Source organism: Diadema antillarum, unplaced genomic scaffold (genome assembly GCF_040938485.1).
Source record: "Diadema antillarum isolate AM-2024a unplaced genomic scaffold, OU_Dant_1.0 scf00000057, whole genome shotgun sequence".
In the NCBI taxonomy this organism is placed as follows: domain Eukaryota; kingdom Metazoa; phylum Echinodermata; class Echinoidea; order Diadematoida; family Diadematidae; genus Diadema; species Diadema antillarum.
Window position 1 is genome coordinate 3079127 of NW_027270946.1, and position 265232 is coordinate 3344358.

General features: G+C 38.0%; 4 protein-coding genes and 1 non-coding gene across 5 annotated transcripts; 4 read left to right on the forward strand and 1 right to left on the reverse strand.

Moving 5' to 3' along the window:
* The first annotated feature begins 2929 nt into the window (after nt 1-2929).
* On the forward strand, nt 2930-37740 carry LOC139715862 (guanine nucleotide exchange factor for Rab-3A-like). The gene is made up of 11 exons (XM_071627396.1): nt 2930-3075; nt 4548-5229; nt 6133-6301; nt 26549-26644; nt 27457-27534; nt 31025-31182; nt 33363-33486; nt 34350-34558; nt 35891-35990; nt 36650-36716; nt 37558-37740. Exons 2-11 carry the CDS (start codon nt 5042-5044, stop codon nt 37626-37628), a joined length of 1260 nt encoding a protein of 419 aa, XP_071483497.1. The 5' UTR covers nt 2930-3075; nt 4548-5041; the 3' UTR covers nt 37629-37740.
* A 10734-nt stretch (nt 37741-48474) lies between these two features.
* Nucleotides 48475-65880, forward strand: LOC139715888 (scavenger receptor cysteine-rich domain-containing protein DMBT1-like). Its single transcript, XM_071627437.1, has 6 exons — nt 48475-48626; nt 54639-54950; nt 55380-55688; nt 56717-57025; nt 63721-64030; nt 65177-65880. The coding sequence occupies exons 1-5, from the start codon at nt 48563-48565 to the stop codon at nt 64023-64025; spliced, it is 1299 nt and encodes a 432-aa protein (XP_071483538.1). The 5' UTR covers nt 48475-48562; the 3' UTR covers nt 64026-64030; nt 65177-65880.
* Nucleotides 65881-71827: 5947 nt separating this feature from the next.
* On the reverse strand, nt 71828-71900 carry Trnas-gga (transfer RNA serine (anticodon GGA)). The gene has a single exon. It is a non-coding gene; the product is annotated as a tRNA-Ser (tRNA).
* An 8004-nt stretch (nt 71901-79904) lies between these two features.
* LOC139715887 (scavenger receptor cysteine-rich domain-containing protein DMBT1-like) lies at nt 79905-104444 on the forward strand. Its single transcript, XM_071627436.1, has 8 exons — nt 79905-80044; nt 92093-92401; nt 93978-94286; nt 98689-99000; nt 99738-100046; nt 101400-101708; nt 102591-102896; nt 104385-104444. Exons 1-7 carry the CDS (start codon nt 79981-79983, stop codon nt 102893-102895), a joined length of 1917 nt encoding a protein of 638 aa, XP_071483537.1. The 5' UTR covers nt 79905-79980; the 3' UTR covers nt 102896; nt 104385-104444.
* A 7608-nt stretch (nt 104445-112052) lies between these two features.
* On the forward strand, nt 112053-241528 carry LOC139715884 (uncharacterized). The gene is given in 38 exon segments (XM_071627434.1): nt 112053-112090; nt 118582-118890; nt 119501-119809; nt 120961-121269; nt 122098-122406; nt 123017-123322; nt 125338-125646; nt 126118-126423; nt 127110-127418; nt 128529-128834; nt 160080-160391; nt 163936-164250; nt 165025-165351; nt 166143-166457; nt 167236-167555; nt 168336-168654; nt 169431-169757; nt 170547-170861; nt 171655-171969; nt 176753-177076; nt 211020-211328; nt 212315-212623; nt 213610-213918; nt 215603-215911; nt 216924-217232; nt 218243-218551; nt 219563-219871; nt 220882-221190; nt 222196-222504; nt 223520-223828; nt 227363-227677; nt 229472-229780; nt 234010-234324; nt 236322-236636; nt 237189-237503; nt 238055-238369; nt 240335-240652; nt 241071-241528. Coding segments are annotated over 36 exon segments (11196 nt in total). The 5' UTR covers nt 112053-112090; nt 118582-118631; the 3' UTR covers nt 240646-240652; nt 241071-241528.
* The last annotated feature ends 23704 nt before the right edge of the window (nt 241529-265232 follow it).

Here is a 265232-nt window from a genome sequence, read left to right on the forward strand (position 1 = left end):
GAACTGTAATCCAACAAACAAGCAAACACACAAACACGCACACACAGTTGATGGCACACACAAGTGGGCACATGCTTACAACTGAATCACAATGTAGGGCCTACGCACCCTCGCAGATCTATCATGCTTCCACAGAGCCCTCTGCATCAAATTACATTGCGCAAGGAAAGAAAGGGGGTGAACCAACACTTTATACACGGCATAATAATGATGATGATGATGCCATGATGATGATGATGATGATGATGATGATGATGATGATGATGATGATGATGATAATAATAATAATAATAATAATAATAACAATAATAATAATAATAATAATAATAATAATAATAATAATAATAATAATAATAATAATAACAATAATGATAATAATAATGATACCCATCGCCGTGTATATTTACGAGTGACCCTGCATCACAAAACCAACAAAACGTCGCCAGACATAGATTTTTAGTTAAAGACAGAGTCTGAAAGAGCAGTCTCTAAGCTTGAAAATGTTGTATTTGTAACTCAATTCAAATGTGTACTCTCCTAACATATTGGATAGAAGGCACACATTCTGGAAAACCGAGAAGAGACTGAGGCTCTGAAGTACAGAGTCTATTCAAGCGCTTAATCTGTACCAAACGGTGCTAGCCGTGCGAAGAATGGGAAAAAACAGGATGTAAACTACCGGAGCAACAACAATGAAGGGATTATCTAAATTAAGCTGAAATTGAGCATGCTCTACTAACACACTCTGTCCATGATTAATGTCAATTTTCAAAGCAGTAGCATCATCTTTTCAAAAGTTATTAGAGTTGAGAGTGAAGAGTGTGCAGATGATTTTTAAGAAATGAAAAGGGGGAATCTCTATAATACATACCTGATCTCACAACTCTACAAAAAAAAAAGATTGCAGAAAAACTGCTTAAAACACACTTTCCCATTCATTTTATGAGCCCCAGTGAGGAATAATGTAGAAGAATAGCTCTTTCAGAAAATATGAAGAACTCTAGATAGATTGACTTGGTTGACCCGTTTCACCTTTCTTGAGTCCTCACGTAAAATGAAGGAGTAAGATTTTTAGTTGGTTTTGTGGTGCACGGTCACACACACACACACACACACACACACACACACACATATATATATATATATATATATATATATATATATATATATATATAATGATTGATTGATTTTTGATTGATTTAAATTAATTTCAACTTTGAGTTCAAAAAAGTATGAAACAAACATAACTGAGTTACAATGATTATAAGAATTATTATTACTATGCAAACATTTTTCCAATTTCATGTACAAATGTACATGTATTTAATAACACCACTACCAACACTTGGAATTATGAGAACAAAAATGGGGGAGACTAAATCAAAGTGAGGGAGACTAAAGGATGGCTTGTACATGCATCACTTATATCCCCGCAAAAAATAAAATATCATGATTAATTAAGAGGCAAACATAAGAATGAACAAAATAATTATATACCGAAAAGTCAGGGGAGAAGATGTCAAGCAGGATGACTGATAATTTTGATCAAAATATCCTTCTAACAGTTTATTTCTAAATACATGTAGCTACTTGAAATTACTCAATGTAGGAATGGGGCCATTTTATTTTCTTTTAAACTTGTGTCCAATAAAAGTTCCAGAAGATACACGCTGGTAATTGTAAGATTGATCAAGACCTTTTGAAGTGATTAATTCGAAGCTAATGAGTTTTGTTTTTAGAAATATTGTTAATCGTTTCTAGCACCATCGTGTTCCCTATGTCAGGGATTACCAGTACCATCGTGCTTCCTGTCAAGATTAACTGATTAAGTTGTGCAACGTCGCGTTGGAGTTTTGTCAAGGACGTTTTGGCTGTCGACGTTTCCCGTACAGTTGGTGATAATATGAGTTTCGATAATTATGAAGAAATTAGGCCTAATTCGAAAACGAGCTAAATCCCTTCTTGTTCAATTGAGATATTTGTGATCAAAGCCGCTAAAAACAAAATACAGGATATTTTTAACCATTAGAATATTTCTTATTATGTTACAAGTGAGGTATTACTGGAAAGGTTACATTTTGCTCTATCTGATGGAATTACTTTGAAATGTTTAAAAATAGCGCTTAGACCATTTTGCGATTAAACTCTTTATAGTCTGTGGTGCAATATCCTGCTTATCACTTTTTGACCAAGAAAAGTTTGAATGGGAAATAGTCATGATGATAATGACAATGGCGAGGGGGAAGATGACGTGTTGTCCGTAAGCATAGTGAGTTATCAGAACTCTTCAACGTCATAAAATGACATGGACTTCGAGACGATGACGCCATGTTCACAATAGTGTCAGATTTGACAGATTCCTCTCTCGAATCCGTCGATGACCTTTCTCCTTTGGAAAACAATACTGCATCGTTTATGCTTGTATGGAGGGATTTGACTAGAGCTCCCGACCGACAATGACACATTAATGTCCGCATTGATGACTTGTATAAATATGTGTTGATAACAGATCAGACGCAGTCCATGGCTTCGGGCAGTCACTGTGCTAAATAGTGGGCATTAAAAGATAGTCCTGTTTGAGTTTTTAAGAATCGCTTCAGTTTTTAAGCAATAAATAATATCATTTAATATCATTTTTTTTTCAATACGCGCAAAACAACATCACAGATTTATCAACCACTTCTGACCCTTTACTTGTCATCATTTTTTTTTGTCTATAACTGAATCCATAAAAGAATCTATTTGAAATTGTCATTTTATGAAATTAATCATGCAAGAAAAAAGAAACAGCCAACTATTATAATGTACATGTATTTTTTACTTCTTCTTCTTTCTTTTTTTTTTCGAAGAGCACGTTAACAGTTTGCAGTTGATTGATTGCATAGCGCCCTCAATGGTATCGGCATTTTAGGAGGCGGATCACAACAAACTGGTGAACACCACTACTTTTCTGCGAACGACGCATTTCTGTCCATGGATTCTTCATAAAAGCATGAAACAGGGCTTGTTGCATACATTTTTTGGGCCACAACGTTACAGTTTTATTGGAGGAAAAAAGCAGACGGTGAATGAAAGGTAATTGTGTGTCTCAGAAAGAGTTCTTTATCATTACTTCATCTGTACTTCCGAATTATTGGCTCAGTCCCATGTACGTTCATCTGTGTTATTAATTATTTCCTCGAACTGAAACCTACAGCACAGGCTATTTTAAAACGGTGACGGGGCGGAGTGAGTATTACATAAACTTTAAATCTGATCTGGCAGCGTCTCTGCGTCCTAACAAGTCTCGACATCGACACTCGGGAAATGGCGGTTCGTCAAGTGTATTTTTACTTTCTGCGAACCTTGTGGCTAGTAAATGTTTCTCGCCAGTGACGACACCAGATTATAGATGCGTACTAACGTACTGTACTGTAGGTTGACTGACTAACTGCGACTGCCCCTGCCAAGTCTGTACAATCGTGCATGACAATGGAGCCTCCCAGGCGGGCCTGGGCACGATGTTTGTAAGGCTCGACAGGGTCGTTGTACAGTACTAAGTAGGTCTATGTCGCTATGATTTGATCTGCCTCGTGCAGCACTCCCACATCAGTTCGGGAAATCCACTCACAAGGGGGGCCCCTCCTTATAAGTAACCCGTCCCCCTTATAAGTAACCCCGTCCCCCTTATAAGTAACCCCCGGGGCACCCCTTATAAGGAGTCTCCACGCTTTTTTGCAATGCAACGCGAAAATGAAAGGACTGCGGCAATTCGCTTGATTATGTCCATAAAGCTTCACAAGTTTCCTAGCTACTCACGAAATTTGAGCAAAATCGGTTTGAGTCATCATATCTAAAATCATGGATTTAAATGCGATGTCAAACGACCCATGCGAATGCTGAAATGCGAGCGATTACTGGCGTGAGTGTCGCCAGGCGCGGCTGCGCGGCAATGCTTGAGTGCAGACGTGGCGACTGACTACGTACTTAGGCGGCGCGGCAATGCTTGAGTGCAGACGTGGCGACTGAGTACGTACTGAGTACGTACTCAGTCGCCACGTCTGCACTCAAGCATTGCCGCGCCGCCGCGCCTGGCGACACTCACGCCAGTAATCGCTCGCATTTCAGCATTCGCATGGGTCGTTTGACATCGCATTTAAATCCATGATTTTAGATATGATGCCTCAAACCGATTTTGCTCAAATTTCGTGAGTAGCTAGGAAACTTGTGAAGCTTTATGGACATAATCAAGCGAATTGCCGCAGTCCTTTCATTTTCGCGTTGCATTGCAAAAAAGCGTGGAGACTCCTTATAAGGGGTGCCCCGGGGGTTACTTATAAGGGGGACGGGGTTACTTATAAGGGGGACGGGTTACTTATAAGGAGGGGCCCCCCTTGTGAGTGGGTTTCCCGAACTGACATACTTCCTAATGCACAATGCTTGAAAGTGGGAGGCTGCATGCTGCATGTGAGTAAAAAAAAAAAAAAAGGAGTAAAATTCTAGGCCCCTTCCAACGGTTTTTTGCAATATCTTTTGTTTCTTGTCTTCATGTGTTCAATTTCTCACAGATGACTGACAGCATTCCTTTGATTCCAATCAGCTTCGGATGTAGTTGCCACCTGAATATATACATTTTTTACAAAGTAGAAAAACAAAACAACTAAAAGCAAATTTAAGGACATTTCAAATCTCACCAGCCACCAGAAGTTATAGCTTGCTGTGTGATACTTTGTGGCTGTTATCATTTCTTGATTGATTATAATACTGAGAGCAATTACTTGGCTTAAATTGATTTTTCTCATTGATTCTCAAGTAATATAATTCTTGAAAGAGCAGATCAGTTGACTGAGGGCTCTATAGCCAGCTTATCACACTGATTTTCGTTGGAAAGGTGCAGGAAATGTTTCACCTAGAAGAGCAAAGAACAGCATAAAAGGAGAAAACTATGAATTAGCAATTCAGAGCGTTCAAAAGGTGTTTGCCATTTGAGACACTGATACATTAGGGGCAAGAGAGAAAAAAAAGAATAACAAGAGCAGTGCCAAGACCTGGAAAAGAAACCATGGATGGGAGTCCGAAAAATCTACAACTGTCTCCCTCGCTGTGCTACCAGAACCTCAAGGCAAGCAGTGACCCAGGGCCTTTGCAGAAGAGCATTGACCAGGAGGGAGAGGGCAGGAGAGGGCAAAGTCAGAGACGCCTCGATGACATAGACGGAGTAAACCAAAACATGAATGGTCAGAATGAGAGGTACGGCTTCTTCACTTGCCGCAGAACCTACAGCTGCACATTTGTGTGCCAATCTGCTGTTATATTGAGTAATAATGAGAGAACATTCTGAAAGGGTGATAGGATAAATTACTGATGTGTCATTGTGATGCATTCTTTTGGGATTATATGCAATCCCTGTAGATGTGATGCAGGTCCCCTGTAGACAGTGGATTTACAGCTATCTTCAGTATCGATAGAAAAGAAAAATGTACATCCTCCTGCTGCCAAGAAGTTGAAGTTGTCCTTATGTTGTGACTACTGTAGATAGAGGCTTAGTCCCCTGCAATCTGAAATACTTTCTGATGTGTGTGTTATGTCACAAATCTGAGTTGGTTCCCACCAACAAACAAAAGGGGTCAGAACAAAAGAAGACAATTTCTGTCATTTCTATTTACATCAATGTTGTTGATATAGTGCTAGGTGTCATAGAATATTAGAATGTGCAATGTAATTTTATTTGGCCTAGTCCTATGTTAGGTGTGGAAGTTGAAGACAGGATCATGACTCTTTCATCATGAATACTGACTTTAGGAACATTTGTAAAAGACAAGCAAACAAACAAAAATGGAGTGAGATTTCTTTGAAGGCAACATTACAGTCACATTACAAAGATGGATCATCTGTAGGCACCTACATGACATTAAGGACTAAATTCATGTGTCTTTTCCAAATTATTTTTTAATATTAATAACTCATTGAAGACTAGCCCGAGTATACTTGGGACAGATGTCTATGGGGAATGTGTGTTATAGCAAAATCAGCTAGTCCTCGACAGGTTAATCAATTTTCATGTATTAACCTATTGTATCATGTATTTGCTGAGATAACTCTGTCCTAGATTTCACATTCATATTGACAGATTAATTCTATGCATCCTCACAGTGACCTGGACAGTGAACTCGATGAACTTACCATCACAGTCGACCCACCTGACCTCTTGCCAGAGCAAAGGTCACGCATGGATAGTCTTGCCACCAGGAACAACTCTGTTGCTGAGGCTCAGGCACATGCCTTTGATAAGCTTCAAGAGGAACTTATGAAAGCAAAAGAGGTGAGTTGGTGCTTTCTCTACAGCTCAGCTTTATATTGATTTTATCCATCTCTTTACTGATGGTTTTCATCATGGTACAATTACTGTAGAACAGGAAACTTTTTCGAATTGGAGCCGATGGCCTTTTTCATGGCATGAAGCTTTTGGGAATTGCTGACCATGAAAAGATTACGAGTACTTGTGCCTTGTGCAGCATTTTACTTGGCATTCAATGCATATTGCAGACAAAAACTTTTGAGTGAATTTTACTTTCAAAAATCTTGGCCCCTCGCAAAGTTTGTAAAAGTTTAAAGCATGTGAAAGTTTCTGGTGTTATAGTAGTTGCTATCATAAATGATTGCCATTATTCCATCCACTCTAGATAAATATTAGAGAAATTGGTGTCCATTAATATTATGATTGAATTTAAAGTGATTCCTTATGAGTTCAACCTGTGTGTATGGAGAGAGTTCATCATGATTTTATATAACTTTATGTAAATTGTAACGGCCAGAATTTCAGACGCAATTTGAAAAATTCTCTGAGCTCTAAACTTGTGAATGTAGAAGAAAGAATGAAGGGAATGAAAAACACTATGATTCATATCAAAACCAGCCAGCTCTGATTATAAGTAATTTTCAGTTATGATTAAATACAATCTTGTATGCGATTGCCAACTGTAGCATTACACAGTAGAAGTTGTGTTTCCTTTCTTTCTTTCTTTCTTTTTTCCTTTTTTTTTTGTGGGGTGAAGGGATTGCAAGTGTTGTGCATTCATATCAAATGATGTATTCAGTCCTACATTTGATGTTGTGACTCAGATCACGAAATAATGAGATAATAAAGGTATAAACAGAAAACAAATTAAAGTGTTTTGAACTGATAGCTCATGTTCAGATTCTGTCAATTGACAGAATCTGATCATTGATGAGTATATTCTGTTTTTGGTTATAAGGGCCAGACCATCCCCGTCAGCACCAGTGCATTGAGTAGCAACTGCAGTCTTGCAGCAGTTTGTTAAAAGGGATTTGGTTTCAGTGCCAACACAAGCTTTTAAGTGCACTAGAACCCATGCGTGGGTACAGCAAGCAGGAACCCTGTTTGTTCTCTGTGTATCATAGGTGCAAAACTTAATACTGTAAGTACGTACTTAAAGTTATTCCTAAACCTGTAAGTACTCAACCACCTAAATGCTTGTAATCCATTGAGGACAAACTGATTTTGCTACAACAGGCATTTCACATAGACACTTGCCCGAGTATACTTGGACTTGTCCTCAACGGGTTAAAGTAGATTTTCAATTCATTTTGTCTTTTTCACTCAGAAATGTACTATTGTGTGTAGATTATCTCAAATGAGACAACCCCAGAAAAAGAGGAAACAGAATGGATTAAATCAAGTTCACAAGTGTCCGTAAATCAAATCCATGGGATTGCGCTGCAAGGTTCAGTGCCTCTTCAGAATCTTTGGACAAATGAGGATTTTGTGTGAGAAATTCTTGAATACCTAAAGGTTTAAATCCCTTAGCTTTCAGGATAATCCTTCCTAATAGTGGCAGGGCTATTGTAGGTATAAGAGCCTAAATCCTATTCGAAGCTTCTCCATTAATACAGCTTTAGAATAATGCCAGTAGATTTTGTTCAGCCAGACCTCAGATTCCACTGTCAATGCTCAGTGTCCCTCCTGTAAAGGGCAGGGACTTCTCTTGGTGACAAAAGTCCTATTCACACATTCCCAAAATCATGGAATATATACATATCTTTTTTTTTTCATCAACTTTTGCAACATGATAGGAAAGACAAGTCCTGAGTATTCTTTGGCAGGTGTGTACATGGGAAATGTGTGTTGTACACAAAATCAGCCCATCCTCAATGGGTTTAGTATTGTATATGGACATCCCCTCCCCTCCCCCTCCCCCCCCCCCCCCCCCCGGAAAAAAGCAAAACAAAACAAAACAAAACAAAACAAAACCTCTAGATAGCAATATAATGCATTGTGATACAAAAATCAGTCCATCTTGCATTTTTTGAAGCTTGGAATAATTTGCCCTCTCCAGCATGTCTCAACAACATGACTATTGAATATTTTCAATCCAATAATGCCACATTTGGTCCACACACTCTGGTGATTGCTTAGGCATGCTCAGTTTGGAGATTCAAAGTGCTTCATGTGTAGTCAAATGGATTTTTATTTATAATATATGTGAATGACAGAAACCAAATTTAAACTTCTGCATCACCTGGCAATATATCTAGCTGTTTACAAGTGAAAGCAGCCAAAGTATAGGCTCTGCCTATTCTACATGTAGAAAGAATGCTGGATGCCACATTCCACTTCTCTGCCCTTTGTGCACAGTTGAAACTGAATACATTTATACAATGTATGTGTAGCTCTCCTGCCTCTTCTGAAATTTTAACATGTTATTCTTTAAGAGGCTGGAAATCCACTTGTTTTCCTCTCTGAGTATGACATTCATTCATACGTACAATCTCAGGCATGTGTTTTCCTTAACTCTTTATGTGCCACATTCACACGTCCGACTCAGTCGACGGCGTGCCAACTTCGCATATTCTGCTCAACACACAAAGGCGCTTAAACCGATCGATAAATCGCTAATCCCGCGGTACAGTGGAAGCGTTTCTAGCGCTTTTGTTCCTCTCACATACGGTTTGCATTCTATGTGGTGATTGACCATCAAGCGGTGTTCCCAACTAGATTTGTGTGTACATTCTAAGTTTCTGTTACGGTTTTATGTACAAAAGTCATGCCTTTACGGTAATGTAGCTACTGGTCATTAAAAAAAAAAAATGAAAATAGATTTGACATACAATTTATATCGAAGCAAAGTTTGGCATTCCTCTTTAACTTTGCTCACTTTTGTGTCCCCCTTAACATAAATTTGTAGAAGTTAAAAATACAAATTGGAAAAACCGAATTTTTTCTCAGAGCATGACTACCTTCGTGTCTCAGAATAACGTGGCACACAGGGGGTTTTCACCATGGCACATAAAGAGTTAAAGGCATATATTTGCAGACGAAACAAAAACCCGGCATTATTGCTTTAAAATGAGTTCTTAAATGTGAGTTAGGGATAGAAACAACCACTGTTAAAATTTGAATCGGTAAAATCAATGTTAAGTATTGATAAATATACAAAATGTGAACAATAGATATAATGAAAATGTTTCCAGACTAAACCGTCTACAGTTACGGTTTATTGAGAAAAATACAGATGTCTCCTGATATTTTAGGCTTTATCGTGAAAATTGTATATGAATGATAGGATGTTTTGTGGTACAACAGACCTACACAGATGCATTAAATGTCATATCCCCTCGGTAGAACACGGTAGAACTCGGTAGACCCCTCGGTAGAACAGCTCCACCATGAGGGCGGAGCTGAGTTGGGCTATCCAGCCGCAGTTTCATGTACTTTTGTGATAATTTCTTTGTATTATTCAATAAGAAGTGATGTACATATTTTTATTTTGCGGAAATAAAATCAATCAATCAATCAATCAATATCTTGAAATTTTTTTAAATCACTGCTCCCAAAGGTAAACAGGACCTTTAAATTGCATTTAATCTGAATGTACAATATTGTACCAAATGTATTAGTCCTAAACCTGAATTGGCTGAAAACTGATGTGTTTGAAAATCATATAATTTAACAATCCATGCTGTGTATTATTTTCCGTGAACATTGTATTACATTATTCTAGCATTGTACTTCGAACATTTACTTTTCTTTTTGAAATATTTGGTATACATGTTTTTATGCCTCCGCCATGAAGTGGTGCCGGAGGCATTATGTTTTCGGGTTGTCCGTCCGTCCGTCCGTCCTTCTGTCCGTCCGTAATAAATCTTGTGGACAGGGTAACTATCAAAACCTTTTAAGGTATCTTAATGAAACTTGGCATGTATGTGTATTAGGGGTTGAAATTGTGCCTATCAACTTTTGGGTGCACATGGTCAAGGTCAAAGGTCAAAAGGTCAAGGTCAAATACGTAAAATATCACTATTTCCGGGTATTCAATGCCTGAAGATATTTTTCTTGAAACTTAGTGTATACATGTATTACCCAATTAAGATTCTCTGGTGAAAGTTTTGGGTCATGAGGTCAAAGGTCAAAGGTCAAAAGGTCAAGGTCAAATACGTAAAATTTCACTATTTCCTGCAAATCTATGCAATGCCTGAAGATATTTTCTTGAAACTTGGTGTATACATGTATTACCCAATTAAGATTCTCTGGTGAAAGTTTTGGGTCATGAGGTCAAAGGTCAAAGGTCAAAAGGTCAAGTGGTCAACTTAAAATATTAAAACTTCTCTTTTTTCTCCGTACCTTGGAAATTGTTCAAGGTATCTTCATGGAACATACATGTACTGACTGGCAGTTATTATCTAGAGAATCTAGGGTTCATAGGGTCAAAGGTCAGGGGTCAAAGGTCAAGTGCAACACTTCAAATTTTTACTATTTCCCTCATACATGTATTTATGTAATGCCAGCATTTTTTTTTACACTTGGTGTATACATATGTATAACCTAGATTATCTGGCAATTTTCTTTTTCTCTATTTTTTTTTTTTGGGGGGGGGGGGTGCGGGGGTTTGCCTCAAAGGTCAAAAGGTCAAAGATCAAGGGAAAGTGCTGAACTAACTTTTTCCTCCATATCTCAGAAGTGGCTCAAGTTATCTTGAAACTTACTACATATTTATTCATGTTCTGCCTGACAGTGATTATCCTATGAATTTTAGGGTCATAGGCCAAAAGAAAATGGTAGCAGTGTACTTTTCAATACAGAAATTACACTTTTTCTCCATACCTTGAAAATTACAGTATTCATACACTTATGAATGGGTCAAAGTCAAGTTAAAGTCCTTGAATCCCCAAATACATGCTCTCCTATTCATCTAATTAAACCTAGGTAAAGGAAGGTGAACATTCAACACATTTGTGACAAACATGTAATTTCAGTACTTTGCCAATATTGTGAAAATGTAATTATACAGTAAATTGTCCACATGTACTATAGACCTATTAGGAGAATCATGCATTATGGCGGAGGCATAGCAGTCGCCTTAGCGACATTTCTAGTTTCCAACTGTGTTTTCAATTTCCTTGAATCAACATTAGCAAGGACTTGTACGTTGTTATTTTATTCAAGAATTATGTGTTTTATCTTATAAAATTCACTAATAGCAATAACACTTGGCTAGAAAATGCATAAATAGTACTACCTGCCTCCCAAATTTGCAAATTCTGTTAAATTGCTGATGGTAGCATGCGTCTATGTACAGTTGTACTTCCTCACCCCCATTTCGTCCACTACCCCTCTTTTTTAGCCACCATAATTATGATTCTTGCAAGCTGTCAGTGCAAAGTGCATAGCATGGTTGGAAAATGCTCAGAATTAGATGAATTTATCTTTTTTACATCTCTGTGTGAAAAAAAGAAAATCTATCTTGTTGACAGAATACCTCTAGCGATGTTGATGCATTCAATTTATTCTTGGAATTTACCTTATATCATAATAAATGTGTGGTTTGGTTCTTATTTACACTCTGCATACTATGATACATGTAGCTCACTTGTGCTTATACAGCTGTATAATGTATCTTCAATGAATGCTCCCTCAAATAATAAAGAAAAATATGGAAATTTAGGGGAAATAATATCATATTAGAACACCAGTGAGGGTATGTAGGGTGGAACATTGCTACTGCCCAGTAGGACTACAGTGCAATTCTGTGCTTCATACTCATAATTGTAGGTTTATGTTTGAAGACAAAGGTACCATTATGAAGTAACTCCACCCATTATGTTATTCCATTTGACACAAACCCAGCAGTAAAAATGATTAAAAAGATCTTTTGTTTATTTAACATCAAGGTCAAAGCAGGTGAAACAAAGTCCCCTCTGCAACAGGGGTAGTGGTCTTGTGTTGACACTAAATCAGTATGTAATAAAATAGTCTTTATCTGCAGTTATTAGAGTGTTGTCAGTTTGAGATTTAATAATGGCATCAAATAAAAAAGCCATTAGGCTCCTTTTGGTTACAAGGTGATAGTTTCGATCCTTGCACCCACCATAGTGTGTCAGTAAATTGTTAAGAAACTTGTTTGATGAAACTGAGGTGGGTTCAAGAAACTGGACAGTTTGTCGTCAAATTGTTTTTGCATCTATGATATCATTATTGATTTTCAATGACATTTAAGAATGAATTCCATTATATTAACCCATTTAGGAAGGACTGATTTTGCTATAAAACAAATTTCCCACAGACACCTGCCATCTGAGTATTCTCAGGACTCGTCTTCAACAGGTTTATGTGTCACACAACTGATAATGACTGAAATAGTGCACCTGATCTGAACTACCCTCCTGCATAACAAGAGCAGAACAGTAATTGCATTTGATAATGATAGAGTATAGGTTTCATCATTTGTGTTCTTTGAAGAATACAATTCCAAGTCAAAAATCAATGTTTAAATTTTCAAAGCAGTTACTCCTTAAACACCCCACAAGTTTGTGTGTACCCCATGTTGTCAATTGTCTTATAGCGTCAGATTAATTACCAGTAGACTGATTTTATTCTTTCAAGGTTAGTCTGCTATTTTAAGCTGTCTTGACACAAACACTATAAAGGGAATGGGGGCGGGGGTCGATCTCTCTGTCCCATAAAACTGATAATCTTATCTCATAGGCTGACAGTTGAGACTATTTATGCCATGGTGGGCACCAGTGTGCTGCACCATTACCATATAATGTAAACATAGACTTTTGTTTCAGCAAAATATGTGTATAAATAATTATTAAAGTACACAATGGTCTGGAGTCACTCTGTGTGTTTGTGTGGGGGGGGGGGGGTAGGCAGAGGGGGTTGATGCTGGACTATGTGAACAATGTTTCTCTTGTTTATTACCTATAGGTACAATGTAGCTGTACAATTAACTGAAATCCTTGTATACATTTTCTTATTCTTCTTACTCAACCCACTGAGGATGGGCTGTTGATTTTGCCACAACACACATTTCCCATAGACACTTGCCTGAGTATAGCTACTTGGGACTCATTTCAAGGGGTTAAAAAAACAGCCAGATAATTCATAAAAGCCGGGAAATGTGTACAAGATAATCAAACATGTATTCAAGCTAAGATTTGCAAGGTAGCCTTGGAAGAACAGTGTGCACAAGTTGTAGTTCAGTCTGATTTAGTAGTTAAAAGCTTTTTAGAAGACAATACATTCAACAATGTATGACAAATTTGTGGTTTGCTTGTAAACCATAAGTCTTTGTAATTCAAACTGATTGTCTGACTTGGATTTGCACTTTTATAATAACAGCTAGATTAGCCATAGGCCTACATCTGTGGGAAATTGCAATATTGTGCAAGCAAAAGATTTATTAAAGGGACACAGTCCTCACGAAATTTAAAAAAATATGTTGTTGTTGGTACCTCCAATGAACTACTTTCACCAAAAGCAAACTTTTAAATCACCAAATAAGCTCGTACATTTTGGTTGAAAAAGTGTGACTCTGCATGGTGAATATGCTAATGAGCAAGTCTTGGCGGAGAGTCATACGTCGTCGATGCACAACTCTTCCCAGCCGTGTTCTGCTCGTTATCCGTACGCTCCCTAGTTCACCCGGATGCATGAAGACGTCGGTGGCTACTCCGACTCGTATTTGACATTGTTCCTACGTTGTGTGTGTGTGTGTGTGTGTGTGTGTGTGTGTGTGTGTGTGTGTGTTTGTGTGTGTGTGTATGTATTGTGTATTATATTCGCACGTGTGGACGGTACAACTAGATGATAGATCTACGGTAGATACGCGTACGCACCCCGTACGCGGTTTGCCCTTCGCACTTTTCCAGTCTCAAGCGCAGCTGCAGCCCTACCTGTCGCCGCTCATGCATGTTCTATAGTACGTACAGAGTGTACATATTTGTAGATAGAAACGATTCTACACAGGCCTGCTAGTACACTACAGGGGCGACCGCATTCAGCGTCGTCTGGTCAGGCTATCTTACATCAGTAGTTTTGCTCGAATCGTGCAGAAAAATACCCAGGAAAATCCTTTTTTCCGTCCCAGACCAACAAAAGTATCGTGAAAGGTGAGCTGTATGGCTGGGAAATATCGGTACAACGATGCCGAACATAAGAAACTTAGGGCCTACAAAATCTCGAAATCGTGTTGTGACCTACCTGTGCGTGGACAATTTGTGAAGCGATGTTTTTACGTGGACCGGCAGGCTGTGGCCCTCGGTTATAAACCGAGAAAACTCCTGAAACCAGATGCAATCCTGACCATTTGCTCACATGAGTTATAAAACAGAAACACCTCGAGCATCGACTTCGAAGAGAACCGAGGGAAAAAAGCGTAGAGAGGTAAGGAAAGTGGCTAGCTATGTTTAATTTACCGTGGGCCTGCAGCCGGGGTTGGACTGCAGTACAGTGCCACTGAGCTAGCTGCTGCCAGTGCCGACTGGACATGCACGGCAAAGTGGAGCGAAATCATATCCCTACGACCCCCTGTGTTTATCCTTCCCGGCTCACGTCATATTTTTTTTTTCGAGGAAAGGCGATTATGTGACTACTTACAGAAATATTGAGATACAAACAATATTTTCTTAAGAATTCGACTCTCTCATGCACAGGTTATCTTCGGTTTGAATGCCAAAATTGACTGGACGGAGTCGAGTGTACTGTGTATGTATACATTGGTATGGTAAGGATTTGCGCGCGAGAGTGGTTTCTACGCTAAGAAGTATGCAACACGGACGGAAGCTAGAAAACGACCGTGCCTATTTGATGTCAAGTTCATGGTATATTTGGTTTAAAAATACATAGAAATTTATGTTTACAATATTAATTTTTCGTAAATTATATATATCTAAGCTTGAAATATTTTGTTTGAAATTATAAAACCACAAACTTTCACATTATATGATAAAATTGCAACTAATCATTTGAACACTTAAATTGGTTTTTAGAGGCACGGCTGTCAACTTGGTGAGTAGGGCATGCACTACGTAGCATCTTTTTGCCGGCTCTTTCACGATCGCTTGCGGGAATTATTTTTCAAAAATCGCGTACGGAGACAATTTTTGATGTCCAAGCGTATAAATTGGTGAAAGTTTATATTTTTTACTCTTCTTAATTATCAGTACAGTGAAAATCTCAGGACTGCTTCCCTTTAACAAGAAAAGCACTCTGAGAGTGCAGACCTCCACCAAGCATGCAGCCCATTTCCACTCGCACTGATCTTGTTCTTCCACAGAGATCAGTGATTTCCGCCCATACGTACTGCATTGTGTGCTGAAAGCCATCTGATTTCCCAATATAGAAGCCTTTGTTACGTCATAAACCCTCAGCTGCACCGCGCGCCTCGCCCTAGCAGAAACTAGAGCACGCACTTTAGTGCGCCATGCAAACCTCAAATACGCGCAGCCTGAACTCCCTAGTTCATTGACCCTACCTGCAAAAATATCACAAATCCTTCATAAATTCCCCAAAAATTCTCAGATCACTACCAAAAGTTATCGTTTGTTACTTGACATGTCATTCTAAACCTTTCCTGCAAGTTTCATCTCAATCCGTTGACTACTTTTTGAGTTATTTTGCACACGGACAAATGAACGAACGAACGAACGCACCAACTGACTAACAAACAAACCAACGGTAACGAAAACATAACCTCCCCCCTTGGCGGAGGTAATTACTGAATGCATTATCAGTCCTGCCCAGAAGAAGAAGAAAATCTGTGGGGACTTGATCTGAGTGACATTGCAAGTTATTATAACTATTATGGCATTTTCATGATTTGATCTGAGACTTTACAAGAAATTTAAACAAGAATTTTAATTAAAAGGTGGTTGAAACATGATACAATGTAAGTGTGGAGTTTACTATGCATGTGCATTTGACTGTATGCCAATACTAACATTAGATATTATTTGTGTAAACATTTTAATTTTGTAGAAATTGATTTACAACACTGTGTGCAGCCTACTACTGGTATCAAATGAGATAGTGATGATATAAAGTATGATAGTAGCGAAAAAGTGGTGATATTCTCTCTGTTGTGTGTTTGACAACAAATAGTGACTACTGTTTCCATGGCTATCATTTGTTATTAGGTGATCCGAGTATCCTCTCGGATCACCTTCTGTATCTGTACGGATTCTTTCTTCTTCTTTATTTCTTTATTTCTCCGCAAAAGTTGTGCAGAGGTTAACTCTGAAAGTCCTCTGCCTATCAATGTCAAACTCATACCATGTATGCATCATGTCCCAAAGACGACAAATCTAATGTATCATTGTGATCAGTCGACTGTGACGTCACTATGACGTCATTATATGAAAAGACATTCTCAATCATATCTCATTAATGGAATAGAATTTTTCAATGAAATTTACGTCACATATATTTCAAGTTAGGCGCATTCTACTCATGTTCTCAAAATTCATATTTTTTCTTAAAACGTGCGCGTACGTGCGCGTTGAAATATTTGTATGCTCCAATTGAGCTCAAAATTTTTTTGCACACGTTTCAGACCATTTGGAGCATTTTTTGAAAAATTGAAAAAATCGGACGGACGCGTACGTGCGCGCGCATATACGCACGCACAGCTCATATGCAATAGAAATTTCCCGTTTTTTCACTTTGATCGGATGTCTGAAATGTCAAGGAATATTTCTTTTAAGTTTCAAGTCAATCCGACTCAATATGACGTCATACGAGCCCGTCAAAGTTGAAATTCCGCGCGCGCGTCAATGGCGATATACAGTGCAACTATGCCAAAAAAGTGCGAATTTTAAATCCAATTTTACTCGTCAGGATGGACGGTGACCCCCCATTTTCTTTACATTTTTGGAAAGCTGATGAGTTGTACATGTCATTTCATGGGGTGGCAATGCTGACAAAATGATTAAAAGAGAAGTAAAAAAAGTAAATTTTCAAAATGACGTCATCAAATATCAAGTTCATTCAAGCGCATCTTACTAGTCCTTTGTCAATTTTCACCCAGATTTCAGTATGTTGTATCTTATTTAATATTCTTTCAAACATAGATTTACAAAATTTTGATTGGATAACGGTATCACCTCGTAAAAATGGATTGAAAGTAAATCCTGTCAAATTTGACCAGTTTACGTGTTATCTCTATGGGAGTGCAGTTTTTCTGGAAATGAAAATTGACGTGACTATCTTTATCGAGCACTAGCTCACTTACCCTTCGGTAAATTTCTCCCAGATTTTAATATGTTGTAGCTGAGACTTTACGCTACCGTAAGTGTGCCCTTCCTTTTTTCATACGATGTCGGTATCACGTCAAAAATTTTGGTTGAAATTCAGGCTTATCTACGATGTATTGAGATATTTCTTTCTTTCTGCAACTTTCTATGCAATAACTCAAGAAAAACGGCCTCTATCACTTCCATATTTTTCACATGTTTAGTTCATGTCACGTCAATTATTTCATAAAATAACAACTACTTGATCGGACACCATCTTGGGTATGTAAATTAGGGCCAAAGGTCATAAGTGTTTCATCATGTATCTTAGTGAATACATGTCCTATCTTTCCCATATTTTGCTCACGCAAAGACCATGTTACAAGGATCATTTCACAAAATAACTACTTTTTACTCAGATGCCATCTTGTCTGTGTAAATTGAGGTCAAAGGTCATATGTACTTCTTTTTGTATCTTCGTTATGACGTGTTATCTCTATGGGAGGGAATTTTTTTAAATGTGAAAATTGACATGGTTGTCTTTATCGAGCACTAGCTCACTTACCCTTCGGTGAATTTCCCCCAGATTTTAATATGTTGTAGCTGAGACTTTGCGCTATCGTCAATTTGCCCTTCGTTTTTTCATACGATGTCGGGATCACGATAAAAAAACTTGGTTGAAATTAAAGCTTATCTTCTATGTATTGAGATATTTTTTTCCTGCAACTTTCTTTGCAATAACTCAAGAAAAACAGCTCCTATCACCCCCATATTTTGCACATGTTTAGTTCATGTCACGTACATTATTTCATATTAAAATAACAACCACTAGATCGGACAATATCTTGGGTATGTAAATTAGGGTCAAAGGTCATAAATGTTTCATCTTGTATCTTGGTGAATACCTGTCCTATCTTTCCCATATTTTTCACACGTATAGACGATGTCGCGAGAATCATTTCACAAAATAATCACTATTTTATCAGATGCAATCTTGGGAGTGCAAAGGTGGGTCAAAGGTCATATGTACTTGTTGCTGTTTCTTCGTTATAGTGTATACAGAATTTGGTGCCAAACATGGCAGATATGACTCCCTTTGCTAAATGAGAATGCAAACATCACACGGCCAATGTCTCTAACCACAGATGAAACTTGTATGGTCATGCCTATTGCAATCAGGACTCGAATCATTGATGAAAAAAAATCGGATCACCTTAATTTGTCAGTGATGACAAATTACAATCTCTAGTTTCCTACTTAGACTGATCAATATTTACCAGATGTGTCACATTTTGCTGAAAATTGATTTCAATATGAAAATAAAATGCTTTCAGTTCCTACCTGCCCTTGTGACTGTGATGTCCACAGTAAACAAGTTTACATGACACAAATTGAACAAAGGAGGCATTCTATAAAGAACATTTTTGTTTTGTTTATTAACTAGGTGGAAACAACCAATATTCAATCTTCCAAAGTTCATACAATTTAGGAAGTCATAAATAATTGTGAGCTGAAGTTGCCATGGTACCTATGGTGTTCTTTATCACCCAGTTTAAGTAGCATCATGTTCTATGTTGCACACTGTACTCGTGCTGGAAAGCAGAGTCACAGGAAGTTGAATCAATTACCCAATTTCATTGAAACAGACATGATTACTAACAATACTAGCAAATGATAATGAGATTAACCTGTTTACGGGGCCTATCAGTCACTGTCTTGAGTGCTTTAACTTCGATTGAATTAATTGTAGACTTTAAGCAAGTATTTCCAATGTATTTTAAACAGCAATCATGCGTCAGCCTATGCTATTCACTTGATTTTACTATTAAAGGACAAGTTCACCCTCATAAACATAAGGATTGAGAAAATGTAGCAATATTAGGAGAACACGTCATTGAAAGTTTGAGGAAAATCGGACAATCCGTTCAAAAGTTATGAATTTTTGAAGTTTTTGTGCAGTAACCGCTGGATGAGAAAACTACTGCAGTGTATGAATAACTTAGATGCCACATGCGTACAACAATATAAGGAAAATATAAAGAGAATTTCACAAAATTCCATCTTTTGAAAAAAGTACATATTCCCTTGACTCGTTACCGACATATGTTAGGGGTAATATTATTCCCCCTGCCTGTAGAAAGAGACAAGTCAAGTGCTCTTTTATTTTGCGAAAAAAGTGAAAATATGTTGAATTTTCTTTACATTTTCTTTATACTGTTGTACGCATATGACTCACAAGCTGTAGTAGTCTCCTCATCCAGCGGTTCCAACACAAAAATTTTAAAAATTCATAACTTTTGCATCGATTGTCCAATTTTCCTCAAACTTTCACTGATGTGTTCCACTTATATTGCTGCATTCTCTCAATCCTTATGTTTATGAAGGTGAACTTGTCCTTTAAGATCTAACTTGACCTGTCAAATAATGCAATACCCCACCAGTACAGTGCACACATGTTTACATGAGAATGACTGTAGGCTAAAGCCTATGCCTTTATAGTGACGGGTAGGAATAATGGGATATTAATTTCTGGAAATGAAAATCTCATTTCTTCACTTCCTTGTTGGATTCCTAGTAACATGCAGAGTCAGGGATTCCTCCCATACTTGGTATTTCAGAATAGTCACAGGAAATATTGTGCAGATGTGCCTGATAATACAAGTACGACAGAAAAATTGTTGGCACTCAAACCAGATAATATCCTGTACAACTGTACAGACCAATGGCTTTATCACTGACCTTGATCCCATGCAGTTCAAAATACTAAACCAAAACCATAAAAGCAAACACAAACAAACAAACAAACAAACAAACAAACAAACAAACAAACAAACCAAATTTTTGTAATGGAAGGGTAGGCCTATGTAATTCTTTGTTTAGCAGATAAGTTTTGAGGCTTTTTTGTATGGTTCAATGTCATACAATACCTGATTAACTCTTTATGTGTCATATAGTGTAAACCCCCCTGTGTGCCACATTATTCTAGGATAGCAATGTAGTCATGCTTTGGGGAAACATTATGTTTTTCAAATGTATAACTTTTATACAAAATGTAGATCTTTGTTACCCTGGACACACAATGGACAAAGTTGTAGAGAAAATGCCAAGCTTTGCTTTTATGTAAATTGTATGACAAATCTGTGATTTTTTTTTCTTTCAAATGACCAGTAGCTACATTATTGTGGAGGCATGAAATTTGCACACAAAAAGTGCCAGAAATTTAGAATTTACTCACAAAAAAATGCAAGCAACGTGTGACAGGAATGGGATCACGAGAAACATTTTCATTGTACTATATGACATTTGGCGTTTTATCTGTCGGTTTGGGTGAGTTTGTGCGTTTGAGCAGAAAATGCAAACTTGGCACACCGTCGACTGAATCGAACGTGGCACATAAAGAGTTAATGGCTTCTACTAAGTACTCTGTCTAGACAAGAGTATGTAAAGTGGAACATATCATGTGTCAGAAGTTGAGAAGAAAGTTCTGTTAAGTGCAATGTACTGTATCTACATGAGGGTGTAGACTGCATGAGGTCTTTGCATTATTCAGTGAAGGGTTGATTTATGACTATGAAACGCACAAGCCTACCAGCATTTCGTCCACCTAAAGAGGTACTCCTAAATTGGTCCAACTCCATGACTTCAATATTGCTTCAGCAATGTAGCTTGGCATATTAAATTCGTACATGTAGAAGTGTACCCTGCACATGGTGAATATCATGTGTCACAAACTGATTAACCCATTGAGGATGGGCTGATTTTGCTACAACACACATTTCCCATAGACACCTGCCTGGATATACTTGGGACTTGTTATTAACGTCAGGTTAAGAGTCTAACATTGAGACTTGACAAGCGGAAATCTACTCGATCATTGAATATCATACATCATAAAAATGACACTTGAAAGCAGATAGCTCTTCTGACATGAAAAAGTACCTCATAATTCATATCATTTGTGACTACTGGTAGATTTACATGTAGATGATAGCCTCATTTCACTGATCAATCAGATGTTATCCAGCAGAAAATATGATCAAAGAGGTAAATTGTAAATGTATCATCCAATCCATTTTCCACAAGTGTACAATATCATCAAACACAAAATCAGGCTATCAAAAAATTAAAGTGCACTGCCACTGCATAACCCCCCCCCCCCCCACCATGAATTCTCAATTTTCAGATAATTTGTGAGGTGTGTAAGGATGTAACTATGAATGTAACCAGCAATCTGCGTTTACCAGGGTAATCAACTTTTGATATGAAACTTCGCTGTTCCCAGTGTATCAAGAGATATTCACAGAGTAATTCTGCTGTATGATTAATCGTGTTTGGAAGATGCTTGTAGCAGCCATATGGCTATCTAATGCACCTGATACTGTATGTACAGTATGATGCATCTGCTTCAAATGGTAGCGTACATCCCATGTGACATGCATTAGAATACCATCCTTTGCTTCCGGCAGAGCAATTACTGGCGGAATGATGTGACCTTTTTGAAGTCTGGCTTCTCTCTCAAGATGCATTAACGCTCCACTTGCCTAGCTACCAGGAAAGGGGGGGGGGGGGGAGGGGAGGGGAAGATGATGAAGACAATGGCAATCAAGAAGAAGAAGGCGGATGAGGAAGAGGATGAGGAGGAGAACCATGAGGAGATGGATGAAGAGAGAAGAACAGGAAGAAAAAGGAAGAGTTGGAAGAAATAGGAATAAAAGTACATATGAAGAAACTGATTGGTGGAAAACCGTACTGTGGCATCTTTCACACACTAATTCCAGTCTTGGGTGTGTCAGTCAAACAAAAAACAACAACAAACAAACAAACAGCAAACACGCAAAAAATCCCCATTTCTTTCTACTTGCTCTTCAACTGACATTGTTTTGGTACTTGTTTGGTTTCATCATGAATTTCCTACAGTCATAGAGCAAAGCATCCACTGAAACAACTACCTGTACAGTATGTCTTTTGTTTCCATTATTAGAAGAAGAACTGCCTTTCAACATACAGTTAATTTGCTACTATGCAATGAAATGAAATTGTACAATGTTATAAGCTTAAATACCATGTACATGTACACTAGACTTGAAGTAGATTGCTCATAAAACAATACAATGATAGGTTACACAGTAGGTAGTACGTACATGTACAAATATACCTATCGAGATTAGTATTTATGAGTACTGTAGAGCATGTTCACAATGCAAACCTATCAAGTCTCATGTATGAAAGCATGAGATTCATATCTCAGGGACGTTTTTCATGTTCACAAACCTGACAAGGGTTTCCTAACTCCTCACAATAACCGAAAAAAAAAAAAATAAAAAAATTGATTGGGACAATTATCGCTGAGTGTTAAATTTTGGCTACCATGACCACAGTGTGCAGTACAAATATAAGTTTCTTCCGAACGCTGTATAGTGCCATACAATGCAGTACAAGATATCCAGGGGCATGACTGTTCCCCCCAGGTTTAATACCGTGTTGTGCATCATATTTTCGCGAAGGAGCAGAATACTTTCCACCTCTGTCTTCATTCTGGGTGTCTCTACTGACATGATGTTGGTAATTGTTGTTGGTTGTACATTTACTTGTTGTTTCATTTAAGAGGTGCGCGTCCTTCACATTTGAATACTTGCGTCTTTATCTGCATGATATCGATACTTTACGTAAGAACAATTACTCAAGATAAACCAAAGAAATGAAATTACTTTGTAATTATATTTTTGTGTGGGGAGCAGTCTGCTGTCATAAATGGCAAATACATGCGTAAGACCTAATGCGTGATGATGACAAAATCTGGTCAGCCCGGCTCGTACAATGAGTAGGCTTCACAGTTGCGCACCACTGACCTACAATTGTAGACCCCTCATTGTCGCACATAGGGCACTCTATTAATCTGTAGCATTCAACTATTCTTATTCATTCAACAGTTTTTGTAAGATCGAGATGGTGTTCAATGTATGCATAGATCTGTAATATCAGTCATGCAGGAAAATGTCCTTTGTGAAAAGTAGTATGGATTCTTTTTTTTTTTCTTTTTTAATTTACTGTAGATAATTTGGAGTTTTGAGTAACAGAAGAAAAAATAGGTGTTCAATAAGCTGCCTTACCATGAGCTCAAGACCTATTCACTGTGTAGGAATCACAAAAACATGATGGCTTGATGTGAGACTACAAGGTGCCCACAAGTAGTTCACATGTTTAGATGCTTGCTGCACTACATTATCATACCTCTTTTGCATTTCGTGAACCATCTTGAATTTCAATTATGGGTAATATGGTAAAGAAGTCTTTCCCCAGTTATTTATGCATGGTTTTTGCAGTTGCTCTGTAAAACTTATATTTTGTTATACTTGCTGTTTTGATTTGGTTTCATTTTTGCTGTTTTACTTGAAACTGAAAGTAGATCATGCCAAGATACCAACCCTTATTGCTTTAATACTGTTCTCATTGATCTAATTTTTCAGGCGACATGTGTGCTGAGTTTTATTTGATGTAGAAAAAGATACAATTCATTGACCCATTCATTATTCTTTATTGATTGATTGATTTCTTTTTTCTTTTTCAGTACTTATTTATTAATTTATATGGTATCATTTATGTATTTGTTCATTAAATATTATCTTTAGTCATATCATTTTTTATGTAGAAATGTATTGATGATGATATCTATTATAAGGAAGATATGTACCATTGACTGACTGAAAATATACTTCACATTCACCCAGAAATAGAGGGAAATTTGAGAATAAATAATGATTATTTATTAAATTGATCAATATATGGAAATGATTTACTTACCGTAGATTTAATATTCGGTAGCATTTCCAAAAGAATTAATCTGCCTGGCTCAGTCAGGAAATTTTTAGTGTAAAATTCAATGTTATGGTCCTAGACTTTGTTAAATGTGAACATGCTATTAAAGTGAAAACTAAGTTTCGGTAAGTGCCTGAGAACCCGTCTAGCACCATTTCATTTTTTCTTGCAATAAATCGAAAGAGTCCACTAAGAAACTGACCTGCCTGGCGCGGTTTGCCGGAATGATGAGTCGGTTTGGATTATTTTGAGAAAAATAATTATAGTAGGAAAACCGACTTTTATTCCAGAAGGCTCCAGACTAACTCGGTCTCGGGAAAAATTCGACCTTACTTCAGACAATTCACACGCAGTTCGTGATCGCCACATTCTACTGGCCACTGCATAATACCAATTATACAACACCTCAGAATGATGTCGAATTGTGATTGGCCAAGAACATGTCAAATGACATTCAATAGAAAATACCTATCAAACTCATTGAGAGTGACAGCCATACAATAGGCCCCTGGCATGGGCCTATTGCATGGCTCGAAGGTACTATAGCACGGCTTCGCGGGGGGCTACTAATGCATGGCCGCTCACAGAGTTCTGTGGCTCACACCCGTAGCTAGCAAAGCGCCAGCAAACTACATTGTACGTGCTGGCCGGCTGCGCTGCGCTGCCGTTAAGTCTCACATACCAGGCGCGGCGGAGTACTGCATGCAACGTTAACGTGTACGCGCAGCTACTTTACCTAGCTAGTTGCATGTATCGCGGCCTTTACCTACTCATACTGCTGTGTTTTTACTTTTGACTCTGATCTGCTAGGTGGACCACAGTGATCCCAAAATCAAGACTTCATTTCAAGTTGAGAAACCGTAATTTGATTATTTTTCTGTATTTTTATGCAAAATCATTTTCGGAAATAGACAAAGTCTAGACCTACTACTAGATCTACCGACATCTCAGATCGGCCTAACAGTCAGGCCTAACTCGATCTAACGTAAGCGTAGAATGGGTATAGACCCTGCGGAGTTTGTGATTCCTGTGACTGTGTGGTCGAATCATGACGAGTGTTTGAAAGCAGTACACAGGGTGGTTTACAATTCTCTGCCTGATTGTTACATTTATTTTTTAGCCTTCCTGAGTTGGCTGTCACTAATTTAGTACTGTGATTGTGGACAAGGTGTTGTATAAAACGAATAATTTATGATTTTGTTCGTGCATTGGGGCACGTAATACCGCACTCGGCGCGAGATTCGCCACTGGTCTATTCAACGCGGCGCTACGCGCCTTGTTGAATATTTTGCGATTTTGCGATTTTGCGATATTCGTGCCCTATGCACTCACAACTCATAAATTATTCGTATAATGAGGCCTAACTGAATGGACAGGAAAGTGTGTGCTAACGTAATCCTGTACAAACAAAACAAAAATGACAGCGCGCGGTCCTCAGTTGCTGAGCTGAAGAGACGCGCGGTCTTTGGAGTTTTTGTTGTTGTTTATCAAGCGCCTTTGATTGTTTTAGAGGAGCTTGATCGGCGCATACTCATTTTGCATGCGCGCAAAAGAGGTTTTTGATGTGCGCGTTGTAACAACTCGGACCATTACTGCGAGTAGCCAGAACACGAAGCGCTAGTTTATACAGGCCGCTCCCATAAGACAACACTGTACAATCAGAGGGACAACCATTACAGCTCATCCCGCCGTCAAAGCGAAGCTGAGTTATCCCCGAGTCCGAGTTTACCCCCACCCCGTTCGGGTAAGTGCTGAGACTGAACCTTTTTAGTTAATATTTCGCATTTTCGTCGTTACCCATCGAATATCTTGTCATAACATCGTTATCCTGCACATTTCCTAAGCATACGTTCATATTTGGGAGCGAAATTTGACAACTTTTGCAGGCGTACCAGAACTTTGTTTGGGCTTTAACGACAATCTCTTCATTTCAAAAAACATTGTTTCCATTTGGTAAAACTGTATTTCTGGCTTTTCCAAGGATTTGCTTGCTTGTGAATATCCTTCCTTTTCTTTGAAATAAGTTGCTCTCTCAGAATAGCCTTAGTGTGTTAAATTTGAAGTTTTTTCTTCTCTATTAATTTATTTTGTGTCTGTGCACCTAATTCCTGCTTCATTTGATGCTTATGTTACCTTATGACTGGATGGGGAATGGCAGTAAGGTTGTAGGTGTGACATTTAATGTGCAATTGTGCTCATTGTTGTTCTTGCCTTCAAACAGACCCTGCAGTTGAAAGACGAGCAAGTAGAGCAGTTGTCACGCGTACGAGAGGAGGTGGACAGAGAAATCACAGAGCTGACTGCCAGCCTGTTTGAGGTATGCAATCTGTATGTGTTTGTCTTCTTCTTTCAAGAATATTGACTTTTATTAATTCATACTTTCCCTTCTGGTGGGTGGTAGTATTTTGATGAAGGCAAGTGTTTGTCTGCAGATCGACAGCTGGCGGCCGGTGGTTCAAGGAAAATTCTTGCAATAAGAGAGATTACATCAAGGTTTTCAAAGTGTGACATTAATTCTCAAATGGGCATGTTTTTTAATTACGATATTATGCTGAATCCATGTGGATTGATTAAAGATGTTCTGGACTCTTTGATGATTGAGTTGATCCAACTCTCCCGAACTGGACCAAAACCTGTTTTGTGAAATCTGTAGATCATTGAATATGCTTCGACCCTCATTTTGATCTTGAATGATTGATTAAATTTAATAAAGGTTGTATTGTCATCTCATACATTGTACATTACAACCAAATGGTTGAATTGCTCATGAAATCAACATCATTACTAGCGATAAGACTGATTTGTACAGATCAACAATATAGAAATAAAACTCACTCACCTATTTTTATACACTAAATCCAAACATGGATGCTGGAAAGATGTAATGCACGTGTGCAGCTATCATCAGGGGCTTTATAGTCTATCTCACTCAAATAATCTGTATGTATCTGCATACTTTTTTTTTTTAAAGTTTCCTTTTATATGTATCAAAGGGGATTTGTTTAACAAAACTGAGTAAAGATGTGGTGCCATAATTGATGGAATTGATTTTGTTATTGTCACAAATGATTGCTTTATTGCATTTTTCAATCCACGGCTCTGTTTCCTGCATCTCTGTTTATTGAGCAGGAAGCCCACGCCATGGTCAATGAGGCAAATGTGAAGAGAGCAGCTGCAGAGCGCAAATTTAAGGAAGCCAGCGGGAAGGTAAGATTCAGAATCAGTCACCTGCAGTGATGAGTGAAAACTTTACTAAAAATGTACAAATCTTTTATACCTATTAAAGAAGCCCAGGCCTGAATATGGCAGGTGTCTATTGGAAATGTTTGTTCAAGGAAAACCAGCTCATCCTAAAGGGGTTAGAAGAATATGTGTTGACATGCCAACTGTTGTTTTCTTTTCAATTGTATTTTACTGGGGTTTTTTTTCCACCAAAAATACTGCAGGTCTCATAAAAAATATAAAATTCCCCAAATTGTAGTTACTGCACATATCCCTTTGCAGGAAGGCAAGAAATACTGTCTTTCCACCAAAAATACACCTTTTCAGCCCTCAGAATACGGCAATGCTGTTTACAAGGTTGACATTCATGTATACGACATTGTTGTTTAATCCTGTCATTACTGCATGAAAGTTGTATGTGCACGGTGCCAATAAGGTTATGGGCCTGATAGTGATACTCTAAATTTTGGATGTTCATTGTGTGACAGCCACAGTAATACTATTCAGAAGGCACATGCTGTCTTGGGTATATGTGACTGCCACATTCCTCTCTTTTAGAAGTACACTAAAATCTTGTTGAGTTGCCATGGCAACACTCCTACATGTATGTTGAAACCTGCCACTTTATTGCATTGTACTGTGAGTTGAGTGAGTGAAAAGCAGTGACAAAGGGGGCATTCCCATCGATTTGGTGATTCTCCTGGCATGATCAGTATTACCAAACTTTGGATGCAGTTTGTCAGATAATCTTTACTACTTCCATGCTGAATTGATGAAAAGAAAACCATTTTGTTTACCGGTTTCTTTTCTTATGTTCATACTTTGATGTGTTTGCAGCATCTTCCTGTCAAATTCATGGAATCGGGTCCGAATGTGCCACATACCCCAGTAAATTAAATACTAACAGAGACTCCAACTCTCCTGCTTTCGACGGGAGATCTCCCGCCGAAAGCCCACTTTTGCAAAATCTCCCGTTCTCCCGCTTGAGATTTAATTTCTCCCGCCCTGGCTCTGTGTCTCCCGTTTGAAATGATTTCTTACTTTTTGTCTTCGTATGTTGAAAAATAAGCCTTAGATAGCACGAGAGAGCATCAAGAACCCTAATTATTAGAGCTTCCAGGGCCCAAGCGGGCCCTGGACCCTGGCCACAAGGAACTTTGCGCTCGTGATATGCGCTTCGCTCATATCAAGTTGGAGTCTCCCGTTTGCTAGGTGTTTCAGGCGGGAGAATCTCCAGATCAGAGGGTGCTTAGGGTTGGAGTCTCTGTACTAATCAGGGCACCATTTCAGAAAAGTTGTAATCTCTGACAAATACCATAGTAGCAGTCAGTAATCCGAGGTTCTCAGCCAGTCAAAACCACAGACTTTACTAAAATTGTGAGAGACTGACAACTTGTCAGGGCTGACAACTTTCATGACACAGTGCCCTGGACTTTAATATGACTGTAAAAAACTGCAGAGTTGTATGTACATTATGGCTTGGCATTTCAGCTTCTAGAAGCAATAGCAACTTTAGAGGAAATCCAGTCCAAATATAAGTTAGTCTGATAAAAAAGAGTAAAATTGTATGAGTTCAGTGGTAAAAATTTGACTGAAATCGGATGAAAAATAAGAAATTTATGACATTTTGAAGTTTTGCTAATTTCTGCAAAACCGTTCTTGTACAGTGGATATGAATATGCAAATGAGTGAGCTAACCATCTCATACCCTCACAATTTTCCGTTGATCATGGACAGAAAATAACAAAAATTAAATGTTTCTGTCATTGAAGTCTGAAACATGATAGTATTCTTGATTGAATAACTTCAGAATAGTGATCAGTTAGATATACGAGGATTTGAGCCTTGGGCATAATTGTGTTTGAATGAAAAACTGGAAATTTCAAAATCTTATGTACAAACTATATGGTAAGTTGTGAGGAAATGACTTGCTCTTTTTGCCATATTATTTGCACGGATATTCATATTGACTGTTCAAGAACTGTCCCCCCCCCCCCCCCCAATATAGCAAAACTTCAAAATGTCATAACTTCCTTATTTTTCATCCGACTTCAATCAAATTTATACCATTGAACTCGTAATATTTTACTGTTTCTTATCAGACAAACGTATATAATGTATATAAACTGGATTTCCCCTTTTAAGACCATGTTCATAGTCCAATTACCTCCTTATCTTTTATGTCTACTTTTTTTTTATTAACACCAAGTGTCAGCACAGAGAATGGGAGTGAAATATCTCCCCCCCCCTTTTTTTTGTGAAAAGCCAGATGTATGTTTAGTATACTCTAGATCCCCGAGGGTCTTTTCAGAAATCTTAAATCTCTCAAATTCTCAGAAATTTGGACTTGTGGTCCTCTGCATACACGCCCCCTTTGGGGTTAGTACCCTGCTTAGTGTAAGCATTTAGTCTGATATGTCTGTCTTCAATATGGAAACGCTGTGTTGCTCTTTTGGTTGGTAGGTGTACATTGCAGCATGTCTGCGGCCTACCTTGATTTATGGCATGTCCTCTCATGTTGTTGAATTCATTGACTAGTGATCTATGGTGAGTGGTAATATGATGCCAAACACACTTAACTGGCTGGCTGTCAGTGCTGTGATTTTTCTTTGCACATTATGACACTGCAATCATTGGCTTACCATGCAAACTCTTTTCTTCTCTATGAAAAGAAAGCTGAAATACTGATGATAAATCAATGTACATTAGAGACCTAAGGAGCCAGAATTTCATCAGGGCTCTTCAGTAGGCCGTATCGAGAGCAAACGTCTTCACAATTGCAACCCCCTCTCCCCGCCTACAATTCCATGGCACACCAAATCATTGATATTATGGAGTCATGGATCAATTTGTGACAATGTGATGCACTTGCCACGAAGGTACAAATAGAAGATAAAATTTACAAGATTAAGTGGGAATGAGTACTTGATTCATAAGGGGTCAGCCCAGGGTCCAACGGTAGGTCATGTCATCTCCTTTTCTCCGTTCCCTTCCCATATTTGATCCATTCTATCAGAATTATCAGTATATCAGTAGAACTTTGCTGATTTGTCGTACTACATGTTTTTAGTGACATGCAATGACAGGTTTTATAAAGAGAAAGAAAAAGGCATTCAAAATGACCAGAAACATGTGACAATAATTATAATCATTCTACGTCTATGCATTTAGTTATTTTAATTAAACCAGAACTATTTGCGACCTGAAACTTTTGCAATTTGACACTGACGGCCTTTTTTGTGGCATGAAACTTTCACAAATTGCTACTGGCAATCGATGCATCATGTAAGACATGAACTTTTATGTGCGTTTTACTTTTGCGAATCTTGGCTCCTCCAGAAATTCGCCAAAGTGTCACACCTGCGAAAAATTTGTGGTTTTACAGTGCTGCGATGGAGGGTCAGCCCAGATAACAAGGGTGGTGTAACGGCTGCTCTCCCCTCCCATTTCTCCTCCCCCCCCCCCCAACTCCCAGATTGAAGCACTCCAGGCAGAGGTCGCTGCCCTCAAGATGCTGGTACTCACCTCCACACCGAGTATGCCCCATCCTCAAGAACAGGGGACGCAGAAGAAGCACTCGTTACTCCGGCGGTCGAAGAGCAATATAAGGCTAAGCATCCAGGGTCACCACAGGTAGATACAACAAAAGTCTTTTCCTGACACTTCATCCCCTCCTACTTTTGTACTACAGATGCCTACATCGTTCTAAATAATGTGGCAGAAATTTGTGACTTCATATTACCAGATTTTCCAAGTGCCAGCATATCATCTAATCCAATAGCAATACTCTCTACATTCACTTTTATTGTATGCAGTCATTCTTTCTGTAAAGCTTACTCTCAGTCAACTGAAAATAATTGTTTTTGCATTTAGTCACAATTTTTGAAATGCATTTGCTCTGTCAAATTCAGCTTGAGCATTTACATGTCTCTGCTTGAGGCGGTGCCACACAGCATGCAGGAAGCTGATGAACTAGGGTAAACACAAGACTTCTTTATCATTGGGAAATTTGGAGATTTTCAGCATAATCATGTGTATAGGTGGATGAGCTGCTTGGCGGAGGTCTACACTCTCCAAGTGCTTTTCTAGTTTCATATCAGCTCAATATAATAGCAGTCCTCTTTCAAGATATTTTCCTCAGAAATAATATGGTATCTTTCTGCCTCATCTGGCTGTCATTAACCCTAACTAGGCCGGGGGGGGGGGGGGGGGGGGGGGGCCTCCGAGGCCCCCCCCTCAACCTCAACGTTCCGCACGATATATCGCTAACGCGAAAAGCTATCGCCGCGACGTTTCATGACTTTTTTCTTTCGAGTCTCCCGCATCTTTTGACACCAAATTTGCGATGCCCGGGCGCGCGGTTCCGAAGTTGTTCATAAATATGTACGTGCATGTCAGACCAAAAAATTGCTCAAAAATGTGAATTTGTGTACAATTTCAATGCAAACTGTGCTAACAGGCAAATTTCATAAAAGCATGATTATTTGGGGGTTTTATTGATCAAATTCAATTAATAACATATTTTCTTGTTCAGAACAATGTCGCGGACAAGTTTCATCGAAAAAACAATGAAAAACATAAAGTCGAAAAAACAAGGAAATACATAAGAAATTCAAAAAACAATAAAATACTTAAGAAATTTTTTCTGATGGCACAATTTTTTGTCCTTATATTTGCTCAAGACACTAAAAAGAATATTTTCACAAAAAATGTGCCCATTTTGAGCTTTATTTAGTGATTTATACCAAATTGTCTGATTTCATGCATCATGATGCATAAATTAGCATAATTTAGCATAAATGATAATTTTTTGAAAATTTAACTTTGTGGTACTTTAGATTACATCATAGGCAATGTGTGTGCCAATTTTCGTCGCGATCGCGCGGTCGATGGCCGAGATCTGGAGGGGGGGCCTGGGAGGCCCCCCCCCCCCCGGCTCTATGATCTACCTAAATAGCCCGGCCTAGTTAGGGTTAAACCTCCTCTCTACAAGAGCCCAGCATGCATGGATTTGGTGATCTATCCCTTGGTCTACTCCCACTTCCTCTTATAGCCATTTAGTCTCAACCCACATGGTTTACTGTAAAAGTGGAAATTTCGCGGTGTTGAAATTTTCACTCATTTCGTGCAATCGGAAACTAGTGTGAAAATAAAAACACGCGAATATTTTTGCTTGCCATATGTTCCTGTAGTTGATGTCTTGATACCGCGGAATTAAAAACATGTGAAACTCTTCTTATCCAGCCGAGCGCAAAAAATTTGTCACGCGAAAATATCCACTTTTACAGTAGTCCCGTTTCATCTACAACCAGTTTGTCTAATGACCATTAAGTCCAATTGCCACTTAGCCTCTTTACCAGTTGGTCTGCTTCCAGATTGGCTATGCCCATTTCATCTAATACCCATAGTTTACTAGACAAAATGGGGAAAAAAATCTAAGGACACAAAAAATTGCAATTAGACCATTTGATCATTAGATGAAATGATAATTAGCCAAACTGGGCATTAGACCAAGTGAGGATTAGACCAAACGGGCATTAAACGAAATTGATAGTTGACCAATTGAATTAGCCGTAGTGGTGTTGGACGAACTGGGAAGTAGACCATCTGATATTAGACTATTAAGTGGCAATAAACCGTAGATTTGAGGCTCTGGTGTTTGCAGGCAGAAAATTGATCTGCTTAAAGGAGTGTTAGTATACATTGAAGATACATTTCAATATGTTGGAGGTCCCAAGAAGAAATTGTGAAATGGCATGAGTAGTTGTTTCTTATAAACAAGGCTAATCATCCTGTTTGTTTTTACACAATAGAGCTCACAGTCTTCAGGGTCCAATCACACCAACTTCAGACACTGGGCACCCCCCGGTGGCAAATGGAACCTCCCACAATTCACTAGGAGCTACCACACCCTCACCCACCACAGAAGCTAAGGAGGTTTGCGCTTTGTCTTCTTCTAGTGTTTGAGAGAAAAAAGAAGTCTTTCTGCATATGATCTTTCTATGTTGAGCAGCCTTTACTGTGAATGCTGTAAAAGTTGTTTTCTTGAATGTTTAATTATCATGAATTTCATAAATCATGGTTTGACCATGAATTTAACAACACAAAAAGGGACAGGCATTAGTGCACTTGTTATAGCCTCGGTGTCAAAATTGCGATAACAAAATCTCATGTCCGTGACCTCCTCATTTGTGAAAATATCTGTACGCGAAAATAAGACCTTTTACAGAATTTGCTCCCTGTCAGTCCAGGGGTACATGAATTTGTGAATTTTTGCAACTGTAGACAAATACTGTCAATAGGTTGAGTGAAATAGGCATAGTTTGCCACAAAATGTATCGACCTATGCTAGAGAATCATGGTCGGTTGTAGGTGAGTGCATTCGTGCCAAGTTTCATATCCAATTTTCTCTGGCCACTTTTCTACCATAATTTATAGCATAAAATTAATCAACAAAAAGATAAATAGTTAAAATAGTCAGGTTTTTATGAGTTTCATGACAGAGCACTGTTTTTCATTCAAAATGTGCACAAATCACAAAATCACACAATTTTGGGGGTGACATGAGGATACCTTCTCGTATTGCAAAATTATTGTGCGAAACATGTAGGGGTGGAGTCCACCCCCATCCTCCAGCGCTTTTAGGTTTAAAGCTTAGAGCTGACTCTTTAAAACTACGTAAAAAACAAAATTGTAGGAAAGTAGTCGTAGCCTACTTTTTGCAGGTTTTGAGCTGGGCAGTCACATTTTTCTGTTTAATGACTTAAGATGCTTTTTGCCCATATGTTTCAAATGTGCAGGTCGACACGTTGCTACTGCACGACTTCCAGGGTTGGCGTGAGGCGCCCTCTATGGACGTCGACAACCCCTTCACTAAGAGGATATTTGCAGAGGACATCCAGCCGTGCCTGACCTTCTGCAATGTCACGCTGTCATTACAGCTGCAATCCAGCATCGAGAAGAACATGCTGTGCATCGAGACCATCAATGGCAAAACTACCCTTCCCAGGTACCTATTGTACACTGGGGTATTCCGTCGTGGTCGTTGCGGTTGGCGTGGAATATTTGGTACCTAGATATCAAGCAGGTCCTTGTAGCCATCACCTTGACCAAGGAGCTGTCACTACACATGATCTTGTCTGAATTGCTTCCCCTGGCCTTGGTGATTTAGTTGAGTGTATACCTGCAAGGTTGGATAAGTGGAGGACAAGTAGTATCCTCAACTGGCGTGGGAAAGTCGTAACTCTTGTGCGGTACTCCTTAAGGGATTAGAGATGAGGGCACAACGCTTTGTGCACATATTACTTACTTGTGTACATTGGTACGTTAGTCAAGGACGTGAAAGTTGACACCATGAAGCTGAATTTATGAATAGGATTACAAACTGTCAAACTTTACTTTTCCTAATCTTATTACACCCTTTATAATTGCACTTGGATCTCCTGAACTTTGAAGTACTAATTGTCACTCAAAGAGCTGGGGATGTGGGTGTGTTTGCTGTATGGGGCAGCAGTGATATTGATACAGCCTGATGTTACAACTTGTTAAATTTTGTACTTTGCAAGTATTTATGGCTGCAAAAATAATCAGATAAATGTAAAGCTTGTAGAAAAGTGAAAGTATTTGATGTTTTGCTTTTTGCATCATCTTTATGCTAGAGTCACACAAGGCAGGATTTCATACCAGGTCCAAAAGGAATTAAAACCGTATCGACCCAGTTCGAGCCGTAGAGACCTGCATTGACCTGCATCGTAACCTGTGTCAATTCCTGATGGATTCCAGGGGCTACGATACGGTGGTGAAAAATATTTGGTCATGTTCAAAATTTTCTCATGAATTTCAATTCCGTATTGATATCCAAATTGACCCGGTTCGAATTGCATTGACTCGCATTGACCCGCTGCAACCCGCAGCGCAAAACCGTATGGACCCCTGCCGTATACCGCATTGCCTTTATGCAACGAATGATGACAAGGTTTACATCCGAGTCGGTACGGGTCGAAGCGGGTTGACACGGGTCGATAGGGGTCGAAAAGGATGCAGTTAAGGATTTTAAAGCAGATTTTGAGACCGTTCGATACGGGTCAATATGAGTCTCTACGGCTCGAACCGGAATGATACGGTTTAAATTCCTTATGGACCTGGTTCGAAATCGGGCCGTGTTTGACTGTAGCATAAATTGCCTTCCATTCCGGGACTAATCTGGCTCATTTTCACCCGGATCAAATCCGTATTTTGCCCAGCCGTGTGTGACTCTAGCATTATTATCACCATCATCTGCACTTTTGTAATCGTAATCAATTTTTGACTTTTTATCAAAAATTATTATTTCACTTTTTAGGAGATGCTCTCTCAGTGACCAGCAGAGACCTTGCCACTACCGCATTAAGCTTGCCGATTCTGATAACTGGCATTCAATCTGTGCTCCTGCCAGAAACAGGGTAAGCAGCCAGGATGCCGACTGTGGCTTTCTCTGACTCCAATGGCATGAAGAATGACAAGTTACTGTGTATGCCATATATTTCGCGAGTCTAAATTTTCGCGAATCAGGACTTCCCTTACAATTTTGTGAGTGGTTAAATTTGCGATCTAGGAGTCCTGTACTGAACGGAGAAATGTATATGCATACGTCATATTCACATGTGCAAGAGTCAATGTTTTTGCATGTTTTTATTTTCGTGAATAGCAGCTGACTCGCAAAATTCATGACTACAAAAACTTCACAAAATATTCAGCGTACATTGTATACAGTAGTAGATAGGGCTTACACGACTGATGTCAATGTATAGAGTAGATGATACGTTGTACCTGAACCCGCAGTAATGTTTAATCAGCTCAGTGAGGATGCACAATGTATTTCTTGAGGCTGGCCTGACATGGCTTGGTGATCCTAGATGAGTGAGAAGATGTGAAAAGGTCTCTCAATTGATCATGAGCATACTGTCATCTGTCCTCTCTGCAGTTGATGTATTGTCAATGAAATGTGGTATGAAATACATGCCAGATTTGTTCCTATCTGTTAGTGTTGAGTTTCATCGATATATGTACAATTGTAGTTGCCTGATCATAATTGCTACATAACCTGTCTATTGCATTGCAGATAACAGCGGTATGTGATTTTTACACATACCTGAGATACATGCAGCAGGGCATTGTCAAGAATGACCGTAAGTATACATGTACATTAGACTCTATGAAAAATGATTATCAAGAATATGTTTATTAAAGTAGTTACTGACTTGCTAGGATCAATGGGATGCCTGTGTCATATGCTCATGATACGTTATTGGTTCTGTTGTGTAGTAGCAGTTCTAGCCATTGTCATGTAAGACAGGAACGACTAATTGTCAGTCTTGTTACTGGACCCTCCCCACATCAATGTATGAAGATTTCCTTTCCAAAAGGTGTTAAATTCACCTTTGACGGTAAGGAGAAAAAAACAGAATTATTATTTCACATAATTCTTAACCCGCTGAGGATGGGCTGATTTTGCTACAACATGCATTTCCCATAGACACTTGCCCGAGGATACTCGGGCATGCGTCTATGGGAAATGCATGTTGTAGCAAATTCAAAATGTCCTCAATGGGTTGATGTGCCATAGGAGTACCCCATAATGGGGTGAAGAAAATGTGCCTCAGAAAACGTACATATCCAAAATGATACATAACAAATTAATATATATATATATATATTTTTTTTTTTTGGGGGGGGGGGGGAATTTGTGGATCTAATAGTCCCTCCACACTTTTTGCAACATGAGAATAGGAAAAGCAAAAATGGACAATGATAAAGATCCATGACTCTAGTATTGAGTTCTACCATGAGATTCTGTCCTTCAAAGGGGGAGGAGGGGAGAAGGGGATTGGGTGGGAAGAGGGCATTGACTCTCAACTATTAATCAACCGCTATTCCCCCCCCCCCCCCCTTACCCCCTTGGGTGTATTGCTCTCTTGATGTTCACAAGTACACCTCCCTCCATCTTTGCTTTCCTTCCCACATCTCCAGTGCAAAAGAACTACTGGGAGATCATCCGGCTCCGTAAGCAGATGGCTCTTGCCAAGCTCGGCCTGGTGTGAGGGGGTCGGATTCCCTTTCAACCTTGTTGGCTCTGTTCCTGCAAGGACTCTGTGATGCCAGAGGGTCTTTATTCCTTTATGTCTTGGATGCAAGGTGTGCTAAAAGAGATGGCTTAACCGAGCCTAGTCCCCACCCCCCCCCCCCCCCCCAAAGAAAAAAAGAAAAAGAAAAAGAAAAGAAAAACGGAAAAAGGACAAGACATGACCACCATCACATGTACCTCAACGTTGGATATATTAACTCAGGCAGTGCACAAGTCTGCTTTTTTGAATCTCATCATTCATGTCTATCTGTGTAAGTAATTCTTTGTGAGGCTTTTCTTTTTCTACGAGTGTAGCAGAGCCTTTGAATGTTAGAAAAAGGCTTGCATCAAGTGTCATTTGAACCTTGTGTATGTACTCCTTATCAAGAATTTTGTATAGATTAGATGTCTCTGTAGCAAGTGTGATGCAAACAGTTTTGATTATCAAACCGTCTTGAAACAATTATGCTTTTAACCTGTTGAGGACTGGCTGATTTTGCTACAACACGCATTTCCCATAGATGTTTGCCCGAGTATACTCGGGTTCTCAACAGGTTAAAGGTCATGCGTGAGGATTGGAGATGATATGTTTTCAACCTTTTTGTTTTCTTTTTGCAAACCTTTGGACTTTGGTTTGCGTGATTACTTTTTATTATCACGCATCAGTCAGAAGCGCTCAAAATATGTCAAATCTGGTGAAAGATATAAAATTTTGTCCAAGGTTCTGGTACAATTCTGTTTATTCAAATGTTAGGAGACTTTCAATAAACTTGAGTCTCTTATTGTATTTCCAGCAGATTTAGCCCAGACCAAGGAAGGTAGTCATCTTGAAATTGTGGCACTTAATTTTTCACAAAAGTATGAAGAAATTACCTAACATTTGATTTCATCACACATACGTTGTAGCTTTACTGTTATTTGAACTTGGAACTTTGGATTGCATTCTGTAGAAGGATGGTAGAAAAGTCTGGTTTTAGGCTCAAACTATGCAATATTACTGTTCAGACAGTGACTTCGAAACTACTGACACAATTTCAATGATCTTGATACCTACAATGTAGATATTACATTGAAGTGTAGTAGATATCTTCTTTTATATTTATCCCCACAACAAGATATATGTTTTGGAGTAAACATAGTGAAATAAAATTCTGAGATGTTTTTGTCTATGCAAGATACCTTTCTCAAAAAAGCATTTACACACAACTCATCATCATCATCTTGAATAATGCATGGGTATGGTAAAGTCCACTGTTGGTGTCATATGGTGGGGGGAGGGGGGATTGGCAGTTTTGTTTTTTTGTGGTTTTTTTTTTTCGTTTTTTACCTGTATGTCCAGAGCAATGCCATCCGATTTGTTTTAAAACTGTGATTGGATTAACCCATTCCTCATGGTATACAAGGTTAACATTGCGTCAACTTATATATATGGCAGGGGCGGATCCAGGAAGTCTGTAAAGGGGGGGGGGGGGGGAGGCAACTAATATTTCTGGTGCCACTTCCGGGCTTCATTTTATTTTCTTCTTTTTATATATTTTATTATTAACGAAAAATGGGGGGGGGGGGGGCGTGCGGCGGTTGCGCCCCCCTCTGGATCCTCCACTGTATGGGTATCTGGTATGCCAGGTGTAGACAAAATGTGACCCGCTACAACTAAAGGATCCGAAAGTCGGGGAGGACAATTTTCTGAAAATGGCATAACATTATTCCCGTACTCTTCTACTTGAATTTCATATATAGCACAACTCATAAAAGTACTCGGTTGCGGAGTTATCTATGATTTTATTAGCGAATGTCAAGTGGTTGAGGAAATTAGAGTTTAGAGAAAAACGCCTTCAAAGTTTTCCTTCTAACGCTATCATGATCAAGGAGAGGCGAGACAGTTTTCACTGCTTGACAATAGAAGGCATGCTCCTAGCGACCTCGGCGATGTTCATTCAAGCTTAGCGCCAGCGGTCTATGCATGACCAATCCATAATCAGAATGCCACGCACTGACCAATAAGATCACTCCCTCGTTGCTAATCCAAATTTTCGGACACGTTTCTGTTACGTTGAAAGTTGGAAAATCATGGCCCAGAAAAATGCTGATTTCTTGCCTTTCCTTTGATCATTTAGCTTCGAAATTTCAGCAGATGATAGACAAAACATTAGACTACAAAATTATGCCAAAAGCAGAAATCCTGTTGTTTTGACCAGTTTTGATGGTGTGACTTCAAACTTGATTTTCTCGGCTCAGCCGTCAGCGACTTTCGCATCCTTTTGTTGTAGCGGGTCACAAATGTAGACAAGAGTGTCTGCATTCGTGGCCTAAATTCATGCTTATTTGTGTTATTCTGCCCAGAAAAAATGGCAGTTTGCACCTGTCTTTCTACAAAGCTCATATGAAAATGTACAAAGTGATCAGGGCTGAGCTCAGTAGATTCCGGCTTTCGCTGACCCCATTCAGGTACCTCTTTTGTGTACAACAAACAAGTTTGTAAGCCCATCAGCACACACATCTATTTAGTACCTCCACCCAATTGATTATTTCATTGTTCGATGACACATGTAGTTGATGGTGGAGAGGAGATACATGTATCACTTGACTGCTTTTGCACAGGTGGATTACTAACCTGTCTGTTATCTATTGACCTGCAAAAAGAATGGCGTTTGGGGACATTGAAGGCTCTCAGAGAAATACAGGGGGAATGGGTTGACATATGTGCTACTATGTAGATTGTACAGTATATTTCAGGAGAATTCATTAAATGTGTTCTTTTACTTAGGATTGTAATCATTCACAGAGTTTCAAAAGGCTTGCAAAATGGATAACACACTCTTCTATCATTTTGTTACTGATCATGCTGACAACAACAAGTCATAAAAAAAAGGAAAGAATGGAACATAGAACTAAAACGGCATATTGATATTGTAAACATAAAATGCTGGGCATGACACCGTTAATGCTCCACTTCAAATTTTAACAAATTAATATATCATGTGGATTTTTGTTACAAATGTTTGTTTTTGGTGAGAAATGCTGTGTAAGAGCAAAATATGAGCAGAAAAAACAGACAAACAAACAAACAAACAGACAGACAAACAGACAAATGTTGTCCATTTCTATGTTGATATGGTATAATCTTGTTTTCATACAATGATGAAAGATATAATTTTATATGTGCAGTTACTTAAAGCAGCTGGATATGGGGCTGTAAAAGTGATGTGTAAATAAACAAAGGTCTTACCCAGAAATGTGCTTCTGAGTGTAGACATATGGTAGCTATTGCACTGACTTATTAGAGTAGGACATTTGTACATTTTACCTACATTTCATAAGCGACAGACAAGGTCCAATTTAACTGTTTATAAACATAGAAAACAGTGGAATGTTTCATCTTATTGTTATTACTTTTTTCTTAGGCTGAGACACCTGGATGTACGCTTTTATTGAAAAATGGTGAACTGGGTATATGACGTCAAGAAGAAGTGTAGTGATATGGGAAGAGACTGTTCTTCTTTTTCTGATTTAAGTTAGAAATTAGTAATTGGCTAAAAGAAAAAGAAAAATGTCCACTAGTCAAATCTGTGGTGAACGTTCCAAGTGTATTAGGAATCCGCCACCCTCCTCCCCCATTTGGATAAGGTTACTGCATTCTTGATGGAGGTAGATTGACCTTTTTGATGTCCTGCAGTTACCAAAAAACACATAGTAATATAATGCTATATTTTAGAGGAATGTCCTTATGTGTGTCACCGCCACCGGTATGCAGCATTATGCATTTTTTAGTTGCCAAAGTTATATATGTGACACTGCACCTCAAAACAAACAAAAAGTCGCCAGACATGAATTTTTAGTTAAGACCATATTCTGAAAGAGCAGACTTTAAGCTTTAAAATGATGTATAACTCAAATCAAACGGACTCTCCTAACCTATCTAAATATTGGAAAGAAAGCACAAACTCAGGAAATGTGTGAACTGAGAAAAGAGGCTCTAAAAGTACAGTGTCTATTCAAGCGCTTAATCTTTACCAAACCGTGCTGGCTGTGCGATGAATGGGACAAAAAACAGGAAGTAAACCACCAGAGTAACAACAATGAAGGGATTATCAAATTAAAGTGAAATTAAGCATGCCTTATTAACACATTCTGTCCATAATGAATGCCAACTTTCAAAGCAGTAGCACTATCCTTTCAAAAGTTATTTGAGTTGAAAGTGAAGAGTGAGAACAAGGTTTTTCAGAAATGAAAAAGGGATTCTAAAGACACACCTAATCACACTATTCTACCAAAAATGTTCGAGATAAACTGCTGAAAAACGCACTTTCCTGCCCGTTTTATGATACCACATTTTAGCATAATGCAAAAGAAGACCCGCTCTTTCAGAAAATATGAAAAAGTCAAGCTCGGCTAGGTTGACCCATTTCACTTATTTTCAGTCCTCACGCAAAATCAGTGTGTGCGACTTTTTGTTCGTTTTGAGGTGCACGGTCACATATGATGTTTTTATACTCTTTCCGTATGTGGATTGTGATGAAAAAAAGCAAAACAAAACAAAAACAAGTGCAAGTCATGAAGATGTTGCATTGTGTAGAATGCACAAGAAGGTAACCAAACCTTCATTTCAAGTGAAGTAATTCAATTAAGTCTAATATAAACAGGTTATTTATATACAATTAATTTTTCCACAAATATCAGACTAGCAATAAACATGAAAGTATTATCGTGTAGTATTTAATCTGGACTTCTAGAGAATGTGTCAAATCTGTCAGTGAACTGCAGCTCACTGAAAATGTGTAAGCTTTTGCTTTGCTTCTTGGTTATATTTAAGAATGTATCAAGGAGACATGGGGATACTCAGTGCAGAGAGGCTTGCATTTAAACTGTTGAGTACTTCAGGTTCTGATTTATGTCTGTCCTATCTGTCTTCATGCAAGGATATTTACTCACTAAACTATTATTATGTAAATAGTTGCAATGGACTACTGATTTATTCTCCATGCTTATGAAAAGATGTTTGTGATAAACATTAGGGGAAAAAATATACAACAGTATTTTTAGAGCACAAAGAAAAGGTTACATGTATGTCATGAATTTGACTTGTTCCTGTAACTATTGGGAGATGTAATACCTTGAATCAGATGGGAAATGCAGTGAGTTTTTGTGCCTCTTCTGAGACAGTGAAATCCACAAAACTGAACAAAGAATCAGAAAGACACATAAACACACACACACACACACACACACAAAACACACACACAAAACACACACACACACAAACAGATAGAAGGTTTATTTAAGATGAGCTAGAGCCAAGTAAAACTCCTGATATGTTGTTCTTATTGGACCTTTCTGAAGTTTGAAATCATTTTGTAGTTGTATTGCAATGCACAAAATCTTGCCTAAATTTGCGATAGATTGGATGAAGAAAAGTAAGAGACTGTTCCCCATTACACAGAATTCATAAAAGCACAGTGAATGCTGCATCTAGGGGTAAATTCATTCATTTATAGACCTGAGATATATATATGTTGTACTCAGAAGTAGTTTGCGGTATAGAAGTTTGTTACATCCAGTACGCGATGGTCACCTAGACTCCATATCAGTGAGTCACATTCTCTGACTTAATATGAAATGTTGAAGAAGTTCTCATGTGTAGCTATTCTAATAGGGATCTATAGATTTGCGACGCGGACGTTTCAGATGATAATTGCACTGGCCATTCTCCTCTTTACCTTCAACCTGTTGCAAAGTAGCCTTAGATTATTATGTGAAGACCTATACGTATCTTATGCAAAGTAAAATGGCACCCCCATAGAATTATTGCATAAAGCACATGTAGCTCTCTGCGTTGTGGGTTGAGCCAATGCAGACGGCCCAGAACACGTAGTGAAAACTCAAATGAAGCGAGATCGATTTTGGTAAGCAATTTTGTGCGTGTGTAGAACAGTTGTTTTTTTTTTCCCTCTGAACGTCCGCGTCGCGAAAATCAAAATCCCCCTATTGATGCATCCCACCAACCTTTGAGAAACCTCTCCTCTGAATTTAGTCTTCCATGTAATCTCCCAAGACCTGACTCATGGGTTATAGCAAACACTGCCCACTTGAAGTCTTCCTTAAAGCCACTTTTGTTGGGGTTACTAATATAAATGTCCTTGAACTGTTCATGTCAGTTTCATATGGTGATACTCTTATGCAGTATCAATCGTTTTGATGCTCTTCAATCATTGAATCTATTTTACCTTGCAGGATTGAATCAGCAAGCATAGATGTGGGTGTACTCTGTCCTTTAATTCTCTTATTCAGTTTGCTGATCAGGATGTTCTCATGGATCCGTAATCATGCGGTTGATAATTAGATCTCAGATAGCCGTCATTATCCATCATTTACACTGTCATATCTAGTTGTTTTATGGCTTAGAACATTCATTCATTTTATGCTACATATCGTACGATTTACCTTATAGCGGGTTTGAATGGTTTGACAATGAATTTCTGCTTGAATCGGTTGCATTTCATGTTGATATGTGAGAATACATGTAGTAAAGAACCGGTTTCTTGAATTGTGGCTTAAATAGATGGTCAAATGTTTCTGTCTACCAAAGCAATAAGGAATCCACAATGCCATTTTTAAACAGTGCATTGTGTTATCTGTCATGCAGGGTATGTGTAACAACAGAAACAGTATTCTGTACTCAAACTCTGAAAAGGCAGGAACATTTGACATGAGATCTATTTCTCGAGGTGTGAAAACTATTATTAGAGTCAGAAAACACAACTTAATGTACCATTGCACAATGTGGTTCAGATTGTCAAAATAGAAGGTAAGGCTTAAAGGCTCAAACTTTTGAAAGGTCATGTCCTAATGTATAGTATCGGTTCACTTATTCCATTAAATTTGAATATGAAATTTAAGTTTGTAAAGACAGTGCCCTACTCACTTAGATATCTCAGTGAATTACAAGTGTGACCTGACAGATTTTTTTTTTTTTTCAGGCTGCATTTGCATAAAAAGAACATTGCCATTAAGATATAACGGTGCTGATAGTATTTTGCAGTTATATGAATAATTTGTTTGCAACTCGTTTGCTTAATGTTATCTCAATTTTGTTCTACTCTGTGTTTACTGTGAAAATCAAATGTACTTATTTGTGCATTACTAGTCTGACATGATCAACGATATGCATTTTCATATTTTAGCAAATAATTATGCAAAGTTGTTTTTCTTTTGATACATTTTGCCTGGCATTGATTTTGCTGTGGTTGAATGATGTAAGCCTGTATTTCATATATGTTAAATTCAGTATTCCAGAAATAGTGCAGAGATTTGCAAGAATTGTGGACATACTATATTCTAGTAAAAGAAAATTAGGTTGCTAACAACTCAATTATGCAATTATGTATATTGAGAGGCCTCTTTAGATTTCGCTCAGGTCTCTATATGGTCCTGCCTGCCAAATTAAAGGGAAATTTATAGTCACTTGTTTCATCTACGCAGAGATATTCAGAATAGGTGATGCTGTAAATGTAATAGAGTCATGAGATAACTATAGAAATTAGCCATCTAGCTTTTATAACATGCCTGTCGAACCTCGGTCTTAAACGGCTCGATAGGAGACATAAGTCAGGGGCGGATCCAGGGAGGACCGCAACCGGTGCACGCCCCCCCCCCCTTTATTTTTTTGTTGAAACAAAAGAAATAAAAAGAAAAAAATGGGGGAGGGGTGCATGCGCCCCCCCTTTAATTTTGTAAATGCGCCCCCTCTTTACGGAATTCCTGGATCCGCCCCTGTAAGTCGTTCAGCCGCTGTTTTGACTGTGGTGGTTTCATACAGGTAGACTTTTTTTCATGATTGCTGTGGCAGGCAGTGGCATCAATCGCACAAAAATTGCGTTGCCATGTATACAGGAGAGGCAAAGAGGAAAAAAGATCGTCCAAGGGGTGGTTGTGAGAGCAATAACATTGCAGAAACTCAGGTCAGTGAAAATTTGGGCAAATTGAGAGAAAGCGTTCCCTTGATAGTATCTCGTTTAGGTAAAAGTGTACTCTATGATCATTCTCTTGAAAAAGAACACTCTGAAGTTATGACCACCGCTACTATCATGAATGTAAAATACATGTACTTCCACTCATTCGACAAGCACTTCGTCAGTATTAAGCAACCATTTTGTAACATGAAATCATATATATTATTTTGTTTATGGTCATAGATGAAAAAAACCAAAAACAAATTCACGATCAGAATTGCCAACACATTTTCTTTTGTAATGTGTAAAATCTTCTCCAAAAGAAGTACTTAAACTGTGCAGAGCAGTAGAACAAATTCAGACTTAGATTAAGAGTGAGTCAAGTTCTATACGCCAAGTTGGGAAGAAACAGACAGACTAACGAGAACAAAAACCGTACAAGACAGTGTATATGAAGCCAATGTTTTCACGGGTTTTGAATTGAGCTATTTTGAAAGAGTTTTGTAATATTTTTGCAAAGGAAAGTGACAGATGTGTATCATTATAAATATATAGCTTTAACAGTTTGAATGACAGTGTGCTCGATATCTTCATAATGGGCGTCATATAGATTATTTTTACCGCTCTGTAATGTAATGAAACACATATCATGTTGAAATCACTTAGTATATACTGTTTTGAAAGATATCATATTGGACGTTACAGTATAATGTTAATGCAAATGTGCTGTACGATGTATATGACTGATGATGTTATTACAAATATGTGAATAAATAAATGTCGCAAATAACTTGCCATCAATTTGTTAGTTTGCAGTTTCATAGTGTATGCTTGTCGATGTTAATTTTTTTGATTTTTCTTTCTTTTATGATTGATTTTAGATTAAGGTTAAGAAAATATTTCTCCTTGTTTTCTTTGCTGATTCTGCGAAGTTCCCCAGTGCATAATATGATCGAACGAAAAGAAAAGCTACAATATCCTGTCTTAGATGTGTGTGAGGGTCCACACACTCACACACATTTCACAGTGCGATAATCTTCAAAACTTGAAGCTGCACTCTACCTGGAAGAAGAAGAGGAAGAAAAAAAAAAAGGACTGTTTGATGTGTCTGTGTTAACATTTTTCTCCGATGTCTTGTAATATCCAAGGGTTTTTGAGATTCATTACAGAAAGAGTGATAGTAATTATGAAAAATAAATAACATAAACCAAACCAAAACAAAACAAAACAAAAACGGACAAACCCGCTGTCTGTCCCTATAGACAAAATATTCCTTTATTCTCAAATGATGAGAAATTCATAAAATTGTGGAACAAGACAGTTCACTGTTCATAGGAAACGAATATTATATCAGTCACATAATGATCTGCTACATCAACAATACAGGAAATGGCCTCATGCCCTGAGTTTGTCTCTTGATTCACAAGTGAACTGCCCTGACAATACGTTCCTTATTAAATCATGAGAAAAACGAAAGGGTGCTGAACATGATCCCAAGTTCTTTGTGCACTTGTAATTAACACGAAATATGACGAGAAGAGTACAGTATTTTAGGGTTATATTGCACGTAACAAGTATAATCATCGTCAGATGTATCTCGATCTGAGACATTATCTAGTATGGTAAATGTTGTTTCCTGAAAGGGAGAAAATCTTGGTTCCTATATCTCGCCAGTCTCAGAGCGTCGGATTCAGGCAACTATAACAAAACTGCTTGTACCGTGTTAATTTCTTAAAGCACCACACTTGTCATCGTTGATGACTGGTCATAGCTTGTGTTGGAGGGAGGGATTGGACGCTCCAGAAGAAGTTGATCTATCGGAAAGCATCGCAGAGAAATGTGATATCGAGCGGAAAGGACCTCCAAAGATACTTGGGGGAAAAATAGAGCAAGTAAAAACAGGTCTTTGAAAGTGATGATGCCGTCAATCCCTCCCCCAAACAAACAAACACACACACACACACACACACACACACACACACGCACACACACACACTCACTCACACAAAGCACAAGAAAATTTTCTCTAGTATTAATTAGCACATCAATGATATGGTCTATGGAGCGATTAGTGTTGTTGATGTTATGCCTTTTTTCAATTATACACATTTTGGCGCCACTTTCTCTTACTAATTAACCAACAATCCCCAAAATAAGTGCGTAATTATTCAAATTCATTAAGTACTCGCTGCATGCTATAAGGATTAGAACCAACACTACGTCTTGCTGTCGGGCGGAAGCTCGATGGTCTGGTGGAGATGACGCCTGTCCCGTGATCAGGAGGTCGTAGGTTCGAATCCTGCTCGAGTATGTACGTTCATGATTTTTTTTTTTTTTTTTTTTGTCATGGCTACTACTAAAACCCTGATCAATTTAGTGCTTATTTACATCGATGTAGAGCAATTTGTCAATCAGTTGCTGTCTTATTTCTGGTTATCATAATAGCAGAAGCAGTAGCTATAAAGCTGAACGGTTTCTCAAGTTTTGAATTACCTCAGGCTTAATATCATGAAGATGCACTCTTTAGATGAAGTACCTACGAAAGTACGTCAAATCGATATCGTAACTGTGTTCTTGTATCACAGAGGATGTTTTGCGTGCAGGCTTGATCTCTTGATGATATAGCGTTACTCCTTGTATAAAGTCGTCTTATTAAGGTGATGGACGTTGATATCAAGAGCAAGTACCACTCACCGAGTATACCTTTCAGAGTCGTTTTGGTGTTTAACGAAACATAATATTTTCTGCAGACACGCTCCTGGGGTGTCAGGTTGCCTTGTGACGCTGAACGAAGTGCTGGGGGCGTGTCCGTTGCCATTCAAAAAATATGTTATAAATACGGAGATTTTGTACGAATGATGAGAGCGCATTCAAACGCGACTTTGAATTAGCAGTTTCTCACTTTACACGGTAAGTCGAACCTTTTTGCAGGGAGCATCGTCTATCACTTGACGCGTTGAAGATGAGCAAAATGATCATCGCAACGCTTGTGGTGTTGTCGCTGTTGTCTACCGCTTCTGCCAATGGTGAGTTTTTGTTTGTTTGTGTGTGTGTTTGTTTGTTTGTTTGTTTTTTAATGGCCAGTCAAACCTTTGCCCTTTCTGTATTTTCGTTGGCATAATGCTAAGTCTTCAAGAAAGTCTTAATATTCAATTTTTTTTTTTCTTATTAGAAAACTTTGTGGTATGAAATGTGTCATGAAAGCTTTCCTATACGAGAAATAGAATTTGTTTTATCAAGAATTCAAATTGTGATGTCAAGAATTTGGAATGTGTGACAGAACAAGAAACGAATTCTTGTTATCAGAAAGGATGTGTGCGTGTGTGTGTGTGTGTGTGTGTGTGAAAATGAAGAAAGTCGCTTTGCTATCCGAGAAATATAACTTCTTGTATCATAAACTGAAAACATTTTCAAACCCCTTTCTGTACTTTCGTTGGCAAATTCAAAGTCTTAATAGTCTTAATATCCACACTTTTTCTGAAGAAAACTTTGTGGTATGAAAGGTTTTTAGGAAACTTATATAGGAAACTTATATATTCTCGTATATACGAGAAGAGTTTGTTATGTCAAGAATTAAATTTGTGATGTAAAGAATTTGGAATGTATAGCAAGTAACGAATTGATAGACAAATTGCACTACATCGACGTAAATAAGCACTGAAATCTGAAACCTGAAAAAAATCGTGAATTTGAATAAGAAACGAATTGTGCCATCAGAAAGGATTTGTGTGTTTGTTTTTGAAAATGAAGAAATGCCACTAGCTTGCTATCCGAAAAATCTCACCTTTGGTTTCATAAAATCTATATATGTTAACTTTGTAATTATTTTTTGTTATAATGAAATCAACATGGTTTTTTTTTCCTTCTTCATAACTCAAAATCATTTCCTTATATCAAGAATATTAACATGTTAGAGATAACTAATTGTCTTTGATACTATTGGTTAATTCACATTGATTTGAAGAAATATTTTAGTGATATCGAGAATTGGCTTTCTTTTGTCAACAACTGACGTCTTTTGATATAATAGATTGAATCTATACATGAGCAATTTTTGTGATATCAAGGATCACATTTTTCTGAAAGTTATGAATTCCAGAGAAATGCCAGTACGACTTGCCACATGTTATAAGAGGCAAGCTTTTCAAGAACCCCGCATTCAAACACTGAATTCCATTACTTTTCAAAAGATCAGAATCAGCAGTCTCTTTTTTTTTTTCGAACCAGTCATTGAAGAGGAAATTAAAGATATCGTGCAAAATTTGAACACCAAGAAAAGCTCGGGATGTGACGGAATCACAAATTTTCTCCTTAAGAATATCATTAATGAAGTAGTTTCACTATTAACACACATTTTTGATTTATCGTTATCGCCTATATAGCATAGTTCCTCAAAGAAGAAAAATAGCTAGAGTAGTAACAATCTTTAAAAAAGGAAAAAATTGATTAAATTATGACCTATTTCTCTGCTGACTTCATTTTCAACATACATGTAGTTTATTCTTGAAAGACTGGTATATACGCGCACACACACATTTCCTGAAAAGTATGAAAAGTGTGAAGTTTTTTGTAACTCCCAATTTGGTTTTAGGAAAAATTACAGTACGACTCATGCCTTACTCACTTTTATCCATAAAGTTGCTCAAGTGATAGATGATGTCTCCCACACTATTGGAGTTTTTCTTGATTTTTTTCAAAGGCTTTCGACCACGATATTTTGATTTACAAGCTGCGGCATTGTTATAAAAACTTGGGAAAGTTTTGGACTGATTTCGATATTATTTATCTAACAGAAAACAATTTGTGACTATAAATGGCCGCGATTCTCAGTTGAAGTTAATTTCCTTGTAGTGTCCCGCAGGGTTGCTTATTATTAGGCCCACTTCTGTTTATTTTGTAGATCAACGATCTTCCTTGTTCCTCGCAATTTTTCCTTGATATATTTTGCTGATGACTCCAATTTGTTCTGTACACACAGAGATCCTTATACTCTCATTGACGCTATAACAGTCTTGGATAAATGCCAACACCGTATCCGGGCAATTACCCCGAGAGGGCAATTACCCCCCGGCTAAATACTGGTTAGTGGTAAGCTTAGAGTAACGATTAGGGTTAGGGTTAGGGTTAGGGTTAGGAGTTTGAGTTAGGGATAGGATTAGGTTCAGGATTAGGATTAGGATTAGGACCAGGGGAAGGGTGCGGGGTAATTGCCCAGGGGGTAATTGCCCTAGACCCGCCAACACTTATCACTCGATATAGATAAAACTCACTGTATGCTTTTTAGTAACAGTCTTCAAACGCTTCCCCTTCATATCAGGTATTTTAATGAAACTGAATAAAACCAAGTTAATTGTACAAAACTTTTAGGGCTTTTCATTGATAGTGATAGCAATATCGACGTAATATTCTTTCCAGAAACATGGGTGTTCTTGATAAACTTAAGAGTATTTTTTTTTCTTGTCAAATTTTGTATAATCTTTATTCCACTTTGATATCTCTGTATCTTAATTATGGTATTTTTGTAAGGTGGAAATGCAACTAGAACTCTTCTTGATGTGCTGTTACGTATTCAAAAGCGTGCCATAAGAAATATCAACCATACCGGAAATTTTCCAATGCGAACATTTGTTATCTATTCTTCGAAAACAAAATACTGAAAACATCAGATCTATCTATATTCAGTTATAACGTCGGCATATTTATGTATCAATTTTCCGCCAAGAAGTTACCGGAATTTTTTTTTTTTATTTGTATGTTAGGAATATAATAATAATTTGATTCACGGTTTTCCTACCCGCCAAAGCAACGTATTTCACCTTCCACGTACAAGAGCAATTTTCGCTGAAAACAAAAACAAAAACAAAAACAAAAAACGATAATGTATATATAATGTATACAGGCCCCAGAGACTGGAATGACATCTCCCCCGAAATAACTAGCTGCTTGTCTTTATATTTATTCTACGCAAACTAAAAGTCCCGAATTCACGAAGGTGGTACAATCTTTGCCCATGGTTTAAACTATGGACAAAGACCGTAGTTTTGTTTGGGGCGCCAAGTGTCGCATGGCCTATTTCATTACAAAATCAGTCATTTTGTCGGTGAAATGACTGATTTCATCCCGATTCATCCTGATTCATCCTGATGTAGTTCATTAGAATGATAAATAAAACATATTTCAATATCAACAAAGTGCATAGAATTAATTAAATTCTACTTCATTCCAGATGTGAAAAAAGAGGGTAAAGGAGTTATTGTGATATTATCATTATTGTTATTATTATTTGTATTCCGATATCATGGCTACAATTCTTGCCCTCACATTCCCACACAAATGAATGCCTGATATCTTGTTTGTATATTTGCTTCCACTTCTCTGTGTAAATTCGCCTTCCAACACGTCCAACACAGGAAAAATATAGAAAAAAAAAAAACGCTTTGTATTATACAAGTGAGAATGCGTTGATTTATGGTGGAGAGGCATACACATTCGAGGGTACTGCATCTCAACTATCATCATAGACTTAAACCAGTGCATCATCTGCTTTGTAAAACGTTTTTATGAACTCTGATATCAGCTTGTTGAACTTTGCATTTATTTAGATACAATCGGACGGCTGTTCGATTGGCCGTGCAGACAAAGGAATGAATCAAAGCGATCGTTTGGGCTGTTGGAACGCGCGGAGCTACCTGCACGTTGCAATATTGGTAATCTGTCCAGGGCACGCAGTGCAGTTACGTTTTTTGCACACCTTTCGCACCCTCGTGCATTAGCGAAAAAAAAAAACAACAACAGCAGCAACAACATCAACATCAATAACAACAAAAACCCCAAACAAGCAAATAATGAGAGCACGCGGAACACATCAAATGAATTTTATTTATTATGGTTATCATGTCCCGAGCCCACAAAAACTTAACAGTTTCATCAAACCGTTAAAAAGACTTCAACCTAGGTTTTTTTTTTTTTTTAAGAAACAAGGGATGAAAAATTTGATTCGAACGTCACAGGAAGACTCAGGCTCACGAGACCGACACTGGGCAAATAAGGCCCACGAGAGGGACCGTCAGGATGAACAGCGCCATCTATAAACCAATGGAGAATGCATGATCGTTGTATAGGGTGTCCTGATAGTGATATAGGGAAAAAAACAAGTGATTGGAAAGATGTTACTGCGTCAGTTGCCCTCTCTCACCCCAGGAATTTTCAAGATCTTTATGTGTGTGTGTGTGTGTGTGTGTGTGTGTGTGTGTGTAATTGTTTGTGCAAAAACTGATGGAATTCATTACAAGTGTGCACCAGATCTTTGAACATGTACTTTAATTCCTAAAATGCAGAGGCACCGTCGTTTGCATGTTAACTCCGCTACATTTTCGGGTAGTCTTGTCCCCCTCCCTTAATAGTTTTAAAATAAAAAGATTAAAAAAAGATGGTGCACTGCCATGGTAATTACACTCTAGTGTTGGACCTTCAAAGAAAATGTGACTGCTATGTATATCAAAATTCCTTAAAAGCGCCTCATTATAATAATTTTGTTGTTATAGTTTATAACAGTTCTTCATGAAAAATTGTAGCTTCGTCGCCCATTTTTCTTTTTTTTTTAATGATGTAGAAGAATTTATCCATCGAAGCCGTCCTGTCCCCTCCTACATACACTCACTCAGGAAAAGAACCCCAGGCAAAATAATGAGCATAATTATTCAGGTCAGCCTGCTAGAAAAAGTCCACTTGAAAAGTTAGTTAGACAATATTTCCCAAAATGATCAGTATCCAAGCGCATACCAGCGCATACCAGCGCACATCCCAGTGCATATCCTGCTTTACATGATCTGGAGGTGGCGTAGTAATCACCAAAAACGTGGATTTAATGTGAATTTAAACAAAATAACGCAATGGCCTTTCAAGGTATCTGTTATGATTCAGGAAAACAAAAATAATGCATCTATGAAATCAGCTTTATTCTTTCAAAAAATTACCGTTTTTTAGGAGAATGATTATATCACAAACACAAGCCAATAAATCGAGGATCCTCGCTGCGATATAAAAAGTTTGCATCAATATCATACATTATAGTTACGGAGACAAATAATTGGTTCTCTATAACTCCTTACCAGCGCAGGATAGCTACATTGTAACATTGTAATACTTAACTAATGGAGAGATGAAAAAGAAGAAAAATCTTACATTCTGCCTATAAATATCTTCCAGCTAGAAATGGGGAAAACAAATCAAAATTAGGAAATGTCACTATGAAAGACCTAAGCTTGAAGCCATGCATCGTTCATGGTACACTACATCCAAGTAGATGTCCACAGTCGCCATGTTATTTACCCCTCTTCATGCAACACGTGTACCCTGTACGGATACACACTCGTAGTTGACCTATAGATGACGCTGTTCATCTTGTCGGTCTCGTGAGCCTCTTTTAAGTAGTGTCGGTCTCCTGGGCTTTGCGTGGTGTCGGTCTGGTAAGCCCTCTTTTTTTCGCTTGGTGTCGAAATGATGGGCTGTATTTGCCTAGTGTCGAACTCGCGGGCTGTATGACGCATGGACCTATGTTCAATGTCGGTCTCGTGAGCTGTAGCTGTATGACTCGTGGCATGGGTGTCGGTCTCGTGGGATGACGTCAAGACTCCTGAAGAAGACACAGGACGCAGAAAATTTGAGTCAAGTAAATTAATGCTTTATCGGCCAAAAATCATTACCAGCTGGTTTCTTTAGACATTTAAATATAAAACCCAAGGATAAGCTTGTACAATATACAGCACTATTACAAAACTTACCACAATCTTATTTCAGTTTCTGGTAAACGAATCTGCAGGTAAAGGGAATTTGTGTGTTGGATTAACGAATCTTCGGAATTGCGAACATCACCCTTATGGTCAAATCTATCTTGAAGCTCGGCTGTATCATGGGCCTGAAAATTTACAGGTCAGATTCAATACCTTTAGTAGAGTGGTAAAGGTAAACTAAACAAAGAGTTGAGTGAGCATGCTTTCAATTTTCTCCAATGTATTTCTTTTCTATCAATGAACAAGTCCACCTCGTTGGTGGTGGGTCTGTCCGTGAGGGAAGGGTAGAGATCCTCTACAATGGAGAATGGGGAACTGTGTGCGATGACTTCTGGGATATTTACGACGCCAATGTGGTCTGTCGAAGTCTTGGGTATGACGGCGCCGTAGAAGCTCTGTCAGACGCTCACTTCGGAGAGGGTACAGGCACCATCTTTCTCGATAACGTCGAGTGCTACGGAACTGAATCATCCATTATTGACTGCGATCATAACGGCATCAGGGATCACAACTGTGGGCATCACGAAGACGCAGGAGTTGAATGCAGCTCTCCACGCGGTAATGGGACACCTTTTATTTGAACTTCATTCAGGCCTTATACGCTACAATATTTCTGAACACTTTTAAAGATTGGAGAAAAACAAGGTAAACAATCAACCTCACAATTTATCCTAAGAGGCAATTTAGTCATGACTTTCTACTTAAAGTCAGTATTTGTATAGAACCTTTTTTGAAGACGGACATAACTCTGTGTTATGTATGGAAAATCATTGTCTTTAGAATTGGATGTTCTATACTCTCAAGACTACAGAGGCTCTTTCAAAATTCAATGCATATTGTTCATTGCATTTTTTTGTGGTGGTGGTGGTGGGGTGGTTGTTTAAGAAAATTTTCAAGTATTGAGAGATGCATGAGGCCGCAAGTAAGAAGTAAACGAATGAATTCAATTATTATGGCTTTATAACTGTTTTCCGTTAAATGATCCAGTTGAAATCGTCGGAGGTAATTCCGTGCTGGAGGGACGGGTGGAAGTCTATTTCGACGGGGAGTGGGGGACTGTCTGCGACGACTATTGGGATTTGGAAGACGCACATGTAGTTTGCGCTAACCTTGGCCATGGTCCTGCGCTCGAGGCAACGACAAATGCTGCATTCGGAGAAGGATCTGGCGAGATCGTACTAGACGACGTTGAATGTATCGGTAACGAGGCAGGTCTCTTCGATTGTCCAAACGCCGGACCCGGGATCCACAACTGCGCCCACTCTGAAGATGCGGGAGTGAGATGCTCTCAAGGAGGTACATGTACATGCACTGTCGTAATGGTTACTGCTGATATACGGTGGAACACCGACGTGTCTGCATATAGATAGATAGACATAAGACTATGGTCGTGGTTGCGGTTGCGGGGCTTGATAGCCACACGGCGGTTTTCTAAAGAAGAAGGCGTGTTTATGGGTAATTTTTAGATTGAAGTCAGAATGATAGATGTCCATACAACACAAGAGTGATCACGTTTGTAATGATTCCCGCGTTTGAATAAACCGACCCCCTGTAGCTCGTTGTTTTAGGTTTAATCCGCAATTTGCAAACAGCCCTCAGACTTCATGGTACTTGTGTTTGGAAAGCACTTTTATCAAATAAAAGAAAAACTTATTTTTTATAAACTTTATTAAAGCATTCTGTTTCAGCTTTTGATATCTGTGATACGTCAGTGCGGCAGAAACAGGAAAAGAATATTTCACTTAAAGTTTGGGGAATTACACAAACAATCACAAAGGGTTTTTTTTTATTTGGAGGTTTTCATCATAACAGAAAATATGCTGAGTTCATACTGACCAGGTGTTTGTTCATTTTCCTTTAAAACCATGGTCGTTAAAGGTATTTGAAGTACTCAAGACCCTTCGCTAGTAATATCAATGTTTCATTCAAAATCAAGGTTGTCGGCAATGTATCCTTCCTCCCGATATTATATTTTGTAACGCCCTAGCTATAAACTGACCCCGGTATCAGTGTATTGCGGCTTACTAAACGCATCGCGTTATGTCACTCCCGGACAATTAGTTCTTACATTATAAGAGTTAATGCATAAAGATCAAAGAATATCATTCCGCTCTTTCAATGTGTTGGAATGATTATGTCTCTCCACTTTGCCTCGCATTATTTTGGGAAAAGCAAAACACGTTTGATTTTAATACTGGTATCATTTTTCTTTAGACATTCCCGTATTGAATATAAATACATGGGAGCACATAGCAATGGAGTGGACATGCATCCAGTACGTTTCTTAAGTTTGTGTGTCCCTGTCTCTTCGAAATCCTACCAAGTTCGCCTCGTCGGTGGTGATTGTTCATCCGAGGGAAGGGTAGAGATCCTGCATGATGGAGAATGGGGAACCGTGTGCGATGACCTCTGGGATATTGACGACGCCAATGTGGTCTGTCGAAGTCTCGGATTTGAAAGTGCTGTAGAAGCCTTTTCGGAAGCTGTGTTTGGAGAGGGAACTGGACGCATCTTGCTCGATGACGTTGAGTGCTCGGGAACAGAATCATCCATTGTTAGATGCCCACGTTCCGACTTCGGTGATCACAACTGTCACCATTACGAGGATGCAGGAGTTCAATGCTCCCCAGAAGGTAAGTACGCATTAAAACAACAACAACAACAACAACAGCAACAATATGATGATGAAAATAATGATGATAATAATAATAATTACAATGATGATATTAGATAAGTCAACTCTATTCATGCATTTATTCAGTTATAAGAATCGTTTGTATATAAAATGTTCACAAAATGTATCAGGTACAGTTCAGAGAAATCAATTCAATTCAATTCAAAGTTTATTTCATTTTTCGACAAAACATATAAGTTACACTTCTTTTGACAACAGAGAATAAGGTAAACAGAACATTATGTATCGAAAAAAATGTAAAACAATTGAGGAGGACCTTATAGTAATTATACATTGTAGTAAAAAAAAAACACAGAAGTGATCGAAATAAAGTACATGTATAACTTTGCTTAAAGTGCGAAAAATGGAGAGACCCACTAAAAAGACAGAGCTTGTAGAATGTGGGCCCCTCTGGAATAATAACATCAATGGAAAGATTGATTGAAGCATCATAAAAACAAAAGGAGAGAAAAAAAAGAGGAAGAAGTCTGGAAGCCCACTGAGAAATAGATTCACAGATAAATACACTTACTATCATAGACGTGAACAACATAGGACAAGACTAGACAAAACAACTGCTGGAGAAAAGGCTGCACGGGACAAAACGGGATGGACAAGACTAACAGAGGCGAACAAACATGAAACAAGACTAGACAACAAAACAACTACTGAAGAAAAGGCTGTACGGGACAAAACGGAATGGAAACGATTAACAAATAGAAGACAAAATGGCACACGAAAATGCACAACAGAGACAGCGATCTTCGACAGAAGCGTGTCAAGAGAAACAGATGATAGTTGTGGAGGAAAAAAAAAGGTGATATTGTAGCGTCTGAAAGGAGAAAAGCAAAGAAATGAAGGGACGTGAGAACAAGAATAAGACAGACATTCATGTCTTTGACTCTTTTGGCGAAAGCGTAGATGGCAGCAGACATCCAAAAGATTACAATTTATTCTTCAAAGAGGAAAAAGTGAGTAAGTCTGTACGTGAGAAAGAATGCCAAATGGCTAGTTGTGTCCTGCATAGTCATACGACTGCAATAGAAAGGACTTCAGTCTCCTCTTGAAAGAATGTATGGATGGGGCGTTTTTTATATCATGATTCAGAGAATTCCAATAATTTGGGCCGATATAAATAAGTGTATTTTTAGCAAGGATCGTGCGTAAGAGGGGTAAATGAAATTCATTGGAACGCCTAGTGGGATATTCATGAAATGATTGGTTTTTTAGGAACGTGGAATCAAAAATAGATGGAAGCAAATTGTTACAATACTTGTACATAAATTGGCCTAAATTATACAAAAATAAAGCTTTAATTTTTAAGAGCTTATTGGAGGCAAACAACGTGTTTGTATGAGAACGTACAGGGGAATGGCAGATAATGCGGATGGCTTTCTTCTGCAAGAGTGACACTCTTTCAAGTAAATTCTGATGCGTGTTGCCCCAAACTAAAACTCCATAATTCAAATGAGGCAATATTAACGACGAATATAACATAAGTAATGTTTTTTGTGGAATATGAAATTTCAATCTATTAATAACACCTGTACTACGCGATATTATATTACAAGTATTATCAACATGTGATTTCCAGGAAAGTTTATCATCTACAATGACCCCCAAGAATTAAATATTTGATACTCTTTGTAGATGAGAATCATCTAAAACTATATTTGTGTTTAAACTATCAACAGTATTGCTGAAAATCATATATTTCGTTTTTTTTAGCATTAAGTGATAACTTATTAGCTCTGACCCAATTTGTCACTTTATTCAATTCAATGTTAATTTTGTGAACAAGAAAATCAATATCATTATGGGCAAAAAATACGTTTGTATCATCTGCAAAATGAATAAAAGAGAAATCATCAGATACACGACAAAAATCATTGATATAAATAATGAACAATAACGGCCCTAAAAGACTTCCCTGTGGGACGCCACATTTAACTTCTCTGATAACTGAATCATTGTTTTTAATTGTAACAAATTGTTCTCTATCGAACAAATAACTCTTGAACCACTCCAAGGCCTTCCCACGCACTCCATAATGCGATAATTTATAAAGTAAAATGTCATGATTGATGGTGTCGAAGGCCTTGGAGAAGTCCAAGAAACTACTAACTAAATGAGAATGATTATGAATGGCATGAACTACTCTATCAACGAATTATAAAAGAGCATGCGAAGTACTATGTTTCTCACGAAAACCAAACTGAGAGTTCGTAAAAACTTCATGTACCTTCAAAAAATTGCTCATTCTCTTATAAATAAGTTTTTCTAAAACCTTAGACAGTGAGGACAATAATGAAATTGGGCGATAATTACTGACTACAAGTTTATCACCTTTCTTAACCCTAACTAGGCCGGGGGGGGGGGGGGGGGGGGGCCTCTGAGGCCCCCCCCCCCCTCGACGTTTCGCGCGATGTATCGCTATCGTGAGAAGCTATCGCCGCGACGTTTCATGACTTTTTTCTTTCGAGTCTCCCGCATCTTTTGACACCAAACTTGCGACGCTCGGGTGCGAGGTTCTGAAGTTGCGCATAAATATGCATGGGCATGTCAGACCAAAAATTGCTCGAAAACGTGAATTTGTGTACAATTTCAATGCAAACTGTGTTTACAGGCAAATTTCATAAAAGCATGATTATTTTGGGGGTTTATTGATTAAAATCAATTAATAACGCATTTTCTTGTTCGGAACAATGTCACGGACGAATTTCATCGAAAAAACAATGAAAAACATAAAGTCGGAAAAACAAAGTAATACATAAGAAATTCAAAAAGCAATAAAATACTAAGGAAATTTTTTCTGATTGTGCAATTTTTTCCCTTACATTTGCTAAGGACACTAAAAAGAATATTTACACCAAAATTGTGCCTGTTTTGAGCTTTATTTAGTGATTTATACCAAACTGTCTGATTTCATGCATCATTATGCATAAATTAGCATAATTTAGTGTAAATGATAATTTTTGAAAAAATTAACTTCATGGTACTTTAGATTACATCATAGGCAATGCGTGTGCCAATTTTCGTCGCGATCGCGCGGTCGATGGCCGAGATCCGGAGGGGGGGGGGGGCCTGGGAGCCCCCCCCCCCCCCCGGCTCTATCATCTACCTAAATAGCCCGGCCTAGTTAGGGTTAAATATTGGTATTACTTTAGCCAATTTCATTTTATCCGGAAACACACCGTTGAGGATTGACAAATTAAATATGTGAACAAGTGGATCAGCAATGGAGGAAATAACACCCTTAAGTATAACATTATCTATCTCATCATAACCAGAACTTCGTTTGTTCTCAAAACAGGAAACTATATCAATAATTTCAAATCTATTAGTTAGTGTAAAAAATATGGAATCAGAGTTGCGCTGGCCTAAGAATTCAGTAGAATGAGTTTCTGTTGCAGGAATAGTTTGAGCATAATTTTAACCTATTTTTGAAAAATAGGAATTTAAAGATATTTTCAATATGAAGAGAATCATTCATTAATTCATCATTCACTTTAATCTTGTCAATGTCAGAGTGTTTACTCGGAACATTCATGGCCTGTTTCAGAATTTTCCAAGTATTTTTCATATCAAACCTATATCTCGAGAATTGCTTGAAGTAATATCTTTTCTTTTCAGAACGTAAAATCATTGTCAAAGTACTTTTGTATGATGTATATCTATTTTTCGATCGCTCAGTTTTTTCCAACTTATACTTATGATACAAACGATTTTTCCTATTAATTGAACGAAGGATTGATTTTGAGATCCAAGGTAACCTGAGTAATTTTTTTATAGTCTGTTCTACTTTTTTGTTTTGGAATTACATCATCTAAATGGTGATTAAATATTTCCATAAAATTATGAAAAGATATATTGATATCATCGCTGCCAAACACTCCTGACCAGTCAGCATTCTCGAGAGCCACATCAAAACTAGCTAACTTTTCGGGTGAAACTCTACGACTAAACAAAGGAAATGACAGAGGTTTAATATTAGATGATGTTTTATGAATAAAATAAGTCACTATTGGAAAATAATCAGTCATATCTGAAAGAATCGGGGAGGGGTAAAATATTACAAAAAAAGTTGTCAATGAGGGTGGCAGAACGATCTGTAATACGTGTGGGTTTGGAGATAAGCGGGAGAAAGGATGAGGATAGAAGTGTGTGAAGAAAATCACTAGAGATATTATCATGCTCAGACTTCAGCAAATCAATATTAAAATCGCCGAGCAAATCAATATTAAAATCGCCGAGCAAAACGCAATCCTTATTTCGGAAAAACATGTGAATTTGCCAAATCTGAGTAATACGTTAAAAATCATTGGCGTTTGAGTTAGGAGGTCTGTATATAATGCCTACCATAAGATTTCTACATCCTGGGATGAGAATTTTTATGAACAAAGATTCAACAGCATTGTCCATTCTAGAAATACCTTCATGGACAATAGACTCAAAGCAACATGATATGTACAATGCAACACATGCAACACCCCCACCATTCTTATCAGGCCTATTATTAACAAATAAATCGTAACCATCGATTGCAAAAGAATTTCCTGCATTGGAAGTTAACCATGTCTCACTTAATCCGATAACCGATAGCGACTGACTTTCATCAGATTCTAATAAAAACTTTAAATCATCAAAATGTTTATTCAAACTCCTTATATTTAAGTGTAATAAAGAAAACGTATCCTCAGAGAAGTTGTGAATCATATCTTTGTATTGATTCACTGTGATATAATTGCACAACATATTTTGAGTGAGATCATTACTAAAATCATGAGGCAATTCACTAGCTGCTGTATTCAGGTTTTCGGTAACAAAATCATCATAAGGGGTGGATCGTATGCTGGTTAGCCCGCTAACTGGGTCAGAGTCTAAACTGGTGTTCCTAAACAATTCAAAAAAGTCATCATTCGATACGGAATTAAAAGGAGCATTAAGAAAATTAGCCATAATTGAAGATACGAGACGAGATTACAAAAGTCTGCGATATCAGCAAAACTAGGATATCGTAGATAAGTGGATGGTACAAGAAAATGACTAGTCGTCAGAAAGAGGCAATACACTGAAGTAATCTATAAGCATAAACGACGTCAAAATCACGATAAGCAGAAGATCGCTGCGGAGAAGAAGAACGTGAAACGAGAAAAAGCAGAATAAGGTAAGTGAGAATGTACAGAGGCATTAACAGAGAGTGACATAGAACACACACAACACAATAACAAGAACAAATCGAGTGTCTCTGTGGGCTTCCGAAGCAAAAATACACAGAAGCAAATGGCAGAAGAGTAACGTAATACATAATCATGGCGTTTACTCTAATGACGAGTTTGTAGAAGATATCAAATTATATATACACCTTTTTGGTATACTTTTGTTAAACAATATAGGAAAAAGAAAGTCAAAAGGGACGGAACCAGTGTAAAAATAGTTCAGACAGAGTCTGTACCGCTGTTGTATGGACATCAGATAATGTATGGCTATTGAAGGAAACTCATTCAACCATTAATGTACATGATCAGGGATATGTGACTATTAACGAACAATATGACAAGGTAGCGCCACAATGGTGCCAAAATAACATCTGACTACTAATAGGTATGTCGACTCGGCGAGCTGTGCGGCCAATTCAGGCATGTCAGGCGAGTAACCGGACAAAACAAGTGCATTTAAATGTAAGCAGGTGCTCGTAATGCTATAGAGATATCATAACAGCATAGAATGTGGACAAACAACAGTTCAAATGCATGAGCATAGATTAGCAATACAAGTTGAGATTGGATAATATGTCGGGTCGGTGAACCTATTCTGTGGGGTGGTTACTGCATAGTTGAAATGCCTTGTGGCAAGACACAGTCAGTTTTTTTTTTAATGTTATTGTTGAACTTGGAAATAAACTTTACGCTCAAAAAACATAACAGTTCATAGAACGCAAGAGTGTTGTCTACAATGTTTCTTTTCTTCTTAATAAACTTAATAGGATGCGATAAGTTGGCCAATACCATTTTTACTTTGAAAAAAGAGGAAAAAACAACAAAATTCTAATGTCTGAGCTCCATTATGTCGAAACATCTTATTGGCAAAGGCGACTATTCTGGCCAGAGTAGGTATAGGAATAGTAGCAAATTATTTTTTCATTATCCTTGTATACTTTGTGCAGTGTGTGTCACTTGCAGTGAAATAACATGTTCCACTAACGATTACCTGTTTCAGGACAGCTTTAATTTCCTATTGGTGGATCAAAGTAGCTTTAACTAAAATCAAATGTTTTGGCCTGGCTGGCAGTTGTAATAGGCACTCAGTCACCGTGAAAGTTCTATAAAAGTGTAGCTTTCTCAAACATTTTGATTTTTCTGTTGACATATTACAAGAACAGGCACTATGCTATTAACGTTAATTGTACCTATAGTAAGCAAGTTTCGTTTTTTTTCCTCTCGTTCTTTCAGCACATACATTATGGGCTTATTCTGTGAAATTATTCATGTCATGAGCTACTCAAATCCCTAATATCGGTGATTACATTAGTGGGAATGTTAATTGCGCCCTGAAATAAAACCATCAGCTATTCACAAACTTCAAAACGAATTATAGTCGCATTTTATATTTTTAAGGCAGCTCTTCCTTCTCATTCGACCTTATCTGTCTCAGTGCGACTAGTTGGGGGCGAGTCGGAAAGTGAAGGAAGGGTGGAGGTGTTGTACAATGGTGCCTGGGGAACTGTGTGTGATGATCTCTGGGATATCGAGGATGCCAACGTGGTCTGCAGACGTCTCGGTTATTCCCAGGCCTCTGAAGCCTTCTCCAGCGCAGAGTTCGGAGAAGGATCTGGGCCGATCTTCCTTGACGACGTCGAGTGCACAGGAAACGAACAGTGCATTTTCAGCTGCTCCAACCGTGGGATAGGAGTCCACAACTGCTTCCATTTCGAAGATGCTGGAGTGAGATGTACCTAAATAAAGTGAGGGCTTGGAAAGTTCGTTTTTGACACTTATTCGCTTCACTTCTTCTTCTTTCTTTCTTTTGTTTTGTCTAACCTATATGGCCTGGAGAATATGCCATTTTATTCATATGGCCTGAACTTAAGAGTCGTAAGAGCGGTCTCCCCCATTTCATTCTTAACAGTAAAGTGTTGATGACCTCTCTGAAGCGATATTATAATCAGCCATTCTAGCACCCCAAATAATAATTTAAAGGGACATTCCAGACGATTTTCGTAATTTTACATCATGTAGTACATAAATCGACAAGTCCATGTATAGATTTGTGGAATTTATTGTGGTTCTTGAGCAGAGAAACAAGTCAATGCTTTGTAAAAACATTAAACAAATTACACTGAACAAGGATGATGACATAGGAGGTTCACATATTTTAGAAATATATCAGTGTAATTCCATTACAATACCGTTTGCTTGCCAGTTCACCTGTGTATAATCTATGCATGCCTTCTTCTTTTGTTCTGGTTCCTTGAGCCCCAACTCATGCATTCTTTTGGTGACTCTGCCATGTCATCATCCTTGTTCATGGCAATTTGTTCTAAATCTTAAAAATATTCGTATTCTTCATCCCAATTATCACAATATTCTAAAGCTCTGTCCTCAGCATAACTAATTTATAGTTGTTCAAATGTAAAAATCTGACAATCATCCGGAAGTCTCCTTTAAGAAAAAAAAACCGATAAAAAACGTTTACGAGTACGATTACAAACCACCTTTAGTAACTTTGAAATGTAAAGACTGCATACAATATCTAACTTATTAGGTATTAGCGTCGGTAACTTCTCTACATGAGATTTACTTGTACTTCCGGAGCGAAATAGAGAAAGCTAAATATCGATAAGATTTCACTTTTTAAGTTTTATAGCTACAACTTGTGGGAACGTGTGGTAAGTCACGTCAACGTTCATGAAAGCACATTAGTTGTTATTCATTTGAATTTTGAAAAAGAGGTAGGAATTTTGGATATAGGTAGGACATGCTTTTCCGCAAGAACTGCTCTAATGTCACAATGACAATTAATTTCTCTTTTCTGGAATTATTCATTGTATTCTTAATTTGTTTAGCCAGATGTTTGCTATTAAATATAATGTTATGTTTTCGTTTTTTAGGTACTGTATTACTGTTTTGACGAATGACCTCGCAGTTCGACGGAGAGTTTAGGGCCCAGATGAAGATGCCTTCTTAGCAGTGCAAGCTACGACAGCTGGGAATTCTTTACGAAATCATTTAGATAATTCTTCTTCCATATGGCATTAAACTTCTTGATGTATAATTTTTCTTCCTAATGGCATTTAAATTCTTGATATATAACTACACTATATTCTTCACCAGCTAACTAAATGGGAAATGCGCAACTACATAGTTGATTTTTGAAGCTAGTTGGTTATATAGGCTTATAATGAGAATGACAATGGTGTAAGGACAATGATGCCTAATTTATTTTTTTTCTTCAGCCTTCAGTAAAACATGTAAACATTGCACAAGAGGGGACTTAGGAATTCAACAGTTCTATTTGGTTTTATTTTCTTCAAGATAGATGTGTACTTTTTCGTTCTTACTCTAAATCGGTTAGATGTCTAAAGACAAAATTTAGGCAAATTCCAATGAAGAAGTTTTAGGTGAATGTTGTACACCCATTTCATTTGGAAAAAAAGCATTGCGGAGTGAAAACGGATTATATAGCTATGATGTTTAAGTAGATATTTGTCTTTGTCTTTGTTTTTCTCTGTTTCGACTATACGGTTATTCCAGAAATTTCACCAAGGTGGCGGTTACATTGCCATAATAAAGTTTCTTTGCATCGAAAAACTCATTTGTTTGCTTATTTGTTTGTCTTTTTTATTTTTCACTGTAATTTTTTTTTGCCGACTCTCTCTTTCTCTATCACCCGTTTTGGAGGGAAAGGTCATTCCATCAAATTAATACACTATTAAGGTACGTATTTCATGTCGAGGAATAGCAATTCTGCCCTCTCCACACCCTCTCAAGACATCAAAATAAATTAAACTCATTGCAGTAACTCACTGAAAATTGAATGTTAGGTTGGTTCGCATCACGAGTTTGATACTGCATTTTGGATGGGTGCCCGAAAATACAAGATGCATTTATAACCATAGGATCAATACAGTATCGTATGGCTTGCAAAGTCTTCAGGACTACTAAAACTTTGTGATGGCACTTTGTTCGAACTTTCCGTTTTCAAATTCGAGTTCAAGTAGTGTACAGGTTCGGCGTCAAAAATCTGAAGTATTCTGAAAGTTGTGGTTTCCCTATATAAATGCATAGGAATACCTATCCAAGAAGACATCAAAGGATAAAAAAGGATTAAATGTCAAATCAACGAAACTATCGTTAATCCTATAAGTATACTTATTCATCATTTTACATCAGTAGTGATCATATAGATCTTATGATACTATTTTTAATTTCTTATTGCCTCATAACTTATTGTTCATTGGCACTAATTATTGTTTCTGCGTCTCTGTGTGTGGAAGGGCGTTTGTTTGTTCATGTACAAACATCGGAGGAACCAAAAAGACTTAAGTAGAGAAAAACGTGCACCACTATGATTATGTGGCAGTGTGGATGGGAATAATAATAGATTATGAGCCTCGCATCTTAACAGCTCGTGCACAATGCTTGATAGTAATCTCGACCCTACAATCACATTCATTGCATCAAACAATATGTGTGAATACAATGTTTTGCTTTATCGTCAAACACAAATCATCATGCCAAAAATGGAAAACAGAAGGTGAGGATCAATTCTTTGAAAGATTGCTGCTGTTTCCTTTTTCATTGCCGTCATAGCACCGACTAGGGTATTTGCAATTGAAAAAAAAAAAGATAGACAAATCTCGTTGGGACCAAAAACACAAGGAAAACTTTACATATTATCATCACGGAAAATAGTTTTTGTGGAATGGTGAAGAATTACATGCTATATACCTGACTATCTTTCAGCGATCACGAAAGTATAAGTAAGCTTTCTGAAACATGAAGAAATTTCCTTGTGGGAAATTTGAGTGACATTGGTTTCTTTTATGAGAAATAAGCTTTGAAGGATGGAAACAAAATTTCAGTTCGTTCGAAGATCTGAATTTCAGTATTAGTCGGTTTGACACGTCGTCTAACGGGACTTTACAGGAGTACTTGATCCACAGCACATGACAACGGAAAAAATACGTTTTATACACACTAAATATTCTTGCACAGCACACGAAGATTTTCGAAATATAATAGCTCATTTACTTTTCCCCGTATTCCTTATTATTATTATTATCATTGGTGTGATTAGCATATGATTTGTTTTTGTTATATTGATTTCATGTAATCAATTTCTTACCTTATTCAATACGGGTCAGTTACTACTCCGTAAGTAATCCTTTCAGTGAGGATCCCCTTGAACTGTGATTTATCCGCCTTTTGCAGGATCAAGTGTGTTGCAAACTTTGAGTTTTCCTTGCAGATTACGTCAACTTTAAAAGGCGTCCACTCTCTCTTATTTTGTGCATTTGTATGCACACAGAGCATTTCTGGTTTTAAAGAAGATTTTCATTTCTTTTAATTCGCGTAAATTGGTGGTTCTGGAGCATACTGGGGGCCCAGAGGGAACACAGTGATAATTTGTACGAACAATCCGTCTACACCCTATCAGGTGTCTATAGTGATATCCCAAGTTTGGTGACAAACCATGCGTTTTCAAGAAGATATTCAACTTGGCCCCCACTGTCATCTCACCCCCCTCCCTACATAAAACGAAGGGAAGCTAACATGAAACTGCAATCACATATGTATTTATACCATTTACTCAATTATTTCTGGAATTACAAAATGATATACTTTGAGTGGGGTAGATTGGTGTGCCCATTTGTATCTCCTTCAGCGATTTTGAAAGAAAATGAAAGAAAATTGACCATGCGTATTCAAGAAGATGAAACCGTAGAAATCAGACCCGAATTGGTACCTCCCTCCCACACACACACACACACACACACACACACACACACACACACACACACACACACACACACACAAACACACATTTTTTGATGGGGCACCCGTATAATCCAGCATGATAAAGACTTAAAACCGCAGTCATCAATGTACCGACTCATGACACTATAAACTTTAAAGCTCTGTCACTTCCGGTTCTATAGGAAAGATTCTCAAAGAATTCTTAATTTCATGATGGGAGTTGGGTGGTCGTGTGACATGGTCCCCATTTGACAAGAAAAAAAAAAGAGATCTTGTTACCCTCGTCACGATACACGCCAAGCTTGGTGATAATCCATACATGGGGTTTCAAGGAGAAGCTGCAGATGTGAATGTAAGAAGTTTATGCATGACGCGCGACGCTAAAGGCGCACCCCCACTTGAGCCTCTGGCTCAGGTGAGCTAAAAACACCTATCACGAGTTGATGCCTGCAAGCATACCATCGCCAACAATACAGAGTACTTACGACGCCAGAGCATTTCAAACTGCTTCTTCAGGAGTAAAATGGTAGGTGCTGTATGTGCATGCATTATGTCATGGTTCTCACGAAATTTCATATATAACAAATCAATTTCTTTTTACTGATAAACAAAATTGTATCATATATAGAAAAATGTAAGATAATACTAGTAATAATGATAATAAAAATGATAATAATCATAATAATTGCATTTATGGCGCTTTATAAGGGTGTTTCTATGCCTTCTGGTGCTGTTATGAAAACAAAAACAAAAGCTAGAAAATACGATAATATAAAGACAATGCAAAACCAAAATAACAGTAACAAAAAGAAGGGAGAAAATACATGTGATACAGTGATACAATGATAATAGTATGTGCGCCTCCAGTAAAAGCAAACAAATAAACAAACAAACTGATGACAATTTCTTTCCTACCATGTGAGATCACTCCACGGTATGAGACTACCGCACATTATATATTTAGAAGTTAATCATAAAGCGATTACGTCGTCAAAACTTACAGAAGATGGATGGTACTTTTGGTTCCTTTTCAAAATCTTTACTCTGGTGGTTCTCCTAAAATATCCGGGATAACCATATCGATACTACCCGCATCATAAGAGATAGCGATTATATGAAAAACAGAGAGCTAACTTTCCTCGATTAGAAAATTTAAGATGTTGTCAGAACTGGCCCAGCGGGGAAATTTTCATTCTTGGTTTATAATAACTTCCCAACACCCTATTGGGAAAGATGATAGAAACTAACAAGTTCTTCTCATCTGATCATGTTTTGTACAGGATGTAGATCCAGACAACATCCGAGACCTTGTCATCTAATAGTTCTCCTTATGCATGATATGCAGCCTATACGAAAATTCGACATTATGAGGAAGCACCTTTATGCTTCCATGGCATACAGGTATTTCAAAGGGATTGTACAGTTTGAGTCGACATGGGGTTTGAGGTTTCCAACGGTTTTTGGTGATGATTTTGTGAGATAATGATAAACCCCTTATGAAATATGAAAAATCATAATAATTATAAATCTCAGAATACTTCAAAGTTTATTTGGAAAAAATTTGTTTTGAAATGGCTGAGATATCCAGAGCAAAGCGATTATCATAAAAGGTGAGACCCAACTTTTATTAGGATCACTTTGTTTTACTTTGTTTTGGATATCTCAGCCATTTCAAAACAGATTTTCTTAAGATTAACTTTGAATTCCTCTTAGAATTGTAGAATTCTTATCATTTCATAAAGTGGTTTCTAAATATCTCGCAAAAGGTTAAAAGCTGAATTCTCACCTCAACCAAAACTATACCATCCCTTTAAGCCTTCGTACTAAAAAGGCAGTTTACGTGTGTGATAAAGACACAAACTGAAAGCAAAGATGGCATTTTGAAATGTTGATCCAGGATATTTTCTTGTAACTGAACTATTGTTCACTTTGGAAAGTTAACTGTCATAATGCACCATAGCCATGATAAGTTTATGAACTTCTCATCATTATTTTTGCAATAAGGTAAGTTTGACTCTATGGCGGGACAACGGTTCGGAACATTATAGATTCAGTTGGAAAAAATCTCAGAATGTTTGATAATGACAACCCTTGAACCCTCAGAGACATAAAACGACGACAGAAATGTATCACTTCTTCATTCTATCACATTGCATTAGAGGAATTTAGAGGAAGTATGCAAGTATAATTCAGCTGTTAAAATCTGCAAGTATTATTCTGACATAATTGTAAACTCATAAATTGAGGGCAAGTCACTCATGACATTCATTTATGCACACAATTTAGTAACAGCAGTCACCTGCATCATAGATCACAATGACATTAACGGGCATGTCTTCCTGATTGCTTGGTTTGAAAACAGAAAAATCAAGAACGTTTATCAATGGATTTTGCATGTGTGTGTGTGGGGGGGGGGGGGGGGCATGAACATCTCTTCGTGACATAGATCACAATCGAGCAGCAAAACACAATTCCTCAGTTTTCTTCCTAGGTGTTTTTTTGTATGTCTTCCTCAGCAAATATTTATAAGTTCTGTTTGTGGCAAAATATGTGAGGAAATTGAATTATATATATATATATATATATATATATATATATATATATATATATATATACTAGTATATTATATGTTTGACTTTATATACACCCACTAGAAATTTGAGGTCATCTAAGTGATCCGCTTCGTCTCACATACTCTGTTACTCGCACCTTAGCCGGTGATAGGATATTTACTGTGTCTGCTTCAAAGCACTGGAACAATTTACCACTTACCGTTAGACAGTCTCCATCAGTCAGTGTGTTCAAAAAAACCTTGAAAACACATCTTTTCAGTAGCAACTAGTTCGTAACATCTATCCAATTATACATATTGTCATACATGTTTTGAATTGATTGTAAGCGCTTTGGGCCTTGTGGGAAAAGCGCACTATAAATAATAATAATAATAATAATAATAATAATAATAATAATAATAATAATAATAATGATAATAATAATAGTAATAATATATATATATATATATATATATATATATATATATACATATAGGCGTACCTGTGTTTTGGTGCCTTGTCTGCTACCGGCGGTTTCACGCTTTCGCGATCCTCAGGCAGACTCTGCTTTACAGCATTGAGCACTTTTCAATCCTCATCAAACTACATTCCCGACGGATATATACCAAAAGGATATATATATATATATATATATATATATATATATATATATATATATTATATATATATATACATATGTGTGTGTGTGTGTGTTGGTATGTGTGAGTGTGTGCGTGTGTATGTGTGTGTGTATGAAAGACAAGGAACTTCCAAAAGTACTTTAATATTTTTGAGATTTGCAAAAAACAAGTGTCAATTTATACAATTGGGCTCTTCCTGGAATCCTGGAATTCCTTGAATCAAACGACGACCCAAATGGCCAGCTTTTCTTATTTATCTAACAAAATAATGATTATGCAAATAACCCCGGTACAAGATGTCAATTTCTAGATACTTTTTTTTTGCAGTATATGGAACTAAGTAAAATCCCCATACGGTATTAAGAAATTTCGAAACACACAAGAACTATCAGAACTCTTTGACCTTCTTGAGAAATCCAAAATGTTGCCTTAAAAATGGCCGCCATTTCGGGTTTTTCAAATTAATGAAATTCTTCCGTCGAGATGTTTTTATTGCAACTTATTGACAAATTGCCCTGCATCGACGTAAATAAGCACTGAATTGATCAGTATTTTAGTAGTAGCCATAATAAAAAATCATGGGCGTATACGTTCTCGAGCAGGATTCGAACCTACGACCTTCTGTTCTCCAGACAGGCGTCATCTCCACTAGACCATCGAGCTTCCACCCGACAGCAAGTGTTTGTTCTAATCCTTATAGCATGCAGCGGTACTGCGTATAATTATTGAAATTCATGAAATTCTTCCGTCGAGGTGTTTTCATTGCAACTGATTGACAAAATGCTCTACATGGACGTAAATAAGCACTGAATTGATCAGTGTTTTAGTAGTATCAGGAGGTCTTAGGTTCGAATCCTGCTCGAGTACGTACGCCCACGTACGCAGTAGTACGATCTAATGAAGTTTGCAGATCCTTAGAAGGTGAAAGTCTCTTCAAAATGTACTATTCAACTGAATGAAAATATGAACTCTTACACAACAGTACCAACTGCCTTGAAGGATATGAACTAGCAAATGGCTGTTTTATAATAGCGGAATCTTGGTGTTAAGTAAAGAAGACGCATTTCTGTTAATATCTCACTGTCTATCATAATCTGGACATCGTTGGCTCGAGTCCATCGAATCCAACCCGAGTATGTATGGCTTTGATTTTCACCATGGCTTCTTCTAAAACACTGAATAATCAATGCTTATCTAGGTCAATGCAGGGAAATTTATCAAACAGTTGCAGTAAATACAACTCGAAGTAATAATTTAGGGATTGACAAACAATAGGGTTCCGAAAATCTGAAATCCGAAAAAAAGACCAAAAGGTGCGGACTACCGAATCTTCGGAATGACGATCTTAATTTTGTTTTCGGATTAACAAACCTTTTTAAAAGAAAACTTTCTTTTTTTTTTTGCTTCCGGAATGCTGAACTTTCGAAAAAAAAAACCGACACCTTCTTTCATTTTTCGGGTTAACGAACCTTCGCAAAGACAAACCTTATTTTATTTTCGGTAATACGAACCTTCGAAACTTGAATTTTTAAAATGAGATTTCATGATCCAAAGAGAAAGAAAAAAAAATAGGTTAACTCTTTTCTGTATATTAAGTCTATAATGGAGATGCATAGCGCTCAGTGGCAAATGACAAAACATAGCAACGAATGGAGAGCCGGGATGGAGTGGTGACAAATGTATAATGAATCATAATAATGCAGTGTATCATACTACGATATTTAAGGATATGCAAAAAACCGCTATTAAAAAATCCAAGAAATGGAAGAAAAAACAAGAACAAATTCTGCTATTGTTGGGTGATTTGCTCAATTACTGATCATTTTTCTTTACATACTTACACCTTTGGTTTCTGATGCCGCTCGATACGCCTGTTCGCGTACATGGTTTAAAGGAGAATGAATCCCAAACACAAATGCAAATTGAAGGAAAGCAGGGATGTCATATAGAACACAATAAATGAGCGAAGTTCGAGCAACGTAGCCATCGCTGGAGACTACAACAATCTATGACGTCATGTATGTATAATGATATGAAAAACAATGCAAATTAAACATAAAACCACTTATTAAGGGAAGTTTCAAAATCTCATCTGAGCAACACTCAAATATGGTCCCGAATATCGTTACTTTCAATGAAACTTCCGAAAATTCTGATATCGTGGAAGTGCGCTGAAGTGTTTGTCTCATTAGGGCCCACTTACTGCCCATGTTTTTGCAAAGCAGCCCGAGCTGGCCTTTTTCTCGGACGACATTTTGCCGTATTTTATACGCTCTGCATGTAGGCCCTTGTATACGTCACGTTGCTTTGCTAGCTTCCCTTGCCAACAATCTGTGAGGGGGGGGGGGGGGGGAATTTTGATGGCGTCCTTTCCAAAACCCAGCGATAGAGGGTTAAATTCCTAACTGATTTTATCCTTCAATGGATAGTATGTTATGGGTTGAGATGAGGATTGAGCTTTAAATTTTTGTGTCATACTCAGAAACCGCCTTTGATTTAGATTTCTTTGTTATGAATATCTCAATCATTTAAAAAACAATTTTCATCAAAAGACTTTGAATCCCTCTTAGAATGGCATGTACTTTTATATTTCATAAAATGTTTCTAATTATCTCACAAAAAGTGGGACACCTGAAGCCCATCTCAGCCAAAACTATACCAACCTTTTAAAGGGTGTCTTTAAGAACCTGCAAAATCTACGTGATTGGCCGCCTGAGGAGAGGGGGTATAAGCCAGGACAGACGCGCGTTGCAAAATAAGTGATACACATACCTTTAGTGTTAGTAACCCGTATCCAAGACAAAACGAGAGTAGCCCGTTGTGATTTCATGAGATTTACACCAAATTGTAATTAGTGATTACACTAATTGTACTGATATTCTTGCAGATCGGACTGACTTAGATCTATCGAAATTAAACCAGTCGAATATAACACATAATGAAATATGGATCAAATCTTTGGAAAAGGATAATAATCTCATGCCAAATTTCATGATATATACTATCATTTTAACATATTCAGAATATACTGGGCAAATATTGTTTTCAGCTATCATGATACTTTCGTATATACGCTTATAAATGCTATCTTTGAAAATGCAAAATAGACTAATGGAAGATAATGAAATTAAATCGATAATTAAACGAACCGCCCATAGACGATATCTTACCATCTTACAACTGGACGTAGGTAGCCTACACTAAGTGATCGGCCAAACGTTATGAGGTTTTCAAACAAACAATTGCGGAAAAAGATAGACCAGTGTGTTTATTGTTGTTTTTCTTGTTTTTGTTTTTTCGTCCGACCAAGTCTCGGAAACCACACTTATGTGGCTGTGCTTTGTCATTTTAAGCAAATTCTTGTATTTTCTGCTTCGGAAGCTGATTTTAGGAGGCTGTTTTCGGTAGCTTCAATTAACATTTCTCCGATAAAGAATATAAAATGACATCACCAATTACACGTTTGACAAGATAATTTTAGGACAATTTCAGCAGTACTATAGCAGTGTATTGCGACCATGCAGGACTTGATGGATTGTCGAATATACTGATCGCGTTACTGCCAATATTAGTCAATGTTAGTAGAATACTGCCTCAGTGGAAAAGTCATAGCAGTATAGCATCAGCAGCAATGGTTTTGATAGCTTTTAAATGCGTGAGGCCTACACTTTGAAAACTTATTCTTTTCAAGTCCTAAAGAAATGAGGAAAAGCACCCTTAGGCTATACATGGTATAACATTAAGTGTGATTTCTGAGATTGGAAAATATGTGTTTGGTTTTTTTTTTAAAACAAATATAGTGTTACTCCTTGATGTCGTTTGAATTGGGTATGCGGTAGGGATGACCTTACCAAAAACAAGAACCGCTTCAAGAATACAATTATTCCTTCAGAGTCGCTATGGTATTGAATGGAGGTAAAATTTTTAAAACATATCGCGCGTAAGTTTCATTTTCGATAAATTTAGCATTCTCCCTAGATATAATGGTCTCAATTGGGTTCCGGAGAGGTAATATTATCAAAAGAAAGTATCACTGGAAAATGTGTTCTTTCAGAGTCATTTTCTTATCTAGTGAAGACAGTATTAAGGCCCTGTTACATCTTTCCGGGCAAGCCTTGCGTGTGACTTGGGAAGAACAATTTTTGCTAACCGGATGTCCCAGCAGATTGCCCGCACATGACAGTACCATAGTTGCCAAGAATTGCGCACGCAAGCCCTATTTACTCGCAGCCAAGTTTAGGCCCTTTCAAAACTTTCCGGGCAAGCTATGTTGCGTGTTGTGGTTTTCCAGCATGGGGAACAATTTTTGCGGGAGGACGAAAATTTGGGGGAGTTTCATATGCGTCTTACCTGCTGGACCCGTGTTACTTACGTTATACCTACGTGTATTCCGTGTGACCTGCGTGTCAAGGTACTGCTTGAGGGCTGAATACTCGGTAAAGGAATCCTAGTGATACCCCAGAATGTCATTATCATGGCCGCAGCCGATTCTCGACTAATTACTAACAGAAAGGAAGTACCAGTAACTGACAGTATGCCTGCAATTTGCTGGAAACTCGCGATCCACGCCAGCAGAACTGACGAGCTACACGGATGTTTTTAATATCGACTCGGTTCCTTGCCAGTAAGGCGCCTTGGCAGATTACATGTTCCGGCAAAACCGCGGCGCCGCCGATGAGCGTTCTTTTTTTGTTCTGCCGGGGCCATCTAAATCCTTCCTTTCAAGAGCCCGCATCGCGGCGCTTTTACATTTGGGCCGCCAACAGACCGCGGCGCTTTTAAAAAGGGCCGACAACATAACAAAAGCTGTACGTCAAGAGCCCCGTTTCATTTAAACAAGGTAGCGCCCTCTGCGTCAGCGTTTGAATAATGCCGTTACATGATAACACACTGCATGTAGGGCTCACACCTGTAAATAAAATGGACTGTCCCAGACCCCTTCACAAATTCGTACCAAAGATACCAAAATAAATGAAGAAAAAAACTAATTAAAAATCAATGATGTAGTTTGGCAAAAAACTGAATAGCTGTAGATATTGAGTATGAATTCTCTACAAACTGCATTTTGGTTGGAAGATGAAAGCTTTTCTGATGGAATTTGAGGGGACTATATTTCATTGGGTACGTGTCCGGAAAATAGGTGATTTTTTGAGTGACAAGAACTCGTAGTCTGGCTTTGTGGACCCCTGGACAGAATTAGAGCAGACCAACCCACCCTGGAAATCTGATGGATGAAAGGTAATATTTCACTTATTCAGGTTAGTGAAGATGAAACACCTCATTTCTCTCAGCTATTTTACAGAATTTTTTGAAATTTGAATTTTAACACACGTCTCTATGGGGAATTATTTACCCGTGTGAGCCCTGTATTGTACACGTAGCCTACATGTTGTATCAGCTGCCTTTCTCTGATCTCCATGGTTTGTGGTCTTACAGTTGCCATTTCTCAGTGCGCGAGAAAACAAACGTGGACGCGCGCCAAAATCCACAACTTCATTATACATTGAAAAATAAAACAACCATCTATACAAGATGATCGTTTTAAGTAATACAGCAAGACAAAAAAAAAATGTTGTTTCTCCGCCAATCATTTCAATGATCTTTATTACTTGACATGGCCTCGGGATTTTATGGGTTTTTTATGTTGGTTTTTTTTTCGATGTAACTTCCAAAGTTGAATGCGGGTAAAATTATGCATGTCTTTCTAATGGTGGGGAAATGGTGCTCGGAAACCAGCCTACTCTACGTTATTTCATAAATGGGTTATTGTCTATATTTAGAATATTGACTTGCTTTCATGCTCTCATTTCGATACGTCATTTTTCGTTATTACATTATCACAATTTCTGCATCCACACGAGTGTTAAATCAGTAACAAAATTAACCGACTCGTCAAAATAGTGTTGAAGAAAAACTACCTTAAACGGCTTGGAAATCTGATTTCCTGTTTTCATTTTTCAGATCTTTTTCATTTCAAATAAAAAAGAAATCTACTTCGTCTTTCTGATATTCCTAGACTCTTGTGTATAATGCACTATGTTTAAGTGTCCTTTCAAAACACCCGTACCATGCTAGTAGAATGCCTGCAAATGACATGCAGATCCACGGCAACTTACGTAGTTCAAGCGGGTTAACTGCCTATGAACTGCGGCAGCTACGGGCCTCCTACTGTCCTACTGGTGTTCTGCTTGGACCTCAGGGCAATCCCCGCGACTCACTCGGATCTAGTTTTGAACATGCTAAAAACGTGCTAGGCACTGTCAGGTGCGGGAAATCTGCGGGGTGCTCCGGGTTGCAAAAAATTCTCCCCCGCAAGTCAACATGCAAAGCTTCCCCGGACATGGTGTGACAAAGCCTTGGCCACTTTCAAAACTTTTTCCGGGTGAGTCGTGGGGGTTTGCCCGCAGAGGTCCACGCAGAACACCAGTAGGAGGCCCTTAGCCGCAGCACCTCTAAGGCAACTCCCCCGCAAGTAACACGCAGCCGTACTTCGCAGTGCCCGTATGTCGCTCGTAACTGAAAACGGATCGACTTTCAAACTCACGCAGGTCACACGGAATCCACTCAACTAGCAGGTAAGACCCAAATGCGAAACTCGTCAACTTCCTTGTCCGCACGCAGAAAATTATCCTGCGTGCTGGAAAATCCCGACTCGCAACAAGCCCGCGTAGCTAGCCCGGAAAGGTGTGACAAGGCTTCAAAAATATCAGCATCGCGTGTACACTTGATCTTAAAATAGCCTTTCTCCTCGTGATCGTCTTGGGTGCCGTTGGGATGACATTATCGAAAGCAAGTATCACTCCAAAGCTTTATCCTTTCAGACTCGTTATGTTAACAAATGAAACATGATATTTCTCCAGACAGGCTCCAGTGGTGTTGGATTGAATATGGAAATTACCTTTTCTCATCATCTTTGTAACATGTGCTGGTAAAGAAAGATTAGATTTGAATCAATAGAGCCATGGAAGTCGTAGCAAAAGTTTTTTTTTTTTTTTAAATACTTTCAAAACAAATCGAGTGAAAAAAAAATTATGTTCTCTCTTCAGGAGTGAATAACAGAAAAGAGTGAGTTTAGACTGAAATTGGAGTGAATTTTGAGTGATTGATTTGGATTGACCTCTGGGATCACTCCAAATCTTCGAATCATCCCTGAGGTCATTCCCCAATTTATAGTGAAAATGATAATTTTGACTAAAAATTCACTCAAACTTCACTCTCAACTCACTCTTTTTCTGTAATTCACTCCTTTAAGTGTGAACACTTTCACTTGATTTTTGTTTTAGAGAGAGTAACTGCAGGTTTCTGAAAGTAAAAAAATACCATGAATATCTCGGGAACTATGATGTGATGCAGTACTTCTCTCATTTTGTGTATGAGCGATGAATGAGTCGTCTCACCTGAACATCTTACACAAATATTTCTACCTAAAAGGATTAGTGCATTGAAACGCTTTTGATCTTTCTTGGTATTTTTTACTTTCAGAAACCAGCAGTTACTCCCTCTCGGGCGGTGAGTTGGCTCAGTCGGTAGCGCGTCTGACTCACGATCCTAAGGACCCGGGTTTGAACCTGGGTCTGGACTGAGCAATGTTGTGTGTAATCATACCGTCCCCTCTAGCAAGAGGCAAAACACTCTGTCCCTCGGATACGACATAAAATGGAGGTCCCGCGTATGAGAGAGTCACAACTCATGCACGTATTGTCAAATGATCCCGCTTTTTCATTCATCGCGAAGAGCAGGGTGTTTAACCCGGTGGTCCCACCTCACATCCAACTGGGCCACATGGAAGACCAGCTTAGCGTAGCTGAATATGGGCTATTCAGCCATCTTCTCAGATGGAAATGACCAAACAAACAAACAATCAATCAAACAAACAAACAAACAAACAAACAAACATCATTTACACTTCTCTTTTCTTAAAGGGAGGATCTTCAGTTGCAATCATGATCATGATCATCGTAGTCGCTCTTCACATCATAAAAGCCCGCAGCACACTATAAGACTTTCAGTCGCAAGCTTAGCAGACTTTGGATCCGAAATAAATCACAATAGCCGCAGAGTAAACGTTCTTGTTTATTTCAGATTCCAAGTTGCTTAGTCGTGCGACCGAAAGTCGAATACTGTGCGGCAGGCTTTAATTGCTACAGGATTTCATCATAGTTGTTGTCGTGTCCGTGCACGGTATACCATATTTCTAGCAGCAGCATTTATACCATAGCCCTAAAAGTTTTTAAAGTTTTGCACTACCTAAGGCTTACTGTTAAGTTAGTTCATTGCACTCTTGAATCATTTTAATACGATTGTAGGCCTACAAGAAAGTACATGATGTCTATACAAGAATCATTAATTCTATTTTTTCTTTGATAGGTAAAAATGCATTGCGTGCAGGTTAGATCTCTTAAAGATATAGCGTTACTCCTTGTAATTGTCTCAATTGGGTTTCCGAATATTATATGAAATGCAAGTACCATTTCGAGAATATATCCAACCAAAGTCGTTTTGTTATCAAATGAAACACTATACTTTTGCAGACACGCTCCTGTTGTGTCAAGTGGCCACTTGCGCTTTACCAAGTGCATTGAATAGTGGCGGCATATTTTTTTTTTCTCAGTCAAAATGGTTATAAATATGGGGACTTCCTACGCCTTATCGAGAAAGCATTCAAACGCTGTTTTGAATAAGTTATAACTCACTTTCTACGTTCAGTTGAACCCTTTTTTCACGGTTGCAACGCCTGTCGAGATGAGCAAAATGATCATCGCAGCGCTTTTTGTCTTGTCACTGTTGTCTACTGCGTCTGCCACTGGTGAGTTTGCACGAAAAGCCAAACCTAAAGGCCGTATCACACCATACTTTTTTTTTCTCTATGTTTTGGTCAATGTTGTACCCGTGCTCCCCATCTTAATCTTTAACTCGATTTTAACTGGGACCTACGCTCAACAAGCTCGCTTTTAAGTAGGTTCCTTCATATTTCTTTAGCATCCATTCACAGATTCAAAACGTCATAGATCGACCACTATATGTTTTATATATTTGCAATATTTTATGTATGTCTCCAGCTTGATATCATGTACTTCATTTGATTTTGTTATATTTGATGTATTTTTTCATCGAGAAATATGAAAATAAATCGAAATCGAAATCAAATAAATCAAATAACGCGGGCTTGTGGCGAGGAGGTAGTTTCCAGCACGTAGAAGATTTTCAGCGGGCGAACAAGAATGTTTGCAATTTTCATTCATGCCTTGTCATACCGTACGGGGGAACTTCTGCGGCTTGACTTGCGGGGAAACAAATTTACTCCAAGGAGCTCTCCGCAGTTGGTCCGCACCTGACAGTATCTAGCGCGTAGTTGCCCGGAGGTGCTCACGCAAGTCTGATTTAACCGCAGCCAAGTTTTGAGCAAGACCAAAACTTTTTCCGGGTGAGTCGCGGGAATTCCCGTAGAGGTCCACGCAGAACGCCAGTTGGAGACCCTTAGCGGCAGTACTTCCCAGGCAATTCCCACGCAGGTACTTCGCAGTCCCGTATGCAGCCAAGATAATGAAATTCTGTGAGATTTCAGCCATTTCATTAAAGGAATTCCTTCACTAAGTTGTCAGCCCCCACGCGACTGGTACAAAGGTCACACAGTATACTCGCAAGTATAACGCGTCCAGCAAGTAAGACACATGCGCTGTTTCGCACAAATCCTTTTCCGCCCTCAGGAATGTCCGGTATGCTAGAAAATCCCTACACGTAACAAGCCCGAGTAGCTTGCCCGGAAAGGTGTGACAGGGCCTAAACACGGTTGCGGGTAAAAAAATATGCGTGCGCACCTCCGGGCGACTACTTTTGAGATACATGCTAGGTACTGTCATATGCGGATATCTACGGGGACCTCCGGGTAGTCAAAATTGTTCTTTGCAAGTCGCACGCAAGGCTGGTGTGACACGGCCTTTAAAGCCCGGTCACACAGCGCTTTACGGATTAATCACGGCCAAAACACGTCAAAAAGTGGTCTCCCGTGAAGCAGACGATATTGTTCGCGTTGATGTCGAGTTTAAGACGAGCTACGGTCGACTTATAGACGTGGCAGGAAGCGGGGAAAAATCGGAACGGCGTCGAACGCGGTAAAAAGTTTTGAACTGCTCAAAATTTTATTCCGCGGACAACCACGGGTGGCACACGTGGTAAAAACGTGCAACACACGTGAAACACACGTGATAATCCGTGTTCCGGCAGTGATTAAAACTTGAGGAGACGCGGTAAGACGCGAAAAGTTTAGCCGTCTGTCACGGGCAGAGCACGGTCATCTGACGCGTGTTACGCGTTGGTATCACGGGAAATAGCGTGTGTACGGGGAAAAATGGATTTTTCCCCGTACATACACGTGGCTGGACGTGGTTAGCCGTGCCTAGGCAGTGCTTCAGCAGTGGAACAGCCGCCAACGGCCATATCCCGTACAAAGCACGGCCAAACCAAAATTGACCAAAAAATTACCACTTACTACCACGTCCACCAGATTTTCATAACTTTCTGTTAGATTTAGACGTGGAGTGCTGTGTGACCGGGGCTTTAGGCCTTTCGTAAACTTTCATTGCCAGCGATGGCATAATTATGCCTTCTGGCATGTTATTTTAACCGCTATAGCAGTATTGCCATATATGCATATGATCTTTCATGATTGTAATTCTGGTTGAACTCTTTTAAAACAAATAATTTCTGAAAGCTTTTTTTTTTAATTTCAGAAAGCTTTTTTTTAAATTCTTTTTCGACAGTTAAAGCCTACACCTGTGCAGATTCGTGTAATTTGTACATCTTACTTTCACATGCTACTCCAAGGCCAGCCACCTGTGACAGAAGCGGGGAATGAATGAATTGCGCAAAATTTACAGTTCAAAATCTGTTCTGAAATCACATTACGATATGCAGAAACGTTATTCATTGAAATTGATAACCCAATTTCTAAAAATATTATCATAGGTTTGATTTATCGACCCCCTGATCTGAACTGTGAATTATTTTGTGATGAATTGGATTTATATCTCTGTAAGATAGGTAATGAAAGTAAACATGTTTTTATTTTGGGTGATTTCAACATTAAATTTTCCCCCACATCCGATAACAATAATTTCCTTAATTTTATGCATTTAATGTACTCATATAGTTTTGTGTCGATTATCAATAAACCCACCAGGATAAATCCGCACTCATCAACTCAGATTGATAATATTTTTTCGAATGTATATAATAATACAATTACGGGGGTATATTATGTTCTGAAGTTTCTGATCATTTACCAGTATTCTCAATTTGTGAATGTAAATTGGGTCGTAACAAACTACGTGATAAAATATGGTACTATAAACTGTCAAAACGCAATGTGGAATTGCTGAAACAGAATTGATTTTTAGAGGAATGGACAGATATTTATAGTTTTGATAATGTTAATTTGGCATATAAATGTTTTAATGATGAATTGTTGTTTTATTATGAAAATAATATACCTTTATGTAGAATAAAAAGTAACCGAAGTAAACCAAGAAATCCTAGGATTACAAAAGGTATTTTGAAATCTATAAACACTCGTAATTTTTTATATAAGTTAAATATTCTTAACCCAACTGAATTTAATTTAAATATGTATAAAGTTTATCGAAATAAATTGACAAAATTGATTCGTTTATCCCGTAGATTATATTTTTCCGACAGAATGAAAAAGGTTTCTTCAAATATTAATGCAACATAGAAAATCATCAAAGAGGTCCTAGGTAAAAAGCCTGATTCTCCACCAACGGATGGTATCACATTAAACGGCATCAAAATAAATGATCCCAATACGTATGCAAACTCATTTAACTCATTTTTCGTTAACATCGGTCCGGAACTTGCTACTAAAATTAGCAATACTTCTGCTCATTTTACAGATTATCTTTTTGACCAAAATCAAGAGTCTATTTATTTCAATCCAACAAGTCCCAGTGAAATTATTGATATCACCAAATCTTTGAATAGCTCTAAATCTTGTGGTTTTGATAAAATAAGTATGACGTTATTGAAAGAAATAGTTTATCCACTCGCAGAACCGTTAAGCCATATATTTAATCTTTCTTTATCACAAGGTATTTTTCCTGATCTGCTGAAAATAGCTAAAGTTAATCCTATTCATAAAAAAGATGATCCTCATGAAATTAGTAATGATCGTCCCATTTCTTTGTTGCCTGGTATACGCAAAATTTTAGAAAAAATTGTTTATTATAGACTTCTTAAATTTAGTGATAAGTATGATTTACCTATTCCCAATCAATATGGATTCAGAAAGAATTATTCAACTGATTTAGTATTAATACAAATTAGTGCTTTTGCAAATAAAGAACATGTGGCAGATATATTTTGCGATTTGAGTAAGGCATTCGATACTCTTGACCATTCTATTCTACTCTCCAAACTTAGTCATTATGGGATTCGGGGACGAGCACTTTTATGGTTTAAAGATTATCTAACTAATAGAAGACAATATGTTCCTTTTAATGGTTGTGAATCTGGTCCCCATTCAATCAAATGTGGTGTTCCTCAAGGCTCAATTCTGGGCCCACTATTATTTCTTCTTTATGTCAACGATATCATTAGTACATCCTCTCTTCTCTCTTTTGTTCTATTTGCTGATGATACCAATATATTTTACTCTCATAAAGATCTTAAGATTTTAAATGATACTTTAAATGTTGAAATTAGTAAAGTATCAATTTGGTTTAAGTCTAATAAACTTTCTTTGAATATAAAAAAAGTCCCATTTTATATATTTCAAACTTCATCCTCATAATGAAGATACGTTGATACATATTAACATTGATGATATCCCATTAGAAAAGAAAACGAATTCAAAATTTCTGGGAGCATATATAGATGAAAGTTTGACTTGGAATGAACATTTGCATCATGCTACAACGCGTATTTCTAGAAATATAGGGATTATTTCCAAGCTGAAGTTCTTTCTTCCTCGTTCAACTTTATTTCTACTATATAATTCCTTAATTCTTCCATATGTAAGTACTGCAATGTTGTATGGGGTACTTGCGGCTCTACCAAAATAAATTCTATATTCAAATTACAAAAGAAAGTTATACGTATTTGTACAGGATCGCATTTTCTGGCTCATACTGATTCTTTATTTCATGAGCTTAAAACATTGACGGTTTTTGATTTGAATAATTCAAGTAGCAGTAATTATGTTTAAATATATACATGATCAACTTCCATCATCGTTTAATAACATGTTTAGGTTTAATACTTCTGTCCATTCGTACCCTACTCGTATATGTAGAAATTTCCACCTTTTGAATCCCAAATTATTAGTGACACATAAATCTATAAGACATTCGGGTCTGGACATTTGGAATAATCTCCCGGATAATATAAAGTCCTGTTCAAGTATTTATTCTTTGAAAGCTTCACTAAAACGATATTTGATACAATCATATTCTCCAAACCAATTAAGCTAGCAAATATTCATGGCAAACGATTGTCATCTTATTGCCAATCTCTATTTTCTTCCTTCAACTGCATCTTGCGCTCTCACCTGCAACAGCACTGCACTCACCTAATCACCTTCCTCCAAGAAAGTTGTGTCGTTGGATATTCATTTTATGAGGCCTCCATCCATTTCAAGCTTAATCGCTTACGATGGTGGTCTCCTGCATTTAATGATCTCTGTTGTTTACTGAAAAATACTGTATATCTTATTTTATGTTTCTGTGTATCTACATTGCTCAATGCAATCACCTATGTGTATCTATTTATGTACTGTTATCGATTTATTTCACTGCACTTGTTATTCTTTGTCTTTGTACTTTTTGAAGTTTGTATTCAAATTGTATTTGATTGAATGCAGAAATAAAAACAAACAAACAGACAAATTAAAGTGGATGTCGCCGTTTTTGCTCTGTCGTTCACTTGAACCCCTTGTGCATTATACATGCATCAACCGTAGTATGCAAATCGGGGTTTGGGGTGGGGCATCCACTGATCTACCTATCAGAGATCAGAGGGGGTACGGGCTGCTCGTTTGCTTTTTCTTTTTTTTTATAGAAACACAATGTATGACACATGCACGAGCTGGAAAGTTTTATTTTGTTGTTGTTTTATCTTCTACAAAATGCTTCCTCCCTCCGGTTTGTCACTGCCCTTCAAAATAGTTTCAAATAATTTCATCAATGAATTAAACAATGCAGCAATGATTTAGAATTTGACTGACTGATTCAGGTTCAGGTCAGGGAAGGGAAATACCCCTCGAACTCCCCCACCCCTTTCCGCTTCGTTTCACTCCTTCAGAAAGGTCAACTATTTCCTTGTCATTCAAAACTTTAAAGATATCGTTTTCAGGCTACCTGGTCTAAGATTAGAAACATATTACTTATTACCCTAACTATAGCTGAATATGCTTGATAGACTAAATAAAGATCACAATTGACCAAGGCTGCCCACGTGACAACCAAATTACTTCAATACCCATCTCCAACACAGATTAAAAGAAAGCCTCCTATTAAACAACTTTTAAACTTTATGTACATTGTATATGGTACCATCTACTGAACTATTGTGCGATTATTCCAATTAGCTCATTATACTAATTTGCATGTATAAGACCATTTCATTATTTCAAAATGAAAACTGTTGTTATAAATTGATTTGGCTTCGAAAGACACCCTTAAAAAGTTGTGTTATCCATGTTTTCAGGCTTCATCGATTAAAATTACGCAACATATTACATAGTATGATGATTAGTTGAATATGCTTATAAAAATACTAAAGATTATTTTCTAATGTTGCTAAGTTGGTAACCACGCTAGATTTACTTCAATACCCACCTAGCACACAAATCAATAAAAAAAAATACATTTACTAAACAACTTTTCAAATGAAATTTTCGTGACAAAATTTCATGTAAACTTTGGTATTTTTATGTATAAATATGCTTGCGTAGTCCCGAGCTTAGTCTTGCCTAATATATCTAACGATTTTTCTTCTCATGTCATGAAACATTCCTTTAATGCACTCTTACATTTTACAATTTTATCGCCTGAAAATCAGTCAGTCTAACGCAATAAAGTACAAAAGGGGCTAAATTGTGAAATTTGTTAAGCATGCGACTGAAAACAATTTGCACACTGATTTTTTTCTGACTCATTATAAGCAGCTCATTCTTAATTTGTATTAATTCGCTTATTACATATCAAAGATAAATGAAAAAAAAAATAGATTATCATACAGAACTCTGACAATTATCCTGCATGTATGCTTTTGTTTTGTATTTATTGTATTGTTTCAATTCAGTCGTTGTTTTGTCTCGTGTTGTCTATAACTAATGTTTTGTTAATCCTGTAGTCCTCTGAATTTAGTTCTATTTTAGGCAAAATTTGACATATGTTTTCCATCAAAACTGTGATTGTAAACTAAATTGTAAAAGAAATCTCCATTTTCAAGCCCCAGGCTTTTGCGTGATTTCTTCCTTTGACTCACACATCTCTGCAAGTATTTTGAATGGGATTTTTATGAAATGAATAAATTGAATCGAATCGAATTAAGATAACTTGCAATATACACACTATGGGTACCATCCGTGTAGATAAATATGCTTATTATGCTAATTTGCATGTTTAAGACACTCAAATCATTTCAAAAAGAAAACTTTTGTTATAAAGTAGATTCCTCGTCGTAAAAAAAAACCTTGAAAAGTTGTTTTATCCATGTTTTCAGGGTTCCTAGATTAGAATTAGCAACATAATTGCACAAGGCTTCCAAGATGGCAACCAAGCTTAATACACCTCAATACCATCTACACCATGATCCAACAAAAATTCTCCAACTACATAAAAAAAAAAAATTTACATGTCATATACATAGTATATGGTATTTACTAGACAGTGTACATATCCAAATTAGTTCATTATGTTAATTTGCATTAAGACACTTACTGGATGTATTCTTCATCATGGGAAAAAAAAAATGTGAAAGTTATATTTTCCATGTTTTGGCTTCCTGCTTAAGACTTGTAATTTATTACATATTGCAAATATGCTACTTATATGATTATGCTGATTAGGCAAAAAAAAAAGAAAGAAAGAGATTGCCCAAGGTTGCCAAGGTAGCAACCAAGCTGAATTTAATTCAATACCCTATTAGAACACGAATCAATAACAACAAAAAACTTGCACTTAAAAATTTTTCAGGGTCTGAACATTTTGTACCCGACTGTCCTGTCACATGTAGATTGCATTGTGTGATGATTGAATACCAAAACGTATTAGCTATTAGATTTGCAGGTAGGTTCAAAGTTTTTGTCATTGTTTTGATTGCAACGTTATTCCTGTACAATTGTGCAGCTAATAATGAGCATTTGGAAGAAATATGATCATAGATTTGTCATAAAGTTTACATCAAAGCAAAAGTTGGCATACAACTTTGCCCTTTATATGTCCTGCGTAGCAAAAGTCTTTAGAAAAGTTACCTAGATTTGAAAGACAGAATGTTTCCCAAAGCATGTCTCTTTGCGGTCTCAGCATAATGTGGCACACAGGAGGTTCACGCCGTGACTCATAAAGAGTCAAGTAGTATCCTGGTAATTAGTGTAATGACTTTCATTTACTTCATAAGGACCGTTTTATTAGTTAAAATACATTCATGTGTATATTATTTATAGACAGATCCTAAATTGTGAAACTTCTGGACTGCCCCTTGAACCCCCTTTTTTTAATCCGTAACAAATTCAAATACCAGGATCCCCATATAGTGAAAAGCATACCACATTTCATCAAGCACATCTTTGCAATCACCACTCTTTCTTATCATCTTTGTTTTGTTTTCTCAATAGCAGCTTGGATATGCATTTTTTTCTTTTATTGTGTCGCTGTGCTTTTGTGTTTATGTTTTTTTCCTTTTTCTGTCTTGTTTGTCTTGTAATGTGTGCCCTGTTTGGATTACTTTGAAATTTACTTTCGTATTAGAAAGTTTGAAATACGGGGAATGTAACGACTTTGGTTTGAAACTATGCATGCACGACTTTCATTCGTCAAAATCTCTAATTTTCCTCATTAACTCAACCACTGCGTACTATACAAGATCCGCATTAGTTGCAAATTCGTATGTTATGTTCTGTCAAATTGAATTGAATAGAACAGAATTTAACTGATGTGGTTTGCACTTGCTGATTACATTTCTCGTTATCATCGTATGATGATGTACACATGACAATCACTTTGCATTTCATGTCGATCGCCACTCCACCGTTTATTATTTCTATCTTCTCCAGTTGACCGCTAGCCACCTTCATAGACTATGCATAGACTCACTCACATTTAGGAACTTAAGCCCCCTTTTAACAGAGCCTTTACTTTTAAACTAGAGATACCGCTACAACGTCCGGATAACATTTTTCTCTTTTAACCCTGCCTGTTAAAAACGGTCCCCGCAAAATTATGCAATTATGCTCTTATGTTGTCGCGGAAATTTTGCCAAATTCCATCGTATAATAGCCTGCTAGGGTAATTGCCCAGACATTATTACCCAGACATTACCTTGACATTACCGCGAAATAACTCACCCGACAACCCTTTAATTAGAACGGAACTGCTAAGCGATAACATCAATCTTTCATACACTAAACACGCATGGGTAACAATATTGCACAAAGAAAATGATTGACACGCGCATGGATTGATCACGTACATGGATTTTAACCACTGATCTAAAGTACGGTTGAGATCAATGAATATAGACACGTTTTGGACATGCAACATCTAGAACTAGGTGGGCTAGTCGCGTCAGTGAACATACCCCTTTAGTGGGAACCTATGCCCAGAGAAAGTTTTCGGTGCCCCTCGCTTTCTCCCGTTCTTTTATTGCCCAAGGCGAAGAACTTGTTCTCAGGACGCTTTCGCGACGTTAAGTGGTGGAAAGCTCTTTTAAAACAGGGTTTTGAGGTGAAAGATAACACGATTTACCTATTCAGATTGTTGGTCAATATTTATTGTTCCAATACTCTTTTATTTAAATTTCTACAAATATTCCACTCAAAAAATACATCAAAGTCTAGAATTCCCATTCTACACTGTAAAAACATCGGTGTTAGATTTAACACCACGGGTGTTAAATCTAACACCGATCAAACTTCAATAAAGGACCACACCCACAGGTGTTAAAAATGCACTGTGATGCACTTCGTGGTGTTAATTTGACACTGTACCTGGTGTTATTTTGACACTGTACTGGTGTTAATTAAAAAATTACACCACATGGTGTTGATTTGATATTTGTTGGTGTTAATATCAATGGTTTAACACTCGTCCAGCTTCAATAAGAGACCACACCAGCTGGTGTTACTTTGGTGTACATTTATTTTCACATTTTTTCAAAAATCTAGTATCTTAATGTAAAATTCTTGATCGTCTTGTTTAAATTAAAAATCAACAAGAAGTGCAGTTACTAAGAAACTCTTCAAAAAAGCAGTTTAAAATGACACCCGGAGGTGTTAATTTAACACCATAAATGAGCGCCGAAAATTTAAGACCAGCTCGGTGTTCACTATTTAACACCAGACTTTTAGCAGTGTAAACAAGCAAAAGCTCCTGCTTGTGTGAGGGGTATACCCCGTCCAAGCCAGAAGTTGACAGATACTACGAGTTATAGCCAACAATATTTTCTTTGAATGTGCATTTCTCTTACTTTATCATTCAAAAAATGCCAATACTCGATCAAAAGTGCTTACCAGATCGTTGAATTTCCTTTCTAAAAATGCAAACGCTCTTTCGTGTGAGAGGTTGATATTTCCGTAGACTAGACACAGTGAAAAGTAACGCAAACGAGAAACGAGAGATTATGTGACAGATACCATCACAATTACTGAACATGCATTTTTCTTACTTTTTGATTAGACATTTCCGCAATATCTTATAAAAAAAAGTATGTCAAAAAATGTACACTATCCTTCATTTTGTAGGGGGATGCTTGTGTGTCACTCTTAGGTCTTTTTTTAAAGGAATTGAGACAATCAAGTGGACATTAACGAATACATAATGACAATTGACATGGTAACAACAAAAATCCAGCTTCCTGATTGGTTGTTTGCTGTGGGAAGTTGACGTTCCAGCAAGAGTTGTCATCCTAACATCTTTTATGAAATGGGACCCTGATCCTTTCATTTCAACTCCAAAAATTCACGAGCTCTAACACCCTCCCCATGCCCTATGGCTGGTCATCCACTAGGCCTATTGGCCCTATTAGATTTTAGATAACTTGATCAGTAAATGAAATAAGAATACTGAACTGCAATGTATATGTTCGTGCTCGATTTTTTTTCCGACTCATATAGTAGACTATTTGAATATATCCAGCTTACCGTCATACTTTTTTTTTCGAAAAACAATTCAAATATATCATTCAAGGTGTGCACCAGATCGTTTAATATAAATTCTAGAAAAATATCAATGCTCCCATTAGCACAGGGGGTTTCTCCTCCTAAATCCCCCATCCCCAACCGGTCGCTACGCTCCCTCGATTTCCCTTTGGATGTGGATTCTTGCTTCACTCCCTCCTTCCCAAAGGAAAACAAAAATCTGAGTATAGCCATGTCCCCTTCCCAGTATACTCGAGTCGGTGGCTTCCCTCTCTCAGTCATGTCCAAAATGAGAATTTTTCTTTCTGGAAATCATGAATTCTAGACAATACCAGTATGGCTTGCCACTATTATAAGATGCCAGCTTTTTAAGAAGCATGCAGGACCTATCAAAGTCAGCGCAGGCATATTCGAAAGTTTTAGAGTTCCTGGTCCATACCCAGATGTATGTACTTCAAATGATTCATAAGGCCCCGAGGTGCAGTGGTTCTTTGAAATAATATTATTCGATGATAGCGTCTCCTCTTTAATAAAAAAAAAAAAATATATATATATATATATATATATATATATATATATATAATATATATATATATATATATATATATATATATATATAATATATATATATATATATATATATATATATATATATTTATATTTATATATATATCTGGAATCCATATTGGAAACCTGTGCTATAGTGGATTACTTATATTAACATTCAGAATGGGGCACAAGGCAGGGCCCCCAAGGCCCAAACCTGACCCTCTGCCAATAGATCCTGCATAGTACAACAGTCTGGTCTAGGGATAGATATTTGGAGTTTAAGAAAAAGTTTCAGATCATCTACTGTATGTTTTAGAAATTTATTGGCCCTGACAGCGTAACTAGCGTGAATTTCAGACGATAGGGTAGAAGAAGAATTTTCTCGCTTAGAAGAAACCATGTGAAGAGAATGAAGAGAACTAGATGCCATATTATGTCAGTGAATGTTCTCAGTCATCCAGGTAGAGTATCTCATGAACTATGTCAGTAAATCTGGTCAACTGGACTTACTTAGGTGGTGTGGTTACTGCTGTTCAGATGGGAGTATATAACAGAGTCTCCACATCCAGACGAGTTAGCTGGTCTGTACTGGTACATGGGTTTGGCTAAGGTCTGCTTTGTCTCTCCTATGTACAGCTCTTCACACTCATCCTTGCATTGGATAGCATAAACTACGTCGTTTTGTTGGTCCTTTGGAGTCTTATCCTTAGGATGGACTAACTTCTGTCTCAATGTGTTGGTAGGCTTGAAAGAGACAGGAATATGATGCTTGCTGAATATTCTACGGATTTTCTCTGAAAGTCCGTAAGATGCCATATTCGATAAATAATTGATTACATTTGCAAAGATAAAATAAAAACAACAAGAAAATAGAGGGTTGAGTTTGAGTGCTTACAATTTTCCCTGCGTGTTTCTTCTCTGCCAATGAACAAGTCCGCCTCGTGAATGGTGAATCTGAGCTCGAGGGAAGAGTAGAGGTCCTGGACGACGGAGAATGGGGAACCGTGTGCGATGACTTCTGGGGTATTGAAGATGCCACTGTGGTGTGTCAAAGCCTTGGATTTGGGGGCGCCCTAGAAGCTCTGTCAGAAGCTCACTTCGGAGAGGGTGAGGGCAGCATCGTACTCGATAACGTCGAGTGCTCCGGAAGTGAATCAACGATCATTGAGTGCCAACATAACGGCATCGGGATCCACAACTGTTTTCATTTCGAGGACGCAGGAGTTCGATGCTTTCCAAAGGGTAATGAAGGACAGATTTTTTTTTTTTTTAAATTCAATTTCAGTCAGTCCATAGACTATATTTTACTAAAATTACATGACCTCTTGTGAAATGGGAGTATGAAAAAACGAGTCGATGAAAATATGAACCTCGTATTATTAAGTCTATGATCTCTTTTCTATTGCTCTTTCTCAATATCTTTCACTTTTGTTATCCCTTTCTGTTGGTGTTTTGTCTTGTGAAATTGTTTGCTGTTGTGTTTTTTATACTTAAGTAAATCGATAGTTGATTATAAATGTGGATTTGTTTCTTTGGGTAATAATGAGGCCCTAAACATTATTCTTAGTTTTATACTGTAGACCCTGCTGTATAGTAGTTTGATTTTTCTTTGTATATTTCTGTGTTCTGTCACGATGTTTTACTTTATCTGTCATGCGTAAACTCTATTTAGCTATGATTAATGATGAATCAACGTGTCTCTTTTCTAGAGAGGTTTGTTAATGCGTGTCATTCAGACACAAAGGAAATGAAATGAACATAAAAGAAGTCACGACTTTCCAGCTAGAATTACTTTCTGTAAGCCTTAAATGTAGAACAAAACTGTTCAAATACTTTAGAAGTTAATATTCATTGTTTGTTTTTGTTGTTAAAAAAAATTAGGTTGATATTGTTACTGTGAGATACTCTTTTATTCCATAAGAAAGACCAAGTGTTTATGAGAGAAAGGCAACAGTAATTGAAAAACATTGAGGATTTACCCAGATGTAGGCTACTACCGTCTGCATATCCTTTGTTTGAAATGATAGCTTGAGTCAATTGAACACAGAGGAATAAAGAAAAAAATGATTCCATGTTGAATTCAGCCTTTGATTATGACGTTATTCTTCCATTTAAACGAAAGAAAATGGAAGAGTTCGAATTCTACTTCACCCAAGATATCATTGGAAAAGATGGCAACAAACGAGTTTTTTTTTTCTTTTGATATTCCCTCACATTCGCACACGCAAAGATACCACACTTGTGTTGTTTGTTTGCTTATGGTGCGAGCAAACCTACATTTACATAATTTCTGGGCAAATCTTTATAGGGCCGGAAAGGTTAGGGCGTAATATTTGATTTTGTTTTATCTCACCGTCCATAAGAATTTAACCTTCTGTGTGTCATACTGATTTCCTGACCAATTTATGCGTCTGAAATTGTTGCACATTTGGCTCATTGGCATAGAAAGAATGGTAAACCATCTATCTTGGAAATAAGGTTACAGAGTGTTCCAAAAGTCACTGATAAACCTGTTGGGTGTAGGGGCAGAATTTTTTGTTTATGAAAATAAATATATATTTATAGAAAATGTTTCATATTTCAAAGTTGTTCTTTCCAAATTACTCGACCCTTGACAGCGTAACAAATATGGGTTAGAGGCAAAGAGCTAAAAATAAAAAGAATTTTCTCATTTTAAGTAGGGATGAAAGGAATCTTTGGAAGTGTAGGTCATATTTAATACATTGATTCCATTTGCAAAGATAAGATGAAATGAATTGAAGAGTTGAGTGAACATTTAAAATATAATCTATGTTTTTAATCTATGCCAATGAACAAGTCCGCCTCGTTGGTGGTGAATCTGTCCGTGAGGGAAGGGTAGAGATCCAGTACGAAGGAGAATGGGGAACCGTATGCGATGACGACTGGGATATGAACGACGCCAATGTGGTCTGCCGAAATCTTGGATTTGAGGGTGCCCTAGAAGCTCTGTCAGATGCTTACTTCGGAGAGGGTGAAGGCAGCATCTTCCTCGATAACGTCGATTGCTCCGGAAATGAATCATCCATTATTGACTGCGAACATCCCGGCATCGAGGACCACAACTGTTTGCATTTCGAGGACGCAGGAGTTAGATGCACTCCAAACGGTAATAAGAAATATGTTTCGATTTCAGTCAATACTTATAATAATATCTCACTGACTTAAAACACACACACACAAAAATCTGGACCTTGTTTCATTAAAGATGAGATTAAACATATGTCAGAATATCAATCATAAGTCTGATACCAGCCAATCAGTGAGCATATAATTATATAAGTGTGATCTCATATTGTTATGCAACAGGGCCCTAGTGAAAACTGGAATTGCAAAGTAGAGACAACTAGTCATGACTTCTTCAGTGAAATTATTTTCCATCAAACTTGTGACCTCGAAAGTGTTCTTTGAGCTGTGCACGTCGATCATTGTGTTAAGCATTGGTTTTAAAATTTGCGAGAATATGGCTGCGGTGATTTTTCTTATATTCGCTAGGAAAGACCAAGTGTGTGTTTTTTTTTTTTTTTTTTTTTTAGTGAAGTGATATAAAAAGTGATATAATACTAGGTGTTTCTAAAAACGTGTTCCACTTTTGATCATTAATAATTCTGAAACTGTTCATTCGATAAAACTGTCATTGATATGAGTAATAGCTGAATAGTGTACAATTTTGTTGAAGGTAATTTGAATGTGAAAGCATAAATCAGTTTCATTAAATCTAAGATTGATTTTGAAGTAAGGTTTCAGATTTTGGTCAAACTTTAACCCTCTGTACAAAAATGAACTTTACACAGAAACCAATGATGTGTGAGTATGTGAGTGTGTGCTGACAATGGCCCTGAACAATGGACATGCCTGAACCACCTGTTGACTGGACGTCAGTCTCGCGCTCCCTGGCATATGAATGCTTAATCAATAATTCATGTTGATTGCCCTGGGCACTGCTAGTCTGAATTCATGCTCGGTAAAGGGTAAAATGCATGCACATGGAAAGAGTAAGCACATGTTTCCATGTGCTTGCAAACACCACATTTCATTCCAGCTGGCAATCATTTTCAAACTTTGCTTCACATATCACTAAATTTGGGATATGATTAAGCATAAATGATCTAAAGTTCCTCATTTTTATACAACTGTCTATGTATACTAATTAAATAGTCTGACAAATTTTCGATAAAAAGAGATCATTTTTGGTAAAGAGTTCAGCAGCATTTATCATTGGGGCGATTTGTTTCACAGTAGATTTGTTTAAGGCTCCATATACACAAGAGTTTATACTCTAATTGATTTTCTTTGCTTCCTGTCACCATGTTCACGATAGAACAGAAGGTATTCATTATAATTTCGTTTTTCAGAAGGAGGGAGAGCACTGTCGCGACTCAAAGACAGTATCGGCAGGTGTTTGACTTTACACAGATACTGCCAGAGCCTGAATAAAGACTTGTTGTGACAGTGGAATTTCTCATGAATGAATAATGAAGTATTCAAACCCTGGCCATTGTTCAGGACCATTGTCAGGGTGTTAACCACACACTCCCATACACACCCATTGACCCCTGTGCAAAGTGAAATTTTGTACAGAGGGTTGAAAATAGAGCAAAATCTGGAATCTAATTGTGAAATTAATCATGGATTTCATGAAACTGATTTATGCTTTCATATCTAAACCACCTTCAACCAAATTGTACAGTATTCAGCTATCACTCATATCAATGACTGTGTTATCTGTTATATAGTTTATGAATTATTAAGAATCAAAAGTGGGAAATGTTTTTTGAAACACCTAGTAGATAAAACAAGTTTAAACCGAGAGCAAAGCTGATCCTCGCCATACAGGTCCTGTTTAGTGATATCATCAATTATAAAATGGGTTCAAGAATGTAGCCAATAGGAAGCGCTGAAATGAGTCACGTGTGCTTTGGTTATTTTAGTCCCATTGCACTGCGTGTTAAATCCTATTGCCGATCGTCTGTACGCGCGGCGGCTCCTTTGAATTGCATGCATACGCGCTGTCAATCCTGTAAACAACTTCTAGTTCGGGCTGCCGGCCGGCCGGCCTTTCTTCCCTCGTGCATAACATGTGTGGCGTACGTATACTCTTATACGTACAGTAGACCAAGCGTTTCATGCGGGAACTTAAGTGTTCGGAAACCCAACCCCCCATCATACTAATATGTGCGGCGGGATTTCCGAGTGCGACGTGCGTAAATGTTTGGGACGAACATCTTCGGACATCTTGACCCACAAAGGTACGTGAAAAATGCTGTTAGTTTTCGATTTTTCTACCCATTTAACAAAACAAATGATGCACAGGATTATTTCGTGGCGTTAGTAGAGATGCAGCTCACTCTCGGGTTACGCACTCTATCCTGGGTATCATTTGTATATTATAAAATGGGTTCAAGAATGTAGCCAATAGGAAGCGCTGAAATGAGTCAGGTGTGCTTTTCTAGTCCCATTGCACTGCGTGTTAAATCCTATTGCCGATCGTCTGTGCGCGCGGCGGCTCCTTTGAATTGCATGCATACGCGCTGTCAATCCTGTAAACAACTTCTAGTTCGGGTTGTAGCGCTGCCGGCCGGCCGGCCTTTCTTCCCTTGTGCATAACCAGTGGCGTACGTATACGTACAGTACAGTAGACAAAGCGTTGTGGGACCGGACGCGTACATGGAGTCACTTTGAAGGGCAAATCCAACGATTTAGCAGGTTAATTCTCACGCCGTTTTCAGAGTATGTTGTCTAGTAGGCCTATATGAGGAGTTTATAGGCCTATCAAGTCTTCAAGGTAAAGGGTGCAGATTCTATGTAAAATAAGTACGTTTTCATGCGGGAACTTAAGTGTCCGGAAACGCAACCCCCCATCATACTTATATGTGCGGGATTTCCGAGTGCGACGTGCGTAAATGTTTGGGACGAACATCTTGTCTTGACCCACAAACGTCTTGACCCACAAAGGTACGTGAAAAACGCTGAAAAATGTTGTTAGTTTTCGAATTTTCGACCCATTTTATAAAACAAATGATGCACAGGATTATTTCGTGGCGTTAGTGGAGATGCAGCTCACTCTCGGGTATTTACAATGTATAGTGCAACATGCACTCGGCTTCGCCTCGTGCATGTTTCACAATTGTAAATACCCTCGAGTGCGCTACGCCTCCACTATAAACGCACTCTATCCTGTGCATCATTTGTATAGTCGCACGTCAATGAAGTAATTATTATATTATGGAATAGAGGGGCTACGGAATATTTCAAATGGCACAGGTACAGCAAGTCAGGATGGTTACAGTTCATTCTGCGAAAGAAAAAGAAAAAAAAAATTGTTTCGATTTCCGGAGGTTCGATAATCAGAAAACGAGGTAAGGTTCCGAATAATTCCGAAGGTTCGGTAGACACACCATCTTCTCATTTTCGAATAATCAAACTTCATTTCATATGAAACTTAGTTTGGTGTAAAGAACTGTATTTCTTTTTCTGATTAGCACATCCTGGGAACAACGAACCTTGGAATAACACCAGAAATGTTGGGATTAAAGTACTCAATTTCTCTTTTCGGATTTAGCAACACGTAGTTTAAAAAACATGTTTATTTCCAAATAATAAACGCCACTTATTTCATTTCTGATTAACGAACCCCGAAATAAGCTTAATCCATCGAGTCTAGGGGCGCGGCTTTTGGATAAGAACATAACTGACAGTAAAATATAACCAAATAATGACTGCTCATGAGATGGAAATCATCACTCCACTCTCATACCTACCCTTCTATCACCCCGAGGCCTTGGCCGAGGTATGACAGAAGACCCTGTGTTAAAAGCACCTAGGGAGATATTATTTCCACCATCATCCGAATACATATCAGTGTATATTTGTTTCTTTTAACCTTATCGTATGAGATTAGGTTTAACTAGCTGAACCTCTAGAATTCAACTAAATGTAGTTCAAGTAGAAACGATGCGCGTAAAGTAACCGTTAACATACTGTATACAGTAGTAACGTCCTTGGAAAACCAAAAGGCAATTTGTGTAGGCTGCGGACACTGCATAAGTCTATGTGTATATTGTGTACAAAAGTCGCGGAGGGGTTACGTATCAGAGGGTTTTGACTTTCTATCAGAGAGTTTTGGCTTTCTATCATTTGGCCTATGGTCAAGTGATAGAAATTTAAAACCCTGATGAAACAATGAAAGGCGGAACTCCATCATGTCACATTTCCTACTTTTGACTAATAAGTGATAAGAATATGAGGTATATAATTAGCAGATGCCCCCACTGAGAAAGAGCAACTCTATATTTAAGTGTCCCCTATGGAAAGGCATTGTTGTACACTTTGATAATGATATGCCATTGACGTCAAATCTGTCTTCAATCTCAGGTGTAGCGATGCCTGACTTAAAATCTCGAATCTTGAAATCTTGAAAAGTTGAGTGGGCATACTTTAAATTTTTCGTATGTGTGCGTGCGTGTGTGTGTGTGTGTGTGTGTGTGCGTATGTTTTCTCCACCTATGCAGAAGTCCGCCTCGTTGGTGGTGAATCTATCCGCGAGGGAAGGGTAGAGATCCTATACGATGGAGAATGGGGTACCGTATGCGATGACGACTGGGATATTGACAACGCCAATGTGGTCTGTCAAAGTCTCGGATTTGAGGGTGCCATAGAAGCGAAGTCGGAAGCTCATTTCGGAGAGGGTGAAGGCAGCATCTTACTCGATGACGTCGAATGCTCCGGAAGTGAATCAACCATCATCGACTGTGAACATCCCGGCATCGGAGACCACAACTGTCTCCATTACGAAGACGCTGGAGTTAGATGCTCCCTGGAAGGTAAGCGAAAAGGAAAGTAATCAATGCAGTGTAAGTCCTTGTTTGAACTAACAAAATGTTTCGTAAAACAACAACACAAAACAAAAGGAGGGTGGGGAGTAGGGAGGACACCATGCTGAATTCACCGATTTCCTTAATATGCAAGAGTTACATTATATCACATGCTTTTCAAGTCAGGCGGTAACGAGGAACAAATTACCTTCTTTGAAGCCTGACCTATTATTTCACTATTTTTATGAACACTCCGGTAAAAAAAAAGAAAGATAGTAAAAAACAAAGGGGCATACCAATATCATTGGGGTCATCCATGATTTTCTACATTATTAGTGGTACAAAGTAAAAATCAAATATTGTAGAGAGTTGCTAAGTTCAGTTATGTCGCTTTAAGATTGATTGCAGAACGAGTAAGCTTCTTTCTTGAATATATTTATTTATAGTGGTAAGTAAAACAGCTTAAACAGCAAAGAGTAATTAGAAATACGAGATTTTTAATCATAACTTCAAGAATATCCCTTGTTGAGTATTCAGTGAGGTAGCGCATGCAAGGTTTAGTTTGCTCCTGGTAGTTGATTATTGCCTATAATGTTTTATATGTATGTATATATATAATATATATATATATATATATATATATATATATTTATATATATATATTGTTATGTTAAAATGGCGCTTAACCTGCTCAGAGAGCAAACTGTTCATTATCACTCTTAATCGTTGACCCACTCTGTTCTCAGTTCGCATCGTCGGAGGCAATTCCCCGCTGGAGGGACGGGTGGAAGTCTTTTACGACGGGGAGTGGGGGACTGTCTGCGACGACCATTGGGATTTGGAAGACGCACATGTAGTTTGCGCTAACCTTGGCCATGGTCCTGCGCTCGAGGCAACGACAAATGCTGCATTCGGAGAAGGATCTGGCGAGATCCCACTTGACGATGTTGGATGCATCGGCAACGAGACAAGTCTCTTCGATTGTCCAAACGCCGGACTCGGGAGCAACAACTGCCTCCACAATGAAGATGCTGGAGTGAAATGTTCCGCTGGGGGTAGGTTTATGATGCTGTGAGCCCGTGCATCTTGTGCCTCGCTCGCTTTGATTTTGACCTTTCATCCCCATTTCTTCCAAGCTTATTTTCTTTTCGGTTCTTCTTTTTCTTCAGTGAGAGCTGTCTTCAGAGAGCTGTGTGTGTGTGTGTGTGTGTGTGTGTGTGCATGTATTTTGTCTTTCTTTTCTTTTTCTCTCAGGCATTTGCCTAGTTTTGTTAGTTTAGCCATTAGCTTTTTTTAACGAAGAAACTGCAAACTACAAGGCATGATTTTATTAGCAGTCCTCGCCATTTTGAGCAACTTTGATATTTGTCTTAAAAGTTACAGCATTTATAGGATTTCAGTTAACAGTACTTTCTTGATTCCATTGTGGTACTAACTTGGTGTCATGCGTATCAAAAAATGTCTTTTTGGTAATGAAATAAGCGAAATTGTATGAAATGATAGATAACGGTATAATCACATTGGTCACTGATACTCCGTGTATTCGATTCGTATGAGCTGTCTTTTTACATATCATTTGTAAAAATGCAATCGCAATTCTTACTGCTTATGCGATGATAAAACGAATAATATATGTCTATAGATCTGTAGACTTGCCGCTATTGGACATGTAAAATATATTTTAGGCTTGTACCCACCTGATGATTTTCTAAAGTATATTCTTTAAGATTTATGTCACAATAACAGAGTTACTACAATATGAATGATTTCAAGAATGATTGCAAGAATGTGTCATCCAAGTAAACCAACTCGTTTATACCTCAGTGTGTTACGTTTTCTCCGATGATATATTTATGATGAGATATCCCGTGACCTTTTGGGGGTTTTTGCAATAGATATGTTGAATTTTGCTGACCAGAATGTAGATCCTTTTTCATTTTCCTCTAAAACTTTGGCCCAAGATGTTTTAATTACTTTATATTTGTTGGCACATGATATTACTAGTATTATTTCCTTCCAAATCAATGCTGTCGACATTGGATCTATTTATGTCACATTCATGACGTCTTCCTTTTTCGATTACATGTCGGTAACTACTGACCCACCATTGCTGACCTATGTATTGTGTAAACATGTCACGTTTTGTCAATCTTGGACAAATCAGTCTTTACATTGTGATTGTTGCACATTGTGCATGAGAGCCGTACTTTCTATACGTTAAAATAATCATGTTTCTCCAATTTGCCTACTATAGGAATATTTGGGAAAACCAAAACACACATATATATTGAGGTTTTTCTCCAGACAATTATGAAGTGTAAATACGTGGGATCGATAAGCAATGGGGTGTGCATTTAATAGGTATCTTGTGTTTGTGTGTGTCTGCGTCTCTTCCAAATCGTACAAAGTCCGCCTCGTCGGTGGTGATTGTTCATCCGAGGGAAGGGTAGAGATCCTGCATGATGGAGAATGGGGAACCGTGTGCGATGACTACTGGGATATGAACGACGCCAATGTGGTCTGTCGAAGTCTCGGATTTGAAAGAGCAGAAGGAGCCGAGTTGGAAGCTGAATTCGGAGAAGGAAGTGGAAGCATCGTGCTGGATAACGTCGAGTGCTCCGGAAGTGAATTAGGCATTACTCACTGCCCACACTCCGGTACTGGAATCCACAACTGTGCGCATACTGAAGACGCAGGAGTTAGGTGCTCACCTGAAGGTACCAAAGAGAGAGAGAGAGAGAGAGAGAGAGAGAGAGAGAAAAAAAAAGAGCAGTGGATATTCCTGGTATTGAACTAAAACATTTCATGATAACAAGTCAGAAAACAGGGAGAATGGGGAGGGAAGTATTGCCAAAGTTTGTCAATTTCTTGCAATAATGACAAAATGACATGAATGATGCCGTCGATTTTACTTTATTTTGGATTTATTGCAGTACTGATGAAACATCTCTTTACTTATAGTTTACATAAGGTTCATAAATCGAATTCCTTAATTCTATTCCCCAGAACGCTATCTCTATATTGCGATTACAACCTCCATAGATGCATTTTGTAGGTACATCCACCAATAATAAAGACTATTAACTTTGTCAATGTACCCTTCAATTGCCGGAACCTCTTTTTTTTTCGTTAAATTAATGCCACATCACAAGAACAGCCTAAAAGACAATACCACAATTGAAAAATTAGTACGTTTCCTTGTTTTCATTTTCTCTTGTTCACATGACCGCCAGTAGTAAAGATTAATCTAGTCAATGTACCCTTCAACTGCCCAAAGTTATATTACTGCCATATCACAAGAACAGACTCAAGGCTAATAACAATTTGCATCATTAGCAAATTTCATTGTTTTCTTTTTCTTTTGTATACAAGATCGCATTACATTTTCGTTTGTTGTGTTGTTATCCTGTTATCCTGTGCTGTTATCGTCGCCAGCTACTTGCATGTAAATCCTTGATATCGGTAAGGACATGTCTGGGAATGTTCACCGCGCCCTGTCATTGGCCAGCTATTTAATTCAAAAACATCAAAACGACTTTTAGTCCCAAATTACCTGATTCAGGCTGCATTTCCTTCTCATTCGACCTTATTTCTGTCAGTGCGACTGTTTGGGGGCGAGTCGGAAAGTGAAGGAAGGGTGGAGGTGTTGCACAATGGTGTCTGGGGAACTGTGTGCGATGATCACTGGGATATCGAGGATGCCGACGTGGTCTGCAGAAGTCTCGGTTTCTCAGGAGCTGATGAAGCCTTATCCAACGCTGCGTTTGGCGAAGGCTCTGGACTGATCATCCTCGATAATGTCGAGTGCAGCGGAGACGAAACGTGCATTTTCAGCTGCCCCAACTTTGGGATAGGAGTCCACAACTGCTTCCATTTTGAAGATGCAGGAGTGAGATGTATCTAAAGTAAGTGAGGGCCTGGAAAGTTCGTTTTGTTTCTTACATCTTCAGTGGCGGATGGGGGGTGGGGGGGGGGGAGGCACCTGGCGCGATATTCCCATGTTATTTTTTTTATAAAATATATCAAATGTGTTAAGATTTATTAAAATTGATTCATTATTTTGCCTGTCAGTCGACGAAACCCGAAAGTGGCACGAAAATCGAAAAAAAAAAATCACGTGATTAAACCCGGAAGTGGCACCAGAACTATTTTTTTTTGCACCCCCCCCCCTTTTCGGAATTCCTCTATCCGTCCCTGCATCTTTGTTGCTTCACTTTCCTTTTGTCTCGTAAATGGTCTGATCTGAAGTAAAGATTAAAATGTATTATTTGTTATTTTTACGGTCACCTTTAGCAAGAAAGTCGTTAGAGCCCCCCCCCCCCCCATTCCAATCTAAACAGTTAATGAACACTCACTGTGATAATCATATCAACACTCCAGAAGGCACACCATTCATTAAAGGGGATGGCTAGTAACCGATCAGTGGGAATCAATGGGAATCAGTGGGAATGCTGGAGGATGATTGTTCCAATCCTTGTGGGATCAATTCATTTAACATGTTTAAGAGTACATTATATATCTACTGTTGTGTGAAAATTATTTGCTTCAGAACGGTCTCATATTCAAGTAATGTGCAGATTAATGCCCCGTCACTGACCAGGCACGCTAACCTGGAAACATTAAACTGCACATTACTTGAATATGAGACCATTCTGAAGCAAATAATTTTCACACAACAGTAGATATATAATGTGCTATTAAATGAATCCCACAAGGATTGGAACAATCATCCTCCAGCATTCCCACTGATTCCTACTGATCAGTTACTAGCCATCCCCTTTAATCATCAAGTCTTCGATCATCCGTTGTAAATGCTTATACGCACGAGCTGCTGTTTACTGACAACGCTGATTAAGGGAGACCTTAATGACGATGATTTTCAGACTTTTACATATAGAACAACAATTTGGTTATAACTGGGTTTCACAATTTATAAGAAATCACAATGAACAAGGCTGATGAAATGGCAGCCTCACTATAAGAATGCAGGAGTCGCAGGCGGCCGGGGCTTAAGGAAGCAGAACAAAAAAGAAAACATGCATAAATTTGACACAGGCGAGCTTGTTAAGCGCGTGGTATTGTCATGGAATTACATTGCTACATTTCTGAAAAATGTGAGGCTCCTATGTCATCATAATTCTTCAGGTTTTTTAGAGTACTGATTTCTCTGCTCAAGGACCACAATAAATTCCATGGATCTATACATTCATTTCGTTGAATTGTTGATTTATATGCTCCATGATGTGAAACTATGAAAATCGTCAGGAATGCCCCTTTAAACAAATAGGAGTCACGTTGAGTAAAGTGCTTTTCTTGTATTCTGTGATCATCAATTTCTGTGATTATACTGACGTTACCTAATACTTGTTCGTTGTTTTTATACTCCATTGTAGTTCTGACGAAGGCTTCCATGGACAGCAGGTCTGATGAAGGTGACATCATACAAGAGGTGACCTCTCTTAAGAGGAGATATTCATAGAGTGAAAACTGCTGCCAGTTCATCTGCAATGATTTAGTTCTTCTCCAATATAATATACCATTTAGCTTCTTGATTATAGTTTACTTGAACTCTTTGTGCTTTATGAATAAAAAAACAGCAACATAATGACATGGATTGATTCGTTTGACGCTCATTGATTCACAATATGGTTATAATGTATCTATGATTATCGCCTACCAATTAAGTTTTAAGCCACCCTTGAGTGTTAAATGCCATTTTAAGAACATCATACAAGAGGTGAATTACGATTTTTGGCTATCTCTTTACTCCTTAATATACAAATGTCACTATTTTGATTGACATCTGTCTAGGGACAAAAACGTTTATAAAATGCCACAAAAGAACTATAAGTTATATATTCAATTTAATATTATGATTTAATACAATTCAATTTCATTTCATTTCCAACAACAGCATTTAGAACATAACATTTGCAAATACATCATTATACGAAATCAATGGGGCTCATTTCTTTATTGGGAAAATAAAGTGTAAGGAAATACCTTAGTATAATGTGACTTGATTGTATATGAAAGAGAAGTTGTTGGAAATGGAGGGGACTGCTGAAAAGCTTAGCTTGTAATTTGCAGCCCCCTCATTAACAGCATCTAATTACAGTATGTACCGAACTAACGAAACTTTGGCAAATAGTTCGGATAAAAAGGAAGACAGACAAAAAAAAAGAACAAAAAAGAAAAAAGAAAAAGAACACATGCGCACAATCGCATACACAAACATACATGAATAGGCTCTCTCATTATAAATAAGGATGATATAACCTATACGCTTATAAATAAATGAGGATATTATAGTACATTCATTGAATTGCGACAGCACCAGAGTGACAAAGAACTTATGGATAATGCTCAAGTAGCATTCATCTGTTTGTGTATGATAATCTTTTTAAAAAATCAAATTATTCCATAACTTCCTTGCTTTCATCGGGGTGACGGTTACAACGTATCATAATAAAATTCATCTGCATCGCAAAACGCATTTGTGTGTTTGTTTGTTCAGTGTGATCCCTCTGTCATCTCTCTTGTATCAGCCGGTTTGGAGGCCATTTTTCATTTGACACAAGGTCATGTCACAGTGTAATAACTTTTCTGACATTTCTGACTTTGCTGCCCTCTGCGACCGCAGTGACTTTGGAATAGCGTGACGCGCCTGCATAAACACTGATAAAGATCATGCATCACGAGAATGATACTGCATTTTTGAAGGGTACATCATTAGAGAACATGATTGTATTCATAACCATAATAAATATAGCCCAAATATTCCAAACTGTACAATTTGCAAGGCATTCATAACTTCAGTAAAATGAAAAAAAAAAAACACTTTGTTCTGAATCGTATGTTCCGAATTTCAGTTCAGTTTACTCCATTGTATACGTACGCTTCGGCGTCAAAATTTTATGCATTTTCCTAAAATTATGTGTTTCCGTATACAAAATACCAAAAGAATATTATCAAAGGATAAAAAAACGATGATGACAAAAAAAAATTACAATGAATTTAATATGGAAATCCTTCTCAGAAATCATTTTGCATGAGCTATCATTGTATTAATTGCCCTAGGGTATTCATTTTTCGAAATGTTGAAGATGTGTCTATACAGTCTGACACCTTCTCCACTTTCTCTCATAGCTTGTTCACTGCGTGTCTGTGTGTGCATGAGTTTTTGCTTGTTCATGTACCTAGACTTTAGAGGTATGAAAAGATTAGAGAAAATCACCACTATTGGTTTATGTCCGTTGCGTCATGATTGTGTCAGCGTGGATTGGAACGTATGCTTTACATTAACAGTGCACTTTTATCGAACATTTAATTATCTCGTTCAAATTTCTGGGTATTGATTTTGACTCTCCAAACCTACTTTTATTCCCGCATCTATCGCATCGAAGCACATTGGTGATTGCAATATTAAGTTTTCATGTGTCTTGTCAGATTCCGAAAATTGAATGTGTGGTGCAATAATTTGAAAAGATTGTTGTTGTTTTCTTCTGGGGTATTTCTAAGGGAAAAGGATAACATGATCACAGATTTGTGTACCAAAAACATAGCGACAACGTGAAAGAAAATATACAATATACGGTATATACATCTCTTCAAGAAGATCTTTTTTTTTCTCTCATTCCAAAATCTATTCTATGGGGTATTTGCAAAAATAACAAAGCAGCATTATAATTATGCATGAAATTTAAAAATAAAAACCCCAACCTTCCATGATTAGTAACTGATATAGGGCTTAATGTTGCCAGGACCGGTTCAAAAGGAAATTCTCATTCAAAGTTAGAATTACGCCATCCCACCAGGAAACACTTTGGTTTGGCACTGCAAGGCAGGAACTAACAAGTGTTGAAACAAATAGACAGTCTGATCTGGTGAAACCTGTACCAGGAAGAAAATATCAAACGACTCCAACCGTGACATGAAATCGAGACATACGTTCAATATGCAGTCTTATAAAGTAAAACATCATTATCCCATGCAGCCATTAATCACCCGAAAAGGTGAAATTACACCTGACAGCAGGAAGTCGTCTTCATGAGGCAACTTTTTTTTTGAGGCAACAATCCTTGGCTTGGACTGTGAAGTATTGTGCAGATTTCGACGTTATAATACATACACTCCTGTTCATGTTGATGTCACGCTCATTTAAACTTCCTCATGCTCCCCAAGAAAGAAAAAAAAATGGATCAAAAAGCTTCATATCAGTAGAAATTCTTTCCCCTTTTGTCACAGATATAGAAACATAGTACAAGCATAGGAAGTGAAAAAGGGAGTGAAAAAACAACAACAACAAATCTTTGTAGTGTACAACATCAGTTGACATACAGCATCAGTGAACATAATTATAGCCTATACATTAAGTTGCAAACTAAGTGAATTTTGATTGTGTTTGGACAGTCAATGTGAATATACTTCTTTGAATTAGAACGAATTATCAATTAGAAATAGAAAAAAAAAAACCTTTTTTTTTCTTTTAAGATTACTTGATATATTCAGTTAAGCTAAATGTACGTTTTCCTTGGAATTTTTACTAAATATTTGAGCGTACGAATTTAACTGTTCATACATTTGCTAGCATTTCACCGTATTATGTTATATTATGTGCTTACTTGAAGGAGTACTAATAATATTTTCCCTTGAAAAAAAAAGCAACAGCAACAGGATATGGGTGTCTCTTGAACCCTGCCATTTCGGAGGCAAATTATGCTGCTCAGTTATAAGAAGAACAAAAGTATTCAAAACCATGTACACATGACATTTTTATTTCAGTCCTTGGTATCCCTGCATGTATTTTCGATGTTTTACAATATTTATGCCAGTGAAAATTAGCAATCTCGTCAGGAAAGAGTAAAGTTGGCTTTCATGATGATACACTATAATGTCTAAGTTGGGCGCCCCTCTGGATAAGGTGCTGGTGTGACATCAAACCGAACAGACAAAAGATTAACCCTTCCCATTCCACTCTCTCGATCATTGCTTAATTATAATGTTTTTGTTTTATTGGTGTAAAATTGTTCAGCTAATGCTTTAACATTGAATGCAAAATGTAAGTGATTGCTAGATGAAGTAAATGGTTACAGATTGCAACTGATTGACAAGTTGCCCTACACTGACGTTAATAAGCACCAAATCAATCTCGGTTTAGTAGTAGCCACGATGAAAAATTATGGGCACATGATACTCCTGATCCTTTGATCCAACATTGACGGAAGTAAACACCGAATTAATCAATGTTTAGTAGTAGCCATAATAACTGATGATAAAAAATCAAACACGAAAGACACTAATTTGGTGCATATATCCGTCGATGTAGGACAATATTATTTTTCAATTACATGTAGTTCAATTTCGTTGATCCGGAAGAATAAGATTCTTAAATCTGAAGGTTTAATCATAATAATGTACCTTCCTTCCAATCAAGGATAAACAAGCCTTCGGATTAAGGAAACCTTTTTTTATTTTAGAATTAACGAACTTTGGAAATAACGAACCTAGTTCCATTTTCGGAATTACGAACCTGCGGAAGAACGAACCCTTTTATCAATCTTAGGATTAACGAACGTCCTAATAAAGGTAGACGGAATAAGAAACCTTGTTTCATTTTCGGATTAACGAACCTTCGAAAAAATGAACATCAATCGAAGTAAAAGTGCCCATTATATTGTGGAACCTGTGGGTTTGGAGAGGAAATTGAAATCGGTTTGGCTAAATCGCCTTGTGTTATACCTGCCCTTAATACGGCTTGGCAATGAGGGTTGCTTCCTGATAGGTCATGCCACGGAAAAGGCATCTTTAATGACATTAATCGCATCGAATCACATCATTATAATCTTCCATTTAGCTTTGCGAGGCCATTTCCTTGAGTGCAACAAGACAAACAACCAAAATGCAGACTGTGGTCCTTACCGATTTATGATTTTGATGCGCTGTTATCTGATTAAAAAAAAAAGAAAAGAAAAGAGTACATTGTCTGTACACCATGCTGCATCGTCTTTCTTTGATACTGTTGTTTTCAATTATGAAAAGCATGATTCAGACAGCGTACAAGTTCAGATTCCAACTAATAAATTAATCGGCTGCACCAAGACTCTGGTAGCATCCTCTTGCCTTACGTTATATGATAAGCATCAAATCAATAGATAATACTGCATGGTTTATTTCACAAGTTGTAACAGAGAGCAGCCTAGTTCACACTTTGTGATTTAGTTCTTCAACACATTTATTATAGTCTCATGATTTCATAATACATGCCTAAATACATACCCACATAAACATACTCAAACAGACACACACACTTTTGTATGCCTGATATAAATATTTTTGAAATACATTACTAGTTACTAATGTAAAAGAATGGTTAAAAAGAATGGAATGGGTTGTGTATTTTTACTTGTGGTTATAATTTTTTCTCCCAAATGCGTAATGTGGCCTTCATAGGCCCTATACATGGATGGCGGAACGTTATAGACGTGGGGCGCTGACCACCAAAGCCGGGGGGGAGGGGGGATTTCAACAGAACCTCTCCCTTCCCCCTTCACACACACACACACACACACACACACACACACACACACACACACACACAAAACCTGCAGAACGTCTCCGACTCCCCCTCCCCCTCCCCCCAGTCTACTTCTGGACCCTTTTTATCGATTCTTTTTCGCCGACTATACGCGTTAATCCGAGTGAGGGCGCGATCCCGAGAACTGCGCGACCGAGAAAGTTCTCCCTATCGCTCCCTCACTCGGATTAAAGCGTATAGTCGGCGAAAAAAGAATCGATAAAAACGGTCCAGAACTAGACTACCCCCCCCCCCAAATCATTCCTCTAGTTCCACAGTACATGGTTATTCTTTGATTCATGCATTTATGCTGCCTTTTTATTACACTTTGTTCCCGGCGGCCATGACAATCACGTTTCAGGCCAACATGGACAAAACGGGATGGAAGTGAGATTACGCAGTGGAACGAGGTGGACAAACAGGACAGGCAGTGATTGCCGTGTCAAATAAATTGCATTTCTAAACTGCAGTCCCGGTGCCAACGAGAAAGCCTGTAGGCCCTAATAAAACGGGGTGAACGCAGCAAAGTGTGACAGCACATGATATGCCGTGACAAAACTTGGAGGCAGTCCGTAATGGGACGCGACGGAAATCATTGTGTGGTCCAGCCTGAACAGAATGATGCTGCGCAGTAAGAACGGTGCCTGATAGCTTACATGTTCACCGAAGGGAGGGCTGGAACAAACGATACAGTCGTATTAAAATACGGAGGGGAAAAACAGGAGAATATCCCATCTAACCACAGCGCATTACGTTACGGGCAAACGGGGCTGCCGTGGCAGCTGGGAACATGGTGTAAACACAGCATCAGATTTTTCTTTTTTCCGCTTCGCTATCAACGATACCATTCTAAAGAGCTGGGGGATTTCCCATGATTTCTATTGGTATCTGAACACGTGAACGGTATCTCTACTTCCGATCTGAAATAGGGAATGATAGCCCGTGCTATTCGGCAGGTGTGATAGTTATGTTTTTCCCTAGTGCCTTCTTTCTTCTCATTAGTCAACTCTTAGTTTCTTATTTTCCTTCCACGTTGGACTGAATATCTGTTTTCTGTTGATGAATTTTTAAATGAATCCAAAGTTTTGAATACCGCTTCCCAAATTAAAAATTATCTTTGCAAATATTTTTCTCCATTACTGGTTTTTAAAATGTTATAGTGATTATATTAAGTGATTGTATAAGAAACACCGTTTTGGTTGATTTCACTGAAAAAAAAAAAAATCATATCCAGGCAGGGCTCTGTTTTAGATTCTCTAGATTTTATCTTTTGTGTGTGTGTGTGTGTGTGTGTGTGTGTGTGTGATTAAAGTCTGAACCTCTTTCTTAAATACCAAATGAGTAAAGTTAAGAAGAAAAACAGTAAATATACAAACACACACACACAGGTAATGTGTCATTCTTTCATAGGCCTATCCTTTTTTTTGTGTGTGATATAAATGTTGCTGTTTGAAAAGCATTGATATCATGCAATTTGAGAACTTTCAACTGATGAAATAAGAGATCAGTATAAGATGGAATTCATACAAATTCTCACAGCTTTCTTTCAATTTGATTTGATTTGATTTAATCTCTGCATGACATCACTTTACAAGTCATTATTTCACCAATGTCATTTTTTGCAAAAAAAAAATTGTTCAGTTTGGTTTGGTAGCGATTTCTTTATAATTTCATGAGATTGTAGAATATCAGACAAGCAACAGCAAAGTATTATCAATCATCCAAATATATTTTCGATTCAATAGATCTTTTCCCTGCAAAATATTTGTATTTCTTTAGGCAATTGTGAAGATATATTAGCTATAGGAATTTCAACTAAAATAATTACCGTGTAAATTACTCCAAATACTTTCAGTATAATCCATTTAATACAATACTTAAACCTGATTCTCATCCCTCGAATCATAATCATCATGATCAGCATTAATTCCCCAGAAAAGAACGGCAAACATCGTACATAAAGCAAACACAAAATGAATGGTGACACGAATTCTGTGATGAAGTCGAAAGACTGCAGAATTACTGTCACTAACTGGCTTCGGTACGAACCCTGTAGGGGCATTCTTTGGAATAAACGTCGAAATACAATTGCATAAAAAGGAAACCATATGAATACTAGTTGCTTCAATGTTTTGAATCTCCTATAGTCACATAAGCATGAGTTCGAAGATTACAAAGATTAGATGAATGCAGAGTTTCCGAATGATGACACCTCTCGGTAAAGTTTTGCGCATGCGGAATGCACGTCAAATAGGGACGCTGATGACGACAAAACAGCACAAAACAAAACAGGGACGCATGCGCGCAGCAACCAGGAGGACGTCTCAACATGGAATTTTGTACGCTGAAGTGACATGATGTGGAAATCCGTGTCCCTTTATATTGAGATCGAAGCCTGGCATAAACCAAAAATAATCTTGTCAACTTCATTCGTGTAGGGCAAGTGATCTGCGCTAACAGACGGCATGGAATTGCTAACACTCCTAGTGATTTCACTGTGTTCCGTAACATCCGCAACCAATGGTAAGTTTAATCTACGTGTGCCTCCGCATGCCCAAATCTAAATCAAAATAGGCAAAAAAAATAAAAAAAATCTGTACCATAGAATAAGATACCCTAGAGTTCATACCTATGACTGTTTGTTAATAGGGAATGGTTATGTATTGACAGAAATCTAGCAAAGGCTATTACAAACTTATAGGTCGATAAATGGTGTTGGCAGTTGTAAAGCTGGTGAACATGCTAGCAAGTGATATTTGTTTTTTCTGGTTAAGTGGTTAAAAGCGAATTTGTTTTCTACTTATATTATCTTCTACAGTCTTCCATATTATATATATATATATATATATAATATATAAATATCCATTGATTGATTGATTGATTGAATGATTGATTGATTGATTGATTGATTGCGGATGGGGGGGGGAGCTTTTTGATAATAATGTTCTCTTCTTCACAGACATTTTGTTGTTTTGTTCACATGAATTTTCTCTTTCAACACGTTGCCCTTATAGGCTAATTTCTAATGAAATATCTGTATTAGTGTCTTGGCATTTTCATAATCTAAATTGTATGAGGAGTGTGAACTCTGATGAGCTTGGTTTTTTGGTACATTAACCTTTTGTGTCGTCTGAAAGAAAACTTACGAATTACAGTTTAGAGTTATCACGGCTCATCTTAGTTGTCTCTAAAGGCCCGCGGAAGGCCAATATGTTTCACTCTCGTTGGTGTGTCCGCCTGTGACTGCCAAAAATCGAGGCGCACATGCGATTGCAAGCAGGTAGAACACAGGTAATTGCAGTTTAAATTGATGTCTCTCTGGAGCACCTAAAATGCGTTGGCTGCGGTTATTTTCAAAGGAAATCTCTGCCTTCGTTGACTGGGACCGTCAGTGATTTCTATCAGCAGCACAGCAGTCTGAAGATCCGCCCATTTGAGGAAACCCTTGAATTTGAGCTTGTCTGGAAACCGCTTTCTTGGAAATCCTTGCTTGCCACTACCATGTGTATAAGCTCGTTGTAACAGAGCTATCGAGGGATCGAGTCTTCCATGCAGATGACGTGGCCAGACGACTGAAGCTGATCTCTGAAGATTTGGACTTCGATGCTTGTTCTCCTGGCTCTGTCCAGAACATCTTGATTTGTGGTGCGATCTTGCCGGCATAATGCATGATGGCTATACTGTTCTCGGTGCGTTTCTTTTTTTGATAATAATCTGTATGTCTGCTGCACATTGTCCGTGTTTTGCAGTCGAATAGCAGCGATGAGAGGACTACTGAGTTGTGCACCTTCAGTATGGCTGACTGGCAAACGTTCTTGTGCTTTAAGACTTTCACAGGTGGTCAAGTAACAGCCTGGCCCCGTGTATATATCCTTGATACGATTTCGATGTTCATAGTACCATCATTGGAAATTGTACTACCCAAGTATAAGAAGCCGTTTACATTCTTCAGCTGTATGCCACTGACAGGCTCAGTGATGTTTGGCTGGCAGAGAGCACTGCTTGGTGCGGGCTGAACAAAGACTTCTGTCTTCAGGAGACTGATTGTCAGGCCAAACATCTTGTGTACATACTTCGGAATGTTCACGATAGCCTTTAGGCGGTTCTCTACGTGCGCCATCAGAGCACAATAATGCACAAACATAACTTCTAGAATGAACCTCTTCAGCGCCTTTTTTTTTTTTTTTTTTTGCAGCAAGACATCTCAGATCGAACAATGATCCAGCTACAGTAATCTGCATCTGATTTAGACAACAAGCTCAAAATATCTGACAGCTTGGAGGACCACTTGTGTGAAGAAAAAGTTGAAATCACTTACACCGATCATAGACACCAGGCAGTCACTAGCTGAATATCCTAAGTTGCACAGAGTCTTCTCGGTAGTTTGTAATGTCGGAAGCATTTGTTATAGTTGCTGTTGTCAGAAATCAACTGCCATTCAAGCAACTTTTGGTAACCTTTGCAAAATGGTGGATTCGCACCAAACCGCCAATCCACCATAAAACTAAAAAAAAAAAAACTAAAAAAAAACTAAAAAAAAAACAGTCCGAGAGCACACACCACCACCATTAGCAGCTCATTTCCACCCATATTGTTGTTTCCACCCTATCATATCATCTGCATTATCAAATTCCTTGACCACCACATTAGTATTCCAACACTGTCAACCGTCCCTACCTCCGCCATACTTTCTGGCCACCAGCGCATTGAGCACAATGACACTAAGGGTCGCAAAAGCAAACGCACCATCTGTCGTTCAAGATGGACCCTACCAATGCTACAGAATCAATTAAATATCTACAAAAACAAGCAAACAAACAACAAACACCAACGACAACGAAACCCTCGATCCAAGTGATCTGGATGATTCTAACAATTTAATCATCTGTTCTTCGTATCATCCACTTTCGCTGAAAATGTTATCTAAATCTGTTCATAACTTTGAGGTATTAGCAAACAGACAGACGGACAAACAAGCGAACGCCTGCAAAGGCATTACTTCATAAAGAGGTACACGTGTAATACATTTCGAATAAACCTCTAGGCCCGAATTTATGAAGGTGGTACAAATGAAACCATGGTTTAAAACATGGACAAAAACCATGGAGCGCCAAGTGTCGCACGGAATATTTCCTTACGAAATTAGTCATTTCGTCGACAAAATGACCGTTTCGTTGACGAAATTATCATTTCGTGGACGACATATTCATTAGTTAAAAAATGTAATTTCGTTACAAAACAGTTCATCGACGAAATGACTGCTTTCGCAACGAAATATTCCATGCGACACTTGGCGCTCCATGGTTTTTGTCCATGGTTTATGGTTTCATTTGTACCACCTTCGTGAATTCGGGCCCTAGAGTCAATTGCATTTTCGTGCCATAATACAACATGTGCGTGTGATTTGCTTTGATATTAACAGGAAAACCCTGGATCAGTAATTTATACGGCACGTGTTTAAAACAATCCAGCAATCAAACGGGAGATGGCGCTAACATCTTCTAATTCCAGTGTGAGTTGGGTATACTACTAGAACTGTTTCTTAAATCAGGCATTTCAGGAAACATCTTGTTTTTAAATTTGAAGCAGGAAGACACGAAATTCAATAAGCCTTATGATCACTTGGCACGCAGAGCAGCATGATGCATCCACCTCCTGACATTCTTTTAGTATTATTTTGTAACTGCAATGAAATCCCAGTTAGACAATTTTCAACTCGGACATTCTTGATTGTTTTTTTCTCGTCTTTTTAAAGTGTTACAAATAGGCCTAAATGTATTCATACAAATGAATGGACCAAACCATTCGGTAAAGTCGTTGCAAGTACAAGAACTGTATTTTAGATGCAAACACAATACTGCTGTATAGACGTTTGAGGAATGTCACCAAGTGCGGAAACAAATTTCTTGGGATCATAAGTTTTTGAATACGCCATAAAAATTGAACCCAATTATTTTTTTTCTAATCGCTTTAGTATGGTTTTGTAATTCTTACCTTCAGGCTTAGTAACAATATTAGATATAAAGTATGCAACAATGAAGATACTAGTTAGAAACGTGATAATTCCGTAATTGAAAATTCTGTAATATCAGCGTCCAACACTGTCCTTAATGTCATAACATTATAAGAAAGAGACATTACATAATATGATGATAATAGTAAGACAGGGAGAAAGCAATATTTTGTTTGGTAGATACTTTATTTTCTGCAAATCAATATATACATAAATTGCGTAATCATGAACATGGGAAATATACAAAGTACGTTTGAAACAGAGTCGTTTGACTTGCATAAACAACGATATAAAAGGAAATTAATGATATTACAGTATGCATGTCTATGCAGCTGGGATTACAATAACAATATTATATTTAAGAAGCGATAATGCAGAGAGTCGCCATTGTAAGCATTGCTTGAAAAGATGGCCGGTCCGAGGAAAAGGTAGATAGGTAAATTGGTAACAATACAAATTCTGCTGCGAAGATAGCAGGGGAAAATAAACTCTGATGTGTGATGGTGGTGAATGTGCGTGAAAGTGCACAGGGGCAGATAGGCTGGGATTTAGAATGATAAAATTGGTTTGCTGGAAAAGGGAATGACTTACGATGTTGCTACTATCGGGAGACCAACATGAGTCATATAAATTATTATGCTTAATTCGTATTATATATGCTTAATTCGTATTTGAAGTATACTGTAATAAAATATGCTTCTTTAAGTTTGCTTTGAATGAAAACAAGGAGGCACACTGTTTCAACTCGTCAGGAAGAGTGTTCCATGTATCCGGACCGTGATGTCTAATCGACTTTTGAGCAAGTAAAAGCTTTGGATTACTTAAATGAAAATCATGGGAACGACGGGTAGGGTATGGGTGAATATGGTCATTAGTTACTAGGGCATTATGGAAAAATGGTAATAAATTTCGAATGTGTTTATACATAAATATAGCAGTTAGGTATGAATGTATATCATGGGCCTTTAAAGTTTTTAGGCGATAAAATATGGGATCAGTGTGAGCCAAAAAATGTGAATGTGTGCATATACGAAGAGCCTTTTTCTGAAGAAGAAAAATTGTGTTCAATTTGGTTTTGTTATAGTTGCCCCATACAGTATTACAGTACATTACATATGGTAGAAATAAGGTGTTGTATAACATCATTAAGATTTGATCATTAATTAAGTATTTTATTCTCCTTAAAACACCAGTTACTTTAGATATTGCTGTTATGATATTCTGGACATGAGTATTCCAAGTTAGATTACTATCTAGGGTCACTCCTAGGAACTTGGTTGAATGTTTCTCAGCACTGTTTATATCATCAATAGAAATACTTTGAGGAAGGGTGGGTTGGGATTGAAGCGTATGAAAATGTATAAAACATGTTTTATCAATATTCAATGAAAGCTTATTACTTCTAAACCATTTCGAAATATTACTTAATTCCATATTCAATGTATCAACCAGTGTTACAATATCCTTATGGGAATAAAAAAAAAAAACATTGGTGTCGTCTGCAAATAAAATGAACTTTAAACGAGGAGAGGAATTAATGATATCATTGATATAAATCAAAAAAGTAGGGGCCCGAGGATAGATTCCTGAGGGACACCACATGACACGTTCAAATATGAAGGATGGCTGGATTTAGATGCAACATATTGTTTTCGATGACTTAGATAACTTCTAAACCACGACAAAGTGATCCCTCTCACGCCATAATTATGTAATTTTTCAAGTAAAATGTCATGATCAATAGGTCGAATGCTTTACTAAGATCCATAAAGATTCCAGTTATGTGCTCCTTTTTAATAAGCGCATCAATGATATTATCAACAGATTTGATTATAGCACAATCGATAGAAAATCCTTTCCTAAAACCAAACTGATTCACATTTAATATTTCATTTTCAATCATGAACGAAGAGAGACGCTTATAAAGTAATTTTTCTAAAATTTTCGATATTGCAGGTAACAATGAGATGGGTCTATAATTTTTCACCATTGATGGATCTTCTCTTTTATAAATGGGGATAACTTTGGCGATTTTGAAAGAGTCTGGAAACTTACCGTTAAGTAGGGATAGATTGAATATATGGGTGAGAGGGGCTGCTAAGGGGTAAATTATTTTTTCCAAAAAATTCACCCTTAAGTTATCAGGCCCACAGGATTTACTACATTTCAGAGATCGAACAATATCAATAATTTCTGATTCATTAATTGGAGTAAACACAAAGAATTTTGATTACTTTCAGGTAAGTAATCTTTATAATTTTTGATGGGAATAGATGATGCTAAAGAAGGACCAACATTGACAAAGAAATTGTTAAAAATATTTGCAATTTGGTTAGGATTGGTAATAACATTATCATTATGAGTAATGCTATCAGGACATTCCGTAGGTTTCTTTTTGAGTATTTCATTAACAATCCGCCAAAGAGCACTTTTATCATCCTTATTAGATTCGAGTTTATTTGAAATATATGATTTACGTGAAACTCGAATCAAGGTAGTTAATTTGTTTCTATATGTTTTATACCTTTTCACGTTTTCAGGAGTAGGTTTCCTCAGAGATATTTTATAAAGACGGTTTCGAGTAAGAATGGAATGTACAAGACCTTGAGTAATCCATGGTTGCCGAGCTCTTTTCCTTCCATTCGTTTTGGGAGTTAAAGGAATATGTTTATCATAATAATCTAATAGTTTTTGTGAGAAAATTTCGTAGGAAGAATTAACATCTTGGAGTTCAAAGACGTCATTCCATTGTTCTTCGAATAAGTCTTGATTCAATGAATCAATATTTTGTGGCGTTTCATTTCGATACATTTTCAGATATTGTTTGGGTTGGCGACGTATTGGAGTTATTACAGATTTATCATTAATCATCGGATTTATCATTAAATATCGGGTACATATGCAGCCTGCCTACATTGGGCCGAAAGTGATAACGCCCCTATCATATCCTTGTATTACTTGCTTGTCACCAATTTGCTTTTTCTATCAAATCTATATTTAGTTCGCATTGTTGGTGGCAGCTCTTCACGTGAAGGGCGAGTGGAGGTTCTGATGAACGGCGTGTGGGGAACTGTGTGCGATGATTATTGGGACATGCGCGATGCCGATGTCGTCTGCCGAAGCCTTGGATTTGGAGGTGCTAGGGCGGCACTAAAGGCAGCCACCTTCGGACAAGGCTACGGTTCCACTCTCCTTGATAATGTCCACTGCAGAGGAACAGAAAATAGCATCTTTGACTGTACACACAATGGCAGGGGAAATCACGACTGCTCGCACACAGAGGACGCCGGGGTTATTTGTCTGCAAAATGGTATTTCAAACAGGCACTATTCACGTAAAGATTTTTACGAGGTTTTTTTCCCCCTACATAATCGAACATAATAAAACAAATGCACAAATGTAACTTAAAAAGGCAATATGATGTTGTTTGATTGTGGACTCATCAGTCAATTAATTTTACATAAGTTTGTTAATCAGTTTATTGTAGCGAAAGCATATTGATACATTCTAGGTCTGTCTGTTCCAATGTAGGCCTATATGTCGGCGCAAAAAAAATTGTTCATAATGAGCGATACCGAGTCATGCTCTTTTAGCACCTGTTGCCAAAAATGTGCGTGTTTACAGATGTTATTTCATTCAATGCAAATACACCATGCAGTGAATGTTATTGGGTAAATGTAGGCTTGATTTGCAAACTGTATAATGTATTAAAGCATCGTACTACAGATAGTAACGAGTTTGAATTCAAACTGGGCGAGAGTCATTTATTTCAACTTCCTTACGAAACGAAACGAAGATGCCTATTAAGGAAAAAAAAAGTAAAAAGTTGCATTAGAAGTAAGTGAATATGCCACTACAAATGCTCACTACAGTGTATATGCGTTTTGTTTTCGTTTTGTTTTGTATCTTAATACATGCAGTTCGTCTTGTTGGTGGCGGTTCGTTCTATGAAGGTAGAGTTGAGGTGCAAGTTGGAGGTGTCTGGGGAACCGTGTGCGACGACTCCTGGGACATCACCGACGCCAACGTTGTCTGCAACAGCCTCGGGTTCCCAGGGGCATCGGAGGCCCTCCACATCGCCACCTTTGGTCAAGGCCCTGGGCCAATCTTCCTTGACGATGTTGAGTGCAGAGGATATGAATCCAGCCTTTTTAACTGCCCACATGCAGGAACTTGGGTGCATAACTGTGTACATCGAGAAGATGCAGGGGTCAGGTGTAATATTAACGGTAATATCACACTTTTTTTACCGAAGAATTTCCATCAAAACAAAGACACTGAAACTCTATCAAATTTCGAGCAAAATATGGAGAATAATTAAGGGAAAATATTTTATAGAAACACAAAACACTGGCAATTTGAGGTCCCTTTCTACGTCTTTATAATGTTAACTAATCTCGCTTGTAGCTTTAAATTGGCGACAGAAATACATAAATCTTTACAGAAACTGAGTACATAAAGTAACATTGTAATGCACAATAAACGAAGTCACAAGTTTGTAAATCAGTTTGAGTATATGAAGAGGATGGAAATAGGAAAGAATGCCAAAAAGCAGTGCTTGTAGGGTTCATTCCCCAAAACGTAGTGCATGTAATACAAATTACATGGATGATAATGTGTTATACACACAAAGTGGAATTACAAAATTCCATCACAGAAACTAAGAAATAAAAACCTTATAAACCCTAAGCAAACAACCTGACAATTCAGTACACTAAGTCATACAGAGAAGGAAGAGAGAGAGAGAGAGAGAGAGAAAGAGAAAGAGGTAGAGATGAAGAAACTAATCCATTACGTGGTGTCAAGCTATTGAAAGGACGTAGTTGAGGGGTAGTTGACTAAATTGGTACGCAAGAAGCAATGTAATCACACTCATTACTACTTTTGAAAAAAAAAGACATGACTATATCAACCACATGCCTTCCATCAAGTCCTCGGACCAACAAAAAGGCGTCATCTTTTGCCATTTTTCCAAAACACGGAAATGACACAAAAATAAGTAAATCGAGATGAATATGAGGGAATTACTTTCAAACGATCTCACCATCTATCCTGAAATGAATGAATTTCCAAAAGCTTACTTCTTCAAAGAGCCTGAGTAAGTTTGTGAATGATATAACTAGCTGAGATTTTCGTCTTGACGGGGTGGTTTGTCGTCATTTCTTTGACACCAGTGTATAAGGTTTGGATCGTAAGTCGGCAACAAGAGAATTTCTAGTTGTATATACGTATTTCTTTGTTTGTTTTTTAGCAAGAAGCAGATGAACAAGTAGAATTACATGCAGTTACTTTTAGGCAAAGATAATTTGGATTGCTACAGTCACAATGAGGATGTTTTTATCAGATCGGACATTTCTTGTTCGTTCTACACGTCGTTCAGTTCGACTAGCTGGCGGTCGATCATACTACGAAGGCAGAGTGGAGGTGATGATGGACGGTGTCTGGGGAACCGTGTGCGATGATTTGTGGACCATAACTGACGCCACTGTCGTGTGCAACAGTCTGGGATATCCAGGAGCATCAGAGGCCCTCTCTCAGGCTGCCTTCGGCCAAGGATCCGGACCAATCTTTCTCGATGATGTTGACTGCTCAGGAACCGAGTCGAATATCTTAGGCTGTACCTACACCGGACAGAGAGCCCACAACTGCGGACACCAAGAGGATGCTGGGGTCAGGTGCAACGCTCAGGGTAACTTAAATTTGTACGAAGCCCTTACAGTACTCTCTGTTCTTGATACTCTTTTACAAATGGATTGAAGGGAGATTTCATGACGTGGTGAAGCTTTCCAGTTCAAGTTTGATTCTTTCAGTGACCCTTCGCTATGACAGGGTGTACTGTTTAAGAATTGTCTCATTGTTTTGAAGTATCGTATGGCTTTAATTGTGCGCAAATCTACGATAGCAATAGGGAGCTTCAAATTTTCGCGACGAGGAAAAAACTGTGCATGCGCAAACACGCTTATCAAAACCTGATCTCGAGCTGTCTGAATTTTCACGTCGATTCTGGGTCATTTTTTGCTTGTGCTCAAATTCACTTCGCAGAGCGCTACCTCATGCAAACATCATATGGGCACTAGACCATCTTACTTTGCGTCTTTGCGAAATCTGAAGATACTTTGCAACACCCAGGGAGACAGGAAAATGGCCAACGCAATGATCGTCTAAACGTTCGCGTCGCAAATCTAGAGCTCATTAATGATGATAAGCACCACACAGTATTAGTGCGGTGTAATCTTTAATAATCACCTGATCATGAAAACGGAAAAGAAAGGAAAAAAAAAAACACCCCTGAAATTTGAAAGATAAAATGCATTTCTCTTTTGCATTGTGGATTTAAAAGATATTTGTATTTATCTTTGGCGTATCATTATATCATCATTGCATACTTTGTGTTCCCTTCTAGAGGCCAATCGACAGAAATACTTAGTAGATTGTATTCTAGAAAATACTTAGTAACCCGTACTTCACGGACATTTGCAGGCATATAAGAGAGCTATGTAAATTTTCCCACTACCAGTACGGCTTGTTGGTGGCCAATCATCTTACGAAGGCAGAGTGGAAGTGATGGCCAACGATGTCTGGGGAACCGTGTGCGACGATTTGTGGGATATCAACAACGCTAATGTTGTCTGCAACAGTCTTGGCTTCCCGGGGGCCTCTGAAGCTCTCTCGAGAGCGGCCTTTGGTCAAGGCTCCGGACCAATCCTCCTCGATAACGTTGATTGCTCTGGAAGGGAATCCAATCTCTTAAGCTGTCCAGCTATCGGTATCGGAACCCACAACTGTGGACACAGTGAAGATGCGGGAGTGAGGTGCAACGCTCAAGGTGATATAAACATTATTCCACGTTTCCAAGATGTTGATGAATGAGGGTTTTTTTATGATAAAAAGGTAACAGTTTGAAATGTTTCAAGGATAATCTTTAGAATGAACGCTGGATGTGCTGCAAAATGCTGTCACATTGCGGAAGGCATCTTAATACAATCAAGGTTCTTGTTTGTTCTGAACTATCTGTTACGTGTTTCCCTCTTATCACTGAAAACGACTAAGCTGATGACTGTTGAGGGGGTAGAATATGGAAGGCAAAGTTTTGAACATCTCAAGTTAAACGAAAGATGTATGGTAGAAACGCTCGACACTGGACTGAAAGGAACCATAAATGAATTGAAATTAAAAATCTGCTTGTTCCAGTTATCATTAAATGAAGTTTAAAGGATATACATTAAATCAAATAAAATTTTTTTATAAGGTCTTTTAAACTAAAGAACGGATGATTTAACTTTAATAGTTTATTGGTTATATTTTTCTGGTTATGCAAAATGCACTGGAAACCTCCCTTGACGAAGTTGCCCATAAGCCATTGAAATAAAAATTAGAGAAAAAGTTTAAGGATCGAAGGCCATAATGGTATTGTGCTTTTTCAATACATAATCCAGTGAGGCTAGTTGGGGGCACGTCGCGCAATGAAGGCAGAGTAGAAGTGTTGCACAACGGTGTCTGGGGAACTGTGTGCGATGATCATTGGGATATCCAGGATGCCAACGTAGTCTGCAGAAGTCTTGGTTTCTCAGGAGCCGCTGAAGCCGTTTCGTACGCAGAATTTGGTGAGGGATTTGGGCCAATCACTCTCGACAATGTGGAATGCCGAGGAACTGAGAGTGACATCTTCAGCTGCCCCAAAGCAAGGGTAGGAACACACAACTGCGGACATCACGAAGATGCAGGCGTAAAATGTGCCTTAGGTAAGGTCAAGCAATTAATGAAAATGTTTTTGTTGTGACAAGATTTCTTCTCGACATGTAGAGACATTTCACGTTTACTTTGTTATTAACAAAAAGTGTAATGACGACCACTGCATCTTCTCAAAACAAAGACGAGGAAAACAAAAAGAAAGGAATATGCTAATTTGTTAACATGAATTGTAGTAGAAGAGGAGAAGTCCAATATGCCAAAATAATTGCCGCGGTCACACTGGCAAAACTTCGAGATCTTAAAGATTGCTAAACTTGGCAATGTTTTGCCTGTGTAATCTCGACTATCAACTCTGAAGAAGCAAGTAAATTAAGGTGCCATTTTAATTCGGGCCATCGACAATAGGCGATATCAAAGCGATATGAAGTGATATCGTTCGATACCTCCGATATCGAACCTCTCAGGCTGGGACAGTAACTTCCGGTTATTGATTTGCGTGTGTGCTTTTCTATAGGCGAACTTGCAAGCTTTGTTTTGGATCCAAAGAAATACGTTTGTTTTGACTTTAGTTTGTTTATTTCCCGAATATAACTATCCTTTACACCATTGGGTTTTTCTGTGAGGCAGCAGAGTGAACTTCTGGGGGGCGTTTCGTGAAGGAACTTGTCGGATAAGATATCTGACAAGTCAGTTATATCCGACAAGTTTTGAGAAATTCTTTAGTCTGATTGTCGGATATAATTGACTTGTCGGACATTTTATCCGACAAGTTCCTTCATGAAATGCCCCCCTGATGATGCTAAAAGGAAAAAAACTGGACAAATATCCCTGTTCCGAGCAGTAGAGGTGCACCATATGCACAGGCCGCGAATATTTTTTTCCGTACATAGAACCGCTATATATGGGCCTACTCTCTGTGTACACATGAAACGTATTTATTATTTATTATTATTGTGTGGATCGCGTGTGCTCGCCACGCCGCGGTGCCAGCTGCCTTGGCTGACAATCACGATGCACGATTAATAAAGTCCTTAGCGTTTCCATGTACGGGAAAAAAAAATGTTCGCCGGTAGTGCATCGAGCTAGCTTGATCGCACGCGTGAAACTGGAAGTTACTGTCTCAGCCTGAGAGGTTTGATATCGGAGGTATCGAACGATATCACTTGATATCGCCTTGATATAGCCTATTGTCGGTGGCCCGAATTCTGCTAACAATGCTGTTTTCCTTATCTTTTAAACATGAAAATGCCACCCTACTATAGAAGAGGTCAAGCATCGACATCAAGATTTTCTGAAATACCTGTAACCATCACTCTGTTCTACGACCATTGAACTTCAATTCAATTCAATTTAATTTATCCATTTTCATTCTCTTTTTTTTCAACAAAACATAACACAGAATAAATCAAAACCAGGATCAGAATAAATCAGACATTTCAGAATCGTGGAATCTGAACCTAAGAGCTCCTCTTTCACTGACAACAGAGAATTGTACAAACCTTTTAATTATGATACACACGGATAACTTTGGTGTTCATAAAGCAGAGGTAACCCTTCTGAACAGGAACGTTTATCATTGGGTTTGTGACTGATTTCAATGATTCAAACTGTGTATGTATTGCATCCTACCGAATAGATTGAAATTACTCACATGAACTTTACAGTACTGCGGAAAAGAGAAAAGAAAACGACCGTGCCAGCAGACACAAAATTGTACACAAGATAATTCAGTTGTGGTTAATATTTAAGAATTTCTACGATGAACTCATCTTGCAGAAAAAAAAAATATCTAAGTAAAGAAAAGTAATTACAGACCGCCTTTCGAGACCATAAGAAGTAGATTTTTTTTCTTATCAAAATCAACTTGTGTCTAGATAGTGATAACTTATGCTGTGCTTTCAGTTAATGATTTGATACAATGTCAAGTTTCTTTCCTTTTTATTTTAAGGAGCTATGGGAAGCGTCAGTGCATCAGCGAATATATCTGCAGTTCAAAGATGAACCTGTAAAAAACGAATAAGTCGACAAACTCTTTCTTTTTTATTCTTGTTATTGCACCAATCAGTACGCCTTGTCGGTGGCCAGTCATCTCACGAAGGCAGAGTGGAGGTGATGGTAAGCGGTGTCTGGGGAACCGTGTGCGACGATTTGTGGGATATCAACGACGCTAATGTTGTCTGCAACCGTCTTGGCTTCCCGGGGGCCTCTGAAGCTCTCTCGAGAGCGGCCTTTGGTCAAGGCTCCGGACCAATCCTCCTCGATAACGTTGGGTGTTGGGGAACTGAGTCGAGCATCCTGAACTGCCACCATGCTGGGACAGGCTCACACAATTGCCATCATTCCGAAGACGCAGGTGTCCGATGTAACCCCCGCGGTAAATTTCGCCATTCAGATGTCATTATGGAGATTCGTGATATATATTTCAGTGAAATCTGCATTTCTTTATGTAAAAAGGTGACATCATAGTTCATTAACACGTTGTGAAAGTCAAGGCATCCCGGTAATATTCGAGTATAGACATTCAGGACTTCACGAGTAAAGGGACTAACATAAGAACCGAGCATCAATATTGTACGACATACATATTATAGTACATATATAGGAGAGTACTTCAATGATACTGCTTATCTAAAAACACGCTCCCGCTTGCTTTCACTGTCACTGCGTTTCTTGCGGCCTAAGTTTTTAAGCACTTTCTACAGGAAAATCCAGGAGAATGCAAGCAAAATTTAACTGCCTTGATACTGTCTAGTTATGCTTTCTTGGATTGATTAACAAACAATTCTGAAATTATCTCTGTCTTTCAACCAAAAACAACAATAACAACAAACACGAAATCTCACAGTTCGTCTTGTTGGTAGTTCGTCATCTCACAAAGGCAGAGTGGAGGTAATGGCTGGTGGTGTCTGGGGAACAGTGTGCGACGACTACTGGAGCATTATCGACGCCAATGTCGTCTGCAACAGTCTGGGGTTTGCGGGAGCTGCTGCGGCTATGTCCAACGCAGCCTTTGGCCAAGGCTCCGGACCTATTCTTTTGGACGATGTTGTGTGCCATGGAACAGAGTCCAATATCTTGAGCTGCCCAAGTAATGCGATAGGATCCCACAACTGCGGACACCAGGAAGATGCTGGGGTTATTTGCAACCAGGGTAGGCCAAATTTCCTTTAAATTTGCTTGACAAACCTTTTGCCGTTGAGCCGTAAAGTTATGCCAGGTGTGATACAAACGTTTGTGATGCAATATCTGCCAGTTTGGCGATGTGTCCATTGCACCTCTCTAGAAATCACCTTTACAGGAAACCAAAAGCCAAAGAAATATGTGGATTGAGTGAAAGCAGCAATATTAGTAGAACACATCAGTGAAAGTTTGAGGAAAATCGGACGAGCAATGCAAAAGTTATAATATTAACAGTTTTGGTGTTGGAACCACTGGATGAGGAGACTACTGGAGGTTTATGACGTCATGTATGAACAAGAAAATAAGAAAATACAAAGGAAATTCCACACACACAAAAAAAATCACTTTTTCGAGAATAATGACAGGGCACTTGATTAACCGCTTTCTACCAGCTGGGGGAATAATTTCCTCCCTTAACGAATATGTCACTATCAGGTTGAAGGAATGTGTAATTTTCATGAAAAATGAGTTTTAGTGGAATTTATCAGTCCGATACTAGTAAATGGATCTTATATGCCTGTTAGCAGTGATGTCATTTAAGCTACGGCTTGTGAATAAAGCTCCTTTTTCTCAGGAATGAAAAAGAAAAGAAAGAAACCAGATTATTGTTCTGCTGTTTTGATGAGTAAATGTTGACAAAATTTCTATCTCATCTAGTACGTCTTGTCGGGGGCACGTCGTCCCACGAAGGCAGAGTGGAGATAATGGTTAACGGCGTCTGGGGAAGCGTGTGCGATGATTTCTGGAGCATCGAGGATGCCAATGTGGTCTGTAATAGTCTTGGCTTCTCAGGAGCTTCGGAGGTCTTTTCTTCTGCATCCTTTGGGGAGGGCTCCGGGCCAATCCTTCTGGACGATGTCTCGTGTAGGGGTATTGAGTCGTCCATCTTGAGCTGTCCCCACGGAGGGATAGGATCCCACAATTGCGGACATCATGAGGATGCGGGAGTACGATGTAACGTACAGGGTAATGTCAGGCGTTCCATTAGTTCACAGCATCGTTCTAGCGATGCACGTTCAATATATTGTTGCGTACTGCAGAATATATCTCTTTACGTACAAATGTACAAGCAGATCACACGATCAAACATAATTACATACCTCTCTCTATCAGGATCAATAAAAACATGTATAGGCTCTTGGTTAGTTTCGGGTTTGTATTCAATATTGAGAAAATGCAAATGATTGTGAGGTGGGAACATTAGAGAATAATTATGTTAACGCTGTGTACTGAATATTCCAACAAATGAAGACAACAGGGAAGACTGTTTCTGTGTATTTTATTCTTATAATATCACACACACACACACACACACACAATCACAAACAGACACACAAATGTAACACGGAAGATGAACCGAGTTGGTTCGTTAATTCCGAAGAATGATTTCAATTCTTATACACTCAGCAAAAAAAGAAAGAAAGAAAGAAAGTGAGCACTTTTTTCAAAGTTTATATTTATCATAGACTTTTTAGCTAAGTATAATGCATTGCATAACAAATGAAAGGTGATTTAATTGGCTATCAACTTGGCAATCAATAAAAAGGGAAACCTTACGCATGAGTAAACACTTTTGTTTTTCTCTTCTCAGGCACAAAAGTAAAAATTGCAAAAATGAACAAGTTGTCATCATACCTAAATGGTTTCTTGTTGCGATAAGAACAAAATACAAATTCAACACAATAAGGAACATGAATTCTGTGGCAAAAATATCCATAATATGATCTTTGCAATATCTGTCATGTCTTTCATGTCTCTCATTGTGTTAAACTGGTCTTTTGTTATCATTATTTGCAAATGAAAGACAATGTATGTCAATTTGTGCAATTTTTTACTTTTGTGCCTTACTCATGCGTAAAGTTTCCCCTTCTATTGACCTACTAGGTTGATAGCCAATTAAATTACTTTTGATATTGTGTGTACTATATTGATTTCCGTCAAAATTTTCTATAAAGATTATGAACTTAAAAAGCGTTTATTTTCTTCTTTTTTTTGTGCTGAGTGTATATAATACTCATTCCCAAAACAGCCAAGATAATAATGCATAATACAATTGTTTTTTGTACCATCGCTCAGTTCGACTTGTTGGTGGGCGATCGTCTGGGGAAGGCAGGGTGGAAATCAAGGTTGACGGCGTCTGGGGAACTGTATGTGATGACGAATGGGGTATCAGCGACGCCAGCATAGTATGCAGAAGTCTGGGCTACCCAGGAGCTGAGTCGGCGTTTACTCAAGCAGCCTTTGGTCAAGGCTCCGGACCGATCTTTCTTGACAACGTAGAGTGCAGGGGAACTGAGACTAACATTCTGAGTTGCCCCCACGCAGGGATAAACGCACACAACTGCGGACATCACGAAGACGCTGGAGTCAGATGTACGACTCGTACGTGGCGGTTCCCCTTTGAGGACCCATACCTAATTTAACACATTTGGGTAATAACAGATGTCAGGCGTTTTGTTGAAATGTCCGAAGCGTTCAAAGTTTGCAACTATTTAACATCAAGTCGAAAATCTTAAGTAGATGTAACAGGCTATTATCTATTAGAGCTTGGCCATTTCAATTTTCAGCTTTTTACTACACTGTGCTTATCAAGCGGCCCTCTACCGTCTTTATTGCCTTTAAGTAATTGCAACAAATACTATGCTCTCTCCATATTTCTTACCATTGTTTTCCTAACCGACTGAAGTTGCACAACAATCTTCATTCATTCATTCATTTTTCCATCTCCAACAGATAAAGATGTTACACATAAGATATAAGTACATAATGTCAACATTACAAAATATGATAAATGAAATATATGGATACTATACAAAGGACAGGGGGATAGAGATCTTTCAGCTTAATTGAGAATATGTATATATAATGTATATATAATAGAAATATATATACAATATATATATATATATATATATATATATATATATATATATAAACTCACCCCCTTTCTGATTCTGGAACTTTGCTCACATATATATCTGACCATTGTTCAACCTATTATGTTCATATTTCAATTTACAGACCAGAAAAAGACAAAATTATGAAAGAAAGCGAAAGTTCACACTTCAGTACACAGCCCGATTTTAAGAGTGCTTGATGGAAATTGATTGATCAGAAATATTATATCATATTCCATTAGCCAGAGAAAAGTCACATAAATAAAGCGAAATCAAATACTCCCGAGGGGTTAAAAGTTGTTTTAGCCTTGACTTCATCGCAAGAAATAATGGATGTTAGCTTTATAGGGATAAGTAACTACAACAATTACTAAGTACCTGGTATAAAGAATTTTAGAAAACCCCTCACTCGACTATTGAGTGCGAAGAAAAATAAATATCTTGTTATATACAAAAGTGGATTTCTTGTAAACAAAATAGTACATTGCAAGCAATATATGTAATAATCTTTTACTGAAAAGGTTTTCGGCCATCGATGATTTCAACATACTCGCTGTCAGCGTCTTCTTAAAGACCTTTGACACGATAAACCATTTTCATCTTCTATATAAACTCAACCACTCCGATAAACGTGGGAATGTCTTCGAGTGGTTTAGAAGTTATTTGAACCCCCCCCCCCCAAACAAAAAAAAACCCAACAAAACAAAACAAAAACAAAAACAAAAAAAACCAAAAAAAAACATACAATTCTTTTACTTAACAGTGAATATTCTTTGTGCGCCAGTGGTTATTTGGTTCCACAGGGTAATATGCTTGGAACATTAAATTTTGTCATTTACATCATCGATTTTCCAAATTTTCCCAATGTAAGATCAGTCTAATCTCGTCTCTTCTCATCAAAATCTCAATACATTACTTGATATCATGAATATAGAACTGTATTAGAATCATACAATGGTTAAGAGTAAATAGATTATTGTTTAATCCATGCAAGGAGCAAACCGGATGTTGTTCACTTTTACGCTTATATATAAGAAAAATGCGCATCATCTAATTTTTCAATATCAAATGATTTAACAGGCTTATTCTATTATATTTCTAGGTTCAGCAGGGAATGATAAGCTCTCCTGGGAATGAAAAAGAGAACGGCATTTCTATTTGACTTGAGGAACTATGGAACTACTTCCTTGCTTACATAATAACATTCTCCCTCTAGTTTCTTGGGAAATTGGTTGAACAAAAATAAAAGTATTTTGAATACCCATTGTCAAGCAGATGGGTACCTCTTACTGCTTATTTCGTTTGCACCCAATCACGTTTATTTACGAGTTATCTTAATTAAATTTGAATAAACGTTTCCCTGTACCGTTTTGAAACATATTATATATATATATATATATATATATATATATATATATGTGTGTGTGTGTGTGTGTGTGTGTGTGTGTGTGTGTACAGCGTGTCCCAGAAAAGATCGAAACCGACTTTCCTTGCAACTTTGTACTATCGAAATCATTAATTTTCTTTTTTGAGATAAACATCAATGGAAAGATCAAATTTTCATTTGCACGCGGATATGGCGAGTTTAAGTGAATTATCCAGACTTTTAACATTACGATTTCGAAAAACAACACTCATAACCTAAATATCCATATTTTCTTCTTTTGTTTGAGACCTTATGCGTCAAATATAGATAACGCATGCTTGAGAAAAAATGTGCATGAAAACATGCTTCATTTCCGATTCTACGGATAGTCGAAAAAGAAGTATCAACTCTCCCGACTTAGCATTAGACAATGGGCTTACCTGCACCATCGAATTCACACAAAACAATGGCAGTGCTACAGTGAATGTTGTTCGGCGGGGGGGGGGGGGGGGGGGTTGTTGGGTATTTACAGAGAATGCTGTATGAGACGGAAAGCCATTTTGCTGTTTAGAATAAGCTATGAGACTTAACCAATAATATGAAGACTAATATCGTGTGCATTCTCAGGCTGCATGCAGTCCAATGGCTAAGGGAAATGAACATTACAACAGTGGTACTGTGTACACATTTTGATGGTTTTGTATACCTCAAACTTTTTAATATCTCACTGTTTTCATTCCTCTCTACATTTCCCTCACGCGTGGTACATCCTTCATCCTTTTGAAGTTTTTGAAGGGGGAGGTGAAGCAGAAAGAGAGGGTTCATCACTTTATTTATCACTGAAAGGTACAAGTGCAGGGCAGAAAGTCGTCTTCTGTTTCTTTCTTTCTTTGTTTGTTGTTGTTGTTGTTGGTTTTTTTTCCGGGGGGGGGGGGGGGGGGGAAGGGGCTCGGAAGTCTTTTTTGGTCGCTTACTCCCATGCCCCTTCAACATTCCGCTGATGAACACCCCTTGCTCTATGGTTTGCTGCACGGCCAGGCAAGCTCACGATCATGTGCTAATTTACGACCCTATTCCGAACCGTCAGTCACATTCCCTTTACCCCCCCCCCCCCCTCCCTTCATGTTTGTGTAAATTCATTGAAGCAAGAAGGCCATTGTTATCTGCCAAATCGGGCAGGTGTCGGGAAATTTTTATTTACTATCCTTACTATCCTTATTTACTATCCATCTTTCAGGGTAAAAGGGAAGCATATTTTCAAAATAAGTTTTCTCGAGCAGGCGTAGATCATCTTTTACGCATGAGATGTCATATGAAAGGAAAAAGAATGGATATAACGGCTATGGTTTTAGCCTGAAAAACTCATTCAAAGTCGCCATTTGCTCGAGCAAATGAAAATTTAATAGCATTATTGTCTATTGTTCTAACTCAGTCATGCATGAATTATGAACAATGAATTGTGCATCAAATGAAAGAAGAGAGGAATATCTTTCCATTCATTAACATCTTATAAAGGAAATATATGATTATGATCGCAAAGAATTGTAATGAAAATCGGTTTGGGTTTTTTTTTTATACACGCTATATATATATATATATATATATATATATATATATATATATATATATATCTACACTTATATATGTTTCCCTTGAAATTGATCATTTTTCGCCTTGCATTGAGAATCCACTGACATGCCTTCTCGTTCTCCCTCCCCCTGTCTATTTGCTTAATTTCCCTCATTCTTCGAAGTTCTTTACTGGGTGAATTCACTTATTTTGTGACTTTCCTTTGTTGTTTGTTTTTGTGCTGCGCCAGTGTGAGCGTGTGTGCCTATGTGTGTATAATTTTGTGTGCGTGTGTGTGCGTGCATGTGCGTCATGTTTACAGAACTGATCTAAAGATAAGTGTATTTATGCACAGATTCATATATTGTGTGTTTACTTATCATTTAGGGTTTGTAGGAATGTGTCGAAGTATAATACCGTAAGTCATTGTAAGTGAGGGGAGTGAAGCATACAAGTTCGCTTTTTGTTTTGGAAGCCCCTCGATTTGCGTTTCCACTCTCAATGAAATAAAATGCGTTTCTATCATACCAAAGATAGAATACAATGCATTTTGACATTTGAAACTTCAATTTATTTTGCTTGGACATGAAAATATGAAGGCATGAGTGAATGACTGAAAGAATAAATGAATGTTATTGGCGCATATCCCGCTATTAAGGCAAGGTGGACTTGCGGTGTCATCAGAACACAGGAATTTGATTCTTTATTTCTTATTCAATATTCAAAAAGATTAGGAGTCTTCATTTGCTAAATAGTCGGTTATATTTATGAAATCTGCAAAACAGATGTCATCATTACCATTAACGTTATCAAAACTTTGTTTAAGATACAGAAAACGATTAAATATGAACAAAGCTATCAATACGCCATTCAACTTGACAGCTCTCCTGAGCCAAAAGCTCAAGTGAGCTATTGTAATTGTACATAGTCCGGCGTCCATCTCGCGTCATCCGTAGTGCGTTACATTTTCGTCTTCTTGAAAACTCGATGATGGATTTTCACCAAAGTTGACATGAAAAATCCACAGGGGGATACTTAATTTGTTCAAATCAAGGAATCTTTTAAAATCGCCCTCTCTAAAACCATAAGTACGTCAGAGAACTGATCTAATGAATAATCTGGACTAAGGACAGTGATGACTGCACTTTCAAGTTTGTCCATGGCAGATTTAGGGTTGAGCCCCTTGGTACTTTCTTATGTGGGTCCAACTTGGGGCCTAAATTGTTCGTATTCATTTCCTTCTTCAAAATGCGTGATAAAATTATTACCAAAACTGGCGGGTATTATCGCTAGGGTGAAAGTGTACAAATGTGCCCCATTGCTCACCTTCTATAGCACAACGCCCAGGGATTGGAGGGGGGGGGGGGGGGAGCGGCAGACCAACCACCCAAATTCAGAATCTTTTACAAATCTTCTCTCTCAAGTCTTGAATAGAAAGTTAGGTAATATAGCACTATGAATATTGAGTTAGATTAGTGACTGTGTTTTAAGTTTGTTCGTGGCAGATCGGGGTATCCACGAGAGGGGGTTGGGACCATGTAAGGACAGATGTATTGATCTTCGTCTTCTTTTTGGAAACGCTTGAAGTTTCACCAAACTTGGCAGGATTATCGCTAGGTTGTTGTTGTGTTAAAAAGAAGAAGAAACGGAACCCTTTATTAAAAAAAGAAGGTTGTCCCAAACAAAACTCACATCAAATTACACCATAGCAAATCTTAAACGAATCAAATATTATTATTGACATTGTCCCCCCCCCCCCATTATCACTAGAGTGAAAGAATTCATGCTGATGGGTACCATTCCCCCACTTGATGCCACTGGAATGGGGAAGGTGGAATTCGGCAAAATCCCCAAAGTAAGATTAAAAAAAAAAATGTTATTATGAATTTTCTTCTCTAGAACCAGAAGGGATACTATGAGTGAAATAAGTAAGTACATTGATGACTGTACAGTTTCAAGTTTTCCATGGTATAGTTGTAGGGATGTAAAGGGGGTGCTGCATTGGTGGTGGGGCCCGATTTTCACATGTCGATCTTCTTGAACGCATGCTTACCCTTATGCAACAAACACACTGTTACCACACTGTGTTCACATAGTTAACTACATGTATGTCTAAAATATGTGAAAATAGTGTGTTCACAGTGTTGTCGCAGCGTGGAATTGCACACGATGTGGTTCACCACATACAACTCATGACATTAGTCATACACAGCTTACCACGTAAAAGTCACAGTGTGCCATATGCTGCAGTATGTGGCCATGGTCTGTTCATAGAGTTGTCATATGAATTTTCAGACTGTGTGGTTCACCTCATACTTACCATTATGGTGACAAGCAGTTACCACATTAGAGACACAGTGTGTCGAGTACTTCAATCTATGGGAATACTAGTAGTGCCTCCACAGAGATGTCACACAGTGTGAAACGACTGAATAATTATGTGGTTTATCTCCTACTAGTTACACAGTAGTATACAGCTACCACAGCTGTTGCACATAATTACAATAGTCACAGTGTGCTATATTTCATATTTTTTTAATTTTTCTGTCTGTGAGGAAGATGTGTTCACGTAAGAGCACAGTGTGTATTTAAAACTATGTGACATATTAATATAACACATACTAATCTCTTAGAAATCACAGTTACAACAACTTACCATAAAGACCACAGTGTACTACATAGGCTACTGCAATTTGTGTGTCCACAGTTGTCACAGTGTGGAATTCTAGTCTATGTGGTTCTTCACGGAAAGTCAAATAGTAATGCTCACCACGCCCGTCGCATCTAATGAATACGCATAAGTATGCATGTCGGCGGTTCGCTCATCCGTAGCTGCCTGCATTGCCAGTGCAGCGTTGACACGTCCTCATTAGTGTACCAACTGCGCTCTTACTCATGAATATAATGAATAATTCATATTCGCCTTCGTTGGGAGGCGGTAGGGAAAAAAAAAAAACAGGTTTCAAAAGACCTCGTGGCTGTGACACTCGTGCTGCGCCACTCGTGCTGCACCACTCGTCTCGCGTTCACCCGTTTCTCGCAGTTCTCGGTGTGGCGAGTTAGTCTCAATCTTCAGCCTCGAGGCCTTGTCAAAAGGCTAAGAGAGATGCGGCCTCGTAACCTTAATTTTGAATAATAGTATTATATATATATATCATCATATTGCCGGGGAAAAACATTCGTTCACAATCCTTGTTTTATCATTTCAGACAGTCCTGAGAGTCATGTTTTGACTCAGCATGCATTCTGAATATAGATAGTGATATTCATTCTCCCCTTTGTTTTGCAACATTATAAATTAAATGAACGATAGGCCTATGATATGCTGTTAACTTATACTTGAACTCATCGTTCTGGTTCACAAATAACGCCTAGTGATACGACGTGGTATGATGCGCATGACGTAACACAGAAGCAAAGTATATGGGGCCCATATATTTCATTTTATTTTATTTCATTTCATATCATTTATTGGTTGAATATATGGGTTGAACATGGGCCTAAATTCTGGGGTCCATTCAGTGTCCCATGTAAAACCCACATGCTTAATGGGTAATGTACCACAGGCTCACGTGGTAATGGGAATAGCTGGCTGTAGAACCCACGTAGTAATGCATTATAATCTATAACCCGATGATGATACCCTGTAGCATTCCGTTTGGTGCATGTTGGTACCACACAAAATACCACAAGATATATGTTACCACAGGCACTGTCTGTGTGGCAAAGTGCTACAGGCTCCAAAGGCTCATAATACTAGTAGCTGGTTGTCGTATCTATGTGGTAAATGCAATAATATATCATGTGATACCAGACGTTAAATTACCACTGAAAATACCATGAGAGTATTCGATACCACAGGACTATTCAAAAAACTAGAGAAGCACTCTGAGAGCGCAGACCTCCGCCATGCATGCAGCTCATTTCCACCACTGATCTTGTTCTTCCATAGAGATACCGTATCAGTGATTTCCACCCATATAAAGTTTATTACAGCATTGTGTGCTGGAAGCAAAGAGAATTGTTTTTCTCCTCACTGGGGGAAATCTCTTTGGCTGAAAGTCCCCCGATTTCCCAATATAGAAGCCTTTGTTACGTCATAAACCCTCAGCTGCACGGCGCGCCTCGCCCTAGCACGCAGTAAGTGCGCGCATGCAAACCTCAAATACGCGCAGCCTGAACTCCCAAGTTCATTGACCCTGTATACCGGCAAAAATAATAATAATAATAATAATAATAATAATAATAATAATAATAATAATAATAATAATAGTGGCTACTTGTATAGCGCACAGGTCCACTTTTCAGTGCTCATGGCGCTTCAAAAATGAAAAGATATCATATATTTATATGCATATACATATTCAAACATTTCAACAAATAAGAAAATGGTAAACAAAAACAAATGTATACCAAATAAAGAATACAACAAATACCAATTAAGAATACAATATTGATCCAATATTAGTGGCATACAGCAATTACAGTCCTCAGTATGAAAGGAACAGATAAGTTGAATGACTCTGTAGATGACAGTTCCCTTAACTGAAGAGGTAACTGATTCCACAATTTTGGTCCCATAACGGAAAAAGCACGATCACCATACCCATGTTTTACTCTGGGTGTTTGGAGTAAGAATGTATCTGATGATGAACGTAGCCTTCGTGTCGGATTGTATTTTTGAACAGAATTACTTATGTATATTGGGGAAAAAGAATGAACTGAATGATGTACTAATAACAGAATCTTGAAAATAATCCTTTTTTCTACAGGTAACCAAAAAAAAAAAAAAAAAAGAATAAAAAATCCTTCATAAATTTTCCCAAAATTCTCGGATCACTACCAAAAGTAAATCGTTTGGTACTTGTGTCATTCTCAACCTCTCCTGCAAATTTCATTCCAATCCGTTAACTACTTTTTGAGTTATTTTGCACACGGACAAACTAACTAACTAACAAACCAACGGTAACGTAAACATAACCTCCCTTGGCGGAGGTAATAAATATTTTAGTACCACAGGCTCATGTGGTATTGAGAATAGTCTGCAAGCTGTGATATCGGTGTGGTAATGTACATTTCCTATGTTAAAAATTTTCATCAAAAAGTGAAAGTACCACATGAAAAATACACAGAATATAATTATTCCTGTGTGCGTGTGTGTGTGTGTGTGTGTTTGTGGATCCATATGTATACCACATGACAACAGGACAGTACCACACAGCAGTACAACACAGGGGTACCACACATCTAAATTCACATTAGTATCGCACAACAGTAGCAGACAGATATACCACACAGGAGTACTCACAGCAAAACCAGAGAAAATGCAATAGAGAGTACTACACGAAAATACGACAGAATATTCCTGTGGTATTTTGGGACTACCACAGGTCAACACCAAACAGCAGTACTGCACAGGAGTACCACACAGCAAAACCGCATAGTATATCCCACTGCAGAACCACATAATGATATCACACAATGATATCACACAGTAATACCACAAGGCGAAACCTCACAAAATACAATAGCAAGTATCACATAAATATACCACACTATATTCTTGTAATTTTTTTCTTGACATACTGTAACACAGGACTATCTCAGGGTAACACCACACAGCAGCACCACATAGGAGTACTAGTACCCCACATCAAAGTCACCAACTGGAATAAAAAAAGGACAAAACAAAACAAAGCAAAACACATATTCCAGAATTTAATTGATAGATATGTTGTTAATTATAGCAATTGATTTATTTTAAGCAGTACTTTCTTTACTCAGAAGTATCACCTATTACGTGCAGGGAGGTGTTTCCTCTCACCTCCCTGAGTAGGTGGGAGTGCTGAGGTACAGCATGTGATACTTCATGTGGTATATCTGTGGCACTCCTGTGATACTCCTCAGGCACAAATTTTCACATAGGTCATGACATTCATAAAAACCCATCTAAATTTTAGAAAATACATAATAGACTTAAAATTCAATGTCTTAATGATGGGATTTACTTTGAACTTTATTAGAAATTATCGAATACTGTAAGCTATACCCAATGTCATAATTTCTATCATGAAAAGGTAATTTCACATCTTAATGATACAGTGTTATCTAGTTAGCAGCCGTGCCTTAATACATTACAAACTAGAGAAGCACTCTGAGAGAACAGACCTCCGCCAAGCATGAAGCCTATTTCCACCACTACACTGATCTTGTTCTTCCATAGAGAAATCATACGTACAAACAACATCTATGCTAAAAGTCGCCAGATTTCCAAATATAGAAGCCTTTGTTACGTCATAAGCCTTCAGCTGCATGGCGCGCCTCGCCCCAGCAGAAACTAGAGCACGCACTTTAGTGCGCGCAGGCAAACCTCAAATACGCGCAGCCTGAACTCCCAAGTTCATTGACCCTACCTGCCAAAACATAAAAAATCCTTCATAAATTCCCAAAAAGATCATTACCAAAAGTTAATCGTTTCTTATTTGTGTCATTCTCAACCTTTCCTGCAAGTTTCATTCCAATCCGTTAACTACTTTTTGAGTTATTTTGCACACGGACAATCTAACTAACGAACGAACGAACACACAAACCAACGGTAACGAAAACATAACCTCCTCCCTTGGCGGAGGTAATAAATGACCTTTATAATTATAATTTTGTATTGATACAACCGATGACTATCTAGGAATAGGATGTCTATATAGATTTGTATAAGAATAGAATGGTATTGTAGGTATATAGGACATGAGACTGTTGTTTGAGGCTATAAGGAGTAGGACAGATTATTACGTAGGATCATGTTTGTCCTGAAATCCATCACTCGTCTATCAGATAATTTCTGGGATATATGGATATTGATTGTCCAAGATGTGTTTTCTTCAGACTGTGGTTGATAACACAGAGTGAAAGGCTGTGATAGATAACACAGTGTGAGACTGTGAGAGGCTATGGTAGATAACACAGCGTGAGAGATTGTGGTAGATAACACAGTATGGGATGCTTGACAGTGTGACATACTGTGTTAACTACCAGTCTTCAGTGTGATATTTGTTTGGGTAGACTGTTGGGGATTATGTGAATGGGACACACTGTGACATTTTCAGGTATGTGGTAATGGCATCCGATACCACAGTATCCACCTTGTGATTTTCCACAGTGTGATAATAACACAGCATTACCACATGTCTAAATTTCACAGGTAACCACAGTGTCACAAAACTCACTGTGTTTCACATTGTGAATCACAGTGTGTTTTACTCTGTAGCAAAACTATGACTGTTCCATAAGGGTAGGTTTTTAACAAACTTGACAGCTGCCCTGGGACGGACGTCATCGCTAGAGTGAAGCAAATATATTTGTACCAATGGACACAATTCCCCAGGTCATTTTATTTGTTATTATTCTTTTTTTTTTGGGGGGGGGGGGGGGGGGGAGGGTAGGAGGGGCAGGTGCAGGAGATCAATCCCCGGAAGGGGGAGACAAGGCGCCACATTAAGGAATTTTTTTTATTTTAATGAATGTTTATGAGCGCAATGGACATAATATTTCATTAGGTGAAAGATGAAATGGATCAAATATTTCATCTTTCACCGAATGAAACATTGTGTCCATCGCACGAATGATATATGATTTATATAACGCCTAAAATAGATCCTTGTCATTTGATGTTTTATTAATTTAGAAACAAGAGAGAATCTGAGATCGCGAGAGTGCTCACTGAGCGCTTTACGCTAGCGCGCCGTCGCATGCACACACTGCAAACCAAAGATAGTATACAAATATACTTGGCCTTAAGAGTTTCTTGTTAAAACTATGGGCAGAGGTGACTCCAAACTAGTACTATTCACTGAGGGGCGCAGCCCCGAAGTGAATAGTACTAGTTTGGAGTCACCGAGGCCCATAGTTTTAACAAGAAACTCGAAACTAGGCAAAGTATATTTGTTTTATATTTTGGATCAAAAATTTGAATAAAAAGTGAAAATCATTATAGGCTTAGCCTAACCCCGGGACGCTCCGTGTACACAGTTACACTGCAACACTGCGTGTTGGGGCTGGTCGCAGTTCGGCTTAGCCGCACGCACTGCGGCGGCAGCGCAGCGCCTGCAGTACGCAGCAGTGCGAGAGACCGGAAATTGAAAAACGTAGCAGCCGTGGCACCGCTAGAGTTGGCCGTCGCATGTATCCAAGCGCTCGTATGGCCGCTGCAAACCTGAACACTAGAATTCGGGACCGGACGTGGACGGACCACGTACACTTGATTGTAAAGAAGGGTGATTGTGACATCATTTTGCAAATAGTATATACTATTTGCAAAATGTCGTCATAAAAGTGACGTCATTTTGCAAATAGTACTTCATGGAGTGTCAAACACACCAACACTCTAAAATAGTTCAAAATACCTATAATCACGTGAAGCTCTTTTAACCAATCAATGGAAGACAAATTTTTGATCCAAAATATAATAGAAATTAAGCGTCTTTGCTGCAAACGCAAGGAGTGTGCCCGGCTCTCAGCGAGCGTGCAATGGAGCAAATCGTATGGCTCCAAATTGCATGGTAAATGGAGTCACAATTGCATAGATGATGACGTCATAGTGAAATGGGCCGAATGATCAATGTCAAACAACCAATCAAATGACAAGGATCTCTTCAGGCGTTATATAAATGTGTTTAATTGTGTAGGATGCAAAATCTTTTGTGTTTGTGTATGCAAGTGAGTATGAGAGTACCCAGATATGGGAGAGAAAGTGTGAGAGTGAACAGATGACACCCAGAGCTTCTTACAGAAGGATGTGAGACTGAGGGAATTTTGAGGCACTGAGGCTGAGGCATACGCCCAAACTTGCAAGTTGGTTTTGCATGGCTGGCAGAACCAGAGCACTGCAGGCAACGTTACTTCTGGCGGCACAGGCCAGGAGAAGCCCCATTTCCCCCAGCTTGACGCACCCCTTCATGAACTGTAAGTTGTCATGTTATTTGTATTTTGTTATGTAGTTTTTGTATATCCAATGTCAAAGTGGATGAAAATCTTAATTACTGACATTATCTGAGGAAAAGTACCCCTTTTGGAAAGCGTAAATAGCTGTAATCCTTTGAAAGTAGAAACACAATTATCTCACAATAAATGTTCATACAGAATTTGAAGTTTCCGTATTGATATGATGGTCGTAAGGAGAAATTTATTATGGTCTGAGAACGAGGCTAGGCTGTGTGTATTGCATCAAAATCATCCATGAGGTTCTTTTGAGTTAAAGTGAGGAGCAAGAAATGCATATTAAAGTGAGCTATTGGTTATGTTTATAAGCACTCACCCCGATGTTTGAGAAGTATGACATTTGTATATTTCAGTGCTATCGAGGTGTATACACGTATTACTTCTGAGTAAGAATAATAAAAGTAAGAGGCGGTTTGATGGCAGGAAATTATTAATCCAACACAGTATTTATTGGTTTGTGAAGTTGCATTGTACAGAAGATACAATATTATATAACTAAGGGGGCGATTTGTTACAATAGTTATGTATTTGACAATATTATACATATACATACCTTTTGTTGACAAGACGAATGTGGCAGAATGGAGTTTAGAGGTAGGAATGATAGAATTACTCCCCCATTTCGATAACCCGAAATTTTATGTACTTCAGGGATGAGCTGTACTCATGATGTAATATCCCTCCCGCACCGCTTATAACGTGACATCCAGCAGGCATCGCTCCCGAGGTGCTATTCAGCACGCGACGCTCACATCACTCAGCATACATCATACGCCACTTGTCACGCACAATCCGCCACTCGATATAGTTCGTCATTAATCGGCATCGGTTGTCGGTCGGCGTTGTTCGTCATTCGTCCGGTTTCGGAGTCTCGCCACCTACTCGCCGTCCTCGTCCTGCAGAGTGACGCGTCCGTCGCTCATCCGCGCGTATGACCCTGGGACACCTAAATGTTGTGACTGCGAGCATCACTAGAGTGGACTGAGGGACTCAGTAGCTCTAACTGCTCATCCTTTCCCCAGGTGCTACATAACCAGTAAACCCCAGGTCTACGTTTATGTCTGCCACAACATTTAATTAGTATGATAATATTTTCTTGCTGCGATATTGTTACTACCTTGTATACGTAATACATTGATTTGTTATGTTTTTTTTTTTGTACCAGTTGATTTTTATCGTATTTCGACGAGCCGGAAAGCACCTAGCCTTTTGACAAGGCCTCGTGGCTGAAGATTGAGACTTAAACTCGCCACACCGAGAACTGCGAAAAACGGGTGAAGGCGAGACCGAGTGGCGCAGCCACGAGGCCTTTTGATCCCTACCGCCTCCCGACGAAGGCGAATATGAATTATTCATATATTCATGAGTCTGAGCACAGTTGGTATGCTAATGAGGACGTGTCAACGCTGCGCTGGCAATGCAGGCAGCTACGGATGAGCGAGCCGCCGACATGCATACTTCGTATTCATTAGATGCGACGGCGTGGTGAGCAATGCGGTCGCTGATTGGCCGCTACCCTACAGGGTAGCAGAATCGGCAAGAAACAACGCTCAAGATAAGAAATTCATGTCAAGGCCTCAGGGGTGCGCCGCTCGGTCTCGCGTTCACCCGTTCTCTCGCAGTCACAGCCACAAGGCCTTGCCAAAAGGCTAGAAAGCACCGAGCGTCGTCCCTATAATAAATAATTTATTTCACGGTATACACTTGTGTAAAGCCGTGTAAAAAAAAAAAAAAATCTCCCTTTTTTGTGGAAATACTGCATAGTCAAATTTTCTAATAGTGTCCTTGGCAAGTAGGCTTATGTGATATAAGATAAACAAATGGACTCCACTCTCCCATCCCCGAGTCGATGAAAACAAGACAATTCACACCTCGAATTTCACCCTGTTGAATAATATTCTATTGGTTTCATTAATCCCTTGTCCGCCTTGGATAACTTAACGTAACAATGTAGGAATTTCTGAGCTTTGGTATTTGTTCCAAGTTCATCGTGTCACTGCCGGCGACCAGGGGTAGCCTGGTGGTAGTGTCACTGCCGGAAAACTGTATAAGATACCAGTTTTTGATCAATGTTGTTTTATATCAGGTTGATCTGAAATTTATTTAAAAATCAATTATGTACCAAAAACGTAATTTTTTCCAGCAAGAGTTTAGTGCCTGATGAAAAGCACAGAGATATAGACAGCAAAGATATAGACAGCTTTTTCTCTTCGCCAAAATGTTACACGACTTGTGCACATACATTGATATGCGCACACACACACACGCACACACACATTCACATATTATGTGCACATCCACTCATACATGTTCACAAGCATAAGATTCATAATGAAATCCACACAGAATAAAAAAAAACACTACAATAGATTGATTACACTGCAAATCCATTATACACGCACCCTATAACCCACCCTCCCACTGATGAATTTTCTATTCACTCCACCATGCGCCCACCTCGTAATAAAATGATTTGTAACGATAAGTAAACATGTAACATTTTTAAGGCGGTGATCAAAATCAATCTACTGCATAAGATGGCGGTCTCCTGCCTTTTGTTCCAATAATTTAATTGAATGATTAACGATTTTCCATTAATTCTGACTTTGTTCGCGTATGATTACAATTCACGTATGTTTGGTATGAATGGGACATGATCGTTATTATGTTCATATTTCATCCAGTCTACAATTAATTTTGGAAAAATGTTTTTACGTTATATTTACTTTGTGAATATTCAGAAATCAAATTAAATCAAATCAAATCAAATCATCTTGTTTGTGCAGAAAGAACTACGCGTGAAAGGTTGAAGTAACTCAGTGTTTTACTGGTATTAAAAATTAAAAATTAATGTTATCTACAGTGTATTGGATCCTTGTAGGCGACTATTTGGCTAACTAGAGTGTAGAACACCCCTCTCACTTTACGGAAGTCTGAAAGCAACTGTATAAACCTCTTTAAAAACATAATGTTATCTACGATCCTTGTAGGCGACTACTTGGCTAACTGGAGTGCAGAACATCGACGTCAATGTGAAAAAATATCTGTCTGGGAAATCGTATAGACACTTCAGTCTGTAAAGTGTTTGGAGATCATGCACACGTTTGCAAAGACATGGATAAATTAGAAATGAAAATATAAAAAAAAAACGAAACAGCAAGGAAAAAAACAACAACCTCCCAAACGGTGCTGTGAAAAGAAGTTCATCTCAGGGCTCCATACTAGTGTCTTCCCCCTCCGGTGGCCCTTTTGGGCCCACTAAAAAACCCACTAAAAAAAATGTATAATTTTGAAACTTTGTTGGCCGAAAAAGTAATATTGTGCTCCCTCCACAAACAGAAACAAAAAAATCAACTTATTTTTCCCCTTATTTTGTCTAAAGACCTAATAATCTTTCATGTGTTTCGCCTCTACGTGTTTCATTTCGAATCACGATGAAAAAAGTGCCCTCTGAATAAACTTAAAAGAATGACGATGAAATCATCAATAAACCTTGTTACCATATATCATGACTTTCATAATCATCTTAGTGATTAGTCTATTGAGTAGTGATTGATATTGAATTGATATCAGCATACACTTGTCAGATACTTATCATAGAGACTGAGAAAATAAACACCGAAAGACTGAGGGGACCGAATTCTGCAAGCCAGTTTTTTTTTTCAGTACTTCCCTTTATTTCCATCAACATTTCCTTGATAAAACTTTAAATAGTTGCGATTTGCATATTATGATTACATTCTGTTAAACTCTGTTTTCTTCATAGGTAAAACACGGTTTTCCTACTGTAACATGAAATCTAGAATTATGGCCGTGTAACATAATGTAGCGCGGAACTGACATTTATGTATACTACCATAACATGTAAAGGTCATGTAATAAATATTCATTGAATTAACTGAATTTGTTGGAACTTGAATAATAATGATTACGCAACACAGTAACAGTGTTTACCCCATATTTTCATACTGGCAAAAATTCTGATTATTTGAAGCAATTTTGGTGCAAAGTTACTTCTCATTGAAGTATTCTAAAATTTCTACTGTATTTACCTAATCAGGCATTTATGACATCTGTGAATACTGACATTTATGTATACAAATATAACATGTAAAGATCATGTGACAGATATTAGTTGAATTGACTGAATTTGTTGAATCTGAATTACCTGAAAATGAGTAGAAAAGACAATAACAGTGTTTATATTTTCATATTGGCAAAAATTGTATTAGATTGCTTGTTTGAAGCCATTTTAGTGCAAAGTTAACTTTCATTGAAGTATTCTAAAATATCTACTATATTAATCCTAATTAGGCCAGGCTTTGTTGGCCATGATAAATCTGGGGAGGCGGATTCCGCCCCCCCCCCCCATATCGGCCATCAAGGCGCGATCGCAACGAAATTCGGCACTCGCCACACCCCCGTCGTAATCTATACATATTTTTTGTCAATGTCTAATTTTAATCCATTAGTAATGCAAATTAAGCCCATGATCTTATTTTAGCCTGTTGATCACTGATCAAATAAATTGAGAGTCCAATTTTTGGTATGTATACTTTTTTGGACATATTCAACATACAATAGAAATCCCCATGTGCAATGTGTTAACATCAAACAGCGGAAAGCCTTGGCAGAGAAGATGTTCATCATGAACGGCGTGTTTTAATGTAATCAAACTTACTTACTACGGGAATCCTCAATTCTACATGTTTAGTTGCCATTGTAAATAGACGAAGCAGAATAAGAAAAGTGTCATCAAAATGTGGCCAAGAAAACGAAAGGTAATTTGAAAATCATATTTGAACTTTTCCTCGACACAGGTAATATCAGGAGCAACCGCATTCAAATCGGTTCACAACTTTTTGAAAACTTTTTTTTTTGAACCTTAGTCTTTACATTGTCATGAAAACTGAAGTCATGGAAATGAAATATGGAGGGACGAAGCATGTAGAATCTGGAGCCTTGTGGTAAAGAACATCAATAAAAAAAAAATAAGCCGATGATTCAATTTCAAATCGATCATGTACAAAAATGATACAGAAAAAATTACACGGGCGGGGGTGAAATGGTGTATTAGACCTACATAATGATAATTCTGGCTGAATTCATTCAATATAGTGATCAGTGTGGTAAATTACTATATGAGACTAGGTCAAAATGACATTTGAAGAAAAAAATAGAAAAAAGAAAAGCGGGAAATTTCGAGTACCTGTGTACAAACCGAAGGAAGTTGTAAGGCATGACGGCATTTATTCACTCATTTGCATAATCATTCCGACTGTTCAAGGATTGCTTAGTGAAAGTTAGCAAAACTTCATAATTTCATAACTTCCCTAATTGTTATTGGATTTTTATCAATTTTTCAGGGTTGTTCTCATAAAACAAAAGTTTTCCATTTCATAACTTTTAACTGGTACGGATTTCTCCTTCAAGTATTGCCACTTTTAGATAAAGAACTATACCTGCAAGTAACGAAACTGTATCTCGTTTCCATGAGTTACACTTCTCTTTTGTTACTGATCAATTTTATGCAGACTTCCAATGCCATGTTGATTGTCATGAGTCCTGAAGTAGATGTGAGAGAGTAAACAAATTGGTTTCGAGCACATGCGGACGAGAGCTGTGTAGGACGCTGTGTCTCCAGCTCAAGGACAGCGCAGATCCTGGTTGTCGTGTTTGTGCCAACAAAATAAGAAGCTGGCCTCTTGTGCCGACACAGCACACACTTCCGAAACATCGAAGTTGTGAGGGTCTCATGACAAGAAGCTTTCTCTGGCAAACACTATCAGCATCTTTTTCTCAGACACTTGGGCGTGTCGGCAGCATCACCATTGGCGAGATGATGATTAGAGCAATAGCCGTATTTTGCCTCCTGGCATCGGCGATTGCCACGACATATGGTGAGTCTATGTTGTTCTTTCTTACAGTCTGATATCCTACTCATTAAACTTTTTTTTTTTAAAATAAAAAGTAAAACTGCGGACAGATGTTGGCAGATCTCATACTTTCAATATCTAATTAAAAAACTATCCAGTGTGTTGAATTGCGCCAAAACTTTAAAGGGAAGTTGTTCAAGAAAAACAATTGCGATGAATGAATGAAGTGGGATCTTTTATGTGAATGAGATGTTACTCTCTTATACACGGGACTTCCATTTTATGTCCTGTCAGAGGGACAGAATGTTTTGCCTCTTGCTATAGAGGGGCGGTATGTTTACACACAGCATTGCTCAGTTCAGACACGGGTTCGAACCCGGTCCGCGTGATCGTGAGGCAGACGCGCTACTGACTGAGCCAACTCACCACCCTAAAATATCTTTGATAAAATTGTTTTTGAGTTGGTTAGAAAACCCAGGGTACGTAAACATGCATACGCTTTGTTTCGAAATAAAGACTTTAAGTGGGAAGAATGTCTTGGTTAGCCTGACTTAAGATCGGGTAAGTTCTGAGATGCGAACCTTTTTGTTTAATATTTTGCATTTTCGTCGTTACCCAACGAATATCTTGTTATTACAGCGTTATTCCACACATTTCTTAGGCATGCGTGTACATTTGGGCCTGACTTAAGATCGGGTAAGTTCTGAGATGCGAACCTTTTTGGTTAATATTTGTCATTTTCGTCGTTACCCAACGAATATCTTGTTATTGCAGCGTTATTCCACAAATTTCTTAGGCATGTGTGTACATTTTGGAACGAAATTTGACAATTTTGCAGGCGTACCAGAACTATGTTTTGCCTTTAATCTGTATGTGTCTGTGTATGTGTGTTTGTGTGTGTGTTTCTGTGACCCTGCACCATAACCCATCCCCCCACCCCACCCCCCCCCCAAAAAAAAAAAAAAGAAGAATGTCGCCGGACATGGAATTTTAGTTGAAGGCAGATTCATAAAGAGCAGACTATAAGCTTTAAAATGATATATACAACTCAATTCAAATAATATACTCTTTAAGCCTATCTGAATACTGCCGGAAAGAAAGCACACACTCTTGACAAGTGTAAACTGGCAAAACTTAAAAGAGGATTTGAAGTACATGGCTATTCAAGCGCTTAATCTCACCAAGCCATGATCTGTGCAATGAATAAGACAAAAAGCAATAACGATGAAGTGCTTGAAAGGGCTTAGTGCTGAAATTGGGCATGCTTTGACTAATACGAGCTGTAGCATTATCCTTTCAAAAGCAATTACAGATTAAAGGCAAAACAATGTCTACATTCATACCAAATCTTCAGAGTTTCAATAATTTGACAGTTTTTCAATTTATCAAACACACATTGGGGAGTTTCTTGTTTCCATAGCATTAAATAATAATTGTGAAACAATTTGAGCAATTCGATTCCATGCACTCATATAATCATTATTAAAAAAGTGTTTCACCCAGGCCATTTTCTGTGATTTTGCATAGGTACAAGGATCTATCATTTTCAGCTCGCCTTCTTCATATGAATCACATAGTAAAAACTCTTTTAATCCAGTCATTGCCATTATTCCAAATAAATTTATGTAATACACTATCCAGTCTTTTAAAGAATGATTTAGGAATGTTGATACATAAAACTGAAAACAAGTACTATAACTGAGGCAGTAAGAAAGTTTGAACAACTGTTATTTTCCTAATGAATGATAAGTTCCTCTGCCTCCAGCAATTCATAACTTGTTCTATCTTTTTTAACTTTACAGGAAAATTTGATTCATATAAAGATCGCTTGTCCAAAGAGAAAATATAACACCCAAAGCTTTAACAGTCTTAATTTTCCAAGTGAGGCCATTATCTTTAACGGGTTTTTCTTTGCTATTCTTTAAGTTACCAACGCGAATTGCTTCAGATTTAGACATATTTATGCGGCAACCTGAAAAACTAGAAAAATAATTCAACAATTCAAACAGATTGAGAAAAGAATCTATTTCATCATTTAAAACGCAAATAGTATTAGCAAACAAGGGGATTTTTTTTTTCTCCACATCCCCACCTTAATACCTCTGATGACTGGACTGTCCCTAAAAGCAATAGCCAACATTTCAATGGCCAAGATAAACAAATAAGGTGATATGGGCAACCCTGAAATATACCCCGGTTCATTGAAAATTACTTTGACAATAATCCATTATTAATGATGAAGCTAGATCTACTATTATAAAAAGTTTTGATATAATAAGTAACATTTTTTCAAAGGTCGATGACTTACATAAGTAGTAGTGTTCAATCCAACCAAAGGCCTTTTCAAAATCTAATAAGACTATTGAACCAGGCTTATCCCCAAAATCAGAGTATTCAATGAGGTCATTAATGGTCCGAATATTTTGCACTAATATTACGACCACTCAAGAATCCCTGTTGATCTGCTTAAATTAGAGATTTGATAACCCTTTTTAAGCGTTGACTCATTACTTTAGCAATTAATTTTGTAATCCACATTTAACAAAGAAATTGGCCTATAACTTTTTATTTCTAGAGGGTCTTTCCCTTCTTTCAAAAACAAAGTTATTCAAATTCATGAATGTTATTACTCTATTTCTTTGTGTCTGGCTTGATAAACCATTAGTGAAAGAAAAATTATATGAATTTATCAGCATATCAACAATATCATTGAAAAATATTACATAAAATTCACTTGGGAGACCGTCAAACCCTGGAGTCTTGTTTGAAGGCATTGCCTTAAAGGTAGACCACAATTCAAATTTTGTAATTGGGCCATTTAAGATTTTTTTTTTTTGAGTCTCTCAAAATTGTTGGAACATCTTAGCCAGATAGGAATAGAGAAGCGGCTTCGACATCTTCTTTGGAACAATTGGAGGAATATAGGGACTCAACCCCCCCCCCCCCTAAAAAGAAAAAAAAAAACAACACCTGATTGAAGGTCAATAATGTTCGTTGCTTAATTCTGGCGAAACGTGATTGAAAAACATCTCCGAACCATGATTTCAAACGTAATGGTGCTGTTTAAGTTTGGGAGCAGTGATTTAAAAAGTGTTCCAGATATCACATTTCATTTATTATGTGTAGGTTCGTAATTTTTGCAATAGAACCTAAAATATAAGGAGATATTAGTATAGTTCTCGATAAACCGTAACTGTAAACGGTTTAATCTGGAAATAGTTTTATCATGTTCACATTTTGTGTATTTAACAATACTTAACATCGATTGTACTGATTCAAATTTTCAGAGTGGTTGTTTATATCCTTAACTCACATTTCAGAACTATTTGAAAAGACTAATGCTGTTTTTTTTTTTCATCTGCAAATGGAAATTATTATTATGCATTTAATTGCAATTAACTTTCATATCACCCTCCGGGATTCCAGTATCCATTCATACGGCAAATTTGCTTAATTTCAAACTTTATGTGAGTTTGCTTGATCACATTCTCTTTTTCCTATTTGCAATCTCGGTACGCTTGAATGCCTGGCACACCTTTTCACACACAATACTTATATGTTTTTTGATCGCGATGTGAAAAATCAGTTTTACTTGCAGCTGTTCACACATGAAAAAATATAATTCTCACTTGCCCACAAGCGAAGCGGTTAAAGAAGTTTGTAACTTTCATATACGCATGTTTAAATGATGGCAGAAGTATGACCAGGGGCACTCACACCTTGGACCTAGTGCGGCGAATTGCAACACGGGATTAAAAACTTAGGTCTTTCGTCATGTGCGAGACAAGATCAAGATGGACTAATATTTTCATCTTGATGCGGATCACGATAGATAGAATGATGGACAAAAAGATTAATAATGATTTTGGGTGTGTGCGTGTCCTATCAAAAGCACTATCAGTTTCCGGAAATAAAAGAAATAATTTTCAAAGCCGTTGATTTTTGGTGCGTATAAACGCGCCTACAATCACTGGCGTAGCCAGGGGGGGGGGGGGGGGGCGATGGGGGCGGGCGCCCCCCCCCCCCCCCCCCTAAGATTTGGACCGGGGATTTGGGAGGCGGGAAAAAATGCGTGTAACCTGTATGCATGCACATGAAGCGGGTCTCCTTTGCGACGTTTCATCAACAGATATTTTTTTTTTTAATATTTCACTCAAAGTTTGCACCAGATCGTTGAATTTCAATTCAAAATATGCAAAATTTCTGGTGCTTGGGAGGGGGTATCCCCCTCCCAAACCATCCCCCTCTGTGCCTCTTTGTTTGTTTGGTAGATACTTTATTTTCTGCAAATCAATATATACATAGATTGAATAGTCGTGAACATGGGAAACATACAAAGTATATTTGAAACAGAGTCGTTTGACTTGCATAAACAACGATATAAAAGGAAATTAATGATATTACAGTATGCATGTCTATGCAGCTGGGATTACAATAACATTGTCATATTTAAGAAGTGATAATGCAGAGGGCCGCCATTGTAAGCATTGCTTGAAAAGATGGCCGGCCCGAGGAAAAGGTTATAGGTAGGTAAATTGGTAAACAATACAAATTCTGCTGCGAAGATAGCAGGGGAAAATAAACTTTGATGTGTGATGGTGGTGATGTGCGTGCGAGTGCTTGAGAGTGCACAGGGGCAGATAGGCTGGGATTTAGAATGATAAAATTGGTTTGCTGGAAGAGGGAATGACTTACGATATTGCTACTATCGGGAGACCAACATAAGTCATATGAATTATTCGTAATCGACTTTTGAGCAAGTAAAAGTTTGGATTACTTAAATGAAAATCATGGGAACGACGGGTAGGGTATGAGTGAATGTGATCATTAGTGACTAGGGCATTATGGAAAAATGGTAATGAATTTTGAATGTGTTTATCAAATACATAAATATAGCAGTTAGGTATAAATGTATATCATGGGCCTTTAGAGTTTTTAGGCGATAAAATATGGGATCAGTGTGAGCCAAAAAATGTGAACGTGTGCATATACGAGGAACCTTTTTCTGAAGAAGAAAAATTGTGCTCAATTTGGTTTTGCTACAGTTGCCCCATACAATATTACAGTAGCTAAGTACACTTTTTAGATTTAAAAGAAATTCTGAATAATTCTGAGTGCACAAGACTTATCACCTAATATATTCCGAAAACTCAAAGTTCCCTCATGTATAAGGGAAATTTCCCCTTTTAATCGACCCTTTCCTCTCTCAGCCCCCCCCCATCAGTTTTTTTTTTGTTTTGTTTTGTTGGTTTTTTTTTTTTTTTTGGAGGGGGGGGGGGTGATTTTCCAAATGTTGATTCCATCAGATATGCGTATACGAGATATCTCAATTTCAGCCTTAAAAAGGCAAAAGCTCCATCGGAAGGGAAGGGTGGAGATAACACTAACCCTGCTCGCCCCCCCCCCCCCCCGCCATGCAAAAGTTCCAAGCTCCCGCGAGCGGGAGGGGGAATCCCCCTTCCCCTAAGCTCTACCTCACTAGACTTTATACATTCCCACAGATGGTGCACATTCGGAATAAGAGCTAAATTCCGTGATTGTAACACTTCAATGAAAAAGTATTGCACCAAAAATTTGCACCAGATCGCTGAATTTTAGGTCTGAAAACGCAAAATCACCTTCGTGTGGGAGGGGATATGCCCCTATCTGCACCCTCGTGTGCATGCTTTTTCTGTTTGATTGCTGAACAGACAGCGTTCATGATATTCAGTGTAATGATTAATACAAGAAGACTAGTGTATTTAAATTATACCATTTTATAGGCAAATTGTTCAATAATAATCTACACTGAGATATACTGCAACCTTAAACAAGTGGGACTGTTTCAACTCGTTAAAACACGCAAAAAACGTGCATCAAATTGCACCATTTGCAACATCAAAATGTAAAAAGTTCTTACCGTTGGAGGGGGAACACCCCCCTCCCACACCCTCCCCTACCCCCTCGCTCACTCCGCTCGCTCGGGTTCAGTCGCGTTCATGATATTCAGTGAAAAGAATTAATACAAGGAGTGTATCTAAATTATATCATTTTATAGGCAAATTGTTCAATAATAATCTACATCAAAATAAACTGCTACCATAAACAAGTGGGACTGTTTCAAGTCGATAAAACGCGCAAAAACATGCATCAAATTGTACCATTTACAACACCAAAATGCAAAAAGTTCTTACCGTGGGAGGGGCGACACCCCCCTCCCACACCCTCCCCTCCCCCCTCGCTCGCCCCACTTGGTATGGTTCAGTGGCGTTCATGATATTTAGTGAAAAGAATTAATACAAGAAGTGTATTTAGATTATATAATTTTATAGGCAAATTGTTCAATAATAATCTACACTAAAATATGCTGCTACCTTAAACAAGCCTGACTGTTTCACGTCGATAACACGCGCAAAAACATGCATCAAATTGCACCATTTGCAACATCTAAATGCAAAAAGTTCTTACTGTGGGAGGGGGGACACCCCCTCCCACACCCTCCTCTACCCCCTCGCTCGCTCCGCTCGCTCGGGTTCAGTCGCGTTCATGATATTCAGTGAAAAGAATTAATACGAGAGTGTATCTAAATTATACCATTTTATAGGCAAATTGTTCAATAATAATCTACATCAAAATAAACTGCTACCATAAACAAGTGGGACTGTTTCAAGTCGATAAAACGCGCAAAAACATGCATCAAATTGTACCATTTACAACACCAAAATGCAAAAAGTTCTTACCGTGGGAGGGGCGACACCCCCCTCCCACACCCTCCCCTACCCCCTCGCTCGCTCCACTTGGTATGGTTCAGTGGCGTTCATGATATTTAGTGAAAAGAATTAATACAAGAAGTGTATTTAGATTATATAATTTTATAGGCAAATTGTTCAATAATAATCTACACTAAAATATGCTGCTACCTTAAACAAGCCTGACTGTTTCACGTCGATAACACGCGCAAAAACATGCATCAAATTGCACCATTTGCAACATCTAAATGCAAAAAGTTCTTACTGTGGGAGGGGGGACACCCCCTCCCACACCCTCCTCTACCCCCTCGCTCGCTCCGCTCGCTCGGGTTCAGTCGCGTTCATGATATTCAGTGAAAAGAATTAATACGAGAGTGTATCTAAATTATACCATTTTATAAGCAAATTGTTCAATAATAATCTACATCAAAATAAACTGCTACCATAAACAAGTGGGACTGTTTCAAGTCGATAAAACGCGCAAAAACATGCATCAAATTGCACCATTTACAACATCAAAATGCAAAAAGTTCTTACTACCGTGGGAGGGGGGACACCCCCTCCCACACCCCCTCCCACACCCTCCCCCCCCCCCCCCCTCGCTCGCTCCGCTCGCTCGAGCTCGGTCGCTTCGCTCCCTCGCAGACTAACACCCCCCCCCCTTAAGATGAAATCCTGGCTACGCCGTTGCCTACAATGCAAGGCAAATTATTACTAGGAGGTCTGTAGGTTTTAAAAACAGATCAAGAAAGTCCGACTTAGAGATTTTATTGTATGTGTGTGTGCGTGAGGGTGTGCGTGTTGGTGTGCGTGTTTACGCACAAGAAGTTGGGTTTTCGGCTTTACAAAATTTTATGTTTAAAACCTTTATTTTCGGCAAAGTCTGAACGAACCGCCTTATGACCAGCATTAAGGCCTATGTTTCTTCTTTCTTTCTTTCCTTTTTTTTCAAACTATCATGTATGATGGCATAACAATATTCCTAACATATTCCAAACGTATTTCAGACACAAGTGAGGAACCGTTTTGTCATCATGCTGATATCTTAAAGGCTCCATAATTGTTGTGTGGGTGAGTTTCACCTAAATAGGTGTAAAATGTTGTGCTGTTCACGTCTAAAACTACACTTTGACAGAAATCAGCATTGGAAGCAGAAAATAGCCCACATTCATTTGCAGTGTATGTTAGTAACAAAACCACTCATATCTTTAGTTCAAGTTTAAAAAGCTTTAAAACCATAATGTGAATTATCATGATAATGATTTTATCCAAAAATAAAGGGGTGGCCTCTTATGTGTTGTAGCAAAGCCACTCAACTCTTAGTTCAAGTCTAAAAGTTTCAAGACTTAATCTGATATTATGATACTGGTTTGATCTCCCTCCCCCCCCCCCCCAGAAAAAAAGGGGGAGATGGCCTCTTCTGTTTTAACACTGCCCTTGCTTTAGTACTAATTCTGGTCTTAAAATTCTAATTTGACTATTAGATGAATTAAATTTTGATCTCTTGCCAGAAGAGATGGACTGAGGTAGAATTATATTAAAAGCATTTACTCAGAAATCGAGATTGGAGGAGGGCAAAGAATTCAAGACTAGTACCACGTTGTAACAGACAACAGCCTCCAGTGTACTCCAGAGGACGTCCTGTGATGCAAATTTTATCTTAGAGCGTCTATTACGACGATGATCTATCACTTGGTCAACTCCCACTTCGTCAACTCACCTTGGTCTAATCCTGTTTCATCTACAACCAATCGTTTAGAAATCATTTAGTCCAATCGCCACTTCGCCTTATGACTAGTTCGTCTACTAATTACCAGATAGGCTATGCCCATTTCGTCTAATATCCATTTGGTCTATTGCCATCTGGTCTATAATTATCATACAACATTGTGTAATCACCTGTTCGTCTGATATTCGGTTCGTCTAATTCCAATTCGTCTAATATCAACTTTGTCTAATTGCCATTTTGTCTATTTCGGACTTTTAGGACAATCATCAGTGAAAGTGAAGTCCATGTCATTTTCTTCAAACTTTCCATATCGTAACTTTGATCCATCCGAAGCCCAAATATGTAAATAAGACCATAGGTTCATGTGCTTGTTTTTCTTCTACGGGACTTTGAAGAATATGACTAATCTGCTGTCCTGTACCAAAATAGTAGCGTTACAGGATCAAGACCATGATTGGCAACAAAACCTGCATTGACAAACTTAAATCCCCATAATTCTTTCAAAATTGAAATATTTTTCTCCAAATTTACAAGAATTGCAGAAAAGGGTATCAAAAAACGAGGAAAAGTTGTAAAGTTTGTGTTTACACTCTCATTCTTGAGCAAGCAGCGCCCTCACGCGGCAGAAAACACCGAAATATCTCAAATCCTACTCATCGACGTTTTCTGTTAGGGGTGAGCAAGAGGACAAGGTTCATAAAACTTATGCTGTACATTCAAAACCCATGTCATTTTCACCAAACTTAACAAAATTGTAGACGAAGGCTTACTAATTCTAGATAAATAATTAAAAGTGGGGGTTCATGTGCTCGTTTTTGTGCTAGCAGCGCCCCATGCGACGGATATCATCGTAAGTCCCCAAGATCTGATAAGGAACCTATGCAGTTATGCCCTAACAAGGTAAGTTTATAAAGCTTATGCTGTACATTCAAAATCCATTTCATTTTCACCAAACTTGACCAAATTGTGGACGAAGGCTTACTAATTCCAGATGAATAATTAAAAGTGGGGGTTCATATTCTCGTTTTTGTGCTAGCAGCGCCCCATGCGACATATATCATCGTAAGTCCCAAAAATCTGGTCAGGAACCTATGCAGGGACGCCCTGACAAGGTGGGTTCATAAGACTTATACTGTTCATTCAAAACCCATGTCATTTTCACCAAACCTGACCAAATCGTAGAAGAAGGCTACTTATTCCAGAAAATTAATTAAAAGCGGGGGTTCATACGCTCGTTTTTTGTGCTAGCAGCGCCCCCATGCGACATATATTTCATCGTAAGTTCCAAAATCTGGTCAGGAACCTATGCAAGGATACCCTGACCAGTCGGTTTATCGAACTTATGCTGTTCATCCAAAACCCATGTCACTTTCACGAAACTTTGCCAAATTATAGAACAAGGCTTACTAATTCTAGAAAAACAATAAAAAGTGGGGTTCATGTCCTACCCTTTGTGCTGGCAGCATCCATACATGATAGAAATCACCTTAGGACCCCAAAATCTCGTTACAAACCTATCGTGGGTGCCCTAATTAGGTGGGGTTCATGAATGTCATGCTGCACATTCAAAACCCGTGTCATTTTTACGAAACTTTGTCAAATTGTAGAAGAAGGGATACTACATGCAGAACAATTGTAAAAATGATGGGTTCATGTGCTCGTTTTAGTGCTAGCAGAGCCTCCTTGCCATAGAAATCATCGTAAGACCCCCCAAATCTGGTCAGCAACCAATGCAGGGATATGCTCTGCTAGGATGCATGAATCTCATGCGGTTCACTTGAAATCCCATTTTCTTTTTTTTTCAAAAAAAAACAAACAAAAAAAGTGTCACAATTGCAGTGAAATGGTGAAAAATATTCAGGAAGGAAGGTCCATGTGTGTTTTTGTTATTAATTCCCTTACACAGCCATAATGATATTATGTGGACGCAAGCGTGGAAAACTCCATATTGACATGCTTGTTTGTTTGTTTTACCCACTTACTGTAACCATGTGCAGAAAATGATAATGGAGGAAGAATATATAACGAAATGGGAGTTTTGGCATAATAGTCTGACGGTCCTCCAAAGGGAAAAAAAAAAACAATCTTAATACAATGACGTTGATTGTAGGTTGCATGTGTTGGTTGTTGCAGTGGTTGGTAAGGTGTGTGTTGTAAGCGGTTACAGCTCGTTATTCCGAAGGTTCGTTATTCCGAAGGCTCTTCAGTCCGAAGATTCGTTATTCCAAAGTTTTGTTATTCCGAATTCCATTTTCGACATAATGTACCCCCCGTGTGTTATTATCGAATATAGTCCTTCAGAATGATTCCCTAAGAATTTGCTTTTAAATGCTCTATAATCGCGACTTTTGTACTCTGTTTTAACAAAAAGTCCCTACCGTGGGAGAGGAAATCCCCCTGCAACACCCTCACACCGTCACATTAATGTACCACCGTACATAATAATGTTATCATAGTCCTTCGCATTGATTTTTTTTTTGGACTATGTTTAATTCCTTAGAAAATTTGCTTTTCAATGCTCTATAAACGCGACTTCTGTACTCTGTTTCACAAAAGGTCCCTACCGTCGGGGGGGGGGGGGGGATATCCCCTTCCACACCCTCCCCCCGCCCCCCGTTCGGTTGCTTCGTTAAGTCGCCAAGAATTTCACATCGTCACATAAATGTTCTTCTTTTGAGTTTTTGCACCCACCCCCAAAAAAGAGAAGTCTTCCGGCGCGCTTGTGTGAGAGGATGCATGCTCATTTCAAGAACTGTTTCCTGAATACTAAAAAAAAGAAATACCTCAACTTCAAAATGTCATAACGTCCTTATTTTTCATCCAATTTCGATCATAACTTCAATTTAAACTCGTAGTATTTTCCTCCTTCTTATCAGAAGAAAACTAATGTTCGGACTGAATATTTCCCCTTTAAGAAAAGTCCCTCCAGTATTAGATTCCTTTAATCACTGGGTAGGCTGTGAGATATTATCATAATTCTCTCGATCCGCAATAGATGTAAGAATGATACTTTAGACCAGAAGAATACAGTTAAGCCGCATTTGAATAAAACTCTTACCCACATACTACTCAACATTTCCTTTATCAACGAAAATGAACAAAATGATATCGCAATACCCATACGTTTGTGGCATTTTGTATTAAATTCAATTCAATTCAATTCAATTCAATTCAAACTTTATTTCATTTTTTTCGAAAAGAACATAAACATTTCACTTTCATTGGTAACAGAGAATAAGGTTACATATAATCAAAACAAAGTAAAATTGAAAAGAGAACATAATTGTGGAACCTTGGGGTAACAAATAATGTTGTAATGAAAATTGATTGAAGTGATATAGACGATATAACATTACACAAAATATCGAAAAATGGAGGGACCCACTAAAAAGGCAATGCTTGTAGAATGTGGGCCCCTCAGGTACAGAATGTCAATAGAAAATGAACTGATGCAAAAAGGGGAAAAAAGATTGGGAATAAAGTCAGATTTAAAAAAAAAGGTCTGGAAGCCCAATAAGACGACAGAGTAACGGACAGACACACATACACAGGCGAATGAACATTAAACGAGACTGAGACGACAAAACTTATGAAAGCGGACTTCAATATAAGACAGAACGAGACAAGGTTGACATAATAGGAAGACAATACAGCGGACAGAAAGGAAAAACAGATCAAGCGATCCTCGACAGAACTATGTCGAAAAAATATTGGGATGCGAGGAAGGGATACATAAATATGGAAAAATAGAGAGAAATAGATGCGGAGGTAATACAAGTAGAATTGAATCTACTCAGTAAGAGTCTCAGGACAACAGGGACGAGAAAATATGTGAGAGTATATTATTGGTAATCAAAATTCTTCGGAAAAAATTAAAATGAGCCAACAGGCTGATTCACTTCTGTAGGAGCATAACATTGCAATAGAAACAACTTTAATTTCCTTTTAAAAGAAAATATAGAAGGTGAATTTCTTATGTCATTATTCAGAAAATTCCAATATGTTGGGCCAGTATAAATAAGTGTGTTCTTAGCAAGAATCGTTCGTAAGAGAGGTAAGTGAAATTCATTGGAACGTCGAGTGGGATAGTCATGGAATGATTGATTTCTTTGAAACATAGAATCGAAAATGGAGGGGAGTGAGTTGTTGCTGTACGTATACATAAATTGCCCCAAATTAAATAAATACAAATCTTTAATTTTTAGCAGCTTATTTGCGGCAAATAATATATTTGAGTGGGAGGGTATGAAAGGATAATTGATGACACGGAGAGCTTTCTTTTGCAGAAGGAACGCTCTATCCAGTAGGTTCTGGTGAGTGTTGCCCCAAACTAAAACACCATAATTAAGGTATGGCAATATCAGTGACGAATATAACATAAGTAATGATTTTTGTGGGATATACAATTTCATTCTATTTATATATTCATTTATCTTTGTTGGTACGTTTACTCTATTTAATTGCGAAGGGAATATTCGCCTAGTCGGTGGCAGAACATCAAGGGAAGGACGAGTAGAAGTTTATGCGAACGGAGGCTGGGGAACTGTGTGCGATGACCTGTGGGATATCAACGATGCGCATGTTGTTTGCAGAAGTCTTGGTTTTGGTGGCGCTCAAGAAGCACTGAGTAGAGCCGCCTTTGGACAAGGAACCGGTGCCATTTTACTTGATGACGTGTCATGCGGTGGAACAGAAACGAGCATCTTTGGTTGTGGTAACAGGGGAATCGGAGTACACAACTGCGGACATCACGAAGATGCTGGAGTTAGGTGTAGGCCTAGTGCTGGAGGCATGGGAGGTAAGGGTCACCAATCTCAGGTAAAAATGCTTATTCCTAATGACAATGAAAGTATTAAATAAATATATGTGTGTCTGAATTCCCTGAATAATGATACCGAATGTGAGTTTGAACGGCTCTTAGAGATTGACATACTTTGGAAAATAGACAAGAAACGTCTCTGAAATCTAAGAATGTCGCTTGCACCGATTGGAAAGAACCATTGTACTTAAGAGGAAAAAAATGAAAATCCTTATGTCTGCAATCGCATTTACATCATAATCTGCAGGTGGTACCAATACGATTATGGTAAGGCCCCAGTCACATAATGCTCTGCGTCCGACGTTACGTGAAGAAAAGTCTTTTTTTTTTCTGCGGACTCCCGCGGATCCTTTGCCATCACCAGAAAATTTGTTCAAAACATACGGGGAAAAAATGCGGGCGATACGGACAAATACGACCAGATGCGAGTACTTGCGTCCACTTGCGGATATTCCTGCGAATTGGCACATAATAGTTCTGAACACTTGCGGAGAGTTGCGGATATTTTCGGATAGTTACGGATAGTTACAGATTGTTATAAATAATTATGGACAGTATGGTTTTCTGTGACGATCCCTGCTATGTCAGTGTATTATGACAACAAGGTTATCACATATTGGACTGTCTTACATTGTACACTGGGGAAAACTGAAATTGAATTACGTACAAGTTCGTAATCCTTTAATTTGCTTTACAGTAATAAAAGATATATGAACTTTTGAACTTGAGGTTTAGATTTTATTTGTTCAGCTCAAATATGAATAAACTTCATAAATGTAAAGAATACATAACATAATTATACCACAAATATAATACAATATAGATCGATAAGTTAAGCATTAGAGTAAGAAAATTATTACTTACAGTCATGGAAGAGACAAACTGTGGTTACGCTGTCGTTGTGCAGCGATTTTCATGACTTATTGGGTTATGTTAAGGAGATTTATATAATAAAGCAATGCTTATTAAATTTCCAGAAAAAAATAGACGTCAAGACTTTCAAACACTTCAAAAACTTATATTAGGACCTTTACCTTTCATCATTTACATTAATAATTTTTGCAGATCATCCGACATACTATCTTTTATATTTTTCCCGATGATTCAAATATTGTTTTCTCCCACCAAAATCCATTTACCCTTGTCCATACTGTCAATTCTAAATTTAAAAAAGTGACTCAATGGATAAGAGCCAATAAATTATCACTCAATCTTCAGAAAACCAAGTATATGTTATTTAGTAAGTCTATAGAAGTTATAGTTTAGAGTAAGTAGTTATAAGCATAGAGTATCTTGCCTGTATGCATTCCATAATTTTGTATTTGTTAACTATTATCTACCATGTAAAGTCGAATACATGCCTATGTTATATCTTATGATTCATTTCGTGTTATGTTTGCCGAAAAGAAAGAAAGAATGAAATAAATGAAATGAAATGAAATGACACACCCCTCCCACACCCAAGTACAATATATATATATATGTATATATATATATATATATATATATATATATATATATATACAAAAATGTATGAATACACATTCCATGGAGCGAAAAGTGGGTAAGACAATAGAGAAATACTAAATTCGTTCTCATTTTATATAGTTATCACTGTCCCACACCTTTCCCGGCCAGAAAAGTGAATAAAATGCTGTCACCCCATCCCCATCCCAAAATATTGCCTTTTCGAAAAATATACATTCAAAGAGTGCAAGAAAAGAAGTTCAGCACCAAGGGTCAACCGATGTCATGAGTATATTGGTGTCACCCAAAATGACCATTTGTGGGAGAAATTTCATAATTTGACCATAGGTTCTGCCTCTCCACTGCTCCGACTGTGTTGTAGCATTCCTTCTGGTAAATGCACTGCAGCTTGGCAACACGAGTTGTGTGGCTTCCCACGAGTCTCTGTGTTCCCATGCGAGTGGAAAATGGAAAACGTCGAAGGACGTGATCGTCCGCAGCATTCGTAACTGTCCGCAAATATCCGTAAGCGGACGAAAGTGTTGAGATACGTTAACTTGCGGTTACTTTCGGATACTTACGGTGGACGTAAACGAACGCAAACGGACGGGAGGTAAAATATTTTGCGGATGGTCTGCGTCCAGGCTACGGATAGTTACGTTCAATTACGGATAATTACGTTTGGTTACGGTTACTTGCGTTATTCTGCATCTGTAGAATCCCTCTGCGAAATTTTGAACATTTCAAAATTTCGCAGGCTTGGCGCCGTCATTTTGCGTTTCTTTACGGATGGGTTACGGACATTTACGTCTACTTACGTCCCTGCGGATGCCTGCGTCCACGCTGCGTCCCCCTGCGTTCACTCATCTGTATCTATCCGCGGCGGACGTAACCCATCGTAAAGCACTGTGTGACTGGGGCATCAAGTTTCGAATTTTATTTAGTTAATTTCATCTTTCATGTAATAAATAGAGCTTATCCAGCAGAAAATTTTAAACTTGGTGGTCTTTTTGTTTTGTTTTGTTTGTTTGTTTGTTGTTGTTGTTGTTGTTTTGTTTTGTTTTTTTTTTTGGGGGGGGCTTCCTCATTTGTAGGTCTTACTGGTTCACTTCTGTTTCTTGCGTCTGATTAAAGTTCTTATGTGACCGTGCATCACAAAACAAACAAAAAGTCGCACTCCTTGATTTTCCGTGAGGACTCATAAAAAGGTCAAACGGTTCAACCAAGTCAATCTTGAGTTTTTCATATGTTTTCCGAAAGAGCTATTCTACACTTATTCTTCAGCTTTAGATCTTAACGTGAATGGGAAAATATTTTATTTAGCAGTTTTTCTACAACCCCCCTTTTTTTGAGGGGGGGGGGGGGGGAAGAGTCGAATGATTATGTATGTCTTGGAGGCCGATTTTAATTTCTTGAAATCCTTTGCCCAGGCACTCTTCACTTTCAAGTCTAATATTAAACTTTAGAAAAGATAGTGCTACTGCTTTGAAAGTTTGCACTAATCATGGACAAAAAGTGTTGATAGAACATATTTAATTTCAGCTTAATCTGATAATTTTTTTCGTTGTTGTTGCTTCGATAGTTTACATCCTGTGTTTTGTCTATTTCATGGTACAGCTAGCACGGCTTGGTAAAGATTTAGCGCTTGAATAGACCATGTACTTCAGAGCCGCTTTTCTCAGTTAACACTTTTCAAGAGTGTGTGCTTTCTTTCCAGGATTCAGGCAGGTTAGGGGAGTCCGTTTGAAGTGAGTTATACATCACTTTAAAGCTTAGAGTCTGTTCTTTCAGAATCTGCCCTTAACTAAAAATCCACGTCTGGCGATCCACAACGATCCACAACAGATGAATGAGTGATACTTCAGATCACAGAAATAAATGCCAAGCAGCATATGAATAAAACACTTTACCCCCATCTTCCTAATCATTTGACTAATTGAACGAAAATAAACACAATGATATGGCAATACACAGAACTTTATGACACTTTGTATTAATATTGGCTTTGTTGGTAAATTTACTCTATGTAATTACGAAGGGAATGTTCGCCTAGTCGGTGGCAGAACATCAAGGGAAGGACGAGTAGAAGTTTACGCGAACGGAGCCTGGGGAACTGTGTGCGATGACTTCTGGGATATCAACGATGCGCGCGTTGTCTGCAGAAGTCTTGGTTTTGCTGGCGCTCAAGAAGCACTGAGTAGAGCCGCCTTTGGACAAGGCACCGGTAATATTTGGCTCGATGACGTGGCATGCAGTGGAACAGAAACGACCATCTTTGACTGTGGCAACAGGGGAATCGGAGTCGAGAACTGCGGACATCAGGAAGATGCTGGAGTTAGGTGTAGTGCTTCAGGTAAGGTTCACCAATCTAAGATTAAATGTTCATTCCTAATGACAATGACAGCATTTTAAACAGAATCAATGCGTGTCTGAATCCGCTGAAGTAATAATACTAAATGTGAGTTTCAACGGGTCTTAGAGATTGATATACTTTTGAAATAAGACAAGAAACGTCTCTGAAATCTAAGAATGTCGCTTGCATCGATTGGAAAGAACCATTGTACTTGAGAGGAAGAAAAAATAAAAATCCTTAATGTCTGCGATGGCATTTACATCACAGTTTGCAAGTGGTACCAATATGAGTATGGAAAGGTTTCGGATGTTATTTTTAGTTAATGTCATCGTTCCTGTATTAAACTTAGCTTATCCTCTGGAAAATTTAAAATATGTTTGATTTTTGCGTCTGGTTAAGTTATTGTGTTAACGACGGACAGTAAAAATTGCCTGAAAATGCTTTTGACTGTTTAAAAAGATCTATTTTTTTTTTTTTGCGTGAACATAATTATGCCTGCTTTTCTGGGACTAACCGCTATTTAAACAGTGCATTCCGTTAACGCTGTAAGATATCATAATTTTTACGATCTGCAACAGATGAAAGAATAATAATTAAGATCGCAAGAATAAATGACAAGACGCATTCGAATAAAACACTTTACCCCATATCTTACTAATCGTTTGAATCATTGAACGTAAAGAAACATAATGATATTACAATACCCCACCTTCATGGCACCCATACCTTTATGGCACTTTGTTGTGGGTAAATATACTCTATGTAATTGCAAAGGAAATATTCGAGGGAATATTCGCCTCGTCGGTGGCGGAACATCAAGGGAAGGACGAGTAGAAGTTTACGCAAACGGAGCCTGGGGAACTGTGTGCGATGACTCCTGGGGTATCAACGATGCACGCGTTGTCTGCAGAAGTCTTGGTTTTGGTGGCGCTCTACAAGCACTGACTAATGCCGCTTTTGGACAAGGCACCGGTAATATTTGGCTCGATGACGTGTCATGCAGTGGAACAGAAACGACCATCTTTGACTGCGGCAACAATGGAATCGGAGTCGAGAACTGCGGACATCATGAAGATGCTGGAGTTAGGTGTAGTGCTTCCGGTAAGGTTCAATAATCTAAGGTAAAATGCCCATTCCTTATGACAATTGCATCATTTCAAACACAATCAATGTGTGTCTGAATCCGCTGAAGTAATAATACTAAATAATGTGAGTTTCAACGGGCCTTAGAGAATAACATACTTTGGAAATAAGACAAGAAATGTCTCTGAAATCTAAGAATGTCGCTTGCACCGATTGGAAAGAACCATTGTACTTAAGAGGAAGAAAAAATAAAAATCCTTAATGTCTGCGATAGCATTTACAACAACATTGTACATCATAGTCTGCAGGTGGTACCAATATGAGTATCATGGAAAGGTTTCGGATGTTATTTAGTTAATGTCATTGTTGCTGTATTAAACTTAGCTTATCCTGTGAAAAATTTTAAACATGTTTGATTTTTGCGTCTAGTTAAGTTATTATGTTAACGACGGACAGTAAAGAATTGCCTGAAATTGCTTTTGACTGTTTAAAAAGATCTATTTTTGTGCGTGAACATATTATGCCTGCTTTTTTTTTTTGAACTATTCGCTATTTAAACAGTGCCTTCCGTTTTAGGTTTCTCAAATCATTAGGTAACGCTGTAAGATATCATAATTTTTACGATCTGCAACAGATGAAATAATAATTAAGATCACAAGAATAAATGACAAGACGGATTCGAATAAAGCACTTTACCCCACATCCTACTTACCAACGTAAATAAACATAATAACATAACAATACCCATACCTTTATGGCAATTTTAATAGTTGGCTTTGTGGGTAATTTTACTCTTTGTAATTTCGAAGGGAATATTCGCCTAGTCGGTGGCAGAACATCAAGGGAAGGACGAGTAGAAGTTTACGCGAACGGAGCCTGGGGAACTGTGTGCGATGACCTGTGGGATATCAACGATGCGCGCGTTGTCTGCAGAAGTCTTGGTTTTGCTGGCGCTCAAGAAGCACTGAGTAGAGCCGCCTTTGGACAAGGCACCGGTAATATTTGGCTCGATGACGTGGCATGCAGTGGAACAGAAACGACCATCTTTGACTGTGGCAACAGGGGAATCGGAGTCGAGAACTGCGGACATCAGGAGGATGCTGGAGTTAGGTGTAGTGCTGCAGGTAAGGTTCACCAATCTAAGATTAAATGTTCATTCCTAATGACAATTACAGCATTTTAAACAGAATCAATGCGTATCTGAATCCGCTGAAGTAATAATACTAAATGTGAGTTTCAACGGGTCTTAGAGATTAACATACTTTTGAAATAAGACAAGAAATGTCTCTGAAATCTAAGAATGTCGCTTGCATCGATTGGAAAGAACCATTGTACTTGAGAGGAAGAAAAAATAAAAATCCTTAATGTCTGCGATGGCTTTTACATCACAGTTTGCAAGTGGTACCATGTATGAGTATGGAAAGGTTTCGGATGTTATTTTTAGTTAATGTCATCGTTCCTGTATTAAACTTAGCTTAACCTCTGAAAAATTTTAAACATGTTTGAATTTTGCGTCTGGTTAAGTTATTATGTTAACGACGGACAGTAAAAATTGCCTGAAAATGCTTTTGACTGTTTAAAAAGAGCAATTTTTTTTTTTTTTTTGCGTGAACATAATTATGCCTGCTTTTCTGGGACTAACCGCTATTTAAACAGTGCATTCCGTTAACACTGTAAGATATCATACTTTTTACGATCTGCAACAGATGAAAGAATAATAATCAAGATCGCAAGAATAAATTACAAGACGCATTCGAATAAAACACTTTACCCCATATCTTACTAATCGTTTGAATCATTGAACGTAAAGAAACATAATGATATTACAATACCCCACCTTCATGGCACCCATACCTTTATGGCACTTTGTTGTGGGTAAATATACTCTATGTAATTGCAAAGGGAATATTCGCCTAGTCGGTGGCGGAACATCAAGGGAAGGACGAGTAGAAGTTTACGCAAACGGAGCCTGGGGAACTGTGTGCGATGACTCCTGGGATATCAACGATGCACGCGTTGTCTGCAGAAGTCTTGGTTTTGGTGGCGCTCTACAAGCACTGACTAATGCTGCTTTTGGACAAGGCACCGGTAATATTTGGCTCGATAACGTGTCATGCAGTGGAACAGAAACGACCATTTTTGACTGCGGCAACAATGGAATCGGAGTCGAGAACTGCGGACATCATGAAGATGCTGGAGTTAGGTGTAGTGCTTCCGGTAAGGTTCAATAATCTAAGGTAAAATGCCCATTCCTTATGACAATTACAGCATTTCAAACACAATCAATGTGTGTCTGAATCCGCTCAAGTAATAATACTAAATAATGTGAGTTTCAACGGGCCTTAGAGAATAAGATACTTTGGAAATAAGACAAGAAATGTCTCTGAAATCTAAGAATGTCGCTTGCACCGATTGGAAAGAACCATTGTACTTAACAGGAAGAAAAAATAAAAATCCTTAATGTCTGCGATAGCATTTACAACAACATTGTACATCATAGTCTGCAGGTGGTACCAATATGAGTATCATGGAAAGGTTTCGGATGTTATGTAGTTAATGTCATTGTTGCTGTATTAAACTTAGCTTATCCTGTGAAAAATTTTAAACATGTTTGATTTTTGCGTCTAGTTAAGTTATTATGTTAACGACGGACAGTAAAGAATTGCCTGAAATTGCTTTTGACTGTTTAAAAAGATCTATTTTTGTGCGTGAACATATCATGCCTGCTTTTTTTTTGAACTATCCGCTATTTAAACAGTGCCTTCCGTTTTAGGTTTCTCAAATCATTAGGTAACGCTGTAAGATATCATAATTTTTACGATCTGCAACAGATGAAATAATAATTAAGATCACAAGAATAAATGACAAGACGCATTCGAATAAAACACTTTACCCCACATCCTACTTACCAACGTAAATAAACATAATAACATAACAATACCCATACCTTTATGGCAATTTTAATAGTTGGCTTTGTGGGTAATTTTACTCTTTGTAATATCGAAGGGAATATTCGCCTAGTCGGTGGCAGAACATCAAGGGAAGGACGAGTAGAAGTTTACGCGAACGGAGCCTGGGGAACTGTGTGCGATGACCTGTGGGATATCAACGATGCGCGCGTTGTCTGCAGAAGTCTTGGTTTTGCTGGCGCTCAAGAAGCACTGAGTAGAGCCGCCTTTGGACAAGGCACCGGTAATATTTGGCTCGATGACGTGTCATGCAGTGGAACAGAAACGACCATCTTTGACTGTGGCAACAGGGGAATCGGAGTCGAGAACTGCGGACATCAGGAGGATGCTGGAGTTAGGTGTAGTGCCGCAGGTAAGGTTCACCAATCTAAGATTAAATGTTCATTCCTAGTGACAATTACAGCATTTTAAACAGAATCAATGCGTATCTGAATCCGCTGAAGTAATAATACTAAATGTGAGTTTCAACGGGTCTTAGAGATTAATATACTTTGGAAATAAGACAAGAAACGTCTCTGAAATCTAAGAATGTCGCTTGCATCGATTGGAAAGAACCATTGTACTTGAGAGGAAGAAGAAATAAAAATCCTTAATGTCTCCGATAGCATTTACATCACAGTTTGCAAGTGGTACCAATATGAGTATGGAAAGGTTTCGGATGTTATTTTTAGTTAATGTCATCGTTCCTGTATTAAACTTAGCTTATCCTCTGGAAAATTTTAAACATGTTTGATTTTTGCGTCTGGTTAAGTTATTATGTTAACGACGGACAGTAAAAGTTGCCTGAAAATGCTTTTAACTGTTTAAAAAGATCTATATATTTTTTTTTTTGCGTGAACATAATTATGCCTGCTTTTCTGGGACTAACCGCTATTTAAACAGTGCATTCCGTTAACGCTGTAAGATATCATACTTTTTACGATCTGCAACAGATGAAAGAATAATAATTAAGATCGCAAGAATAAATGACAAGACGCATTCGAATAAAACACTTTACCCCATATCTTACTAATCGTTTGAATCATTGAACGTAAAGAAACATAATGATATTACAATACCCCACCTTCATGGCACCCATACCTTTATGGCACTTTGTTGTGGGTAAATATACTCTATGTAATTGCAAAGGGAATATTCGAAGGAATATTCGCCTCGTCGGTGGCGGAACATCAAGGGAAGGACGAGTAGAAGTTTACGCAAACGGAGCCTGGGGAACTGTGTGCGATGACTCCTGGGATATCAACGATGCACGCGTTGTCTGCAGAAGTCTTGGTTTTGGTGGCGCTCTACAAGCACTGACTAATGCTGCTTTTGGACAAGGCACCGGTAATATTTGGCTCGATGACGTGTCATGCAGTGGAACAGAAACGACCATTTTTGGCTGCGGCAACAATGGAATCGGAGTCGAGAACTGCGGACATCATGAAGATGCTGGAGTTAGGTGTAGTGCTTCCGGTAAGGTTCAATAATCTAAGGTAAAATGCCCATTCCTTATGACAATTACAGCATTTCAAACACAATCAATGTGTGTCTGAATCCGCTGAAGTAATAATACTAAATAATGTGAGTTTCAACGGGCCTTAGAGAATAACATACTTTGGAAATAAGACAAGAAATGTCTCTGAAATCTAAGAATGTCGCTTGCACCGATTGGAAAGAACCATTGTACTTAAGAGGAAGAAAAAATAAAAATCCTTAATGTCTGCGATAGCATTTACAACAACATTGTACATCATAGTCTGCAGGTGGTACCAATATGAGTATCATGGAAAGGTTTCGGATGTTATTTAGTTAATGTCATTGTTGCTGTATTAAACTTAGCTTATCCTGTGAAAAATTTTAAACATGTTTGATTTTTGCGTCTAGTTAAGTTATTATGTTAACGACGGACAGTAAAGAATTGCCTGAAATTGCTTTTGACTGTTTAAAAAGATCTATTTTTGTGCGTGAACATATTATGCCTGCTTTTTTTTTGAACTATTCGCTATTTAAACAGTGCCTTCCGTTTTAGGTTTCTCAAATCATTAGGTAACGCTGTAAGATATCATAATTTTTACGATCTGCAACAGATGAAATAATAATTAAGATCACAAGAATAAATGACAAGACGGATTCGAATAAAGCACTTTACCCCACATCCTACTTACCAACGTAAATAAACATAATAACATAACAATACCCATACCTTTATGGCAATTTTAATAGTTGGCTTTGTGGGTAATTTTACTCTTTGTAATTTCGAAGGGAATATTCGCCTAGTCGGTGGCAGAACATCAAGGGAAGGACGAGTAGAAGTTTACGCGAACGGAGCCTGGGGAACTGTGTGCGATGACCTGTGGGATATCAACGATGCGCGCGTTGTCTGCAGAAGTCTTGGTTTTGCTGGCGCTCAAGAAGCACTGAGTAGAGCCGCCTTTGGACAAGGCACCGGTAATATTTGGCTCGATGACGTGGCATGCAGTGGAACAGAAACGACCATCTTTGACTGTGGCAACAGGGGAATCGGAGTCGAGAACTGCGGACATCAGGAAGATGCTGGAGTTAGGTGTAGTGCTTCCGGTAAGGTTCAATAATCTAAGGTAAAATGCCCATTCCTTATGACAATTACAGCATTTCAAACACAATCAATGTGTGTCTGAATCCGCTGAAGTAATAATACTAAATAATGTGAGTTTCAACGGGCCTTAGAGAATAAGATACTTTGGAAATAAGACAAGAAATGTCTCTGAAATCTAAGAATGTCGCTTGCACCGATTGGAAAGAACCATTGTACTTAAGAGGAAGAAAAGATAAAAATCCTTAATGTCTGCGATAGCATTTACAACAACATTGTACATCATAGTCTGCAGGTGGTACCAATATGAGTATCATGGAAAGGTTTCGGATGCTATTTAGTTAATGTCATTGTTGCTGTATTAAACTTAGCTTATCCTGTGAAAAATTTTAAACATGTTTGATTTTTGCGTCTAGTTAAGTTATTATGTTAACGACGGACAGTAAAGAATTGCCTGAAATTGCTTTTGACTGTTTAAAAAGATCTATTTTTGTGCGTGAACATATCATGCCTGCTTTTTTTTTTTTTGAACTATCCGCTATTTAAACAGTGCCTTCCGTTTTAGGTTTCTCAAATCATTAGGTAACGCTGTAAGATATCATAATTTTTACGATCTGCAACAGATGAAATAATAATTAAGATCACAAGAATAAATGACAAGACGCATTCGAATAAAACACTTTACCCCACATCCTACTTACCAACGTAAATAAACATAATAACATAACAATACCCATACCTTTATGGCAATTTTAATAGTTGGCTTTGTGGGTAATTTTACTCTTTGTAATATCGAAGGGAATATTCGCCTAGTCGGTGGCAGAACATCAAGGGAAGGACGAGTAGAAGTTTACGCGAACGGAGCCTGGGGAACTGTGTGCGATGACTACTGGGATATCAACGATGCACGCGTTGTCTGCAGAAGTCTTGGTTTTGCTGGCGCTCAAGAAGCACTGAGTAGAGCCGCCTTTGGACAAGGCACCGGTAATATTTGGCTCGATGACGTGGCATGCAGTGGAACAGAAACGACCATCTTTGACTGTGGCAACAGGGGAATCGGAGTCGAGAACTGCGGACATCAGGAAGATGCTGGAGTTAGGTGTAGTGCTTCAGGTAAGGTTCACCAATCTAAGATTAAATGTTCATTCCTAATGACAATTACAGCATTTTAAACAGAATCAATGCGTATCTGAATCCGCTGAAGTAATAATACTAAATGTGAGTTTCAACGGGTCTTAGAGATTAACATACTTTTGAAATAAGACAAGAAACGTCTCTGAAATCTAGGAATGTCGCTTGCACCGATTGGAAAGAACGATTGTACTTAAGAGGAAGAAAAAAAAATGAAAATCCTCATGTCTGCAATCGCGTTTACATCATAATCTGCAGATGGTACCAATACGATTATGGTAAGGCCCCAGTCACATAATGCTCTGCGTCCCACGTTACGTGAAGAAAAGTCATTTTTTCTGCGGACTCCCGCGGATCCTTTGTCGTCACCAGAAAATTTGTTCAAAAAATATGGGGAAAAAATGAGGCGTTACGGACAAATACGACCAGATGCGAGTACTTGCGTCCACTTGCGGATATTCTTGCGAATTGGCACATAATAGTTTTTAACACTTGCGGAGAGTTGCGGATATTTTCGGATAGTTACGGATAGTTACAGATTGTTATAAATAATTATGGACAGTATGGTTTTCTGTGACGATCCCTGCTATGTCAGTGTATTATGACAACAAGGTTATCACATATTGGACTGTCTTACATTGTACACTGGGGAAAACTGAAATTGAATTACGTACAAGTTCGTAATCCTTTAATTTGCTTTACAGTAATAAAAGATATATGAACTTTTGAACTTGAGGTTTAGATTTTATTTGTTCAACTCAAATATGAATAAACTTCATAAATGTAAAGAATACATAACATAATTATACCACAAATATAATACAATATAGATCGATAAGTTAAACATTAGAGTAAGAAAATTATTACTTACAGTCATAGAAGAGACAAACTGTGGTTACGTTGTCGTTGTGCAGCGATATTCATGACTTATTGGGTTATGTTAAGGAAATTTTTATAATAAAGCAATGCTTATTAAATTTCCAGAAAAAAAAAGACATCAAGACTTTCAAACACTTCAAAAACTTATATTAGGACCTTTACTTTTCATCATTTACATTAATAATTTTTGCAGATCATTCGACATACTTTCTTTTATATTTTTTCCTCGATGATTCAAATATTTTTTTTCTCCCGCCAAAATCCATTTACCCTTGTCCATACTGTCAATTCTGAATTTAAAAAGTGACTCAATGGATAAGAGCCAATAAATTATCATTCAATCTTCAGAAAACCAAGTATATGTTATTTAGTAAGTCTATAGAAGCTTTACGCACAGATATCACTTTTGATGACGTTCATTTAGAACGTGTATCTCACATAAAGTATCTCGGTATTACAGTGGAAGATAAACTTTCGTGGATGCCTCATATTATTGATATTAGTAAAATAATTTCGCGTAATATTGGTATCATTAATAGACTTAAATCTCATATCCCGTTGTCTTCTTTGTTGACGTTGTATTTTTCATTAATATTACCTTATCTTAACTATTGAATTTTAGCATGGGGTAGTGTCCATCAAACTTTATTAGATAAACTGTTGTTACTACAAAAAAATGGCACTTCGTATTATTTGTGGCGTTTCATCACGTTCCCATGCAGATCCATTATTCGTGAAATATTATAAGATGTTAAAAATTAAAGATTTTTTTTTTCTTTCAGCTGGGTCAGTTTATGCTTAGTTATAACACAAATGCACTTCCCAATACTTTTGATTCAATGTTTCCAAGAAATCAATTTTTTTAAAATAATTATCCCACGAGGAGATCTAATGAGTTTCGTTTAGCCCTTCTGAGAACCTTATTGGCCCAAAATACCTTTATTTACACTGGCCCCAGATTCTGGAATTCTTTAAGCTGTGATATAAAAAAAAAACTCTTTATTTTTGAATTCGTTTTAGCGTAAGTCGAAACTTTTTTTTTTGTTGAATTCATACTAACACAATATACTATTCATTACTTAGCTGGTCTCTACAACCTAAGGGTTTATCGTTAATCATTTAATTCGTCAATCATTTCATTCATCATTGTGTATTTTTTTTACATTATCTTATTGGTACAAACTTTGCTCAGCTGCTCGAGCTCTGAAGCAACTCAATTCTCTCTTTCGATCCCGATGTTCAGCGTGTTGGCTTTTCCTTTAATGTTTCTTTTTCTTTCTTTCCTTTCTTTCCATTATTCTTTTGTGCTTTATTACTTTCAATGGTATACCCTTCTGTCAAGTCATGTAATGTCGTGTGTTTCTCCTGTCTTGTTCTGTCCTGTTTTCTTCTATCCTGTCTTTATAAACAAATATGGTCACATGAAGAATCCTTTGAGTGGTCCACAATTTACAAGCATGCTTTTCAGTGGACCTCTCTACTCTTTCTTTTTTTCTCTCCAGACATAACTTTGTATCTTGCCTGTATGCATTGTATAATCTTGTATTTGTTAACTATTATCTACCATGTAAAGTCGAATACATGCCTATGTTATATCTTCTGATTCATTTCGTGTTATGTTTGCCGAAAAGAAAGAAAGAATGAAATAAATGAAATGAAATGAAATGAAATGAAACAAGACTCCCACACTCAAGTACAATGTATATATATATATATATATATATATAGATATATGTATATATATATATATATATGTATATATATATATATATGTATATATATGTATATATATATATATGTATATATATATATATATATATATATACAAAAAATGTATAAATACACATTCCATGGAGCGTAAAGTGGGTAAGTGAGAAATACTAAATTCGTTCTCATTTTATATAGTTATCGCTGTCCAACACCTTTCCCGGCCAGAAAAGTGAATGAAATGCTGTCACCCCATCCCCATCCCAAAATATTGCCTTTTCGAAAAATATACATTCAAAGAGTGCAAGAAAAAAAGTTCAGCACCAAGGGTCAACCGATGTCATGAGTATATTGATGTCACCCAAAATGACCATTTTGTGGGAGAAATTCCATAATTTGAATATGCGGTTCTGCCTCTCCACTGCTCCGACTGTGTTGTAGCATTCCTTCAGGTAAATGCACTGCAGCTTGGCAACACGAGTTGTGTGGCTTCCTACGAGTCTCTGTGTTCCCATGCGAGTGGAAAATGGAAAACGTCGAAGGACGTAATCGTCCGCAGCATTCGTAACTGTCCGCAAATATCCGTAAGCGGACGAAAGTGTTGAGATACGTTAACTTGCGGTTACTTTCGGATACTTACGGTGGACGTAAACGAACGCAAACGGACGGGAGGCAAAATATTTTGCGGATGGTCTGCGTCGAGGCTACGGATAGTTACGTTCAGTTACGGATAATTACGTTTGGTTACGGTTACTTGCGTTATTCTGCATTCCGTAGAATCCCTCTGGCGCCGTCATTTTGCGTTTCTTTACGGATGAGTTACGGACATTTACGTCTACTTACGTCCCTGCGGATGCCTGCGTCCACGCTGCGTCCCCCTGCGTTCACTCATCTGTATCTATCCGCGGCGGACGTAACCCATCGTTAAGCACTGTGTGACTGGGGCATGATCAAGTTTCGAATTTTATTTAGTTAATTTCATCTTTCATGTAATAAATACAATCTTAAGCTTGGTGTTTTTTTTTTTTTTTTTTTGTTTTTTTTTGGGGGGGCTTCCTCGTTTGTAGGTCTTACTGGTTCACTTCTGTTTTTTGCGTCTGATTAAAGTTCTTATGTGACCGTGCATCACAAAACAAACAAAAAGTCGCACTCCTTGATTTTCCGTGAGGACTCATAAAAAGGTTAAACGGTTCAACCAAGTCAATCTTGAGTTTTTCATGTTTTCCGAAAGAGCTATTCTTCTACACTATTCTTCAGCTTTAGATCTTAACGTGAATGGGAGAATGTTTTATTTAGCAGTTTTTCTACAACCCCCCCCCCTTTTTTTTTGGGGGGGGGGGAAGAGTCGAATGATTATGTATGTCTTGGATGCTGATTTTAATTTCTTGAAATCCTTTGCCCACTCTTCACTCTCAAGTCTAATAACTTTAGAAAAAAATAGTGCTACTGCTTTGAAAGTTGGCACTAATCATGGACAAAAAGTGTTAATAGAACATGTTTAATTTCAGCTTAATCTGATAATTATTTCATTGTTGTTGCTTCGATAGTTTACATCCTGTGTTTTGTCTATTTCATGGTACAGCTAGCACGGCTTGGTAAAGATTTAGCGCTTGAATAGACCATGTACTTCAGAGCCGCTTTTCTCAGTTAACACTTTTCAAGAGTGTATGCTTTCTTTCCAGGATTCAGGCAGGTTAGGGGAGTCTGTTTGAAATGAGTTATACATCATTTTAAAGCTTAGAGTCTGTTCTTTCAGAATCTGCCCTTAACTAAAAACTTTTTTGTTGGTTTTGTGGTGCAGGGTCACTTATATTTATGACAGACAGTAAAAGGCTGAAATTATTTTTAAAAGAAACTACTTTTGTGCGAGGAACATAATTGTACCTGCTTTTCTGTAACTAACCGTTATCTAAGAAGTGCCTTTCGTTTTAGTTTTCATTGGGTAACGCTGTAAGATATCATCATAATTTTAACGATCCACAACAGATGAATGAGTGATACTTCAGATCACAGAAATAAATGCCAAGCAGCATATGAATAAAACACTTTACCCCCATCTTCCCAATCATTTGACTAATTGAACGAAAATAAACACAATGATATGGCAATACACAGAACTTTATTACACTTTGTATTAATATTGGCTTTGTTGGTAAATTTACTCTATATAATTACGAAGGGAATGTTCGTCTAGTCGGTGGCAGAACATCAAGGGAAGGACGAGTAGAAATTTACGCAAACGGAGCCTGGGGAACTGTGTGCGATGACCTGTGGGATATCAACGATGCACGCGTTGTCTGCAGAAGTCTTGGTTTTGCTGGCGCTCTACAGGCACTGTCTAATGCCGCCTTTGGACAAGGCACCGGTAATATTTGGCTCGATGACGTGGCATGCGGTGGAACAGAAACGAGTATCTTTGATTGTGGCAACAGGGGAATCGGAGTCGACAACTGCGGACACCACGAAGATGCAGGCGTGCGATGCACAACCAACTAATTGTCAGGTTCGGTTTTTGTTTGTTATCCGCTGCTAATATTCCACTTACTGGAAACCTACAAATTTTGTACCCATAAATAAAATTGGTAGTGTGTTCTTTCATGTTAAGGAAGGATAGCCTCAGTCGACTGATTAAAAGACACCATGAAACATATTTTTTGAATGCGAGGTTAAACAAACAAAAAACGAAAAACGAACATGATGTTAAACCACTATAAAAGTGAAACATTTGCCAAGACACAGGCAAAATAATGAGACTGAATAAGAATGAAAAATGCATCTCAACCAATTTTTCACTTGAACTATCAATAATTTGGTCTAATCTATTCTTTGGGTATTGTTCCTTCAAATGTTCATTTCCTTTCATTTTTTCCTCTGTAGGCCTCCCCACAAATTCGATGACGGAGATTACAGCTTTGATGACTGACTTTGCGACTATAAGGATTTGGGGCACTTGCCTCTTACCATGCCTTTAAGCTCACTGTAGAATAGAAGTGATAGTAATCGTGGTATTGTGGCAGTTTTACCTCTTCTATATTATAGGGACTGTTCTGCGATTATGCACAGGTAAAGTAAGAAAGTAGTTAAATGGTAAAATTACGTATAAGTTTGCTGTTTTGCACTAATTCTATAATTCGAGGTTATTGGTATGTGGAATTAACCACAGCAATCACCCATTGCATGCAAATAAAAAATAGGTATAGGTTTCATGGCCGGCGCCACGTTTAGGTGTGTGTGTGTGTGTGTGGGGAGGGGGGGGGGGGGGGGGGGTTGGGAGGGGTCAATTCAAACTTCTGATGCCACTTTCGGGCTTCACCAGCTAACAATAAGAAAACGTCTTCAGCGCAACTTTTGTTGCGTGCCATTTACGGGTTTCTTCAGCTAACAAGCAAAAAAGAAGTAATAATAATAAAACAACAATGCCTCACCGCGCTCACAATTCAAGGTTTCTTTCTATTTCTTTCTAGTACTACCTACGCACTTCCGGTTCTGCCGGCCCTGGGTTTGCCTCTCTAAGTGATATTACAATTAGGCAAGGCTCGACATGATATTGTTTTCCTCCTTCGAGGCCACTAAAATATTTAAATTTTCAAAGGACTTTTTTAAATGGAAAATTGGAAATAACGGAAATGTACCAATCCATTCTGTATCAAAATTGTCTTATAGGTCCAACAATGATAACCTTTCGGAAATTTGGTGGACCGACATCAATTTTTAGTGGCCCCAGGTCACCGGGCTACAGCTAATGTCGAGCCCTGAAATAGGTTTATAAAAAACTGTGGTGAGTTAAATCTCGAGCTATTGTCTTGATAGCCATTCGATAACTTTCCTTTCATGTTGTAGTCAAGCACTTTCTATCGCTATACAACTGCTTTGAATTTATTCATTACACAATTAAGTCTATAGTCAATAAATCTCTTTTCTCGGCAAAGATGCTAACTTAGACGTTTGTTATTATTTTGAGCTGTGTTTTCATTCTTGGTAACTTTCCATACAAAGTAGAGTGGAAGAGCGTACGTTTTGGGTGTGTGCATTTGTGAATAGTTTTCACTGTTACAAGCAAAATCATTCAAAGATAACTGCAAAGTATCATTTAAAAAGTAATACACATCCTTTAGGCAATAGTAAGAATCATTCACACGGGGTACTTTTTGGAACAACTAACACCCCCGAGACGATAGGATCTCTGGACTGTTTCGAATTTACCGAGAATGGGTGACCATGCTATTACTCGGCAAAATTATGTGTATTTTTGTTTTATAAAATGACCGATTAAACAGGTACTTGTCGTTTCACAAATCACCTTCATCACAAACGGCATAGCTCGGTTCAGCAGACGACATTCAACATCGAGCCAAGCACCAGCAACCGGAAATACGTCATAATTTTTAGGTCAATCTCCCAACATCGACGGATTTCAAGTGTGATTTTAATGCCGGTGCTATAGTGCTGAGACAGCACTAGGCACTACCACTATAACACAGAACTTGAAATCAGCCAAGGCTTATACCAAAGTGATCATTTAGGTGCTAAAATTTGGCAAACCATGACAAAATTATGATAGTTTAGTGCTTCACCACCCAAAAGTGAGAATATTCAGCACCACGTAGACAGCATTTAGAGGCTTCTGTAACATGTATCAGTACAGTGCACTCCCTTTATAACGAACAGGGTTATAACGAAATTCTGGTTAAAACAAAGTATAAATTCAGGCTGCAACCTTATCCGCTCTATGTTTTTATTGTTTATTTGTTCGTTTATAACGAAATTTCGATATAACGAAAGAAAACTGCCGTTCAGGAATATTTCGTTAGAACAAGTCCACTGTATATCTCTTCCTCACTATTTTGAGTTAAATCCAAAGAAATACTGTAATCAACGTTTAGAGAAGGGCATGTCCTTAAACAATCAGAAAACAGAGACAACAACAGGGTGTGTACAGTTCTGGTTGAGGTGAAGATTTAGCTTTTAACGTTTTGCGAGATATTCAGACTCTATGAGATGTCAAAGAGCATGCAATTCTAAGGGATATTGAAAGTTTACTGAAAATCGGTTTTGAAATGGCCGAGTTATCCAAAGGTAAGGTGAAACTAAGAGATCCTAATTAAAGGCGTGGCCTGTCGCCTTTTATTATTATCATTTTTTCTGGATATCTCAGCCATTTGAAAACCAATTTTCATCAAATAAATGTTGAATCATTCATAAAATTACATGCTCTTTCAAATTTCATGAGGTTTCTCATTATCTAAATTAGGAATGTTCAAAACATGAATCCCCATCTCACCAGTACTGTACTGTACAGTTCGTGAGATATCGCTAGAGAAAAAAAAATAGGTTAGTTTCTTAGATAGGATTGCTGGCTTATATCGTCCTCGATGTGATAATACAGATAATTATTGTAACGTCTGATATTCGATATGATCAAAGTGCTCTATCAGTTAGGTTGAGATGGAACACGCACGAGTTGTAAATGGAGCTAGTATACTGACAAAACTAATGGGAGATGATTACCCGAAATATTAAAAGAAGACAAACAAAACAAAACAAAACAAAACACACACAAAACCTAAAAACTTTTTAAAAATCGGCTTTTCCAAACATATCAGCAGAGACACGACAATTTGGCATTGTAAAATAGATGAAAATTACTGCGAAGAGTATAGTTAAAGAAGTACAAAATGGGAAAACTAGAGAAGACTACATACACATCATAACAAAAACCGACTGTCCAGCATCAGACAGCCGAGATTCTGAGGCTTAGGCCTATCTGAACCTCTGTACTACATACGCATTAACACCAACAAAAAGAAAAAAAAAAACACTACATAATAAACGAAGAGCACCTTTCCTTGCGCAAAGACCATGATTTATAGCTGAATAACCAGCTCGCGCATGGGGCGATAACATGTATTGGGGTGTGCTGCCAATACAGACCTGAAAATATCTTTGAAATAATTATGCTATCAGTTATGCGAAGAAATACAGACTGCCAGACACATTGAGAACAGGTGTTCAATGTATTGAAAAGCAAATCAAGACATCAAGATAAGACATTCTGGAAATTATGGAATTGTGCTGCACAGACAATAATAATTAAAAAAAAAATCCTAGACTCCGCTGGCTGGATACTTCCCATTTACATTTGTAGCTTTTCGCTAAAAATCAACGTCACGAAAAGGAGTTTAATGAAAACAACACAATATAAAACTTAAACGTAATTCTGTTCTTTCGCAAACAACCTTCGATTGTGTTGATGTTTGATTAAGAATGGATGTCCTAAGTTATAGGAAACGATGGTAAAGTAATCGAAAAGCAAAGAGAGTCCACCTATGAGGCATTTCTTGTTAGTTCTGTTCTGGTCCCTTGAATGAATGCGAAATACTAACCAAAAACAAAACTAAGCTAAACTAAGCAAGTATCTCTACGTTAACCGAACCTCGATTTCTGCTTTGAGCAAAGATAAAAATTTGCCTTTGAATATGCTTTGACTATTATGGAATTATTCCTAAAACGCGAACCTTATTATTCAGCTTCTTTTCTATTCACATTGGTTGATTTATCTTGTGACAATGCATCAAAATATCAACAAAAAGTCGCCCAACCTGATTTTACTTGAAGACGTAAGATAGGTGAAATGGGTCAACCTACTTAATCTTTAATTCTTATATTTTTCTGAAGAGTAATTCTCCTTTCATACTTTTGGCTCAAACAACTTTTGAAATAATACGATATTGCAGTAAGAATAAGTTCTTATCATAGAGTGTGAAATTTTGTAGCTTTATTCCTTCATTGTGGTTTCTATGGAATTTTACATCTTGTTTTTTTTTTTTGTCCCAGCCATTCCACAGAGTACAGCTTTTAAACGCTTGAGTAACGCCCAAACCTATTCTTCTCATTGTGAAACACTTTTCCAGAGTGTGTGCATTCTTTTTATTGTGTAGATACGTTAGGGAAGTCTGTTTGTATAAGCCAGTTCGGAGTTATAGCTCATGGCACATTATTACGAATGACCTCTCCTTTTCTCAGTCGGTAGGGGCACTTCATTCTCCGAGCAACATAATGCATAATGCATAAGCTCTACGTATCAACTAATTGATTCATTAATCCTGTTCAAACAAAGAATGAACTTGCGTAGCGACCAGATGACCCGAATGATCAGTCAATTAACACCTGTGAAAGCATCCTTTTAATTATTTGGCATTGAATGTATTAACACTCTCTATATCGATATTGTCAAATACCACTTTTGATGTCAGGTGAATGTGCTGGCAAGCAACAATTATGAGGATTGCGAGAATAATCATTACATGACAGATGCTTATCCCAGTGAATTTAAAAAACCACATGCCTGTTGATACGAATAACCTTTTTTTTCTGCCCATGCGCATAAGCGGAACTGCGAACTTGCTTAAACCCTTGAGTAATACATCATTAAATACTAGCTTAGAGTCTGGTCTTTTGGCTGTCCTTAATGAAAAATGAATCTATAGCGGCTTTTGGCAATTTTGTGATGCAAGTTCACTTTTTTATATACTGGTATTACAATCTCTGCAAAAAACAAACATACAAACAACCTCCCTAAAAAAATCAGAATAGTCTGAAAAGTTGAATACATTCACAAATGTGGCAAATTGCATCAACAATAAGTACGCTATAATTTAGACATTTCGAAAATTCTGACTAAATTTAGGGAGGCGAGTGGAGTGTGTTCGTGAGATATATTATTGTGAGAACGGTGTGTGTGTGTGTGTGTGTGTGTGTGTGCGTGTGCGTGTGTGTGTGAGTGTGAAAGGGATGGTTAGGGCACGTGGGTTCGGTAGGGAGGTCGTGCAGGTATTAGACCCCGTTTACAGTGCGGGGATGGGCCGAGCCGCGGCCGAGCCCAGCCTCAATTGCGGGGCCGAGCCCCACAATTTTGTCCTTTTACACTGCCGGGCTCGGCCGCGCTTTTAATTCAAACCTTTCAATATTTTGTCGTAGTGGCGCTCTGCTTGTAAACAAACCAAAACAAACGCAATGTGGTATAGTCTGGTTTTCAGACCCTTTGCCAACTGGATTCCGTGGCGACGAAGTCGCCGTTCGGGCAAAGGCCTTTGCCGAAGGAAAAATCCTTTGCAGGACAAAACCAGCTTAAACTATACTAGTTTTCGATGTTGAGGGGGTTAATATCCTGAATAACAAATAGTACGGGCAGAGGGTTTGGAAGTCAGACTAAAATTGGCCGGGCATTTGGCCCAGTTTGCGTTTACACTGAGAAAAGGCCGGGCTCGGCCGCGGCCGAGACCACCTCCAGAGCGTGGCCAAATGCGCGGCCAATATCATTGGCCCCGCATTTGGCCTTTTGCGCGTTTACACTGAAATGAAGGCGGGCTCGGCCGCGGCCGAGCCGCGGCCGAGCCTCGCACTGTAAACGGGGTCTACGTCACAACACATACAGGCGTTGTCTTCAATCACATATCTTTATGAAGGCTTTTGTGCCTACATGGCGCCATCTTTTCCTAAACCCATTCCAAAGAAACCTCCAGTTGAGCTGTTACATTAAACCCCACATTAATGCCTAAATCTATGACTAGTTCACATAATCATTCATGTCATTGGATGGATTACACATGTGGCACGTATAACTCTTCAACAGAAAAATGTTTTGTCCTGTTTCATCGTGTTTACTGCACAGACACAGACACAGACACAGACACACACAGACACAGACACACACACAAACACAAACACACCCACACGCACAAGACCAACACTTCTAATGCGACGTATATGGCTACTTCACAAACTCTGCAAACCGGCACCCAAATAACTAAGTCTTCAGTCCATAGCTTGACACTGTGATGTGGTGTCATATTCTCTGTGTTTGTTCTGTACAGCTTACACCTTACACCGTACACCTTGCACCTCACATCTTGCACCTTGCACGTTCAATCTGCAAGATCAAATTAAATGGATAACAATGAACAATTGTGCTCAGTTACACATCATGGATTTCCATGAAATGTGGATTAACAAATACTATGACACTGCTCAATTAGCCCGACACATTGGTTTCATCTGCACGCCTAACCCTTTTCTCTTTATCTCTCTGTAATTGTCAAATACACCTGAATTTATAATCGAGCTGTTTCTCTGTTTCAGACCCGACTCGACTCCCTGGATCTAAACAATCTTACTTATCCTATATTATATCAGCAGCATTACAACGAACCAATACATGATCCCCTACATCATGCCTTACAACACTTATTCACACATGATAGAGCCCTAGCATTCTAACAATTCCATATACCAAACTTGGGCCCTGTTTTTGAAGAGTTGTAATTTATCATTATAAACACTAAACAAAAAGTAAGTTCCCCCTAAAACAAACATCTGTATTTTATGAATCAGGAACCTTTGAGGAAATCTGAATACAGGATCATGTAGCTGTATTTCTCGGCTACCTTTCATGTGAAATTCAGTGGATATCACTCGGTCACGCTTGAGTGAGCATGACTTAAAGTAAAAAATGGTCACTTTTTGAAGTTCACAAGCCCAATTTTGCAACTTTGATTTGGTGATATTGGAACAAATTTTAATTTTCCAGGATAAAAAGGCATGCAACGTATAATTTCTGTGCTTCCTATCGTACCATGTGACTTGTGCACAACATTTCACGGTTGAGTGAACACGGGGTGAAAATTACCAAAATGGCCGATTTGACATGTTTCTCGTGGTAATTTCTATCAATTGAGATTGAATTCGTGTGTTGAACAGTTTTTACACACAATTCACGTAATTTCACGGTTGAATGAGCACATTAAAAACAAAGAAAAATAACAATTTAAATTGTGCAGTCAGAATTGCGATGATTTTGCGCACTGACATCAACTGTATGATGCTTTTTTACATTGTGCTTATACCCAAACGCATATCAGTGACCACCTGATATTTCAGTCACGCTTCACTAAGCACGTGAGGCTGAAAACCCTTTTTTTAACCTACATAATGAAAAATTGGCAGTTTGGCCATAATCCCCATGGTAAGTTCACGTGAACAGGAGGAATTTATGCTTGTGAAAGCTAACAATGGCTTTTGCATGCAATGTGGTTTATTTTACGGTTGAATGACCACATTAATAAACAATGATTTATCTTATTAAAATCATCCAGCAGGTGTTGCATTGATCTTCTGCATTTAAAATCAACTGAAAAATTGCATTATTGCATTTAGGACCGATATGAATGTCTCAGTGATCCTTGGCATTCCTTCAAAATTTTACACATCAAAGGGTACATGGTGCCGTAAACCCTCCTTATAATCCATGGCTGCCTTTGATTAAATATTGAAGTATTCATGGGGAAATTGGTCTGCCTTTATAGTCCATGGGCCAAGACCCGAAAAATGGGTTGTTGGTACCATCTGAGGTGGCACAACCTTTTTGGTGTCAGTTTGTTTGTCGGGCATAGATATGCTTATCAAGCTATGATAGCATTTCCAAATGAGTAGCTTAGTCATAATAAATGAATTTTTAACCAATTTGGTATCGTTTTTATATCCCTATACTTCTGAATCGAAACTAAACCGCTATACAAAGAAGAGCACTGCCTTCTGTATGTCCATAGGTGTTCTGTTGTAAACGCGGTGCGCTTAGTCTTTATTCGAGGCAGCGAAGGGAATATCCAAAGGGTTATGATGTCCACAGCTGTCACGCGGTGCGCTTAGTCTTTATCTAGACCAATGTACCGTTATCATTTCTAAAGTTCCTCATAAAAGGGATTATCTATACTGTTTTGATACTACCCTATCAACAAATACATCAGTTTTAAACAAAAATCACTCTGTTCATTTACAATATCATTCATTATAATGTATCGTAGTGTACCGGTACATTGTTTTTGCATTATCTTATATTGTTGGAGGGAAATAAAGCGACATTGGCGTGTTATCACAATATCAGCGTTTTCACCGTAGCGTTTTCGCCGGAAAATGATAAATAATTAAAAGATACGGTAAAATTCACGAGGAATTGCTTTTGTTGTTGTTGTTGTTTTTAGATAAAAGGATATACACTGTATCATACGCTTTGGATGTTCCCTTCACCGTCTAGAATAAAGACTAAGCGCTGTGGACATCATAACCTTTGGATATTCCCTTCGCTGCCTTGAATAAAGACTAAGCGCACCGCGTTTACAATAGAACACCTGTGAACATACCATAGAGCTGCATTTTACAGCTCTATGGAACATACAGAAGACAGTGCTCTTCTTTGTATAGCGGTTAGTTTCGATTCAGAAGTATAGGGATATAACAACGAGACCAAATTGGTTAAAAATTCATTTACTATGACTAAGCTACTCATTTGGAAATGCTATCATAGCTTGATAAGCATATCTATGTCCGACAAACAAAATGACACCAAAATGGTTTTGCCACCTCAGATGGTACCAATATCTGGCCTGGCCCATGGACTATTAGTTTGATGAAATCCCCTTGTTGGAGCAGAGATGAGAAATTATGCAAATTAAATCTTCGGGCCTTTGTTCTCGTTACTGAATAGTAATTTTGGCATTAAGTTGTTAATCTTTGTAACGTTATGAAGTCATACATTAACTCAAATGGAAAATAAATGCAATAAATCATTGACATGGTACCAAATTTCACTTTTGTTCAACATGAATATCCTCCTTCGCTGCACATTATGCACGGAGAGTCTGGAGACAGATATTGATTGTGGTGAGATGCATAGTGGCCTTTGTTGTTCATGTGGTGTTGATGATTGTGATGGTGATGATAGTTGCTTAAAATGTTGGTTGACTATTATGCGATCGGTATGGCAATATAACACAGATTGGGGAGCATCTGCACTCACTTTTTGGGCTCTATCCACTAACACCGCTGAACACATCTTCAAAACCAACCAAATGTAAATCTTATGAGAATTTCAGCCACGAAAATGGTTTTGACCTGCACACTTTGCTCATCTTATGTGCTCACTGAAGCTTGTCACAATGTCATTTTTTTATCGAAATGTTATTTTTTAACTTGTAATCAGAGTAATTTCCAAACATTTCAACTAAAACATAAAAAAACAATGAATATTTTTATTATATAGGGTAAAAAAAGAGTTTTCCAGCCCCACATGCTCTTTGAAGCATGACTAAAATGTCAAGTGATCACTTTATGCACAGTGGTATTAAACACAATACAAAAAGCATTAAAACAATTGATTTCAGTGCGCAAAATTATCGCAATTCTGACTGCACAATTTGAATTGTTATTTTTCTTTGTTTTTAATGTGCTCATTCAACCGTGAAATTACGTGAATTGTGTGTAAAAACTGTTCAACACACGAATTCAATCTCAATTGAAAGAAATTACCACGAGAAACATGTCAAATCGGCCATTTTGGTAATTTTCACCCCGTGTTCACTCAACCGTGAAATTTTGTGCACAAGTCACATGGTACGATAGGAAGCACATAAATTATACGTTGCGTGCCTTTTTATTCCGGAAAATTGAAATTTGTTCCGATATCACCAAATCAAAGTTGCAAAATTGGGCTTGTGAACTTCAAAAAGTGATCATTGAGTTTAAGTCATGCTCACTCAAGCGTGACTAAGTGATATCCACTGAATTTCACATGAAAGGTAGTCGAGAAATACAGCTACATGATCCTGTACTCAGATTTCCTAAGAGGTTCCCGATTCATAAATTACAGAGGTTTGTTTTAGGGGGAACTTACTTTTTGTTTAGTGTTTAGTTGATTTATATCATAAGTCTATGGCAGCCTCTGTGGTAAGGGAATTTATAATCGATTATATCTTTTGATAAAACAGGGCCGTGTTTTACTTAATCAATTCTGCTTATACACTCAGCAAAAAGAAAAAAAAAGAAAGTAAACACTTTTTCAAATTTATATTTCCCATATAATATTTAGGTAAAAGTTGATGTTTTGTATACCATGTGAGAGGTAACCTAATTGGCTATCAACCTGGTAGGTCAATAAAAAGGGAAATTTTACGCATGAGTGAACAGCGTTGTTTTATTCTTCCAAGCCACAGAAGTAAAACATTGCAAAAATGAACAAGCTGTCATTCATGTGTAAGTGCTCTCTCATGGAACGATAATAAGAACAAAAGAAAAATTTCACACAATAAAAACATGAATTAAGTTGCAAAAATACACCTATGATCTCTTTGATATCTTTGAAGCCCCAAAGGACCAACAAAAAGGTAAAAATAATGGGGGAAATGAAGAATATCCTGTCAAATCCAAATCCAAATGAAATGGAAGAAGAAGAAATATTAACAACAATGGTAGGAATTTGAATTTATTTCCTAGATTAGCAAAATTTTAAATAATACTTGGTTCTTGAATTCATCTCATGAATTCTTAAATTACTAAATCAAAAGAATAAAACAAAGATATTCTCCTCATTTGATCATCTTTGTGCCCTCACTCCCTATGTCATTTGATGTTTGAGTTGATAGAAAATTTTTATTTTCCCCCGTTAGTTTCCCCACTTTGATTTTGTTGGAGGTTATTAAAGAGAATGAAAACTTAGTTTGGCTATTTCATTCATGTCTCTCATTGTGTTAAATTGGTCTTTTGTAATAATTGTTATCTTGAGGGCATTTGTAAATAAGACATGTCAGCTTTTGCAATTTTTACTTTTGTGCCTTTGAGGACAAAAACGAATTTGTTAACTCATGCATAAAATGCCCCTTATATTGACCTTCTAGGTTTATAGCCAATTAAAATACCTTTGATATGGTATATAATACATTGACATTCATCAACATCTTCTATAAAAAATAAGAACTCGAAAAAGTGTCCTTTCTTTTCTTTTTTTTTTTTGCTGAGTGTACATTCAATTCAATTTTAATTCAAAGTTTATTTCATTTTTCGACAAAGCACATATGTTACACTTCTTTTGACAACATAGAATAAGGTAAACAGAACATTATGCAATGAAAAGACTGTACAATAATTGAGGACCTTTAGTAATTATACATTGTAGAAAAAAAAACCAGAAGTGGTCGAAATGAGGTACATGAATAACCTTGCTTAAAGTGCGAAAAATGGAGAGACCCACTAAAAAGACAGAGCTTGTAGAATGTGGGCCCCTCTGGAAAAAAAAAAACATCGATGGGAAGATTAATTGGAGCATCATAAATACAAAAGGAAAGAAGGAAGAAGAGGAAGAAATCTGGAAGCCCACTGAGAATTAGAATCACAGATAAATACACTTACTTTCATAGACGCGAACAAACATGAAACAAGACTAGACAACAAAGCAACTGCTGAAGAAAAGGCTGTACGGGACAAAACGGAATGGACAGGACTAACAGACAGAAGACAAAATAGCAAACAAAAACGCACAACGGAGACAGCGATCTTCGGCAGAAGCATGGCAAGAAAAAGAGATGATAGTTGTGGAGGGAAAAAAAAACCGTGATATTGTAATGCCCGAAAAGAGAAAAACAATGAAATAGAGGGATATATCAACAGGAGTAACAGATGAAAATTCAACTCTTTGACACTTTGAGCAATAGCATAGATGACAACAGACATCCAAAATATTACAATCTATTCTTCAAAGAGGAGAAAAAGTGAGTAAGTCAGTATGTGAGAAAGAAGACCAAATGGCTAGTTCAGTGCTGCAGAGTCATATACGATTGCAATAGAAAGGACTTCAGTCTCCTTCTGAAATAATATATGGATGGGACGTTTTTTATATCATGATTCAAAGAATTCCAATAATTGGGGCCTATATAAACAAGTGTGTTTTTAGCAAGGATCGTTCGTAAAAGGGGTAAATGAAATTCATTGGAACGCCTAGTGGGATATTCATGAAATGATTGATTTTTGAGGAACATAGAATCAAAAAAGGACGGAAGCAAATTGTTGCTATATTTGAACATAAATTGTCCTAAATTATGCAGAAACAGATCTTTAATTTTTAAGAGCTTGTTAGAGGCAAACAACGTATTTGTGTGAGAACGTACAGGGGAATGGCAAATAACGCGGAGGGCTTTCTTTTGCACGAAGAGGGACACTCTTTCAAGTAAATTCTGATGCGTGTTGCCCCAAACTAAAACTCCATAGTTCAAATTAGGCAATATTAACGACGAATATAACATAAGTAATGTTTTTTGTGGAATATGACTTTTCAATCTATTTATAACACCTATGTTACGCGATATTATGTTACAAACATTACTGAGTATCAACATTCTTGCACCCCTTTAACTGACCTACATACAGTACGAATATCATTTTTTCTTCTACTCTCATCACCTGTCATATCACAGATGCACTTTCATTTTCATGCTTTTTACACAATGGATGCAACCTATTGTACACAGTACATTCATACGCTACGTATTGACTTGCATATAACTGAAGGAAAGGAAGGAATCACTCTGAAGGAATTTGATATGGCAGAAGTCCCATAGATTGTCAGTATCTTTGCCGCGACAGACTCTCAAGTAACCAGCAGAAAGGCAGTAACTGACTAAGTTTGCATTCAATATAAAATGTTCCTTAATTTGAATTTTGAGGTGCATTTGATAAGTTCACCAACATTTCTGTCGTGTTTTCAAAACACAATGTATGGCATCCATTCGATCCCAGCTAAACTGTGCCAGTTTCTGACTATTAACTGCTATAATTGTATTTGTCATTGTATTTGTCATTCGTTTAACCAATATGTGAGAGCATTCTTCTGGTGTAAGCTTCTCTTACAGGTATCATTGGGGGAAAATGCGTTGTACCACGTCAGCCACAGTTATCACTTTGGGTGCAAAACATTTGAAATCAATGAATTAAAAAAAATCATCTTCTTCTCTGAAAGAAAAGACATGGCGGTATACACGGGTGCACGTCACGAGACCGACACCCACGAGTCATACAGCCCACAAGTTATACAGCTCACAAGTCATACAACCCACGAGTCATACAGCTCACAAGTCACACAGCCCACCAGTTATACAGCCCACGAGTTCGACACAGAGTAAGTAAAGCCCATGAGTTCGACATCAAGTAAAACAAGCCCAGGAGTTATACGGCTGAGGAGACCGACACTACGCACAAAAGGCTCACGAGACCGACAGTAAGCAAACAAAGCCCACGAGACCGACACTACACTTAAAAGGCCCACGAGACCGACGCTACGCATACAAGGCTCACGAGACCGACATTACGCAAAAGAGGTTCTCGAGACCGACACTGAGCAAATAAAGCCCACGAGACCGACAGGATGAACAGCGCTACTTATAGACCAATAGATTGCATAGGGTGTCCTGATAATGGCATAAGAAGATATGAGAGATGGAAAAGAAGAGTTGCTAGGGTGTAACCCCATCAGTTGCCCCCCACCCCCTGAAATGATCAGGATCTTTAATTGTGTTTGCCTGGGTGTGTGTTTGTGAAAAAAAAACGTGAACAAAATTCAGTAAAAGTGTGCAACAGATCTTTCCACAATAAACCTGCTAGGGTGTTGATTTAGTATTAATTTGAAAAAAAAAATAGCGTAATCGTCTATTAAGGTAGCGTTAGGGATTCGGAAAAAAACAAGATGCATCCACGAAAAAAGCTATCGTATTTCACGAAAAAAAAAAATGTACTGTTTGGAGGAGAATAACACAAGTCACAAATTGAGGTGAATCTCTGCGATACAAAACGTTTTAATCAGTTGAATTACAGTATAGTTACAGAGAAAATTACAAATAGATCTTATTCCAAAACGTCCAAGCAGGAGGGTATAGGATATCTAATATAGCCTAAGTAACTAGTGAATCGAGAAAGAGAAGAAGTAAAAAGTACATCATGTCCATCTTCTAGCTAAAAACTGGGAAAGTATATTAAAAATAGCACGATGGCATTATCAAAGCTCTAAAATTAATCCATACATCGTTCTTGTCCTCTTTTATTAATTCATTTGTGGTTTTTTTTTTTTGGTCTTTTTTTTGGGGGGAGGGGGGGGGGCATGAAGAATACAATTCTATTTTTGTAATTGACAACAATGTCGCTCCCTGACAGACCTGCCCCCTAGAAGTATGTAGAAGTACATATTTGATGTCGTTCAGGGTATGTAGATGGTTACCATCTTTCACTTGATAGCGTGATGAAATTGCACCCGCCAGTATGTTATTTTTCCGTTCATGGAACACCCTGTATAGGCAATTGACATGTAGATGGCACTGTTTATCCTGTCGGTCTCGTTTGCCTTCTTTGCCTGTTGTCGGTCTCGTGGGTTTTCTTTGCTTAATGTCGGTCTCGTGAGCCTTTTTCCTTAGTGTCTGTCTCGTGGGCTGTATTTGCTTAGTGTCGGTCTCATGAGCCTTTTGTGCGTAGTGTCGAACTCATGGGCTGTATGACTCCTGAGCCGTATAACTTGTGAGCTGTATGACTCTTGAACCTATTATTGATATCGGTCTCGTGGACCGTATGACTCGTGGGTGTTGGTCTCTTGGGATGACCCCGTATACACTTTCGAGGGAATGGTTATGAACCCAGTACGACAGGACTCTTTTTATCAATATAATCATTGTGTTCTGCGATCACTACTCAGTTCAATCTTTACGAAATACTTACATAGAACCCTAATTGTTGTGTGTTTCCTTGCTCAAGGTAGAAAAAAATAGCTGCAACTTTAAGGTTCTCTACCTTGCCTCATGGCCATAAAAAGTAAAAAAAAAATGAGTGAAATACATTTTGCAGGTTTGATTTAATTTGATTTGATTTATTGGTTCCTGTATTTTCATTGTACAGACACATTCATGTTCATGTATACATACGTTGTTGGTGTCACACATAACATAAATATAAACATAAGTGGTTAACAAAGTATTTTTCTTCATTACCTTTACAATGTACAGCAAACGTATCAGCAATAAATTATACAGGAGGGCTACAGCTAAAGCGTAGCCCTCGTACGTAAAACACATCGGAAATATAGAAGGGAGGGATGACTTGCGTAGAGATAGTATAGAACAAATGGTAAAAAAGAAGGAAAGGTATGTCTGCTTTCACTAAAGGTTTACACAGAGTTGGATCAACTGGATCACTGATACAGGTCTTCATAACAATTCTCTTTATAGTTTTTGACATGCAATTAACTGCTCTCATCTCGGAATATTTCTAGCAAATTTCTGGCATCCTTGGCAATTTGGTATCCTTTGAAGACAAGACCACAGTCGTCCCAAGCCTTTGTACCGACTCAAAAGGTATGAATAATTGATGAATAAACAGATAGATGAATAACAAGAGCTTAGCTAAAGCATGTCAGACATGAAAAATGGTTGGTGATTAGAGGAGGTACGATAGTCAACATCATTAAGAGTAAAGTCTTACACTTTTCGATTCGACATTATGTTGTTGGAATCTATTAACGTCGACAAACATGGTATCTTTAGTTATTCTTCAAGTTCCAATTCATTTTCGTTTTTCTCCATTGAAATAATTTAAAACGTACATCTCACTTTCTTCAGTGACAGAAATAATGCATGTCAATTTGTACAGAGAAAACGACAATCATTGAAAATCTTACGTAAGTTCATGCAAGGAGATCTAAAGTGGATTGAAAGAGATACATTTCAAAAGATTTAAAAGGGTTCGCTTTGCAATCAGTTTCCAACCGGAGTAATCATTCTTACTTCGGGCATTACAGTGAAATTAACCATAGCACTTCAAGATTAGACAGGATCATTTCAGCAAAAGGTAATTTGAATACAGATGACCTGGCCAGGGTTTAGAGAACCAAAAGTCTGTACCTAACTACATTGTAGATCGTCTAATGTGACGTGCCGGGGAGGCGACGCTAGACGCTGATCACGTGGGGAATGCGTGGATGAACGGGGTCGACGAATCAGCGCACGAAACTATCACAGGTCGGCTTGACGCTTTGCGACTGTCGGACAAGAGGGCGTTGGCCGCTGGGTGCTGGTAGCCACTCACACTCGACCCTATGGGTCGACGTCGGCGTTGCTCCCATTGGTTTGCTTTATGCACTACTATTATATAGTCTTGTAAATAAAAGTTTTAGGGAGATGCGGAGGCAGCGTCTAAATTACCAACTAGCATAAAAATAACCTAATAGTCTCTGTATTTTGTTTACTGTTAGAGATGTGTGGTGAAGCGATCATTGTCTCTGCCACTTTGCGTGATATGTTTGAAATATGAAACATGCAAATCTCATTGCTCTCTTGCTTCTTTTTTTTTGGGGGGGGGGCTCCTTTAAAACATTTTAGCTGGTTTTTATGTTATTCATCTGCTTTAACTTGTTTTAATGGTGAATCTAAACATGACACAGATTTGTGCCTTAAAGAATGGAGAAAATGAGAACCAGCTGAAGCTTTAAATAATCTGAAAAGAAAGACTGCAATCTAATGAGCACAACAGTGCACATCTGATCAAAATGCAATAAATTTTGAGGAAGTTAGAAAATGACGTGGCGTTTTGCTAATTTACACAACACAATTCTCAAACAGTTGATATGAATTCGCAGACACATGAGTTGATGATTCAAATTTAGATCGATCGTGTACAAAAAAGAATATGAAAAGATATGACCCTGATTACGGGGGGGGGGGGGAATAATGCAATAGGCCTACATAATGTTATTCTTGGCTGAATAGATTAAATATAGTGTTCAGTGAGATATATTAGGACATAAACTAGGGTATTTGCATTGAAAAGGGAAATGTCAACGATTGGTGTATGCCTACAACCATGGGGAGTTGTTACGCGATGACGTCATGTCACTTATTTGCATAATCATATCAACTGTTCAAGAATTGTTTCGTGAAAATTAGCAAAACTGAACAGTTTCATAACTTCCCTTATCATCATCGGATTATTATCAAATTTTCAGTGTTGTGCTTATAAAAATAGCAATTTGCTTTTTCATATTAACTTTTAACTGGTACGGATTTCTCCTTTAAGTATTTGTACTTTTTGGTATCGACCTACCGGCAAGAAACAAAATCGTGTATCGTTGCCATCAGTTATACTTCTCATTTTATCAAGAGTCCAGTTTACGGAGATTTCCAATGCCATGTTGATTGTCAAGAGTCCTGAAGTAGATTTGAGAGAGTAAACAAATCGGGTACAAGCACAAATGAAGAGCTGTGTGGGACTTTGTGTCTCTAGCTCAAGGACAGCGGAGATCCCGGTTGTCGTGCTTGTGCCAACAAAATAAGAAGCTGACCGCTGTGCCAATACGGCACACACTTCCGAAGCTGCGAAGTTGTGAGGGTCTCATCACAATAGAAACTTTCTCCAACCAACGCTTTCTCAGTATTTTTTTCCTCGGACTCCTGAGCTTGTCAGAAACATCGCCATGGGCGAGATGATGATAAGGGCAATAGCCCTATTTTGCCTCCTGGCATCGGCGACTGCGACGACAAATGGTGAGTCAATGTCTTGGTTCTCGTCAGTATAATAGATTATACAGTCGTTCGAAATTAATATCGTACTCTAAGCTTTCTGATCAAAGTGTAACGACGGACAGATGTTTGGCAGATTTCATGAATCTGAGCCATTCAGTGTGCTATAAAAATGGCCCCAAAATTTAAGAGGGAAGTTGATTTGATTTGATTTGATTGATTGGTTCCTGAATTATCATTGTACATGTACATACATTGTCGTGACATACATATACATAAAAACAAATTGTTAACAATTTTCCCTCATTGCCTTCACACAATGTACAGCAAAACGCAACAGCAATACAGCAGTGAATAAGAGAGTGGGGCTACAGCATTTAAGCGTGGCTTAGGAGGGAATGATTACTTGCATATAGATAGGATAGCAGAAAGGAGAAAGGGAAATGATTCCCAAAGGAGATATCTATCTACTTTCACTTAAGGCTTACACTTGTAAATTAAGTTCACCTGGACCACTGATCAGCAAGGCGTGACAAAACAGTTTCTTATCGAGGAACAGGAAAACAGTTTATACAGTTCATGGTCGGTTATATGATTTCACAGTAGATTAAATGGGGCGATATTTCTTTAAAAAAAAAAGAATTTCGTGTATAATACACTTAAATGACAATGACATTACTGGTATACAGAGAGTAACATTGTTTTTACAGCTTTACTAAAAGGGTTCATTAACTTTAATCTTTAAATTTCAGAAGGAAGAGAGTTTCAAACATCTGGTCCTATAAAGTGTCTGATAGATTTCAGAGGCATCAAAGCCATGTAGGATTATGGAAGTGAAATTTTTCAGATCGTCTTGTGGGATAAGAATGCATGTCCTTGTTTAATTGAAATAATGAGAGAAAAAGAAGATGGCAATTGACCATTATGTAAGCGAAGCACAGAGGGTAAGTTTTGCACACAAAAGAAAAAATAATGTCATCTACCACTGTCTACCTTGGGTGTTTTTCTGAATGATCTGAATGATCTCGATAAACCGAGTTGTTGCATTAACACGTGTAGATTTCTTTGGTGGAAATAATATTCTATCAATGTCACTTGTTGAAGTTACCAGTACAATGTCGGAATATGGAATGTACGATAATAATGGTCAAGTTGGTCAAGAAAAAAAAAAGAGGTACTATGATACAATGGGTCGATAGACGTGCGGTTGATATTATTATACTTTTTAAGATATCATAATAGCCATGAGTCACAAAACATCACTACATCACAAACTTTACTGTTACATAGATTGATTTCGGAAGATCTGATATTATGCTTGCCAGTTCCCATGTCAAATTTCAGGCGTTTTTTGTAACTTAAAACAAAAATCATCCACAGTATGCAAGCATGAAAAGCATGAAACAGTAAGTGTAGAATTTGTTCTTTATCATTTTAGTAGACCCATTCTTCCTGTCTCAATTTAATTTGTCTGTTTCGTACCAATGAAGTATGCGAAAATGGGCATAAAAACGGCAGCAGACGCTTTAAAAGTGATTAACGGTATAGCTTTGATTTTGTTGATATTATAATGATAGGTGGTAATGTAATGTAATCGAGAAGTAACAAACTGAAGCAGAAAAACTGACCAGAAATGTATAGCATTTATCAGTGGGAAACTGAGCAAAGAAAATGGGATTCCATCGGGATTCGAGCACGAGACCTCCGGATGCTAGCCCGGTGCTTTACCGACTGAGCTATAGAAAGCCCTAATTCAGTGTTCGTCCCAGAAACCCTGAATTCGAATGGTCAGAAGCTATAGCAGTGTGTTTGTGTGTGACACACACATACACACTTAAACCTGACAAAAACCCGAAGGATAATTCAACTTGAGGATAAAGGCGAGAAATCACCGAAGTGATGCAGCTTTTTGACTATATAACAAACGCAACCCGAAAAAACTGACCAAAAAATTAATATTATATTTTAGTGGAAAATTGAGCAAAGAAAATGAGATTCGATAGGGATTCAAACCCGAGACCTCCGAATGCTAGCCCGGTGCTCTACCGACTGAGCTATAGAAAGCCCTCGTTCAGTGTTATTGAGAGTGTAAAAAGTCTTTCGGTTGTTAATTCCTTCACATTGTTGCCACAAACATTATTGGAGTCCTCTCTTTTTTTGCACGCAAAACATTAAGAATTTATAACGGCACTCACGCTGGTTTAGCGAATGAAATGAACCACTGTCGAGCGCGTCAGCGCTATAGCACCTTTTGAAATCTGCGAGTGAGATTACTATTCAATATACTTGCACCACTCCTGAATAATCAGGTTAGTCACTGAGACCAATCAATGGTACCAAAAGTCGCTAATCGGCCGGCCGGTATTAAAGACAGAAAACAATTTGTTTGTATAAACAATGAAAAATCTGCTTTGCGCTCAGTTGATTGTGGAGTTCCACAAGGAAGTATACTAGGGCCGTTACTTTTTTATTATCTACATCAATGATTTTCCAAAATCTTCAAATGTTCTTTCTTTTATATTATTTGCAGATGATTCTAATCTTTTTTTTTTCTCTCATTCAAATCCTTCATACATTAGTTGATGTCATGAATATAGAATTGAACAAGATGATGCAATGGCTAAGAGCAAATAGATTATCGCTTAATTTGCAGAAAACAAATGTGATGTTGTTTAGTAATACCCTTGATAAATTGCCACATGATATAATTTTTGAAAATGAAGTGATAAAACAGGTCTACTCTGTTAGATTTCTTGGTGTAACTGTAGACAGTAACCTTTCTTGGAAACAGCATATTATAGATTGTATATGCCGCACTATTTCCAGTAACATAGGTGTAATAAATTAATAAAGTAAAGTTTTGTTTTTCTGTTAAAAAGTTGCTAATGTTATATTCAACGTTAATTTTACCTTATTTAAAGTATGGAATTATAGTATGAGGAAACACACATTCAACTTATTTGGATAGATTATTTTTGTTACAAAAAAAAGCACTTCGAGTATTATACCTCCAAATATTCCCATACTGACGGATTATTTGTGGAGAATAAGGTTTTGAAAGTAAGGGATTTGTAAAATGATTACCTTGGTCAATTTATGTACAGTTTGTATAATAATTCACTTCCTTTAGTTTTTGAAAATATGTTTAATAAGAATAAAAATATTCATAAATACCCCACTCGTCAAACAGATGAGTATCATTTGCCCCTTACCCGAACTCTATTTACAAAATCCACGTTTATCTACAGTGGCCCAAAATTTTGGAATTCCCTTGAGAAAAATATAAAAGATTCCATTAGTTTGAAATCATTCTCTAGTAATTTAAAGAAATATTTTATTAGCTCATATGTACCCCATGATTAGTTTGACTGTTTGGAATTTTTTTTTCTTCACCCTGCATCGAGAATGCTGACCTGTCCTTCGCTCTCTCTACTCCCCCCTCTCCCCCTCCCTCTCCCTCTTTCCCTACTCTCTTCTGTGCGTGCACAATGTATGTGGATGCATACATGTGTGTGTACGTGCGTGTGTGTGCGTATGTGTGTGTGTATGTGTGTGTGCTTGTGTGTATGTATATGTCTATGTGTATGTGTATGTGTGTGTATGCGTATGTGTATGTGTATACATGTGAAAGCGTATACTTCATGTAACCATCCGATTCAATTGAATGAAAACTGTATACTTTCCATGATAAGCTTGTACGGTACATGTATCGTTGTATTGTGTTATAAAGTCATAATCATAATTAATGTATTGTAGTAATGTAACGTAAGTGAGGGGACTGCAATCTACAAGTTCGTTTTTTAGCAGCCCCTCAATTTTCACTTCCATGAAGTTTTTTTAAGAACCAATATGTATTATTATGTTCCAATATATGTAATCATGTCAAAGTGTATTACCTGTGTTTGATTGGAAATGAAAATAAAAAACATGCATGTGAAAATGCATGTGTGAAAATGAAAAAAAAAATGAAAATTTATATGCATATGAGTTTTCGAACAGAGATCTGCAGATTTCTTTTTTATCATCATTATTATTATTGTTGCCACCAAACGCTGGCAGCTAATAAGCCCGTTTGCGGTTCCACTTTGGGCATGGGCAGAAAAAGCTCATTATTTGTACAATCAGGCATATTTGTCTTTGAATTCACTGAGAAAAGCATCCTTCATGTAATGATTATCCATGTAACCCTTGTAAATGGTGTTTAATAGCACATCCACCTGACAGCAAGCCTGCTATTTAGCAATGTTGCTAGAAAGACTGTGTTTGTGCATTCAACAAGAAACAATGAAATGAATGCCTGCCGAAGTGTTCATTCACAGACTCCTCTTTTCAAACTGCTCTGCGCAAGTTAATTCTTTGTTTGAACTTGAATTCCATAAAATGTGAGCATGCTTATGCATTATCCTGCTTTGAAAATGAGTGAAGTGCCTAACCAATTGAGAGAGAGAGAAAAAAAAATGTCATTTGTTCCAATGTACACATGAGCTAACGGGAACTGGCTTATTTCGGGAATTCAGATTCTTAAGTTTGGTAATCCGGACTGGTTTCACGTGAACCTTTCACTGGCAGCTGGCCTATCGCTGCTGGCTTGATCCGTCTCTACTTGCTTCTCTTGAATTTCTCTTTGAAAAAGGCTTTGCTGAGGGTGTGTCCGTGGACTTGACATAATTATGTGTAGCTTGTATGATTTTTTGAATATCATTAATTTCTTTTTCCATTTCCTTTTTCTGTGGGTTGGGGAAATACAAGAGCAGTGATTTCTTTTACTGTGTTAAAGGTGAGAATCTCTTCGTTGACTTGTTAGCGAAGTTATTATTATCATTTTTTTTTTTTTTTTGCTTTTGTGAGGCAAAGACACGTAACAAACCCGAAAATGTATTTGAATATCTATGCCTTGTCAGCATTATAATTCTTGAGTCATTTAATTCGACCACTTTCTAAGTGTCTTTTTTCCAGAAACCTCAAAGATAGATCGAAAAGTAAGGGATCCAGGGAGGTGTTGGTGTAGCGACTATTAAAAGCAAAAATTAGTGATCAAAGTCTAATCATAAGTTCATTTCTCGCAATATTGTCCGAATATCTTGTCGACAGTATTTGGAAGTCTAAGTGATGTCTTTTACCTTGCTACATCTTGTTTTTTCTCGCAGTGCAGTGATAATCTTAAAAGCTGGGTAGTTTTTATTGGATGTGGTTTCCACTGAAAGCCAAAATTATGAAGAAAAGGAGAGCCAGCCTTGCAGCGCATTTTTTTGTTTTGTTTTGTTTTGAGGACGTTGACTTCGTGTTACGACTCTGGCTATCAAAGGCATAATTTACCATTTGCACAATACACAGAATGTGAACAATAGGTTTAATAAAAATGTTTCCAGACTAAACCATCTACAGCTATGGTTTATCGAGAAAAATACTGATATTCATATGATATTGACTGGCCTTGAGGGAAATACCAGAGAATATTCTTTCAGTGCGGGTAATATTTTCTGGTATCTCCCTCAAGGCAAGTCAATATCAAAATTATTACCTATCCCCTATAGGCAAATTAGGAAAATATGTGAATACGGCTATACACTATGATATAGATCAAGCCATATTTGACTTACCTGTAGATCATCACCAACATGTCGAATATTTGCAAAATCGTTCATCAATGTACGCCCTACATCATTACTCCAACTTCCAAGATACATATTATGTAGTTATAACAGGCGAACTTTAAACCTCTGAACTATTTACACTTTGTTTTTGCTTCTGTTTCAATTTGGAGAGTTGTAATAACTGATTGTCACTGTGCAGTTATAGAGCACAAATGGACTCGACGCCTAGTGCTGCTGGAAGAGGTCGACCTTGTATGAGTTGATTTATTGGCGTTCTTCTGCGGTGCGTGTGTCCCGAATGTGTGAATGTCTCCTCTTTGTAATTGACCGGAATGTTTACATGCAAAGTGAATGGCAAGACCCGGATGAAGGGTGATACGCACTAATATCGCCCGCTGACCTCGACAACCGACCAAAATACCAACTACAATTGCCCCGCAAAACTACCTCATAATTTTGCTAAAAGGTAATATAGGTTTTCCCGGCAAATTTCGCACTTGTGTCAGTCCAACTCCTAATTGCTGGATTCAATTTAACAGAATTTATCGTAGATGACATGTTCGGTATTTCAATTTCATGATCTTTTCATTCAAATTCATTTTCGAGCATTCAAATTACCTTAAGTCCCATCCTAATTTTTGCAAATGAAATTCGTAAAACAATCACCATTTCGTTATACATTCATTCGATTTAGAATGACATAGTCACGTGATCACAGACATGCTGCACTCGTTCATTCGAATTCATTTTTGGGCATCCAATTTAAATCTTTTGCAGTCAATTTAGCAGACTGTTTATGCTTTGGTTTGTTTTTTTTTTCAACATTTTGTTTTCAACATTTTTGTTTTGCGAGCGTCATTACATTTCATATTTCAGTATTTATTTTAGAGATTTTGACAACAGTTTTTTTCCCTTCAATGTGCTTATTGAGTCTCCAAGTCCGAAGATGTGGCATGTGGCCACAACTGGCCGTTGAGTGCCTTATTTCGAGTGTGTCGGCCAGTTCTAGGAAGTCAAGGTTATGATCATGAAATGTTCCTATAATTCTTTTTCTGTCTTCTTGAGAAATACATCTGTATCTAACTTGTGCTGTCATGACGGTGAGAGGATGAAGTTAATCTGTAGTATTGGTACATGTATAGGCCTAAAATGACATGCATGGAAGAAAAGGGGCGTTACAGAACAACAAACAAGAGTTATATGGGGTCAAAAATATGATACTTTTACTGCTTAACAATGCATGGATGAAACAAAAAGTCACTTAGAAATACGCGTTTGAATGTTCTCACCTTTTCAAAAAAGAAATAACATGAATGATAAATAAATGAAAAAATAAAAAATTATAATTTGAATAAAAAATATTTGGAATTTGACTGCCCAAACGCGAAATTGAATAACTGAAATACCCTTTTCGGTCAGTGCTGGCGAATTTGAATGACTGAAGAGCACGTGCCAATTTAAATGCCCGTTTTACGAATTCGAAAGGCACATGTTCAAATTTCATTGATCGAAATGCTAAATTGAAAGAACAACTTGCAATTTTGAATGACAGAATGTGCAGTGAAGAGGATATTCGCTTAATTGAATGAACCTTTTATCAAAGGGGCTGACAAAAGTGAGAAATTGGCCGGGAAAACCTATAATTCCTTATATTCTAGGCTTTATTGCAAAATATATACAATCATATAATCATATAATCATATATAGAAGGATGTTTTGTGATACAGCAGACCTACACATATGCATCAAATGTGAACATTTTTGAAATCGCTGCTCCCAGAGATAAACAGGACCTTTAAGGCTGACTGACAAAAAATGCAATAAAATTTAAATGAAAATACTGATGCATGATGAAGAAACGAAGAAGTAAACGTTCACGTTGACTTTGATGCATAATAATAACGGCTGTGTCTAAGTAAAATTGTTGTAAGGGTTTTAGAATGAAAATAATAGGAAGAGACTTAATAACTTTTTTCCTTACTTTGGGATTTTGTTTTCTATAAGAAAAACCCCAAAACATTGGTCATTGTTAACTATCTATTGTGTAAACCTTAAAGAAAGTTCGGGAGTGGGGTTACCGCTTTTCATTTTCAGATTAACAAGCCTTCGGAAAAACGAACTGTGACCGTACACAAGAAACGCACAATATTTTATCATTAACGTTTTAAAGACATACTTTAAGTCTCTGTCACACTTTGCCGGATATTTCCACCGTAAAAGAAACGGGCGAGATTTTCTCATCCGTTGTTCAAATTGTTGGTCAACCCGGTGGACAAGGTGTAAAATTAATTTTCCATTTCAGAGGAGCGTACGTACACGGTCTAGCGGCCGAACAAAACGCACTTTGGTCATGTGAGTACAGTCAGCCGTCAAGTATATGTACACAGGTACGTAGGCGAAACTGATTTGTTGAAGTTTAGCTGTTCACAAAAATGAGTGACAAAAATATGCGCTTGTCTAGTGTGCGCGGCAAATAGTATTCAAATAATGAATGTGTATGAGTGCAATAGACAGAATATTTCATGAGGTGAAAGATAAAATGATCCATTTAACAAGGCGCAGCCGAGTTGAATGGATCCAAAATTTCATCTATCACCGAATGAAATATTCTGTCCATTGTATCAATGAAAAATATTTATTATAATTTTGTTTTATATAACTCCTTAAGGATGTTCCTCAGATAAAGTGAAGTCCATGTCATTTTCTTCAAACTTTCCATACCGTAACTTTGACCCATCCTTAGCCCAAATATGTAAACGAAACCACAGGTTCATGTGTTTGTTTTTCTTCTACGGGACTTTGAAGAAAATGACAATCTGCCGTCCAGTACCAAAATGATAGCGTTACAGGATCAAGACCATGATTTGCAACAAAATCTGTGATGACAAACTTAATCCCCCTAATTCTTTCAAAATCCACGTTATTTTCTATAAATTTGCAAGAATTGCAGAAAGAGGTACCCAAAACGACGAATATGTTTTAAAGTTAGGGTTTACACATCCACTCTTGAGCAAGCAGCGCCCTCACGGGGCAGAAAACACCGAAATCTCTCAAATCCTTGTCAGGAACATTTTGTGATAGGGGTGAGTTAAAGGACAAGGTTCATAACAAGATAAAACTCATGCTGTACATTCAAAACCAATGTCATTTTCACGAAACTTGACAAATTGTAGTAGAAGGCTTACTAATTCCAGAAAAATAGTAAAAAAAAAGGGGGGGGGGTTCATGTGATCGTTTTTGTGCTAGCAGCGCCCCCATGTGACATATATCATCATAAGACCCCAAAATCTGGTCAGGAATCTATGCAGATATGCCCTGACAGGGTGGGTTCATAAATCTCACGCTGTACATTCAATACCCATGTCAATTTTCACAAAACTTGACCAAATTATAGAAAGAGGCTTACTAATTCCACAAAAACAATCAAAAGTGGGGGTTCGTCTGCTAGTTTTTGTGCTGGCAGCACCCCATGTGACATAAATCATCGTAACACCCCAAAATCTGGTCACGAACCTGGGCAGGGATGCCCTGACAGAGTGGGTTCATGAATCTCATGATGTACATTCAAACCCATGTCATTTTCACGGAACTTCACCAAGTTGTAGAAGAAGGCGTATTAATTCCAGAAAAACAATAAAAAGTGGGGGTTCTTGTGCTAGTTTTTATGCTGGCAGCACCCCCATGTGATAGAAATCGTCTTGTATAGATCCAAATATGTGGTTACAAACCCGTCGTGGGTGCCGTGATTATGTGGGGTTCATGGATGTCATGTTGTCGCCGTGTCATTTCATGAAACTTGATCAAATTGTAGAAGAAAGGTTACTAAATGCAGAACAATTGTAAAACTGGGGGGGGGGGGGGTTCGTGCGCTTGCTTTTGTGCTAGCAGCGCCTCCTTGCGACAGAAATCATCGTAAAACCCCCAAATCTGGTCAGGAACCAATAAAGGGATACCCTGATAGGATGCATGAATCTCATGTGGTTCACTCAAAACCCCCTTAAAAAAGAAAGAAAGAAGGAAGGAAAGAAAGAAAGAAAGAAAGAAAGAAAGAAAGAAAGAAGGACAGAAAGAAAGAAAGAAAGAAAGAAAGAAAGAAAGAAAGAAAGAAACAAACAAACAAACAAACAAACGTGTCACAATTTCAGTGATAGGGTGGAAAAATATTCAGAAAGGAAGGTCCATGATACCTCCCCCCCCCCCTACGGTAGGGACTTTTTGTGAAAAAAGAGTACAAAAGTCGCGTTTATAGAGCATTTAGAAGCAAATTTCTACTAATTAAACATAGTGAAAAAAAATAGTGCGAAGGACTACGATTATACTTTGCCTTTACGATTATAACATACGGGGGGTATATTATGTGACGGGTGAGATCCTCCGCAAAGGAGAGAAGCGACCGAGTGGGGGGAGGGTGTTGGAGGGAGGGGGGATACCCCCCCCCCTCCCACGGTAGGGACTTTTTGTAAAAACAGAGTACAAAAGTCGCGTTTATAGAGCATTTAAAAGCAAAATTCTAGAGAATTAATCATGACAAAAAACAAATATGAAAGAAAGATATTATTCAGAGGGGTGAAGGCTCAGGTTTGAGTTTCTTCAGTTTGTCTCCCTCTGCAAATGAAAATTTGTTAAGATCGCAACTACTGATCTGTAAATTAACAAACATGTCGGAAAAAAGGAACCAATGGGACTCGAACCTGTCTTCTTTTTTTTCCCCCGACATGTTTACTCGAACCTGTCATCTTTTTTTTTCCCCGACATGTTTGTTAATTTACAGATCAGCAGTTGCAATCTTAACAAATTTTCATTTGTAGAGGGAGACAAACTGAAGAAACTCAAACCTGAGCCTTCACCCCTCTGAATAATTATCTTTCTTTCATTTTTCCTATGCCTTGTCCGCCTTGGACTACAACTCTTAACGTGCCATGGTCGCCGAACGGCGACCTTAGTGCTGACGTGCCATGGTCGCCGATCGGCGACAAAGAAGAGCGCGAAAAACATTGATTATTTAAGTTCTTATGGTACCATAATGTGTTACACCAAGAAACTGACAATGATATGTACTGGTAGCTGACTAGCATAGCCATCGTTTTCACCAAAAATATGAGTATGCTTCCATTGGAAAATTTTGAGTAAATACGTGATTTTTCGGCTAGATGTATTTTTTTCGCGTCGGGAAAATCCGTAGCGAGCGCACCCTCTGCGAGATGTGTATAGATCAAAAGTCTCATTGGTAAACCACGCGTGTGTATGCTATTTAATCTGCGTGTATTGCCTATGCGGTTCCAGTTGTATTGTTCCGCTTGGATGCTGTCCGGCGGGAAGCTGCTTTGATTTTGTCCCTCAAAGACGGTAAGCTTGCGTTCGTCGGTCAAGTCTTTCATCCTTTTATTTTGGTGAACTTCACTAATCGTCCCCACGCTAGCATACAAAAGAAGAAGACGCTTTTGTTCTTGTCTTATGCACGTGTGCAGTGAACGGAAAGTAGACCTGTAAACTATGCCGCTTGGTACCACACGTAGTTCGTAGTTTGTTTTGGCGTGATTACCTTCTCCTAGTTCGAAGCGAAATGAAATTCAAAGTAGAAATCTAGTGTTTCGGAATTTCAGACAAAATATAGATCGCAAAAGATGAACATTATTTTGCTTAGTTCAGTTTAAAAATTGTAGGCAGCGTTCGCAAAGAGCGAATAGAGCTGTTGTTTTGAGCGACGACATGCAAATAGTACAAATACTAATCAACACTGGTTTTGACCCAAAACCGATTTTTTTTTCTCAAACTTACGAAAGTGACTGGAACTGTAATTTTAGCGCAAACTGGCTGTATTGGTTTTACTCCACCGATATGAAAGTACATTATAGAGCCTGATTTTCTATATGTATGTGACGATGTGCACGTGAAAATCAGTCAAACTATGTTGTTTTCCATGTACTGGTTTTTGTTTTTGTGCTTGCGTCCACGGTTGCATTTTTTTTCTTTGAGGGTTTCTCTTCAATTGGTCTTCATACTGTACCTCTTTCGGCATGCCTTCTCTCGTATTATGTTGCTTCTTCTTTTCTCTATACATTTTGAAGAAAACTAGTTTTCACGCATTGAGCGTATCTCCGTATCCGTAAAATTTGTAATTGTCCTGCCGTATTTTGGAGGATGTTTTGGTTCTTGTAGCTTTCCGGCTATAAATAGCGTGTAAATAACCTTGGCTATGGGAACAGTAAATGTCTCTAACTACGTACTCTCGAATTAGCGACCAGAATCGTCGCGAACGTCAAGAATATTTATCTTATTTCTTTTGGCCAAAAACAAAAACAAAATCAAAACAAACAAAAAAGAACCATCGACAGTCGATTGGTGTATTATAGAAATTGTTTACTCAACCACGCAAAATGATCAATAATTATTTATCATTTCATGATAACAAAAATCGAAGCTGTATCGTTTATCGCCAAGCAATGATGCAGACCCAATCCCTACAGCACAGTCTCGATAAAGTAGAACAGAATTCGATCAGTAATTCGTAGACAGTCGATATCAAATTCGCAAACGGGTTTTCTTGTTTGATTTTGATTTCAACTGTTTAGGAAGCTCGAAACCTATAATTTGATAGGTTTCCAAACATTCATCGCTCAGTGAGACACAGAATTAAAGTATATTTACGCATTTATGTTATTTGTTGAGCTTTGCTTATCGTTTATCCTACCTCTTATAGAAACGTGTTATTTTCCCCGAGTCGCAGGTGAAGAGGAAAATGTTCAAACTCAAGCAAATCCATCAAAGTTATTATTACGTAGGACTTTAGATAAGAGAGAGAGGGAGAGAGAGAGAGAGAGAGAGAGGATGCAAAGTAACATCAAACTATTTGTTAGCATGCAGATTTTGAAAACTTCAAACTCAGATCCCGCTGTTCAGTCCTTGGAGTAAAACAGTGTTGGAGATCACACAAAAAAAGAAAAAAAGAAATGTCGGATGATGCTGCTTCATGAAAACTGTGTCACAACGCAATGAAGGTACGAATTCAAGTACGGAACTAACATCCATCGGCTATTATAAACCAATGAAGGAACTTCAACAGTAGAGTGATCGATGTTATGATTTCCATGAACGTTCAAAATAATTCTGATGGTTACAAATCGCTCGGTATGAAACCTATATTGGCAGGCGCTATAGAGATTTCTGACGCCATGTGAAAGTATGGAATGTGCCGTTGAATAATGTCATATTCAGATAATCAAATGTTTCACGGCGAATGAGACTAAAGACAATCAAAGACAGCAAACATTGAAAAAGCATACCAGCAATGTAAAACGTGATTTTATACTTGTCGGCACCTACAGTTTTGTCTTCTTGTCACCAATTTTGCTATGCAGATCAGGCCTACTGTCAGGGGGCTTTTGATTCTTTTAAGTGTTATTTGTACCGTAATGATTTTGTTGAATGTAATTGCATTGTTCGCTCCTTCATCATGATATGTGCAAAGCTGCCTTTCCTTTCACTGTTTATCTGTGTCATGTTTTAGTGTCTTGTCTCAATTCGTTGTTATTTTCGCTGTTCTGATCGGGCTTTTGGAAATTTCAAATCTGACTGAATTCATTCGTTTGCAAGATTCAATTACTTCACAACTCTGGCCGCATAGTTCACAAGTACAGCGCTATTGAACTTTACTATTTCAAAGTGAGATGATCGTTTCGAGAATGAGAGGGCTCCTCCCAACGTAGCGCTATTTTACCGAATCATGAAATGAATGGTGAGCTTTTCAGTTGCACGCACATGGCTTCAAACACCAGCGCTGGGCTCTCAAGCACGTGGTGTGCTGCTCCGAGCGACTGACCTCGTGGTGCTGAGATTGAACTGGTTTTCTAGCCAAACCCACTTTACTTTGATTTCTCTGGATTGGCAATAAACACAAAAGTGGTATACTACCGTGAATTAACTTTGTTATAATATTTTGGTAATGTTGTGATCGGATGGACAGTGGCTGGCAATAGGTTGATCGGATCAACATTCTTGATTGATACAGCGTTAGACAAATAAAAACCGGAAGGCGTGTGCACTTTTATCGGTCAGATCACGGCAGCATCTTCGCTTTCGATCAGGAGTCATGTTCATCCTTCAAGCTGCCCCTAGCAACCGCTAGTGTGTATCGTACTCAATCAGTACTCGGATGATCTCCGCCGTTACCAAGGAATTGCGCGCGCACAAATCCTCGCTGACAAAGGCCTGCCGATTTCAATAGAGTGCGCCCGCCCGTAGTCCGCATAGACAAAAGAAGGATTAGAGGGTGCTTCCTTCTCAAGTGGACAAAAGACACTTTCCAGGGCCCGGGACAATTACTTTAGTTTCAAATACAGGATCTGGGACTAAAGGACTCAGATTTGGGAATGAATTACTGAGGCAGAAAGAGAAATTGCTAAGACAAAATAAACCGCTTGTATCTTTGGAATCATACAATTCTAGAAGACAATTTTGCTATCATTTGAAACGGGAGATGTAGCTCTAAAACTTTCTCACAGAGTCAAGGGAGCGTTCTATTGAAGAAAAACCACGACTGACTCTTTCTTTTCATACTACACAAAAAATTCCAATAATTTTTTGATGATATTATACATTTCTGCAATATTTCAAGTTCAGATAGATATTACGGAAAACTGACTACATGGCACGAAAGAACAATCATTTCTTGATATTTGTTGTGTAGAACTCAATTCAAAACAGTCGATAGTTTGAAAGATATGGCAGTTTTAAATTACATTGTCAGTCCAGTTTCGATACATTCTGGCCTTAAGTAAAAACCTCTGGCACGTTAGGGGTTTTGGGCCTGGCACATTAAGAACATAACAATGTCGGAATCCCGGAGCTTGGGTATTTGTTCCATGTTCATCGTGTCACTGCCGGCAACCAGGGACAGCCTGGTGGTAGTGTCGCTGCCCGGAAAGCAGTAGATGACAGGTTCGAGTCCCACTGGTTCCTTTTTTTCCGACATGTTTGTTAATTTACAGATCAGCAGTTGCGATCTCAATAAATTTTCATTTGTAGAGGGAGACAAACTGAAGAAACTCAAAACTGATAAAACAATTAGTTCGAAGGACTACGAGTACATTATGTGACGGTGTGAGATCCTTGGCGAGGGAGCAAAGCGACCGAGCGGATGAGGGTGTGGGAGTGGGGTATCACGGTAAGGACTTTCCAAAAAAAAGCAGAGTATAAAAGTCGCGTTTACAGAACATTTTAATTCAAATTTCTATAGGGCACTAAACATAGTAAAAAAAATCACTGCGAAGAACTATGATCATGATCGAGCCATTTTTACTTTGCCATTTGTCTGAAATGTATTCATTAAAAGCTTAAACGCATTGCATTCTTCGAGCAATTAAAACTATTCTTATATTGCTAAAAAGTATAGAAGGAAAGGAAAATGTAAAGTTTACTAAAGGTATGTTTCAGGGGGCACACTCGAGGACGCGAGGCTACCATCTATACACTATGCACTAAATTTACTCATAAGTAAGTGTATAGATAATGTATATTAATAGCGTTATGATTTTCGTTCGTATGGGGCGAAATTTTCGCATTTGTAGTTATAAAATTGACAACTTTTAGACAAGAAAAGTGACATTGTTCATTTTGGTCTTTAAATACTTGAATGATTATTTGTTACAGGGAGCATTTTTATTTCATAAATCTTTTTTTTTTTTTTGAGGGGGGGGGGGGGGCAAGTGTCCCCCTCCCCCCCCCCCCCCCCCCTCCCCCTTCCGGCGCCCTTGCTCGTGAGATGTCGAAGTGAAACTGAATAATACACAGCAATTATTAATTTATTGGCTCATGTTTTCTTTGAAATGAATTTCTTACGTTTTATGTTTTATGGAGTATTCATTTTTGCCGCAATGGACAGCTATATGTTTTCATTGTTCATTTTGGTCTTTAAATACTTGAATAATTATTTGTTACAGGGAGCATTTTCATTTCATAAATCTTTTTTTTTTTTTTTGGGGGGGGGGGGGGCCAAGTGTGTCCCCCCCCCCCTTTCCGGTGCCCTTGCTCGTGAGATGTCGAAGTGAAACTGAATAATACACAGCAATTATTAATTAATTGGTTCATGTTTTCTTTGAAATAAATTTCCTACGTTTTATGTTTTATGGAGTATTCATTTTTGCCGCAATGGACAGCTATATGTTTTTATCTTCACATTGTTTTTCGATATCCTAATATCTGTCCCAAAGCGTTACGCTGGATGACGTTTTCCTTGATTTCTCAGTTGGTAAAAGGAGTGTCTATCTTCAAGGTTAAATACTTATAGATACTTTCTTTGGAACTATTGCTGCTAAGTACTTCATCAGAACAATTACCTTCAAATAAGCATTCTGAAAAAAAAAACCCAGCTATGATAAAGTATGACGACAGAAAAGGGTATTCTCGCTTGTTCGTGGGATGCAAAACCGCATGTATTCTTTCATGTCATCTGTGTTTAATCTTCCTTTTAAAAAAAAAAAAGTTCGCCTCGTCGGTGGTAGTAGTAACAATGAAGGACGGGTAGAAGTCTACGCGAACGGAGCCTGGGGAACTGTCTGCGATGACTCCTGGGATATCACCGATGCCGGCGTTGTCTGTAGCAGTCTTGGTTTCGGTGGCGCTGTAGAAGCACTGAGTAATGCCGCCTTCGGACAAGGCACCGGTGACATTTTACTCGATGACGTGTCATGCAGTGGAACAGAAACGAGCATCTTTGATTGTGGCAACAGTGGAATCGGAGTCAACAACTGCGGACATCACGAAGATGCTGGAGTTAGGTGTAGTGCTGCAGGTAAGATTCACCAATCTTGGGTGATGCTAGCCTGATTCCGGAAGACAATTTCAGCTTTTGTATGCGCAATCCCTATAACCAAATTCTCCGAAGTTGTATGCTAAATGTGAGTTCGAACGTCTCTTTAATATTTCCAGACTTTGGAAAATAAGACAAGAAACGTCCCTGAAACCTTTAGGATCATCGATCGCGCTGTAGATTGCAGAGAACTTCTGTATTTAAAGGAAAGGCAGTAATAATTTTCATGGATTGCAATGACATTTAAATTATAATGTAGAGGTATGATATCCGTACGATTATGGCAATATTTCAGAATTTATTCTGACAATTTCATCTTTCATCAAACAATCTGAGCTTATCTTGTTAATAAGTTTAGACGTTGGTTTCTCTTAACTTTCTTGTTTTGTAGGTTTCACTGATTCACTTCTATTGTTTTTGTCTACAATATTAGTGCCGGAGGGTAAAAAATCGTTACCTTTTTTTTAAAGGATTTACATTCATTGAGTAACGTTGTCCCTACAATTCTGAAATTAACAGTTGGTTTAATAAAAGTGTCGCCCGAGACGGTTCGACTTGTTGACGGAGAAACACCAAGTGAAGTTTGAGATGAAGTTTACGCGAACGGAGCTCTTTGTTTTACATTCTAGAAGGGCATTCACTTTGCAAGCATTTACTTTTTCAAGGGCACAACTATGTATTTGGAACCAATTCTCTTTCGAATGTATTGATATTTGTCCATAAATGTGACAGGGTTATGTTACACCTGTACAAGGTAATAAATACTTATAGATACTTTCTTTGGAACTATTGCTGCTAAGTACTTCATCAGAACAATTACCTTCAAATAAGCATTCTGAAAAAAAAACCCCAGCTATGATAAAGTATGACGACAGAAAAGGGTATTCTCGCTTGTTCGTGGGATGCAAAACCGCATGTATTCTTTCATGTCATCTGTGTTTAATCTTCCTTTAAAAAAAAAAAAAAAGTTCGCCTCGTCGGTGGTAGTAGTAACAATGAAGGACGGGTAGAAGTTTACGCGAACGGAGCCTGGGGAACTGTGTGCGATGACTCCTGGGATATCACCGATGCCGGCGTTGTCTGTAGCAGTCTTGGTTTCGGTGGCGCTGTAGAAGCACTGAGTAATGCCGCCTTCGGACAAGGCACCGGTGACATTTTACTCGATGACGTGTCATGCAGTGGAACAGAAACGAGCATCTTTGATTGTGGCAACAGTGGAATCGGAGTCAACAACTGCGGACATCACGAAGATGCTGGAGTTAGGTGTAGTGCTGCAGGTAAGATTCACCAATCTTGGGTGATGCTAGCCTGATTCCGGAAGACAATTTCAGCTTTTGTATGCGCAATCCCTATAACCAAATTCTCCGAAGTTGTATGCTAAATGTGAGTTCGAACGTCTCTTTAATATTTCCAGACTTTGGAAAATAAGACAAGAAACGTCCCTGAAACCTTTAGGATCATCGATCGCGCTGTAGATTGCAGAGAACTTCTGTATTTAAAGGAAAGGCAGTAATAATTTTCATGGATTGCAATGACATTTAAATTATAATGTAGAGGTATGATATCCGTACGATTATGGCAATATTTCAGAATTTATTCTGACAATTTCATCTTTCATCAAACAATCTGAGCTTATCTTGTTAATAAGTTTAGACGTTGGTTTCTCTTAACTTTCTTGTTTTGTAGGTTTCACTGATTCACTTCTATTGTTTTTGTCTACAATATTAGTGCCGGAGGGTAAAAAATCGTTACCTTTTTTTTTTTAAAGGATTTACATTCATTGAGTAACGTTGTCCCTACAATTCTGAAATTAACAGTTGGTTTAATAAAAGTGTCGCCCGAGACGGTTCGACTTGTTGACGGAGAAACACCAAGTGAAGTTTGAGATGAAGTTTACGCGAACGGAGCTCTTTGTTTTACATTCTAGAAGGGCATTCACTTTGCAAGCATTTACTTTTTCAAGGGCACAACTATGTATTTGGAACCAATTCTCTTTCGAATGTATTGATATTTGTCCATAAATGTGACAGGGTTATGTTACACCTGTACAAGGTAATAAATACTTATAGATACTTTCTTTGGAACTATTGCTGCTAAGTACTTCATCAGAACAATTACCTTCAAATAAGCATTCTGAAAAAAAAACCCAGCTATGATAAAGTATGACGACAGAAAAGGGTATTCTCGCTTGTTCGTGGGATGCAAAACCGCATGTATTCTTTCATGTCATCTGTGTTTAATCTTCCTTTAAAAAAAAAAAAAGTTCGCCTCGTCGGTGGTAGTAGTAACAATGAAGGACGGGTAGAAGTTTACGCGAACGGAGCCTGGGGAACTGTGTGCGATGACTCCTGGGATATCAACGATGCCGGCGTTGTCTGTAGCAGTCTTGGTTTCGGTGGCGCTGTAGAAGCACTGAGTAATGCCGCCTTCGGGCAAGGCACCGGTGACATTTTACTCGATGACGTGTCATGCAGTGGAACAGAAACGAGCATCTTTGATTGTGGCAACAGTGGAATCGGAGTCAACAACTGCGGACATCACGAAGATGCTGGAGTTAGGTGTAGTGCTGCAGGTAAGATTCACCAATCTTGGGTGATGCTAGCCTGATTCCGGAAGACAATTTCAGCTTTTGTATGCGCAATCCCTATAACCAAATTCTCCGAAGTTGTATGCTAAATGTGAGTTCGAACGTCTCTTTAATATTTCCAGACTTTGGAAAATAAGACAAGAAACGTTCCTGAAACCTTTAGGAACATCGATTGCGCTGTAAATTGGAGAGAACTTCTGTATTTAAAGGAAAGGCAGTAATAATTTCCATGGATTGCAATGACATTTAAATCATAATGTAGAGGTATGATATCCATACGATTATGGCAAGATTTCAGAATTTATTCTGACAATTTTATCTTTCATCAAACAATCTGAGCTTATCTTGTTAATAAGTTTAGATGCTGGTTTCTCTTGACTTCCTTGTTTGTAGGTTTCACTGGTCTGCTTCTGTTGTTTTTGTCTAAAATATTAATGCCGGAGGGTAAAAAAAAAAATCGTTTTTAGAAAAAAAAAAGATTTACATTTATTGAGTAACGTTGTCCCTGCAATTATGAAATTAATCGTTGGCATTAAAAAAAAGTGTCAACCGTCTCGGTTGGACTTGTTGACAGAGAAACACCAAGTGAAGTTTGAGATGAAGTTCACGCGAACGGAGCTCCTTGTTTTACATTCTAGAAGAGCATTCACTTTGCAAGCATTTACGTTTTCAAGGGCACACTATGTATTTGGACCCAAATTCTCTTTCGAATGTATTGATATTAGTCAATAGATGTGACAGGGTTATGTTACACCTGACAAAGTAATAAATACTGATAGATACTTTCTTTGGAACTATCGCTGCTAAGTACTTCATTAGAACAATTGTGACCCTGCACCTCAAAACAAACAAAAAGTCGCCAGACATGAATTTTTAGTTAAGACCATATTCTAAAAGAGCAGACTTTAAGCTTTAAAATGATGTATAACTCAAATCAAATGGACTCTCCTAACCTATTTAAATATTGGAAAGAAAGCACAAACTCAGGAAAAGTGTGAACTGAGAAAAGAGGCTCTGAAGTACAGTGTCTATTCAAGCGCTTAATCTTTACCAAACCGTGCTGGCTGTGCGATGAATGGGACAAAAAACAGGAAGTAAACCACCAGAGTAACAACAATGAAGGGATTATCAGATTAAACTGAAATTAAGCAAGCCTCATTAACACATTCTGTCCATAATTAATGCCAACTTTCAAAGCAGTAGCACAATCCTGTCAAAAGTTATTAGAGTTAAAAGTGAAGAGTGTGGACAAGGTTTTTCAAATATGAAAAAGGGATTCTAAAGACACACCTAATCACACTATTCTATCAAAGATGTTTGATATAAACTGCTAAAAAACACACTTTCCTGCCCGTTTTATGATCCCAAATTTTACCATAATGTAAAAGAAGACCCGCTCTTTCAGAAAATATGAAAAAGTCAATTTCGGTTGGGTTGACCCATTTCACTTATTTTTAGTCCTCACGCAAAATCAGTGTGTGCGACTTTATGTTCGTTTTGAGGTGCACTGTCACAATTTACCTTCAAATAAGCATTCCGGAAAAAAAAAAAACCATACAGGGCTATAATAAAATATGATGACAGGAAAGGGTATTCTCGCTTGTTCGTGGGAGGTAAAATCGCAACGTATTCTTTCATGTCATCTGTCTTTTATCTTTGAAAAAAAAAGTTCGCCTCGTCGGTGGTAGTAGTAACAATGAAGGACGGGTAGAAGTTTACGCGAACGGAGCCTGGGGAACTGTGTGCGATGACTCCTGGGACATCAACGATGCCGGTGTGGTCTGTAGAAGTCTTGGTTTTGGTGGCGCTGAGGAAGCACTGAGCAATGCCGCCTTCGGACAAGGCACCGGTGACATTTTACTTGATGACGTGTCATGCAGTGGAACAGAAACGAGCATCTTTGATTGTGGCAACAGTGGAATCGGAGTCAACAACTGTGGACATCACGAAGATGCTGGAGTAAGGTGTAGTGCTGCAGGTAAGGTTCACCAATCTTTGGTGATGCTAGCCTTAGTACTAAGTCCGGAAGACAATTTCAGCTTTTGTATACGCAATCCCTGTACCCAAATTCTCCGAAGTTACTTAGTATATGCTAAATGTGAGCTCGAACGTCTATTTGATATTTTCAGACTTTGGAAAATAAGGCAAGAAACGGTCCTGAAACCTTTAGGAACATCGATTGCGCTGTAAATTGGAGAGAACTTCTGTATTTAAAGAAAAAGGCAGTAATAATTTCCATGGATTGCAATGACATTTAAATCATAATGTAGAGGTATGATATCCATACGATTATGGCAAGATTTCAGAATTTATTCTGACAATTTTATCTTTCATCAAACAATCTGAGCTTATCTTGTTAATAAGTTTAGATGCTGGTTTCTCTTGACTTCCTTGTTTGTAGGTTTCACTGGTCTGCCTCTGTTGTTTTTGTCTAAAATATTAATGCCGGAGGGTAAAAAAAAAAATCGTTTTTAGAAAAAAAAAAGATTTACATTAATTGAGTAACGTTGTCCCTGCAATTATGAAATTAATCGTTGGCATTAAAAAAAAGTGTCAACCGTCTCGGTTGGACTTGTTGACAGAGAAACACCAAGTGAAGTTTGAGATGAAGTTCACGCGAACGGAGCTCCTTGTTTTACATTCTAGAAGAGCATTCACTTTGCAAGCATTTACGTTTTCAAGGGCACACTATGTATTTGGACCCAAATTCTCTTTCGAATGTATTGATATTAGTCAATAGATGTGACAGGGTTATGTTACACCTGACAAAGTAATAAATACTGATAGATACTTTCTTTGGAACTATCGCTGCTAAGTACTTCATTAGAACAATTTACCTTCAAATAAGCATTCCGGAAAAAAAAAAAAAAAACATACAGGGCTATAATAAAATATGATGACAGGAAAGGGTATTCTCGCTTGTTCGTGGGAGGTAAAATCGCAACGTATTCTTTCATGTCATCTGTCTTTTATCTTCGAAAAAAAAAAAGTTCGCCTCGTCGGTGGTAGTAGTAACAATGAAGGACGGGTAGAAGTTTACGCGAACGGAGCCTGGGGAACTGTGTGCGATGACTCCTGGGACATCAACGATGCCGGTGTGGTCTGTAGAAGTCTTGGTTTTGGTGGCGCTGAGGAAGCACTGAGCAATGCCGCCTTCGGACAAGGCACCGGTGACATTTTACTTGATGACGTGTCATGCAGTGGAACAGAAACGAGCATCTTTGATTGTGGCAACAGTGGAATCGGAGTCAACAACTGTGGACATCAAGAAGATGCTGGAGTAAGGTGTAGTGCTGCAGGTAAGGTTCACCAATCTTTGGTGATGCTAGCCTTAGTACTAAGTCCGGAAGACAATTTCAGCTTTTGTATACGCAATCCCTGTACCCAAATTCTCCGAAGTTACTTAGTATATGCTAAATGTGAGCTCGAACGTCTATTTGATATTTTCAGACTTTGGAAAATAAGGCAAGAAACGTTCCTGAAACCTTTAGGAACATCGATTGCGCTGTAAATTGGAGAGAACTTCTGTATTTAAAGAAAAAGGCAGTAATAATTTCCATGGATTGCAATGACATTTAAATCATAATGTAGAGGTATGATATCCATACGATTATGGCAAGATTTCAGAATTTATTCTGACAATTTTATCTTTCATCAAACAATCTGAGCTTATCTTGTTAATAAGTTTAGATGCTGGTTTCTCTTGACTTCCTTGTTTGTAGGTTTCACTGGTCTGCCTCTGTTGTTTTTGTCTAAAATATTAATGCCGGAGGGTAAAAAAAAAAATCGTTTTTAGAAAAAAAAAAGATTTACATTAATTGAGTAACGTTGTCCCTGCAATTATGAAATTAATCGTTGGCATTAAAAAAAAGTGTCAACCGTCTCGGTTGGACTTGTTGACAGAGAAACACCAAGTGAAGTTTGAGATGAAGTTCACGCGAACGGAGCTCCTTGTTTTACATTCTAGAAGAGCATTCACTTTGCAAGCATTTACGTTTTCAAGGGCACACTATGTATTTGGACCCAAATTCTCTTTCGAATGTATTGATATTAGTCAATAGATGTGACAGGGTTATGTTACACCTGACAAAGTAATAAATACTGATAGATACTTTCTTTGGAACTATCGCTGCTAAGTACTTCATTAGAACAATTTACCTTCAAATAAGCATTCCGGAAAAAAAAAAAAAAAACATACAGGGCTATAATAAAATATGATGACAGGAAAGGGTATTCTCGCTTGTTCGTGGGAGGTAAAATCGCAACGTATTCTTTCATGTCATCTGTCTTTTATCTTCGAAAAAAAAAGTTCGCCTCGTCGGTGGTAGTAGTAACAATGAAGGACGGGTAGAAGTTTACGCGAACGGAGCCTGGGGAACTGTGTGCGATGACTCCTGGGACATCAACGATGCCGGTGTGGTCTGTAGAAGTCTTGGTTTTGGTGGCGCTGAGGAAGCACTGAGCAATGCCGCCTTCGGACAAGGCACCGGTGACATTTTACTTGATGACGTGTCATGCAGTGGAACAGAAACGAGCATCTTTGATTGTGGCAACAGTGGAATCGGAGTCAACAACTGTGGACATCAAGAAGATGCTGGAGTAAGGTGTAGTGCTGCAGGTAAGGTTCACCAATCTTTGGTGATGCTAGCCTTAATACTAAGTCCGGAAGACAATTTCAGCTTTTGTATACGCAATCCCTGTACCCAAATTCTCCGAAGTTACTTAGTATATGCTAAATGTGAGCTCGAACGTCTATTTGATATTTTCAGACTTTGGAAAATAAGGCAAGAAACGTTCCTGAAACCTTTAGGAACATCGATTGCGCTGTAAATTGGAGAGAACTTCTGTATTTAAAGGAAAGGCAGTAATAATTTCCATGGATTGCAATGACATTTAAATCATAATGTAGAGGTATGATATCCATACGATTATGGCAAGATTTCAGAATTTATTCTGACAATTTTATCTTTCATCAAACAATCTGAGCTTATCTTGTAAATAAGTTTAGATGCTGGTTTCTCTTGACTTCCTTGTTTGTAGGTTTCACTGGTCTGCTTCTGTTGTTTTTGTCTAAAATATTAATGCCGGAGGGTAAAAAAAAAATCGTTTTTAGAAAAAAAAAAGATTTACATTAATTGAGTAACGTTGTCCCTGCAATTATGAAATTAATCGTTGGCATTAAAAAAAAGTGTCAACCGTCTCGGTTGGACTTGTTGACAGAGAAACACCAAGTGAAGTTTGAGATGAAGTTCACGCGAACGGAGCTCCTTGTTTTACATTCTAGAAGAGCATTCACTTTGCAAGCATTTACGTTTTCAAGGGCACACTATGTATTTGGACCCAAATTCTCTTTCGAATGTATTGATATTAGTCAATAGATGTGACAGGGTTATGTTACACCTGACAAAGTAATAAATACTGATAGATACTTTCTTTGGAACTATCGCTGCTAAGTACTTCATTAGAACAATTTACCTTCAAATAAGCATTCCGGAAAAAAAAAAAAAAAAACATACAGGGCTATAATAAAATATGATGACAGGAAAGGGTATTCTCGCTTGTTCGTGGGAGGTAAAATCGCAACGTATTCTTTCATGTCATCTGTCTTTTATCTTCGAAAAAAAAAAAGTTCGCCTCGTCGGTGGTAGTAGTAACAATGAAGGACGGGTAGAAGTTTACGCGAACGGAGCCTGGGGAACTGTGTGCGATGACTCCTGGGACATCAACGATGCCGGTGTGGTCTGTAGAAGTCTTGGTTTTGGTGGCGCTGAGGAAGCACTGAGCAATGCCGCCTTCGGACAAGGCACCGGTGACATTTTACTTGATGACGTGTCATGCAGTGGAACAGAAACGAGCATCTTTGATTGTGGCAACAGTGGAATCGGAGTCAACAACTGTGGACATCAAGAAGATGCTGGAGTAAGGTGTAGTGCTGCAGGTAAGGTTCACCAATCTTTGGTGATGCTAGCCTTAATACTAAGTCCGGAAGACAATTTCAGCTTTTGTATACGCAATCCCTGTACCCAAATTCTCCGAAGTTACTTAGTATATGCTAAATGTGAGCTCGAACGTCTATTTGATATTTTCAGACTTTGGAAAATAAGGCAAGAAACGTTCCTGAAACCTTTAGGAACATCGATTGCGCTGTAAATTGGAGAGAACTTCTGTATTTAAAGGAAAGGCAGTAATAATTTCCATGGATTGCAATGACATTTAAATCATAATGTAGAGGTATGATATCCATACGATTATGGCAAGATTTCAGAATTTATTCTGACAATTTTATCTTTCATCAAACAATCTGAGTTATCTTGTAAATAAGTTTAGATGCTGGTTTCTCTTGACTTCCTTGTTTGTAGGTTTCACTGGTCTGCTTCTGTTGTTTTTGTCTAAAATATTAATGCCGGAGGGTAAAAAAAAAAATCGTTTTTAGAAAAAAAAAAGATTTACATTAATTGAGTAACGTTGTCCCTGCAATTATGAAATTAATCGTTGGCATTAAAAAAAAAGTGTCAACCGTCTCGGTTGGACTTGTTGACAGAGAAACACCAAGTGAAGTTTGAGATGAAGTTCACGCGAACGGAGCTCCTTGTTTTACATTCTAGAAGAGCATTCACTTTGCAAGCATTTACGTTTTCAAGGGCACACTATGTATTTGGACCCAAATTCTCTTTCGAATGTATTGATATTAGTCAATAGATGTGACAGGGTTATGTTACACCTGACAAAGTAATAAATACTGATAGATACTTTCTTTGGAACTATCGCTGCTAAGTACTTCATTAGAACAATTTACCTTCAAATAAGCATTCCGGAAAAAAAAAAAAAAAAACATACAGGGCTATAATAAAATATGATGACAGGAAAGGGTATTCTCGCTTGTTCGTGGGAGGTAAAATCGCAACGTATTCTTTCATGTCATCTGTCTTTTATCTTCGAAAAAAAAAGTTCGCCTCGTCGGTGGTAGTAGTAACAATGAAGGACGGGTAGAAGTTTACGCGAACGGAGCCTGGGGAACTGTGTGCGATGACTCCTGGGACATCAACGATGCCGGTGTGGTCTGTAGAAGTCTTGGTTTTGGTGGCGCTGAGGAAGCACTGAGCAATGCCGCCTTCGGACAAGGCACCGGTGACATTTTACTTGATGACGTGTCATGCAGTGGAACAGAAACGAGCATCTTTGATTGTGGCAACAGTGGAATCGGAGTCAACAACTGTGGACATCAAGAAGATGCTGGAGTAAGGTGTAGTGCTGCAGGTAAGGTTCACCAATCTTTGGTGATGCTAGCCTTAGTACTAAGTCCGGAAGACAATTTCAGCTTTTGTATACGCAATCCCTGTACCCAAATTCTCCGAAGTTACTTAGTATATGCTAAATGTGAGCTCGAACGTCTATTTGATATTTTCAGACTTTGGAAAATAAGGCAAGAAACGGTCCTGAAACCTTTAGGAACATCGATTGCGCTGTAAATTGGAGAGAACTTCTGTATTTAAAGAAAAAGGCAGTAATAATTTCCATGGATTGCAATGACATTTAAATCATAATGTAGAGGTATGATATCCATACGATTATGGCAAGATTTCAGAATTTATTCTGACAATTTTATCTTTCATCAAACAATCTGAGCTTATCTTGTTAATAAGTTTAGATGCTGGTTTCTCTTGACTTCCTTGTTTGTAGGTTTCACTGGTCTGCCTCTGTTGTTTTTGTCTAAAATATTAATGCCGGAGGGTAAAAAAAAAATCGTTTTTAGAAAAAAAAAAGATTTACATTAATTGAGTAACGTTGTCCCTGCAATTATGAAATTAATCGTTGGCATTAAAAAAAAGTGTCAACCGTCTCGGTTGGACTTGTTGACAGAGAAACACCAAGTGAAGTTTGAGATGAAGTTCACGCGAACGGAGCTCCTTGTTTTACATTCTAGAAGAGCATTCACTTTGCAAGCATTTACGTTTTCAAGGACACACTATGTATTTGGACCCAAATTCTCTTTCGAATGTATTGACATTAGTCAATAGATGTGACAGGGTTATGTTACACCTGACAAAGTAATAAATACTGATAGATACTTTCTTTGGAACTATCGCTGCTAAGTACTTCATTAGAACAATTTACCTTCAAATAAGCATTCCGGAAAAAAAACAAACATACTGGGCTATAATAAAACATGATGACAGGAAAGGGTATTCTCGCTTGTTCGTGGGAGGTAAAATCGCAACGTATTCTTTCATGTCATCTGTCTTTTATCTTCGAAAAAAAAAGTTCGCCTCGTCGGTGGTAGTAGTAACAATGAAGGACGGGTAGAAGTTTACGCGAACGGAGCCTGGGGAACTGTCTGCGATGACTCCTGGGACATCAACGATGCCGGTGTGGTCTGTAGAAGTCTTGGTTTTGGTGGCGCTGAGGAAGCACTGAGCAATGCCGCCTTCGGACAAGGCACCGGTGACATTTTACTTGATGACGTGTCATGCAGTGGAACAGAAACGAGCATCTTTGATTGTGGCAACAGTGGAATCGGAGTCAACAACTGTGGACATCAAGAAGATGCTGGAGTAAGGTGTAGTGCTGCAGGTAAGGTTCACCAATCTTTGGTGATGCTAGCCTTAATACTAAGTCCGGAAGACAATTTCAGCTTTTGTATACGCAATCCCTGTACCCAAATTCTCCGAAGTTACTTAGTATATGCTAAATGTGAGCTCGAACGTCTATTTGATATTTTCAGACTTTGGAAAATAAGGCAAGAAACGTTCCTGAAACCTTTAGGAACATCGATTGCGCTGTAAATTGGAGAGAACTTCTGTATTTAAAGAAAAAGGCAGTAATAATTTCCATGGATTGCAATGACATTTAAATCATAATGTAGAGGTATGATATCCATACGATTATGGCAAGATTTCAGAATTTATTCTGACAATTTTATCTTTCATCAAACAATCTGAGCTTATCTTGTTAATAAGTTTAGATGCTGGTTTCTCTTGACTTCCTTGTTTGTAGGTTTCACTGGTCTGCTTCTGTTGTTTTTGTCTAAAATATTAATGCCGGAGGGTAAAAAAAAAAATCGTTTTTAGAAAAAAAAAAAGATTTACATTAATTGAGTAACGTTGTCCCTGCAATTATGAAATTAATCGTTGGCATTAAAAAAAAGTGTCAACCGTCTCGGTTGGACTTGTTGACAGAGAAACACCAAGTGAAGTTTGAGATGAAGTTCACGCGAACGGAGCTCCTTGTTTTACATTCTAGAAGAGCATTCACTTTGCAAGCATTTACGTTTTCAAGGGCACACTATGTATTTGGACCCAAATTCTCTTTCGAATGTATTGATATTAGTCAATAGATGTGACAGGGTTATGTTACACCTGACAAAGTAATAAATACTGATAGATACTTTCTTTGGAACTATCGCTGCTAAGTACTTCATTAGAACAATTTACCTTCAAATAAGCATTCCGGAAAAAAAAAAAAAAAAAAAACATACAGGGCTATAATAAAATATGATGACAGGAAAGGGTATTCTCGCTTGTTCGTGGGAGGTAAAATCGCAACGTATTCTTTCATGTCATCTGTCTTTTATCTTCGAAAAAAAAAGTTCGCCTCGTCGGTGGTAGTAGTAACAATGAAGGACGGGTAGAAGTTTACGCGAACGGAGCCTGGGGAACTGTGTGCGATGACTCCTGGGACATCAACGATGCCGGTGTGGTCTGTAGAAGTCTTGGTTTTGGTGGCGCTGAGGAAGCACTGAGCAATGCCGCCTTCGGACAAGGCACCGGTGACATTTTACTTGATGACGTGTCATGCAGTGGAACAGAAACGAGCATCTTTGATTGTGGCAACAGTGGAATCGGAGTCAACAACTGCGGACATCACGAAGATGCTGGAGTCAGGTGTAGTGCTCCAGGTAAGGTTCATCAATCTTGGGTGACACTAACCTTAGTACTGATTCCGGAAGACAATTTCAGTTTTTTAAACCCAATGCCTAATCCCAATTTTCTAATTATCTAATTCTCTAACGTTTGTTGTTGTTGTTGTTGTTGTTGTTGTTTTTTTTTTTTTTTTTTTGCTAATTGTGAGCTCGAACATCGCTTTAAATGTTTACAGACTTTGGAAAATAAGACAAGAAACGTCCCTGAAACCTTTAGGAACTTCGATTGCGCTGTAAATTGGATTGCGCTGTAAGGTGTATTTAAAGGAAAGGCAGTAATACTCTTCGAGGATTGTAATGACATTAAAATCATAATGTTGAAGTGTGATATCCTTACGATTACGGCAAGATTTCAAAATTAATTCTGACAATTATATCTTTCATCAAACAATCTGAGCTTATCTTGTAAATAAGTTAAGACGCTGGTTTCTCTTGACTTCCTTGTTTTGTAGGTTTCACTGGTTCACTGCTATTGTTTTTTGTCCAAAATATTAAGGTCGGAGGGTAAAAGCTGGCTGATCTTTTAAAGGATTTACATTCATTGTATAACATTGTCCCTGCAATTCTGATATTAACCGTTGATTTAAAAAAAAAGTGCCGCCCGAGACGGTTCGACTTGTCGATGGAGAAAGATCAAGTGAAGGTCGAGTTGAAGTTTACGCGAGCAAAGCTCTTTGTTTTACATTCTAGAAGAACAATCAGTTTCCAAGCATTTATTTTTTCAAGGGCACAGCTATGTTATTGGAACCAATATCTTTTCGAATGTATTGATATTTGTCCATAATTTGTCCATAACGGTTATGTTACACCTGTACAAGGTAATAAATACTTATAGATACTTTTTTTGGAACTTTCGCTGCTAAGTACTTCATCAGTACAGTTTACCTTTAATGAGCATTCTGAAAAAAAAAAACAGAGCCATAATAAAATATGACGACAGAAAATGGTATTCTCGCTTGTTCATGAGATGTAAAATCCCACGTATTCGTTCACGTCATATGTGTTTTATCTTCCTTGAATCAACCCCTCCCCGTCGACATTTTTCGCGACTATTCCGCCCCGCGATTTTTTTTTTTTTTTTTTTTTTTTTTTTTTTTTACCACGCCGTTCGCAGACTTTTTACTTTCAGGTCTCGCACCTCTTTTGACACCATTTTCGCGAAAATCGCGCTTACCGTTACGTGGCTGCACGACCTTTTATGAATGCTTGTCAGACCGAAAATAGTTCAAAAAACGTGATTTTGTGCATAAAGTCTATGGGAATGGAGTTTTCTCACCTTATTCACAAAGATATGATCATTTTTACTTTCATGGGCTGAAATCAATTAATTTTAGCGTAATTGTTCTTGAAAAAAGTTCTGTCATAAATTTTGCGGAAAAAACTATAAAACAAATGTTCCAAAAACAAAGAAACACTTAAGAAATTTATAAAACAATGAAATAAATAAGACGTTAAGTTTGATACCAGATCTTTTTAAGTACATTGTTAGGAATGCTACAAAGAATGTTATCATCAAAAATTAGGATTCTAGCAGCTTTGCTTTCTGATTTATAGCAAAATGTATGATTTTATGCATGTATTAGCATAATTAATTAAGATAATGAACATTTCCATTTCTTTATGTAAAGTGTGGTCGATCACACCACAGGTAATGCGTGTGCCAATTTTTATTGCGATTGCGCGATCGACGGCCGAGATTTCGGGGAAGGAATCAACCCCCCCCCCCCCACACACACACACACACGCACACCTCCCTCGGCCACAGGACACCCCGCAAAAGCCCGGCCTGGTTAGGGTAAGTAATTTGCTAAATGTGACCTCCAAAAAAGACAAGAAAAGTCCATGAAATCTTTAGGAAAGTCGAGTGCGCTGTGAATTGGAGAGAACTTCTGTATTCAAAAGAAAGGCAGTAATAATCTTCATGGATTGCAATGACATTGAAATCATAATGTTGAGGTATGATATCCATGGCAAGGTTTCGGAATTAATTCTGAAAATTTCATCTTTATAGTGAAAAACTGAGCAAAGAAGATGAGATTTCATCGGGATTTGAACCCAGGACCTCCGGATTGCTAGCCCGGTGCATTGCCGACTGAGCTATAGAAAGTTCTAGTTCAGTCTTCGTCCCAGAAACCCTGAATTCTCAGTGCTCAAATGGTCAGAAGCTATAGCAGTGTGTTTGTGTGAAACACACACGTACACACTTGAACCTGGCATAAACCCGAACATGCCGAAGGATAATTCAACTTGGGGATAAATGCGAGGGATTACCGAGGAGATGCAGCTTTTTGAGTATGTAACAAACGCAAACAGAAAAAAAAAAACCCTGTCCATAATGAATATTATATATTGGTGGAAGATTGAGTAAAGAATATGGGTTTCCTTCGGGATTCGAACCTAAGACCTCCGGATTGCTAGCCCGGTGCTCTACCGACTGAGCTATACAAAGCCCTAGTTCAGTGTTTGTCCCAGAAACCCTAAATTCTCAATGCTTGAATGGTCACAAACTATAGCAGTGTGTTTGTGGTTGCCACATACGTACGCACTTGAACCTGGCGTAAACCCGAAGGATAATTCACCTTGGGGATAAATGCGAGGGATCACCGAAGTGATGCAGCTTTTTGAGTGTGTAACTAACGCAAACAGAAAAAAAAAAATCCGATAGTACGGTTATGTTCGTGATGGGGTTTTAGGATTTATAGTTTCATGTGAGGATTAAGACTAGGGTTATTGGGCTATGTTTGTGGGAAGAATTTATGTTTGGCTTTGCATGCAGTTTTTCAAGGGAGCAATTGTCACAGGAAAAAATGTCATGGAACGGGATAAATGCCAAGCCACAATTAACAGAAGCACTCTTTGACTCTTTATGTGCCACGTTCGCACGTCCGACTCAGTCGATGGCGTGCCAACTTCGCATATATATTTCTGCTCAAACGCACCAATCCGCCCAATCCGATCGATAAATCGTCAAATGCCGCGGTAAATTAAAGCGTTTCTCGCGCTTCCGTTCCTGTCACATCATAGCTGGCATTTCTTGTTGTGATTGATTATCAAGAGGTGTTCTCTACTGGATTTGAGAGGAATTTGTAAGTTTCTGTCACTGTTTTGTATGCAAGAGTCATACCTTTGCAGTAATGTAGATACTGGTCATGTAAAAGAAAAACAATCATAGATTTGTCATACAATAATAGATCAAAGCAAAGCTTGGCATTTTCTCTACAACTTTGCTCACTATTTGTCCAGATCAACAGAGATATTTTTATAGAAGTTACATAGACTTGAAAAACAGAATGTTTTCTCAAAGCATGAAACCGTTAGTGTCTCAGAAAAATGTGGCACAAAGGGGGTTTTCACCATGGCACATGAAGAGTTAAAATGTACCTATATCTCCCTTAGTTCGTTGAATTATTGAACGTAATTTGTACTTTCATTGGAAGATAAACATATTGAGATCGCAATATCCATACCTGTATGACATTTTGTATTTGCCTTTTTATTTGATGTGTGAAGAGACGGTTCGCCTTGTCGATGGCGAAACACCAAGTGAAGGACGAGTAGAAGTTTACGCGAACGGAGCCTGGGGAACTGTCTGCGATGACTTCTGGGATATCACCGATGCCGGCGTTGTCTGTAGAAGTCTTGGTTTTGGTGACGCTGAAGAAGCACTGAGCAATGCCGCCTTCGGACAAGGCACCGGTGACATTTTACTCGACGACGTGTCATGCAGTGGAACAGAAACCAGCATCTTTGATTGTGGCAACAGGGGAATTGGAGTCAACAACTGCGGACATTCAGAAGATGCTGGAGTAAGGTGTAGTGCTGCAGGTAAATTTCACTACTAAATAAAGGCAGCATTAATACCTATTCCAGAAGACAATTACAGTGTCTTAAACACGATCCAAGCATGTACATTTTTCGTATAGACACCGTTAATTTTCTTGCGTTCTTTGTTACCATGTTTTTCTGATTGTTGTAATCTACATTTCTTTCATTGAAATTTTCATACCTTTCTATGACTTTAAATCGTTTGATTTTTTAATAATGAGAAACTATTTTAGGATACAACGGGCTATCCCTTCCCACACCCTCCCCCTTCCCCTGATAACTTTCATGTATCATTTAAATAGGCATACACAGTGGTGTCGCATACTCGGAACGAGAGCGGAGATACCACAATTTAGTAATTCATCTGTGAATATTTCTTTTTCTTACTTTTTATAGAAAAAATCCAACATTCCACCAAAAGTGTGCACCAGATCGCTGAATTTTAGGTCAAACAATGCAAAATCTTCCTCGCGTGGAAGGGGAATTAGTACCCCCTCCCACACCCTCCCCCGTTCGGTCGCTCCGCTCGCGATCCCTCGCACAGATATACCAACTCCAAGTTCCCCTCCCCCAATCGTGAAAACGGATCGACGCCCCTGCCCCTCCCATTCCCTTCGCCCTCTCGGTCGCTCCGCTCTATCGCACAGATTGTCCATGTTTTGCTCCACCCCCATCGATTACACGGAAAGATGCCCTGGTGGATTGACTGAAATCAAGAAAATCTAGAAACGCAATAGGTATAATGAGATATCTACTACATTATTACATACAAAGAAATGGATATCCATATTTTTTACCATTTTATTGATTTCATTTTGCATTTTGCAGGTCGAGGCTATGATTTTAAAAGTGGGGTGTCAAAATCGTCTTTAAAAACGAAAGCAAAGAAAAGAGAAACAGCAACAAAAAGGTTTTCACATCTTTGAGGTGCAATTTTCGGCCGAAAGTCGGCTGACAAGCACACACACACACACATACACACACAAAGAAAAAAAATCAAGGACGAAGTGTCTTCACATTTTTTTTTTGCTGCCATTTCTCTCCCTTTATAATTCATGCAAACGTAAAAAAAGGGAATATTCTGGGATGCAAATATTCAATCCCTGTGTCTTCTGCAAAAAAGGGGGCAACCCCCAACGAAGCTCCCCGAGCCCCCCACACCCCACCCCTCGGTTGAGCTAGTCCGGTTATGGGCTTGTAATTGTGGTTGAATGTGATGGTGACTGTCGCCTGTATCCCCCCCCCCCCCCCACTCCTCGGTAGCGATTGTTGTGTGACACCCCCTCCCACCCCTCCCCCCTTTCATCGCTCCGCTCGCTCGGGCTCGGTCGCTTCGCTCCCTCGCATGCCGACCGCCTCCTCCCCCCATAAGATCAAATCCTGGCTATGCCTTTGGCTACAACATATTTTGTTTTCTATGGCACAGAATGAATTTTGCTCTTTGTTTTACATTCTACAAGATCATTCACTTTCCAAGCATTTATTTTTTTCTAGGGCACAGCTATTTATTTGGAACCAAATTCTCTTTCGAATGTATTGATATTTGTCCATAAGTGTGACACGGTAATGTTACACCAGTACAAGCTAATAAATACTTATAGAAACCTTCTTTGGAACTACAGCTGCAAAGTATTTCGTCTGTACAATTCACCTTCAAATGAGCATTCTGAAGAAAAACAAAACACCATAAAAACGCCATAAAAAACATGACGACAGAAAATGGTATTCTCGCTTGTTCATGGGATATGAAATCACAAGTGTTCGTTCATGTCCTTTTTCCTTAAAAAAAAAAAGTTCGCCTCGTCGATGGTAGTAGTGACAATGAAGGACGAGTGGAAGTTTACGCGAACGGAGCCTGGGGAACTGTCTGCGATGACTTCTGGGATATCACCGATGCCGGCGTTGTCTGCAGAAGTCTTGGTTTTGGTGACGCTGAAGAAGCACTGACCAATGCCGCCTTCGGACAAGGCACCGGTGAAATTTGGCTTGATGACGTGGCATGCGATGGAACAGAAACCAGCATCTTTGATTGTGGTAACCCTGGAATCGGAGTCGAGAACTGCGGACATTCAGAAGATGCTGGAGTCAGGTGTAGTGCTGCAGGTAAGGTTCACCAATGTAGGGTAATGCTAGCCTTAATACTGATTACGGAAGACAATTTTAGTTTTTTAAATGCATTCCCAATAGGCCTATCCAAATTCTCTTTAAGTAATTTGCTAATTTACTAAATGTGAGCTCGAACGACTCTTCAATATTTACAGACTTCGGACAAAAAACAAGAAACGTCCATGAAACCTTTAGGAACATCGATTGCGCTGTAAATTGAAGAGAACTTCTATAAAATTATTATTCAAAAGAAAGGAAGTAATGATTTTCATGGTTTGCAATGACATTTAAATCATAATGTGGCTGTATGATATCTATGGCAAAATTTCGGAATTAATTCGGACAATTTCAGCTTTCATCAAACCAACGGCGTAGCCAGGATTTAATCTTAGGGGGGCGGTTAGTCTGCGAGGGAGCGAAGCGACCGAGCCCGAGCGAGCGGAGCGAGCGAGGGGGGGAGGGTGTGGGAGGGGGGTGTCCCCCCTCCCACGGTAAGAACTTTTTGCATTTTGATGTTGTAAATGGTGCAATTTGATGCATGTTTTTGCGCGTTTTATCGACGTGAAACAGTCCCACTTGTTTAAGGTAGCAGTTTATTTTGATGTTGATTATTATTGAACAATTTGCCTGTAAAATTGTATAATTTGAATACACTTCTTGTATCAATTCTTTTCACTGAATCATGAACGCGACTGAACCCAAGCGAGCGGAGCGAGCGAGGGGGAGGGGAGGGTGTGGGAGGGGGGTGTCCCCCCTCCCACGGTGAGAACTTTTTGCATTTTGATGTTGCAAATAGTGAAATTTGATGCTTGTTTTTGTGCGTTTTATCGACGTGAAACAGTCCCACTTGTTTAAGGTAGCAGTATATTTTAGTGTAGATTATTATTGAACAATTTGCCTATAAAATGGTATCATTTAAATACACTTCTAGTATCAATTCTTTTCACTGAATATCATGAACGCGACTGAACGCGAGCGAACGGAGCGAGCGAAGGGGGAGGGGAGGGTGTGGGAGGGGGTGTCCCCCTCCCACGGTAAGAACTTTTTGCATTTTGATGTTGTAAATGGTTCAATTTGATGCATGTTTTTGCATGTTTTAACGAGTTGAAACAGTCCCACTTGTTTAAGGTTGCAGTATATCTTGATGTAGATTATCATTGAACAATTTGCCTGTAATATGGCATGATTTAAATACACTTCTTGTATTAATTTTTTCATGAATATCATGAACGCGACTGAACCCGAGCGAGCGGAGCGAGCGAGGGGGAGGGCAGGGTGTGGGAGGGGGGTGTCCCCCCTCCCACGGTAAGAACTTTTTGCATTTTGATGTTGTAAATGGTGCAATTTGATGCATGTTTTTGCGCGTTTTATCGACGTGAAACAGTCCCACTTGTTTAAGGTAGCAGTTTATTTTGATGTCGATTATTATTGAACAATTTGCCTGTAAAATTGTATAATTTGAATACACTTCTTGTATCAATTCTTTTCACTGAATCATGAACGCGACTGAACCCGAGCGAGCGGAGCGAGCGAGGGGGAGGGGAGGGTGTGGGAGGGGGGTGTCCCCCCTCCCACGGTGAGAACTTTTTGCATTTTGATGTTGCAAATAGTGCAATTTGATGCTTGTTTTTGCGCGTTTTATCGACGTGAAACAGTCCCACTTGTTTAAGGTAGCAGTATATTTTAGTGTAGATTATTATTGAACAATTTGCCTATAAAATGGTATCATTTAAATACACTTCTAGTATCAATTCTTTTCACTGAATATCATGAACGCGACTGAACGCGAGCGAACGGAGCGAACGAAGGGGGAGGGGAGGGTGTGGGAGGGGGTGTCCCCCCTCCCACGGTAAGAACTTTTTGCATTTTGATGTTGTAAATGGTTCAATTTGATGCATGTTTTTGCATGTTTTAACGAGTTGAAACAGTCTCACTTGTTTAAGGTTGCCGTATATCTTGATGTAGATTATCATTGAACAATTTGCCTGTAATATGGCATGATTTAAATACACTTCTTGTATTAATTTTTTCACTGAATATCATGAACGCGACTGAACCCGAGCGAACGGAGCGAGCGCGGGGGAGGGGAGGGTGTGGGAGGGGTGTGTCCCCCCTCCCACGGTAAGAACTTTTTGCATTTTGATGTTGCAAATGGTGCAATTTGATGCATGTTTTTGCGTGTTTTAACGAGTTGAAACAGTCCCACTTGTTTAAGGTTGCAGTATATCTTGATGTAGATTATCATTGAACAATTAGCCTGTAATATGGAATGATTTAAATACACTTCTTGTATTAATTTTTTTCTCTGAATATCATGAACGCGACTGAACCCGAACGAGCGGAGCGAGCGAGGGGGGAGGGGAAGGTGTGGGAGAACTTTTTGCATTTTGATGTTGCAAATGGTGCAATTTGATGCATGTTTTTGCGTGTTTTAACGAGTTGAAACAGTCCCACTTGTTTAAGGTTGCAGTATATTTTAGTGTAGATTATTATTGAACAATATGCCTATAAAATGGTATCATTTAAATAATCTTCTTGTATTAATTCTTACACTGAATATCATGAACGCTGTCTGTTCAGCAATCAAACAGAAAAAGCATGCACACGAGGGTGTAGATGATAGGGGCATATCCCCTCCCACACGAACGTGATTTTGCGTTTTCAGACCTGAAATTCAGCGATCTGGTGCAAATTTTGGTGCAATACTTTTTCATCGAAGTGTTAAAATCACGGAATTTAGCTCTTATTCCGAATGTGCACCATCTGTGTGTATGTATAAAGTCTAGTGAGGTAGAGTTTAGGGGAAGGGGGATTTCCCTTCCCGCTCGCGGAGCTTTTGCGTTTTTAGAATTGAAATAAAGGGATCTGGGTATAGCCACAGTCTACTTCTATGCATGGCGGAAGGGGGGGGGAGGGGCGGGCGAGCAGGGAGAAGGCGTGGGCGAGTGTTATCTCCACCCTTCCCTTCCGATGGAGCTTTTGCCTTTTTGAGGTTGAAATTGAGATATCTCGTATACGCATATTTGATGGAATCAACATTTGGGAAATCACAAAAAAAAAACAACCAACTGATGGGGAGGGGGGGGGGACTGAGGGAGGAAAGGGTCGATTAAAAGGGGAAACTCCCCTTATACATGAGGGAACCTTGAGTTTTCGGAATATAAGTGATAAGTCTTGTGCACTCAGAATTATTCATAATTTTTGTGCAAATCTAAAAAGTGTACTAAGCTAGGGAAAGAGGCACAGAGGGGGAGGGTTTGGGAGGGGGTTTCCCCCTCCCAAGAGAGATTTTGCATATTTTGAATTGAAATTCAACGATCTGGTGCACAATTTGAGTGAAATATTCAAAAAAATATCTTATTTGATGAAAGGTTGCAAAGGAGACCCGCTTCATGTGCATGCATACAGTATACACGCATTTTTTTTTCCGCCTCCCAAATCCCCGGTCCAAATCTTAGGGGGGGGGGGGGGGGGGGGGCGACCGCCCCCATCGCCCCCCCCCCCCCCCTGGCTACGCCAGTGCATCAAACATCCTTGATTCAGTCTATCCACGTTTAGACGTTTGTTTCCCCTGACTTCCTTGTTTTATAGGTTTCACTGGTTCAACTCTGTTGTTTTTGTCTAATATATTTTATACTAAGGCCGGAGGGTAAAAATTGGCTGATTTTTTTAAAGGATTTACATTTATTACGTACCATTGTCCCTGCAATTCTGAAATTAACCGTTGGTTAAAAACGTGCCGCCCGTTTTGGATAACTCAGATCGTTCGGTAACGCAAGGTGAGGTATAATCATAAGATTCACCCTGGCAACAAATGAATAAATGTGTTGATACTGTATATTAGAAGGATAAATAGGTGACACGACATTTGCTCCGGTCACATTTTCTCCAAGCACTTAGGGTTATGGTTGTGATGGGGTTTTAGGTTTAGTTTGATGTGAGGATTAAGACTAGGGTTGGGGTATATGTTTGTTGGTAGAATTTATATTTGGCTTTGCGTGAAGATATTTCAAGGGAGCAATTGTCACAGGAACAAATGTCATGGAACGGGATAAATGTCAAGCCACAATTGACAAAGGCACTCTTTAAAAATGTACCTATATCTCCCTTAGTTCGTTGAATTATTGAACGTAATTTGTTTTTTCATAGGAAGATAAACATACTGAGATCGCAATATCCATACCTGTATGACATTTTGTATTTACCTTTTTATTTGATGTGTGAAGAGACGGTTCGCCTTGTCGATGGCGAAACGCCAAGTGAAGGACGAGTAGAAGTTTACGCGAACGGAGCCTGGGGAACTGTCTGCGATGACTTCTGGGATATCACCGATGCCGGCGTTGTCTGTAGAAGTCTTGGTTTTGGTGACGCTGAAGAAGCACTGACCAATGCCGCCTTCGGACAAGGCACCGGTGAAATTTGGCTTGATGACGTGGCATGCGATGGAACAGAAACCAGCATCTTTGATTGTGGTAACCCTGGAATCGGAGTCGAGAACTGCGGACATTCAGAAGATGCTGGAGTCAGGTGTAGTGCTGCAGGTAAGGTTCACCAGTCTAGGGTAATGCTAGCCTTAATACTGATTACAGAAGACAATTTCATTTTTTTAACGCAATCCCTAGGCTATATATCCAAATTCTCTGAAGTAAATTGCTAAATAAGAGCTCGTACGGCTCTTTAATATTTATAGACTTTGGAAAAAAGACAAGAAACGTCCCTCAAACCTTTACGGGAACATCGATTGCGCTGTAGATTGGAGAGAACGTCTGTATTCTATGGAAAAGCTGTAATGATCTTCATGGATTGCAATGACATTTAAATCATAATGTGGAGGTATGATATCCGTACGATTATGGCAAGATTTCAGAATTCTGACAATTTCATCTTTCATCAAACCATCTTAGCTTACCTTGTGAAAAAGTTTAGACAATGGTTTCCCCTGACTTCCTTGTTTTGTCAGTTCTGCTGGTTCACTTCTGTTGTTTATGTCTATGATATTTTTTTATTAAGGCCGGAGGGTGAAAGTTGGCTGTTTTTTAAAAGGATTTACATTTATTGCGTACCATTGTCCCTGCAATTCTGAAATTAACCGTTGGTTAAAAAAGTGCCGCCCGTATTCGATAACTCAGATCGTTCGGTAATGCAAGGTGAGGAAAAATCATAAGCTCCCACCCTGGCAACAAATGAATAAATGTGTTAATACTGCATATTAGAAGGATAAATGGGTGACTCGACATTTGCTCCGGTCATATTTTCTCCAAGCACTTAGGATTATGGTTGTGATGGGGTTTTAGGTTTAGTTTGATGTGAGGATTAAGACTAGGGTTGGAGATATGTTTGTGGGTAGAATTTATATTTGACTTTGCGTGCAGATATTTCAAGGGAGAAATTGTTACAGGAACGAAAGTCATGGAAAGGGATATGACAAGCCACAAAAGACAAGCCACAAAAGGGATATGACAAGCCACAAAACGTGCTGTACGTTTGATTACCAATTCCCGTTACTTATCCCCATCCAATCCCCTATTTCGTCAACTAAAAACATTGAAAATTGAGGATCTTCACACCTTTCAAACTGCTCTTTTTATGTATAAATATACATTTAATTGTCTTCCAAAAATTTTTGATGGCTTCTTCACTCCAAATTCCACCGTTCATTCATATCCAACACGTCAGTCGTCCGATTACCATCTCGAAAACCCCAGAATCATTTTAGCTAAAAAATCATTAAAACATAATGGACCAGATATTTGGAATTCTTTACCCCCTAATTTAAAACAATGTACGTCGTTGAACATTTTCAAACGAGAACTAAAAAACACCCTCATAATCCAGTACACTTCTGACACATAAATATTCATACCACCTGGTCAACAAACACCCTAATCAATGAGTTCACGGCCATAACTGAAGTAACATTCACCTCATCACACTGATACACAAAATAACACTCAACGTACAAACCAAGATTCATCCCAACACAATGCACACCGCACTGCACCGCACGTCCTTCGCACGATATTTATTACTTCCCACTCAGTGAGTGGCAAGATTTTCTTTATGTATCTCTTTATTGTGCCCTTTGCACAATTATCCGCCACTCAGTGAGTGGCAAGATTTTCTTTATGTATCTCTTTACCTGGGGCCATCTTCCTCGTCAAGCTTAGCTTATGATGATGGTCCCCTGCATTTCATTTTTATCATTTCCTATTGCTTCCTTTCATATATGATATTCGTTCTTGAAAAAAAAGAAAATGTATGTAAGATCCAAACGTTACGAATATTAGCTGTGTAAATGACTATGTAAGTATTTTGTTGATTTAGTGATTTGTATTGATTTTGAAATGCAGAAATAAAAACTGAACTGAACTGAACTGAACAATTGACAAAGGTACTCTTTAAAATGTACCTTTATCTCACTTAGTTCGGGGAATTATTGAACGTAATTTGTACTTTCATTCGAAGATAAACATACTGAGATCGCAATATCCATACCTGTATGGCATTTTGTATTTGCATTTTTATTTGACGTGTGAAGAGACGGTTCGCCTTGTCGATGGCGAAACACCAAGTGAAGGACGAGTGGAAGTTTACGCGAACGGAGCCTGGGGAACTGTCTGCGATGACTTCTGGGATATCAACGACGCACGCGTTGTCTGCAGAAGTCTTGGTTTTGGTGACGCTGAAGAAGCACTGACCAATGCCGCCTTCGGACAAGGCACCGGTGAAATTTGGCTTGATGACGTGGCATGCGATGGAACAGAAACCAGCATCTTTGATTGTGGTAACCCTGGAATCGGAGTCGAAAACTGCGGACATTCAGAAGATGCTGGAGTCAAGTGTAGTGCTGCAGGTAAGGTTCATGAATCTAGGGTAATGCTAGCATTAATACTGATTACAGAAGACAATTTCAGGGGTTTTTTTTAAACGCAATCCCTATATATATCCAAATTTTCTGAAGTAATTTGCTAAATAAGAGCTCGTACGGCTCTTTAATATTTACAGACTTTGGAAAAAAGAGAAGAAACGTCCCTCAAACCTTTACGGGAACATCGATTGCGCTGTAAATTGGAGAAAACGTCTGTATTCTATTGAAAGGCAGTAATGATCTTCATGGATTGCAATGACATTTAAATCATAATGTGGAGGTATGATATCCGAACGATTATGGCAAGATTTCAGAATTCTGACAATTTCATCTTTCATCAAACCATCTTAGCTTACCTTTTAAAAAGTTTAGTTTTACTGGTTCACTTCTGTTGTTTATGTCTAAGGTATTTTTTTTTTTATTGAGGCCGGAGGGTAGAAATTGGCTGTTTTTTAAAGGATTTACATTTATTGCGCAACATTGTCCCTGCAATTCTGTATGATATTTCTTATTTGCATTTTTATTTGATGTGTAAAGAGACGGTTCGCCTTGTCGATGGCGAAACACCAAGAGAAGGACGAGTGGAAGTTTACGCGAACGGAGCCTGGGGAACGGTGTGCGATGACTCCTGGGGTATCAACGATGCGCGCGTTGTCTGCAGAAGTCTTGGTTTTGGTGACGCTACAGATGCACTGAGCAATGCCGCCTTCGGACAAGGCACCGGCGAAATTTGGCTTGATGACGTGTCATGCGATGGAACAGAAACGAGCATCTTTGATTGTGGGAACAATGGAATCGGAGTCGAGAACTGCGGGCATTCAGAAGATGCTGGAGTCAGGTGTAGTGCTGGAAGTAAGGTTCATCAATTTAGGGTAATGCTAGCATTAATACTGATTACAGAAGACAATTTCAGGGGTTTTTTTAAACGCAATCCCTATATATATCCAAATTTTCTGAAGTAATTTGCTAAATAAGAGCTCGTACGGCTCTTTAATATTTACAGACTTTGGAAAAAAGAGAAGAAACGTCCCTCAAACCTTTACGGGAACATCGATTGCGCTGTAAATTGGAGAAAACGTCTGTATTCTATTGAAAGGCAGTAATGATCTTCATGGATTGCAATGACATTTAAATCATAATGTGGAGGTATGATATCCGAACGATTATGGCAAGATTTCAGAATTCTGACAATTTCATCTTTCATCAAACCATCTTAGCTTACCTTTTAAAAAGTTTAGTTTTACTGGTTCACTTCTGTTGTTTATGTCTAAGATATTTTTTTTTTTATTGAGGCCGGAGGGTAGAAATTGGCTGTTTTTTAAAGGATTTACATTTATTGCGCAACATTGTCCCTGCGATTCTGTATGATATTTCTTATTTGCATTTTTATTTGATGTGTAAAGAGACGGTTCGCCTTGTCGATGGCGAAACACCAAGAGAAGGACGAGTGGAAGTTTACGCGAACGGAGCCTGGGGAACGGTGTGCGATGACTCCTGGGGTATCAACGATGCGCGCGTTGTCTGCAGAAGTCTTGGTTTTGGTGACGCTACAGATGCACTGAGCAATGCCGCCTTCGGACAAGGCACCGGCGAAATTTGGCTTGATGACGTGTCATGCGATGGAACAGAAACGAGCATCTTTGATTGTGGGAACAATGGAATCGGAGTCGAGAACTGCGGGCATTCAGAAGATGCTGGAGTCAGGTGTAGTGCTGGAGGTGTGCCATTATATCAAACTTGCTAGACACCGTCTGTTGTTGTTGTTGTTGTTGTTGTTGTTGTTGTTGTTGTTGTTGTTGCTGTCGCCGTGTTTTCCAACGGTGATAGAGCACCATAGATTACTGTATTCTTTTGTTGTATTCATGGAGTATTTTTGCTTTCTTTATATAATAAGAATGCATTACTTCAGCTTGAAGATTTTGAACAGCAAAGAGAACTGAATTTAGGATTTGCATCTCAGTCAGCTGTTGTCGAAATTTTTAAGACCACAAAATTCACACATGTACATCACGTTTCAGTATGGTCCCAGAGTTTTGATTTAAATCGAAATGCTCCATACTGGTCGAAAACCGCTGGTCAAAAACCGCTAATTGACCATCAAATTGTGAGTTCCTACCTTTTATCCACTTCTGTAGTGATTACACCGTTTCTCTAGCGCTGCCTGCATGTTTCTCGATCACTGGACCGAAGATTGGTGAGGGGCTGTATCCTGAATCCCTATTGTGTGTAGATTTGATTCTTGTTATCCAGATGAATTCTTTCCCCCTTTTTAGCCAAAAATGCATTTCAAAGCCTAGTATTGTTGCATCATTCAATCCAATATTGTGACCTGTGCAGAGGGCGTGTTCAGCTAGGGCCGAATGAGAGGCGTTGTTTGAACGAAGGGCTCTTTTGTGTTCCTTCACTCAATCATGTAGAGTCCTGCCAGTTTCAAACGAGCATTCCATGAGAAGGAGAGTACTGTTGCCTTCAAGAGTTCCCAAACTCTTAAGACAAAGAACCGAGGGAACAGAGGACAAGTATTATCTATAAGACGACCTGCTTACATTTTTTTAGTTGTTATGTCGGTGAAACTGACAGAACTCTACATGATCGATCACTAAGTCCTTACAGAGTCCTTAGGTTAAACAATCCCTCTCATTCAGCCTTATCTGAACTTGCCCTCAACACAAGACACAATTTGGGATGGAATGATGCAACAATAGCCTTTGAAAGGAATTCCTGGCCAAGAAAAGTGAAAGAATCCATCTGGATAAAAAGGATGAAACCCACAAACAATTGGGATGCCGGATACAGTTTATCACCAATCTTCGGTCTAATGATCAAGAAACAAGCAAATAGTGCTAGAGAAACGGTGCAATCGTTTGGCGTAGATGAAGTCCACAGGAGTGGATGAAAGCTAGCCAGCAAATTACTAAAAGTTGGTGGAAGCCTCAATCTCCTATTGTGTGAATGTAGTTGTATTTCATATTTTAACCTGTGTCTTCATGGAGGATGAGTTTATATTATATCAAGGTGCATATTTCATGTCTCCCAGTAATCCTTCGGTCAACTTAATCCAAATTTTCTCGTGGGGAAAATTTAAAGTACATGTATCATGACTAGAATTTTAAAGCTCTTTCAATATAAAGTCCATTGATCATACAAATTTCGCTTGCGTATATGAGTGACACCCTCATTAAGCCAGCAGATATCCAATGAAGAATGCACGCTGACACGCCTTATGCACGTTGCGCTTATTTTGGTCCGTGAGCGACTTGTATTAAAATTGGAGTGAAACCCCGCAGTATATGTGGATCGAATAAGTGCATATCAGCAAAGTTTACGGAAAACTGGGCAATCCATTCAAAAGTTATACAATTATGTCAACAGTTTCGGTACCACCATCGGTGGACGACAAGACTGATACAATTCATAGGGTCATGTTTGTCCATCGATATTAAAGAAAAACAATTCCACAAATGTTTTTTTTTTCTTAATGAAAAGGATACATTCCCTTTACTTGTCACTAATATATTTCAAGGGTAATATCATCCTCCCCCTCCCCCCCCCCCGTTTTGTGAAAGAGGTACGTCAAGTGCTCTTTCATTATGCTAGAAAGTGAAAATATGTAGAATGCAGCTCAGAATCAATAGTACATAATTATTGTGACTGTGTGTGTTCTTCTCATGTTCATCATCCAGTGCGCTTGGTTGGCGGCTCCTCGTCCTGTGAAGGTCGAGTGGAAGTACGAAGCGACGGTGAGTGGGGTACAGTGTGCGATGACTTATGGGATATCGACGACGCTAACGTGGTCTGCAACAGTCTTGGCTTCCAAGGGGCATCAGAAGCCTTGAGCAACGCAGAATTTGGAGAAGGCTCCGGACAAATCCTTCTTGACGATGTCCAATGCGTGGGAGATGAGACGAGCATTCTGAATTGCCCTAACGCGGGGTTAGGAGTCAACAACTGCGGCCATCACGAAGATGCAGGCGTGCGATGCATCACCAACTAGCCGTCAGGTTCAGCATTTGTTTATAACAATGTGCTTCAGAAGTAAATTTGTTCTTCCATGGAAAGAAAGGACGGCAATGGTCGACTGAGTACAGATGCCATAAGATATATTTATAATGCGAGATTAACCCCCAAACAAACGAACATGGAAGAAAGCAAATTCAAAGTTTGAAAAATATGTCAACAAGCTTGATTATGCTGTTATTGTCTCTTAAAACACACAAACAATATAATTTATGAGATCAACCAAAATATCATTGATGGTATTTAGAGGTATTTGCCATGACACTTTGTGAAAAAGAACAAAAAATGCATCGATTTCTCACTAGAACCAAATATTTATTATAATTTGATCTTATCTACAATTGTATTTGAAGGTATCATTTTTTTTCTAATTCTATTTTCCTTTCCTTTCTCCCTTTACAGGCCTCGCTACATTACGATGACTGAGACTACAGCTCTAACTGACTTTGCGTCGATGCGGTTATGGGTCACTTTTCCCTTTGAGCTCATTGTAGAATAGAACTTGTAGTAGCAGTGATATTAATGGCATTTTATCTCCTCTAGCTCCATTACTAATCATTATAAGGACTCGGGATATTAGGACTCAGGATAAGGATTCGCTGGTAAAGAAATAAAACAGTGACGTGGCAAACTTAAGTACTAGTTTGATGTTTTGCACTAATTCTATAATTCGAAGATATTGATGTGTGGAATCAAACACCTCCACAGCAATTACCGTTTGCATGTAAAGAAAAAACAAATAAATTTGCCTGTCTGAATGATTTTACAATTAAGCAATTCAGGCTCGACACTGCCTTTGTTTTACTCTGGTTGGCCAATCCGGCCACTATTATCATACCATTTGAAATTTGGCCAAATTATATACATATATATGTATATATATATATATATATATATATATATTTATTTATTTATTTATTTATCTATTTATTTATCTATGAATATATGTATATACATACCTATATACATGTATATATATATTTGAAATTTTGTGGTCTGACATCATATTTAGTGGCCCAAGGCCACCGGGCCATAGCTAATGTCGAAACCTGAAGTAGGTGTAATGTTTGAAGAGTTAGGTCCCCAGCTACAGCTTTGATAGTAGTAGTCAGGGACTTTCCATCGCTCTATAACTGGTTTGAATTTATCATTACCCAATATATAAGTTAATAAATCTCTTTTCTCGGCAAAAATACTACGTGTCGAGTTTGTAATCATTTGAGCTGTGTTTTCATTCCCGTTAACTTGGAATACAAAGTAGAGTGGAAGGGCGTGCGTTTATATGGATGTTTTCATTTTGTGAATAGTCCTAACAGTTACAAGCAAATGTCATTTGAAGATAATTACAAAGTGTTGTTACGAATATAATACACATTCTTTAGGTATTTGTAAGAATCATCCAAACACGGTTCATTTGGAATAAACTAACCCGCCCGAGACGATAGCCGAGGGTGTCTGGACTTTTCCGGAAGTACCAAGTGTGGGTGATCATGCAAAATTATGTGTAGTATTTATTTTTTAAAATAATGAAGCGGATTCTGGTCATTTCATAAATTAACTCAGAACCTTTGAGGAAATCTGAAAACAGGAGCTTGCAGCTGTATCTCTTAGCTACTTTTCATGTGATATTTAGAAGATACCAGTCGGTCGCGCTTAAGTGGGCATACTGTAAATTCAAATTAATCACTTTCAATTCAATTCAGTTCAATCCAATTCAATTCGGTTAAATTCAATTCAATTCAAATGATTTTATTTCCATATAAAATGATGCAAAGAAATACATAACGCTTTTACATAAAGTTCCCCAAGCTCAATTTCGTAACTTCGATTTAATGATATTGGAACAATTGCCAAATTTCCAGCATAACAAGGCAGGTGAAATACAAAGTATGTGCTTCCTATGGAACTATTTGACTTTGTGGGCTAAATTTCACGGTTGAGTAACAATCAACCAGGGGAAAATTGTCAATACAATGTACTGCAGTCTTGACGTGTTTCCTATATAATCTTGATAGATCGAATTCATGTTTTGGAAAGCTAATTGCGACTTTTGCACAAAATACGTGTCAATTCACAGTTAAATGAGCTTATTGTGAAACAATAAAATTACCCTGTTGAATTTGTGCAGTATGTATTGCTTTAATCTCGTGTACTGAAAATCAGCTGAATTACATTTTTTTTTTAAATCACTATGTTCATAGCAGATGTAATTGTATCAGCATTCGTATGTCATTTCTTTCGAAATGTTACGCCTCAATTAGCACGTTGGTGACGAAAACACGTGCTATGATGTAATGGATTAAAATTCAACAGCTACTTATGGTTAAGTATTAAGTATTATCTTATTGTTTTTTTATTTGGATAAAATTCTCATTGTGTTACGCTTCTGTGAGCACAGAGATGAGCAATTATGAAAATTAAATTTCTTGGGACCTTGTTATTTGATATTGATTTGGCGGTAAATTCTTGATTCTTGGTGACGTCCTGAAGCCATACAATAACTCATGGTAAATATATAAAACAGTAAAAAGATGCCAAATTTTACTTCGATTGAATGTTAATATCCTCCGTTATTGAAAATATGGTCCACCAGTAACAAAGCAGATATTTGATATAATGTCCACACTTTTGCACATGAATGACCAAAGAATACACTCCATAATCGAGGACAATCATGATTACTTAACACATTCAACGCACACGACATGAATTTACACGTTTCTTCTGCATAAACAATATATGTCTGAATTTTTGAATACTTTCTATGTGATAATTCTGAAATTATAATACAGATTGAGTATTATTTGCATTGACACATTACTCATTAAAACTACTTCATAAACAATATAAATTTTGTAAACCTTAAGAATTCAATTACTTTAAAATTTCATCAAGAATAATCTTTCTCACACGAAATTGATACATGCCTGCAATAGTGCAAGAACAAGACTCTTCCTCTTTGTTGAATTTTATTTTTATGACTTGTGAATGAAGGGGACGGTTGACAAGGAATAGAATAAAAAGAAAGCACTGACTGAAGCTAGGAAAACTGATTACAAAATGGCAATATATGCATGAACTGTTTCTGCTTCATGTTTTTTTAGGTCATGCAGTCATCAAGGGCCAACGTTCTAACACACATCTGCTTCCTTAAACTTGTACTCTAAGAATATCATTATATTCTTAAAGGACAAGTCCACCTTCATATACAAATGGGTTGAGTGAATGCAGCAATATTAGTAGGACACGTCAATGTCGGACAAAATCGGACAATCCGTTCAAAAGTTATGAATTTTTTAAAGTTTCTGCGCAGTCACTGCTGGATGAGAAGGTTACCACAGTGTATGATGTCACATGCGTACAACAATATAAGGAAAATAAAAAGAGAATTCAACAAAACTTTACTTTCATAGTAAAGTGCACATTTTTGTACTTGTTACTGACATATGTTAAGGGTAATATTATTCCCCCTGCTTTCTGGAAGAGAGAAGTCAAGTGTTCTTTTCTTATGTAAGAAAAGTGAAAATATGTTGAATTTTCTTTATTCTTTCTTTATATCGTTGTACACAGGTGACATCGCAGGCTATAGTAGTCTTCTCATCCAGTCGTGACTGAGCAGAAACTTCAAAAATTCATAATTTTGAACAGATTATCCGATTTTCTCCAAACTTTCACTGATGTGTTCTATCAATGTTGCTGCATTCACAAAACCCACATGTCTATGAAGGTGAACTTGTCCTTTTGAATAATGGTGGAAATTGATGCCAAAATTTAACACTTACTATTGTATAGCCAACTTGTGTTCAAAGCACAGTGAGTTAGTGGATGGATCAATTGAAGTCACCAAGAAGCAATAATTTACCACCAAAGCCGTACCTAGAAGCAGTTTCAAACTCCTAAAAATTCTTTTGATAGACGCATCTTTTGTGTTTACTGAAGCATAACACAGCGGAATGTTTATCAAAATGAATGAGACTAATTTTGAAATCTACACGACACAGGAACTGAATTTAGTTCATTTATAGTGAAAGAGGATTTTCCAGCCCCACATGCTCATTGAAGCGTGACACCTTGAATGAACATCAGTCTGAAACACAATGAGAAAGAAAAAATGTAATTCAGTTTCTTCAAGTGCACGAAGGTAAGGCACGCTAAAATAACTGCATTATTTCAATATTACTTTTTTGTCTTATGATGTGCTCGTGGAACTACAGTGAATTAGCCTATATTGTGTGGAAATGTTGCTGTTAGCTTTCCAAAACGTGAGTTCCATGTGTGAATAAATTTACCATGGGAAACGTGTCCAAACTGCCATTTTCGTAGTTATTATCCCGTGGTCACTCAACCGTGAAATTTTGCCCACAAGTCGTAACGATATGATACGAGGCACACAATTCGTACGTTGCATGCCTTCTTATGCAGGGAAAATTGAAATTTGTTCTGATATCATTGAAAAAAAAAATACGAAGTAGGGCTTGTGAAATTCAAAAAGTTACCATTTTGCTGTTTGTAGGGCGGGCCACTGAAGCGTGAATCAACCATATCCACTTAAATTCACATGAGAAGTAGCTGGGAAATACAGCTACCTGCCCATATATTCAGATTTCCTCAACGGTTCCTGATTCAGAAATTTCATAGATAGGGGAGCTTTTGTGTGTGTCTGTGTGTGTGTGTATTGTTGTTGTTGTTGTTGTTGTTTTAGGGTAGATTTACAGCTAACTTAGACCTAACGTCAGATCTTTGTAATACGCGAGATATCATCTCTCTCCCGGTCGCAACGTGACTTGAGTGCTACGACCGGTCACTGTATTTAACTTATGACTGGTCATAAGCTTAATTACGTGTAAGGCAACATGAATGCCTGGTCACGTGTTCGCTCTCAACCAATCCTTTGATTAGTACAGTCTTCGAATCTTACCCGTCTTAGATTGGCAAAGACGTAGTTATCTAATGATATCCTCAATTACTATCTCTTCCATAAAATGAGACTCTAGACAATGCTTATACCAAAGTAATTATTTAAGTGTTAAACTTTGGCACAGGACGAGAAAGTTTTGATAGTTTACAGCTTCACACTTTTTCACCTAAAAGACAAGTGATAATGGTCAACACAATTACAGACTGCAGTTAGAGGCGACAGTAACACTCATCAGTACAACATACTGGGCATCCACAAAATGGTGAAAATTGTATCCTATTGACACATCTTCAATAAAGACTCGAATTACATAATATATACCTTCAAAGACCCACATTTGGGAATTCTATATATTTTCCTCACTGTTTTGAATCAAGTCTAAAGAAATACTGTAACTACTTTGAGAAGAAGAGCATGTCATTAAACGATTAGAAAACGGAGGCAGCAACATACATGCCATGACATGTCGCTTCGTCAATTTCTGATATTAGTTGGGATTGCTGGCTTAAGTAATTGTCCTCAATGTGAAAACAAAGACATTTGTACCGCCTGATATTTGATACGATCAAAGTCATCTATTTCAAGATGGTAGCTTAGTATCGATGTATACTGTCAAACTAATGGAAGATGATGATGCGGAATGTAAAAAATAATAATAATAACTAAAAGCTAAAAACAAAAACACGGTCGGCATTTCCAAACATATCTGCAGAGACAGCATCTGACAGCTGAGAGTCCGTACCTTACCTATAAATCTGTACATACGCTTTTAAAGCCAACAAAAACAACACGAAGAACACACTGCGAAATATGCACCTTTCCTTGAGCAAGCATGAGTATCTATAGTTGAATAACCTGCTCGCGGAAGGGACAAAAGCATGAATTGTGATATTGCCAATACAGACCTGGAAATATCTTCGAAACATGCTACCAATAAATTTGTATCTTAATGAATCACAAATCGAGAAATCATAGGAGGTATTCATATCTTTATAAAGTAGTGCAGACAACAAAAAAATCCTGCGAATTCTTTAGCTGGATCCTTCACATTTATGATTGTAGCATTTTAACTCATTTAGAGTTATATCACGAAAAGGAGTTAAATTAATGAAAACAACAACAACAAAATATAAAACCCAACCTAATTTTTTTTTTGTTTTTGTTTTTTGTTCAAACGCCCTTGCAGCCATATTATTTCTTATTATCAAATGGGTTCAAGAATGTAGTCAATCAGAAGTGCTGAAATTCAGTCACGTGTGCGCTCTTGATTTTCTTACTAACATTCATGGACGTGCAAAAAGTGTGCAACGAAAAGTCATAACAGCACGGCGTGTTATCCTGTGGCAGATATCTCTTTGATACGTACGTACTACTGTACGTGCGCGCGCGGCACCACTGCACACGGTGTGATCGATTGAAGAGTGGCCCAATTGCATTGAAATATGAAGTCTTATCATCTGATAGACTACCATCGAGTGCGCTGCATCTCCACTAACGCACTCACACCTGTGCATTATTTGTATAATGTTGGGAAGCTTTCGATTGTGTTGATGATTTGATTGAGAGTATAGAATATCTTATGTTATGGAATGATTATAAAGTAATTGAAAAGCAAAGGGAGTCCATACACCTTTGAGACCTTTCTTGCCGATCACCGTTAGCATTGATACGAAGATTGCCGAAGTTGAGCTGTCGTCAAGAGTAAAGCGCGCAGGTGTTGCTAAGTAACGTTGCCTTCGTTGTCTTCTCTGCGCATCACGCTGTCTGTAGTAATGCCAGGGTGCGTGCATATGTGCTTCTTATTATGACATCACAAAAGAAGTTTGCTAAAGCTGTCATCCCCTCAGCCGAATCATGAGCCGAACTGTGATTGGACCACTGACTACAGTGGATCGGACTTCTTCGGACTCGGGGAAGTGGGCCACAGCATAAACGCCAAAGAGGAGTCGACAGCATAGGTCTTTATAGGAAACTTGCGCCGTGCGCCCGCGTACGCATTTGACTAAAGCTGCGTTCATGCGAAACTAGAATTATGTTTCTAAACGCGTTTAGTCGCTAAACGTGTCCAAAGTGTGTATATTAATTTTATTGTCTAGATACGTTAGGGTCTAGGGAAGTCCGTTTGTATTGAATACATCGTTGTCTGCTCTTATAGAATCTCCCCTGAATGAAAAATCAATGGAAGGTGGCGTTTGGAGATTTTGTGATGGAGGATTATTATTATTTTTTTTTAATAATATGCTGATGTTACAAATTCTGAAAAAAAAGAACCCAGATAAAGTTACATATACTCACAAATGTGACAAATTGCATCAAAAATTAACACGCAGGAATACATTACAATTGATTGACGAGAAAAGAATATAAACATTTCCAAATTTCTGATTAAACAAAGTGTACGTACTTGAAATTTTACGTCAACATCTTGCTTAATATTTACAATGAGATATCACTTCGTAGGTATTTTAAACTAAGGCCCTGTCAAGGTAAAAATATTAAAACAAATTACCTATGACAGCATCTACATTTATTGTCATATTAAGAAATGCGAAAGACTTCATATTTCTTTTTACCAATTTAATACTAAAAATTTTACAGTAGGTTTGATGCTCAAAGAGTATATACATGATAAAATGTATTGAAGACAAAGTTTGATCTTTAAGAGAATTTTTTCATACGGCAGAATTTAAGAAAGAGACAAAATAAATCTATGGTTGCAAACATTGGAAGTACGTGTATTGCAATAGGAAAGTGTATTGTGTCGGAATCGACATTACATGATGAAAAGCGTGTAACATTGCTCTCGACTTGTTTAATTACGAGATTTCTCAGTACAGATTAACGAGAAAAAAAACAAACAAAGATCACTCAGTGTGTGTAATCTGCATAAATTCACAAATTCTATTCATTTTAATATAGAGTGTATTAAAAAAAAATCTGAAGAAATCAATTATCGGCAAGCACGGAAACAAAGACAAACAGGTAGAAGTATTAGGAGTAGTCTACATCATTATCTGCACGTAACGAGCATCAACGTTCCAACAACGACAAACAAATGATAGAAACGATAGTGATAAAAAGAAAACGCATACATGGGACGAAGTGTAATATCACCACTTGGGACTGACTACTGCATGAGTCATAATTAATGGATCATTTGGTGGTCTTTCTTACTTTAATTTCCCTCAGAATTTTATAGGCCTAGGCATCAGTAATGCCTATGATTTCTTTGGTCAGGTTACAATCACATAGGGTTATCTAACAATCAATTATGGACCAGCATAACCTTAATGTCCAATTGAAACACATGATACTGATGTCAATTACATCCGTTTAAAAGAACAAATGAACTAAGTAAAACGAGTTGTCTACCCACAAAATAAAACAGTCACCAGAAACATGTAGATTAATGAATTGTGACTATTGCACGTCACAGTTCTGTTAAAGGTCTGCTGGGCTATGTCTCAAAGTCGCTTTTAAAAGGTAAGATTAAGGTATCACGAAATTAAATCATGAATCATCGACTTCGTCATCATTGCTATGCAAGACCACAAACTCACTTCAAGATTTTTAGAGGGATATGCTATTCAAAATGAAGCAAACAAAGTTTACACAGGTCAAGAGTCAAGATTCTTAACAAGTGATGAGGCCACGCCAATAGAAATATGACGCGAAGTGTCTGTCAAAAATTATAAAGGGGTCGGTGCGGAGGATTATGATACCAGCGCAATTTCGATAGACATAAATGAGACCCTGGGACTGTCGTTCTTTCAATATAAGCTTTCATGATCTGATGATGAGCATCAAGCTTGGCGCTGATACCTTTATTTTCTTTAAAAAGAAATTTTAGACAAAGAAATTGTATCTCTCCCTCTTTCTCTCTCTCTCTCTCTCTCTCTCCCTCTCTCTCTCTCTCTCTCTCTCTCTCTCTCTCTTTTGAGGGGGCGCTGGTGGGAGGGGGAGGGGAGCGGGAATTGGCTAGTTCTTTCCTTTTGTCAATTTGTACAATGTACAAAATCAGTATAATCAGGGAAGTGAGTCACCTACTTGGTATAATTCAAATACATTTCTAACATATATCTGATATACATATTCATATATATATATATATATATATATATATATATATATTGTGGGCATTCATCACATTATTTATAACAAGACTTGGATTTGGCTAACCTATTCTTCGCATCTCGTGTTTCGAATTCCTCAACTCACCATTAAGGCACACTTTTGGTCGTTGTGAAGAAACTTTGAAGCGAAATTTGGGCTTAAAGGATAAGTCCAAAAAAAAGAGCATTTTTTTTTAAAGTATCTGCGCAGTCACTCCTGGATGAGAAGACTACTACAGTGTATGATATTACATACATGTAACGATATAAGGAAAATATAAAGAGAATTTCACAAAATTTCATTTTTTGAAGAAAGTGCACATCATTTCCTAAACTCTTCACTGGCGAACGTAAAGAGTAATGTTATTCCCCCTGCCTTCTGAAAGTGGCAAGTCAAGTGTTCTTCATTTTGCGAGAAAAGTGAAAGGATGCTGAATTTTGACAGTTTGAGGAAAATCGGATGATAAATATTTAAAAATGACTATCATTTTTTTTAACGTTCAAGTGCCACCTTCGCTGGACGAGAAGACTGCTACATGTTGTGATTTCATAAGCGTAGAACAATAAATGAAATATGATTATAAAGAACATTCCACATAATCCTCTTTACGCGCATAAAAAAAGTGCACTTGGCTTGCCTCTTTAATAAAACAGGGGAATAATAGTCTATTATCACCCTTACCATACGTCAGCAACAAGTCGAGGAAACGCATACTCAAAAAAAAAATGAAATTTTTGTAAAATCCTTTTTGTAATTTCCTTATTTCGTTCTACGCATGAAACATCCTAGACTGTAATAGTTTTGTTAGCCAGCAGTGACTGTACAGAAACATAAAACAATCATAGCTTTGAACATAAAATAATTTCTTCAAATTTTCACTATTTGTTCTACTAATATCGCTGCATTGCTGTAAGTCCGAATAGTGCGGACCGGCGTTTCATTCAGTGCTCCAAACTTGGACGTGAATGCAATTTTGATGATGATACTGACTATTATTTCCATTCAACTGCGACACATTATTTTGAAGAAGCCTATAGTGCATCTTTCCTTGTCCTGGCATTGAAACTGTATACTGCCCACTAGGAGTGGCTCTGTAGGTTAAACACACGGAAGACAACCAACCTTTAACCTCCGTAACCAGTGAGCCAATCAAACAGCAACACGTCTCGCTGAACATCACTGATCTCGCCTTCTCCTTCTCCCTTACTTGTACTGGTATTATGACGAACTTCTTCGCTACCTCACATTTAGGCAACCAGAGAATATTGCAGGGACAGATTCAACAAAGGGAGACAGCCTCCTCCCCAAAATAAGTCACCATTGAAATGGAAATTTAAGGTATTTTGCTTGAACCCTTGTGTTTCCTAAGCTGTAGGGCTACTTCTACTACTACTACTACTACTACTATACTACTACAACTACTACTACTACTACTACTACTACTACTACTACTACTACTACTACTACTACTACACTGTACTACTACTACTAGAAATCTCAGCTTAATGGCCTGCTCGGCAAACATTTTACTCCAAACGGAACTCCTGCATACCGTAACAGGTTGGCAAAATTTAACATTGCAGCATACAGTACTTATGGCTGTGCTTTGCAAATAAATCTGAGTGACACTGCACCGACTTTAACCATCACTGGCTTTGGTTTATTTGATAAATGCGACAATCAAATATAAAATCAAATCTGACGTTTGATTATCTATACGTCAATATGCAACTTACAAATGGAATGTCATTTTATATGGAAATGACTACAGTTTTTCCTGTCCACTTTCATCAGATTTGCATTCGATATAACGATGCGATCATTCAAGTTCGATAGAATTTGAATGATCATCGAGATCAACATTCAAAAGACTAATCAGGTAATTCAATTTGATTTCATCAGCATTCTTTGTTAGGATTTTCTCGCATAAACGCGTAAAAAGCGCGTTCGGATTATGATTGCAGGGGAAACGCTTCCAATTCGCATCAGCACGGACAGGAGGAACGTTAAGGAATTGAAAATCGCGAAAAGGCAAACATTTACCACATCTGGGCAGTCCTTTTCGTCACTGCTTATGTTCTTTGTAGCTACTCATCCGTTTGAACAAATAATTCAAACTAAATGTACCTTTAAATGGGACCTTTGACTTTACATTAAACTCTCTCATATAGACAGAACTGTAGTAGGTAAAAGATTTGACGACAACCAAGAGCACAACGTACATAATTGTCGATATGGGCCTACGTTTTAAAAGAAAAAAAAATTCCACGCCTGGATCGAGCAACGTATATTATACAAGTAAGGTAAAACAAAAATCAACCATTAAGGGCTGGGGTCAACAAAAAAAAAAAAAAAGAGAGAGATATGACCATTCCATAGGTGTTTCATCAATATGCAAGGAAACAGTTAAAGAAAAATTGGCCAGAAGAGAAATATGTAAAATATCACTGAAATCAAATGATTAGATACTTCAAAATAAATATTTTTTAATATATATATATATTTGGTTTTTGATAATTAAATAACTCTTTCTTGGAAGTCACATATTATTGATAGTGTTTGTCACACAATATCTTGAAACATAGGTGTTATAAATCGAGTTAAATACTATTTTCCCACTCCAACCCTTTTCATGTGATATTCAGCTTTGATTTTACCTTGTCTTAATTACGTTATCATACATGTGGGAAACAATCATCCAGATTCCTACATTTTAATACTCTTTATGCTAAGGCTCCAGCTAGCGTAGCTGGACTTACATATAACATCTGTAAGTTTGTAGTAAATGAAAATTTAATTTAAAAATGTAATTAACTAACGTTTACGTTTTTCCTTGAATTTAAAAGATAATTTACGATAGATATCGTTCTACTTTTTCATTGCAAAATTTTTAAGACATTCCATTACACGTTGAATATTCACTTCAAATAATGTAAGGCCCCCTTGTACTTAAACGTAGATATAACATTTCTAAATAGTTTGAGAACATTGACAAGGTGGCACAGAGATTACTGGAGAGCTTTTGTTTTTCTTTGCAACTTCAAATGGTAAGCCATATATCGTCATACTTGCAGTTGTTTTAATCAACCTCTCCATCTTTATGTCTTGTAGATGATTCGTTGAATTTGCATCCCCAAGAAAAAAAAATAATACAAAAAGAAAAACCCCTCATGGAAGATAGACTAACCTCTAACAAACCCCTCCCTGCTAGATTGTTACTCTCCCTACCACGACCCCTGTGTGTCCTCACTGAAAGATAATATACAGTAAAATTAAAATAGTATGATATAGTATAATAATATAGTATAATTCTTGCCCCTCCTGTAAAAATCCTGCTTATGGGCCTGTGTTAGTCTTGTAGTTACTGCAAGCACTTTAATATCAAAGGTATGAATGTAAATCATGGACAATTACCACATCTGAACTATTAACACAGTGATTGATATCTTTCAAAGAAATATTAATCGTAGTTTGGGTTTGGTTTGGTTTGGTTTGGTTTATTTCTGCCTTTTTCAAAATCACACAAAGGAATACACACATTTACAAAATAACATTACATAACATTTATAAACTTAGCATTCTGTCTTACAAATAAATTCAAAGTACATGCATACACTATGAACAATGTGTGACTGTATTCGATGTATGATACGTATAGCATAACATTATACAAAAAAGCTCAGAAGGAAATCGTGAAAATAACTGTTGTAAATTATCTAAATGATGATTGATTATTCATTCAGAATAGGTCGTGTAGTTACAAGAAACGACATTTAGAAAAAAAAAACAAAAAAGGGAAATTGAATGATTTGATTTTAAAATTGTGCAATTTTAGACATTGGGTGATTTGAAGTTCGGTGTCTAGTGCTAGTGCTAATGCTATATCAGTGCTAGTACCGGCCATAAAACCGAACTTGAAATCAGTCGGTGTTGGGAGGTTAACCTCAAGATTATGACGTATTTCCGGTTACTGGTGTTGGGCTTGGTGTAAAATGTCGTCTGCTGAAACGAGCTCCTCCGCTCGTGTTAGCGATTTACGTGCTTTTTCCCCATTGACTAACACTAGCCCCTAGGGATTATCATTTTCGTCATTTCAAGTTCGGTGCTGGTGTTAGCGTTGCTGTGAGAGACCCGCCCGTATCCACTTCCACTTCCACGTCCATCATAGATGCACGTTTTACGTGCAAAGTCTATGCTATTAAATGCAATGGTCCCTCACGTATAACGTCCATGAACACTCTAGATATGGCTACATAAATTTCAGCCTGGAAGCAAAAGTAAGATCATTGTGTTTTAAAGAATGGATGAAATTTGTAGCGTTTTACGGTAATCACGCGCCATCACTTTTTGTCGTCGCGCAATTCCGGCCGACCTCGCGGTGCTGTGATTTCAACACCTTGTGCTGGTGATTGATAATTTTGATCGGTATTGTTGTGCTAATCTGACCGTCGGTGTTGGAGCTCCATTTAAGGCAGTTATTCATTTGGGAGCTAGCACTAGCACTAGCACAAGCAACGAACTTGAAATCAACCATTGTAACAACATTAAAGCAGGAGACCGCGATCATAAGCAGCAGCTTGACATGGATCGAGGCCTCGGGGTAAAATTCAAAACTTAAAATTCGACTTACATATGTGTGGCGGTGTCTACAAAATAGAATCGATAATCAACTCGAAAATATTGTCTTTAGTTGTGAGGTAAAAAAGAATAGAGAAGAAAACTCAAAATAGTTATCGTATTATTTGTTTTCAAAAGGCATTCTTTACTATAATACTGTATTGAGGTGTGTGCTAGTGCTGTGCTGTGCTGTGCTGTGCATGGCATGAAGTACAATTTTTTGATTTAACGTTTGGGCATATGATATATAATTAGGTTTGTTTTAGTAGATTTGTGCGTCATGTGCATATCTGTTGCATATTCTATTTACAATTTTAGTTTCAATGAAATCGTAAATATGATTTTCAAAAGACCAATGCAGCAATTTACTAAAATGCTAACCTACCTATATAAGCTGTTTATGAGCCAACATAATGAGCTAGCGTAGTACGCTACATTCTCTACATTATTATAGGCTATATTATTACGGGCATCAGAATTCATACAATAGAAGTAATTATAAGATCATCTTCATTTCAGCGCTGATTGAAAATAGTAAGTTATTTCTCAAGACACTGTCCTGCATTGTTTGGTATAAAAAGCTCCCAGTCAGCTCAGTTTAGACCAATTTTCAATTCTTAGGTGGCACGCCGGTAATAATTTGACAGGTGAAATTTAAAGAGCTCTCTCGACTATTTCGTAGGTAGATTATCGTTTGGATGTTAAACTGTACAAATCACTGAGATTGACCGATAGGTAACCAATAAAAAAGAATTAGCTGCAGTATCTATTTCTTATCAAAGTTATTACATCACTGAATACACATTCCATTTGCTCAAAAAGAAGTCCACTCATCATCTATAAAAGAATTTAAAAAAATGAGGCTATATACTATCATGGAATTTACGTGTAGTAACTTTGATGCTCAGACATTCAGTGATGTCCCAGAAAACGGTAGCACAATTTTTGAAATAATAATACTTTTGGCTGTCTGTTCTCACTGATTTATAGTAATTCGCATATTATAGTGCAAGAATATACCAATAATTTATATGTACGTTATATATGTATATGTATATTTATATTAATATTAATATTTAATGGTTTGTGCGATATCTATGTGGTTCATTAGTTTATTACTCATCTATTTTTTTGTACTGGTGTAATTTTAGTTGGTCAAGACAAACATATCCGTTCTCCGTGTAAAATTATATGCCTATGAACTCGGGAACCTACAGTTTTACAAGCTTTAAAGCTTTTATGTAGGCCCCATCATATTTCTTATACTTACTAGTGACATTTTCATACGATGTGACCATGTACATTTGTGTCAAGTATATTTTCTTTTTCTTTTTCTTCTACAATCAAAAGACATGATTTTATATATTTTGTACTCTTGTTTTGTTGTCAATAATTTCGTAATGTCATCATTGAGAAAATGGAAATATGAAATAAATTTGAACTGAATTTGAACTGAATTTATATTTATATCTATTATCATTTTTCCTTTTTTTTTCTTTTTTAGCGGTTTTTTGTTCTATGAACTCATTCCTGTTGTGTTTTTTTTTTCTGTGAAAAGTTGTCATGTTTCTCTTTACGCTACTTTTTGTGTTGTTAATATAATGTGAATAGTTTGTTTGCTTGTTTTTTGACAAGCAATCCCTCATTCAGCTGGTCGAGGTGATTCTCATCCAACACGACAAACAAACTTGAGACAGGTCAAGAGTCTTCCTAAGAAGTAATGACGCCGTGCGGAGAAAAAGAGGACGCAAAGTGCGTGTAACAAACTATGAATTGGTCGTCACGGACGGGGACCGAGAGAAGCATTATAATACCCGCGCCCATATAGACGGACTCTGGGACGAATTCGTTTTCTCAAGATGTGCTTTAAAGATGCCATTCAGAATTGGCTTAAACAGTTTTACTATCAGCGCAAAGACATGCTGTATAGACAGTACACTCAATGCCAATGTAGGGTCTTTCCTTTGTTACTGTTTCTTTGTTTTTGTGTGTTTGCTTTGTATTGCCACTTTGACAAACCCATACATTTTTACTGCATTTCCCTTCATCTACGTGCATTTTTTTTTTCAAGCCGGAGAAAATGCATTCTGATATCCTGTCTGGTAGAGTTTTCGTTGTTCGCCAACCAATGTACAGTATGTCTCTCCCCCCCCCCAAAAAAAAAAAAAAAAACGAAAAAAAAACACAAAAAACAAACAAACAAACAAACAAAACAACAAAACAAAACAAAACAAAACAAAACAAAACAAAACAAACAAACAAACAAATACAATCGTATTTTTGCATTGATAACATCCAATATGATTAAATCGTCTAGTTGCTACTTCAGAGTCTTAAAACATAACATCTTAGCTCTATCTTGCAGAAAACCCCATTCTATTTAGTTAAGCGGTCACAGAGAAATGTGGATTGTTGTAAAGCATGTCATGAGTCTGATTCTTCCAAGTTTAGCACTTGCATGGATGCTCTTGGACTTGCATAACATTATTGATATGTAAACACAATAGACAGAACTTGGAGGGAAAGGATTCCTGACATGCTCCACAAAAATCCTAATTTCTCTTTGACCACTTTTTATAAGCAAATTGAATGGGATTTTCTGGAAGATGTGGGCAATGAGTTATAGTTTCATACCCTGAAATTGTGTTTGGATTGATTCACTATTTTTAAAGTTATCGTCGCGGTGGGTACCGTTGTACTTTTTTTTTTTAGACATACGGTAGAAATTATTTCATTCTTGCATTTCGAAATTAAATACGACTCTATGCACATGTTTGTAAGTTATGTAATTACAATGCCTGTCTCGAATGATCGTAATCCATGACGAATGAATTAAAACGTTTACATCCCTTGCAGATAAAAACATAAAGCAAAATATCATTTCCTTGAGGTTGTTGCACTTAGTACTCACAAGTCATTGCTTTTATTGTCGCATATGAAGAAGCACTCAAAGGCGAAGGTGATGCCTGTGGTCACGAACATTTGCTGTAAATCTAAACTGTTGTGTTTAAAGTTAGGGTTTACTCTACTGTTACTGTTCCTTGCTTCTAGTGCTATCTGCGGTCAAGTGGTGTTACATGCCATATCTGCAAGTGAAGAAATCGAGGCTCGCTTTTTCATTTTTCTTGATAATGATAAGTTATGAATTCCTTGTATAGTTATATGCTCTACCATATTTTACATTTTCTCACTATTTCCATATTCTCACTATCTCAAAAAGTTACCATAAAAAAACACGGAAACCTGAAGCCCTATCTCAAGTGAAACTGCACCATGCTTAGGGATAGCGCATTTTGACCTTTGGTCGCAAAAATCACACTCTTTCTTGGCAACAGAGAGATTTGGAGGTTCAATGTTATCACCGTCATAGAAACCCGCTGAAGACTATTCCCGAGTATTTGAGGGAAATTGTCTATTAAAAATACGTGTTATAACAAACAGCTCGTCCTGAATGGGTTAGAATGGATAATCACAGCTGTACTGCATTAGCCGTAAGGAAATTTTAAAAAAAAAATCTTGAAAGGTGTACCTAAACGTCATATCGCCTGTGTTTACACTTAATATGTATCTAATAGCATCGATCATGATGGTAACGTTATTGGGTTTTCCTAGTCCTGAATTTCCTACGCTTTAAATGCTTTGAAAATTTTTGTTAGAAGATTTGTTTTTTCATTCTATAAATGACATGATGGCTAGTCAATAAAATATATTTCTTCGGCAAAATTCACATCGGTGACGTCTGCTTTCATAGAGGGTGTATTTTGATTTGAGGCTAGAATAGAGTTTCCCTTCACAGACAGTGTTTCTATGGATGTGTGATGCTTGGGGATCTTTTGTGTGTGTGTGTGTGTGTGTGTGTGTGTGCGTGTGTGTGCGTGTGTGTGTGTGTGTGTGTGGGTGCAGTGGCAGATCCAGGGGGGGTGCACCGGGCTTGCCTCCCCTCTTTATTTGTTGTTAAAACAAAAGAAATAAAAAGAAAGAAATGAGACGAAACCCGGAAGTAGCACCAGAAATATTGTTATCGACCCCCCCCCCCCTTTACGGAATTCCTGGATGCGCCCCTGGTGTGTGTGTGTGTGTGTGTGTTCAGCGTTTTCATTAAGAAAAAAAGACACACACACAGTTACTCATTTCCACGGAAATGAGTTCATGATTGCAAATCACATTATAGTCTATGCAATTTTCCATGCTGCCTAGAGGAGTGAAATGTAACGGAAAAGACATGGACAGTGTTGATGGATAAGAGGTACATGTATTTTCCACTGCTGTTAACTGGTTCTTCTACGGAGAGGTTTACCTGTTTAGATTTAAAATGATAAATAATGACCAATCAATCCACTGTGATCATCATGGGGTTTAATTTACTAATCCCCTTTGATTTAAGTAACGGCAAAAGACACTTTGAAGAATCATTTTAGAAGGCGTCAAAGTAAGCGTATCAACATGCACATCCATTAAGACAAACAGAACCAAAACTCAGCAGCAGTGAACATCACAATCAAGAACCATCAATGACAACATCAAAACCCAAATAAAAAGAAATCTTTTCCTCTTCAGCGATGAAAGTGATACGAAGAATAATTACATGCATCAAAATTTAGCATTGCCGAACCAGTGCGCCTTGGCCAGTCCAATGAGAATCGCTTTATTGAGGATCATGCAGGTGCCAAACACAGATGGTAATGTAACACATGAGAAAAAGCCGTTTAATCATACAGTGTCAAATTGCTTCACAGAGGCACTTACAAAATACATGTATTATCGTTCTAACTTTTGGTCTTTTTTAATGTTTGCAAAGGCGCTTGTAAATAAAAAAAATAGGAGTAAAATTTTAAACTGATGATAGCAAGTACACTGCAAAAAGTCCGGTGTTAAATAGTGAACACCGAGCTGGTGTTAAATTTTTGGTGCTCATTTATGGTGTTACCTCCGGGTGTCATTTCCAAATATAAAACTGTTTTTTGAAGAGTTTCTTAGTAACTGCACTTCTTGTTGATTTTTAATTCAAACAAGACGATCAAGAATTTTACATTAAAATACTAGATTATTGAAAAAAATGTGAAAATAAATTTACACCACAGTAACACCAGCTGGTGTGGTCTCTTATTGAAGCTGGACGGGTGTTAAGCCATTGATATTAACACCAACAAATATACAGTATACATATATACAGTGTCAAAATAACACCAGGTACAGTGCATTTTCTACACCTGTGGGTGTGGTCCTCTATTGAAGTTTGATCGGTGTTAGATTTAACACCCATGGTGTTAAATCTTACACCGATGTTTTAACAGTGTATGACGTCATACACCCACTAGTCTAAATAATTCAATAATGAAGCGTCGTAAAAGAATGGGAATTGTGTTTTGTGCAGTTTCTCTAAAACACTTTTTGTTTGTCTGTGTGCAGAATATTTTAGTTGTGTCTTACAGGCCCCAATATATTTCTTACAATTTCCATACATACTTTACCCTTTGAACTATAATAATTTTTGATAGGAGAGTGTCGCTGTTTTTATAGGATGTGCAAAATTTCAGATAGTCATTTCACTGTGGTTGCTGTGGAGTTTTCCCCCGTTTATTGCACAGAGCGCAGCTTTTGTGAGATTTGGCGTTTGAAATGACTCGTACCTTCACAGCATCTTTTCCCCGTGAGCACTTTTTCAGAGTCAATGGTTTATTTCAATTGTTTAGATGGATTTAGACAATTACTTTGTATTCATGACGTCCCTGTTAGTATGAACGCAACAGTCCAAAAAAAAATTGTATATTCTGATCTTCTTTCTTCAAATTCTTATAAACAACATGGCGCTTATCTTTTCGTTAATGAAATACTTTGAAAAAAATACATTCTACTAAAGGTTGAGCGAAATGCTATATTTATAGATAGTTGCAAAAGTTGCAAAAGAACATCAAGAAAAAATTCGTAATTTTTCTTCGATTTTGAAGATATAACAAATATATTTTCATACGTTTTATTGCAAAATTTTTAAATATTCCACCGAAAATAAAACAGACTGTTAAATGTCAATTTTATAAATGCTAAGGCTCCCTCTTTGCTTGATTTTTATATCATTTTTTTAATTGTCATAATTTGAGTAGTTAATGAGGATATCACAAAAAAAAAAGAAGAAGATATTTTTGTGCTTTGTATTTCAGAAAACACATAAAGGTATTGTTATACTATGTTGGAAAATTTTCAAACATTTACTAAAAATTCCAAAAATTCTCAATTTTATCAATGTTAGTAAAGGCTTCGGTGTAGCTGAACTTAGACGTAATATTTTTAATAATTTGACGAGTTGACGAGAAATTCACGCACGAATTGAAAAATGCTTATTCTCTTTTCTTAAAAGATCTTTTAAAAGCACCTGGAAGAATCAACAGATTATGGTCATACTTCGACTCCACAAAAGGCTCCCATGTCGCCGAACTTCATTTTACAGGTAATATCTTTATTGATTTGAGTAGCTGGCGAGAAAATCACAGAAGAATTGAAGAGTGTTCATTTTTTCATTTCTTAAAAGAACTTTAACTAGCACCTTGAAATGTACAAATTATTTAAATTTTCCGACTTAAATGCGGTGCTTCCTACAGTGAGAATAAATGCAAAAGCTCCCTGGTGGAGAAGGACTCCTTTTTGGGGGGAGGGGGAGGGACTCACCCTCACAAAACAGTGGCGTAAATCCGTACCGAGGACTGGAGGAGGGATATGATCGGCTATAGTCATCAAATACTATATCAACGAGAACAAGCCCATAATATGGACACGCGCGCGATGTGTACGTATACAAACATGAAATTAAATTGAAAACGGAAATATTCATTCCATTTCATGGATATTCATTTCGATTTGTGTAGGTAGTAGATAGTTCCTTATTTCTATCGGATTTAGGAATTTTCATGAATTCAGACAATTAAATCAAACATCCTCAGCGGCGTCGAACTGTTTTCATGATGGTTGGGGGGGCAAAACTTGGACGATATGTGTGAGAGAGCGGAACGATCGAGGCGGAAGGGGGATTGGGTGTGGAAGGAGGTACCCACTTGCACATGGGGGCGCTTTTGCACTTAAAGACCTGAAATTCAGAGATCTAGTCCGCGCTTTTGGCTTCTGTCAACAACAACAAAGTAAGACACATTATTGCATTTAGAAGAATGTACCAGGATATCAGGGTGTGGGTGGTCACTTTTTGTGGCATATTCGATGATTGTTTCTATCCAAGGAGTAAGAACAATTATAAAGTATTCAAGGAAACGGGCGAAGTTGGGGATGGGGGGGGGGGGGGGGCTCCTCTCCCAAACGAGAGATATCTTTTTACAATTTTCAGACTTGAAATTAAGAGATCTGGAGCACGCTTTTTGTGAAATATTCGATAGTTGTTTCTATTTTTAAAAAAAAGGTATGAAAATATGTATTCAGGAAAATGGGTAGGGGGATATTCCCTACCACACGATGGCGATTTTTGCATTTTAAAACTTGAAATTCAGACATCTGGTCAACCTTTTCTATGCAATATTCTTTTTTGTTTCTTTCAAGAAGTAAGAAAAATACTCTGGGAAATGTTGGAGGTGTGAGAGTGTGGGAGGGGAACTCCCTCCCACACGAGGAGATTTTCGCGTTTATATTCAATAGCATATTCAATTAGTATTTCTATCCAAAAAACAAGAGAGATTTTATACAGGGAAAATCGGCGGGGGGGGGGGGGGGTGGAAACTTCTGGAAGGGGATATACCCCCTCCCATGCAAGGGATATTTTGTATTTTTAGACTTGAAATTCTAAGATTTATGGTTCACACTGTTGGTGAAATATCAGAATTTTGTTTCCATTTAAAAAAAAAAAATGAGTAAATTAAGACCTAGTATTCAAAGCGATGTGCGGTGAAGGATGTGGAAGTGGCGACATATACCCCCTCTCACACGATGGATTATTATTATTATTGTTATTTTTTTTTTTTTGCATTTTCATGATTGTCATTCAACAATCTGGTGCACACTTTTGGGGTTATATTAAGAATTTAGTATTGTCAATCCGCAAAGATATTCATATAGTCTCTGTATCCCGCCGCCCCACCAAAACGAGAGGGATATTGCATTTTTTATAATTAAAATGAAAATAAATACACATTTATGATGGAGTATTTGAGAAATTTTCAATCACAAGTGTACTAAATCTATGTAGGGCAACCGAGCGGCGGAAGGGTTATTTTGAAGGGGATATCACCAACCCTATATGAGGGAATGTTTACATTTTGAAAGTGATAGATCTGGTGCACACAAAAGTGTACAATGACTATGAAAAGGGGCATAGCTATTGAGGGTGCTTTTGCATGTTTATGATTGCAATTTTCCATCAAAAAAGTTTGAGAATTTTTCTCATTTCGGGTTTTATGCGGGGAATGATAATATGTGACCGTGCACCTCAAAACGAACATAAAGTCGCACACACTGAGTTTGCGTGAGGACTGAAAATAAGTGAAATGGGTCAACCTAGCCGAACTTGACTTTTTCATATTTTCTGAAAGAGCAGGTATTCTTTAACATTATGCTAAAATTTGGTATCATAAAACGGGCAGGCAGGAAAGTGTGTTTTTAGCAGTTTATCTCGAACATTTTTGGTAGAATAGTGTGATTAGGTGTGTCTTTAGAATCTCTTTTTCATTTCTGAAAAACCTTGTCCACACTCTTCACTTTCAACTCTGATAACTTTTGAAAGGATAGTGTTACTGCTTTGAAAGTTAGCATTGATTATGGACAGAATGTGTTAATTAGGCAAGCTTAATTTCACTTTAATCTGATAATCCCTTCATTGTTGTTACTCTGGTGGTTTACTTCCTGTTTTTTGTCCCATTCATCGCACATCCAGCACTGTTTGGTAAAGATTAAGCGCTTGAATAGACACTGTACTTCAGAGCCTCTTTTCTCAGTTCACACTTTTCCTGAGTTTGTGCTTTTTTCCAATATTTAGATAGGTTAGGAGAGTCTATTTGATTTAAGTTATACATCATTTTAAAGCTGAAAGTCTGCTCTTTCAGAATATTGTCTTAACTAAAAATTCATGTCTGGCGACTTTTTGTTTGTTTTGAGGTGCAGGGTCACATATGGTTACCCTCAAAATTTTCATGGGGAGGAGAGCAACTACCCCTTTGCCCCCGTAGGATCGTCACCCCTGATCATTCCTGGGTGCCATTATCCTGACTGAGTCATCATCGTTTGCTCAGTGATTCAGAAAAGGGGGGGGGGGGGGGTTGGTTAATTCTGGTGGTTTTATTTTGTTTTATGTTGTTTTTCGTATGTAATTTGTAGATGGTCCCGCGTGGCGTGCGTCATAGCAGGTATACTGGTATGGTATTTTTCTGAACTATGCTTTAAGTCGGTATTACTATTTGCGAGCAAGCGAGTGCTTGAAAAAATTATGTTTACAAATCCTAAAATATAGAATACTATTAGCTCTGTTTAGCTCTCTTTATTTGGGCGTACGATCAAACGTAATGCAGAATGCCGAAATCAATACAATCAAATTTCCTCTTCTTCCATGTTTTTAATGCAAGCCATCCCCGCCAACTCTTCCAAGAGCGGGGGGATGCATCACCCCATCCCCCCCCCCCCGGATTTACGCCCATTTCTACTTGAACGTGGAACAATCACTTTGCGAATGGTGAAAATCGAAATATCCCTCCTTGGACAGCCTCAAAAGAAAAGTTTGTTTTACTTAGGTATGGTCAGTCTAGTGCTCAGACATTTAGAAATGTATCTGAAAATGTTAGCGTTAATTTGCGATACACTGTATTTCAAAGCACTTGAAAGAATACTACATTTCGCTCTCTGTTCTTATGGACTTAAAGTACATGTACCTATAGTGCAAAGATAGAGCAGCTGCTTGTTGAATAGTCAAGCATCACGATTGGTTGTTGTTTTTTTTACCTACTCTTGTTACAGTTTGCGTTCTGTAAACCCGTAGATGTTGTACTGTATTGGTTTTCTGTTGATAGTATATCTATTTATGCTATTTTGGGGTTGCTAATGTGATTTGATCACTTTGCTTTTTGTTGTTGGTCTATGAAAAAACGGTGCTTCTTTGATCTGGTCGAGGTCATTTTCATCCAAAACAAAACAAGCAAATTTCAGACAGGTCAAGAGCCTTCCTTGTTTGTTTGTTTGTTTGTTTGTTAGTTTGTTAGTTGGTTTGTTGTTTGGTTTCATTATCCAACTGAGAAAGATGACTGGCTATGCCATATTCAGCTGCACTAGCGGGTTTTCCATGGGTCCAGCTGGGTGTGGGCGGGACCACTTCACCGGATTATGCACCCTGCTCTTTGCGATCATGGACTCTACCGGTTTCCTGATGAGGCCATGCAGAGTCTCAGAGAGGAAGAAGATGCAGAGTATCTGTCACTAACTATGAAAGGGTTGTCACTGACTGGGACTTATAGAGGAGGATTAAGATACTAAAGCAGCACAAGTTTACTTAAGATAATACGACATTAATAACAGGAACCCGAGTCTAAATCTCAAGATATGCTTTGAAGATGCCGTGTACAAGCTTGGCGTTGATACATTCACTATCAGCAAAAATAAGTGCTGTAAAGGCAATGCCACCATGGATAGTTTGGATTCTTTTCTTCGTTCTTCTTTCTTCTTTTTTTTAGGCATTTCAATGCCAATCAAGCAGATCCCTCTACTTCCATACATTTCTTTGTCGCCTACGTGCAATTTCTCATCTTCTCATTGTCCGCGAAGGTGACTTCCGAAATCCTGTGTAGTTTGGACAGTAATATATGCGAATCACCAGCACTTTGGAGCCGAGTGGCTTAAGCACATGGGGTAGTCTGCTTTTAGTCTGCCAGCAAATATAGAAAATAATTGATATCCATTTTCAAATTAAAGAAGGGCCTATGCTATGAAATATTTTGCCA

Coding starts and splice junctions, on each gene's coding strand:
- LOC139715862 (XM_071627396.1), top strand. CDS start 5,042: ATGGATGGGAGTCCGAAAAATCTACAACTGTCTCCCTCGCTGTGCTAC. Junction 27,535..31,024: donor TTAAGGAAGCCAGCGGGAAG/GTAAGATTCAGA, acceptor CCCAACTCCCAG/ATTGAAGCACTCCAGGCAGA. Junction 31,183..33,362: donor AGCATCCAGGGTCACCACAG/GTAGATACAACA, acceptor TTTACACAATAG/AGCTCACAGTCTTCAGGGTC.
- LOC139715888 (XM_071627437.1), top strand. CDS start 48,563: ATGAGCAAAATGATCATCGCAACGCTTGTGGTGTTGTCGCTGTTGTCT. Junction 48,627..54,638: donor GTCTACCGCTTCTGCCAATG/GTGAGTTTTTGT, acceptor TCAATGAACAAG/TCCACCTCGTTGGTGGTGGG. Junction 55,689..56,716: donor AGTGAGATGCTCTCAAGGAG/GTACATGTACAT, acceptor AATCCTACCAAG/TTCGCCTCGTCGGTGGTGAT.
- LOC139715887 (XM_071627436.1), top strand. CDS start 79,981: ATGAGCAAAATGATCATCGCAGCGCTTTTTGTCTTGTCACTGTTGTCT. Junction 92,402..93,977: donor AGTTCGATGCTTTCCAAAGG/GTAATGAAGGAC, acceptor CCAATGAACAAG/TCCGCCTCGTTGGTGGTGAA. Junction 100,047..101,399: donor AGTGAAATGTTCCGCTGGGG/GTAGGTTTATGA, acceptor AATCGTACAAAG/TCCGCCTCGTCGGTGGTGAT.